At 42.9% G+C, this 215,895-nt stretch overlaps 5 protein-coding genes and 1 long non-coding RNA gene across 16 annotated transcripts; 2 read left to right on the forward strand and 4 right to left on the reverse strand.

The window, feature by feature from the left end:
• Positions 1-31,094: 31,094 nt before the first annotated feature.
• On the reverse strand, positions 31,095-35,704 carry LOC121332817. The gene is made up of 2 exons (XR_005952200.1): positions 32,502-35,704; positions 31,095-31,934 (listed from the first exon to the last, which is right to left on the reverse strand). It is a non-coding gene; the product is annotated as an uncharacterized LOC121332817 (long non-coding RNA).
• Positions 35,705-35,809: 105 nt separating this feature from the next.
• On the reverse strand, positions 35,810-46,556 carry CREBL2 (cAMP responsive element binding protein like 2). The gene is made up of 4 exons (XM_041398634.1): positions 46,346-46,556; positions 37,914-38,111; positions 36,688-36,835; positions 35,810-35,969 (listed from the first exon to the last, which is right to left on the reverse strand). Coding segments are annotated over exons 1-4 (363 nt in total). The 5' UTR covers positions 46,361-46,556; the 3' UTR covers positions 35,810-35,967.
• A 14,594-nt stretch (positions 46,557-61,150) lies between these two features.
• On the reverse strand, positions 61,151-65,361 carry LOC121332938 (rabphilin-3A-like). 6 transcript variants are annotated; one of them, XR_005952223.1, is made up of 4 exons: positions 64,825-65,343; positions 63,852-63,936; positions 61,534-61,670; positions 61,151-61,375 (listed from the first exon to the last, which is right to left on the reverse strand). XR_005952223.1 is itself a non-coding variant. In XM_041398875.1 (3 exons), exons 1-3 carry the CDS (start codon positions 64,891-64,893, stop codon positions 63,223-63,225), a joined length of 348 nt encoding a protein of 115 aa, XP_041254809.1. In that variant the 5' UTR covers positions 64,894-65,361; the 3' UTR covers positions 61,686-63,222. The 6 variants fall into 6 exon arrangements, 1 of the variants encoding a protein (XP_041254809.1); XR_005952222.1 differs by having other exon boundaries at positions 63,852-63,942; positions 64,672-65,342; XR_005952221.1 differs by having other exon boundaries at positions 63,852-63,942; positions 64,825-65,275.
• On the forward strand, positions 64,317-128,096 carry DUSP16 (dual specificity phosphatase 16). Of its 6 annotated transcripts, none has more exons than XM_041398872.1 (9): positions 64,317-64,456; positions 92,581-92,658; positions 93,907-94,169; positions 98,534-99,128; positions 100,272-100,410; positions 112,989-113,152; positions 119,655-119,814; positions 120,499-120,622; positions 124,391-128,096. In XM_041398872.1, exons 4-9 carry the CDS (start codon positions 98,898-98,900, stop codon positions 125,559-125,561), a joined length of 1,989 nt encoding a protein of 662 aa, XP_041254806.1. In that variant the 5' UTR covers positions 64,317-64,456; positions 92,581-92,658; positions 93,907-94,169; positions 98,534-98,897; the 3' UTR covers positions 125,562-128,096. The 6 variants fall into 6 exon arrangements, with proteins under 6 accessions (XP_041254806.1, XP_041254803.1, XP_041254807.1 ...); XM_041398870.1 differs by lacking the exon at positions 64,317-64,456 and adding an exon at positions 64,554-64,744; XM_041398869.1 differs by lacking the exon at positions 93,907-94,169.
• A 2,119-nt stretch (positions 128,097-130,215) lies between these two features.
• Positions 130,216-193,057, reverse strand: BORCS5 (BLOC-1 related complex subunit 5). The gene is made up of 4 exons (XM_041398874.1): positions 192,928-193,057; positions 192,332-192,475; positions 149,923-150,080; positions 130,216-134,295 (listed from the first exon to the last, which is right to left on the reverse strand). Exons 1-4 carry the CDS (start codon positions 192,983-192,985, stop codon positions 134,065-134,067), a joined length of 591 nt encoding a protein of 196 aa, XP_041254808.1. The 5' UTR covers positions 192,986-193,057; the 3' UTR covers positions 130,216-134,064.
• Positions 193,058-196,891: 3,834 nt separating this feature from the next.
• MANSC1 (MANSC domain containing 1) lies at positions 196,892-201,530 on the forward strand. Its single transcript, XM_041398844.1, has 3 exons — positions 196,892-197,425; positions 198,282-198,422; positions 200,185-201,530. The coding sequence occupies exons 1-3, from the start codon at positions 197,206-197,208 to the stop codon at positions 201,165-201,167; spliced, it is 1,344 nt and encodes a 447-aa protein (XP_041254778.1). The 5' UTR covers positions 196,892-197,205; the 3' UTR covers positions 201,168-201,530.
• The last annotated feature ends 14,365 nt before the right edge of the window (positions 201,531-215,895 follow it).

Below are 215,895 nucleotides of genomic sequence, written 5' to 3' on the forward strand. Positions count from 1 at the left end.
TTGTTGTCACATCTTCACGTTTTCCAGGACCCACAGGGTGGTTTGGTCTCCTTCACCTCAGGGGTTTCCAGCAGTGCTGCTCTTCACCCCAAAGCATACAGCTGTAGGGCCTGCCCACAGTGCCTGGGGGTCTGCCCAGCTGTGCAGGGGATATGGAGGGCATGGGGGTCCAGTCAAGGGTGCAAGTCAGCCCTACAGAACTTTAGTTTGGTTTTTGGACTGAATTTTTGGCATGGGTGAAATTCAAAGTCATCCTTGCACTGCACGTTGGCTGGGTTGGTGGAAGAGCAGAAGAGCAGAGGGTGAAGAGCTGGCAGAGATGCCCAGCCTCAGGCAGCTCCTCTGCCAAGGGAGCACAGCACCTGCAGGGCACTGAGAAAAAGGCTGTTCCCTCCTGTTTATCCAAGCAGTCCCTCTGTATTTCCTCTGTTTCCCACACACCCCACCTCAGAGTTCCCACTTTGCCTGTTCAGTGGGGAAGCCTGTGCTAGTTCTCCATAGCCAGGAGGGAATGATGTGAAGATGTTACTCTCTGAGGGATGAGCTGCCTTCCAGCCCAGGCAGGAGTGCCCATGATGATTTTAGCCCATGCACTCAGCCAGTTTAACTTAAGAGAGCTGTTGTGGTCCCCTGAGGATATCTGGTGTGCTTGCAGGGAAAATCAATTTGTATTAGTCCAGCTGTGTCAGTGAGTTCCAGGTCCCTCTTTTCTCCCACCAGCGCTTTGGAGTCCTTACTGCCCTCCCAGGACAGCAATTGCCCACGATGGTCACGGCTGACTTGCTCTGATCAAGGGTGAAACCTCTGCAAGGAGATCTATCCCTCAAAGCAGCCATGGATGTTGTTATTTAAGGTTATTTAACAGGACTGAACTGTCCTGTTCAGTCAGGTCACAACTGCACATGAGACAGAGGCTCACAAGCTGTTCCTCAGGTTTGTTGCTCTTTGTTTCAGAGGAGAGGGTGGTGGTAGAGACTGGAAAGTGCCTGGTGTGCTCCAGCAGAGCAGCCAGCACTTTTGGAGAGCCCAACTGCTTGCTCTCCCACAGGTCTTTATGAATGATGGAGCAGGGTGTGTTAAAAGCGTGTTCACTTGCTGAGATTCCTCTCAAGTGCTGTTAGAGCTAGACTTTTACCAGCTGGCCTGTTTCAAAAGGAATCAAATTACATGCCAAATTGTGTTTAAAATCATAGGCAGGCCAATGCATTTTCTAGTAGGGCTTGTTTTCTTCAGTCTTACCTATTGGAACAGACAAACCAGTTTTAGCTCGAGTTGCAGGGTGACTGTGTCAAAACTCAGTTTGGGACCCCAGAGAGGACAGGCTCCTCCTTCACTGCAAAGAGAAAAGAGAGGCAAGAAGTGAGGAAAACAAAAAGTGAGTGACAGGAACATCATGTCTGATGCCTTGGGTTGGGGCTTCACCTCCTGCCCGCCAGTGACACAGGATCTCCTCCAGCTCAGGGAGTCATGGACGTGCAAACAAACAGAACACCCACCGGAGCATGTCTCAGACCCTCAAGTTCTGGGATAAAGAAGAAATGTTGTTCATTTCATACCTCACTGAGGTTGGTTCTTTGCTTGTTTTCTTTTAGAGTCAGCTTCTCTTAACTATTTCTATCCTAAGCAATGCACAGCCACAAAAACAGCACTGCTGCCCATCCTCTCCGCTGCCTCCTGGCCTGGAATATGAACAACTGTTGTTCAACCAGAGCAGCACACGGGCTGCTCAAAGAGAAAACTCTTTGAAAAACAGGAAGTTTCCAAGATAAAGTCCTGATTGTTGTTGGAGGGGGAAAAAAATCTGTTAACACGAGAAGCCAATGTTTTCACGCAACTGTCACAAATTTGAAAGCCTTGCAGATGAAAGTCAAAACATATCAGGTTTTGACCAAAAATATTTTATGAGTAGTAAGATGTTTTCTTAAAAATATTTATTTAGTTGAAAGCCTGATTTTTCAATTTAAAAATTAACCAGGCATAGAAAATTCAAATTACACTCCAAATATTCTCCTTGTGTGTCAAGAGAACTGGAGATAGAGTAAAATGGCCTGGAAGATCAGCAGTAGTAGGTTAATATTTAACACAGGGAGGCTGTACAGGAGCTGCCACACAAGAGAAACACCTCCCTCCCCAGGCTGCACACACCAGCTCTTGGGTGGCAGAGCCAGTGCCAGGCAGCAGGATGTTTGGGCAGTTTCAGAGTAACACAACTCCACTGAGCAGCAAACAAATTAGGACAATGCAGACCAGCTCTGTGCAGAGTTCTCCTCCTCCTCCATCACTTTTCCCAGCAGAATGCCAGCTGCCCCAGGGATGCGGTGGGAGTGGTGAGCTCGGGGGCACAGCATCACAGGGGCAGCGCTCCAAAAACCTGCACGGGCAGCACAAAGCACTGGCACAGGAACTGTATGACCCTGCCGAGGCATTCCCACCCCAGGGCACGCTCAGGCTCCCCGGGGAGGGAGGAAGAGGAAGGCGACCTTCCCTTGCGAGAGACGCCAGGTCCGCTCCTTCCTCAGCTCCAGCGCTGAACGCGGGGCTCCCTCTGCCGAGCCTGCCGCACCACTGGTGTCAGCGCACCCGGGGCTCCAAGAGCTTCATCTCACCCTCCAGGCAAGCAGCAGCCACAGGAGGACCCCTCACCTTCCTCCTCCGTCAGGGGAGAAAGAGCTGGAGAAGCAGAACAAGACAAGGCCAGCGCTGGGGGAAATTCTCCTGGGATGAAGGAGTGCGTGCATGCACTGCGCTGTGAGCACCTGCGCAGCTCCAAATGCTTGATCCAAATCAACACCGCTGATGCCGTTCCACCGAAGGATGAGGCTCAGTCAGCCTGGGCTGTGGAGCTGCCAAGAGCTGCTCAAACACCCCTCTGGTCACCTGCAGAGGTGCTGTTACCAACACGGATTAAATGACCCCTCGGTTTCAAAGCAGATTTTGGAGACTTCTGTATCAGAAGCAGAAGTGTTGTCCCAGATAGAAGCTGAAACATAGCATGAAGTGGTAATTTTATTTTGTGATTCTTCAATGTTATGCCAGGAAGATGTCAAAGAAAAGTAAGAATGAGCTGCTGTAGATGCTGATCTCTTTTCTTTCTCGCGTTGTCCCAATAGAAGCTGAAACATGGTATGAAGTGGCAATTTGATTTTGTGATTCTTCAATTTTATGCCAGGAAGATGTCAAAGAAAAGTAAGAATGAGCTGCTGTAGATGCTGAGCTCTTTTCTTTCTCGTTATATTATTCCTCACTTGGCTACACTTCATAAATGTACTCTCCTGTCTCAGAGCCTTTTATTTCTACATATCTCCATTTCCATCCCTCTCATATCATGGCATTTCAAAGCACTGTTTTTTCCCATCACTAAAATAAGTGCCTTCCACTTCCCAAAATACATGCTTATCTTCCTGTAACCCATAGAAAAACGTGAAGTTATACCATCACAAAAGAGCTCACTAAGGATATTTCCTTCCTCTCTTCTTCCCTGAAGTGCTCACATGCTAAATGAAACGCTGGAGAATGTACAAGGAAAAAAGGTCAGACAGTAATAACAACAGGGGAGACATCTGTCTCTATTTTCCTTCCCTGAGAATTTTAAAATTCCCATCACTGCAGTGCTCCAGAGCCCAGCTGCACAAACCAACACAGCACCACCAACTCGGGCAAAGTTTGGATTCATTTGCAAAACAAGACTGATTCCAGCAGAGGTGCTGCTGCATGGTGCTGGTTTGGAAGAAGAGAAAGGAAGAGAAAAAATCCCAGACAGGATTCAAATAGCACCATCATCATGCTGAATTCCATCAGCACACGTAGGGCCTGGAGAAAGAGGTGAGGTGGGACAGGTAATTTATGCCATGGTCCCAGCACAAGGCTGCCAGCAGTGAGATTTATCCCCTGTTCTCAAAGCTGTGGGGCAGACAGAGGCAAGAGATGCCACATTTTATCCTTAGATGGTGATGTCAGCAGGGGTTGTATATGAGGACAGAAGTCAGCCCCAAATATTTCTGTTCACAGCATTCAAGGTGTCTGTTGAACCACTCGTGACTCACCTGCTGCTCAGCTACAATAAGACCAATTATGGGTTTTTTTCTTGCTCATAAAAGCTCAAGTAGAGCTGAACTTCACTGAAATAGGCAGGCATATGACAGTGTGAGAGCAGAGTCCAGGCCTCTTTTACACAAGCAAATCCAAAAATCCCTCTAAAAATAGAAAAATGTCATATGAGAAGCCAGATCCAGAAAAGAGAAGACAGAATGGAATCCAACAGCTTTGACCAACTTTCCTGACTGAGCTTTTTCTGAAGCTCTTCACCTGTTGTACTTTTTCTACATATTTGCAAGGCCAATTTTGCTCTCCAATACACTGGAGTCAGACCAAAGCTACTTTACTTCTTTCAGAGTGGTTATTCCAGACTTAAACTTAGTACAGAATTTAGCCCAAACTAACACATCTCCACCTCCCCAGCTGTCACCCAACACAGCACATTTGTTTAATCTGCAACTGCTGTTGTCTCAACATTCTTCCAGTAATAATTCTCCTTCCCTGAGGACTCATTATAGCAGTGCAGGCATTTCTGACCCTTGGTGCTGCCAGAAATGAGAGCAAATGTGTGAGACAGGGAAGACAAATGGGACAACATGACCTCTTGAAGAGTCACCACCTCCTCCAACCAGTCACTGGGAAGGCCTAATAGGCAAATGCAGGACAAAATTGTGTTTCAGGGAAACCTGGTCGTGGTTGGCACTGTCATTGCACAGATTCAATGACTCTGCATTGATGGTCCTGACTTCAAGGAGAGAAGCACATTCCTCCAAAGAGAGGAACCCAGTTAAGCTATTACCGCTCTTTGATTTAAAAAAGGAGGCTTCAAACGCTGGTGTCACAGTGGGAGGAGGAGTGAAAAGCCCCGGTGCAGAGATCGCCGTGCCTGGGGGCTCTCCCTGCGGGGCAGAGGGGCCGTGCAGGGATGCTGCGGAATGCTGAGGGATGCTGCGGAATGCTGAGGGATCCTGCGGGATGCTGCGAGATGCTGTGGGGATGCTCCGGGGATGGTGCAGCGATGCTGCGGGATGCTCCGGGGATGCTGCGGAGCCGGGGCCGCGGGAGGGCAGCAGCGATTTGCGATGCGGAGCACGGGGCAGCCCCGGGAGCTTCGTTCTGCACGCAGGGAGTTTGGTAAAGGCCCCATCAGCCCCAGACTGATGCGGGATTTCGTCGGCATGAATGTGTGGAAAGTTACAGTGGCGTGCCACTAAGGAAACATGAGTGCAGCCTTGGCAGATTTTTGCCACATCTCTCTTCTGGTTTATAAATGCTTCGGGTCAAATTCCTGATAGTGGAGCCTTCTTGGCCAGGGGCTTGGGACAAGGAACAGATCCCTTTGAACATCGTTTTCCCAAAGGCAAGATGACTGCAGACAGTAAATGACAATAACCACCTGTGGCCACTGTTTTCTCTGTCTCTTTGGAATAATACATTTCTCTTTTGTACAGTTTTATTCATGCGAGTATTTTCTCTGCCGTGATTGTGAAAATCCATTGGGAAGACAGGGGAGAGGTGGAAGTCCCTGTGATGTGCATCTTTCTCTGTCAGTCCCCCAGGCAAACTGAGAGCTGCCACGGCCCTGCTGAAGCCACTCCTAAGAGCCACCGATGTCTGTGAACTCTCCCAGCTGGAGGAATAAAACATGAACCCGTCCCAGAAAGGATTTGATGACTTGGGTGCTGAGCTGATGCTCAGAGAGGAATTTGCATCCTGACACAGGTGTCAGGGCAGGGAATACCCCTGCTCTGTGAGCTCACTCCAGGATCACCACCTGCCAAAGCCTCCCTGCCCCCAGACTGCACTCAGGGAGAGAGGTGGTGTTCCCAGAGCCATCCCCACCTTCCTGCACCATCCCATCCTCCCTTTGCACTGGGATTAGGTGTGCAGCTACTGCTTCATCCAGGGAAGACAAAAGGTCTGAGTCCAGCAGTGCCACTGCTGACACTTCAAAGGGTGGCTCCATTCAGGCTGCTCACAGACAGGATTCAAATTAAGGGCTGGAGTGCTTCACAAATAACCTCAGTTCTCTGCACAGTGGGGGAAAAGAAATTACCATATCTCTTCAAGTAAGAAAATCTGGTGTCCCCAGTGAGTGACAGGGGATGGCTATTTTCATAACAGACATGTATAATGGCCTCACAGCCCTTTTTTAAAAGCAAATTCAGAGGTAAGGGGAGGGGGGGGGGGAGAAAAGAGTGAAAGGGAGCGGGGGGGGGGGGGCGGGGGGGGGGGGGGGGGGGAACAGCCAATATGTGGCAAAGCCTTGTGTCCATTCTCCGGGCTTGTTCATTATTTATTGTATTTTTGTATAAAATAAGTAAGTTGTCCCCTCCCTATCCTCTCCCCCCTCCCCCTCTTTTCTTTTTTTTACAATGGTAATGTTAAGCCAGAAAATAAGTTGACTTTCTAATATCACATTAGGAAGCCTTGTGGCTGGAGAACCTCTCACATTCTCCTCCCAGAAATACATTTTACAACATTCAGTCCACCAACCGAGCGTTCTGCAAGTGCCAAAAATAATTTCAGCAAGTTTCCAAACCTTGTGCTCGGCTTTCTGACACAGGAGTTGCTTGCTCTGCTAGCTGAGAGCCACAGTGATGTGGCATTTATAAGCAGCCCATAGCAGGCTGATGGATGAGCATGCTGTGCCCATCAGCAGCACTGTCAGGGGTGCTGGGAGAGCACCACTCAGGGCTGGTTTATCAGTTGTCATGAGCAACCCTCTGACCTCTGGGCTCTGCAAGAACTGAACCATCAGTTATTAGCCCTGGAATAAGTTATTTATATAAACAACTTCAGGATAAAGCCTGGCCTTGTTTCCTTTGTGTAACTCAGCAGATAACTCCAGAGGAGGAGATTATCTCTCTCCTGAAGTCAGGGGGAGCCTTTTTAATGGTTTTGATGAGATTGCCATCAGGCCCAAAGCAAACACACCTGCAGCACTTCTTGGGTGTGTTTTCCTTGTAAAGCCACTCTCTTGCATCTTTTGGAGGGAATGGGTGGACCTGGTTTTCCAGCCATCAGCAGCAACCAGCCCTGATCAGAGTGGGAACAAGGACAGCTGGAGCACATGGAATTCCCAAGCTCAATGCCAGATTTGCTGAACAGACTCCTTCACAGCATTTAAAAATGTTTAAAAAGGCAGCATGAGAAAGGAAAGTACATAAGATGAGAAAGTTATAGGGATCCCTCGCTCTCCTTCACCAAAGATGAGCTAAGGCAAGGATTTTCTGAAGAATACCTGAAAATAGGCAATGCATTAAATGTGAACATGTAAAAGTGTTTATGGGAATTTTTATGTGCAGAATCTGGGTGATTGTTCAAAAGAGTAACATTTCAGAATTTCAAGGAAGCCCAGTTTCTTAATTTCCCTAGGCCAAGTGAGAAGTTCTTTGACCTGGGTAATAAGGGCTTAATTCACAGTTCTACCATTTCACTTCTTTTTGCTTCTCCTTCCCCAAACATAAGACAGAGCTCATCAGAATTTAGCCCAGATTTTGGCAATCTATTTTACCACTGTTCTTGTCAGCACAGCAAGCCTCTCATTATATTTTCAGGAAACACTTCAGCACTAAAGAGACCAATTACCTCTACTGCAAGGAAGGCTTGGCCTCTTCAATGCATAGTTCATTTTTGGCTCACAGGGCAAAATTTTATGTAAAAGTCTTAGCAGGGTGAAAGAGGCTGAGGACTAAGGGCTGCTGTCTGACAGGATGTGGCAGGATGCCTTTATGCCTGCAGCAGGTCTGCGTGGCACAAGGGACAGCTTTGGGCTAAGATTATGTGTTTAAATACCTGTTCCTCTGAGGTCCCTGCCCCTGAGCCAGGCTGACCCCTGAGCTGCTGTGCCAAGCTGGAGCACACACTCAGGGCTGGACATGACCCTGACCCAGCCTAGGGCATGTAACACAGCAGCTAAAAACCAACTCATCCCACCCTCCATGTCCCTGGGAAACCAGATCTGCTGTTGGGAAGAATATTTTCTTTTGCAGTGTGGATGTAGAGCCAGCTGCCATCTCTGCAGCCCCCCAGGTGAAGCTGCTTTAAAGTGGGGTTGGCACTGTGGAGAACTAATCCTGCCTATTGAAAAGCATGTTAGACTTCTGGTGTGGATAATTCTCCCAAGGAGAGCCATGGAAACCTGCAGGGATCCAGGCTCTTATCTGGAAGTAGGCAGATGAGAGCAATTCATAAATTTGGGGTTTGGTGGGGGTTGTTTGGCTTTGGTTTGGTTTGAGGCAAGCTCACATCCCCAGTTCTGCTCTATACAAGGCCCCCAAACTACACTGACCACATGTGAGCCATCCTGGGTTCTCTGGCCCTATCAGGAAAAAAGAACAGATTTTGTTCTGCTGGGTTGAGGTAGCCACCCCAACAATCAAATCAGTCATCTTCAGCCAAGAGTGTGTACAGAAATAATAAATTGTGACTAAGTTTTCCTTAGCATTGGATTATCCCTGTTTCCTGTGCTTGTCATAGTTCCTTCTGATGCCATGGCTCCCTCCCTGTTTAGGATTCCCTGACTGGCATTGCCAGCAATCCTTTCTGTCCTCAGCCTCTTGACCTGACTTTGACATCACCACATGATTGGAAACTCCTCTCTGAATCAGAGGCAAGGGATCAATGTCTCCAGGGAATGAGTTCCTCTTTAAAGTTGCTACAGATCTTACTGCTGCTTTGCAGTGAATGGTTCGACATCAGCCCTGCTCTGTTCAAACACTTGCATTTAACTCAAGGATGCAGGAGCTGTGGCAGCCTCAGCCACAGAGATCTGACTCATCCCAGCTGCTCTCTGTGCATGTGGGTCACATGGAATGACATCCATCAGGATGCACAGTACAGTATATTCCCTCCAAGGGCCAGTGGCTCCTGCTTTGCATGCAGTGCTTGGGGAGGAGGAAAAGTGAGCTCATAACAAGCTTTAATTGAACAGAAACCTAGACATCCCCCTACTTTCCCAAACACCAGTGAGAATGAGTCATATTTCCTCCAGGCAAGTTGCTATTTTCCACACCAAGCTCATGCAAGGTGCTCCCAGAGCGTGTTGTCCCAGAATTTCACTTTCTTTTCACATGTCTGTGCTCAGACTCCAGAGGGGCGAGGTCAGACCTTAGAGGAGTCTGAGCACAGATAAGAAAAGACATGGTTTTAGCTCAGCTGTGGGGCATTTCTTGCTATTCTCTGAACCCCTGTTGGGATTTAAAATGGTGAAAACAACAAAACAAAAAGCCCTGCTCTTGGTGGGCTCCCCTTTAATGGCACAATTCACACTGAAGGATACTTGCTCATGCCTGAGATGAAACCAGGCTGAAATGCAGCATTCTTAGAAAACCTGGAGTCATTCATGCACTGGTCCAAGTTCTCGAGGCTCTGAGACAAATTCAGCCCCAGGACAAGCAGTGGAGATGTGTTTAACCAGTAACAGGCTGGGCTTTGCCTTGGGGCTTCAGTGGGCAGCAGCTTCACCTCAGGCCAGTGCAGATTCTCCTGATCAGACTTTGGCCCAGAGATGTTAAAGGATGGATCCAGAACCACGAGGCACCCACAGAGGCAGGAATTTAAGACAGACTTCTCCTGGTGGAACCCCAGAGCTGCCTCCAGCCCCCTGTGGCTGGTGACCTTGGGGTATCAAGTCCTAGAGCCTGATGCCCCTGAACAAAAGGGAAAACTCAGCATGACAGAATATCCTGAGTTGGAAGGGGTAAATAAGGACCATCAAGGCCAGACCAGAGTCTAGCCCTGTGCCAAAATGACAATGATTTCCCCCTGCCTGCCCCTGCAGACACAGACTCCACGTGGAGCTGCACCCCAGGGAGTAACTCAGCCATAATGATCCCAATACATGGAAGGCACAACACTCCATACATTTTAATTTGCACCTATTATCTCTCATCCCTTCACAGGATTTATTTCTCTGCTCCCTCTCCCCACAGCAAACTTTCTGGTGGTAAACCCTTCTGTCACTTGTCAAGTGTCAGTTGGGGTACTTGACATCTCTGTCTGGGTTTGTCTCTGGATTTACTGGCAGGAATAAAACTTCCTTAATACCAGGAATGTGACAGGTGTAAAAAAGAAAATAAAAATCTGAGATTTAATTCCAGGATTGGTCAAAAAACGCCCACACAATAAAATCAGGTCAATGCTGAACGAAAATTACTTTGCCCTGCAAAAGCAGTTTCAAAATAATCAACAGCAACAGTGGCTCTGGCAACAACTGACATCAGATTTGGAATAACAGGGGTTATTTGGGAATTTTATAAAGTCTTGACTGATCCAACAGCCACTGGAGAAGATAATGTAAGCAAAGCTCATGAAAAACTAGTATCACTAAATACTTCAAGCCCTCATCCTTATGTCTGTGGGCAAGTAGGAGAAAGTGAACCCCAAAACAACAGTCAGGGTTGTTTTCTTTCAAAACGTGGTGCATTTACAACTGCCAAAGGCTGCACCCTGAACTGGGGGAACTGAGGTGTGAGTCAGTCGAGCAGCTTCCATCTCCCTGGGAAACACTTCCTCAGCACAGATGTCAGACAACTTTCCTTTACCCTCCTGCACTGTCAGGACAACCAAGCTGAAAAGTAGGCAAAAATTAAGATTATCTTCCTCTAACACTGACAATCACAGGGAGGAATAAAACAAAACCCCAAAAAAACCCAAACATACAACCTAACTTGCTGTGAAAAAACCCACCAAAGTTTGAAAAACACCGTGTGGAGTACCTGGTAATGAAGCTGGTGTACAGCCAAGCTACCATCACTACTGTCACTCTCTGAAAGGACAAAGGCATATTGTAGGTGTATTTAAAAAGTCACACTCCCAGCTCCTTCATAAAATTATTGGTTTGTTTATAAATATACCTTTCACTGGACCAGTAAAATCCTTTCTCCAGGAGTTTTCCCAGCCTCCAATGCACTGAGCTCAGATGGTTTTCTGAAAGCAATATGTTTTATTAGTTTAGAGATTTCAGTTCTATTTAGCATTTTTCCTAACGTTTGTTCAATCTCTCCTCAATCGCACGTGAAATCCTGCACCCACACCATCCTCTGGCAAGGATCCCAGGAGGTTGCACCCACACTTTGAGGAGCTCCCTTCTACTTCCCTTCTTTGTGTTCTGAGCCAGGTCCCTACATCTGATTCTCCCTTCCAAATTCTTCCACTGGAAGATGAACAGAAAATTCTTGTTGACACTCTCCAAGTCATTCAGTAAAAAAATCTGCCCACACCTTACCTATTTCTAGCCCAGTCTATTATTCTGTTTCTGACCTGATTCCCAGGGTGCCCACTCCACTGTTAGTAGTGTATCTTACAAGGGGAAAAAACCCACATTGATTATTTCTTCCTTGACAATGGTTTTCAGTTAAAAAAACCTGCACTTTTTCTCCACTAAAGATATCTAGTAAAAACAATTATAAAAATATACTTGGAGTCCTCCACTGAAAACTGAGGGAAAACAAAGAACACCCAGCCTTTATTGGCTCAGTTTACCAATGCATTCAAATCAGAAATCCTGAAATAATAGAAATCCATGCTCCAAACAAATTTATTGCTTAGTTCACAGGCAGAAAGTTTGACAGGACTAAAATGATCCCTGCCTTCCTCAAACTTGCAGTGAAATACAATTTATGGAGCTGTTGTAATTCTGTGGGAAGAACGTTTGGGAGAGAGGGCTGATTAAGATTCGGGGGGGGGGGGGGGGTATTATTCCAACTCACTTAATAAAGTGCATGTGACAGAGAACATAAGGAAATTGTACCAGTGCCATTTCCCAAAAAAATTAAAAAGGTGGCGAATTTTAAATCGGGGGCAAAGCAAGGGAACGAACCAGGCTGAGTTTCAGTATGTGCATGGAAATTAAAAGAAAAAAAAAAAAGAAAAATATTTTTTAAATTAAAAAAAAAAAAAAAAAAAAAAAAAAAAAAAAAAAAAAAAAAAAAAGAAGGAAGGCACAAATTCACAAAGGTGCCGAATTTTAAATCCGGGGCAAAGCAGGAGAACGGACCAGGCTGCCTGAGTTTCAGTATCCACATAGGAATTAAAAAAAAATTAAAATTATTTTTAAAATAAATTAAAAAATAAAATAAAATAATAGGCACAAATTCACAAAGGTGCCAAATTTTAAATCGGGGGCAAAGCAAGGGAATGAACCAGGCTGTCTGAGTTTCAATATCCACATGGGAATTTAAAAATAAAAAAATTAAAGAAACAGAAAGAAGGTACAAAATCACAAAGGCACCGAATTTTAAACTGGAGGCAAAGCAAAGGAATGAACCAGGTTGTCTGAGTTTCAGTATCCACATGGGAATTAAAAATTAATAATAATTAAAAAAAAAAAAAAAAAAAAAAAAAAAAAAAAAAAAAAAAAGAAAGAAGGCACAAATTCCCGGAGGAAACTAGTTAAATATTCTCTCCAGCTCCCTCCTCTTATTCATTCGCCCCTTTCCTTTCAAGCGGCGGGGTCCCATGGCGACCATCGTGGGAGAAAAGCATCCTCTCCAGCCGCCGCGCTCGCCATGGCAACCGGCACGTCAGCGCCGGCAGCCGGGCCCCGCCGCGGGCCGGGGGCGGCCCAGCCCTGGGCCCTCCCGGTGTCCCCCCGGTGTCCCGTCCGTGGTGCTGCCGGCCCCGGCGGGCGGGAGGAGCGGCCGGGACGCGCCGGGGGCGGCCGCGCGATCCCGCAGGACACGGAGGGAGCTGGCGGCGGGCACCCTGCCGCACGGAGCTTTCTCCTCCGGTGCGGGAGAGCGGGAACAGCCCGTCCCTCCCCTCTGCCAGCAGCCGGGCAGAGGCAGCTGCAGCCCTGGAGGGAGCCCGCCGTTCCCAGGATGACCGGGAGATTCCCAGCCGTGGCTTCACTTGGGATAACCAGCAGGGCAAGGAGGAGAGCAGCGCCGCTGGGATTATGCTTTGGAGCAGGTATGTGGGGGCTGTGCTGAGCACTGCTGTAGCTAAAGGGGTAATTCTCCCTGCGGAGAGATCGTTCCCGGTAATTTATCTTATGGGTAGTTACTTATGTGCATTTCAACCACTTGGGGATTAGCCAGGAGGACTCATTCCTCAGGAGAAAATGTTCTGTGGGGCTTGAATTTTAAGCTTATTCTGCTGAAAGCAGGGGGTGTGTAGAATTACTGCAGAATACCTATATTTTCTGGACAAATCTACATTCTCTCTATCTGTATTACCTTTCAATTATGTTACTTATTTGTTTGAAACAATCTCCTGACATCAGTTCAGTGAAAACAGAAAATTACTTTACAGCAATGGAGCAGACCGACCTGCTCATCTGGTTTTTTGGGTCTCTAAATACATCCAAGCAGCTTCCTCCTTCCTCATGTTATTGCTATGGAACAGCTTTTGTACTTTTCAGTCATTAATTTGAAAACATCCTTTCTGAAAGCGCCGTCTCTCTTTTTCCATGTGGGTGCCGTGGTGCAGCTACTCAGGGAAACCCCACAGGCAGAGCAATCTTTGTTTATCCATAGCCAGCACAGGCAAGAGGGCTGCTCTGGTTTAGCTAATTCAGGCACAGACTCTCTAAGAATGCATAGAAATGAAATATTTCTCATTTATCCAGCTGGCTTCCAGCTTGTCAAACAGTATGTTGGCTCCATGGAGTAACGGGGAAGTAAAGCTGCCTTCTGCTTTCAAAAGGCCATTTGTGTGTATGAGGCAGGATTCATAGCCAGTTCTTTCTGGCAAAGGTTCTCAGATGTGGTTCTTGAAGGTTTGTTGTTAAAGTCACTCTTAACCACTTAAACAAGTGGCTTGGTTTGCAGAAAAACTGGTTGCCAGCCCAGAGGCATCCTTAAAAGCTTATTTGGGTGTCTAAATATGAAATTTTTTTTTGAAACTTGATTTATGAGTGAGCTTGAATTCTGACTTATTTTAAGCATTCTGGTCTCAGATGAGTCAGTAAGGGGAGGAATCTCTAGACCTTAGACACATCTGGGGAGCTGTGCTCCTCGTCTCAAAGTAAGAGCTTGCAGACTCTCCCTCCCCCGCAGCTCTCCTGCGAGGCCTCTGCTTGCAGAGCTGGGCAGTGCAATTCCCACACCTGGGTCACACCACAGGACCTCCACCTGCATTTCCCTTTGCAGCCCCACTGGGCACCCTCTCTCAGGTGTTTAACAGAGAGCAATTTCAGTCAGAGCATGCAGAACAAAACCCCAGCATCCTCGGGTGGAGTCAGCTCACCCTCCCCACTGGTTCTCCCAGCACATGACACAGCCCTTGTGTGTTTGGGGTTTCTGCATTCCAGAAGCTTCCATCCTTCCCTAGACTTCCCCTCTGCCAGGTAGCAAACACAGTTCTTGCAACTGGCACCCTGCCCATGAAGGCATCTCCAGATCAAGGCCTGACACCTTGCCTCAGTGGCTCCTCCTGGGCTGCTTTTGTCCTCCCCGAGCCTTGCCCAGCAGAGAGACTCCCTTCCCACAATCATCTCCACATCAAGCATTTCCAACCCAGCTTCAGGCTGTGCACAGCCTTCAGCCCTCCCAGCTTCTCCAGCCCAGCTGGTGTAGGAAGACTGAAATGTTCTCACTAATGGCTATCCTCAGGCAGAGGCCCCTGTGAGTGTTGTTCTACTCCTCGTGCAGGTCTGCTCCTCCCATTCCTATCAGATAAGTACTCCTGGAAGCACCTCAGACATCTCTGGTTATTAGCCACCACTGCCACCCCACTCCCTGTCATCTGTGCCCTGGTGAGCTCCAGTTCCATGTTACCAAGCAGGGTCAAGAGCCCCATGACAGGAACCCTCACATCCCAAATGTTCACACCAGTGCAAAGTCCTGCTGCCACATGAACCTCTTGTGTGACGAGAAAGCCGTTTGCACAAGATGTCCTGTCAAGAATTCCTTTCTACATAACTTTTCCACACAAAATCAACAGTAAAAAAAAAATTCCTCAGGTTCTCCTAGGGGGAAAGCTTGTGCTCCCTGCTGGGGTGAGGGTGAGCTGAGCTGCCCAAGTCCTCGCTGCAGGTGCTGGTGCATTTTCCATGTGGGGGAGAGGGTGAGAATTTCCAAAAAGATGGGCAGAGAAACCAGCCAGGCATGAGATTCACCACTGCTTATCTGTCAACACCCACCATGGCAAAGCAGCCCTGGTAAGCACCGTGTTCCTCACATCAAGCAGAAAAATGTGCTGTGCTGTGGGCAGAGTCTGGTGCTGCCAAAAATTAATGCAAGCACGTGGGAGAGAGCGGCTATATTTTTACCTCTGAATCACGGAAGGGTACAGGCTAGCCATGCCCAAGGACACATTCAATCCCCCTCAGAGAGGACAAAAAGCCTCCAAAGCTGTATTTCAAGCTTCTCTACACTCTTCTTGGATGATTCCAGTAGGTGGAAGCTGTGACAGCAGAGTTGGAAATTAGGTCAGTCCTTCTTCTTCTTGCTCCCACTTTTTCATGCCCCCACAGTCACACTGGGCACAGATCTGGGTTCTGCCACCATTTTTAGATAAACAGTTTTAGACATTTAAGGCTAATCTGGAGTTTTGCATAGTAATCCCAGCAGCAGGAAGAGAAAATAAAGCCCTGAAAGGCTTAAACCTGAGGGGCTGTCCTCTGGGGGCAAGAGTTACACCTCCAGGAAGAGATTGCAACCATTGTGTACCTGTTTGTAAACTGTGTGGTGCCCTCTGAGGAGGTGAGGGTGCCTGTCTGGGTAACACTGAGCACAGATCTGGCTCACATTTTACCACTGCCTGTACCTGGACCAGAGCATGATGTTGGGTGTATCTGCAGTTACAGTAAGGGCTCCTTCTCAGTGCCAACAGAGAATAAGCATCCCAAGGTTTAGGTGCACGAATAATTAGTGGGTTTTAGCAACTTACCCCAGGTTAATAGACCTGCAGTAACTTCCCCCAGGTCAGTCTTAACCCCCACTAAATACATGAGAAAAATTCACTGCCTCCAGATGCAGGGAAAAGCCATTGCCCCCAGAGCACTTAAAACCACAATGAACTTCAGGAGATGGCAGCATCTATTGAGGAGATTCAGTCAAAATGCACTTGGGACTTGTGTAGGGGTTTGAATCCTGCTTGCTCATCAAAATCATGCCTTGTGGGATTGCCCTTAACCAATTAACTGCTCCAGGTCACAGTAGTGCTCCAGGTGTGAGCTGACAGACCCAGAAGGAAGAGATGGACCCTGTTCCTGCTCCAGTTAGCTACTGCATGTCCCACTCCTCACTAAGCTCAGTTAGAAGGATGAAACTGAAAAAGGATTCTTCCCCAAGCAGCCAGTACAAGAAATAAAAATTTCTTCCACTCCCAGCAGCTGTTGCAGTATTAGATCCTTGTCCTCAGTTTCAACACCTTGTTAAAACAGTCAGAAAAGAACTGAAAGAGCAAAAAAAGGCCGATGGTTAAGAGTCTGCCTGGGTGCCCTGAATTTCCTCCAACATACAGCAGATATTCTTTAGATGTGCTGAAAATTTGAACATTTCCTTCTTTTATTTGACTCCATCCATACTTCCTGCTCCCATGACCTCACCCCTCAGTACAGGCTAAGCCCTCAGATCCTGATGTAAGATGCAAAAACACAGATCAGCTTACTGACAGAATCACAGAATCACAAGGTTGGAAGAGACCTTCAAGATCGTGGAGTTCAACCCAGCCCTAACACCTTCAGCTAAACCATGGCCACATCTGAGTGCCATATCCAGTCTTTTTTTTAAACACATCCAGGGAAGGTGATTCCTCCACCTCCCAGGGAAGGCCATTCCAGAACTTCATCACTCTTTCCATGAAAAATTTTTTCCTAATATCCAACCTGTATTTCCCTTGACGCAGCTTGAGACTGTGTCCTCTGGTTCTGTCAGTGCTGCCTGGAGAAAGAGACCAACCCCCACCTGACTACAGCCACCTTTCAGAGATTTGTAGAGAGTGATAAGGTCACCCCTGAGTCTCCTTTTCTCCAGGCTAAACACTCAGTCATTCCTCACAGGGTTTGTGTTCCAAGCCCCTCTAAAGCCTCACTTCCCGCTCTGGACACACTCAAGCATCTCAATGTGCTTCCCAAACTGAGGGCCCAGAACTGGACTTACTCAATCAGTTCAGCTCAGAAGCTTTCACCGTCAGCTGAGCCATGTCCACAGCAGCACTGAGAGCTCCATCCATGAGCCAATCCTTGCTTACAGCCATGTCATCCTTGGTTATCCACGCTGTGGGACAAGGATCTCCACCAGCTGGGTGAAGCTAGAGAGCAGGCAGCAACACGTGAGGAGTGGGTACAGATCCCAAAGGCTTCACTGCACTAAAAACATTTTATTCTGCAGATAAAACAGAGGCAGGTGTTTCCTATCCCCACATGGTGGAATGCAGAGAGTGAGGAGGAACACACTTCACCTCCAGAGATTTTCAGGTCTTGCTCAGAAGAGCTGCCCAGAGAATAAAAATGCCTTCATAAGAGGAGAAAGGCAAAGAGCTGAGGATTTTTATGAGCACCAGAGCAGAGGAAAGGACTGGCAGGGAAACTGAGTGCTTACAGAAGCATGTGCATCTGCATTCCTCTGCAGGGAGCAGGACCAAATGGTCTCAATATGCACAACAGCATCTCTGCACAGCAAGGGACAGAGAGAGGCCAAAACACAGTGCTCTTCTACAAAGGGATTTCTACGCTGGCACATTGCACACACAGGGCAGCTCATCTGAATTTAGGCAGGGTGGATGTCATCTTCTAGCATCTCACAGCCAGACAAAAGCCCCTCTCCCCCACTCTGATTCAATTTACTCACACTCCTAATGTTGATTACACTCAGCTAGATGAAGCATTTCTCTTCCAGTCTGGCAGCTCTTCCCGAGATACTCTCCAGAGAGGGAAGTTTATGCACTAAATGACCATCTTAATGCTTTTGAAATAATTTGCTGGGCCAATGCTTGCCTGGTGTTTTGCAGCTATGATACAGAGAGGTAAAAAATGTTGAATAAAAAAGCCCCTCTGCTAGCGCTTAGGTCAAGTGATGTACAATGATCTGTTTATTTAGCTGCATTTCTAATTTTGAAAAACACTATTTGGGAAACAAAATGCTTTTTCTTTTGATTAAACATTTTTAAAAAATCCCATTTACTGCATTCCTTTTTGAATCTTATTAGGTTTTGCTCTTCCAAGTTGCAATGGGTGCTGCATTTTTAGACAGGACAGTGAACATGCAAACACACAGTGGCTATGCCATATGGGCTTTGTGCAATAGCCAAGTAGACGTGGCACTGTTTTCATGAAGTTTTTGTGGCTCAAATAGTTAATCTCTAAGTAACAGATCTGTTATGGAGAGCTATCAGCTCAAAATGGAGCTATTTGGTTTCCAAACTGCAAATTAAGGTCAGTAAAATGGAACTGTGGCACCAGGAAATCCCTCTTCAATGATTATGAGTCATCTCACATGCTCTTTCTTTCCCAAAGCCAATGCACAAAGAAGTAGGTTTTTAAACAGAAATACAGAAAGGCCTCATACCAATTTTAAAAGGATTCCCACTCTAAAATGCTTGAAAGACAAAGTGAGGTTTTTGGCACTGCGGAATCCACGCAGACTCGCAGTTACTGGAAAGCAGCCATTCAGGTCAGTATTATTATATTGGTTTAAAGGGAAAATTAATACAAGCATTTTTGTTAACTAAAAACGTAATTAGGCCTCACCTACATGCAATACATAATTTTTACTTGTGCTTCTAAATTTTTCCTTATGGACCTTCAGGGCAGAGGGAGTTGACAGAACTCATCACTGGTTTTTATGGACCTGATATTTGCAAGTTGAATGGTTCACCAACAATTAAACCATATTTCAGCAAACAATGCAGCAAATATAGACATGGAAATTGGGGACAAATAATGCAGCAAGTCATGGTATCTCCAGTTATTTGCATCTCAGATCCATAAAGGGTTGGGCTTATGCTGAGCTTTTTATGATCCTGTTTCCTTTTGGAGCATTACTCATAATGCAAAAGTTCAAGTCTCCACTATGAAAAACAGACTCATAAAAACCAGAATTGCTCACTGAAGAAAAATATACTCTGGGCCATAGACACTCAGGTTCTTAGTACTAAATCAAGACATGATCCTGATCTCAGTGCCACATAAGGAAAATAGGCTTGAATAGAGATCATTGAAAATAAAAGAAATTAGTTTCTGGTCCATTTGAAGGAAAAATTACTTATGACTAGGAATGCAGGAATGCTAGAGCACAGTGGTTAATCAGACCACATTTTACTTTTTTGAAAAATAAAAGAAATATTTGCTGGACAACCAGTGAAATCCTAGGCTCAAGTTAGTTAAACTCCCTATAATTGCAACTATATTTTCACCTGTGCCTCGTGGGCAGTGGGCTAAATGACCTAGGAGTTTTCCAAAGAAGAATCAAAAAATTCAGCATGAGTTGTCCCTCTGCTGGGTGCCTTTCCTGTTCCACTGACAGTGAGGAAAGCAGCAGCACACGAGAACCATCTGTGCTGAACATGGGCAGCTCTTCCCACCCCCGTGTTACTTCCTCTGCCAGCAAAAGCACTGACACAGGGCAGCTGGATTCATCTCCTGGGATTCTCCTTCCTTTGGACACCCACTGGTTGGTCTCCACTGGAGATTCCTCTGCTCAAATCCTCTCTTTTCCAAGGAGTGTTTGCAGGTAACCCAAGCTCTGCCATGAACAGTGGTTGGGCTGACTCTTAGGCAAGATGCATCAGAAAAAAAGCCAAAAAGTCTGGGCAGTACAGCCCTGTAACTGTTTTGGGGTTTACCCACCTGCAAAACTAAATGTGTCAGGTCTGAGCAGACAGGGAGAGCAGATTTGGCTCACAAGAAGAAATATCATGAGAACAGTGTTAGCAACTCTGCCTGTTTTAACAATTCAGAAAGGCCATTTCATTCTTATACCAGAATTTCACTGCTCTTCAGTACTGGCCAAGACATTTTATCTGATTATTCTTCTATGAGGCTTAATTTGTACAGATGGCTATTTCTAAATGGCACATACTTCTGCATGGCAAGAAGGGAAATTAAGGAAGAAAATTATCTCATAATGTTCCTTTCTATCTAGTTAATAGCCTCCATGTGTATTATTTTATTACAGATAATTCTAACAGGTAATTTAGCAGGTTGCACTGGCAGTGCATCCTGCCACTCTGCCAGACACAGCAGCCCAAATGCCCTGCCAACAGCAGAATTTCTCCAGGGGGGCAGATCCATCCAAAGGAGGATAAGGAAAGACAAGCAGGAGCCCTCTGAGAAATCAGGAATCATCTGCCAGGCAAAGCCACTAAGAAAACAAAGAGGGAAGGCAACCAAGGATGAGGGGGAAGGCAAGGCCAGGCTGGGCAGCACCCACAGCCCTCCAGCAGAGGAGGGGACAAGGGGCAATGTATGACCTGCTGACAGTGTCCCCTCACATGACACAAACAGCCACAGTAAGTACAGGCTCTAAAAAGCTAGAGGAAAAAAAAAATCTTCTATAACCACACGAAGAAATTATTACTTCTTTTCTTCTTAAACATCTGACGATTTTTTTGCACTGCATTGTTGAAGGAGACATGCAAAACAGCACAAGAGGCAAGATCCCAAATTTATCCTGTGGCTCTGTACTTTCAGGCCTCACTCTGAGTAGGAAGACAAGGAGAAAATAATAGGTGGTAGATGCAGAGTCAGAGTAGGCACAGCAAAATGCATCAGTGAAGCATTGGAAAAAGCCCATCAGAAGGCAAACCTGGGAATCTGGATCACTTGGAAAGCTGAGGATGGTGGTGGTGGGTTTTTGAGCTTGTTCATTTGGCTTCCCAGATGAACTTTTTGATCTTCTGGTCATTAACTGAGTCCTGATTTATCTTGCACAGTATCAAGCTCTGGAGTTCAGCATTCTCACAGTAGACCCATAGAAAATGCTTTGTATGTCTAGTGAGTAAAAGGCTTTGCATGTCAAGATGATGACTGAAAGGACATCAGACAGCAGCAGGGTGTTTGCATATGTATAGCCACTAAAATTAGCTATTTTTCCATTTTATCCCTGCTAAGACCAGCCCAACCATCTGGCTAAGCTCAACACTGAAATCTATCTAGCAATATAGGCATAGAACAGGAGGTCACACCCATTACAATCTGTGGTGTGTCTGCCAGGAGGGTGCAGGAGAACAATTTCACACAGGTAACACCCTCAGACAAAATGTAATTCACAGGCAGTGACATTTGACAGGTTTGGTGTCACCAGTCAGGGACATTGTTACTCCACGGACAAGAAGGATGGCCCAAAGTGCACACCCCGCAGGCCTCTCACTGAAGGGCTCCAGAAATTCATCTCACTTTGTCCACAAGGGTCTAAGGATCACTCAAGATCAAAACAGTCATTGTTCCAGAGCTGTGGGGCTGGTGGCGAGGGTGCTCAGTCCCAGGAAGTCTCCTTGGGCAGCACCCCAGCCCCAAGGGAAGGGCTTCCCACCACAGACATCCTGCTCCAAGAAAAACCACATGAAAAAGGGGGCTATAACCTGGTCTGGTCAGGGCTTGTGGATATCCATGGTAAGGGTCCAGAAATTTCTCTGGACTGAGGTCTCTGATTACCTGGGGACCCTCTGTGTTGGCCAAGGGGTCCTGCCCTTCTCATCCCCCCCATGAAGGCAGGGTTGGGGTCATGGCACATGGCACATATGTGGAATAGGGCTGTGAGGAAAAAAATGAAAGGGTGTGACAGGGTGTGAAAGGCTGGCAGCCACCTCAAACCAGCCAGGGAATGGGGTGGGATCCCCCTGACACAGCCTGTCGTACCACCAGCTACAGTGGAACCCAGAAGCTGTATTCAGTGTTAGCCCAGAAATACAGAAGTCACAGTATATATTTCTACTACTGAGAATATGCTTTTGTAGGTTAAGATGGGCTTTTCATACACAGCTGTTCAAGAGCACCTTTTCTCTCCTCTCTGTCTGCAGCCTGAGCAAAAGATGGATGAAAGAAACTTTTTGCATGTCTGCCATGAAATGCTACAGAAGCAACGCATACACCATCACCACCAGTTCCAGGATAGCCAAAAAAAATCATGTTGGTATTGCAGATATTCCAGCTACAGCCAAAAGTGTCACCAAAGACTCCACTTATGACGCTTTTAACAGAGAAGCCAAGGAAAGAAAGCTTGCCTGGCCTATTCCATCCAATCCCCCAAATACCTTTGTCTAGTGGGCTGCGTTGTTTTGAAATGTTACTCTGTACCCCAGAAGAAGGAATTTTCTCTCCTTTGAAACCAATGTATAGCTTTGTATTTTTAAATCAGCTTTTTTGGGGGGAAGGGGGGAGAGGGGAGAGGGCAGAAAAGAGATGTTTTATTTTATTAAATGCCTTGGGTTTGATGCATTCGTTCCATTTCATTTCAGTTACTACATTCTTTGGGAAACTCCTCTCCTACAATCACAAGCAGTGCTTATCTGCAAAACAAGAGTGCTTACACTGTCTGTCTGTAGGGAGAAAAGGGAAAGAAAGAAAAACTGCTTGTTTTAATCCCTTTACACGGCAGACCACGGTGCATAAATGCCTAAACCCACCCAAAGCCATCTAGGCTTCCTTCCACTCTGTCCCCACAAATACAGCTGTGCTGGGGTTGTCCATCCTGTTGAGATCCCACAGGTAAGATGTCCATATGGGGACCCTTATGGTTTCAGCCTGAGCCCACTGTGACAAAATTCCCACTGGTTGAGCAGGGTCAGCATTGGGCCAGCACTGGATGCTTCTGCATCTTTGTCCTTGTGCTTCTCCAGGGGTCTTGTGGTCTAAGCTGCCCAGGAGAAGTCCCCTCCTTGGTCTCTCCTTCCCCAGTCTCTCAAGCTGCTTCTAGCCCCAGCCTGGTGCACCCACCCAGAGGTGGGCACAGCCAGGAAGAAGAGCTGCTGAGCAGAAGGGGCCGTGTGCTGGGCACCCAGGGCCTCCTCACCTCTGGAACTGGCCATGTGTCCTGGTCTGTGTCCCCTCTGTTGAGGCACAGCTGCAAAGAGTGGCCTTTTCCAAACAGGAACACGAGCTCTGTAGTCCCACACTGGCTTGGCGGCATCTTTCACTGTTTGGGCATGTTTGAAGAGGTCCCTGACAGGTGTCCCAGAGGACACGACCTGCAGGGGACCTGTGGCTGCAGGTGGAGCTGACTCCTGCTGCTCTTTCTCTGCCAGCACATCTAGAAAACAACCCAGTGGGAATGGCTGGGTCTTCAGTCCTGCTGGGATGGGGAATGACAGTGGAGACCCAGGGGGAGAGGCAGGAACGTCTTTGCAGGCCCCTGTGCCCCACAGTGTTAACAATCTCCTGGGAAACAGGCACTGTGCATGAGGGACATGGGTGTGTAGACCTGCCTCTTGAAGGATGTGCTCCGGAGGCAAACTGGGCTTCCTCCCTAGGGGTGGTAGGTCCACTTGTATCACTGGGAGGAGGTAACAACATGGTTAGGTCCCAGAAGCTCTAGTTCACTGCTAGCGCAGAAATACAGAGGTGCCTTGAGCATTCAGGCAGGAAAAACATCATCTAAGAAGCAGATGGATTATTGATTGTGTTGTAGTTCAGGGCTGGTGTAGTCAGAAATGAGAGAACGTGTTGGACTCTCACCACATGTGATGACCACTTTGTGCTGCTTGAAAACCATGAGGTTCCCCAAGCTCAGCTGTGATCCATCTGACAGAGAGCTGGCAGCTCACAGACCCCTCCTGTCCTTTCAACCCCACTCCAACCCCTTTTCTTGCCTTGTGCTCACCAATTTGCTGATGTTTTCTACCCATGAAGGCTGTGTGTGGTCAGTGCACAGGCAGGGCAACGTCTGTAGATGGGGGTGGAAAGCAGGAGGAAGGACTGCAAGGGTCTGTCAGGCAAAGAAGAGGACCTAATGAAAGGAAGAGGAGGAAGAAAGGACTGTAAGCTGAGCCATTCTCATTTAAAATGGACCTGCTGAATGAAAATTTCTTCATCCAAAATTATCTGTACTTCCTGAAAGAAAGAGCTTTTTTTTCCTTTCTTTTCTTTCCCTCAGTTATCAGTGTCATTAATAAGGATTGGATTGAATCTATGTGTGGAATATTGATCTACTTTTCCAATTCCCATAGCATTGCCCAAAAGTACAGAAAACACAGGTAAACTATTTCTCCTCTAAATTAGGGTAGCACTAGCATCCTGTTGGTGAATTCCCCTCACTCTGCTGGAGGGGCCCATGGAAGGCCCAGCCCAGGCTGCTGCATCCCTTGCCTGCAAAGATTTCCTTCCTTTAACTCTTACAAAATTAACAGGACAGTTCTGTAGGGTTCAGAGTGGAGGCCTGTCCCTCCCAGTAACCATGGTCTACTGTAGCCTTGGTTACTTGAGGACAGGGCAGAGAAAGCAGAGAAGATAAAGGACTCCTGACACGTCCTCCTAGGCTCCAGCTGCCACTGGTTGGAACAAACACCTTCACAGGGTAGCTGCCAAACAGTGCTGCTGTTCCATAGATCCAGAGCAGTTCCAGAATGACCTAGTCTCAAAGACTAAAGGACAGGACAACCAGCCCCACTCTGCTTGCTCAGAGCTCATCTGAGCAGATTTCAGGAGCATTTTGCCTGAGAACCAAGGTTTTGACCTCTTTTCAGTGGAGGATCTCAAGTACTTTCTTGCTGTTCTTTATCTTCTCAGCTAGCTCTGACAAAGCCAGTACATGGTGCATAGCTGGTCCTCATCCACTCTCTCTGGGCCAGTCTTGGGTTTGTAAACCTCTGTCACAAATTCTCAGTTATTTCTTTACCCAACTCTTCCATCTCTTGCACAGAACTGGCTCCAGATCAGCCTCTCCTCAGAGCATGGCCAAACATCCTCGAGTCCAGGCTATCAGAAGCGCTACACACTCAAGGCATCCTAAAAGCATTGTGGACACTTTGATCCCAGGTGTTCAAGCAGGCAGTGTGCAGAAGTCAGCTATCCCTCCTCATACTTCTGCTTCAAAATCTCCAGCTCCCTGCTGTCTGCTGGCAGGAGACATCCCTAGTCACAACCCCCTCTCAGAAGGATTATCTTTTTTCTGTTTTCAATACAAACGTGGCACACTTGGGTTCCTGTTCATGCCTGGAGCCTGAAAGTGCTTCAGCAGTGAAAGTGAGTAGAACAAGAGAAGCAGGTACCACAGGGTGAAATATACAGGGCTGTTTGTGTCCCTCTGCCATCACAGGGAGCAGGAGCTCACACGTGTGGGAGCCCCAAGCTGACATCCCCTGAGGAGAACCTCTGCTGGCAGTGTTGGGAGTGGGGAATCCATTTTGCTGAGAAATAATCCTACATGTCTGGTGAAAAACTTCCTTCCTCGTCCTCTATGACACAAAGTAGGGTTGGAAGAACCCTCACTGACCACAGGAACACTTACAGTATGTATTTCACAAATTCAGAAATCCCCATTAAATAAGGATCTGGTATTTCTCATTAAAGCCACTAGCAAAAAACTCCCATGAATTAGATGAGAGGACCTTGAAAGTGAGTCAAGACCAGTATTTCCTGTCTGGTTCAGATTCTGACCTGGCTGTTTCTTGCTGAAACACCACCATATGCTTAGTTTTTTCTTTGACATTTAATCGCGTCTCACACAGCAAAATCAGATCTAGGCTAAGCAGGCAATTTAGCAACATTATTTTCAACTTTGGATTGGAGATTGAAACACAACAGTTGTTCTTTTGGTTAGTAGTTTTATTAAAGAAATAATAAAGGAACTGAATAGAATGAGCCCTAAGGTCACAGAGGATCGCAGGTTCATGGTTACCCAATGCCTGCTCAGAGTCCAGAGGCACACAGGACGCTTGTTTCTTCAAGTCTACCGTGTTTCCCCACCTTTCAAAAGGTTTTTCACTACAGAAGGTGGCCAGGAAAAGTCAAGGATTGCCATGACACATCAGCTAGGGACACAATGTCCCCCAGCTGAAAGAGCTGGTAGTTCTGCACTGACATGATGGGCTCTAACCAGCCCTGCAACCGTGAGTGAAGTCTGGAGGCTGGGTCTCTTAAATCACCTTTCCACATCAGTAAAATCCCAATCCCACTTGAATCAGAGTGAGCTTGGCTCTGCTTGCTGTGGCTTCTTTTAACCCAGACTACACTGGTAAAAACACAAGAGCAAGGAGAAAGCTTTCTCACTCCTTCCATGATTTTAGGACAGGTGGACAGGCAGGTTTAGGATTTTGTAGCACCAATGCCAGGTACCTCCTGGTTTGTCCAGGCCCCAGAAGTGCCAGAGACAGGAGACAGATCATGAATTATCTAAGAAAGAAATGGAAAATTCTGTAGGATTTGCCTGATCAGTATAGACACAAAACAAACAGAATAAACTCCCAGTCCATGAACACATCTCAAGCCCATCTACAAAGGGGACATTCTGGGAGAAAGCACTCCTGGGTCTCTTGCCCATCCCTTCTTTAGTTTTAAATATTTCCTTTGTAAGAACATGATACAGTACCAACAATTAGGCTTTTTTTTTTTCCCATTAAGCAGACACATGTAAAGTAGAAATTCCATCACTACTGCTTATACTTGGTATTAAGTGGCTTGCCCTTGGGAATTCCTATTACAAATTGTCCAATTATGTCCCTTCCTTTTTATTTCAGCAGAAAGTTGGATTTCCAGTTAAGTATACTTTAAAAATTTCCAGTTGAGGGGTAGGGGCTAGTGAGAAGCAGAGACTCACTTCACTTGTACCTGTTTTTCCACCAGCCTCACAGAGGTGACACCAAAGAGGCTATCACCAATAATTGGACTTAAGGGTTTCCATATGCCCACTTAAGAATCCCCAGAGTTTTTTCAGTCTCCTCAACTCAACCCATTTACATTCAGATTTAACTGACATTGATTTAGGCACTGGTTTTCCAAGGTGCTGAACATACACCATCAATTGCAACTGAAATTCTGAGTGTTCAGCCCTTCTCAATATCAGATCCTTCCTGTTTAAAAGAACAAAAAGCAGATTTAAATTTTATTAAAGCCAGAACCATATGCTCAAATGAAGGGTTATTAACTCCTTAAGTGATTCTGTAAGTTAATATGTCTTTATTAGTTGGCTCTTTTCAACTTAGCAAGTGTTGTGGAATAGGCCATTATAAATTACTGAAGCTTTATTTGAACTGGCTTCTAGTAAAACATAACACACCTACTGGAACATTGTTGTATAAATGTCACCTCCTGATGAGCAGTCTGGACTAAACCACAGAATTTTTTTCTACACTACTGCTAACACACACAAAGCCTTTAATTTGTTTCATTAAACTGGTCCCTGGATAATATTCAGAAGTGACAAAGACGGCAATAATTCCTTTGTGTGCAGCATCTCTACCATTTTCCACCAGCTCTCAATTTGGTCCTATATTTGCAGGGGAATTGAAAAAGAAAAAAATATTACACCACTATATAATTAGATTTGTTCTTGTCTCGTGCCTGGGCAGACACAAGCTTTTTCTCCACATATACCAGTAAAAAGAAGAGAGGCTTTTGGGGAAGAGGGACTGATCAAGGACTTGAATTTTTTTGAGGCCATGTAGAATTAGGCAGCAGAAGCCACATACAGATGGATGTAATTACCCACCTATTTCCAAAGGCACTACAGCTCTTCTCTTCAGCCCTGGAGGTTTACCATCTCCACTTCTACACATACTCCAAAGAGTTCCTCCCCATATTGATCCAAACACAGGAAGGAAAATGATTAAGAAATATCCAGAGTTAGCAAGATTTCAGATTAGTCAGCAGCTATCTGTAGATGCAGCAGGAGTAGCCCTGATTGCATTAACTCGATGCTGGGAGCTCATCTGCCCTCTCTGGCTCTTTGCAAACTCTGAAACAGCTCTTGCCACATTACTGACTTGGTCTTTCACACTCACTCAGGGCATCTTTGTCAGAATCTTCATTCTTGGCCTTGTAGGGTTTTTTTTTTCCTGTAAGAGGGATGCTGAGGATGTGGCCCTCAGCACAACTGCATCTTCAAAGATCGCTTCCTGCACATTTAACATGTTTATTGCCAGAAAAAATTCCTAACCAGGTGACAAATCACTGGAGACTGGTCTTTAGGGGAAATATTCAATGAAAAGCAACTCAAGTTCCATTTTTCTTTGAAGGGCAGAAAAGGAGTTTGCAGGGGGCCAGGCTTCCAAATGCTACCTTATCCAGGAGAAACAATTGCTGCCAAGCACTGGCCTCCACACTTGGCTCTTTCTTGTAGCCTGATCACTACAGGAGAAACATTACCAGCTAAGCTTCCCTGTCCCTTGCTACAGTAAAATTGTATCCTCAAAGGCTCTCAGTGCTTCTTGGAAGGCTCCTGACATCAGAAACAATACTGGAGTGCACCAGCGTTGATCCTCCAGTCTTACCACCTCCATGTAGATCTTCCAACCAAACATGGCAGAAAAATGGCACACAGGGAAGAAATTAGCACTTAGAAGCATCCTTGTCGATCCCTGCACTTCTCTCTATCCCTTATAATTAACTTGAAATTGATACTTTATAAAATTCTCACTGATATCAAAAAAGAGTTATATGCTAATGAAAGACAGGGGAAAAGAAGTTTTAGAGTAATAAAGAAAATAATTTTAATCCACGCTTAACAGGTGATATTTAAAGTTATAGCTGGTGGTAGTATTTCTGACAGACATTCAGACAATGATAAGCTGTATTAGTAATAGGCACATTTGGTTTTTTTAAATGCCCTATTTCATGCAAAGGAGATGACTGAGAAAAAAAAACGCAAGGTGAATGCAAGCAATCACAAGAGGCCATTCATCATTCTGCCTACATTTTTTTTATGAATACATTCACAGAACTGCAACTGTGCTCATTCCACAAGTAGCTCAGGGCAGAGGGATTAAATCAGACAACCTTTATAATTGTTCTCCAGCTGTCAGCCAGCCTTTTTTATCTGACACCATGTGTAGACAATATCATTTCCATTAACAATGCCACTCATTTAGTGGCATTGGACTGAAATGATGACATTAAGTGGATAATGCCAAAAAAAATAGGAAAAAAAAAAAAAGATTACGAAAACCCAAAAAGCTGAACCAGTTAATTGGTTAATTGGCAGTTTCTCAAACACCCACAGCAAGCAACATTGGCTCCACTGGTGTACCAGTAATTAAAAAGCTAATTACTATTTTATTTCAGAAAGTGAGGAACCCTAACAATAAAGTAATAAGAAATGCAGCTTGCTGAAGTGAGAATAGCAACACTGCTGTCATCAAGAGATCCCTGCAGCACCATCACCTTGGGAAGGTTTGCACACAGACTTGTCACAAGAGTAATTAGCTAATTAGAAAGCTATAAAATACCTCCTTCCCCTTTCAGCATCTGAGATCCCAGATATGATTCCAGATTTAAATGGAAAATTAACACTATTACCGTACTTACTTTGATGAAACCTTTTCTGGGCTACATTCAAGAGATAAATTACTTTGGGCCAAAATGTTTTTAATTAATCCCTCTCTTAACTCCACAGGCCGTTTCAGATATATCAGCCTAAACTGAACTTACCCTTTCATTTGAAACCACTGCTGAAAATGCTGGGCAACCTAGAATTGTACAGAAATACAAGGAACAGAATCATCTAAATCCCAATGTTTCAAGTGGAAGAATAATTGCACTTTGCAGAACTTTCAATACATACACAGCATCTTCTGAACAACATCACTGCTGTCTCCTAATGCTGTCACCTTCCTCCTGACCACACAGCTCATCAGAATGCTTGAGCAAGCAAAAACCATTCTGGGGCGAGCCAGTACCAGCACTGCTTGTGCTAGGCTGAGAAACAAGAGGGTCCTGTGCTCCAAAGGGTGATGCTGTTACTCAGTACGGTGCAGAAGGGGTATTTACACTGATGTAACAGAGTGTGAAATGCAGAAGGGGGGAGTTGGTGGGTGTGGTACACATGAGCAGAAGCACAAACTGCAGTTACTCAGGGTTACCTATTGTATTTGTGGGGTGCCCTCATGGCAGGAAGGAATGATGAATCTGACTCCATGTTCTCAGAAGGCTAATTTATTATTTTATGATACTATACTATATTAAAGAATACTAAACTACATTATACTAAAGAATACAGAAAGGATAATTACAGAAGGCTAAAGAGATAATAATGAAAACTTGTGATTCTCTCCAGAGCTCTGACACAGCTTGACCCTGATTGGCTAATAAGTCAAAATAATTCACAGCAGAAACCAATGAAATGATCACCTGTTGGATAAACAATCTCCAAACACATTCCAAAGGAGCAAAACACAGGAGAAGCAAATGAGATAAAATTGTTTTCCTTTTTCTCTGAGGCTTCTCAGCTTCCCAGGAGAAAAATCCTGGGTGAAGGGATTTTTCAGAAAATATGAACGCCACAGTTACCCATACGTAGTCCTTTGGAAAAGGAACCCTTGACAGCTTGTGAAAACAGCTGCCAGGCTATTTGGGAAAGAAAGGAGATTCACAGAATAGTCTTTTTCTGTACCAAAGAAGGAATGCATTCCAAAAAGGAGATTTCAAAGGGGAGAGGAAAGAAAAAGCCCAGAAATGCAAAGCAGAAAACACTGACCTAGCAACATGGCCAGGTCTGTGTTTGATAGGGAGCAGGAAAGGACTGTTCTCACATCAGTGGGCACTTGGAGCATGCCACAGAAGGATGGCAAAGTTGGAGGCCACTGCTGAAATGCACTGCCTCAGGAACACCCAGCATTGCTGCTGGCAGCACTGCTACACTTCAGCAAATTCTATTCTAAAAATTGCCATGAGAAAGAAGTATGGGAGTAAGTCACCCTTCATGGGTTATTTCTATTCACACTGAACAGCCTGTCTCATGAAAACACACATTTTATAATCCACATTTAGTCTTTTATTCACACATTTATTTAATCAGCTGCAGCACAGCTAGGAATGTCACCAACACCCACCCAAACATACAGGAATGATACACAAGAATTGCTTCAAGCAGCTTTAGTGCTAATAGAGTTGATTAAACCCATTGTGAGATACAGGCTGACATATGAAAAAGCAGAGTTAATCTTGTACTAGTTATGGAACAAAACTCCTGCCTCCTAAGCGCTTTTTATGGAGGAAAGAAAACCAAAGTGAAAAGCAGTTTAAGGTTTTTTTTTATTTTTTTAATGAAGTGCTGCTGAAAATCATTAGCTGACCAATGACAGCATTTTCTAGTTGAAATTTAAAGATTGTTCAGAGCTCCATCCAACCTGATCTTGAACACCTCCAGGGACGGGGCATCCACAGCTTCTCTGGGCAATCTGTTATAGCCCTTACAGTAAAGAATTTTTTTCTTTATATATAATCTAAACCCTCTCTGTCAGTTTGAAGTCATTGTCCCTTGTCCTGCCACTCCAGGCCCTTGCCAGTTGTCCTTCCCCATCTTTGTTGAAGGTTCCCTCAGGCACTGGAAGGCCATGATAGATCTGCATACAAAAATCTGTACATTCCACAAATCAGCATCAGTTGAATTTTAGTCCACTGATGTGCTGTTCAGTGTGGGACACCTCAAGTTCCACTGTGGATTAGAAGCTTATGTTTTCTCATACAAATTCGCAATGGAGCCATGTAAGAAATTAATTTATTGACATAACTTTTGGAGAAATTAATGCTCAGTGACACAAAGACCAGGAACTGACAAACTGGTATTTTTCCCTGCTTACCTCCAACAGGGATTTCTACATCAGCCTATCCTCTGTCACCCCTGCTGTAATTCTTGAGCACAATGAGAAGGACTGTGGTTCTTATTTCAGCTTTTCCTCTGCTTTCTCTGCATTTTGAGACTAGTCTCAAACATTTACTTCTTATATTAACAGTAATTTTATAGGTAGTTATAGAGATTACAATTTCTTGGAAAGCAGCGACTGGAGCTATGATCCCAAACCTTCTCCAGCTCTTCAGGAAAAACTAAATTCTTTACTGATGTAGGTTAATCTTCACCCTAATATGTAAAAGGGAAAGAAAAGTAAAAACAATCAGTCACAGGCACTATCAAAGGTGGCTGGATTTCAGCTTTCAAGAAAGAGAGAAGCTTTTTGAAATTTGTCTACTACATCAAAATAAACCCCTGATATAAGTTAAGATAGCATTTGAAAAGCACTTAATAGGATACTGATTCTTTGACAAACACTTATTATCAGATTGCGAAAGCAGACTGTGATTACTTTCTTTTTTTTTTACACATAATTACAAAATGTTCTCAATTAAGTGATGAGTCAATTAAATGTATCCCCTTCACTGCAGGATTCTGTGCATGCAGCATGTATACAGCAAACAAAAAGGCAAGACCTACTGCACATTTTTCTTATGAAGCTGCCACTAAATGGTCCATCCTTGTGTTACACTCCCCAAAAGGATTAGTGCAACTGTACAGTGCTTAGTCCATCATCATCCACTGAATTCAGTCTTACTACACTTAATCCTAACATGAGTTCTGGGGTTGGTGTAAACACCAAATAGTACAGACAGCATATTTTAAGACTGTGGACAGTTTCCAAGAGATACCCACCTTTAGCTTGCCAAATGAGTCTGGCTGAAGATTAGATTTCCATGGTAAGTGGGAAAATGAGGCATTTCCAGGCTCATTTCCTTTCTTCAGTGCTTGTGAGAGAGAACCAGCTGTGCTCACTCAATGGAGGAGAAACATGTCAAAGGCTGTACCCAGCCTACACAAAAAGAGGGTAAGACTATACCACCCTACACTATTTAGGGAACTAGATGAGACTCCTGACCAGAGGACTTGCCTGTATCACTCCCAGGAGCCACTCCAACAAGGATGAAGAGTATGAGCATTAGAGCAGCAAACAAGCATGAACCACAAACACTTGCTGGTTTTCAAGGGGAACTGCTAAACTTCAAGTTTCAAAACAAAGGACTCCCAGAAATCCAGCTAAGGCAAAAAATTGTATAACACAGCACGACCTGCTCCATGATGGAAGCTACAGAACTTTAATTAACGACTGCTGCTGGGAATCCTACATTTTGTAATGGACTACAGCATCCAGTGCAGATGGAAAAGCTGCAGTTAGACCTGTAACTATGTGTGACAGATTTTGCTTGCAGACAATCAAGGATGATGGAAGCAGTAACAGACCTCCTGCCCATCTGCATGAAGCACAAGAAACCTGTCAGAAGATGGGTACCACTATTTGTGCCACAGAGCTGGGGCCAGGCATGCCAAACACAGCCTTGTAATGTCAAGAGCTGACTAAGCCAAGAAGCAGGAGCCACCATGACAAGGAACAGAAGAAACTGCTGCTCACCACAATGAGAAATTCCCACTCTCCATTTCCTCCAGAAAAGAAACCTTTCTGCTGAAAGGCTTCCTTGTTTGGTATCACAGCATGTGAAACAAAGAGGGAAGAAAGCAAGCAGGGTGTTTCTGGCGAGATCAGACCTGCCTTTGTCACGTTACCAAGTGCTGGGCAGAGCTGTTCTGGTCACACATCACGACTGCTCTGCAAGTTTTCTACATCCCTAATTCTGAAAGACACTTAAGAATGTGCATAACATTTGAAATACATGTCTAATTACAAGACATGGTTTACATCTGAAAGTGGACTGAGTAAGACTAATTCTAACCCAAAATAATCCATTACACTTCAGGTATCATCATGTTATAAAGTCCAACCTCAAGGTTGGCAGACTATAGTTCTGAACTTTTGGCCTAGGATTTTTCTTCCTCCAGAAAATCCAGGAAAATGAACAGGTAAGGATTAAACATCAACAAAAATCCCCAAACTTATGGGTTGGTTTTATCACTATCTTTCAGGACAAACTGTAGTGCAGACCTTCACATACAGAGGATGGATGGTGGGGATGAAGTGGGCAGGATAGGACATGGACAACACAACATGAACTCTCATATCCTCCCCACCTCTACTTCAGTGTGACTTAACCTCTCTTAATAGTCTTATGTGTCTGTGCAACATTTTTAGCATTTGCTAACTGAGTGTCTAGTTGCAGGGCCTAAAGAATAAACCTAAAACCATGCATTAAGGTTCAATATATAGGTGCTTAGAATGGAATTCTGAAAACAATCATGCTGTACACTGAAATACGGTACTGGATTATCTTCATTGCTTTCACCCCATCCTGAACTGACACAATGCTAAACAGACCCAATTAGTTCAATTAAAAAAGGCAACACTCGGTCTAGCAAAGTCATTCATTATAATATTTATTCTATGAAACAATGCTAAAAATACAAGATTAAAAAATGTTCCATGCATTTCATAAAATACAGAGAAAGACACTGTCATAAACAAAACAGAATAAGCAAGCCAAACACCCTCTGAAAATCCCAGGAGCTCCACTCTCCACATTGCATCACATGAATACAAAAAGCATATCCAGGAGAAAGAGCAGCCTGAGGAAAGTGGCAGGTTATCTGTCAGTAACTGGGGTGAGTAGATGTCTTGGTCATGAGCCCACAAGAGTTTTGCCATCACCTTTCTTACTACAAAACCAAACTGATCCAACTTGTTTTCCTTGCTACCATTTCCTGGCATTATCCTTGGCTGGGAAACCAGGACAGCACAGCAGAATTCACATTAAGTTGCTGTCCAGAGAGGTACTAGGGCCCAAAATGAAGGTGGCTATGGAAAGGTATCAGGGCACAGTGGGTGAGAGGGAATGGCACCTGTTACCCTGCTAGAAGCAGGCTGCAGGGACAAGCCTTGACCATCCTCCCAGGAGCACAGCAGGTGGAAAATGCACCTGCTAGAAGAAGGATGGGCAGAAGTGATGCCCTAGGGTGACTTTATGATGTTTGTAGTCTGTTCTGTTTATGCTGGATATTGAGTTCTGCACCTTTAAGACTGGTTCTGAGAGCAAAGGGCAGGAGAAGAAGTGCAGTTTGTTTGCAGAAACTGCACTTGCTCCCCTGCATTGTCTCTCACAGACTGTTGTCTGCAGCATGGGCAGCAGGACAGAGCTCTCCTTTGCCTTTAGTCAGCTTTTTTAGCTAGCTGAGGCAGAGAAGTTCCCCAGGCTGTGGTGTTTCTTTTTCTTGGAACTCACTGGTCCTGCTCTGGACTGAAAACCCAGAAAAACACCAGGAGCTCATGCCTGTAGCCCACCAGGATGGAGCATTTTCCAGTGCAGGAGGAGAAGAGACTGAGGGAGCCGAGCCACACCCCATGAAAAGCACCTTCTGAATTTGCCATCTCTTCAGAACAGCAAGAGGTTTTATTGTTTAATATTATGCATTTTTTATGCTTGTGAATAATTTGCTTGTTAAATAAACAGAATTTTTCCACTTTTCTCCAAGGAAATATTTTCCTGAACCAGCTGGGGAAGGGGCCGCTTGAATCTGCTTTCTAGAGGGACCTGTTTGGAAGCTTCCTCCCAAATTTGTCCTAAACCAGGACAAGCAGGAAATTTATCTAGCACCTCTTTAAGAATCCCAGTCACACAAAAGACACGCTGCATTAAAGATGGATGACAAGAGCAACACCTGCATTTAGGTTACAAATGACATTGCTATAAATCTTACTGAAACATTTTGATCCAGCTCCTGCTCCTCAACCTTCAATGCTGGGTTTGGCTTTAGCAAAGCTGTTACGAGATCCTTCTCTTGGTTTTCTTTTACAGAACCTCCCACACTCCCACAACAGTTAACAACCACATAACCACCAAACACAAAGCCAGACTAATTCTGGGCTCTGATATAAAAGAAGCCCCACTCTTGTGCTGGGAATGCCCCAAAGCTGCCATTGCTGTATTTGGGGAGGGCAGTGTAAGGAAGAACAAGGCTCCACTTACACCAACACCTGCTGCTCCAAAAGCCCCACTCACAAAGCCTTAGGAATACCATAATCAAAGAATTTCATGTGGGGAGGAGCAAGGAGAAGAGAACAGACTGGGATCCTTTCCTCTGCACCTGGGGATGCATCCACTCTTGAGAACAGCATTCTTCCTCCTGCCAGCTCCCAAGCCACCTCTGCTGCAGCGCGGAAGGTTCTGCATCGGCCTCCTGAGAATGATGCATGGGGGGGAAGATTGTTATGGCTGAAGAAGTGGTTTTCATGTTGATCCTTAAAAACATAAAGCTAGAAACTCCTATTTTTAAAGAAAATTCAGTGAAGTGTAATTTAGCCTGTAGCACAAACTATTACAAAATTAGAAGTAAGATATAGAATTGCCCAGTGCTACACCTTAATTCTCTCCCTTTGTATATATATATCAGGAATATGACTTTATATCACATGGTCTTCTCACTCTCCAATTCCCAGAAGAAACCTATTCCATTCCCTGCACAAGCACAAAGGAGTCAGAAAGAAGACACCATAGGAAATCCCATGTCCAGCATTTCTCTCTTGGAGTGCTTGCAGCTAGAATAATGTTTTCTTTGTAAAGTTTTTAAAGTTCAATTATGCTTAATGTGCTCCATTCAGCTTGCATTAAAAAACTAGAAAATGCTGTAAGAAATTAAGGTCTTCACAGGTCTCCACAGGCTTTGGTGAAACACAGAGAGTCTTTTAAAATAATTGCCCAGCTTCCTCTATAGTGGAATTTCTGTGTTGTCCATGTAAACATTATACAGAGTCTTTGTACCACCCACTAAGCTCTTTGCTTCAATCAACTGTTTCTGCCCAAAAGCACATCCTTATGTTTCTTCCTACACCACAGCCATCCTCCTACACCACAAAAGATGTAACAAAACAGGAATTAATCACAGGCTGGATACTTACAGGGATTGCTGCTGTTTGCCTCTGTCTTTGCAGCCTTGGCAAGTTTGGTTGAGTTCTGCTGTGCTTTGCCTTGCTCCTCTCCAGTCAGCAGGGCTTTTATTTCCGAGGGGATTTTCCCTTGGTCCATGGCCATGCACCACTGCTTGTACTGAAATATGCAAACACATTAGGCCTTAGCAAACTGCCAGGATCACATTAGCAGACAAACAGGGCTGTAATCTTTACCTTCCGGTATATTCATTTAAGGTCTGAACGTACTGAGCTGAAGCCTCTTACGAAACTGCAGAGCCCTAATGAGCTGAGCACGTGGCCATGGCCGCATACCTGGCCTCAGCAAAGCCCCTTTCAGTCAATAAACTGCTACTCAGAGGCAGCACTAGACAGAATACTGTAATTATTAAACAACATGGAACACTCTGTGCAATTTCTCGCTGCTGGCATGCGAGAATACCGTTCCAGTTCATGGCCTATTTAAAACAAATATTTCACATGACTCTGGGGCTGATGGGCTACTAAGAGGTCCTTTCCAATTGCGCAAGGCACAGTGGAAGCACATGTGCCTTATTTCTACTTCCCTCATCTTAAATCCTTCACTGCCAAACCCTGAGGCACATCAAAAAACTGTGGACAGTTGGCTGGCTTTTCACCTGATCCTAAACCTGCTGACTTGCAGTGATTAGCCCTGCCCATTCAAACAAACCTGAAGTCAGGTAAACGCAGCGTCCTCAGCGCTGGTGACTTTTCAATGACACCACTGTGTCTGTGTTTCCAGATGAAACATTCTCTTTGGTTAATGCTGCTTATCTGGCCAATACTCCCATTTTACACATCCTAGAACCACCTACACAGAGAGCATGCTGCAAGAATCCAGCTGCCCAACAGAGAAGCAATGGCACTCTGTGGATATATGCTTGCCCTTTGATATTTTAACACTTCTTCCCACAATCTACCTCTGTCAAAGGTTTTTCAAAACCAGACTTCAAAGACAACAGACTCAAATGTAATGGCACTTCCTTTGCTTGCTTCCAGTTCAGAATCAGCAGATAACTTGTGACATGAGTTTGTATTCCACACACCAAAGCAGGCAAACAGCTGGATGCATCTGATGTTTTGATACCTCCTGGCCAGCCAAATGCCTCTGTCAGTCACCGTGGTCCCGAGAACAAGCGTTCATGAGGACAGGTCCCAGATAATACTGAGGGTTAGGTTAAATGATAGTTCCTTACCATTTCAAGCTCTTCTCTGAGAGCACAGATGGCTCGCTCTCTGCTTGAAACCAGCTCTTCCAGGTACTGGTACCTCAGCTTCTTCCTGGCTCTGCACTCTCTTGCACTCTGACGACTTCTTTCAAGTTTTGCCTTCAAGTCTATTTTGGCTGGTTTACGACCTCGTTTGCCTGGTTTCTTTACCTTGCCTCCAACCACCTGGAAAGGAAGGGCACAGTAAAGACCCTGTTCTGCAAAGGCTATGCTGGAACTATGTGACAATAACTACTAGCAGTCTCAAGTATAAAATCATGCATATACTTTCTGGAGCAACAGAAGAAATAAGAATGCTGAGCTCTGAAGTTTTCAGGATTCTCTCCAGTGGCTCTATTTCTCTCTTATACTGGGGAGCCCAGAACTGAACACACTGCTTCAGGTATCTGTGAGGGTATCTGGTTATTGAGGAGGCATAATCAGCTCATAGTGAAATTGCTTTCATATCACCAACAGCCCCTGCTCTAGCAGGTCTGGAAATACTATATTATAGAGATTAACAATTCAATTTAGAAAAAAATATATTTGTTTCTATCAATATAATGCAAAACTTTGTTTTCCTGCAGTCAACAGTTTCAGCCTACTCTAAATTCAGAATTATTCACTAGTGACCTGAGCTTCCTTGGGCTAGATTTCTTTCAAAGGAATCTTAAGGAATTTTACTAAACAGGGAACATAGTCACACCGAGTCCTATCCCTGTTGCCTCTGCTCCAGCAGTACATCACCACTCTGGCCATATTCACCTTCAAAACATTACTCCACAGCCTGGTGAGTCTCCTCACACCTCCTCACACAACCTGTCAGTGCTGAACTCTTCCCTGCTCCTAATGTAGATCCCCCTTGCAGAAATGTAACTCTCTAGTTTCTTGCCCTATGGAACGCAGGTTTTGCAATCACTTTCCTCTCTTCTTTGTAGCTCCTTTTTTATAGGTCTGATAGCTTCTCCTGCTACAAATAAAAATTAAAAAAAAAAAAAACCAACCAAAAAAAAAAAAAAAAAAACCAACCAACAACAACAACAAAAAAACCCAGTTTACTCTGTGTTTTCCCACTCAAATATTTTATTCTTAACATGGGGACATGGCACAAGAAAATCTTAAATATGGTCTGAAGATTAGTTCACTGGTCATTGGGCGGTATCACCCAGTAAACATTACATCAGCCACACACCCCAGCTCCTGTCTGAAGTGAGGATTTCTCTTTATTTGCATTCTGACCACACTGTTTGACTGGAGGGGGTGTGGAGAAATACACCTAACACACACACCTGGATACAAGAATTTCACTGCTGCCTTAGCATTTCACCATCCTGCACACCGACAGACTTTTTCTAATAGGCAGTGTTTAAAATATCAGAGTTCATCATTAAAAAAAAAAAACACTTTTACTGTGAAAAGCTCCAAAATTTCTAACATTCAAAGAAGTCACTTGTTCTGCAAAGTTAGCAAGCTGCAATAAAAACAATAACATAGTGAATTGATGTGCCAGAATGAAGAGGGAAAAAAAGAATTATACAATTGAGCCCATTCTTTCTTTGGAAAGTGAGTCAACAATCACATGCCAACATAATCCTACCCTCTCTGTATTGTCCCTCCTGATTTATTCAGGAGTAGCTGCCTACCATAAGCAAATGAAAGAACAGAAAGTACTTAATGGACATCTATGATAATGAAACAAACACAATAGATTCAGAAGAGCAAAGGAAAAAAAACGAAGCTCTTTTACACTTGAACTGCTGAATACAGTTTAAATAATTCTTTACTTCATCAAGGTGCTCCCCTTAAGATTTTCTTGTTCAAAAAAACTACTGTAGTTCAAAGTAAGTTAAAACTAAGCAGATGTGGCCAAGGCAGGGGGCAGGAGCTCTAAGGAAGGGAAAGTGACTGTCCCCTGTCAGGCATGACAAGGTCTGTCCTCTCAAGGAAACCCTCTCCTGGCTATGGATGACATGCCCAGCTCAGCAGAAGGTGGAACTACACAGAATCTTCCCAGGTGGAGCTGCAAGCACTCACAGTTTGCTCTCTGTTATTACTTGCACTTGGTAGATTGATGGATATTACATCATACACACTAGAGCCAAAGTACTTCAGTTTTCAAAGACTTTCAGCACCTGAGTCTCTTTCTGTGCTAATGCAAGGCAGTTCAAAGTAAATCTCTGAATTCAAGAGCTAGATAAGGTATTGTAGACATACACTGCAGCTCTCTTAGAAAGCCCTGGCCACTCAGGGTTCTGACCCTCTAGAACCAGAGTGAGCTGCCACTCAAGGCTGGGGCCCCAGCACACACCACACTGCTGTGTGACCCAAAAGGTACCTTGAGTCCTAACCCTGCACAGGAGCATTGACAGCCATGTCCTCTCCCCAGAGCCTCAGGCAGGTGAATGGTTCCCACCACACCATTTCTCACAATCAGCAAGTAACAGACTGCTTAGCACATGGCAAATGCATCCCTGGATCCACCATTATCCATAAATTGCTTTCCCTTTGGTCACTCCAGAGAGCTTTCTACAGATAGGTGTGCCAACTGCTCTCCCTACAAGATATTTTACCACTGCAGCAGTCCTGCACACAAGCTCCCTTAGGGCAGGAAAAAGGCTCCTACCTCTTCAACCATGGTTACCTGCCAACGCTCTAACCACCAGGACTATGGAGATAATGAAAAGCTTCCTTCCCTTTTGACTCTAACAATCTGCTTTCACACCATCTCCAAAGACTCATACTGTCTCCATGGCTCCTAGAGTTCATCACACAATTTCACATCACCCTGAAAAGGTAGCAATGCTAAGCAATTTAATCAGATCCTGCATCCTCATCAGTTTTTCCTCACCAATATTTAGAAGCTCCTGCTGTAACCTTAAGCAACCCAGCTGGGGAATAAAAGGCCTGAGAAATCCTTTGCCCCCATACAGCATTACCATATTTCCCTGGCTTCTAGTCCTGTTTGCCTGCTCAGTTGCTACACTGATGTGACAGAAAGAACACAAAGCAGAAGTGATAGTTGATGTTGAACATGGCAACAGACCAAAAAAACATTTTTTTGTCCCTTTGTATTCCTCTGCTGTTTATAAAGAGATGTGATCTATTAGCATTCAGCAGTTGAGATTTGGGGTTTTTTCAGGGAGTCATATGCAATCAAGACTCAGAACAACATTAATCACAAAAATGTTCATAGAAATATTAATAAAGGCATGCATTAGTTGGAGATCTGACCAAGCTTCCATTTCAGTTCACTCAGACTTCACAAAATAGAAGAACATAACTCTTTTCTCAGGCACATGATGTGATTCTTGGGGTGTCCTGCACAGGGCCGGAGTTGGACACGATGATCCCTATTGGTCCCTTCCAACTCAGCCTCTTCTGTGATTCCACAGTTTCCTTTTAATACCCTGCCTAGATCATAACCTCATTCTTGCCTCCCATCAGTGTCCAGGCACAAAGTTATTTGACCTGGAATTGGAAATAGCTGCAATTACTTGACCTGATACAGAAAATTCCTCAGACTTATGGGGGTTTTTTTATTAGAAGCATGCAGCAGATCTCTCCAAAATCCTTGCCAGAATGCACGGCAGAGAGGTCCTCCACAGGAAGGAGATGCACACCTAATACAGCTACACTGCATCAGCTCCTCACTCACAACCCTGAGCTGGGCCCCTCAGATAGAAGACAGGGGTGGAGCTGGCTTCATCATGACATCTGCAAGTTTGAATCAATTCAGCAGATTAAAACAACAGGTACTGCTCAGCACCACTGACCAGCAATGCTGATCACACTGACCAGTCAGCATCTGCCACCAGCTCCGAGTTCCTTTACCAAGAAACAAGGAGCTCCATCAACCAGTACTTGAGATCCATCTTAGGCACACTCTGCATTGTATTGGCAGCTGAAGGTATAGGTCTGCAGAACTTAATGCAGCATGGAACTGGTGATCTTCTACAGAACCTATATAAAACTATAAAGATTATTAGTAAAAAATAAAACCTATGGGCTGTGTTACAGTAGAGGGGGGAAGAATCTATTCCTACTTGCAAACATTTTTACAAAATCAGAAAGCAAATGAAGCCAGTCACAAGTCTCCTAATAAAGAGGAAGTTTTCTGATCTGCCAATTCAAAGCATACCACTCACAGCAGCAGTACAAAACCCAGCTAGAGAGCATGCTTGTTATTCCTCCATTTCATGACATTTTATATGCCCAACACAATTCTTTTACTTTCACTGGCAGACAAAATGCATCCGATAATGATCCAAAAATGTAAGATACTGTTTAGTGAGCAAACACAATCTAAGTCTTAAGCAGATGTGTCAACAGAAATTAATCCTAAAACTCTCACCATACAAAGTGCTTCATGTCTTAAGAATGCCATGTTCAGTACAGAGGCATAAAGAATACTGTCTTTGCTGCAATGTCTGCTTTAAAAAAGCATGAGCTAGGGATAAATGTCAAGTTCTCATAAAGTGTTATGCAGGCACCCAGATGGGTAAGTGCTAAAGTTCAAGGCAGCAGTCACTCAGATGCCACCTTGCCACTCCACAGGTGACAGCCCTGCTCTTCCCCAGGGAAGGACTTACAGCCTCACACAGGAGTTATGTCCACCACTGTGCCCTACACATTCTCTCAGTTCTCATGAATAGAAACCAGGCACTTTTCTAAACCTGTCTGTGTCAGAACTCGGGCTCAGGGATGGTCAGCTAACTCTACCATGTGTATCCTTCCACACCACTGTAACAATTAAATAAAACTGTCCTAGCTGGCTTAGAGGCTTCAATCTCCTCCATTTTAATCACTCCTTGCAGATGTGTCATCTGAGAAATGCTGAGCAGGAGCTTTTTAAATTTAATGATTTGAAATTGCTCCTATCAAACTATAACCAAAGCTGTTAAAGTTTTATATTTCCAAGCAAGCAGTAATGCGAATGCTTTGTTTGGACATTGTAATATATGGATAGTGGGATGTTAGTTCTCATGAATGTTGAATGTATGTTAGAAGGATGAAAGAAGTTTTGCTAAGACCTGGTTTTATATATATATATATATAAGTTTCATAACATTGAAAGTTGATCTCCAACCATGGGGAAGGCTGAAGCATGAAGAACTGCACACTCCAAGAGGTGGGAGGAAGGAGGAGCTGGGTCAGAGTGGGACACATGTACAAGTGTGGGGAGGGCAGGCTCACCAACAGTATATGTGGGGTTGTTAGGGGTGTGGGTGGTGTGCCTCTGGCTGCAGCTAAGCACCCAGCACTATCCCTTTTTCCTTATTCAGTCCCTTGCTGTGATTCAATAAATCTTTTTAAATTCTAAAACATGAGGCATCGTTTCTCACAGACATGATCCTGGTGGACGACTGCTCCAGCACATTGAGAACCTGCATTCTCTGAAAACGCCCTGAAGGATGAAAACATAGCAGCCCACCTCCTTAGCAACTGAGGTCATCTCCACAGTAGCTCTGTCCCTGCTGTGGCATTCAGAGCATTACCCAGAGCTGACTCCAGGACTGCCTGGGAGATCTCTCTGTCCCTGATCCCCATCAGCCCCAGCACTGAGGGTCAGAGGCTACAAGACAGCTCATGGCCAAAGACCCCTCAAGCTCTGTATTTGAAACACAAGATTTCAGACCTGCTTTGCTCCCACACTCCCTCCAAGGGACACCTCCATCCCCAAAATTATGACTCAGGACCACACAGAACTGAGTACTGATGTCTCACAGCCAGGCTGGGTGGAAAGCAACCCAGCTCCTCGGGTGTAGCCCTTTCCTGAGAGCTTTCCCCTGCAGCAACACCATGTGCTCCCTCGGAAAGGAAAGCTGCATGAACACCAGAGCAAGAAATGAACAGCTGCTGGATCCACAAATATAGTAATTAATATCTTTTCTGTGCAAGACAAGAATATTTGTAATAAAAGACAGCAACCCCGACCTTTTTTGGTGGTGGTATGGTTTTTGTTTGCTTGTTTTTAACTTCACTGGAATAACAAAAGTGATGTTACAAACTTTTATTTCTTATTTCTAGCCATAAACTGAAGAGTTAGTTACCAAAATAAGTCTTGTCAGTGTCCCCTATAAAAAACTCTGTCATTAATACAAAAGATTGCAGTTAGCTGTATAAAATTGTATTTTAATGTTGGCTAACAAGAGTTATCAAGTTCTTACCCAGTCCCTATTCTCTGCTTCCCAATGCATATAATAAATATATAATATGTTATATGTAGTCTTGTAAACTAACCAAGAAATTTCACCTATAAAGGCTGAAGCCACCATAACAGAGCTTCTCCTTTTTCCTCTGTCCAAAGACTTCAGAGATGCACAACTGATGCTTTAACATGGATTAACTGCAAGTAACAGCTACATCACTAAATTCTTTCCCTTCCACACCCAATAGCTCAAATCACAGCGAGAGGTGAGGCCAGTACCTGAACAACCCCAGGTTAAAAGCAGTTCCACAGAAGAAAAGGAGGTCATATTTTGGGGTTGGGGCTCTTTGGGGTTTTTTGTTTGTTTGGGTTTTTGTTTGTTTGGGGGGTTTGGGTCTTCTTGTTTGTTTGTTTTTTGGGATTTTGTTTGTGTCAATATTTTAAGAACACTCTTCTGAAATGAAACATGAAATTTTTCTACATCTGATATTAAGATATTCTACCTCTCCCTTTATTTCTTGCTATTTCCTTCCAATTTTGAGGAATGTGTTGCCAAGAATCATTCTTCTAATGCCCTCCTAAACCAGACAAGGCTAAATTAAATTGCACTATGAATTAGGGAAAACTTTGCAGCCTGCAAGCCCAGTTCTAAATTCTTTGTGTCATTTATTTGAAGGCAAACACTGAACTTGGCTGCAGGCAGTTATAGAATGGTCACTACACTACCAACACAATTTAGTTGGTTGAGTTTTTGCAGGGGAAGTCCTTTCACAGGCCAACCCCCTCAGCAAGGAGGAAAGCATAACTCAGTGGAATTTTTAGGAGATTTCAAGGACATGCTGACTCCAGTGTAACCACAGTGGCCATAAAATGAGGTATAAATAGTGCTTGCCTCATCCTGACACAGCAACCTGCAATGGGAAGAGCCCTCCTAAGGGAAATGGCATCTCTTGAACAGAGTCACCAAACCCTCAAGGTGACCTGCAGCCTCATGAGCTATAAAAACTGTCCTTGGGCGTGAAGATAGCAAGAAGAGTGAATATTCCACTCTGTGGTCTTTCCCTATTCAACTCAACATCAATTTTAAAAAGAAAAAAAAGACCAAATATTTGACTTACTGACTGGGTAAATATTTATTTTATTTAGTAAGTGTGTCAAAAAATGTTTCAGAGAGGAAAAAAAAAGCATACTATCACAACTCCACATGACACAATGGTAGACCAAAAATTATTTTTAAATTAAAATCTGGAAGTTGGGTAATACAAAGAGCCCAAGTCAGACAGAGAAGAACACAAAAATAAATAAAAATCAGATAATGCTCATGAACTAGATACGCCTCCAGAACTAAATCTTCTGGATCTTCTAAATTACTGCCCCAATTACAAAACTTTCATGCAGCTCCCAGAGTTGTGAGAGATCAGTGATGCAGATTTCCCCCAACCTCCTTGACAGCTTTCAGGCAAGGCCTTAATAAAATAAAACAGTATAAATGTTAAAATAGCAGATCACCATAAACCTTCCACAGCCTTACAACCCATTCAGTGGATTGTGGACTGCCAAATTACTGATCGCTTCTGAATTTCTTTATTCCATAAGAAATCGTGTCAAGCACTTCCCCCCACTTTGAATTCAAGCAGATCTTCATAGGCTGTGTAATTTTGTCCCAGTAAAATTCCAGTGGTGTCTCCAGCACCACCCCCCGGGATAACCCATAACCAGCACTCCAGGGAGCTGAAACAGCCAGCCTCAGCTGAGCCTGAGCCGCACAGCGCTGCAGGGAGCAGACACGGCCGCTGTCCCTGCAGGCAGGGGGAACATCCATTCCTTGGGCACCTCCTCACGTTCGGCTCTGCTCAGCTGGAAGCCCCGCACCTTCAGGGATGCCGCTGTGCTGCTCTCACGCGGTTCTTCCGATGCTGGAAGAATCCAAGTTCCAGCAGGCAGTACAAGGCTGCCACCCACGCTGCCGCCCTCGTACCTCACCGTTTGGGCACAGCTGCCATTTATCTAATCAATCCAGGGCGCCGCTGGGAGCATGAGCCACTGCACCACACCACTGGTGGTATCCAGCTTTGGCCCATGCCTGGAGGTTTAAGGAAACGCCAGAAGCAGCACTGAAGCGCTGCAAGCAACAACTAAGAGGACAACTCTTCCTTCCTATCAGCTGCGGCAAGCAGAGCTCCTCAAGAGCAGATGTCAAAAAGCTCCCTGCACAAGAGCCTCACTGGTTGCTCTCGGCTCCAGCTCCCGGGCGGGCCCCGCAGGCCCTTACCTTGCTGTCATCCATGTGTGCCGCCAGTCCCGATCCCCCTCGCCGCAGCCCCTTCACGAGGAGCAGGCGGAGCCGCCCGCCCGCCCGCAGCCCCGGCAGACACCGGCGCTCACAGAGCCTCAGGGCGGCCCGAGACCGCCGCCATCGCCCACTGCCATGTTTGTTTACAGATGAGGGGAGCGGTAGCACCGTCAGAGCGGTGCACGCTGGGAAGTATAGTCTTGTTCGGCCCCGTCGCTACTGGCCGCCGCCCTGACGGGGACCGTAAAAACTACAACTCCCAGCAGACCCAGCAGAGGAGTGGCGCGACGATTGGTCCTCGTCTCACCGACAGAGGCGAACTACATTTCCCAAGAGGATCCGGGCGCTCCCCGCCTCACCGCAAATAGTGACTTTGTTGTCTGTTGGTGTTTTTTGCGTTTGTTTGTTTGTTTATTTGTGTTTTCTCTAACGCTCGCACCATTCCACGGCTGCTCTGCTGCAACCGAAATGGCTCTGGAAAGATGACCGGGGCTGGTGGGGCCAGGGCTGCTGCGTCCGACCCTGGCACGGGCTGTCTCGAGCTAGATGGAAAAAAAAAAAAAAAAAAAAAAAAAAAAAAACAAAAACAAAAACAATAAAACAACAAATTTAAGTTTTCTGCTGTTTTTTGCCTTGCTTTGCCCTAAGAGTTCCTGAAGACAGAATTTTCCAGGCCACCTGGACACCACTGAGCTCCCCCAAGCCTGGAGAAGCAGTCCCTTGGAGAACACCCAGTTTCCCTGTGGACACATGGCACAGGTCTCATGTGGAATGCCTGAGGTAAAGCCAGGCCTTCGTCCCGTGTCTGTGCCTCCAAATGAGGCCTGTGCTTGCTGGAAACTCACAGGTACCCCTGTACACAATTCTCTTAAGCGTGGCCCACGTTTCAAGCTAGTGGTGAAACCTGAAGCTTGGCGTGTTTCATGTTGCTGCATGTTTCTTTTTATTCATGCAGCCCTACTCGCAGGAGTTTCCCATGACTTAATCTCTTTTACATGCAATTGTTAGGGCTGAAGGCTTTGTCATGGGATTTTCCCCCTGAATCACAGACCTTCCTCTTGGAGGAATATGCCTGTTAGATGGCAGAGACAAAGCACTTTCTGAAGCTTTTTTTTTTCCTCTATAAGCTTATATGCTTCTCAGTTGTCAAAGACAAGGCAGTTTGCACACTGCTTCCTATTTGCTTGTCCAAAAACCAGTGAAACAGTTCTGGCAACTCTCCCTTGAAATAATAGCAGTAAAAAAGCAGGGATGATCAATGCATCAAACAAGAGGCATCACTAATAAAGTGGAAGGAATAGCTTGCTATGAGCTTGTCTCCTGTGATCCCACCCCCATCATTACCTTCAAATTCTTCCAGAAGGTGGTGAGGCTCCTCCTACTGCCTTTGGCACTATCCTCGGGCCATAAAGCTGGCTTTAAAATCCAGCTGGGGGTTTCCCCGGTGAAGGGAAATATTGAGTGGCAAAGAGCCAACATAGCTCACTTAGGCAACTCTCTGTTGCAACATGAGTGGAGGAAGGAGATTAGACAGAGCCCTGGTGCTGATTCAGAAAGGCCAGAATCCTTTTAACCAGCAAATTAAAGTTATAGCTGCATCTTTTCTTCCCACTCGATTGCCCCACACTACCCATCCTGCTTTATATCACGTAAGAAGAAGAGCTCCCGGCTTCTGACAGGGATAAATAAAGCACAAGTTCCCTGTCTCAGCACTTAAGAGCTTCTGTATGTTAGCAGGGAACAACTCCAACTATGCACTGCAGTGTGCTTTCCACTCTGGCTCTGCTGTCCTCCTGGCTGAATTCAGACATGTGAGTTGAGTGGGAGTCTGTCAGAAAGAACAATTGTGAATTGAACTGGTATTACATATATATATATGCACATACGGAGAGAGGACAAGATTAAGACATTTTAAACTGATTTTAACTGTTTAAGCATTTAAACCATAGTGATGTACACCAAGGAAATCCTACCTTTTGTTACATTCAGTGTCACAAATTGTTTTCTGCAATAACTATTGGCAGGTCCCTGATGAAATTAGTAATATTTGTTAAAAGAAGGGTTGTGCTTCTGAGATCCAGAGAGACTTTGAGGAAGATAAATAAAGTGAGTTCAGCAATCAGGCAATAGCTTAAAAATCATTGCTTATGTCAGTGTGACTAAAAAAAGAGATATAACTCACAGGGTGATTTTGCACCATGTGCTCATATTTCAACACATCCCAACAGGGCGTTTATTCTCCCTAGATCTGTAAATGTGTTAATTCAGGCAATTCAAAATCTGTTCCTCTGAAATCCTGCCTGAAATAAAAATAAATCTTGCAATCTTTTGGTATCAAGCATTTTGCTGAAATTGCTCCACTGTATATTTGTGGAGTCTTTAAAGATTCAGAGCCTTTGAGATGAGTTCATTTATGGATACGCAGGCAAAGATAAAGCTAAGATATTCTCTTGTTTGTTTTCCAAATGTACTGAGATGTTAATTGCTTTAATAGAGATGCTAACTCATTTGCCATGGGGCAAAGACGGTTCAAGAACAGCCTTTCAATCCCTTGGGGTTTGGGGGTTTTTTTGTGGAACTGATAGAGAAATTGCATTTTTCTGCATCCTTTAATATGATACCCAAGAAATGTTTCTGGAAATAGAAGAAATTCTGTCTTTCAGTTTGTAGACTCTGTTCACACTGAGACAGAGAACACCTTTAACTTATCATTTAAACCCACCAGTTAAAGCATTTGTCACCGAGGAGTGACCCAAAAAAAGTTTATGTACCTAATATTCTATATCCTATTGTTGTTCATATAAAAGTATACCAGTTTGTTGTTGGTTTGTTGGTTTTTTCTTACATTAGAGAAATTAGCTATATATGCTAAAGACCTGGAAGACCTGGTAAACACATGAACAGCACACGCTCACAAGTACAGTGACTGATCACACAAGTGGTATGATTAAAAGAAAATTCTGCTTAAAACAAATGTTCTTCGAAACATGGTTTTTAAAACCTAATCAGTGTTTGAACAAAGCACAGCACATTGGAAGCCTGATCTGCAACTACTTCCTAAACACTGTATAATTAAATGTTGATAAGAGGGTTACTCTCATATTTTCTAAATTCTACTTTGTGGCAAGATGAGCATCTTCTGTAGTTGCAAATGTGTAAAGTCGCATCTCCAAGGGGAGTTCTTCCTGTTTAGCTCTTGCAAATGTACTTCTCAAGTAAAATGGACTCGAAATAAGATAATTTGGAATAATCAGCTCTTGTCCTGTGCATACACACAGGCAGAAAAGTTACTGCTTTATCTAGCCAGACTAACTTTCCCACATAAGCAAAATCTTGAGACAGTGCTCATGATGCTTTTATATTGCTGAAGAGTATCTGTAAATTAAAATATTGCATGAAAACGTTTATGCTGCAGTTGGAAAGGAGCTACATTATATTTTTTAGCTTGTGGAAGGGAGAAAAAAAAGTTAGATGATCCTACACTTCACACATATGATTAGTAGTTCCAAATATGATCAGAGGGGAAAACTAGAAATGGTTCAAAAAGCCATTTGATTAACATGGATTTCATACAAAATTTATACTAAATATAAGAAACTGAGAGCCAAGGATCAAGACAAACAAATCACTGATTAAGAAGATGACAAAGAATGGGCTGAAGTTCAGTGAGGTGTGCAAATGAGTAAAACTTTACCTTGTTCTGAAACAACAAACAGAACAGCACAATATGCCATGTTCAGGAATGTGAGAGCCATGTTGTATCTGGCACTTGAACAACAGAGAATTATTGCTGCTGATATGGTAATTGCAGAGGTACAGAAGAAAAGTGGGTGGATCATGTGAAATTCATGAAATACTTGAGGTGAACTTACAGCAGGATTAGTCTTTTAATTGTGTACATTGATCTCTATGCACAACTGGTTTACTAAAAAGGCATATTGTTCATTCTCAAGAGGTTTAAAAATCCACTTTAGCTCAGTATCTCTTTTATTTTTTTTTTTTTTTGGTTCTTAAAATGTTTTGCAACATGCTACTCCCCTTTGGCCTACGCAAGCAAATATGTCTGCATATGCATACCTACTAGAGCCAGTCAAAACTGCTGCCAGTAGCTGGCTTTTCTGGTAAGAGCATTTCTGGTTGCTTTCCACAAGACAGAAAATCATTTTAAACACTTTTGTCCAGCCCCAGATTCTGTGGCATGGGCTGTGCTCACATTCAAATAGTTTACTAATCTAAGTCTGATACTGTTGTCTTGTCCAAGGGCATAAACAAGGTTTCTGCACAGCCTGAGCAAAAACTGAAGGACTTGTATGGCAGGCTGGATCTCTGCACTGTAACTGGGTCAGAGGACTTCCATGATGGCCTTGACCACTGTCAGAAATGCCATTGTCCCTTATGTGAAAGGCTGGGGCATCACATACAGCACTTTGCCCTGGTCTGCACTGCTCACTCCATCTTAAGTCAGCATCACACCAGCTAACTTCTGCTTTGCAACTGTGTTTAAGTGTATTGGATTTCCTGTGTTGCTGTAGCTGCCCATTAGCCTTCTATTTGTGTTTCATGAGGTTTGTATTTAATGAGACTGCTCATGTGAACAGGAGTTACAGGATCAAATCTGCACGCAAAAAGTCTTGCATTAATTTGCAATAAATGTAAATGAAGGATGCACTCCTGGATAACACACACTAATTCACAGGGAATTTCACTGCAACAGGGAAAATACATTGCAGGCACCTGGGAGGTGTCAGGCTGCCTGCCTCACCCATCTATATCCATGCAGGGGAAATGAAATTGGGTTGTTTCAGAAATACACTGAAAAAAGAACTGTTACCCCTTAACCTGTTGTCAGCTCCCTTCTTCATGACTCCCAAGATGTTCCTGACATGTCCCAGTGTTCCTATTCCACCAATATCTCCTGAAAAAAAATCCACCAACTTTTCCCTTGCTTTGGAGAGAGCTGGGGTTGTTCAGCCTGGAGAAGAGAAGGCTCCAGGTAGATGAAAGGGGAAGAACAATTAACAGGTAACACTTTTTGTAATGTGACTGGGGCTACCACAGTTTGACTCACATGGGTAGGTTGGTTTTAGAGAATGTTACTTTTAAGCATGTATTTTGAAAAACAGGCTGATAAAATTTTGCGTTTTACTTCACCGAGTTTACAAAAATTTGCCTATCAGGAGGCCAAGTACAACCCACTAAAAAAGTGCAGATACTCTTGAATTTTTTTTCTAGTTTTACACAACCTGATGCTTTGTCAGATTCCTTGAAAAGCACTACTGACACCTAAACAATGAGTGTAAATACCCCTGTGCTTCTCTCTTGGCAACTCAAAGCAAATTGGAATGGCTTCTCAGGTATTTGGAGTAATTTAGGTAACAACTAAAATGAGAGATTTAGAAGTTCTGTTAAACTTCTCAGTCAGGCATATGCCTCTAGCTCTGCTCACTTTGATCATGGCATCACTGGAAGGAATGGCATTTAAATTTGCAAGTCAGACTGCTGATAGTTCTCAAACCATCATATCAAAAGTCTAACAACCAAGAAGATTGACTACAAATGCACATAAATATCTACTTTTCTCATTCACACGCACATATTGTACCCAAAACAATTGTAAGCTCCAAACTATCTCTGACTTGAAAACATAATTGATTTGTGGCAACTGTTTGAAAATTTGGAGGATTAGCTGTAATTATAAAATCAAAATTAGAAAATATTGACTAGTTGGCAAAAAGCATTTCAGTACAAGACTGGGGCAGGGGTGAGGTGGGTGTGTATTTATTTCCCCTGTGTCTAAAAGGACCATAATAAAAACCCACACACTGACTTCTTATTCTTTCTTTGGAATTTTACCAGACTGCTGAACAAATGTCAGACAAGACTGATCCAAGGGAAGAAGGAAACAGACTCTGTGAAACAGAAGCACTGAAATCAAGGTATCTGGTTTTTAAGCAAGTGGTCTGTTTTGAACTTCTACTTTATGATTTCCTGTTAGAATTTGTGACTGGGGACTATATTGTCCCTCCAGAACTGGAAACTAGGACTAGAGTTTTAGAAACTATACAAAATATTATGTATGATGTATGGTCTGGTGTTACAAACCACTCCTGGTCAGGCTGTGCAGGGTGGTTCTGTCTGTGCCCCTTTCCTGCACTGTTTCCAGCAGTTCTGCTCTCAGACCCAGGAGTAGTGGACTTTAAAGCTTTACCAGTTACTGAATGGCTCCCCCTCCCCATGACAGACCATTCCTGGCTTTTATCTACTGGGGCATATCTCTACAAAAGTGCTAATTGATGTTTTGAGGTAATTCAGGAGCAGTAAACCCAGAACAAGCAGAGCTTTCATCCTCTCCAGGATCCCTTGAGATCCACAGCTATGTGTTTTCAGATGGAACATTCAGGAGTTTTCTCCAAGTATTTTCCACAATTGTAAGGCCCAGGTCAAGCTGCAGGAGAAAGCCTGACATACATTTGTACTGCTGATGCCCATGTTAGGTGCTGCTTGGTTTCAAAGGCATTTCCAGGAGCTGATTTAAAACATTTACATCAGTATGTTGCTCAAATCACTGCAACTTAGAGGTAAGGAGCTAATTATAGATGCTGTGAGCAGACCCACTGGTAGTCATTTCATAGAACTGAATGATGTCATGCCACAGAATAGCTTTGCAATCAGTTTGACAGGTGTTTCACAAAAAGAAATGCAGGTGGGGGATTTGCATGGGTGTTTGTTACAGATATTTATTGGTTATTACCATCTCCAGTTCTTCACACAAATGAGCTATTTATTAACTAACTGTTACAATGCCAGGTATAAACATTAACCAAGGAAGTGATGAATTTATACAGAGATTGACAGCTGTTTGCTAAATGTTCACTTTGATTGCATATATAGAGGCCTTAGCTCTCTTGTGACTTGTCTTATGGAAAGAAGCATCAGCTTGAGAGCACTGTAAACTTCCTTCAGTGCCATCATTCCCTTCCACTACCTCTGCCTTTCTTAACATCCTTTAAATGTCTAGCTGTGTCAGGGAGAGAAGACCTTATTGCTGAATCTGTATTGAGACTGCTGTGGAAATTTTTCCCTTGACAGTGTCAGAAATGTTATTCAGAGTTGCTGAGATTACAGCATTCATAAATGGAATACAACTCACCCTTTTCCCCCTTTAATGTGTTCAGCAGACAGGTGGCAACCCAACTGCTGGGAAATTCCTAAGTATTTGTATCCTTTAACCCTCAAATGATATGAACAAGTAATAGGAAATGTCATACACTGCGTATATGAGCAATGTCCCCATTAATCAATCATCCAAAATAAACTGGATTGTTATGTTTCTTTGTACTATATTGTATACTGAAAGAGCAAGCTTGATTCTTATTTGCTCTGTTCCATGAGAAGCTTTATGGGCAGAATCACTTCTTCCACACATGCTCTGGCCAGGCAAAAGAGGGACTCACAAATGTAGAATACCACCAAGATGCAATTGCCTGCCTTCTGGTGCCAGCATTTGACACCCACTTAGACATAATTTTTAACTGAGTATAGAAGCTATGAGGCAGCAGAGATCCACACCTGAAAAGTGAGATCTTAAGTTGCTCTAAACCAGTGATTAGACCCAGCATGTTTTAGAGACATCTGGGATTTTCAAAATGAAGTCCAAACAAAACAATTTTTTAATTCCTAGTTTCAAGAAAGAATGGTTGATTCACAACTTAGGTTGGTGACTGATGTCCTACACATCAATTCAAATAAGGAAACTGGAATTTGTGAGTTACACTGGAGGACCCATCTGCCTCAGTTCCTGATGATCTTTCATCAATTTTGGCAGCAGACTTCTACTTTTAATGGATGTATCACAGGGCATCCTGTGAGACAGGAACTCACAGGGAACCCCAGAAAAGTGCTGCTGGGTACATTCCTGGAACAACTCACTGTGAACATAGAAAAAAACTTTCAGCAAAGAACATGTAGTGCCAGACAGGTTGTGCTCACTGCCAGTGTGGTACAGATTCTCACCAGGCAGACACAATCAGGCAAGTACCCTGAGGCAAATTTATCTGCACCACCTGTGTTTGGTGGGCACTGTGGGGTAATATGTACATGATCTGTCCAGCACCTCTCAGGTCCAAATCCCTGGTGCCAGACAATTTACAAGATGGTTTGCCCTCCTCTCTGAACACAATGTGGATCCTATAGCTATGTTCCCATCAAAATACATTGAAGTGCCATTAGGAAGCACATGCCTACTGAAAAGTCTCATTGAAAGACAGGAGTCTCAAACTACTTAATCATACCTCTATAAACTACTGAGAAAAAACAGGTGCCTTATGCATTGCAGAAAAGACAGATGCCCCTGAATCTGTAGTGCTGGCAGTCTGTATAAATAAATGAAAAAAAATTAAAGTTAGGAATTATTAAAAAATTATAAAGCTCCTTGGCATAACAAATCATTCATAAACAATCCAGATGGCTTTGTTTCTTAGTCTTTGTATGTTTTGGCTTATACATTACACAATCTGGCTGCACAACTGAGAAGAAACTAATACAATACAGCCCTTTTGCACCATTCTAGAAATGCAGAGAAACATTTAACTAGAAGTAAATATACCCTGTGCAGCCACACTGTCAACATATGAACAGCTATGGAGAGTGAGGTATGTAATTCAGAATAAGACTCTGGGATTTCTTGAAGATATATTTGCTTTTCCATTTGTTACTAGGGATTTTGGTAGCGTTGTTGTTGTTGTTGAAGGATTTTATACCTTCATTCCTTAAATTACAAATATATGGCCTTGACTCATTTTAGTCCTGGGCCTTTTTTCACACCTTTACCAATGTAAAAAGGCCTCCCTAAGGATGTAAATGTGATTTTCTACCACGAAAATATCCAATTGCTAAGCAAAACAACAACTTTTATCTGTCCCTATGAAATCCACAAGCCTTACTGCATCACAGGCATGCCCCAGAGAGGCAAAGCAGAGACAGGATGTGAGTATGTTTTTAACACCCACTGAGATGAATCAGTTAAAATACATTGTGTATTATTGTATGATTATTGCAGTCTCTTAAACATAAAGTTAAGCTTGCTTGTAAACTTTAATTGTGTACATGTTACTTTAGTAATTTTTACAGTATAAATTCATCTTCAATAACCTGAATTTGGAATATTTGGTTTAGCAATAAGAGGATTAAGCTTACAGTATATATATTTGAAAAGAACTGTGTTGCTCTTGAAATCCCTTTGCTCATAAGAGTTTAAACATAGAAATTCATGCACTGAGATTGCATAATAGTGATGGGATTATCCTGATGTTTGACAGATAAAGCTTCAGCCAGGGACACTGATGCACTGAGATTTCTCAATGTAGAATAATAAAAGATACAGGAATCATGACTGCCTCCTATAACAAATCAGGTTGGAAGGGACCTCTGGAGGCCAGCTGGTCTAACTCCCTGCTCCCAGCAGAGCCAACCTAACTTTCAGTCCAGCTCCAAAGTTAGATCAGGTGGCTCAGGACCCTGTCGGTTCCAGCACTATCTCTAAGGAGGGGGAAGCCTCTCTAGGCACCTGTTGCAGTGTTTGACCACTCTTGTTCTAAAGAGCTTTTCTCTATTGTCAGACAACAGATGTCTACTGAATGACTGACAGAAAGAGGAACTCGCTCTACTTCTGCTGCATTGGCAAGAAGGACTGGCTGATGTTGCATTATAACAGTGCCAGATCCACAGCAAGGGAAGGGTCAGGACCACACAGTACGAAGCTGAGGGCAGGAAACTGTGAGGTAGAACATCACCTGATAGATGGGCTCAGCCAAGGCACCTGCCTGCACCTTCCCAAGCTCTGTACACCCATGCCACTGACAGATGTTGGCTCACTCTTTCCCTACCACTTGCTGGGCAGCCTTGTTCCTATTTTGCCATCTCTTCTCCTGTGGCTGAAGCCTTTGCTCACATGCTGTTAACCAAAGGGGGACCATGCTCTTTTTTCAGCTTTCAGCATTAGTACAACTGCAGCCTGCTGTCCTGCTGGCATTAGATGGTAAGAAGGTATTTTAAATGAATCATCAGTTATAATAGCCATTTTTCTTAAACTGTGGCTGACATCATTTAATTGTAGGTCCTACTACAAAATAACAGATGAATAAACATATAATTTCTGCAACTTAGTAATAGGCAGGCTCTTCTAACAGGGACTTCTTTTTCCTTTTATATTCTGGAACTCAAACTGCATCCACCATTTTCCCACAAATGTCTCCACTGACTGGCTCACAAAAGACTGTGTCCTCATATGTTCCTGTCTAGGAAGTTCTTCTGAGCTTTCACATCTGCTGAGAAAAAATGTCTTGGAAAGTCGCATCCTCTACTTGAAATTCCCCCTCTTAAAAAACCTTCTGCCCGTTTGATTTCATAATATCCCATTCAGATTTTAAATGGTCATGAAGAAGAACATTCTTCAGCTTAACTTTATCTGGAACTCATCATCATTTCATCAATGGATTGAAACAATTTTTAGTGACTGGAGAGTCAACAAGCCAAATTTATATCTGAGGTAAGCACAAGCAGCTTCAAATAAGTCATGAGAAGTCTGAGGCAGACCTTCACAAAGAAAATAAAACATTATATTTGCAGCCTTGTGCTTCCCCTTCATTGATCTCCTCCCCTTCTTTTTGCAGGCTGAATACAAACCAGGGTTTTAAATGTTTTAATAGAATCATGATTCTTCCCTGGCTACAAGAAGAAGAAATGGCAAACTGCTTTGAAGCAGATATGCTCTTGCAAGATTTTCAACCCCTCTGTGCGCCTAAAACACTTCTACCCATACCTAACACACAGAAGCCAGCTTGTTCCTGAGCATGGAAGGGTAGTCAAGGAGGCAATATAAAAATAAACAGCAGTCCTTCACCTCACCTCCACCTTGCATCCCAAAAAAAAAAAAAAAAAAAAAAAAAAAAAAAAAAAGACACGCTCTGAAATTTTCACATGCTTCTTTTCTCTGTAACCTGATATTTTCACCTGTCTTTCTAAACTCTGCTCTCTGTTGTTCTTTGAGAACAGATTGAGCTAATCTCAGACTTACAATTTTCTGACCAGTGCATTCAACAAAATAAGGTTCTGTTCAGAGTTAACAGTCTTTTATCCTAAGAATGTTATTACTGTTAGGCCAAAATATTGATGTTCTGGGTGTTATCCACTTAAAAGTTTATATGAATGAGAGCTTATAAATGCAGGTCACTGTGGTGCTCATGCCCTTCTTTCCCACAGCAAAAACAAATAGTAATTAACTTAGTTTTCTTTCCCCTTTTAGAACTCAAGTTTATTTTTCATGTCCAGCATGGGTTTGTCTGTCTTTCCCTTTTTCATATTAGGCTTTTTTTTATCGATTAAGTACATTTTAATGACCCCATGGAATCGAAATGTCTTTCACAGTCCATTTGAATAACAATAGAGTTTCACTGTCATATTACTGCAACACCCAAACTGCACTTTAGAATTAAATAAACAGCAGTCTATCAAATCCACAAGGTTTAGGATACCTGTAAGTGTCAGGAGATGTTAAAAGTTGGAAGAAACAACAAAATGGATTATGAGAAATGCTAAAGATTCTAATACTGTCTGAACATTTCCTTTCCTTGTGCATATGTTGAAAAGAAAGTATTTTAAAATAAATAAACATAAATAAACTGGTCTTCATTACCACAGGTTATATATTCTCTTTCTACTTTGAGACTTTTAAACTATTTTCTTGATTGTGAGCTCACTTTAGCATGCTGTCAAGACAGTAACTTTGTACTTAATGGTTTATATTGAGTCAGATGACATTTCACATATCACAAATTTAAAGCATTTTATGAATGCTGTACTTTTTTTATCGTATCCTTGGTATTCCTAAGAAAATATTTATTATTAGAAAAACAGGAAATCTAAAAATTATTTAAGACTGGTAATTACTATAGCCCACATAATTTGAAGTACTCAAGCAGTTAAAAAGAGGCTATGAATTGTCACAGACCTCATACATTTTATCCTGCCCTCGTAATAAACGCAAATACATTTTACTTCTGATTCATCATTGGCCACAAACAAAACATGAACACACAAAGCCATTATCCAGATAGTAAAAATTAGCATAGCAACTGAAATGTGAGTTGAGCAATGATGATTTACACCATCTGTGCTTACAGCCCATTAGCAGTTCATTTCAATAAAAGTGTACCAGCCTACAGACAAGTGACTAACAGTGAGTAAGAGCAAAAAGTAAGTGAGGTGGGTGTTTATTGTGACAACTATCTTAATTTCTGGAATGTGTTTGTGATTTTTTAAAAAATGTATCAGCTTTTTTGGTTTTTTAAAATTTATATATTCTCTCTTTGGATATATTAGAAAGTGAGAAATGTTACTAGTTAAGTTTTTCAGTTGCTGTAGATTTGTCTTAACTTGATGTTTCTTGTGAACAGTATTTCATTATTCTGTTTACTGATGACAACATGTTATTATGGTCCTTTTCTTAAATAATATTTATTATTATCTCCAATTTCAAATGCCTCCTCAAAACTTCATCTTGCTGTTTCATAGAGAAGTGGCTTTACCATCAAAATAGTAACTTCTTTTTCTAAGATGACTAGAATTTTAGCAAAACCCCCTAAGCCATCCCTTGAACCAGAAATTGTTGTTACTTCTTCCTTTGTCTTTTCACATTGTCTTATGTTATATATCTCATCTATAGCCTTTGTGTGTGTGTGTCCCTTAATTGCAAGCTAACCAACAAGCTTTTGTGCAAGTGCTTAATTTTAATAACTGCCTGTGCCGGTAAGCAAAGCAAAAGTTACAATTTCTTTTCTGAGGTGCAAGAGAGGAGAGGGAAAAGGATGAATTAGTGGTTAGATTTGGAATTTAAGAGAACTTGGTTAATTTCTCTGATCTGTAACCATCTGGTATACTACCTTAGATGAGTTACTTCATCTCAATCTTACATCCATAAAACTTGGTTTCATAATGCTACTCTGTCTCACAAAAGACTTAGAAAAATAAAGGGTAGAGATAGGAATAATGCACATTTCTATTGAGTAATGGATACAGGGTTTATGAAGTTACAGGGAAGCAAGCAGCTGATGCTCTCCTTCCTTTTTTCTCTGTACTTTCTGCTACTCCACTTCCTGTAATTCTTCTTTTCTCTTTCATTGCTTCAAATCACTCAATGTTTTCTTTCAGAGAATAAGAATATTGCTTCATCTTGTCTTGTATTCCATCTCAAACCCCATATCTGCATCAAACCTAGACCCCTCCACTTGCATTCCACCCCCAGCTTCTTGGATGGGCTGTGAATCTGGCAGTCCTGGAAAGCTGCAGGGAAGTAGAGCTATGAAAACTACCTGCAGTGACAGACTAGTAAGGCTATTCTCATTCAACCATCTTCCAGAGGGATGGAGCTTCCAAGGTCTGATGCACACATGGAAGGGAAGAATCACTGTTTGCCCCTGAGCATTGCTACTCACCACCCCACGTCTCTGATGCCTGCATTTCCCATGCTGCTCAAATCCCTCCTCTCTGGACTGAGCTCTCAGATCTCCCACTGATCTATATCCACAAACTTCTCTCTTCTGCTCTTTCCTCACCCTCGGTCCTACGTCTTCCATAGCTACTGGTTTCCAAGTCCTCACGTTTCCATTGCTGCTGTCCCACAAACCTGTGCTGCTCTGACTGCTGCACCCTGCTCTCCGTGCCAACAAAGGAAGTGGTATCTAAAAATGCTACAAATGTTTCAATGTATCTCAGCAACACTTCTACTTTTAAATACCCTGAAGAACAGTCGGTAGTAGCTATGTGTGGTACAGAAGTCTGCTCTGAAAGCAGATTAGGCCCAACCTCCCACTGCCCCTGAAACTGTCCATGAAAAAGTCATCACCTCACTTCCCATCTAGTGACTTGGGTTTCCCCTAATCCGCTTCAGTCAAAGCAAACCAGTGCAGCAGACTTCTACTATTTAAACTGCTTAAACTGCTATGGTTGACTTTGGCCAAAGCTAATTTGGGAGGGATTGAGTGAGCAGCTTGCATGTAGGGAGGGGAGGTGGTAGCCTTTGGCAGAAGACAGCCATGACGGTGACTGGGAGCTGTGTGGGAATGGTAACTTCTTCAACAACAACACTTCAGCCTATGGAGGAAGTGAGCACCCACAAGGGGATTTTAAAGCATGGTAAATTCTGTGCTTATAGTTCAATTCTCACTTATTTCACAAGAGGTTTCCCTGGCAAACCACTTCTTTCCACCAGCAGGAACCATGATGACGTTACTCAGGCTGTCATTTATCTTTTCCCCTGTTTAATCACTGCTAACTGATTAACCAAATGAAGTGCCACAAAGTCCATTAGCTGGAAAAGGAACAAAAAGCTGCACTAGCTTTTAGTAATAAAGAAAGAGAAACCTTTGTAAAAAAGGTGCATGACCTCCCGCTTTTGAAAGTACCCGGCTATAGCCCCTCCCTGGCCCCCGGGAAGAGCGGCAGTCAGGGGTGACACAGTTACAGCCACTCCTGCCAGAAGTGAGGCTTGAACAGGCAGGACAGGGGGGAGTGTCAAAGTTCAAGGGCTGTGGCGTAGCCGGTTGGGTGGCCACCACAATGTCTTTTGCCCTTGTTTCACCCCATATAGACACTTCGGATCTTCTTATCTCATAATCTTCATAAGGAGGCACAAGAAAGGAACGCTAACTTTAACTCTTTCAGTACCATTTTCTCAAAAACAAACAGTGAACTTAGGCCAAAACGTTCATCACCAGAAGTGCAGCAAAATACATTTAATAGATTGACAGACTTTAAAAACTTGGGGAGGGGAAGTCAGCAGCCAGGGACATCAGCAAAGCCAGGCACTCTCTCTCCCAGATGGTTCAGGTGTTTGCCAGATCAAGGCCTGACCCTCTCCTGGTTTGCACCTGCAGTTCAGATCCTTTCCAGGAGCTTGCTGCGCAAGTGATAGGGAGGAATAAAAAGCAGGAGGGGGGAAAAAAAAGAGTTTCTCTAGAAGGGGAAAAAAAGAGTTAAATGATGTTAAGACTCTGACATGCAAAGGAGTTTCTGCTCCTGCACATGTGGCCATGGCCAGCTGAGGGATGTCAGCTGCCAGCACGGTCACGCTTTGGACACTGCAAAGAGAAGGCAAAGGATGCAGCTCCTACTCTCAATGAAGCAAGGTCTGATGCTGCTGTGGTTGAGTGTTCCCGACTCCTTCTGTTTGTGTCTTGAGGTTAGCAATGAACCTGTCCAGTTTCACCCTGCAATGTTCTCCCAAATCAGACTTTTGGCTCAAGCTTGGCTGAAAAGAAAAAGTTATTCTTAGTAATAATTTCAATGTGCAGGAATTAATTGTTATACCACTGTTTTTGTCACATCTTTTATTACACTAGGAAAAGAAATATCCTGACTTTATACTGAAAAAGCTTTAATTTGCTGTTCTAGTACAGACTTTTCTGCATATATCTTTTTTTAGCTAAAAAGAATATATTTTCAAAAGATCACAAATACTTCTTATTGTTACAGTTTTACAGTCAGGAAATTTTCAGTCTCACAATTTAAACAAAACCCAAACCTGTTACGTAAGGTGTTACTAAGCTGAGATGAGAAAAGGGAAGAGAGAATTGAAATGTCTTTCCTCCTCACCACGCACCTCTCTCCACTGCTCCCCACTTCTCTTTGTGAGCATAACCATGCTGGAACTGTTTGTTCCTGCAATTTTCTGGAATGAAAGAGCTGGGGCACTGGCCGTCACCTCCAGTTTCTCTGGCACACTCTCTGATCCCCTTCATCAAAATGGGTCACTTCTAGCTCCGTTAACCAGCAGTTAATTGTGCAGATTTTTAATGCTGTGAGCACTTTGGGGGTTTGAGAAAGGCATCTTTGGGGCCACTGCTTTATTGAGACAGAAGGGCAAAACTGCTTTTCAGCTACTGGAAAGAGACACGTACAAAACAGTGAACATCCCAATGTTAACTGCTTTATCATAATTTCTTCACTGCTTTTGATCTTTTGTCTCTGTCGTGGAGCTTGGGCTTCTCTCTTCCCTGCCTGCTCTGCACTCCCTCACACAGGACATGACTGTTCAGTACAAGTGCCAACAAGGCGTTCTCATGACACAGCTCACAACTCCTTCGCACGAGGGCCTTCATCAAGGTGGTTCTTGGTCAATATTGGCAGGATAGAGCCCCCTCTCTGCCCAAACAATTTACTGAGCTACCTTTTTCCTGAAACAGCAAACACCCAAACCATTTTACTGTGAGTGACAGCCATGTGCTTTTCTGATGGCACTTTGGAGGAGACAGCCACCAAGAACATAAGGACCATGCAAATAATCCTCTTTCTCATGTTTTCCAAGGGTTTCTGGCACAGGGATTCAAAGCTATCAGAGGTGAAGGACTGGAGTTTGAATTTTAGTGTGCAAGCTGTCCTGCATGCCCAGCAGTGGCAGCAGGTTCCCCATAGTAATGATGCCTCTAAGGGAGAAAGAGGACTGCAGAATATTCTATCATGTCTGGAAGAGGGATGCATGACAGACAGGACCCACACAGCCCCTGAAGGATGTACCTTGCCAGTTTGGATTGGTACTAGCCACAACAGATACATGTCAGGTAAAAATAACATCTACTTCTGTGGATCTGCACAGATTTTACAGTGTGATTTCAGATTTTAAAATTTATTTAAGAAGGTTATTTAAAGGGCAAAGGCCCCCAGTATTCCACATGACCCACAGGGTGCTCTGCCCACGTCAGCGACAGGGGTTGGAACTGGATGACTTTTAAGTTCCTTTCCCTTCCCTGAAACACTCTGTGGCTGTATGATCCCATAGCACTACCACAGAGGATGTGACGCCTTCACACCCAGGTGGTTGTGCATCGCACCGCACAGCGGCACACTGTGAAAGCAAAGGCCAGGGCGGTATTTAGGGATGCCCCCTCAGCTGGCGCAGGGCAGAGAGGACAGGGGAGGAGGAGAGGAGAGGTGGCCGAGCGGAGCAGGCCGAGCGGAGCAGGCCGCGGGCCCGAGGCGTCGCCAGGCGCCACACGCCCGGCGGGCCCCGGGCCGCGCGGGGAAGGGGCCGCGGGGGCCTGCGGAGAGTCCGGAGCGGAGCGAAGGCCGGGCGAGGGGCGGGGAAGGGCCGTGGCGGCGGCTCGGTTGAATCGCTCCGCGGCCGCGGCTCCTCCCAGGGGCGGCCCGGCGGCTGTCGCTGGAGGCCGCGGCAGCGGGGCCCGCGTTTCCCCTGGGGGCAGTGAGAGACCCCCCTCCCCTCCGCCATCGCCTCCCGCCGCCGGGGCTGCGCGGCCGCCGCTGCCGCCGCGGCCCCACAGGGATCCTCTCTCGCTGCTCCTCCTCTTTCTCCTTCACCCTCTCCCCCCACCTTCACCCCCCCGGCTGAGTTCATTCACTGGGATTGGTTTCAAATGACGCCATCGCTTTATATTTACACCAATGACCTCATCCCAGCAGCTTGAAGTTTACTGACCAGCAAAACTCTTTTCTCTCGCTCGTTCCTCTCCTTGTGCCTGCTCTTCCCGGGTGTTTGTAGTCGCTTCTGTCATTCTGGGATTCTAAGGCTTTAAAAAAGAACAAAACAAAAAACCCCAAACAAACAAAAAGACCAAACACACACACACACAAAAACCCCAACCCCCCAAACTTTTTCCCTCCTCCCGAGCTTTTCGGTGTGTGTGTCCCCCTCATCACTGTCCCCTTTTAATTTTTTCAAGCCATCTTGGGAGGGGGGAAGGAGAGGGAAAAGAGAGCTACAAAGCTTCAAATGTTTCCTTTTTCTGCTTCTCTCCCCTCCCACCTTCACGCTTCCCACTCTTAAAAAAAAAAAAAAAGCCGAATATATTTTTTCTTTTCTAATTTTTAAATTTGCTGGGGCTTGGTTGTTGTTTTTGGGAGGGCTTTTTTTTTTTTTTTCGTTTGGGGTCCCCCCCCCTTATTGAAGAAGAAGGAAAAAGAGGAGCTTTCCCAGCGACTGGAAGAAGACAAAGTTGTTTCGGGCGGCAGCGGCGAGGCTAGTGGGCAATTGCTTTTATCCTTGCCGAGGGGACAGGCAGCCAGACTGACAGGGGCGACACAGTAAGTGCCGGAGCAGCGCAGGGGACCCCGACCCGGGGCCGCACCGCGGAAGCCAAGCCGGGAGGGGGGCGAGGGGCGCGGGGGGGCCGAGCCGGGCCGGGCCGGGCCGGGCTGGGCGGGGAGGAGGAGGAGGAGGGGGAGGGAGGTGAGGGAGAGGCGGGCGGCGGGAGCTCTCCCTCCCTCCTCCCGCATGCCCTTCCCCGCCGCCCCCTCACCTCCGGAGGAGAGCGCCCGCAGTGGACAGGTCGCTGCCCCGGCCCGGGCGGGCTCCGGCCGCCTCCGCAGGTGGTAAGAACGGGGGCCGGAGGGAGGGGGAACGGCATAGGCACCGCACGGCACCGGCGGCCGCCCCGCGCTGCCCTCCCTACCTGCTGCCGGCACCCTGCTGCCCGCGGCGGCTCCTGCCTCCCGTCCCTTCCTTGCCCTCCTCCCGACATCCACCTGCCTGTCCCCGTGCGGGGAGGAAGCCGGGCGCCGCCGGAGCGTGGGGCGGGAGGAGGCGCCGCCGGGAGAAGCGATGGGAAGGAGCCCGCGGGCTGCCCGCGGGGGGCTCGGCGCTGCCCGTGAGGCGCGGCGTGCGCGGCTGCCCTGCTAAACTTAGCCCCGAGCGCTGGCTCCGGGCGGGCTGCGCAAAATGGTCGGGGATGCTTTAAAGCCCCGGAGGGCTCCCGAAGAAATGCTGAAGTTCTGCCTTCGCCTTGGAAAACGTTTAAATTGAGGCGGCTGACAAAATGGAGGGCTGCCGCGGCGTCCAGGAGGGAGGCAAATTGTTAACCTGGCATCGCGCTCGCCTGAGCTCCCGGCCCGGGGCTGGCGCCGGGACGCGGCCTGACAGATCCCCGCTCCCGGCTTTGTCCCCCCCCCGGCCGGGATGCGGGGCTGAGCGCGCATCACCAGGTGTATGGGATGTGCCTATTGCCGAGCCTGACCAATGGCAGGATTTTCCAGCGGCCAAAAACATTTGGTTACATGTCAGATGAGGAGCTGGGATTTTAAACTTTTTTTTTTTTTAATTATTTTGATTTTTTTTTTTTTTTTTAAAGAAACCCAGGAGAATTTACTTTCTTTTACCGTCATTTCAGCTGGTTGAAATATAAAAACAATTTCTTTGGTTTTCCTTCAAATGAAGGGTGTTGTGATAGCGAGCTATATTGTCTGACCTATGACTAATTTTTCTGTTCAAACATTCAGTGTATACCCAGCAGAAAAAATAGATCTGTGCTAGTTTTGAAGCCTAAAAGCAGATTGAACTGCTTCTCTTTGCGGGGATATTTGTTGGGGTTCTTAAAAGAGAAAACCCCAACCAAAACGCGAGAATGATTTTGTAATCCTTGCTGAGATTTATTCTATTCCTGGCAGTGTGTGGTTTGGTAGATACAGAGTTTACAAAGTCACAACTGACCAAACGGGAGTTGGTTTAGACTCTTGTGTTTTGATGAGAGGTGGAAAAATAGTAAGTCTTAATTTCTTTTTATGGTGTTCATCCCACTGCCCATTGGAGATTGAAACATTCATCACAGTTGTTTATGTTGGTTGTCTGGGAGTTTCTGCTTGAATGTGGACCGAAGTATGCAGCAGGGAGGTGTACATGTATTTTTAGCTTTCTTTTTTAATTATAAAAGATACAAAGAATAGTGATACAAGTAAATCTTGCATTTACTATGCTCATTAATATTTTGAGGATGGAATCTATAAGAAATATCTGAGTTGTAGTAAGTTCCACTTGTTGTGCTTGTTTAATACAATAGTGCTTTAGTAAATCTTAATACACAATTTAAAAGTCCATTTTTAAATGGACAAATATATAAAAGCAGCAGAGAATGTATCAGTTCTTGTGCTACAGATGGTAGCTTCAAAATGCTTTGGTTTAATACATATGGGAAGGTCCAGAAAAACAAACCAAGCATTTCAAAATGTAACATGTTGTATGAAGATACCTGAGCACATTCCTGCTCCAGTAGCTCTGCTTTTGTTAGCTATCCAGGCAGATGTAATGGAACAAAATCACACCAGAAAAACTTCTGTAGAAGATAGCGAGCTCAGTTATCTTTGTTTCTGTAAAAATGCACGCTCCTCTTCCAGCCAAGACAGCTGGCCGGGCAGGGGTGTTTGTTTTTAGCTTGGCCTGACCATAGGGACGGTATCGGCAGAAGCTGTGCAGGAATGTGTTAAATGGATTTCGCTGGGAGCTCTGTCTCCCAAGGCAGCCCCGGCGGGATGCCAGCCCCGGCCCGTGGGAGGAGTTGTGGTTGTATCTGCCATGTGCCTGTGCACCTTCCTTGGCAGATCGACTCTGCCCTGCGAGCTGCGTGCTGCGCTCACAGGGCAGTGAAGTCATACGGAGTCACTGGCAACTGGGCGTGAGATGGGCCAGTCGCTGCTCTGCCTATCAGATAAGAGATTCACGTCTGCCGAAGCCCTCGGGGCTGAATTCAGGCTCTCTCTGTAAGGCCGGCCTTCGTAAGAAATGTCAAATAGACAAGTTAGATGTTGGCTTCTGTTGCTTTATCTTCAAGTGCTCTGCTCCAACGCGTTGGGCAGTAAGAGGTGTGTGCGGGGTGAGGGCTTTGCTCCGTCACCTGGGTTTTTAGAGTGCAATGTCATAATCCTCACACCGATTCAGCAATATTCACTGTTTTCAAAATGCAAATTTGCTAAGAAATACAGTAAGTACAGCTGAAGTATTTTTTCCCCCGAAGAAAAAGGAGGCAGCAGGATGATAGCTTTCACTTTGTAGTATGTCAGCTGAAATTTCTAGGACTAATTTTTCCTTTTTCCTTTCTGTAGAAGTAGTCAGGAAAGCATCATGGATATTCTTCAAGTGCTGACAGTCCTTAATAGCCAGATGGCATGGAGTAGTTACTGTCAAAGGATGAGGTGTGGAAGGATTGACACATCCCTTCCTTTTTCTTTTCCACATTTTTTTCCAACCTTTGAAAGAAACATGGGTTTGGTCTGTGACTCCACTCAATCTGCCCCTATGGATTTGTTGTTATGATAGTGACTAAATGCTTCTTGCAGTCTTGTAGTATTTTGTGCATGGTTGTGTAATGCTAAATCCTTGATTCTTTAAGAATTTTCAAGAAGCTGGTTTTCTTGGTAATAGGGAAGAAAGTGTGTCCCTAATGTGTCAAATGGTACATTCACTTTCCCTACAATTCCTTAGGGATGGCTTTCAGAATGAGTATTGTGACATGGAGGATTTCTGAAGAATATTTTAAATACTGATAAATATAAAACAGTATTGCTCATATATTTGTGGTTTATTTGTATTCTCCTCATAAACAAAGTAGTGTATCATCCTTTAGGGCTGCCAGTTGCATACATGGCCTCTACTCTCTGCACAAATCAAAAGCCACAGGTGATGGATGGCCTGGTGTCCGGATGTTGTTCTAGACTACAGCTATTAACTGACTGAAGACCAGGGGTCATTTGCAAGAAAGTGAAGTGAACACTAAGTTCATGCTGCTTCGTAGTTGTTTCTTGGGGGACCCTATCCCCAGGAATTTATCAGTATTGTAATAGTATTGTCACCCCGATACTAAAGCCAATAGAGATCAAACTGCCTGTGGAGCAAGGGAGGAGGCTGGGATGCCCTGTGCTCCTGCAGTATTCCTGCTGTCTGAGGACAGGCACGGCAACAGGGCAGCTCGTATCACCACTTCTCTGCTCCACTGTGTCTGATCTTTGCATTGGTCTTGTCAGCTCCAAACAGCAAATCTCTATTAGCAAATAGAGAAATAGAGAAAAAAATACTAGCAAATCCTGTAACTCTTGAAGCAAGCAAAAAATATATATTAATGGTCAAGTTTGGCATCTTAACTTCTAGATTTGCCTAGTTTTAACCTGAGCAGTTCTTGGTGTGCCCATGGGTAGGGCCTGCTGGCAAGTACCATGGTCTCCAGCGGAGATGGTGTTGGGCGCCAGTGAATTTCTGCTCAGGGCTCAGAGCAGACCTGCATTTAGGGGGTGTGTATGGAGGGCAAGAGCAAGATGGGTGTGAGTTCAAGGCCCTGTGCTTCCTTCTGCTGCACTCTGTGGTCTGCTGCTGAGCCAAGAGTGTTCTACTCGGAGCTGGCTCTGGGAAGGCTGGCAGCCTTCCATGTTGTGTCCCTATGAAGTGCTCCGGCAGCTGAAAAAAAACCCACCAAAATTAATAATTGGGCAAGCTAGGAAAGAGGGGAAAGAGTGTTGTTTCAGTGATGGGAGGTTTCCAGTGGGGCTGCAGGGATTCAGTGGGAACATTCCCAAGCTCCCTTGGTGCTGCTTTTCTGTGCTTTCACTGTCCCAAGCTGGAAGGTATCAAAGGAACTCCTGAAACAAGGTTCTTCTTTGAGGGGAATTTAGTTATCTCTTCTCTTTCCTGGTTACAATATGATGCTTATGTTGCCAGTGACTTACACAGCTTCTCTCTAATTGCGTTTTTGGAACTAATTTTTCCCTGTGCTGTATGAGTTTTCATGCTGTTCCTCATAAACTAGGATCAGTTCCTTGCTCAGACCTCCTCAGGTACATTTGCACTCTTCTTTGCTTTCAAGCTGAAGATATAAACTTCTGTCATTTGTTTAGCAAATGAGGACACAAAAGTTTGTATCTTTGTATAAAAGAGATGTGCGGAAGCTTTCATTAGTTGAGAATAAATATAAATTTTTTTCCCCATCAGATCTTTTTGCACGCTAGTCAGAGTGATGGTCTGCTAAAATAGTATGAAAAAATTCTTCATAAAATCGTAGTGGAACTGTGTTCCATTACATTAGTTTGGCAGAAAATTGACACATTTTCTAATATTGAGGCTGAAATAACATTACCCATTTTCATTCTACTTCACTTGATTTTTGCTTTGCTAAAATGGTCTATGAATTGAGCCTGTTGACTAAATGATAGATCAGTGGCTGTACAGAGACTCTCTTTTTACATATCCCTGCCTGCTTGTCTAGCGTTTTTACGTTAGTGAAGTCAATGTGGGAGGCAAAAAGATGGGTCTGAGTGTGTAATGTAGCAACACTGGAATGAGAACTTTATAGAGAGCATGAACTGAGGAGGACAACGGGGACTAATTGTATGAAATTCCTTTTATGCACACGTTCTTGAGTTTGAATAACTAGTATGTATTCAGCCTGCTGGATTAGAAGGCTTTGGCTCTGCATGTGTAGCATAGATGTTGCTCTCAAAATAGGAAAGGAACTCTCCCTCCTCCCACGCTATTCCGGATAAAATTGATTCAGTGCTGCATTTTGCTCCTACTGAACCCCTAGTAAAGCATGTTTAGGCTTTACAGTTCTGTTTAGGCTGAATAGTTCATAGTGTTAGAGATATAAATGCCACACTTTTAATAGCCCATGTATCATTTTTGCTTCTTGATTGCTAGCTGTAAGAATCATTCATCCCAGGCTTTGTAGACTCAAATCCCATGCCAGAACTTGGGTTTTTACCTGCAAGATGGTCCTTGCAGGGGCTTGCCTTTCTCCACAGTGCATATTTCACTAAGTTTGTGCAGTCCTTCAAGCAGGACAGGCACCCATCTTCTAAAGACCATCTTACAAATACATGCAGAGTCTGAGCTACGCTTCACAGGGCTTCTCTCAGCCATCCTGCCACTGAAACAAGCCTTAATGTCAGAGGTGGATTGAAATCACCTGCAGAACAGGCAGGGGGTTACTTTCTGCTCATTCTATTAATGCTACCTGGAATAGGTATAGCACCTATCACCTATCCCGTTCCCACAGGTGTTTTGTTACAAGTGCTTAGGTGTTGGGGTTTCATTCCTCCCTACTTGAAAATTCATACTTGGGACACAGTGTTTTCTCTTGCTTTCTAGCTTTGCTCTCCCTGACTTTCGTGGGAGTCTGAACTCTGGAAAACTGGGAGGGAAGAGAGGTGGAGAGGGAAGAAACTTTGTGTTACATGTCATTCTTCTAGTGCCATCATACTCAGAAGTGCCTTTCCAAACTAAGAGAATTTAGGTAGAGGCCTCTTACTAAGAACAGTTGGGAAGCAAACAGAATAAGCTTCAGCTTGGTTTCCACAAAGATTCATAAATGTTTACCAATTTTTAAGCAAGAAGAAGAACTATTGCAGCTTGCAGCAGAGGAGTACAGCAGTAATCTTAGTGCATTGGGTTGTCATGTTGTTGGATTCTAGTAAGTTTCAAAATATGCAATAGACTGAATCCAGATCAGCAGAAGGCAAATGGTGTCACCACTTTAGGAGGGCTCCCTCCACCTGTCAGAAGACCTTGTGTTTAAGGCAGATGTGCTCCAAACTGAGGGTAGGCTGTGAAAGACTCTCTTCCCATAGTCTGCTTGGAGTTCTTCATTGATGGTAAGTCTCTTCTCCTAGCAAGAGGACCCTGAACCTTCTTCCCTTTTCTCCCAGGCTACTGCTGTGTCCTTTCAGTTTCCTAAAAGCTCTCCAGCTTTACACAGTGGGTGTTGAGAGGCCTTACTGAAGCAGGGTCATCTCCAGCGACTGGTCTGTATGTTCATAGTCCTGTGTCTCAGAAAGGCAGATGGGCACCATCCTTATTAGAGCTGGTAAACTTCATGTTCCCCTGGCTAGTAGGACACTTAGAGTGAAGTCTAATGAAGCTAAGAGAGCTGATTGTACTTGTACTACCTTGTTTGTTTCTCAAAATCTCACTTTTTTGTTTTAGTTTTTCACATGTAACTTTTCAGCTGAATACGTCTGATTTTCCTGGTCCTTTTTTTCTTGACCAGCTGCTGAAAATCCCTGACTTCTCATGTGCTGTCAGCTTCTCAGTCCTCTGTTCTGCTTGTTAGATAATTCATAATGTTAGAGATAGAATGCCACACCGTAAATAGAGATCCATGTGTGTTTACCATCCAGGTGAAAAAGCCTGTTTCCTCAGTGTGGTTCATTTTGCTCTCTGCTGGGATTTCCAGGTAGACCTATTTGAAGATGCCTGAAAAATTTGCCTGTCCAGCCCAGACATGATTGTATGAGTTGTCCATTTGTTGCCTGTTTCCTGTCTAAATATTACTGAAAGAAATTTATCTCCTTCAAGAAAAACAGGAATGAAAAAGAACAGGAGTTCAAATCTCCAAGATACTCGTCTGGACAGCAAAAGAAAGTGATGAAATACTGATTAACTATTACTGTCATTGCACATTTTCCCAATATACTGTTTCCATGAAGAGACACACATCTTTCCACCCCCTCAAATTTGCAGGATTTGAATATTTTTCTGCAACTGAGGCTTGCATGACTTGCCAGCTCTCCTGCAGGCATGACCTGTTGTGAAATGAGGAAATGTGTGGTGCATTTGTCCCTGCTGCCTCATGTATGGTTAAACTATAGAAAGCTGGGGAGGAAGCACAGGCACGCTGCTCCTCTGACAGCCTTCTGCAAATACGAGCTATTAATGACCATTGCCTTTCATGGGCAAAACCAGTCTTGGCAATTGCTTTGTGCACTTCATTTCATGGTGTAACAAGCAAGCACATTAGCTATTTTTATTCAAACCCCCAGACATCAGCCAGTATAGCAAAGTGGCTATGAAATGTCTGCATAGCTAAGTGAAAATACAGCTGCTGTTTAACACTAAATCTTTTACTTACATGATATTGAGGGTTCAACTAATGATCATCTAGTCTTTCTAACTGAGTCATGGTGAGGATTTTGAAGATTTAGCATTGAAATAGGCAGAATGTTCTTTTCAGTCACTGACTTTGTCTACTGTATCAGTCAGCAATAGGGAGGTAATGCAGTAGGAGAGGTGGGTGGGTGGGAAGAGGGGACTGCTTCATGGTAAATGTTCAGGTCTTGGCCTTTCAGAAGGCTTTGGGACTATATCCTTGAATGTGCAGCTTAGTGGCTGGCACAGAAAAAAGCTGGATACAGTGACACTTAGCAGATGCTGGCTTAGAGAGATGAGTTGTTTTGGGAAATTTAAAGGCTGCCAAGCTGTTTGATGGTAGTTTTCCCACTTTTTTTTTCATTTTATTTTCCTTCCCCCTTTCCCCTGAAGGTGCTGTCTACTTTGACTGAAAAATGGCTTTCATGGTATGATGAATATTTTTTTTTTAAAAAAAGCAAGACTGTGTTGATGATTTCAATATTTCTAAGCCAAGAATTTATGTCATGGATTAACTTGGAAGCAATGTTGGGCATATAAGTTTTTGTGTATGTACATGCTCAGCATATATATATATATATACACCTTAGTATTGACATCCGATCTCCAGTTCAATGTTGGTTAAAAAAAGAAAAGAAAGAAAACAAACCTTTCAGTACAAGGTAGTTGTTAGAGATCCTAAGGAAAAAAGAGACGTTGCCTAATATGCTTCTTCCCTGACCTAGAACCTGCCTGATTCTGGAGTAGATATCAAGTAGCAGTGTTTTTATATATCTTAGCTTAACTGAATTATTGAGTGCACTTACAGAAATCTTCTTGTTACATCCACCAAAGTAAGGCATTTCTATTGAGTATTTGGCACAGCTTGTGGTACTGCTTTTCTGTACAGTCATACCTTGTGCTTACTTAGCTATTTATTACTTATTTACCTATTTTTGTGATTTATGTAGCAAAATGAGAATATACAAATCTTACTTCCTCCTTGAAATGTCTCTCCCTTTCAAATGTCAATTGTACATGAAAGCACAGCTGGAGTAGTTGCAGAAAATAGAATTACTCTTTCTTTTAGGTGAAGTGGGATGGGTATTAAGTAGATCAGCTGCTTTGAGACAAGATGGTGATAAAGAAATTGAACCACCAACATGTAACCACATCCTTCAGCTTCTCCAACAGCAGGAAAATGGGCTTCCTTGAATTCCAAATTCTGCATATTTTGTTCTGATTTATGTTTAAATGTTTAACTTGAAATGTAGTTCTATTTTCTGATGTCTGTGGACAGAGCCATGATCCTGCTTTTACTCAAAATGCAGTTAAATTGCACTACAGTGGAAAAATAGTCAGGCTTATCACTTTCTCAAGCTAAAGTTTCAAACAGTTTATCCAGTTTCAAAAGCTGTATTTTATAAAGGTCAACTTCTGCCATAGTGAAAATACTAGAAAAGGAGGATGTGTGTAAGGAACAGAACTAGAGAGAGAGAAAGGACTGGGCTCAATAGAAAGAAGAGTTATTGATCAGATGTTGAGAAAATATACCTATGTGCGTTAAATAAAGGAAGAAGAAAAGAAGGTAGAGTCAACAGACACTAAAAGTATTTCTAAGAAGAAGGAACAAAAGTTCTGCACTAGCTGCACATGAAAATGACATTTCATTTAAATCACAGAAGCTGTAGTTCTAATGTCTGTTCTGTCTGACAACAGAATAGGATCATTCCACTTTGGCTGGTAATGCTAGGCTTGCAGGGGTAGATAACAGAAAAGTTATTTTCTGCGTGTATGAGGAGAAGTCTTTTTGACAGGCTGTCTAAATAAAGTCTTAATGACAAGTTGCAGGAAGTACAGGGAAAGGTGTAATTTCTAATAGGTTCATAGTAGTAAATACTATTAGTGCATCTAGAAAATATCTTCTGAAGATCGTTAAACAGTTAAAACTCATGTAATTCAAGATACACTTAAAACCTAGAAATGTTGGGTGAGATTATGTGGTGGCTTTTGAGAAAATAACATTGTGTGGGTTTGTGTACTTGGTCTTTATCACTAGGGATTTGTAAATATTTAAGAATGAGTTGATTTCAAAACTTTTTATTATAAACCATATCTTCATGTTGAAAACTTTACGGTTCAGAGGCTTAAGCTTGAAATAGCATGCTCCTGAGTACACATAAAGACATGTCTTTCAGTGCAACTAAGGGGATGGGAAGAAGTGTGGAAAATGATCTGTCTGAATACTTCTATTGCGAGTTGCTATTTTTCTTCATGCTGTTAGTAATGTATTGCTGGCTCTTTTAAGATCTGGTATGTATGGAGTTATTCTAGACAGAAGAGAGACTTACGTTAAAGAAAAAGGTTGGCAAATTTTGTGTTTGCTTCTAAAAAATGTTGAGTACAAGATGCTGATATCCTCTAAATACATTGTAGGTACAAACGTGTCAGCTCCCCCAGGCCCTTGTTGTTTGTCTTCTAACATTTTGGGGTTATGCTAAATGGTGCCATTGGTGGGGGTGCTTTGGAAGTACAAGTAGTCAGTGCCCCATGGAGCCTTAACCTAAATATACAGAGCAGAAGAACAGCAGCTAAAGACTATTGACAAAGTGTCTTTTTCCAGCTGTGCATGTAGAAAAGGTTACCACGGCTGGCTGCTTGACCCAGTCCCTCTGCCTGTAGCTGCTACCCTAAGCCTGCTGCTTAGGGTAGTTTGTATGACTGTTCCTACTTCGAGGCCAAGTCAGGGAATAAATTCACAGGTAGCCTATTTGCATTGTGTTTGGCTTGAGGCAGACCAGAAATCCATCATACTGTTTGCTCCATAGGCTCTAGGTGGTGATTTGCTCCATGCCAGACCTTAAAGTATCTGCCTTGTCAAAATCTTAGAAGTAAAATTCTTTGTAGACTGTCTTTTCCTTTCTTCTGTGTTCTGCCCAACTGGCTATTACCCTTGTTGTCCAAAAGAAGTGGGTTCAGTCACAGCAAAAGTGGAATTGGAGACCATTAACATGGATCTGCTGAAAGTAGTGGAGCTCTCTTTCTCACGTGAGGATGACACAGAGTGTATTTCTGTGGCAAGTAACACCAAAGCCTTGCAGGTACTGAGATTCTTCCTTGTCTTCCCAGCTACTGTCTTTTCAAACTCATTCTTCTAATGCCTGTCAGGATCCCACAGTGAGCCAGAGCTGGGAACCAGAAATGCCTGAAGATTGTTTGGCTGTTGTTTACTGCTGCATTTGTTTATTCTACTTGGTTGTACAGTGGGATTGTATCTGATGTAGCTCTTTGAGTCAGCTTGCTGGATTAACATGTGGGCTGGCATGAGGGAGGCTGCTCACTGGTAACCCTGACTTCACTTGTTTTAAGCTGCCATGGAATGTACCCCCTCAAGCTTGTCTTCTGCAGAGGCAGCAAGAAGTATATTCATGACAAGGATTTACCCACTGGAAACCAAGGCTGGAGCCATTGATTCAGGCTATTAAGCTGATTACTCTTTGTTTGCCAATGTGCATTCAAGTTGGCTTGTCTTGGCTTCCCAGGGCTCCAGGAGCTTTGTGCTCCATTGGAAACTCTTGTCTGCCACCTGACAAGTTTAGAGCTTGGGTTCTGTCAGGATGCTTTTGCTCTAAAACATGGCCAGGACACAGACATATGTATATGTGTTTTCATATATGCACCCACATACAAACCATGTACATGAACTTGCACATGTGTATATATATATACCCATATACTCTCTCCAGAGTTTGTATCTTATAAAGCTTTCACTCAATATTGCTTTCTTTTTGCTTTTTTTGATGGCTTATATGATAAGAAAAGCAATTAATTAGCTAGGAGAACAAAACAGCCTTGCAGATGATAAGGCTTCTTAGGCTCTTTCTAGGGATAATGAATTGAGAAAATCTGGTTACATGGTCTTCATGTAGTAGGTAGTTTTAGTGGTCATAGCTATCTGAAGTAGGCAGGTAAATGTTGTACATTTGGTAGTTATGGTGTGTCTGTCTGATCAGAAATCACAAGCATATTCATTACTTATCTTTCAAATGAAAGTGAAATAAAAACCTCTTCCTACTCAAAAGCATTTATTTTGTATCATTCTTATTTGGTAAAATGAAAAATCTCTTTTCTGGTATGAGAATGGATAGCTAGTAATGTCTATTAATTTTTTACCCTGATTTTTTTTTTTTCCTTCTCATATTAACTTAAATCGTGCTGGTGTGTTCAGAGTTGTCAGTTTTCTCACTTGTTAATAGCTTGGGTCATCTCTGCCCACAGCTCTGGGGGAGTTTTGATTAAACCCACAACTCTATTTAGCACTCCCATTGCTGTTCAAGTAGTGGTGTCTGATTTCTTTTTAATCCTAATGCTGTATTTTTATATCGTTTCAATCTCAGTCTTTTGGAGGTTTTGAGTATTCCTTACATTTACTCTAAGTAATAGCATGGTCATACCAGGATCATGTTCTTGGAGTCCTGCCTGGAGTAAAAGGATTCTGCAGGTTCAGCTGGAGCGCTGCCGAGCTCCTGGTGCTGCTGTAGTGGGATGGCGTCCACACTGGAAGAGATGGTGTTGCAGAAGATCTTGTCCTGTGCAGATGGGAATCCAGAACATCCTACTGGTGAACCTGCCATCCCTACAGCATGTTGGGACTAGTCATGTTAGTGGTAACATTTTGTCAGCTGAAGGCTTTTGTCATTCAGGGAAGAGATTTTTTTTCCCCCACTGCCAGATCATTAAAACTGCATTTTGCTAACTTGTACTGAATTTGCCTGTGGGTTTGGCAAACCAGCCAGCTGAAGTAGCCTGTCTGTCATGTCAGCACAGCTCTGCTCTTCAGCCAGGTGCAAATCTAAAGTGGTTAGTTCCCAATGGCTTCATCCAATGTTGCTACTATCAACAGGCACATAAATTTGGGATTTTTTTCCCCCTCTACCACTCTACTGAGGGTTTATTCCCACCTCCTCAGGTAGGGAATGTGTGCATATGGTTGTAAATATTACATTTATCTTAAAATTTAGATTTTTTAAAACTTTTTGCTATAGACTTCAAAGTGAGCTTTCTAGAAAGTCTACATAAAGTCCCTTCAAGCAGTGGAGTTGTCATGCTCAACGACGCATGAGGAAATTTAATGGTGGCTTTGGGTCTGGGGGAGAAGGGTGGTTCTGTGTCCTCCCTCATTTCTTGTCATATCCTCCTTTATGCCTGTCATAAGGCCTGTCAGAAGCTCTGTGTGGCTGCTCTTACCTAACTTGTTCTGGTACTGAAGTTCAGCAATCTTTCTGTCTTTTTCTTCTTTTCTGTTATGTAAAGCACTTTCTACACACACTTTGTACCTATGCTGGAATAGCTTGCTTTGTGACTATTGTGACCGTTAGTGACCATTACATATTTCTGTTTTCTGCTCAACCCTTAAATAATTAATCCTCTCATAAATGTTGAGAACATGATGCCTTACTCTTAATCAATTTTTTCCCTCTTCTTCTGCTGTGTCAGTCCTGACTTAATCCATCTTGAACTTACCTTTTGCCAGCATCCTGTGTGGGAGAGGCCCTTGCAAAGAAAGCTCTTTTAGCTTTCTTAGTTATTATCATCTAGTTCTGATATCAAATTTAATTGCTCTCTTTAATTTTTGTGCATAAGCTCTTAGGATTTTCCTTATAGCTGACACTTTTTGTTCTTCTAAGTTTTTTTTTCTTTTTTTCCTTTTTTTTTCTATCTGCTGTCACTTATACTGCTTTCTGTTTCTTTACCAAGGCTTTGATTCACATTTTTCTGGGATATGCTCATTTGGCCTGTGTAACCTCAAGAAAATGTTACCATTTCAACATAATGACTCTTTTCTTTCATGGCTTCCTGTTCCCTTTCCTTGTGAAGTGGTATGTATACCTTCCACAACTTCCAGACTCAGCTGGGAGCTAAACACACAGCTTTTCATTTCCTCTCCCTTCTTGAATTTAGGATCTTTTGGACCTACCAGCGGTGCCTAAACCACCGTTTCTGAAGCACAGCAGCATGGCAGGGGTTTTGGTAGGAGCTCTTCCAGGAATGTGGTGAACTGGTTGTGTTATGGGCACTGTCATTCAGCAGTGAGCTGATGCAAACAGTGACCTGCCTTTCCAACATATTGTAAGATCCTTCTAGTGAAGAGCAGGGGAAAAGCTTATTTTCCTATTGCCAGGTAAAGAACAAACATGGAACAAAAAATGTCCCTTGGCATGACTTGCAGTGGTTCAATGGCTAAATTGAAATGTAGATTCTCCATCAAATTAAATTCCTCTTGTGCTTGGCATGGTGTTCCCCTTACTTCCTTGTCTAAACAGAATTGGCTGGACCCTTCCCCCTTTTCCACAGTAACTGTGTGATTCCTTGTTTAGTTTGTGGGAATTGCAAGAGCTCTGATGTTTTTCTGAATTAAAGATGCCAGATTCGTAGTGATTTCTTCCTCCTTCCTGTTGTTGCTCCCCTCCTCCCCTGATGGACTCTTTAGGGAGTTGGTTTGTTCTTTTTCCCCTAGGAGAAGAGATTACCTCATCAGTCCTCATGGCAGCTTATGGTTCCTTGTGTGCAGAGGGCTTCAGTTGACTTCAGTGCCATTTCACCAATGGAGCTAAGGAAGGCTGGGCTACAGTAGAGCAGTAGAGTGCACTCTCTACTTCTGTGTCAGCTGTGTTCATTTCACTTTCCTTCTGGATAGGTTTCCATTTTGAGATACACTCTGTCTGACACGGCATCTCTGCAGCCACAAAATTGTTATGAAACGCTGAACGCAGAGACCTTGTTATCAAAATACTTGTTTCTTCATCTTGTTTTGATCACTGTTGTGAAATGGAATGATTAAATGATTCTACTCCAGAAGCAGAGAAAAGGTATTGGAGTTTGCATCTTTTTTGCGCAAAATAATGCTGTCTTGAGACCCAATTATTCAAAAATAAGCTGTAATGAAAATATCCTAAAATCCTCAGCTTTAGCTTTGTTGTATCAAATACTTGGTAAAACTCCAAAGTGGTAAATAACTTAGTTATTTTCTTTGTGGAGTACTAATCTTGTTTGCTTTGGCATGTAAAACCAAAGACACAGCTTATTTTTACTGAGTGTTCACTTTTTTTAGAGTATCCCTTCCCTACAGTATTAAAGAGATTTATTACAGAACCCAGGAGGCCAGTCACAGACCATGGATTGCTGTGTTTGGTGGTCTCAGAGGCAAAGTGTGCACCTAGGCAGTTCTGGTCAGCACAAATAGTCTTAGTACTGATGCCAAAGTCCTTTTAGACAGTTCAGCAAATAATGGTTTGGAGGGAATGTGACGGAAGTAACAGTCTCCTGTTGTTTCGTATGGCTTAAGAAGAAAATAAAGATGCATCTGGTCTAAGAACAGGTCTGAAAAATTACATTTGCCGCAGCGTGTAGGTGTGAGCAGCATAGTTAAGGCAAAAAGAATCACTACTGTGCTACTAGAGAAGAAATCATGTGCCTAGGTGAGCATTTCTCATCCTTCTGTGTGGTTTGAAGTGTCTTAGGATGAAGTAGAAAAATGAGAAGAACTCTAACTTCAATGTAGAAGTCTGGGGAGAAATCCATCACATAAAATGGTGTAAGAGAAGAAAACTGAAAAAGGGGAACCTGTTGGCTGTAGCAGGTAGCTGAATTCCTTCAGGAGGGTACTGGAAATTTTTTGAACGTGCACTGACTTGATTTGAAGGTGAAACCATTAGCTAGTGTTGCATTTTTCTAGACTGGCCATCAGTTAATCATGTTTTCTTTCTGTCACTGCTTTTATTGCAACATGTGGTGGTTAAAATCCAGGAGAAAGTGTAATGACATCTGAAGTTGCCTGTCTTTTCAGTTACTTTTGTTAAAAGCAAGAATTTATTTTTGTTGATGATGCCAACAGTTGACATGCACAAGACATTTTCAAAGTAAGTCTTTAACAAATAAACCCACATTTTTTTTTTTCTGTAACTTCTGGTATAAATACCTGTCTTTCTGCTTTTTCTCTTGAGACTATATTACAAGCAGTAGTGGCTTTCTTAACGTGTGATTAGGTTTGCTGTAGAAGGTTTAACAGAGCTAAATTTTGAGACAGCCAGTCTAAGATGAGATGAACTGTCAAGGTGATTGGTTTACACCTGATGGTTCCTGACAATCCCTAAAACATTTAATGTAAACTTATTTCTTCTCTATCAGGAGAAATCCCTTGACCACTGTTGTTGGAGTGTTATCTTGGGAACTTGGTGCACATGGTGTGTGTTGAATGGAGATTTATTTTCAGGGTGTTGGTTTTCTCAGAAAACTCAAAGCTACAACAAATGGCCAAGTCTTCTGATTGAACTTTCAGATCTGACTGTGTCTTTTTACTAATATGTAATCCTGGGTGTTCACTGAACTGTTTGTATATGATGCCACAGATTTATTTACCTCTTATTGAGGATGTCAACCTCAAACAAGTAAGCTATATTTATAATTTTATAGCAGATTAAATAAATCCTCTGGATTCAAAAATTAAAATCAAATCACAGTTGATCATTATGACAATATAAATAGGGTAACAAAATTACCAGACCTTCCAGGAAGCTTAATTTCTTGTTCTTTATGGTTTAGTTGAAATCTGTGAATCATAAAAGGTGGCCCAGTGTTGCTCTGCTCCTTCATAATTATTTAACTTTAAGGTTTTCTTAATTGTTGTGAGACAATCAAAAGATGCCTATCTCAGCAAAATGATGGCACTGTTTCCTCCAGGCTGCTCTCTTTGTGGAGTTTCAAATGCTTCTGCCATGGTGGATGCATCACCATTCCTGCTTGGGGCATTGGTAGTCTAGAGGTGGATTTTGCAATTTTGTCTGTGTCTGAAATTGCTGGTAATCTAATTGCTGGGTTCAGACAGGGAACTTGCTCCTTAGAAAAGCTTTCTCAGGGATAAACCTGAATGCATTTGAATGTCTGAAAAACCCAGGGGTGGGGTGGAGTACCATGGGAATTGCCTTTAGCCTTGCTGGATGGAGATACAGCCTGTAAGGCCTCAGGAGGATTTGACCATGCCTTAAAAATACAAAAAGAAGGCACCCATATAAATTCTTAGTCTGGTTCTCTGTGACCATTTATCCCTAAAAAGAAACATGAGTTCCAAGTCAGTAAATCTTTCACTTGATGTCACTTGTTCACCAAAAAAATTTTGGATATGACTGTGATTTTTTCAAGCTAGACATCTTCAAAGATACTTGCCTAGACTATTCATTGCCTCATGTGGGAGCCACTGTTTTAAGGTAGGTGTTACATGCAGTAGTGGGTGCCAAGTGTAGTGGAGCAGGCCATTGTACTGCACATCTCTATCTTGGTTGAGTTGGGACAAGGTGAGTGTTTTTTCACGTGCTCTTCTTTGAGCTGGTGAACTTTGTTTATTCCGTTTGGAAGAAAGACCTCAAATGCTTTTAAGCAGCTCATGCAGAGAAGGATCATGCTTTTTCTGTGGTTACAAGCTCAGGTGCTGGTGGCAAGGGTATTTTCATTGGGCAGGCAGAGAGAGAAGCTGAAGTTCCTGGGTAGATGTGTGCTACTTAAATTGCTATCTGAAGTAGGGCAGTTTCCCTGGGGAGTCCTTTTCTTGTTTGAAAGGGGCTAAGGGTACAGAAAGAGATAGTTTCTTCCCTGCTGCTTTCTTCATACCAGTCTACCTGAAGCAGAGTTGCTCTGGCTCTAAAATTGTCATTAAGCTCCCTAAGAATACTTTTATGTACTATAATTGCCTGTACAGTTTGACAAGATTAGCAAAGCATGGAGAGCACTTGCTACTGTTAGTTTTTTCTTTTAATGACAGTGTTCTTTGGATTTGGCACAGTCTGTCTGCTGCAAACTCCTGAAGTAAAAACAGTGAGGGCTTGGCAAGCAGTACAGCTCTAGCAGGAGGATGTTTGGGCCAAGGACTCATAGCCACGCTCTTGCCTTTTTGCATAAGATTTTCTTTAAGGGGAATGCAAAGGAGATGGGACTGTGGTTAAATAATTACTCCTTGGCTGAGGGAACAGCCCAGAGGAAGGTGCTCATGTAATGAGCATCCCTATTGTGCTGTGTAAGAACAAGGACACTGTGCTGAGACTGTGAGCAATCATCATGCTGGGCCGGCTCATACCTGACTCTACAAACCTGTGCTGAAAAGCACTATTGACTTCAATTTTACCTCAAACACACCAAAAATCCATGGCAGTCTAGCATGTGGGACAATACTGTACTTCAGACTGTGCAGCAGGACTTTGGACCTTCATGCCCAGGCACAATCCCATTTGTACCAGTGGAGTGGGAATTCTGTGTGGCCAAGTTCCCTTTTCCCATCCGAGCAGTGCATACTGTGTTTAAAACCAAAGGTGTATCCTGGGGAATGCTGTACATTTTACAGATTAATATCTGGTGGCTGGGTTGATCTTCTTGGAGCACTAGTGTATTTTTCCTCTCCTTCAATTTTTCCAACATACTTCTCACTCAATTCCATACGCAGTCCCTGCTGTCTGCAGCAACCTCTTTGTGCTGGTGGCAAGTTTAATTTCCATTCCTTACACTCTTTGTGTATTTGAGCAGGAGCAATAACACAAGCTTAGAGATCTCTGCTTTGTCCAGCGTTTGGTACTGTAATGGACATTGTAATCATTCAGTGTAATCATTCTGGACATGGCACTTTGGGATGGTGCAGCTAGAGATGCTCAGCGTGGTCCATCTGCCCTACAATGTGGATTGCCATGGAGGAAAGGTTTAACTTGGGCATGTAAAGCTCTCTAGCTGTGCCATGAGGTGAGCTTGCACAAATAAACCCTCCTTTTTATCAAGGCTGGCTTGAGCACTACACTGGTGGTTTGGCTCACAGGTAGCTCATGATCTTAGGTTTAAGCATCTCCCCTGCATGCTGTCCCTGCACTGAAGCATGCATGGAATATCAGAATAATTTATCTGCCAAAACCATTACCAAAACCTCTAAAACCTGCAGCCTCTTGCTTTTTCACTGAAATTCATGGATATGGCCTTAAGCATACCTTTGATGTCAGGTGGTCTCCCTGCCAAACCTAAAGCTGCTTCTCAGTAAGGTCTTATGTGGTTTAGCTTTCAATAGAGTGCCAGAAAGCTAAACCTTGGCTTTCAGACTGTGCTTTAAGCTGATGGTGAGAACAAGTTTAGGAAGAATGTTTTAGTCCTGGATAGGCATTGTAGCCTAGATACATTTTCTTCTAGAACTAAGTCATGGGTTTTATTTATTTTGCCTCTTCCAAGGCAGTCTAATCTACATTAAAACGTAGATGTTCTAATATTTGGATTTGTGCTTGATCTTTCCCATCTCCCAGGTTGTAGATTACTTGCCTTTGGAAGCACATGCCCCAGGCATTCCTGTTCTGACTTGAGCCCAGTGGTGAGGCTGCAGAGGAAGGAGCCTGAAGAGGGTGGGAGGAGCCCCTCTCCTTCCCCCCTTTCCTGGTGACCTCCGCTTCTGTGCGTGTGCTCAGCTCTCTTCCTGCGTGTTTTGACCCATGCTAGAATCCTATCAGAAAGGGCAGTTGCAGTCAGAGATGAAGTCTTTTCTGGAAAAAATTTCTCACCTTAGTCTGCACATCTGAAATGCTTTAGGTGTTCATTGGTAGGAATTGGTTCCTTTTACTCTGTGGTTCAAAGCACCAGGGTTAATCTTTTCATGCCACTTGATGTTTTTGGGGAGAACCTTACTGCACACACCATTCCCAGGGGCAAACCAGTTCCAGATAACATTTCTTTGCAATTCAAATAAAGTTTTAAAAATGAGCAAAATGACCCAAGGTAACAAACACATCAACTGCATCTATCTCTGTTATGACTTTATAAAGGTAAATGTGCTTAATCTCACCTGCTCTCTTTGTCACATATGCTTAAACTCACCTGCTGTCTTTGTCACTGCTACCTTAGTCAGCTTGGAACTCCAGGAGAAGAAAATTTGTTTTACTTTAAAAGACCTAAGTTACTGTCTCCTCATTGCATTGCAGAATGAAACTTCTAGTTCTAGAATTTTGATTAATGCACTACATTTTAAGTTGTATCTGGAAATGGTCAAAATTTTTCAGTAACCTGGAAAACACTTTAAAGGAAAGTAATTTTCCTATGGTGTTTTTGTGAGGGCTTTTATTTGTTTGGGTGGATTCTTGTTTCATTTTTCAGAAAATACAAACATTTTTGTATTTTCAAACAGGTTGCAAGAAGGGTTTGTAAGGAGAAGAATCTTTTCAGTTTCAACTGACTTATTTGGAGAAGACAGGCAAGGTTTCAAGAACACAAACATCATTTAAATATTGAAAAAAAACCCCAGTGAATATAAAGCTAGGTCAAGTGTCAGTTAATAGCAATAAACAACTTCATAATCCAGGGAAAATTTGTTTATGGGAAAAATCTACCAAAAATCTAGTAACTTCATGATGACTCCAGGATTTTCTTGTCTTGGTATTAACTCCAAGAATTTGGGTGGGGAGAGTGTTCTTTCTTTGAGGCTATCTTTTAGGTTTCTTTCTGTCTTTTATCACATATTTCCAGTGGTGTGACTTCAGCCAGACAGTTTCCATAAGAATATGATTCACTGTATAATTTATTACATGCTTTGGGATGTGCTTTGGACTTCTTTTCCTGTTTGGGAAGAGGGACAGGCTGGATGTGGAGATGTTTTGGAAGCCTTGGCTGCTGTTTCTGTGTCAGTGTATGTGAGGAAGGGCTTGTGCATTCTGGAGTTCGTGCCCTCCCTCTCCTTATCACTTCATATTAACCTCTCTCATAAAAGATATCACTTCTCCCTGCAAGGCTTGCCTTTCCTGTATCCTTGGGCGCTTGCAGATGCAGCAGGAACAGCGGGGATCTGTTGGATATGCAATTCTTGTAGACCACATCTGCTTGTTTTCTTTCATAAAGTACCTGGGATTTACTGTGGCGCTGGAAATGACTGTGGGATGATGCCCCTTTTCCTGAGACAGACTGGGATGCTTTTCTAAGGAGGTTAAGGGTTCATGCAATAGCATTGTTGCATTAATATGTAATACAGGTTTGAACACACTGACATGATAGTTTAAAATCTACCAAAAAAACCAAAATAAAATTGTCTGTATAACTTGTGAACATGACCTCATGAATGAGAGTGGGAGAGCCTGGGCTAGCGTTACATCTCCTATAGCATAGCCTCAAGAGAAATGCTTTAGCAGCATTAAAATGGCCATTTTTCCCTCTTTCCTTCTGCTCCAGCTTAGTGTTTATAGGTAAAGTCTCTGCAGTGGGAAACACCGACTGTGTGCATCTTCACTGCAGCCAATGTTTAGTAGAGCTATTTAGTGATAGGCACAAACTTGAGTGAAATGGTGAGAACTGGGATTGCTAAGAAAAAACTTGCAGGTGACCATTTTTAAACCGTGACCTGGTTTGTGGGTTTTTTTTTACCTACCATTGTATTTCTAGAGGGCTTTCCTTTACTCTCACCTAAGAATTTTTGTGCCTTCATTTTAAGAGTATATTCACACAAAAACCTGATTGTGCCTGTTTGGGAGAATGTTCCCTGTTCAACCTGGCCTTGGGCGCTTCCAGGGATGGGGCAGCCACAGCATCTCTGGGCACCCTGTGCCAGGGCCTCACCATCGTCACAGGGAAGAATTTCTATTTCTTCTTAATATCTAATCTAAACATATTCTCTTTCAGTTTGAAGCCATTCTCTCTTGTCCTATCACTACATGCCCTTGTAAAAACCCTTCCCTGACTTTTTTGTAGGCCCCCTTTAATTGAAATTATTGGGCTGAATTAGTTAAAAACACCTGTTTCCCACACCTTTTGGTGAGTGGTTCTCATCTGGATGTTGTGAGGAAGGTGAGGCCTAAAATGGTAACCTGAATACAGACACATATTCCTAAACTTCTAGTTAGTAAAGTTAGAGAAAATAAAAAAAACAGAGAAGGAAGGGGGAAAAAAATCCCCAAACTGCAAAGTACTTGACGGGAAGCCAGAGTAACTGCCTTGAAACTGGAGTGGCATGCCTGAGTCAGTGAAGTATGAGCTAAGAACCTGGCAAAAGCCTTTTGCACAAAGGAAGGTTGAGCGAGTCTCTCAGGAAGCCTGTGCGCTGCTAAATGTGGCATGTTTGAACATGAGACTGACATCATTGTGAGTTCATAGTAGTGAAAGAACAAAGTATCAGCCACAAATTAGACTGACCTAATTTTTAAGTCACTTATAAAAACTTAATAGCACAGTATCTTGCTTGTGCAAGCTGTTTATTTCTATCCCAACCTCTGACTACTTCATTTAAACTGCAAGTTAACCCTCTAAACTGTTAAAGGAGTTGTTCAGGAAGGTGGGAGGCGGGGGGTGTTTCAGGGGTGCTGCAGACTTCCTTCCTTGGCTCTTTTTCTACTCTGACCTCAGTTTTCACATAAAGGAAGTGATTAAGGACCACCCATCATATACCTTCATCCTTCAGGAGCAGTTTCTGGAGGTAAAAACCTCAGGACTGCTACCAAATCCCAACTCATTCTTATTGGCTGCTCAAATACAGACTGGAAGTCTGTCTGCAAATTGCCAGAACACATGCCAATGGTTTCAGCAGGAATTTATATAGAATGAGTAAGCTATTATAAAACCAATCAGTATCATTTATTGATGTATCCGTGATTGTTGACAAGGAACCGTTGCTTCTTCCGTTGCTGAATACTTAAGAAATACAAGGATCTTGCAGTTTGCAGATGATAAACTTCTTTCCAAGTATTTTAGTTGGCTCTGTGTGCCCTGAAGGTTATCCATTCTGTTGATGTATTACTTCAGTTTTTGCAGAAATATTATAAGCTCTCCAAGCTTGGGATTACTTTGACAACAGTCAGTGCCTTTCCAGTTGCTTTTTTAAGGACTATAAAACAAGACACCTCTACAGATTCTGAAGAAATGTAACATCTTATTTATAGTTTTGTACAGAGCTGTGCATGCATGTAAGCACACATCAAATGGGATAATATGGGTGTATCTTTAGGGAGTATATGTAGTTTCTCTTTGATAATCAGAATTCTGTTATAAACCAGAGAGGTTGCTATAAAACATTTCTTGTTGACCCTGGTCCTTGAGTAAGATGCCTATCAGATAATAACAACATAATTTACTCCCTTGGTTTGGTATTGTGCATTTTTTCCCTTCAAAATTACAAAAATCCTGGTCCCTTTTGGTTCTTGCCCACTACATAAAATGGTGGCTGCATTTGGTCAGCTGTTCTTGAGGGGGTTTCTTATTTAGGGGTTAGGTCACTTTCCATTCTCTACATCAGGCAGGAGCACCTGAAGGGAACCTACAAGAGATGTTACAAGGGCATGGAGTGACAGGACAAGGGGGAATGGCTACAAGCTGACAGAGGGCAGGGTGTGTTTAGGTATTGGGAAGAAATTCTTCCTTTTGAGGGTGGTGAGGCCCTGGCACAGGTTGCCCAGAGAAGCTGTGGCTGCCCCCCTCCAAGACCAGGTTGGGCAGGGCTTGGAGCAACCTGGGATAGTGGAAGTGAAATGAAATAGACTTTAAGGTCCCTTCCAACCCAAACTGTTCTTTGACTCTGTTATTCTACTTCAGTGGTAATGTTTGTAGTGATGCAAGAGGCACAGCTGGGGAACAGAAGTCATCCTCTACCCTCCTTCTCCCATTGTACAGATGTATGTGCCTTCTTTTTTCAGCCATGTGGTTGCCATGTTAGAAATGCAACTTTGGCACTGCTGCAGGTCTGCTATAACATGATTCAAATTCAAAGAAACATTTAGGATCCTTTAGGAAAGACACACCAGAGCATGTGGCTGGGATCACAGCTCATTGAGGTACCATGACTCTTGCTTCTGTTCCTGACTGAGGCCCTGTTGGTGCCATCTTGTCAATTGAATTAATATTTGAAAGCAATTTTAATAAGCAAGCCATCATAATTACCTTTGTGGGTACAAATTAGGGATGAAAACGTGTTCTGTTCCCAGTGTGTGAGCTGTTAGTAGTCTTACACTATGGTGAGAGATTTGAGCCACAGTCATCTGGATCTAGGGGTTTGTTAATTTGTTTTCTGTGCCTCATCTGCAATTCAGCTGTCACTCCATATCATAGCCTGAACTGCTCAGTACTCTGAACAGCCCAGAATGGGAGGCCTCTTAGCAGGATTACTGCAATTATTTAATTTCTGGGAATGTATAACAACTTGATTTGTTTCCGCCTGTTAATTGCGAGCCATTGCTGTACAGCATATTCCTCAAAGTTTCCTTTTCTGCTCCCACTTGCAGATAGCTGGGCTGTTCCATGTTTGTGGACTTGCTGTTTTCCAGCATCTATTCTGTTTCCTTGCCATGTAAATGTCATTTAAGGAGAAACCCAATTAAATTTAACTGCTGTAATGAGTACGACTGAACTTACATATGCGTAATGTCAATGTTTTATTTGGCCCAGCCTTCCTTCTGAAGATGCTTCTGCATGCTTTTATCACTATGTAGCATACACTGGTGGCAATATTAATTTTGTATAGAGCATGCAGAGGGCTTTAAAATGAGTTTGACAACAGACTTAATTAACATTTTTATTAGGTTTTTTTTTTAATTTCTAGATATTTCCCTGTACAGCTGACAGGACATGCATGCAGCGCAGTGCAGCACTGTGTTTTCAGACACAAGCAGGAAGAAACAAAGTATTAATGTTGACAGTTAAAAAAAAAAAATTCCTTTCAAACTTTCTCATGCCCTGATGTGAAGGGGTTGAATGTGCATGTTGCCTTCCGGGAGAACTGGTGTCATTTCCTCAAATGGGTGAAAGACCAGAATGTTTTAACCCACGTTGTTCCATACCACGCAAGCAGTTTACAAGTCTCTGTTCTTAAAGGAGATTGACTCATTTTAGTCATTCAGTTTAATTTAAGAGAAGAGTCAATAAAAATTCTGCTGCAAGAAATTCATCCCTGCCTTGCCCAGAAGCTATTCTGATTAATTTCCCTAATAGAATTACCATCATTATCCTCTGTCTTTAATCCGTCCTAGTTCTTGTTTGATGATTTCAGATCCACCTTCTGTTTTTATCATACAGTGACCATGACGTAGATCAGAGTTACCCTTTTTTAAATCTAGTTTTTGGCTCCTTATTTGCAGGGCCATATTATTTGGATGGCTCCCCCTCAAAGGCTCTCATTAGGCAGAATGCCTTATGTTTAAAAGTTAACCACTGTCTGAAGACTCTGAGATTCCATCTTACCCTCTTTCCTGGTAAACCTTTTAAAGAAGTGGCATGGACTATTATAACAGCTGTGCTTGATGTCTATTTAGCGCTACTCTTCAGAGCACTCCTCTTTTTAATCTATTTCTCAGCAAAAAGATGACCATGCAAAATACAGAAGTCACTGTTTGTGTTGGTCTGCAGAGCTGCAGAACAGGTGATTCAGAATGTGCAAGTTGTGTAGGAAACCTTGGTGTCATGAAAAATGCTGCTGTAAAGCACCTGTGTCCTAGAAATGGCAAAGAAATGCTGGAATTGCAACAGTTTGAGGATTTATGAATTAGTTCAACACTCTAAGTTTTTCATTGTGTTAATTTGTTTTCTTTGTGCCTTTGAAAGCTACCATACAGTTGCTGGTAGAGGATGGCAGGTGTGGGCAATTGGTCACAGTTACACGATCAATCTTTGCCATTTGGTGTACAGGGCCAAAGTAGCACTCGTGATGTGTTTTGTGGGGATAGGCAGTTGCCATTCAGTTGTCCTTCAGTTGCCTTCAGTTTTAATTTGGTTTGTGAATTCATGTGTTATATGCTGTGGTTTTGGATTGGATCTCTTCAGATTGGATTACATAGATAAGTGAAATAATTTTCTAACTTACTGTAAATTTTGTAAATATTATACCAGATACTTCAGACAAGATGAGATTTTTTGGGAAAAAGAGGAAGGTGGTGATGTCCTTAGAGGGATGCTGTCACATTTGACTGTTCCATCTCTCCCTAGCTTCTCTCTTGCTTGATTCTCCTCCCTCTCTGCCATAGGAGGAATGCTCTGCGTGACCCCACTGGCTGGGTTTGTTTAGCTGCAGTTTAGGGAAGGCCCTGAGCAAGAGAGGAGAAAAAAAGGCTTCAATTTTTAATTCTGGAAAAGAGAAAAAGGTATTTAAATAAGGCCTGGAGGACTTCTTATTTGCCAGAAGTGAGTATAAAGACAAGTTTATATCCTTCTGTAACTCACCCTAATTGAAAGGATGTATATTTCTTTTTCTAAAGTCAGCAGAAAAATCCTGGCCTCTTAATGATGAAAGACTTTTTTTTAAACTTTCTTCTAAGCACAAATAGCTGAAGTTTCCCCTTTAAACTTGGGTGGCTCATTCATATTTCACTTAATGGTAATATGGTATCCTCTCTCTCTCTCTCTCTCTTCCCGTCCTTACCACCAAGACTGAAAAGGGGAGGGGGGGGATATAGAATGTTTCTGAAAATTACAGGAAATGTCTTTTCCTTAGACAGCTTTGCCAGGGAATTTCCAAATATGCTTAATGCTTATGGCTGAAGTTGCAGCAGTTCGGTCTTCAATCATGAGTGGATCCTGTTCTTAAAATGTGACACCTCCTTCCAGTAAACTGTGTTGAAATTAAGTATATGCTTTGTTTCTCATCTGCTCTTCAGCAGAATTAATCATTCCCTGTGGTGAAATGAGGTCTCCAGGGGGCTGCTTTAAACACTTGATTTACATGTATTTATTAAACTGGGGAAAACAGAATATAGTGTCCTGAGGTGAGAGCTGGTTTATTTGTGAGAACATCAGAGAGGTGTGGCTGGCAGAAGGAGTCATGGCATGGCATGGATGGCACAGAGAGGCAGGTACTGGTGAGTGTGAAGGCTACCTGACAGCTTTCAGGGGCACTTCAGGAGCTGCATGTGAGGCTCTAAGGAACAAAAGGGGAGATGCTTTTTGTCTCAGGACTTTGTTTCCTTGGGCTGTCACAAGGTGGTCTCAGATCATAGGGCCCTGTCTCTAGGCAGAGCCTCATCAGTGCTGAGCATTAGTTTGGTGTTCCTTTTTGGGATGAGATTAGAAAAAGGCATAGCAATGAGTACAATCAGTAGGATGGGTTTTCTCTTTGTTCTCTATTGCCTTCTGCCAGGCTTTTGCCACTGGATTATTGAAAGGAGAAAGGGAGGTCTGCAGAGCCTCTTCCTGAGGCTCAGAAAGGAATGAAAATCTGGAGCAGGCAGAGGGAGGAAAAGGACCCAGCCCAATTTCAGCAGCTCTTCTCATCCAGCTCTCTGCCCTGCTGCTCTTGCACACATATGCCTACATACTAATGATGGAAGAGAGAGGATCTCCAGCCTGGGTTTTCCAGGGAAAAACACAGGGTCCCAGTCAAGAAATGAGCCGAGTGAGCAAAGCCTGTTCTGGGTTGTAACCTCAGTATTGTCTGAAGTGTTCTCACCCCATATTCTACTGCTGCCATTTTCCTAAATACAGAGAGATGGTTGATCCCTGGAGTTCTTTTCCTCATGGGATGCTGTGGGTTTTCAGGCTGTTCACCACAACATGCCCAGCCCTTTGCTGGAGTGCCTCTTCTCAGTTATTATGTCCTTTACTCCATGCTTCAGAGCCACTCCTGGATCTACAGCAAGGCAGTGCTTGGCAATAATTTATTGTCATGGCTTATATCACAGTGATTAAGGGAAGCTGTCATCTCTTGGCAGCCATGGTTTGAATCTTGGGCTTAGCTGCCCAGGAAACAGTTTGGAACTGATGCTGATGTGTTTATCTTTGCTTCCTTGTGTAAAAGTTGTAATTTAATTTGTTCCTGTTGGAACAGCAGGTGCTTTGGGTAGAAGTTGTATGGGTATGGCTGTGTGCAATGATTGGTGACACTACTGTTACCAGTTTCCAGTGCTGGCTTTTTTAGAGTGTGGGGAGGTTGGCTTAATTACACAAATATCCTGTTTCATTGGTCTCTGCCCATGCAAAATATAGCTATATTCACACTTACTTGTGGCAATCTTTCACATTAATACGTACTGATCAAGAGATTGTGAATTTGTTTAATTCCGTGCAAATGCATGACCTTTAATGCTGAGTTGTACATTGATTTTTTAGCAGTGAGATATGTCAAAGAGTTTGGAAGGCTATCACTGGTTGGTTTTTGTTGGGGTATTTTACAGCATCTTCAACTTTTGTTTTTTTGGTTTTTTTTTTTTTTCAATTTAAATATAGTAGAGCATTTTACAGCATCTTCAACTTTTGGTTTTTGTTTTTTTTTTTCAATTTAAATATAGTAGAGGAATGTGCTGTGGTGATTTTTTTTCTCTTTTCTTTTAGAAAAGCAGTGTAGTGTAAATTTCTATTTTGGACCCATTCCATATAAATGAGTGCCAGCATTCATAAATAACTTCTCACCTAGGTTTTCATGTGTTTGGGGGAGTTGTACAGCAAATTACTGCCCTGAATGTGTAAAATCCATTTCCTGGTTTGGGCTGGGGGGTGTTTGTCTGGTTTTTCTTTGGTGTTTTAAAATCTTGTAATAAGGATTTTATTACTGTTATTATTAATATTATTATTTTCCTGTGTTTAGGTAATTCCTTCTGCTGGCCTTTGTATGTGGACCACCTTCTGTCCTGTTCAGGCCATATAAATTGTGACCTAAATGTAGGTGAGTAACAGTTTTTGACATGAAATAATAATGAATGAATAAAAAATTCATACTCCAAAATTTCCCATTGCTTTGACTTGGAGGTCATAGAGGGAAAACCATTTTTTAAAAAATCCATTGACACTTTTCCTGGTTTTCTAGTGTCCCAGCCAATAGGAACCTAAAAATGTAATGTATTATGTAGTATGTGTTTGAAGCAGATGAAATAATCTTTCATTCTGGTTACCACAGATCTATATGCTGTGAACCTGCAGTGAAAAAGTATTTTAAAATGGAAAGAGCTTCTTGCTCGATTGGGTGGAGAAGGGAGTCCCCAGATGAAGTCTGAGTGTCTTTTGAATAGAGTGATGTAAGATATCAACAGCATGTTCTAATGCTTCCCAGGGGGCCACGTTCTGCCAGTCAGGTTTCCCTGCAGTCACATCTAATAAATGTTTATTGTTTCACTGGGAATGTCCAAGAGATTGGCTCCTTGGTAAGAGCAAATGATGATAACCTGGCTTATTGCTTAGAGATGGTGATGGTGCATGGATGATATTTGCAAGAACATTGCAGATGTTTGAGAGCTATGCTGAGTAGGTCAGCAAAACGTGGTGGTTTGGTGTGCTTTTTGGTTTTATTTTGAAATAATATATTATTTAAAATATTATTATTTGTGTGACAGGAAATATCTGTTATCTAAATGGAAGGTCCATTCCTCTTGCTTAGCCCAGCTGTCTCAGAGTAAAAATGTTGCTAAGCAGTAGGTGTAGAAATAGAGTGAGCTTAAAGATCTTAACTGGATGTCTTTTATGCAGTGTATTTGTGGGAGGTTGATTTCCTTTCTGACTCTCTCTCTGTCTGTTTTCACATTGGTGAGCAAAAAGAAGTGGGGAGGCTTTTCTTTAGAACTACTAATCAAAGTTGAGTGATTAGTCAAGCAGGATGAAGGACAAGAGTACTGAACAGAAAATCCACCTTCATCTATGTTTTTTCCAATGCATTACACTTGCCTTTCTCATGGTGGTAGAGTGTGTAATCTAAAATGTGTGTGGCTGGTGTGTATACAAGGAAGAGAAAATTAATACTATGAATTTTTACTGAAAATATAGGATAAAAGTACAGGTATGTTAAAAGTAAGGGAAGAGGGAGCACCCATAGATAAGTAAGGGAAAACAGGGTGAAATTTTTTAAACTGCTTTTTTTTAATGAACATGGTACGTGAGTGACATTAAAAAAATAAATTAAATCTATGTGTTTCTATTTAAGTGACTTTCTCTGCTGCTGTCCAATCTTGCACCACAGTGAAGAGTGCTCAGAGGGTGGTGGAAACTGTCTCTTCTTCAACCTCCCTGCCAGGAAGCATGAGGAAATGATGTGTTTATGAGATAGTGACACTTACTTGAATCATCCAAAAAGCCCAAGACACCTCATTCCCCTGAGCTGAGGGAATGACATGAGCTCTTGTTAACAGAGCTCTTTGAATTGATGAGCATTTCTTATCTCACTCCTTGTATTCTGCACAATGGCAGGTAATACATATGCTTCTCTACTTCAGCTACTTTTTTTTCCCCCCAGACTTTGCACTTTATTACACAGTTGTTAATCTCTGGAATTTACTGGCTTGCTTGCTGAATTCAAAAGAACAGCTATTCCTCACTTTCAATTAAAAATTTTATTTCCCTTGCGCTCCATAGACACTCTGTGTTTCTGAACACTGAGTAGCATCTTGAGCAAGGGCTGGACTTCTCCCAGCTGTCACTTAGTCTCTCATAGCACTGGGAAAAGGAACCATCCAGAACACAATTTATTTCCATCTTTTTGAGGCTGGTGAGGGAATGCTGTGCCTGTCATAGGTGTTGGCAGAAGGGAGAAGGTTCTTGCAGCAGTAGGAATTCTCCTGGATCTGGTGTTCCTCTCTAGTTTGTGTACGCTTCTTTGTGCAGTATCACGTGTGGCTGTGGTAACAGGCTCTGGTTCTGGTGGTATTGGCACCACCTATTGAACCACTGGCCACTCCCAGTAACACTGAAGCCAAATTGTAACAGCCAGCAGTAGTTTGTGTCCTGCAGTTTGGGATGTTCCACATTTGTGTTTTAATTCAGCTTTTCAGTTGTTCTTTGACAAGGGTGCCCACCCTAAGAACGATGAAAAGGGCTCTAGAGGATGATAATATTTTTCTCATAGGTGCACGTGTTTGCCTGTTAAAAGTAGAAAAATACATAGTTCTAAAAAACCCAACTCTGTCAGGTGTTTCAGCTGAGTCCATAAAGGCTGCCCATCAGGACCTTGTTCAGGTGCTATAAAGTGATTTTGTTGGAGTTTTGCATGACGTGGGAGCACTGCTGCAGGCTCCTGACAAAGCAGGCATTAGTGACGTAGCCACACATTTATGACAGCAAGGTTCAACTTCAAGGTTATCTTCTTACACAAGGTAGAAGTCTTTCAGAAATTGTAGCAAGGCTTTGAGAAGCTCTTTGCTAGTTCCTTAACTGGGGTAGAATTAGAGACTCTTGTTCTGAGAGTTTTTAAAATATATTCCTAACACATCTGCCTCTCATCCCCAGAAGTATTTGAAAGATGTGTAGATGTGGAGCTTAGGGACATGGCTTAGTGGTGGACTTGGCAATGTTTCTTTAAACAGTTGGACTTAATGATCTTGGAGGTCTTTTCCAATCTAAATAATTCTGTGATTCTATATGAGCCAAAACCTGAGAACTCAAACAATCATCCTGTTGTGATGGAAAGGAATTGCTTGGAGTCAAAGCAATAGCGGTAGAAACTAAAGGAGTGCATACAAAATGTGAGTTTTAGTGACTGAAAAACCAAACACAACCACATAACCAAAAATGTGGCACTTGCTTATTTCACAGCATCTGAACCAGTTGGGATGGGGACAGGAATCTCTGAGGCAAGAGATCCTATAGTTCTGTGGCAGCATGTAAACATTAGTAATCCACTGTTGTTTGTGTGCAAGATAGTAGGAGGATTGTTGGTTTGGTCCTTGGTCCAAACAATAAGAAAAAGCTGTAGAGGTACTGGGCAAGTGTAGGACAGATCTTTTTCATTTCATAATGAGTTAGATGTCTAATTTTCTTGTTTAAAAGTGCCAGTGTTGCAGTCCCTCTAGGAGAAAGCAGCCATGCAGTGTTCCCAGTGGGAACATGAATGACTCTGTGGGAGATTCTCATGGCTCAATTATGGATCACTTTTCATAATCCTAATTTCAGCATGGAACACCTTGTGACTAGGATGGCTTCCCAGCTTTAAGGTCAGCAGCACAATGGCCTGTTTGGGGCAATGCTTTGTATGGCATCATTTTATGAGCCACTATAATACCATTGAGATCTAAGTCACCAGTAGAAAGAACAGTAAAGAAATTTAATTTTATCTGTTTTACAAAATGCACTAGAAATTAAACAGCTGTTTCAACGCCTCATAGAAGCTGAATGATAAGAGCAGTCCTGAGGAATGGGATGATTGCTCAAGTGTTTACCTAAAGCAAGAGGCTGCCAGTTCTTTAGATAGGTCCCAGGGAAGACTCCCAAACACTGATCGTTCCAGAAACTCAGAGAATGAAAAGAAAAACCTGTACTTCATAAAATGTTGTTTCTCCACAGCACCATTGAGATGTTCCTGTTAAAATAGGACTTCAGTTACAATAACTCAGGGTGATATTGCTGTTAAGTTTATTGCTTTCAAACCATGGGCAGAATCCTTTCAAAGTACTTGATATGTAAAAGGCTGTTTTAAAGGATTCTTGACTGAAGCCCACTTGCCCTATGTTCCTTACATGCTCTTTACCCTGTCACCACACATGACTGGTTTGAGTTTCTTCACAAGAGTCTTCTGTTGTATGAAAGTGAAGGCTGAGAAAGCAAACAGTAAGCTTTTAGAAGATAAGAAGCATACCCAAACTGAAAGTTGCAAATTAAAGATTAAATATTTCTAACAGCATCCGTTTTAGAGTTCTGTACTTTCTCAGCTGCTATATTTTCCTGTTATTACTTGAGCTTTAAGTCAGCAATTTATCCATCAAAACAAACTGTCTAGTTCACGAACAAACTGTCTAGCTTGCAAAGGAGCTGGAGCCAATTCCCACTAGAGCCAATGGAAAAGTTTTCATTGAGTTCAGTGGATTTGGTATGTGGCAACCTTTGATGTGAATAAAAGAGAATCAAAATTTGTGAGAGGATATGTTAGGAGAAATTTTAAAAATTGCAGAATACTATTTTCGGGGGGGCGGGGGGGATGTGAATTTGACATAACTATCAAGATTCCTCCCCCAGCACCCCCTCTTGCAAAATGTCATTTTGATAATCAATTGTCTTTTGATACCTTCCTGAGACTAGTGTATAATGACTCCTCTTTGAAGGGGAGCACCTGCCAACAAGGTTCTTTAAAACATTTAATTCAAACTTGGAATAGTATATTTTCCAATATTTTTACTGTAGTTTAGAGCAATGTGCATTCCACTGATATGCGCTTCCATTTATCTGGGCAAGCTTAACAGCACTGTCACAACAGCACTAAACTGGGACAAATGGAAGATCATATTTTGTTAAGCTAATGTCTGTGTGGAAGCTGGTGTTTTTCTGGTATTGCCACATGAAACTCATGAAACAACTTCCAGTTTCCTCTTTTGGGTTGTTAACGTCAAGTTGGTACTTTTTTGCAGAATTTATTTTGCTTAACATTGTGTAAATGTAGATTTATACAATATGTCTAAAGAGTAAAACATCTTCGGACCTGAGATTTCCCAGTGCCAAATGCAACTGGCCTGTTGGTATAACAGGGCTTTTAATATAAATCTACTGATAGTTAGAATTCATTACTTCTCTTGCAATTAAGGTAAATAACAAACATTGCAAATGGAAGCAGCAAGTCAACACTATAAAAATCTAAGTTCAAATGTGAGCTAAATCCCCAAAGGATGTAGCGTCGTGGTGGCTGCTGTCTGAGGAGTGTTCCTACAAGGACTTGTGCCATCAGAAAGTGTTTTGGGACACTGTGAGGAGCCTAAGAGCAACTGTGAGGCAGTGCCACAAGGAGAGGGCTAAAAGGGTTTTACTGCTCTGCTGCTGCCACTCTTTCAGCTGATGTTGTTCAGATGCTGTCAGGATCTAATTTTAGAGAAATACAGTTTGTTTCAAAGATTATTTAGCACGAGTGCTGGGGGTTACACACCTCACATAAGCATCACACAGCTCTAGGAAGAACAGAAGAGTGCTCACTGCTTTACCTTCCAGTATTGTGAGACCTCATCCATCTCTGGTGATTAATTCAAATAAAATGCCTGTGTCCTCATGTGGCATCTTGTCCTGGTTTCTATTCAAGTATTTCCTTCAGAGAGGTGGATGTAAGTTTGGTCCTTTCTTTTGTGTAGTTTCAGTTCTCCAACTTGCAGTGCTGTTTTGTGAAATATTTTCCAAGTCATTAAACTTTGAAATGTTTAATATTTAAAATGTTTAAGTGTTTTAAAAACAAATTTTACTTCTTACTAAGTGGTGCAGTGCTGAAATGCGTTTAAATAGTTTTGCTATTGAAAGGAATACTATGATTTAGGGCAGCATCTCTTAATTATGTTCTAACAAAGTCTTGTGAAGAGGCAGAGCTAGTGGCAACAAAAGTCTGCAATTAAGGCAGGGTATGTTGCCTGAAATACAAGATAATTGTCCAGGCAAGATGGTTGGAATGGATTCAGAGCCTGTAGTTGCCAATGCTCTCTCTAGGTGTTTGGCACATCCAGCAGAGGGGAGAACTCCTCAGGAATGTGTTTATTCCATGTATGGCCCACTGTACAGCTAAGCCTCATAGCTGAATGTTTTGTTCTGCGAAGTTTCATGGCCTCATCTGGTTTGTGTTTTGTGTTTTTTTCATCTTCCCCTTCTTACAGGCTCTCAATCTGGTGTAAAGCTGATGGGTGGGAGCAAAGGTAAAGAATGATGTAATGCAGCAGCAGCCAGAAAGCATCTTTTGTGTGAATTGTGAAATGGCCACTCCGTAGTCATCTCCCGATGAATCAGGCGTGAGGGGCCGCTTTGTGGAGCCAACCCTTTGTACATCAGCTGGAAGCAGGACGAGACACTCAGCCCAACAGCTCTTTCTGAAAATGGATTTAACTTTTCTTTTGCCAGTCGCTACCAGCATGACCTCATACACTTCTAGTACAATGGTGTGGCTAAGCCTTTGAGTACACAGCCATTACATCATCGCAGCAAATTAGAGAGGGCGGTGGGGAAAGAGGCCTCCGTGTTGTCATGGCCCATGAGATGATCAGGACCCAGCTCATTGTCGCCGAGAAGTTGGTGGCTTTGCTGGAGAGTGGGACAGAGAAGTTGCTGCTGATTGATAGCCGCCCCTTTGTGGAGTACAACACCTCCCACATCCTGGATGCCATCAACATCAACTGCTCCAAGCTCATGAAGCGCAGGCTGCAGCAGGACAAAGTTTTGATCACAGAGCTCATTCAGCATTCAGCAAAACACAAGGTAGGGGTCATTTTCCTGTTATTTCTTGTATTTGTTTAAAGGAGTGGCTGGAAAGCAACTTGTAATAATTTTTCCTTAAGTATTTAATTAAATAAAAAAAAATCAAACCAACAACCAAAACCCAACAAAGTTAGAGGACTGAGTTTAGCTGAAATGTTACCTGATCAAAGAGGGTATTGGTTACTATTAAGTTTATCATTGGGATTCTTTGTAGAATCAGTGACAGAGTTAAGGGGAGGGATTTAGAAATTACTCAGAAAGAATGTTCTTGTGTGTCTTGCAAAGCACAGTCTCTCAAATGTATGTAATTAAGGCAGAAAACATTCTCTCCTAAACTTTGAAGGATTCTTGGGAGTCTGTGGTGGTGGGGCTTGCTTTGCAAGTGGTCATTTGGTTTGCAAAGAAACTGCCTCTCTATCAGTCCTGGCTCCTACTTGCTGTTTAAAGGGCTTTTTGTGGGGGTAGTTTGATGAATTTTGGTGTTTGTTTTGTTGTTTATTTGGGAGGAGGGGTGTGGTTTTCTCCAAATAGTGTTATCAGTGAAAAGAAAATAGCTATGCTATTTAAAATTAAGGTGTATCTCTGTGTGTGTGGAGGGGACACTGGGGGGGTTTTATCCATTGACATTTGTTTCACTTTTTTTGGGTACAAAAATAATCTACTATGTTCTTGCTTTGACATGTTAAAAATGAAACTTTTTATGTTGTATATAAAGTTGTGCAGGTAACCACAATGTCTGTGGTTTTGAGGCAGTTTAAGGTCTCTTTACTGTTTATGTACAAAACTTTCAGAAGCAGAAAGTGAGGCAGGGCCACCTTCTCAAAAGCTCAGCTTTTAAACAAATTCATCAGCCTAGCTGAGGGTAGAGCAATTCATAAGTGACATAAAACTACCAAATGATAGAAATTTGTGGAGTGGGCTTCAACTTGCAGCAAATAATCAATTTACAAACTCTCCAGGGAATTAAATCTGAGACGCTTATGAAGTATAAAATAAAAACTGTTTAGTGAGCAAGTGCATAAGAAATCTATATATCTGAACTGCTCTTACAGCAAATATGTGGGAACCCTGATGGAGGTGATAATGTGGTGCTTTTAATCATCTTCCTCATTCCTGTTTTACTCTGAGTTCCTTGTGTTTCAGATTGAAATTGATTGCAAGCAGGAAGTGGTGGTGTATGACCAAAGTTCCAAAGATGTGACCTCTCTCTCATCTGACTGTTTTCTTACTGTGCTCCTGGGCAAACTGGAGAAGAATTTCAGCTCTGTGTATCTGCTTTCAGGTAAGATGTAACAAAAGAAACCCCTTCCAGGTGACATGTACCAAAAGAAACCTCTGAAACACTTGAATAAAGAGAAGAAAGAAAATGCTGTTGGTATAGCAGACCCGTAGAGTTTTACAAGTGCTGGTATAAACTTCAGTTACAGCAGAGACTTTTCTGTAGTTCTTTTTGCATATAGTGACACTCATAATACATGCAGTGCTTAGAAATGGCATCTTACAGGGGATATATTACACCATTATTCTGTGTACATGGAAATGGAGCAATGCAGAGGTTTTTAGATGCATATGTCTTCTACTTTAGGGTCAAAAAATAGTAAAAAAAAAGGGCTTCCCTGGTTTTTAAAGTATTGTACATGGTAGGAAGAAAATCTCTTCCTTACTGAATTGGTAATTGCTAAAATAAGAACAAAGGAAATGATCTCCCAGAGTTACAGAGATTAGTTTGTGTGACATTTTAAACTTCAGCTCCCTAAGTGGTAGGACCTTTATTTAGGTCTTTTCCTTCGCCCTCCTTCTTCATTTTTGTTTTTATTTTTTATTTTAGATCCCAGGTCAAAGCACCTATAGAAATTCAGTTCCTTATAACACAGGATTTGCTGCTCTCAGCATGTGCTAGTGCCATTATTTCTGTCATGGAACAGTAGACAGTGTTCACAAGAAGGAGCAAGGAGGGGCCTGAAGTAGATCCCAGGCTGAAAGAAGAGGGAATGACAAATTTAAATAGGAAATCCATTGCAGTGACTGGGTCAGTGATCTGATGAAGTGTACACCTAGTGTCTGAGAAATGCTGAAACACAGGGACTGAATAATGGTGAGAGAAAGGAAATAACTCCTGAGAGATGCTTCCTCTTAGCAACAGGGTTTCACTGCAGTTTGTAGTGACTTCACATGACAGTGAGAGGTTGTGGTACTGAGAGAACCTGTCTCAACTTGTTTTGAAAGTGATTGCAGAGAAAGTGAATAATTTCAGCACTTGGACATGAGTTTGGTGTTCATGTGAGCTTTACTTACAGTAAACCAAGTGGGTTTTGCTTTGGCTAGGGTTGGTGATTTTGTTTTCTTTGCTGCCTAGGTAAGAATTACACCTGTGGGTGGTGGATTACAGTATTAGATTAAGTAACTCTTCTTACATACGAACTACCAAGAATTGTGTGGTGTGTAGGCACAGTAAATACTTAATGCAAAAGTGCTGAAAAAAGTGATTAATACTCTCTTAAACTGAAAATTGTTATTTGAAAAATAAGCCAGTCTAGAAACAGTATCTCCTCAGAAATCCTTTTATTGTTCAAATTCCCAACTCAGCTCAGCTGTCCTGAGGAGTTTTTTAATAACCTGAAGCAGATTACAGCTGCAGGCAGGAATCAGACTATCCTCAACTTAATTTCCACGATAGAAACACCTCTCTTACAACTGAGAATTAGACCTCATGGCAGGGAGGTGTTGGGAAGGGACCAAGCACAGGAAAGTGTCATGAACTTCCCTTCCTCACACTGTTCCTCACTTGTGTGAGACATGTCTTTGATCTTCTGGCTCATCTGCTGGACCCTGTGAAAGTAGTGCTCAGAGTCTCCACTCTCAGACTTGCCTGTGGCTCTCCTAGGAATGCACAGGACCAGGAAGGGAGTGTTCCCAGCTTCCCAGTGCATCATCTGGCCAATCACCAGTTGCATGTATCATAATGATACTGGGAGAAATGGTTTTCTTTTCATTTCCAGCACGTGGTCGTTTTCTGTTCAAGATGAAAATGTTACCTAAACCACAGGCAGGATGGTAGTGCACATGAGCTGAGGTGAACTCAGCCACACACAGCTGGTAAGGGTTACTTTGGGAATCTAATGTGTCAAAATCCTCCTTATAAAAAGCAGAACTTTTACTTTAGCGTGTCAAATGGCAAAGATCAGGTTTGAGAATTTCCTCTGATATTTGTTTGCATAGCTAGGATGGGGATATTTATGAATGCAAAGACAACTGATGGCTTTAAAACCAGTGGAAGAGGAGGACAAGAAAAAAGGGGAAATATAAGGTAATTATTTACTACTGATCTATTACAGTTAAGTGCTTATTTCATGTGCTTTTTTTACATCTGTTAAAAATCTAGTTACTCAATGCAAACACAAGAAACCTTTTAGGATGTGGGGTGAAGGAGAATTGGGTAAATTCAGTCTTGCAGAAAGCTCCTTGGAGTTTATTGATATGTGGCTGTAGGAAACTAGATAAAATATGTTGTCTCAGCAAGCTGATGACGAACTCTAATAAATGTTTATGGCCCATAATGAGGGCAGGGGTCAGTGTACTGTGTAAAAAGAAGAACTTTTGGACTTGAGTTTTCCATATGCCACTAAATCTGGTTTATTTAAAGTAGCAATCTTAAATAAACATTTCAGGGTAGGAAAATATTTTTTGTTGGGATAGAATAAGACTTATTTAACAAATATCTGAAATTCCTGCCTCTGCTCTTGTTGAAACCCCCCATTACTGAGCACTCAGTAAAGCCTTTCTTTATTTATGTTGTGCATAAAGGTGTGCTCTGCCCTGGAGGTTGTTTTTGATTGAAGTAACTATTGTAAAGACCTCAAAGGAACCCTTACCAATTAGTTTAAGATCTTGATATAACCTCATAAAATTATTTATAATTTGGTGAGGAATGTTTTCAGGATTTAATTATTCCATTTGGTACTTAATTTTTAACAGTGCACAGAATACTGAAATGTGGACACCAAGGGCTTAATTCTATTCCCATCATGGCATCTGCTACACTGACTTATGTAAGATTTAAACACAGGGATGTTACCTGATTCCTTCTCATATTTTGAGAATTGGATTTACTTGCAATGGAGTCTTTTTCCTAGTTAGTAGTGTTATGATTTTCCTGCTTGCTCTGCAGAAACATTTAGGAGAGAATAGTGATTTTTGCTTGCATGTTCATTGTTAAGGCAGTAAACATCAAGAGTCTTGATTAAATTCTACTTCACTTTGTGAATGGAAGCATTCATATTCTACTTTCCTTAAATACTTGTTCTCCCCTGCTTTTAATCTGGCTTAGTTCTGCTCATTCAAGCACAGATGTCTTCATGACAGTTACCTTTCAAATGTTTCCTGTGAAGGTGAAACCCAGCTTTTTATTTTGTGTTGATTTTTTTTAAACTTTTTTTTGTCTGTGTTCAGAACACTTTGTCTAAATGGAAGGTGTCCTGAAAGACAGGAAAAAAACCTAAACAAAACCCTTCTATTTGTGCAAAGTGTCATTAAAAACTGTGATAGACTAACACTGAAGCACTGTGTGCCTCCCTCTCAAAACAGTGGTTGGTGGGGACTTGCCCTCTAATCTCTTGCTACCCTTCTGCCCATGAAAAATATCAGCAGTAAAGTGATGTAGTGGATTCTTCCTTCACTAGAGCTCTCTGACAAATTCCTGCAGAGCACAAAGAAGTAATAAAGAGAAACAAATTAGTTATTGGTTTTTATTCAGTGACAAATGTTGGGCTCATATGCATGGACAGTGAAGGACATCCTAGGCAGAATGAGTTCAGTGAGATTGGACAAAGGTCCTGGAAACAAAGCAGTGAGTGATTACCCAGGGAGGTGGCAAAAGGTATGTTTTTGCTGAAACTTCCCAATTTCTTGTTTCCCCCTGACCTGTCCCTCACCTGACAAAGTGTGTATACCAAATGGAAGACTTGCATGGAAGATATGAGGAGAAGGAAGCAAACTTCAGGAACTCTTCTTCAGTCTTCTTTATCCTGCCATTCGTTTTAGAAATAGTTGAAATTGGAAGCCCATTTAAAGAAATCTTTAGTGTAAAAAGACTGAAGTATCTCTTAGAGTACATTCACCATTGTGTTGTCTTACTTGCCTAAAGAAAAGCCTAGATAAGAAAAGCCCAGTGCTTTCTCTCTGCTTTATCTCCAAGGAAGCATTCCCTGTGGCAGGGGAGCAGGAAATCTAAAGAATATTCTCTTGTAGGTAGAGCTGGTCATTTCCATGTGCTAAAGGGACCAGGGCTGTGACACAGGGCTTTATTCCCAGTTTCTGCAGTCCCCTATGTCAAGTAAGGGGGTGCCATGTGGTTCATTGTGGACTGAAAGAAGGCACAAGGTTTGATAAAGTCCTGGCAAACATCCTGACACCTTCTAACATTTGGATTTGGAGCTTTATAACTTTCAGTTGTGGCTTACTGATGTTCTGAGTGTTTCCTACATTAAGTCTTTGCAGAGTATCCCAGCACACCTTAAAATGGTGGTGTCATCAATTACAATGATGAGGTTATCTGCAAATTGAAATAAGTATAGTGTGAATGAGCTGTTAAATATCCTGCCACCGTTTGGAGGAGGAGAGATTATTGCACAATGATGCCAGCTTTCCTGATATTCTGACTGGTTGATTCCATCAGAAGGAAGCCTCTACTGAGAGAGGTAAAATCTTGCTGAGGGAATGCAGTATTCCCCAAGTGGTCCCATAACCCATGGAGTACAGCCAGTGTTGGCAGGGAGGAGATGAGAGTGAGAGAAGAGTTTAGCTCTGAATCACCCCCTTGAAAATTTTCCCTCTCCATCAATTTTTAAGAGAGCCTAGAAAAGCTAGTACCCTTGGCCACAGCCAGGCCTCTGACTATCCTCCCGCCCTCTGTACTTAAAATGCAATTTTCAGTGTTCATTTAGTGCCATAATTGTTTTAAGCACTTGAAGAGTGGGAGTAGGGTTTATTACTTTCATATGTGTATCCACTTGCTGTTTTTTCAGAGAGAGCAAGGTTTGACTAAAGTAGAGCTCACATAACATTTCTCAAACCCAAGAATAACTTGTTGAGTTTGCTTTTGTTTTGGATACCTCTGGATGCTTGTGAAATTTAATTGAGTGAAATTATGGTGATGTTTTTTTGGGGTTTTTTTCCCTTAAAGGCAGAAAGGGCGAGTGAGGGGGTCCACTCTGCTCTTTGTACTTGCCATGCCACATGGAATATGGCACTTGGGTGGGATGGGAAGCTTGACCCCATCACACATCTTCCCTTCCTTGTTTGCTTAACCTGCCTATTAACCTTGTCTTACCAAAGGCAGAAACCCTCCTGGGCAAAGAACTTCCCCTGCTACTGTGCTTGTAAAACACCTGGAATAACGGGGCTGCTCCGGAAAAAAAACACCCCTGGCTTTCCCAAAGTGTGAAACCTTGGATCCTGTGGAAGGACTACCCGTGGCTGAGGAGGGGGGACAGGAATGGGATGGGAGCCCTCCCAACAGGGCTCTCCAGCCTGAGCTTATGTAATGGAAAATGGCACGGGTCCCTGCGGAGCGGAGCTGGAATGCGGGAATTGTAGTGCCTCTGGAGCTCTGCGGCTCGTTTAAACAGAGTGGAAACATTGCAGATTCATAAAACTTGTGAGTCAGAAAGTTTACAGCTTTCCTTCCTTACGGCAAGGGAAAAAATCTATACTGCAGCTTTTAGATAAACACGTTAATGTTCAACGGGAATGTGACTGGGAAAGAGCATGAAGAGCCTCTGAGGCAAAGCAAACTTAAAACTTTGGGGTTTGTATATTTTGTGTTTGCTATAGTGCTGTTTGATTTATTTTTTTAGCCTAGTTTTCAGTAATGTTACCTTACTGCCCTGGCACTAATCACTATTTACAGTAACAAATTCTAAATTGCTATTTACAAGGGGAAAAGAAAGCCCCAAAAGCTAAATATGAGTTACTCCACTGCATACCTTTGGTGAATACAGGCATTTGGTGAGCCTTACTTAGAATTTAGGGCCTAAATATTATGTTTTAGAGGTAGTTGCAAATTTTCCTGCTTTTTCATTCTTTATTTCCTTTAAAAGGTAAAATTAAATGAAAAAGGGAAAAAAAAGTATGGCAATATTCCTTTTTAAAAAGGGATAGCAATATAATATTTATTTTAGCAAAAAAAAAGTATGGCAATATTCCTTTTTAAAAAAGGAATAGCAATAGCAATTCCTTTTAAAAAGGGATAGCAATACAATATTTATTTATTTATAGATTTTTTAAATAGAAAATTGTGAATAATTGGTGCCTTATAGATTTTTTTAATAGAAAATTGTGAATAATTGGTGCCCTTAATGAAGAAGAAAATTCTGGATTTAATGAAGGTGGAATTGTCTGGTAAATCCACAAGCTTCATATTCTCCTTCTTGCAATGCTGTCTGAGTACATGCATGTAGTCTTTGGTTTTCTGACTCATCACTTGGGTCTCAGACCTTTTCCACTCCCTGCTTTAAAATAATGGTTTTTGATGCTGAATTAACACTGTTGTACTGGCAGACCATTAGGTCTTGTGGGAAAAGGAAGGAAGTAGCTTCTAGTCTGTTTTCAAGAATTCATTGAAGAAAACCAATTTCTCCCTTTGGTTTTTTCAGAACAGTCAGAATCCAAAATGGGGGAAAGCAGAAGTATCTAATTGGAATGGCACTTCAGAAAAATGCCAGTTTACTCTGTTACCAGTGTGCCTTGTCTCTGGTCTTTTCCAGCAGACTCCATATGAAATAAGGACACATCCATTGTCTCTTACATCTCCATCACGAGCACCAGGCAGGATCTTTCTGTGCCTCCTGGGTGAGGCACATGGGGCTGCAGGGCCAGCTGGAGCTGCAGGGATGTTGTATTAAACACTTCTTAGGCTTTTCTTAGCCTGGAGTTTTAGGGAAGCCAAGCTCTTAGGGGTTGCCATGTTGTCTGTGTCTCTGCTGTCACCCACAAAAGATGTTTCAAAAACTCGTTGGTCAGCTTCAATAAGGCTTGACAAAAGGAGTCATTAACTGAAAAAAAAATAATGGAAGTTCTGGTGAGCTGTGTGAAATGAGCACTGGTACAATGCAGAGCCTCAAATTAGTGTCTCTCCCTGAAAAGCTGGGAGTGGATTTGCTGGTGTGACCAAGCAGCTCAGGGAGCTCAGGCTGGAAGTATGCAAGGATCTGCGGTGAGATGGGCACTGCTGGCAGGTGGGATTCCTTGGTTCTGCAGCCCTTCAGTGACTTGGATGAAAAACATGTTTATGTAGCCTGAAAGTGGAAAGCTGCTCCTCTGATCTTTGGAGTCTTAACTCCAAAGATCAGAGGAGATGATCATTAGTTGGAGAAGATGCCAGAGACTTTCATCCTGGTTACCACCTCTTCTCCAGCTCAGTCTCCTCTCTCATCTGCCTTGGCCACACTGCCAGGCTCTGGGGCTCAGAAGCAATTGCTGGGGTTCTCCATCGAGCTGTAGCTGGCCAGGCTCACTGCAAACATGTGAGGGGATGTGAACACCTATTTTCTCACCTTTTATTCCAAAAATTTCAGGTTTCGTGACTGCATTTATAAAGAAACAGTACAAAATCCTCATGGCTGTCATACAAATGCACTATCAGCTTGTTTCTCCATTTTTAACTGTCAGGATTTGTGTATGCATGGAGCTGTCACCTTTGTAGGCATTGTCTCTGTACTTGGACGGAGAGTTACACAGAAAAAACAAGGCACACCTAATGCTAAGGTCCCCTCTTTTCATCTTTCCCTTTCCTTGCAGAGATGTGGAACCTCTCAGTTGCACCTCAGCTGTTGCTCTTCAGTTCCACATGCAAACTTAACCCACCTTATCTCTGAAGCACAGTCAGATCTCTGTTCCTGTGTCTGCTTTGTCAGGATGCACATGCCCGACTAGCATGAGCAGCTCTCTCTGGATAATTAAGGATGAAAATTCTGGTGCACATCTCTGCAGACACTTGATGATGAAAAGGAACTTGGCTGCTTCAAGAATTGGCTATTTCAACAGTAATGAGATGTTAGGATTGCCTCCTGATGATTTTTTTTCCTTATATGTTAGAAATACATGTAAGTTGAGAGATAGGATGGATGTATGAGGAAGCATCTGTGGTCTGTATTGTGAATGAGGAACAATGCTTGTATTATGAAAACTGATTTTGTAGTAACTGATGTTTCAGTTTAGCCTTGTTGCTCTTCCCTGGGCCAAGTCAGTACTTAGTATGTACCCTGTGAATTTGTCTTGTCTAATTATGGTCACATCTCTGAATAGTTTGACATCCCATTGAAGGAAATACAAAGACCAGGAGGAAGAAGAGAAACAATGTAATATAGAATCAACATAAGAACTATCCACCTGTCCTCTTATGATGTCATTTAACTGGAAAGGTTTTATTAAATATTGGACAAAAACAATGAAATATGATTTGCATTTCACAATTTTTTACTAAGTGTTCAATCTAGACCTTTGGGGCTTAGCTCATCCTTCATTTGCAAACCTGCAGGGTGGTTTGCAGAGCTCTGTCCATGATTGCAGCAGGGCAGCTGGCAGCACTGGAAGAGTCCTGCTCTTTTTCCACAGAACACAGAGAAATGAGCTGCTGTAACTGCTTCTGCTTCCCAGGAGTCATTCCTCTGGATTAATTTATGTGTTTAGTGGTGATTAAACTAAATAATCATAAGGATCTGGATGGATTCCATTCCCTCAGTGTAAAGACCAGGAGGAGGAAGAGAAACCAATGTAACATAGAATGAACATAAGAACTATCCACCTGTCCTGTTATGATGTCATTTAACTGGAAAGGTTTTATTAAATATTGGACAAAAACAATGAAATATGATTTGCATTTCACAATTTTTTACTAAGTGTTCAATCTAGACCTTTGGGGCTTAGCTCATCCTTCATTTGCAAACCTGCATGGTGGTTTGCAGAGCTCTGTCCATGATTGCAGCAGGGCAGCTGGCAGCACTGGAAGGCTCCTGCTCTTTTTCCACAGAACACAGAGAAATGAGCTGCTGTAACTGCTTCTGCTTCCCAGGAGTCATTCCTCTGGATTAATTTATGTGTTTAGTGGTAATTAAACTAAATAATCATAAGGATCTGGATGGATTCCATTCCCTCAGTGAAAGGAAGCTCTTCACAAATCAACAATATTTGTCTATCATTTGTTGCTTCCTGATCCCATATTCTTTCCCTGCCTCTTCCTGTTTGTAGTAAAGTTAATTGGGAATTCTGTTTATAAAAGGACTTATGCAGTGAATCTATAAGGAGGAATAACTTTTACTGCAGAATTTTGCTGAAACTTTTCTCATCCGTTCGGGGTTTGGCCCTGTTTTGTTTCCTGAGCTGGCTGAGAAGGGAGCTGACACTTTTGATACCAAGATTCCCTCAGAGATAATACCTTTATGATCCCAGCTCTAGTTAGGGAAGCCTTGATCAAAGGGAAGTCTGTAGTCACCACTTTACAGAACCATAGCAACAGGGCAGTCAAGTAGTTTACTGGATCTTGCCAGATTTCTGCTAATGGAGTGGAGGCTTGTAAGCAAGGAACTCTTTGCTGTAAGGACTGGGAGGTGTTGGGTTGTCTGCCACACACAAGGGCTGCAAAAGCAGAGAGCTTTTGGCACCTTGACATGGTTTTGTAGAGACATCCTGTTGAATGTCAAGAGAGCTGTTTCAGCTCAGCTTACCACTAAGAATACAGAAAACCTGTGCGGTTCAGAGCTATTGAGGAGAGAATATTTTGGAGTTATTTGTCAGTAATGTATTTCCAAGGCCCAGTGACATTTATCAAAGAATTCAGTGAAACTCTATTAACCCAGCAGCTCTGTTAATGATGTGTGGATTTTTGCTTTCCTTCCCCCCATAGTTTCAACATGCTCTTGCAATTGATTTATTATTCACATGAGGCTGGAGCAGTGGTGGGAGAAAGGGTGTTATTAAAAACTAGCTCCAGAAGAAAAGTGTATTTTCTCTAATTAAAACAAACTGCACAGTGCTGCCAATGTCCCTGTTCCAACTGAGGCAGGTAATGAGATTTAAAGGAAAAAAATTGCCTTCTTGCAAAGGTCATCCCCAATTATGGAATTTGAAACAAAACCTGTCCCATTTTTCTTTCAAGGCTCAATTTTCTCTTCTGCATTCCTACCTGTAGACTAAATTAATTTTCCAAGTGTTTAAGGTTTATTTTTTGAAAACTGCTTCATTTACAGCAGAAGTGTACAGGTGGTCTGAGTGCTTAAAACACTTTCCTCGTAAGAGGCTCCTCATGTAGACTGGTCACAGATTCATCTGGGGAGCCACCATCCGTGTTAGAAAACAGAGACATTTGAAATAAGTCCCTTTTCTCTATACATTTTTAGGTGCTGAGGTTTTTTTTAATAAATTTCCCTGTGTATTTAAAAAAAATATGTATATTTTGTAAGTTAATGCAAGCAAATGGTGATGGGTACAGTTCTTTTGCACAGAAATTAGTCTCATAATGCCATGACAGCTCAGTGATCATACATGTACGTGCTGTTGTTCCAGACCCGATAGTTTGTGGCACTTCAAGAAATTGCTACTTAAGCAGGATGCATAGGTGTGTTTTCTTAGTTTGGGGTTTGCTTGCTTGTGGGCTTTTAAAGCAATTTTTCCATACACATTGACCTAGAATGAGTTTTTCATATTGGGAAGTGCCATAAATCAAAGCCAGATTCATTGAAAAGCTACTAACCTTTTGAAAACCTGGTCACAGAGAATGGCAGGGAAGACAGCTTAATATTTGAAACAAATCACTGGCTTTGTGCTTTCTCAAATCAGTTCAGTGCAGATACTAACACCAGGTTAAAATATGCTCAGAGGAAAGGAGGGTTCACTTGGTGCACATGTAAAGGCAGGCAGTATAATGTCAGACTTTGAAGATTTGAGAGTTTTGTGAGTGTAATTCATGTCATAAAGATCCTGAAGCAACATGTTACTAGGAAAGCATGAGTAGAAAAGAAGAAACACGACTTTGAAAGGATGAATGCCATAGAGGAAGCATTGAAACATCTAATCTTGAATCATTTCAATTGGCCTTGATAGAGTCCTGGAATAGAAATAAAATAAAAGAGTGCTCCATATCTTAGGATGACAGAGCATGGCTTCCATCTCCCCAAAATCTCAGGTGTTTTGCACATTAGCTTCCTGCTTAATTTCTTGTCACAGGTTTCACACAGAAATGAGACCAATCCCTTGGTAGTTTGGAATCCTTTTTTTTTGCTGAACTTTTCCCATATAGTCTTTTGCAAAGGTAGCACAGATGTAAAATCCTTGCTTCTGCAGCTTCTTTGTAAGAACTTCTCTATTTCCAGCCATGTCAGAGAGAGGATCCACAAAGCAGCCATCAATGCTCCCAGAAAATAAAGGATAAGCAAAGGAAACCAAGGCAAATACATTATTTCCTCTTCTTCACTATCCTCTCAAAAAACTGCTTAAATTCAATCTCAGGTATATACTGCCTATAAATTCAAGGAATGCTTCCAGTAACTGAAGGAAAACATTGGGCTATACAGAAGAAAATTTAGCAAGTATGTGAGAGAATTGTTTTACAAACTCTTCCTCTCATTCGATGGAACAAGCAGCATCTGTGCTCCTGATGGGCAGTGCCTTAGCTTGTCTCACAAAATAGTCAAGTTATTTATTTTATTTGTTCATTTATTTATTTATTTATTCAGCAGACTGAGCAGGAATTAATTCATAAAATGTTTGCTCTAGAATCTGCTTGCTGGCTTTTTTTATTAGATAAAATGGGTTGTTACACAGTATTGCCTTGGTAATTCAACATTTAATAATGATACAGATTTTAAAAGCTAAAGAATAGACATAATTCAGGCAATGGTAATGCAAGCCCTGGCAAAACAGTACATTAGCTTATTCCTGAGTAATTTTAATTCACATCTTCAAACTGTAATCATAGTGAACATAGCATTTGGCAGATTGAGCACGTCAGTGCTTCAATTCCTTGATGATAAAAAGGTGCTCTGTTCTGAACAAGTTATAATTACTCTTCCTTCAGTTAAAACTCTGCTCATCTGGGAGGAAAGAGCTGGGGATTTTCACTGTACTTTGCAAGTCTTCCCTCTGCTTCACCTCCCCCACTCGAGATGGAGAAGCCTTGGCTTTGTGTGGTTTTGAAAGATGAAGCTTCTTCCAGTGCCCTGGATGAAATACATTAATTGTGGAGCAGCACACAAAATAGGTGCAGGATGTTAATTAGTACTGTAGGATTTTAAAAGTAAGCATTACCAAATGTATATTAATGCTTTACCAAATGGAGCAAACATGACTTTTTCTTAATGAGCTCTGAGTGTAAAGCTGATATGGGAGAAGGAAATGTCTAGAAAGCATCTTGGTAGGGTGGAGACTAAAAGGTGTGCCAGCTTATGGTGTGGTGGGTGCTGTGCCTGTTTTTCTGAAGAATCATTTCCACATATTAACAATGGGAAGAGGCATCAAAACTTCTGAGAAGTGGAGGGAGAGAAATAAATATTCCAGGCAGAGAAATCGTTCTGGCAGGATCATATGGAATACGTAGCCAGGCCTTGGCAGCTGATGTATGGTTCCACAGAAAGATGTGTATTTCTTCTCATATTCTAGGGAGTGGAAAACCAAGCATTACTGTGTTTCCCATTTTGTCTGGAAAGCCACAAAGCTGACCTAAGGAAAGGCACATGTACAGCTGCTCTGCCAAGGCTTTGCTGCTGCCCCTCAGTGCCTCCCCCTCTCCCATGCTAAATGCTGCTCTCCTAGAACTGGCACGGGCACCACCACAATTTGTAGATTAAATACCTGCTCTTCCTCTCACAGGTGGATTTGCTGAGTTCTCCAGCTCTTTTCCTGGTCTCTGTGAAGGAAAATCCACACTCATCCCTACTTGCATTTCTCAACCCTGCCTACCTGTTTCCAACACTGGCCCAACTAGAATCCTGCCTCATCTCTACCTTGGGTGTCAGCGAGATGTCCTCAACAAGGTGAGTGTTCTGGCTGCCATGTGGATCACTGGGTGTCCTCAGTGAGATGTCCTCAACAAGGTGAGTGTTCTGGCTGCCATGTGGATCACTGGGTGTCCTCAGTGAGATGTCCTCAACAAGGTGAGCGTTCTGGCTGCCATGTGGATCACTGGAAGGAGAATCTGATCTCCAGGGATCTTCCATCATTACAGCTATGAAGCAGCAGCAGTGGAAGCAGGTAATGCACAAGCCATGGGAAGCTGTGGGAGAAGCAGTGATCCACACACCATGTAATTAATCTATGGGTCACATAATATGAAACTTGGGTGTCTTTCTCCTTCATCCTGGGGCAGATGGAATGGTACATTCCTCAGGAACCTGTCAACCAAACTGTCACATCAGCCATGACAGCAGGTCAAGGGCATTCCTGTCACAGCTCTGACCTGCTTGTTTTGGCAGGTCATGGAGGCTGACACAATTATATTCATGGTTACAGCAGGACAAAGGAAGATTGTCTGGTTTTAGTATTTCCTTCAAGTTCTAGGAAAAAACAGCATTTAAACACCATGAATTTTATAATAAAGGATTACTGCAAACAAATCTTTGCGCACCTACTGAAATCAGTGGGGTTGTATAAAATGCGCTTTTATGGTAGCACTGCATTAAGAAACTTTTACTGTTTGTAAGTAATTTCAATTACTAAAAATTAGTAATTTCTGCTCCTAAAGAATAGAAAAAAAAAAATCATATACTTAAAATAGTCAGCAAAATTATCAAATACAGCAGCACTTGTAAGATGCTGGACTATCAGATGTGTAAGAGAGATTGTCTCACATTGCCATGGGTCTCTATTCCTGTGTGTATCCACAGATGTTTGCCTCCGTGAGGAGCCACCTCACACTGCTTCCAACCTGCACCTTGGGTCCCTTCAAAGGGAATTTTTATTCCTTGTGCTGCATGTGCCCTCTTGCCTCCCATGCTCTCTGACAGTCCTGTTCATTAGTTGGATCCTCCAGCCTTCATAAGCTGGCATTAAATACAGGGATGGGGTAGAGGGAAGGAGTGCTTCACCCTAATATTTTGCCCTAATTATGTGCAAGGCTTATGTGTATGGTTTTTTATCCACGTACAAACCTTAAGCCAGGACCTATCATAAGTAGTCCTGTAACTGGATAAAATTTATGTACTTTGACCATTTTAATTTCTTTTTAATTTTTTAATTACTTCTTTCAGTTTCTTCTACTTTTGCTCCATCCCAGTCTGGCCATTAATAGGCTATTTTTTTATTTTTTCCTAAATTTTTAAGGGGATTTTTGACACACAAGCAATAATGTAGAAGGTAATTGTGCTTTAGCAGAAAGCACAGAAATAGGGGATAGTCAGCAGTCATTGCATCTGCTTTGTCCTTTAAAATCTTCCTTGTCTTTACTGCCAGGTAGCAAGCCAGCCATTCAATTCAGTGATTCACTTATGATGATGTCAAAGCAGCTTAGTACTCTTCCTACCACTAAAGTAATTTATAGTCTCCAGACAAAAGACAGTAGGAACTAAGTAATTAAAAATAAGAAGCCCTCTTTCAGTTGATAAGGTATTAGATATTTTCATGCTGTTTGTGTCAGTGTGTCTGCAGTCTTGGTGTCACTTCAGTGTGGGTCAAAGGAAACTCTGCAGCTGCAGATACTTTAGAATTAGTGCAAAAGCCCCAGGATCTGGTCAGATTTGTACTTCTTCACATGTTCTTGGTACTGAAAATCAAGGATTACTGTGTTTCCTGTGCTGTATGGAGAACCACACAAATGGTAGCACACCACCTATTCAGCTGTTCAGGAAGTTCTTACCACCTGGTGTCATCCCTGACAGTCAGTGTTTGGAAGTCCTTCCATTGGTGACCTCTTAGATTTCTTACCCATTTTTAGGACAAATACAAATCTTTTGGTCTCAAATCTGCTAATTTTTTTTAACCTTTTCTTCTTTCTTGGGCATGTCATTTTTTGGCTGCACTAAACAAGACCTGAGTGCCAGTGGCTTATCTACCTCTTATCTACATCTTCAGATTCCATGTTTGCCTCTGGAAAATGCAAAATGTTTTCCATCTTTAATACCAGAAAATACTAAGAAGCTGTGCGAACAAATTACAGTTTCTAACTCTCAGAAGGCACTTGATGTTTTCCCCAACACCAGCAACTCCCAGTTTCCTGGTTTCATCAGTTTCTGGACTTAACTAAAAGTTAGTGGTAGCCACACACTGGCACATTAGAAACACAAATAATGGATCTCTGCTGCTATTCCTGCAACATGCTTGGCTTCTGGGAAGCCTGGATCCTGCACAGGGGCTTTGGGGAGAGCAAGGAGGATGACTGACTACACTGATTGCCCAGAAACACATGGCAAGAAATCTGGGAAGTAAAAATCATTCAAAAGCAGAGGGCCAAAAACAAACAAAAGAAGCAGGGACAAGTAGCAAAGTGCTGTCTCTGTTAGGACAGTCCAGGAGCTGCTAAGTGGCTACGTCTGCAGGCTCTAGATTAATGGCCTTGCTGGGGCTACTGAAGAGAGGAAGTCAGCTTTCTGCTAAGATTAAAATATCTCTCTTCTATTCAAATCCAGATTTTAAAAAAAATTTGCTGAAAAATTCTAGTAAGATTCCCCAAACTTAAGATGTAGTTGTATACTGACCTTATTTTTGCCTTCAAGTGCTGTGAGTTTTCATGTTTCCTTCCATTCTCTGGAATACCAATTTCTCTGAAATTAAATAATCTCAAAAATATCTCCAAGAAACTCCCAATCAGCACTACAGATCGACCTGATGAACTAAAGATGTGAATTTTCATCAGGTTTTATCAAGATTAGCTTATCTCTTCAGAATCTTTTTAAGCTTACCTGCAAGTGCCTGAGTAGGGAAATGCTTCTGTTGTTGTAGAACAATCTGAATTCGTGACCTTTTCAGAATACTAATGCTATTTACCATTAATACCTCTGCTGATAATGCTTTATTTAGGAAAGATGCTCAGCCACAAATGCTTGATTTCTGTCCTTTAGCAAAACTAATGATTCATTTAGGAAAGTCAGTGGAGAATTTTAATATTTTTTGCAGATTTCTTTCCAAATGTTTAATTCTGAAAACATTCATATTTTTTGCAGTATTGAAATGCTAAAAATCCCCTAAGAGTTCTAACATGAAAGTTTGGTCATTTTGGGTCTCAGTGTGCTACATTGTGGTTATTTTCCTGTGATAGACTGGTGGCATTGCAAGACAGTATTTACTATTACAGAAGATCTTCCTTGCTCTTAGTGAAAAAGAGGAAAATTGCATTCTAACCTACATAGGAGTAACAGTGTCTTTTCTGAAAATTAGTGTGACAGAAAGCAATGTGTAGTGTGGTTATGGGCCTGAAGGAGATTCCTACTTACACCTCATGGCTTGTGCCAGCATTTAAAATGTATAACTTTCTGCCTTCCCACTTGCATAACTATTCTTTTCTTCCAGACCTGGATTTTATTTCCTGGAACAAAATAACATTTTAAGGTACTATTAATTTTCAGATTAAACAAGTCATAAAATGTAAATAAGCTTACAAAAGAGCATTTACTTTCTTTTCACAGAGTTGTTAGTATTAGGATTTCTGGATCTTCCTCCCATCGTAATTCACTTTTTCCTCTTGGGTGCCTTACAATGAAGGCACTGTTATGGTTATTACACTGGAGCATGTCACAGTGGGAATGATTGATTCTTCAGAACAGAAGGAAGCATAACTTCTTTCTTCAGCCTCAGTCTGAAAGACAAGCACTAATAGTTTGGGGTGGTTTTCTTGGCTTGCAGATTTCGGACTTTGGCGTCTGCAGCCTTCTTGTTCCATATGAATAATCAATCCTACATCAAAAACCTGGCATAGTTGTGATGGCTGGACTGTGCAGCCCATCGATGGTTATGTTTTAAAAGAAATAATAAAGTTTTCTATTCTTCCCAATTCATGACCCCCCCTTAGCTATGTTCTTAACAAACCTGACCGTGGCAGTCCATTTGTTAGTGAAACCTTCACCACCCCGCTCTTTGTACCTGGGAACTCAGGACTCTGCGTGTGCTTTGTGGATATTCCAGTTGCTCCTTGTTCTCCTTCAGGCAGTGACAACAGGGAGTGAGCTGTCTGGGGTCAGTATTTCAGCCCAGTGACCTAAAGCCAGTAATTGTTTCCCAGGATTTGCTGCTGAAGAGCTTTGGGATCCTGGAAGGGAAAAGCTGTGTGGTCCAGGACAGTGAGGTGGGGATGTTGGGGATCAAGGTCTCTCTGGCACATTTAACATACCAGTTAGTGCCCTCTGCCAAGAATTCCATTCCCACTAACTCTCCCCTCTGGATAATTCCCAATATTCCTGTATTTCCTTACAGCACTCCTGCTTTTAGGCATGTCAGTGTGAGAGTGAAATCCAGGCAAGGAAGGTGCAGCAGCAGCAGCTGTGGAAGGCAGGCAGGGCTGGAGGCAGCCTGGTGCTTCAGCTGGGGGATGTGAAGGAAGGGAGAGGGGCAAACAGGGACATACTGGAATTTGTTGATGAGAAGCTGATGAGAAGCTGAGCTATACTGCGAGTCTGACCCAGGAAATTAGCAAGGCAAGAAGCGCTAAGGCTGAGAACTTACCTTGACACATACAGCTCTTTACCCTTTTCTATTTTGGGGTTTTTTTTTGTTTTTTTTTTTTTTTTTTTTTTTTTTTTTGGTTTGGTTTGGTTTGGTTTTTTTTAATCATTGCTGCAAATAATATTTCTGATTCTTTTCTTTGCAAGGAGTTGTCCATCTCCTGATCCCCTTGGATGGGTGTGTTCATGACATAATACATCTCCCTTGGTTTAATGTGCCCACACCTCCAGCCTCTGCATGTGTTGATGTGAGGGACTTTGGATGAGAGGTTGGAGGAGCAGTTCATTTTGCTCCAGGCAACAAAAATCAGCTCCCTAGCAGAAATTCATGTAAATTCCTTCTTTACAACCACTACTGGCTGGACTTTATGCACTTTCCTCTGAAGTGACTGAAGTAGATTCACTTCTCCCCTGCAGCTCTTGGTTCTCCCTCAGCATTTAATTTATGCATGGATATCCCTGTGTGTGTATTCATCCCTTCTACACACTCTGTGCAATGAGTGTGGGGTACCAGAGCTCAACGTCACATGTTGGACTGCTCTGACTGAACAAGATAGAGTTCTGGCTCTTCTGCTAAATAAGCATCTCCCTGTTTCTCCTCACTAAAAGATTTCTATGCTTGCAGAAAGAATTTGGGGAAGAATCAACCATTTGGCTTTGTGACTTTGTATTTTTCTACTGGTAGGTCTCCAGCTGAAATCAGCAGTGTAAGAATTCGTTCATGCTGCTGCTCCTATGGATTGACAAACTTTATTATATATCTGCAATAAAAGAAAAAGGATTAAAACCAGATTTTGGGTTGTTTTCTTTTTCTTAAGGTTTATTTTGAGATAAGGGTTTCCACAGAAATCTGGCCAAAAGCTCCCCAGTGTTTATGTTCAGTGTGAGTATTGTCCAAGCCTAGTATTGCATGTCACTTACTGCCAGATCCTCTCTGAACCATGGCAGCTTGATAAACATTACTGTAGCATGCTAAATTGTTCTTCTGTGTCAAGATGCTTCCTTGGAGGAGACTGGATGGCTTGTGGTGGAGCCATCTCTACTTTTCCAGTACTTCTTCCATATGTTTTTGTACTAAGGTGCCCACTGCATCACAAACTCCTTTGCACAACTCTGAATACCATGCATATGGCGAGATGCAGAAAAGAGCTGTCTCTCTTTTACTTCAGTCATGAAAACTGAAAATACTTAAAAGCCCAGTTGACTCTTAAATGTACAGAGTGTCTTTGCTTGCTCCTGTGACATTTCTCTGAGAGGCAAGAGGCCTAGAGACTGAAAACTGAAATTGTACATCACAGAGCAGGACTTTCGCACTCAGTGCTGTGTGGAAATGGTTTAATTCAATATCTTAATATCTTTCCTTGAGGTTTAGAGAGAGTTTTGCACATTCCCTTAGAAACAAGAAACTCCTGGACTTGAGAGGTGACTGCAGGAGGCACCCATTTCATTTCCTATTTCCCACCAATATCTGTGATGGGGCAATTTCAGCCCTAGATATGTGATCTGGAAAATACATATTCAGGTCAGCAAACTGCATGTGGGAAGTGTTTGTTGTCAGCTTGCATGCTGAGAATTTAAACCAAAGTAGCAAAAAGTTCATTCTCTTGGAAGTGATGTTTCAGAGTAGCAGAAAGTATTCTACCATGACTTCTGTTCTTTGTTAACTTTATTTTTATGGGATTTGCAGGCCATATGTTATTTGGACACACTGGATGTCTCATTAGAAGTTGTTAAAAGAATTTAAAGCTGAGGAGTTGTCTTTTTCCTAGAAGAATGTCCTTTACACAGCTAGAGCAATTCCAACACAAATTTCAGTTTGGTCTTTAGCTTTGTAATGTGCCAAAGGTACCATTTGACTATTCTAGGCTTAATCTTCCTCTCTTTCCAGGAGCTGATGCAGCAGAATGACATTGGCTACGTCCTGAATGCCAGCAATACTTGTCCAAAGCCTGATTTTATTCCAGAATCCCATTTCCTCAGAGTGCCTGTGAATGACAGCTTTTGTGAGAAAATTTTGCCTTGGTTGGATAAATCAGTCGATTTTATAGGTGAGCACAAAACTTTTAATTCTCTCTCTCAAACTGTGTTTGGGTTTCTCAGTGTGTCTGCTGTGCTGTTTTGGCTGGAGAAGCACCGAGTTCTTTCTGGGTAGTGTGAAAATACCCTCAGGATCTATGGACATGATCAGCATCACTTCATAAGCACAGGAGCACAACGTGGGGAGATTCTGCCACTGCATATTCCTGCATTACAGAACAAAGACACTTCAGAGCTGCCTTCAGGCAGCCTCGTAGCTGCCTGATGTATGTCTGCAGAGAGTGGGTTAGAAATTTGGACATACAACTTCTGCCTTTACCTTTGGGAACTGAACTAGCCATATTTGAACTGGCCAAATTGTTCCATCGTGAATGCTTGCTTTTTACTTGTATATAAAATTAGAAACAATCACCTTTCCCAGACATCTAAATAGGGCTGTTTATGTGCACATTAAAATGAGCTATGCTGTGACTGCAGGATATTTCCTGTGTGTAGTCATGCTTTTTCTATATCAATGCTACTACACAGTGCTAGAGGAAATAAGTGAGTTTTGTTTCAAGCTTCCATGAGATTTGCAATTAGCAGTTCAATTGGAAGCTTTGAATAATTTTCAATAACACTTCTTTCTTTAAAAACTTTTTATCCTGGTGTGATGCTGCTGAGTTTGACAGTTGCCAATTTCTTTTGCCATGTAGAAAAAGCAAAAGCATCCAATGGCCGTGTGTTGGTGCACTGTTTAGCTGGGATATCTCGCTCTGCCACCATTGCCATTGCATACATCATGAAAAGAATGGATATGTCCTTGGATGAAGCTTACAGGTAGGGACAAATCTTCCCTTCCTACTAACTCTTGTGCCTGTTGCCCTGTTTTTAGGGTGGATGATAAAAGTTCTATGACCAAGGGCAGAAGCAGACATTTTATCTGGTAGTTCACTGGCCACATTTGTTTTAAGCATTGTTTTTCTCCAGAAACAAATTAACGGTATTGAATAGATATCACACAGCTAATACTGATTGCCCACTGCAGAATGATCTTTGATCCAAGCAGGCAAATACATGGAATGTAAACTGGTTATTCAGTGTATGTGTCTTGTCCTGCTTCTGGCCAGGATGGGGTTAATTTTGCAGTAGCCAGGAGGTTATTGTGTGCCACCTCCTGTCACTGCTGGGAGCAGGGGAAGGGTCCCTTGTGAGGCAGGGTCGGGTGCTCTGGGGCTTCCACACAGTGTGAATCATTTGCCTTCTTTCTCACACCCTCTGTCATTACTATGGTGCTGTTACTGTCCATTTTCTAATCTCACCGCTGTTTCCAGTAAATAGTTGTTACCTCAGCCCATGTGGTACCTCATGTTACCTCAACCCTACCTCCAGCTCTCCTCTCCATCCTGCTGCAGAGGAGCAGTGCATGGTTTGGGAGTGTTTTGGTGGGAGCATCATTTCTGAACCACAGCTGCTGTGTACAAACACACAGAGTAACAGCATCTTGTGAGCCACAGGGACAGCAGAATGGGGGAAGAGAGAACTGAGGGTATTTAGAGCCACACTTGGGACAAATGCTGGGCTGGATCTGTCTCCTGCAGTTTGGTAGTGCTCACAAAGAACTGCCTGACAGTGAAATGCCCAGGAATGGAGAAAGCTTCTTTGTTGCTCTTGAAGCCAACCAAAAACTGTGTGAGAAAGCATTTTGAAGTAACACTTCATTTGGCATTTGGTAATATTTGTGGAGACCCCTTCCCTTTCCTCCTTTACAGATACCATTTTTTCTCTACTTGGATTGTGAACACTTTCCTACCCTCCAGGTGTCTTGGTTGACTTCTGTATTTACTTTAACCAACTGCTTTGTTGTGTTGTACAGAAAATGATGATTTTGTTTTTGCTGGGCTCCCTGGCACAGCTAATGCAGGAGTTATGCAGAACCAGTCTGAGTAATTGCCCTGGAGGAGGGGCAGAGGAGCCCCTTTGGAATCAGCTGTGTGTGATTCCAAACCACCATCCCTAAAACAGGGATGAGGACAGAGAGATGAACACTGGATATTGCCATGTAGAGCATAATTTCCACTGAAATTTTTCTTTTAAGCTGTTGAATGTCGTTATGTGTGCAGTGAAAAAACTGCATGTAAGAGGTGCCTGAGCTACAGCTCTCTCCTGCTGTGTTTGGACACTTCCCACATTTCCCTACTAGAGCCTGCTGGTGGCTTGGTGTTATGCAGGAATTCCAACATGGAACAGGTGTGGTTAAGAAGTTAAAGCTGGGTTTTTCAGGTACAGATAACAAACATGAATTGCAGTCCATGTGCATAGATACTGTGCAAGGTGTGAGCTCAGTGAAAAACCTGCCTGGTCTCAGGCTGTAGTGGCTGAGGGCAGAGCTGTAGAGAACTAAACACTGCTAAAATGCACACACTTCAAGGAACTTCTTCAGGGAGCTTCTAAATTCCTCCATGAAATCTCTGCATTAAATTCTAGTTTGTATCTTAATCAAAAGCATGAACAGAGTGTGAAGGATTAATCCCACTAAGTCTTTTTCTCTTAGGAGTGAGCAACTGCTGTGAAATTTAGATTATATTTCGTCATATTTCCTTTGATATGGCTCAGGGAGAATCATTTGCAGAACATTTCACTCATTGGTTTGGGATCTCTTGTTGGCCAAGCTTAAAAGAAAAATACTTTTCTTTGAATTAGTGGAAGTCATTAGATAAAATGTTTGTCTGACACTATTACAAAAATAAAAAGGTGATACTATTACTTGAAGCCGAAGTCAAAGAAATAAACTTTTAAAATATTTTGTATAATGGACTATTTAACAGAAATAAACGTAAGTATTAAACATTATACGTTTTCTAATTGGGAAAAATAATACATATTTTGAGATGAAAAAGCCTGCAAAGCAGGGGATCCAGCATGCTCTCCCTACTCTTTTCATTTAAAAAAAAAATCTAGTTTTAAATCTGGGATTGCCCAGTGTTTTGGAGAGAGAGGAGAAAGTGGCAAGAACAGAGTGTTGGCAAGGCTACCACAATCCTTTAATAACTAACCCAAGTACAACAACTTTGACTGGAAAAAAATGAACAAAGACTATGAATTCCTGGGAGCAAACTGCTAAAAACCTTCACATCAAATGCTAAGAGGACAAACTACAGAGTTTCTCCTGAGGACACTCATTAGATTTCTCCATTTGCCAGTGTTACACTTCCTGGTGGAAGTTTCCACTATCAGCTTGTTCAATCTGATATTCCAGTTCATAGTGTCAGCTTGACTACTCCTAGGATTGTTTGTTCTCTGGCAAATTAAAAAAAAAATAGTAATAGAAAATGCAAGTTTTGACATGGTTCATGTGCTAGCATGTACACACATCCACAAGTACACCTTTCCATTTTTCTCACACTGCTTTTAATGACTGCACACTCATCCTCTGTACACTTCCCCAGACAGGTTTTATTTCTAATAGTATTTAATTTTCCCAGTGACACATTGTATGTGTGTTTGTACTAGATTTAGCTCCTCGAGCTTTCTTCCCTTGTTAATTCTCTTGTCATCCGGTTAAGCAGAGTTCCAGGAATGTTTCTTAAAAAAAAAAAAAAAAAAAAAAAGCAAAACCAAAACTGGAGGAGGAGGGATTTGGGCACCTCTGTTTTGCAGCCTGTTTAAGCAAAGTATTTATTTATCTGTATTGCAAATCAGACAGGTAGGAAGTAAGAATTTATATTTAACTTTGAAGTAAATAATAGAAATCATGTGATACAAGTCTTTTGTACATTTAGAATCCTGGTTCAGCAAAACGTTTTCCCTACCATTGCACTTTCAGTGCATGAGTGGATTGGAACACCAGTGCCAGCCAGGCTGCTTCCTACAGCACCCAAAAATACCCAAAATAGGTGAACTCTTCCAGGGATTTGGAAATCTTGTTTCCCTGTACTCCTGAGCCCCTGCAGAGCTTGAGAGAGGGTTTTTGTTTTAATGCTGCATTTGCACCTCTCCAGTTTTGGTCACCCCATCAGTGGTCAGTTACAGCGTGGGGCAGAAATGGCTGGCACTTGCTGGACAAGGTCAGAATGTACCAGGGCTCTGTCCTGCCTGACAATGACAAACAGGGTAGGCAGTGCAGCAGTGACATGTGAGAGGTGACAGGGACATGTGATGTCACTGGAATGGTGGGGAAGTTGAACACTCTCTGTAGCACATGGGAAGTGGTCTCTTGGCTAAAGCTCAAGTGCTGTTTGTGCAAAACTCCAGGAGTTCTTTACTCTGGCCAGAAACCAAGGTAGCAAATATCCCAGTGATGAAGTAAATAGGGAAAATTATTCACCTGAATCACTTGTGGGCATCATGAAGAGTTAAAATGCTTATTTTCCCCCACACTTTTTAGCCATCTTTAAACTATAGAGACAATTAAGAGCATGCAGCAAGCAAAATATTGCTTTAAACTGCTTTTTTAAAACTCCATCCTCAAGTTACTTATGCTTGACTGAACCTTAGTCCAAGTTAAGAATAGGCTGCAGACATTCACAACACTCTGTACAGGGTTATCTTATAACTGAGAAGCAGGCTCTTGAATTAATTCTCCCTTTCTTTGTCCCCTCTTACCAGATTTGTGAAAGAAAAGAGGCCAACCATTTCTCCCAACTTCAACTTCCTGGGCCAGCTGCTGGACTTCGAGAAGAAGCTCAAGAACCAGAGCGGTCAGCCTGGCCACATCAGCAAGCTGAAACTCCTGCACTTGGAGAAGAGCAGCGAGCAGGTGCAGGTGCTGGAGGGCGGGCAGGGCAGCCTCTCCCCCGGGCAGCTCTGCCTCTCCGCCGCCTCGGAGCTGCTGGAGCCCAGGCCCACGGACAGCGGCGCCGCGGCCCGCGGGCACCCGGCCCCGCTGGAGGACGGCCCGCTGGTGCAGGGCATCAACGGGCTGCACGTCTCCCTGGACAAGGTGGAGGACAGCAACCGGCTGAAGCGCTCCTTTTCCTTGGATATCAAATCCGTGTCTTATTCGGCGAGCAGCAGCTGCGTGACCGCATCGGTGCAGGGCTTCGCCGCCTCGGAGGACACGCTGGAGTACTACAAACACGCGGCTGCCCTGGAGGGGGGCAGCAAGCTGTGCCAGTTCTCCCCCGTGCAGGAGGTGTCGGAGCAGAGCCCGGGGAGCAGCCCCGACAAGGAGGAGGCGGCCCGGCCGCAGGAGGCCCCGGGCCCGTGGCCGCTGGACAGCCCGGCCTCACGGCCACACGCGGGCCGGGCCGGCGGCGGCGCGGCCGCGCCTCGGCCCCTGCTGTACCCCCTGCACCGCAGCGGCAGCGTGGAGGACACCTACAGAACGAACTTCGTCTTCGGGCTCTCCACCAGCCAGCAGCACCTGGCCAAGTCCGCCGCGGGGCTGGGCCTCAAGGGCTGGCACTCGGACATCCTGGCCCCGCAGCCCTCGTCCCTCACCAACAGCTGGTACTTCGCGGCCGAGTCCTCGCATTTCTACTCGGCCTCGGCGGTGTTCGGGGGCGGCGCCGCCTTCCCCGCCTACAGCTGCAGCCAGCTGCCCTCGGGCTGCGAGCAGCCCAGCGCCGTGCGCCGCCGGGCCCGCCAGGCCGACCGCGGCGACTCCCGGCGCAGCTGGCACGAGGAGAGCAACTTCGAGAAGCAGTTCAAGCGCAGGAGCTGCCAGATGGAGTTCGGGGAGAGCATCCTGTCGGACAACAGATCCAGAGAGGAACTGGGCAAAGTGGGCAGTCAGTCAAGTTTTTCAGGCAGCATGGAGATCATTGAAGTGTCCTGAGGGGTGGAGGCTCGTGTGACTGTGGCAGAGCTGCTCCCCCGGCGTGTGAGAGGTCCCTGTAAATCTGAAACTTTGGGTAAAAAGGTGCAGGGAGGGAAGAACCAGAGGCTTTGCTGGGAGCCAGGGAAAGGGTGGTGCTGCAAGGAAGTGACCACGGCCTCTGCCCGAGGAGAGCAAGGTTGCTACTGGGTTTTTCTCCTTCCCTCTGGGAGAAGGGTAGAACATTTCACAGACCTTTCCCTGTCAGAGGAAGCAATTCTGTGCAATGGATTGCCCATCCTTTCAGTGGCTTTTAACAAGGAAGCTCTCTTGGTGTCAAACCCTTTCTCTGCTTCCACTGAACCACGCTCCTACCTGTCAGAACTAGTCTTGTTCTTCCCTCCCCGTGCCCCATGTCTTCACCAGTGCACCTTAGCCCTGACACTGAGCCAACCTCTGGAGGGAGACCTTTTTCCTGTAAGAAAAGGAGACTGGGAGTGATTCCAAAGGCCATAGGGACCGGTTACAGCAAGGCTGGTCTGAACACACCGTTCAGACAAATGTAAATACTGGTGTAACTATTGTTCTAATGAATAGGCTTTAGGTGATTCGCTAGAGAGCTGCTTCAGAGAAAAAAAACCCCAGTACCTCAAAAATACATAAAATAAACTAGGGCTTTATGGCTGCCACATACTGGCAGTGAGTCATAAACAATGTGAACAAGTAATGACTGGCCACATTTCATTATTTTTTTTAAAGCTGTCCACGCACAAGTGTTTCAGTTGGCTCAGCAGCAATTCTTAAAAGAAGATGAATGAACCATACTTAGGACTGTTTCCCCCTGTCTTTTGATAAAATATTTGTATTTTTGATACTAAGCTGGCTTCTGGAAGAGGGGTAGCTGCTTTGGCTTCTAAGCTATAAAAGAGTGGTTGATACGTAGACCTACATGCAAGAGAGGTGGCCGGTAGGAGTGGCCACAACACACTTTTCTTGCCCATTAACGATTCAATTGCTGAAAAACAATTCAAATGTTTGGGTTTTTTTAAGGTAAAAATGAGCTGGGGTAGGCTTTTGTCCTTAGCTGAGCAGTTCCAGGCTGGAACTGCAGATGCTTAAGGCTCTACCACATCCTGACCCTCTGCACCCCAGGGCAGACACCTCCATCTCGAGGAGGTGTCACAGCCCTGGTTTCACAGGGGATGAGGCACAGCCCTTCCCATGTTTTTAACAGTGACCCAGCTGCTTCCCCTCCCGCCTTGGCTGCAGCTCACCTGGGGCTCCGTGTGCACATTGCCATGAGAGGTTTAAGGTCAGCGAGGGATGGTACCTGTGTAAAGCAGCCACTGTGTAAAGCTGCATCCTTCCTGCCCCCAGGGCCTTCCCCAGCACCCCTCAGAACACAAAACTGTATTGTTTTGTCCCATTTCAGTGCAGGCAGCTGAAAATTGTAGTAACAAATAATTGACCCTGGCCAACAGCTTTAAAAAAAAAGATTGTCAGCAGCAAACTGAAGCCCTAATTCAAGTCAGCAGCTTGTTGGGTTATGTTTGGGGTTTTTTTACTGTAAGTTTAGCTACTTTGTGACTCAAATCTCAGGTTTTACTATATTGAAAAGTGGAGAAGATTTTTGTCATTGTTTTGTTTTGTGGCTAGGATGTGACTTTCATTTCCTACGATGGACCGTTGAAAATAGCACTGAAAGCTACAGCATTGATTAACTTGATCCTAAAAAGTGCAAAAGGCACAGAGAGAGGAGGCACCAGGAGCCAGAGCCCAGAGGCTCTTTGTGCTGCGTGTACAAGAGGCTGGACAAAGGGCCTGGGCCAGGGAGAGGCTGACATCACCCCGGACACTGTGTCAGGTGCTGGCTGTTCACTGAACGTGCTGCCACTTGTCTCTGTTTACATCTCCAGTGGAAGTGATTACATCACAACTATTTTCAGCTGTGTGTGCATTTGCCTGTGCTAACAGTTGAGCAGGGCTGCTCTCAGCCACATTTCAGGAAGAGCGGGTGGCTTTGATTTAAACCGGTTAATGGGAGGTAACACGTATCAATCCCTAGAGGCAGAAACATTCTTCCTCTTTTGTGCTCCTTCAGACATGTGTGTTCTCCCCTTCTTTGTATGTTTGGGGCTGGTTTGGCCTTTCGAAGAACTGAAATCTGGTCTTGTGGCTCCTCGTGATTCCCAGTGCGTTCTGGATGAATCCAAGGTGTAGGCTCAGTACTTAGAGGGGGCAGGTTCCCATAGGAGGAAGCCTTAACCCCATGTCCTGCACAGGGTGGTGCCCCGGCTCATACCTGAACTAGAGTCCTGTCCCTGAACAATACTGGAAATGGTTTGCAGAAGTCTGAAAAGCAAAGTGGAAGATGTGAGAGGGAAAAATGTGTACATTTTCAATATGAATATAACGTATGGCATTTGGTGTGTGGCATACTTGGCATGTTTGGTGTATGGCAAGCTGGTGAAATGGTTCAGAGAGACGTGAGTTTCTCATCTTGTTGTGTCATGAGCATTACATGTATGTTATGATGAAATAAAATCAGAAATGGTACCTGTTTATACAGAAAGCTGAGGAAGGAGTTGTGGAGTGTTTTACCTGCAGCAGGACCTGCTCCCCCCAGCACCAGGAGAGCAGGGGCCTTGTCCTTTATGGGACACCCCCTTCCCTGCAGGTGTGGCCATGAATGACAGGCCTGGAGCAGCTTTAGACCACTTCTCACAAGCAGTAGTGATTTCACAGCACCAGGAACCATTATGTCCCTCCACTGATGAGCAGCAGTGGCACTTGTCTGCATTAACACCTTCCACTGTCTAATCCAGGTGTGAGTAACCTGTTCCTCAGGCAGCTGGGGTGGTCCTGGTGAAGCAAGTATTGAAAATGCTGAAGCTACCCAGAATGAACCCCATGCTTTTTTCTTGCCTCCTTCCCATACTACTTATTTGAAGAATAATTTAATTACTCGTTTAAATACTTGTTTTGACTGATGTTGTCAGTCTTGAAGAATTCAGAGCAAACTCTGCTCACTGAGATTGGAGCAGACCCCCCACTGCTGCTTCAGAGAATGGCTCACACAAATATAGCACAGATTAGAATTAAAGAGGGCTGTCACAGTAGCACCCTTAGAGGAGAAAGCTTCGAGTTTATGTAACAGCATCTTCAAACTCAGGTGCAGTAATAAAGCCTTTTCTTTTGAGAATTTCAAAGCACAATCCCAGAAAGGGAAATGCAAAATCTTCTAAGCCTCTCTAAAAGAAACCATACCATCAGTCAGAGCACAAGGAACAACCTGTGTGAGTTTCTGTGCTTACTCTCTGCAAACAAGACCTAGCAGCTCCTAGAGAACAAAACACGAACCATGCAAATTCAATGGCATCATCAGCTGCTTAGCCTGCACAGCAAGCTGACATGACAATCTTCTAAGATTTAGCTGCTCACCCCAGTCTGAAGTCCACTTCTGATTGCAGTAACTCTGTTCCCTCAAATTCTGTTTTTTGAACCATTCACTTCAGCTTTCAGCACTCCTGCCTGCTTTGCAGGATTTCTCTGCTCCTGCTCTCTCCATCCCCGGCCCTGCCACCAGCCAGCTCTGGGAAGAGACAGCCTAACTCCACCTCCAGTAAAAACCCAAGGGGCAACTGAAATCTGCCTCATGCATGTCACCAACACCTAATTTTCATTTCACTGCCTGGCATTACTGGGAAGAAGTCCCCAAGGTCACTGGGCTCCTGATGTAACCATCACAATGACATTCCTAGAATGAAGTGAACTGAAAACAGCAAACCTCCTCCCAGCAGGGATCAGGTAGCCCTGCTTTTGAGAGGGCTGGGGAGGATAAGAGAGTGGAAATGTGGTAATCAGGTGAACTACTGTCTTTACTAACTGTATTCATCAGGCAGGTGCTCAGTATGCTGTGATACACAGCACAAGTTATAAACTGACTTCTACCAGAAAGTGGGGGCATGAAAAGCCCAGAACAAAGGGCACAGCACTAGGGTCCTAATAAGACTGTTACTTTTAAAATCCAAAATCACTATGATTCAACCTAACTTACCAAGCCAGACATCTTAATTAGCTAGCCATACACCTAGCTAGTCTGTATTTGTTATTATCTGTGATAAAAGTAGTCATTCTAGCACTTTTAGACAGTATAACATACACAATACCACAATTACATTATACACACAATCCCACAACTGAGAATTCAGGTAGAACAGTGTTCCTAATACACCAGCTTTGCCTGGCAACAGCACTTGCCTTTTCAATGCTGCCTGCAAAGAACTTCTTGGCCCTCAGGTCCAAATGGTTGCTCTGAGGCAAACTGAAGTGTTTCTGCAGTAAAGCCTTGAGCTAGTTCTGCACTTCCAAGAATATTAATAAGAGTCACCATAAATAGAAAAGGAAAGGGAGCTATTTCTTGCCTTCTGCAACACCCACCCCTCTGGGAAGGGGCTGTTTTCCTGGCATGTAAAATGCTGCCAAACACTTCTGGAGAGTTGTCCTGCTGCAAGGGATTGCTCACTTTGAGGAGTGGATTTCAGCTGCCATTTCCAGGGACCCTCACTATGCTCCACTGCTGTACAAAGCCAAAGTGTGACACTACAGGCAACGATGAGGCTGGGGCATCAGGCCATTTAAAAAAAAAAAAAAAAAGCAGCAAAATAAGAAGAAACCCTGTAAATCTGCCTCTCTTTCTTTATTCAGTATCACCTGTGAAGGTGAGAGTTCATCTCCATTTCACTTTCCCAATGCCAAGTCCCAAGCATGCCTGCTCACATCTTCTATTCAAACTGGACATCAGTGCCAACCACAACTGGGACAGCACTGGGGGGAAAAAACCAACCAGCATTATTTTCATTCTGGGGATATGTTTCCTTTCAATCCCATGGCAGAGGCACCCCCAGGGCAGCTGAAATCAGCCACCTCCATGTCACAGAGTGGGTGCAAAGTAAAGCTGAGATATGCCTGCACTGCCCAGACACCACGGTGGGAAGTGGGAATGAAGAATGAGCAATAAGGCAATTGGAGAAACAACACACTTGGAAAAGAGCCACGCCAAAAGTTTTAATGCTGGAGCTGTGGAACACGGAGCATGTAGGAAGCTGAACAGGGTAACCACCCATAAACCACGGAGTGCTCAGCCACAAGGCTGGCAATCAAAATACCCTCTGGCAACTTGAGAGCAGGAGGGATGTTACAGCAGTACCTCGGGAAACTACTGGCACACAGTCTGAGAGAGGGGCTGGCTCATGCAACCAATGGGCCTGTGAAAGTGAGTATTTCTACTCTGTGTAAAAGCTTGGAGGAGGGGAAAACACACTTTAAAATATTTAAGGATATTTAAATATATTTAATTTAAAATACATATATTAAAAAATAAAAGCAACAACAAAAACTCTTTTCCCTCCCCTTCAGCAGATCTTCACAGGAATTGCCCTGCAGGTAGGCTGGCACTTTAGCACCCTGTCAATGTATACAATGACAAAAACAACGGAAACAACAAAGCAAACCTGCTCTGCACGGGCAGCACAGTGACCAGTGTGAGACACAAGGAGCACCAGTGGCAGCACAACGAGGGAGTTGCAACAGCAGAGTCAGGCCAGAGCAGCTCAGGGCAGAGGAGAACCCCAGCTCCAGTGACTCGTCCTGCTCCCCAGCTTTTCACAAGATCATGTATCAAGAAGCTTAGCTGTACCCAGACCACACACCACCAGAAAGCAGAAAAGGGCAGCAGTGTCTGGTTTCAGGGGAGCACACCAGATTATTCACTGTTCATAGCACTAAATCTGTGGTAGAAGTAACAGCTGGTACATTCACAAAAGATACCTGAGGCCTCCTCCAAGAGTGTTTGGCTTGGAAAAGAAATTCAAACGCAGGAAGGTGACTGCAGTCACATCTCCAAGCTCCTGCTGAACAGCGTGGGAGGGAAGCGTCAGTCTTACCCTGAGCATCACCTGCATCTGAGCTGAAGCTGAAAGCAGCATGTGGAGCAAAGCCAACAAGGAGCAGCCAAGCAACAAACAGCAGCTCAAGAAGATGTGGCAGGACACATCTCCCCCTCAGCAGGAGGGCCTAAGACTTACAGTTCCTGAAGGCAGTGACAATGTTTTAAATAAAACTGTAAAACATCGTTGAAGGGCATGTAGAGGGTGCATGCTTCCTACAGTACCCATATGAGAGACTATCACCTGTGGAATGAAGGTGGTGACTTGTGAGCATTGGAAAAGGTTGGCCTTCACATTTCAGCTCTAATTTCTCTCTAGTTCCGTTTTTATGCCTTCCACAACCTGCCCTTGCTGTTCAAGAAGCTCTGTCTGTGAGGCCCAGCAGCACAGCCACAAGTTTAAAGACCAGTGTTCCTAGGAACAGAAGTTTTCTCCCATTCTCAGCCCAGTGCCTTGGTGTTTTCTGGCAAATGAGGAAGGAGCTGATTTGCTGAGCTCACTCCTGCAGCCTTCAGCTGGGAACTATTCCTTTGCCCTCATTAGCACTGCAGGGAGCAATGCTTTGATCTGATACTTAATGGCCTGAGGCCAAATGTCTACAAGCCTCAGAGAAGTGTCTTACAGGAGAGAGCATCTGCCTTGTCATCCAGTATCAGGATCTTCCCACTGGCACAGGCTTCCAGCACACCAGGGTGTTGGACACTCACGATCCCGTCTGGCAGACAGCTGAATGTCGCACATTTTAAACATCCAGACAGCATCATCTGGACAAAGAGGACAAAAATGGCTGCAGCCACTATTTAAAGCAGCTCGATATTCCTGTGTCTGATGGTGGGAGGCAAAGACACATTCCATGATGGACAACGAGGACCCACAAGGGCATGGCCATGACAAGCAGCTTCTCCTGGGTTAAGTCTCATGTAAGCTTTTAACAATCCAAGTGTAAAACATGGCAGGAAGCTTGAACAAGCATGGAATTCTGATGTTTTATCCTGGGCAACACAGAGCATATGCCTATGTACATACAACTTGTAAAACCTCTGGGGAGGCAGCAGCAGGCAAGCAGACCTGCTGCCTTTGCTAAAAACCCTCCTGCTGAGTTCCCTGCCCTCCCTGAAGCAGTCAGTCCCACTTCCAGGGCATCACTCCAGGGGTCTTCACTTCCACAGGACTCTCCATCTAGATGGAGTGTTCAGCTGGCCCTGGGATCCAACCACCACCGTGGTTCAGATGCACATCTAAGTTGGCTGCAGTCTGCCTGACAAAAATTCATACTACATGACCTTTGGGAAAGCAACAAGACAACAGCCTGTTGCTTCTTGCCACCACTCAATAACTATTACAGTCAAAAACCTACTGCACTCTTACTTCCAAATGCTCAGAGACAACCTTTTGCTTAATAAATGCTCTTAAGTACTAAGACATATTGAAGCAAGCTGCCTTTGGCAAGTGACCCTGCCTTGTGCTGTACGGGAAGCTGGGTTGTCCCTGACTGTCCTCACTGCTGGAACTGCACTCCTGACACACAAGAACCCTTGGGGTTCATGGGCTCTTCAGCCTTGGCTCGCCTGGAGGAGGCAAGAACATGTTGGTGCCTTTGGAGCAGATGGCTGAGAAGGGCCCCATGGCTTCAGTCGTTCAGCAGCGTGCCACCCCAGCTCCTGGCACAAGGGCAGCTGAGCCAACACCAAGAGCCAAAGGACTTCTCGTGTCTCCCCTCCACCTTCATGCACTTGAAGGAGCAGCTGCACCCCACTGGTAAAAAAGACAGCACCAAGGTAACTTGAGTGTCCCAATAAAAAGGACACCTTCTGTCCAACTTTGAGATGCAAAGTGAGCAGGTAGGTACCGGTGCCTGTCAGAGGGACACGAAATGCCACCAGCTGGGGAATGGGGACATTGCCAGGGCAAGGGGGAGAGGAACACTAAGGTTTGCTTTACATTAACAGACATACATATCTAGAACAGTTACTCCTTTACAGCCTCATAAATTAGTGAGCCCATAGAAACAGGAGCCTCAAGGACATGCCAAAACCCTGCAGTCTGCAGTGCAAACCACGTTAATTATGATAATGGCCAGAATTTAGTAAGCCAGTTCCTGGCTCCCACACTTTCACCTATAAAACACACATATTTCCAAGGTTAGGGGATCTCAGAAATACCATCCAGCCATCTAATTGTCTAAACCCCAATGGCACAAAAAACATGTTAGAGGGTTCATTACACCCCACATCCCTTTGAATTTTTTTAGTAAAAAAAATAAATCAGATGAAAGGAAATTCCTCCTCTGTAAACCCCAACTAGTCACAACAATGAAATAAATGCGTCTGCACAGGCGGTGTAGTGGCAGAGGAGACAGGAGGGCAAGAGGAGGGAGCTGAGAGAATGGTAAATCATCTCCTGCGGGGAGCTCCTGGATTCCTGGCTGTGCAGCTCCGGCAGCTGCCGCCGCTCTCCCTCCGGTGCCTGGCAGAGAGTCCGGCAGCAGCGCTGCCCGCTCCCAACCCCTGCCAGGGCAGCCTGCTGGAAGCGCTTCCGTGGAGCGTGGAAGGTGAGGAGGGGGAGCTGCCGGAGCGCTACGACCTCAGCTCCCGGTCGGGTTTCATGGAGAAGGGCTCCAGGCGCTCCCCCTCTGGCAGGAGGCTGTTCAGCCGCTCCATCAGCGGCACCGTCTGGTCGATGCCCATCTGGATCCGGCGCAGGATGGCGGACATCTCGTTGACCTTCTGGATCTGCTCCGCATACTTGGCGTACTTCTTCTGGCGCTCCTGCATGAGGCTGTACAGAGTTTCCACAGAGAGGTCCATCTGTGTGAAAACAACAAGCACAGCAAGGCTCATTAGGCCAACTGTCGCCGCAGACCTTTCAGCACACTGTCCTTCCCAAAAGCAACCACCTTGGATGCTCCACTAACAGGAGGTAACAGAGGTACACAGGAGCTCCTTGGAAGGTACATAACCCAGTCTGTCATGGAATGGGATGATTCATGGCTGTATACCAGGGAAGACATATGATCACCTGAGTTCTCCACCCAAATACCTAAATATCTGATCAGAAAATTCTTCATTTGCAGGACTGAAAGCCAACTGGCACTGCCAGGGTTTTCCCAATAAACTAACAAACACATGCTCCCAGTTATCCAAACCCAAGGGACCCGTGGCCTCTGCCTACACCTGAACTGTATTTTCACTGGAGATCATTCACTTGCAAGCGTTAAGCTCTACCACAGTTGCCAGTGCTAATTTTTCTCAGTTTAGCCAGGTTACTCTGCAACTAAGCCACAGCTGTTATTACCATCGTCATCTGGAAAACTCCTGCCTTGAGAGAACCACAATGGATGGCTAGTGTCCCTAATTTCCCTGAAACCCAAAAATAAGAGTGTTATAAGTGACCCCAGGAGAGACATTAAGTAAATTAGCCATGCAATTAAACACAGTCAGTGCCCAAACACGGCTTGAGCATGATGACAATGACAGGAACTGCAGTGCTGTTCCTGCCATTGAGTGATGAAAGCAGCCTTTATAATTCACAGCCCATTTTTCTGTTCAGCCAGACCTGCAATCTCCAGGCAGGATTCAGCCAGTAGCTGCCAGTACCTTACACACAAGCCCAGTCAGATGGTTTAAGCTGTAAACCATCCTAAGATACATATCCTTTACATTTCCTAAGATATGTACCACACGTTCCAAGAGCTCAGTAACAGGGTTGTTCCAAGCCCTCAAGTGCACACTTGAAGCTCAGTTACTTTGGCTCACTGTAGCTGTACTTAACAACTCCAGTGACTCCAGTGCACTGGCTCTTCCAACTGGGATGTCTTTGTGGAAAGGCTTGGGACTCAGTACAAGCGCACAGTGGCTGGGAGTGAAGGACAGGAGATGACACACGCTGAGCAGTTTTAGCCCACTGCCACTTCTTCCCACTGTTTCCCCAAACCTTTCCCATCTAATTGCTCCCAGAGGAAGGGGGTCACTGCTCACGATGAAGCAGTCTCAGGGAATCGATGCTGAGAACTCCTGGTCTACCAAGAAGCACAGGTTCAAACAACATCCCTCTCCTGACCTGTGAGACAGAGTCAACCCATCCAGTGGGGGACAGTGACCGTACCTGTCACCAGGGACAACACACATTTATCAGTGCAGTGCTGAGAAAACACAAGGTGCTGACCTGACCTGACTCACACAGCACTGAGCAGGCAGCTGCAATCCTGACCCCGTGTCCAGGGCTGTGAGTCGGTAGGGGAGAACCTGCAACAAGGGAGGACTGGGTGAAAATGGGACAACACTGGAAGGCCCCACTGAGGAGGGAGGACAGCAGAGAGAATTCTGCCATCTCACTGGTGGCAGCATGGTTTGACACTGGGGATAAACTGCTGCAGCTGTATGTGCTCACAAATGTCCCTTTCAAGCCCTGGGGAAGAGGTCAAGTCAAAAACAGTTGGCCAAAAAAATATTATATTGAGAAACCTAAGTTACAAACAGCATTGAAAACAAACACACAAGTTTCTGCTGAACTGTCATGGGGATTTTTCCCCCATCACCTCCATCAGAGCTGCATACGGTACCAATTGACCTTTCATTCTGCCTGCACTTTCTACTGCTCTCAGGCTGAATTCTTCCTCTTTGCCTCTGTGCTTTCCTGTGAATTCCCTCCTCCATGCCTTCATGCACGGGACAAAATAAAAACCAGCAGAGCAGGAAACTCCAAATAGAGTGGAAACAATTTAAGCCTACACAGGGGTTTCTATTAAAACCCCAGCTTAATAATTTAGTAGCTTGGCGCTAGCTCTGTAAAGAGGAGTGTGTAAAAAGCAGACCACCACCAACCAGCAAATTCAATCCAGTGCCTAAAAACATCCTACCTAATGAGAGACAGTGGCCTGGAGGGGCAGCCAGTGGGAAACCTGCCAAAAGCCAGCATGCCTCATTAAATGGACCAGCACGAGGACCCAGGCAGAAACCTCCTCTGGTTCTGAAGTTCTGACTGGCAGGTTCTCCCCATGGCTCACAGCACTGTCCAAGAAGCAAAGCTGGCACCTACCAAGCTTCCAAGCAAAAAAACACCCAACCCCCACTTTCTCTCCATTCCAATAATTTCCATCTGCTGACTTTTATGCTTGTTGTGTAAGTATGAGTAACATCCACTTACGGATGGGAAACAAGGGGAGAAGCTGATACTGACCTGCAGTAGGAAGAACAAATGCAGAGTGGCCTCCAAGCACTTTGCTACCTTTGGACACATTCACAAGAGCCATAAAAAAAGCTGCCTCACAAGAAGGAGAAAAGGTGGAAGTGAGTGTTTCCTTACACCTACCATCCAAGTTTGCCTGCTGAGGGAGGCCACAACAGCTGCAAAGCCTGAGACAAAACAGGGAGAACTGAAATGGAGCAATTGTGAGGAGAGGTCAATTTTTACTCAGTCTGATCTTTTTAACTATTGAAAAAACCCCTATTTTTTAACTATTAAAAAAAAAAAAGGAAACTACATGTTAATTCCTGGAGATAAATGCCAATATTTCTCTCAGCTTTCCTTGAAGCAGGCCTAAGTACACACTTACATCCTTCCTACCTCCTCCCCCTCCAAGCGAGCTCCTCCAGTGCCAGACCTTGTGCTTTTATCTCTCATGGCATGCAGTCCCATTCCTCTGGCACTTGGATGGGGCTTTCAGGTTCTGAGGGTCAGCCCTATTTACCCACCACAGAGACTAACACCAGCTTGCAGGAATCCATAATGAACAAGAAACACGCATAAGAATGCACCTCATTCCTATCTATTTCTTTTCATACATTATACAGTGGCAATAAAAAGCACCTGGGAAAGGGGAGCTGAAGTAGAGTCTGGTCCCTTGCCTACAGCCAAGGCAGTCCAAGACCCCCTCGAGGGTCCATGAGTGAAGCTGCCTTCTCTGAACAGTTCCCATCAACTCCCACGTCCCTGCCACAAAAGCCTGCCACATTCTCATCTGGAAAACATTCAAGTCCCAGCCTTCTTGCCCATCCCAGACTGTGAAGCTCTCTGGGAAGCCCAGCAAGTCACCCCAGAGCCAGTGGTTCTTCACTGTCCTAAAACCATCTGAGAGTGTTTATTTGAGCCATTGTTTCTGCTCTGGTTGCTCCAAGCTTCCTACCATGCCAGGCCACCAGAGCTGCAGACAACTGAACCCTATTGCCCTGAACCCATCAGATGTGACAGATGTGAAGCAGCATTGTCACCAGCCCCTGACAACCAATCTGTCCTTCAGACATCAACACTCAGTAAGGTATGAACATCCCCAGCTTAGTGGAATACAGAAGTTTCTGGAGAGTTAAAAGACTGGACTTGAAGCCTGTTAAGAAGCAACAGAACAAAGCAGAGGGCAGAGCCCAGCATGTGATGTCAGAGTCCTAATTTTCATCGAAGTAAGAGTTTCTGCCCCATCTGGAGATGAGAAAAAAAAAAGTGCTCTCAATGAAGGGGTGAGAGCTCCTAATACAAATGTTATTTCTTTCCAAAAATCATTCCTCCTGTCAGAGCAGTAAACCTGAGGCTGGACATGCCCAGAGTAGAAGACAGGATCTTTCTCCCCTTCCTACATCAAGAAGGATAGAGATGTTTATTCAGCTTTTCTTTCAGAAGCATAGGTCCATAAAAATAGACAAGCCTAAAACTCACCCTCCAGCATGACACACTTTTTTGGTACAGCCAGTTACATTCAGAATTTGTGACTGTTTCTGTTTCAAAGTTCATGCCTCCTCTGTGGATTATCATCAGCAGGACACTAATTTATGCCTCAGCTTCACATTTAAACATGAAATGACATCTACTGAGCTTCTTTTCTTTCGTCAAATGAAAACAGATTAATAATTACTTCCAACAACACTGCAAGATGGATATTTCCTCACATAAAAGGGCCCCAGCACAGCCCCTCCTACTACACCATTCACATTGTCAGCCCTGAGTCTCCTCTGCATTACACAGGCCCATTTGTAACACCACGCTGATGAAACACAAAAACAACTGAGGATACTGTCAGACATCTTGCACACCATAAATTCTTGCATTCATTTAAAAATTCTTCTTGGCCCACACTGCCAAGCAGAATAAAGACATTAATTTAGCCCACAAAAAGACTGAGGTCAGCACTGGCCAATGCCCAATTCTTTTCAAGAGCCCACACTGAAAACAAACCAGTGCCCATATGTATACATATATACACATACACACATATATATACACTTCTTACCTGGCATGGTTTTATAGTACCCCTGTCATGGGCACATGAGTGTCCTAAGCTCTCAGAAACAGAGATCATATCTTGTTAGTTCAATGACTGAGAGACTGAAAACTGCAGCTAGACACATTTTCCCTGGTTGCAGAACATGCAAATGCAATCAGAAGTTCATTAAACTTGGAATCAAATTTCTAGAGAGGCACTGCTGACATTCATAACAAAATAAATACATCTCATAAGAGGATGTTCGGACATTCCCAGCTTCTCCAGTCTCTCCTAAAATGCAAAAAAGGGGCAAGAAGATGTTTTTGTTTAAAAGGCAAGAAGATTTTTTTGTTTCCCCCCACATTTAGTAACAGCCTTCAAGAGCTTATCCAGACATGCATGTGTCCTTCTGTCCCAACAATTTCCTCTCAGCTCTCATCCCCTATGGCTGCCCCTCCAAAACACACAGCTCTTAAGGTGCAGTCCTTATTCCAAAAAGTTCTTTTTCTAGAACAGCACTCTGAGCACAAGCAGCCTTTCCTTCACAGTGTCAGGTGCTTGACTGGGGTTAAATGAACATCTTCCTGCAGCTGCACACAAACCACATCAGAAAGCGGCAGGCGGGAACATGACTGCATGGAATATTAGTCACCATGTGCTGGTGTGAAAATACTTTTCAATCAACACACTTAAAACTGCAGACAGCTCCTCATTCTGTACTGCCTGAAAACAAATGTGCTCAATGAATGGATTTTTTTTCTCTTCCCCTTTCTCTTTGATAATGTCACGCCAAGTCAGCACAATAGATCACGATGACTTCCTGATGCTGGGAACATCCCTGTTTCTCCCACCCAGCACACACTGGGAAGTGAAAACCTGGCTGGGTACAGAACAGAGATGGCCAGCCATGGATCCCACCCCCTTCTCTTCAGCTTCAGCTCCCACAGAGCTGTACCCTTCCTCTGCCCCACTGCCAGATAAACAACTATAGTTTGTGTTTAGGATTTCCTTATCACATCTAAGATTGAATCCACTGCCAGAAATTTCCTTTTGCTCCCTCTGTGATCTGTCGTTTCTGTAAAGAGTTGCCAAGGGCTATTCTGTCTAGGCACTGCACAGATCACAGTCAAGATAGAGAACGAAGAGTAACCATTTTAACTGGCTCTGGAACTGAACTATGGAAATACTAATAGGTACAGCAAGGTCCTTACTCCTAAAGATCTAAATTAAATCCATGTTCAGTCTCTTAGCTCTACAGCAGATACATGAAAACATGCATCAATATAAGCTGCTGCACCTGTAAATTTGATTATTCTGGGAGGCCTTGGAACACACAAAAGCATTCAGAATTCCAAAGAATAAGGTTTGTTCTTGAAATAAGCTTTTGCACATCTATGTCAGTCTTTCCTTGCCTCTTGTGTTATCAAACAGGAGGTGTTTGTCACTCCCAACACAGCGTGGCCTCCTCAGCCCACACCTCCCTCCCAGCTCCAACTGGAGCCCTCCTTGCCTGAGAGCCACGAGCATCCCTCTGCCAACTGGCAGGCCCCTAAGATTAAGTTATGGTTGCTATCACTGACTGGTGCTAAAAAAGGAGCACCAAAGCTATGACTGAAACAATCCCTTCCTCTTGCTCAGACCTAATGCACCCACAGACTTCCAAGTGATTAAAAAAGGCAGGGCCCCACTTCACAGAGGTGAAAGAAGATGGACAGCAAAAGTTGACAGCCAGCTCTCCAGCTGGGACACATCTCCTGTCACAGTCCCATTCTACTGGTCCGTCTTTACTTATATTTCCCTCAACACATGTCTTTGTCTTTCAAAACAGCTAATCTATTTTCACAAAAACAAGTGAAACTCAGGGCACTGCAAAGCAGCAGTCACACCATCCTCCTTCAAAGGAGCAGACTAAGCACAAGCTTAGTTCTGCACCTAGGTCTTCAAACAAACTGAGTCTTCCCAGCCTCTCTCTCCAGAGCTTTGGTGTTCTGGCCCGTGAGCTGGCCTGACTACCAGCCTGAAGTCACAAACCAGCAGGGTCACATGCTGAAAAGCACCATCTCTCCCCCTGCACGTGGTCCTGGGTTCAGACCCAGTGTTTGCTGTGGCTGTATCAGACTTAAATGTACAAGACTCCTGAAAAAGCAGAAAGGAAAAAAAAATGCAAAAAGACCCGATTTTACTAGTAAGCTTTCTAAACTGTCACCAAGAAAAGGTCATAGTAATTTCTAGTTCATTGTCTTTGATTAATAAGAACACATTTTTAGAGCTGTCATTTGCTGCTTTTGTAGAACAATTTGCATCCATCTAAGAAGTCACCTCTAAAATTTATCATGGCTAAAAATGTTAAGTTACATCCTGAGCATTAGAAATGCTTCCACACCTATTCTAAATAACTAAGTTTAAGCAAAGTAAACACAAATACCCCACCCAAACAAGATTATTGCACCTGTGTGCGCAATATTCTCACAAAACCTCTCTTTTGTGGAATACAATTTCACGGTAATTAATAACACATTCCTGATCTGTCTTCAATCAGCTGTTCCTGGAAAAGAAAAAATATGTATCTGTTACAGATGTACTGCCTAAAGGATAACTTGCACAACTCTTATTTCAGGCTACCTAATAATTCTGCTAGAAAACACAACCTCCAATCTCCTAGTTTCCTGATTTTACACTGCTGACACATTACTTGCCCACAACACTCCTATAGGCAGCCAGAGCTTGAATGTTACAGGACAACAGCAATTAGAAATGTTATTTAGCCTTAGGGGGTTATTTTATGATAAATTTCAGTTTCGTACTTTCCACATGTCAGAATGACTAGCTTTAAGCAAGCTGGTTTTCCCATCATGAGTAAGCTTTGATTTGAAAAGAGATGACCACTATCATTAATGAGATGTTTCTCAGAAAACATCACCATTCTCATTTCAGAGTGAAAACAGTCAGCATCATTGCAGTTGCAAGCCATGTGCTATTTATTCTCAGCTTCACAGACAGGACCTGATAGCTGTAGGTCTTCTTTTCCACATTTCCCACAGAAGTCTTTCAGAAGGGAATGATATTGCTGTGTTTATTCAGGGTTAGACACACTAAAAGAAAATTATATTTAAGTAGAAAATGCTCTTAAATCTGTTCTCACAGAATGCAAAGGAACTGAGTTTTAACTATTTCCTCCTGTGTTTGAAGTGCTAAAAGCATTATCTAAGACTCCTTCTTTTTTCTCTGGGGAACTGCAGACAAAGCTGGTTTCACACACCCTGAACACTCACACTGCCAGTCCAACACATCTGGGTGCATCAGACCTCCCTCCATGTGCTCTGCATGCCTTGGATACATGCAAGAAGGCTGCAGTGTTAGATGAGCATGGACGTGAGCCCAGCAGTCAGGATTTGGAGATTTCTGGACACCTGAGAGCCCTGATGAAGCCTCTGCTCTTTTCCTGCCAGCCACATTTCTCATATGAAAGCCCAAATCAACTTCCCTTCACCAGGGAAACTCAAAGGCATGTAGTTCTAACAAAGTCAGTCACTGATAACCTGAAAAACTCCTGAAATATTCATTTGTAGCTCTTCCTTCCATGTTTGAAAAGCACATTAAATGAGCCAACTATACGCCACTGATGTTAAGGGGAGGATCTACTCCTTCATTCCCAGAAGAGAGACTTCCAAGGCTGACTCCACCATACTTCCACAGTGCTGAAGCTCAGACATCCCAGCAATTTTCTGGAGGTCCCAACATCTGGACAGCAAATCTTTGGCTTCAGGAAAGCCTCAAGGAAATCTTGAGCACTGTATATCATTTACAGACCAAGCTCTTCTGAGGCTACAGACTATTGTTCAGAATAAAGTAACAAGAGTACAAACCATCAGAGATCAGTGATTCACATAAAAATTCAGTGTGGCAGTAGTGCCAGCTGTGATCCACTTTGAGCATTCATTTTTCTTGTATTCAGCTGCAGTGGCCTCAAGATTCACAGAAAGCTGAGTATTCATTTCCTCTTTTTTATGTCTACTAATGAATCGCTAGAATAAATTGATCAAATGCAAGAAGGCATTTGAAAATTTGTACTACAATCTGGTAGAAGAACTTGTAATTGAAAAGTAAGTAGCTCAGTTTCTGTGTAGTCTTATGTCAGGCATAAGGAAGAATTAAATTCTACAGACTGGATAAAGCAAATGGAAAAGCTATGACCCAAGAATCCTTTCTGACATTAAAAACTCCTGTAAATTCTTTACCATATACTGCTGTTATGTTGATTTCTTTTAAAACTGCTACCTGAGCCTGTTTTTCAGCTGGAACTCATCTGATTGGAGATTCTGTCTTTCAGACAATTCGCAGCAAGTCCAGCAGCCACTCTTCAAACACATCACTTGCTGTTCCAGTTGAAAAAAAAAAAAAAAAAAAAAAAAAGTAAAACGTTTAAAAGTTTCATTTTTTGTCCAGTTCACTACAGTTTTGGCACAGTTCATACATGTGATTATGGGGGATTCTACTATACCACAGTTCAGCATTTCATCCAGGCTTCTAGAGGTAGATGACACAGCCAGTCAGGAGCAGTGCCCACAGGAATTAATTAATAGTAAATCATATGTTTCATACCTCAGAGCAGTGTTGCAATAATGGCTAATAAATGTTCTCATCTAGAGGCATTCATGCCCCAGTGGCACAGAAACATTTGGGAAACCCTGCCCTTCACAAAAAGCGAGATGGGCAGATTACTTGCACTAAGGTTTTGTAATGCTTTCAACATGAAATCATCTCTGCAGATCACATCTGATTACTGCCACAATGCCCATTATGGGGTTGCTAACACAAGGTCCACCCTGCTCCCTCAAGTACCAACTACCATCTTAAAGTCATCAGTGCAACTCCAAATATTTGCAAGTAAGGCTGGCTAACCTGTCTAAAATGAAGATTAAACTGCTGAAAAGCTTCCAGCCAACATTCCTGGCACCTCCACACCCCAGCCCAATTCTCACTTAAGGGCAGAGTTGACACCTTGAAAATTGCATTTCATCACTGCAACAGAAGGTAATAGTTAGGAATGAAACTTGTGAATTGACTTTTCCTTTATCAACACAATCCTTCTGGGAGGGAGAAGGCCATTTTTAGTCTACATTAACGCCAAACTGATTTAGAAAGGGAAATCATGTCATTTTCTGTCATCATTTGACTAAGCCAAACAAGCAAAGCTTTTCCAGTTTCCTCCCCGAGGTTTTCCACTCCTCACACATCCCTACAGCACTTTTCTCCTTTTCTTGTGTTATGAGCATTATGAGAGCTGCACACAGTGTGTCAGATGTGATCCCTCAGCTTTGTGCAAGACAATCAGCATCCTCTCCTTTCTCCTGGAAGTACAAGCTGTGATGCACCCCAGCTGATACTTGCTTTCTTCCTATTTCAAATCCCTTTCATGCCCAAGTCCATCATCAAGTCTGCTAGCTCTGTAATGAAATGTAGCACTTTGTATTCCTATTTGAAGTTCTACAAACTTGGGTGTCGTTGGAGGTTTTTTCCACCCGGAAAAATAAGGCTAGAATAAGAAATCCAGTTTCCTAATTTAAGCAAGTGTGAGAAGGAAGTGAATTATGCTCCTTCTGGTACCTGATGATCATAAACTCCATGCACGAATCCTGATGAAAGTGTTACTAAAAGGCTTTGCATGCTAGACTTGGGATCTTCAGTGACAGTTTCTTAGGCACCTAAGCTCTATATAATACAAACCTTTCTGACTGCTAGATGCTTGTTCAAGCTTAATTTTTTTTCCTTGGAAATTCAGTTGTGGAAAGGATTCCAGTCTAGATCTTTTCTCAAAAGGCCATAAAGCACAAGACAAGGGAACACTGGAACTGATTACACACATATATTCTAGGAGCAAGGGACTGGTCTTTTTTATGACAGCAAACAAAGCAGTGCATGTCAGCAAAACAGATTTCACACTGCCACCAGTGCAAACAATCTTTCCTCTTCCTTTATAACTGCTAGGTCCCTTCAAAAAGTTCAGGTACAACAGAGCACTGGCCATCTGCCTCAGGCATACACTGCTAGACATAAATTCTCTATATTAAAGTAACAATTGTGAAGCCTTCAAGAGAATTTTCACATTTTGGTGCTGGCTAGTTAAGACACCACCCCGCCACTTAGGTATTCAAGCTACTTGCACAGCAGACTGGAGAAAAATGAGCAAGATCAACTAAAGGACATGAAGATTAACACGTTTTCAGCTTAATAATCCTGTGCATTTATTTCTGCATGATGGTGCCTGTTGAGATTTCAGTCTTTATAAACAACACTTCATTGCTGATGAGAGGAGACAAAGAGCTGGATAGATTGCCACAGTCCTCATCCATCAACTTCCAAGATACCAAAGACTAAATTTAAGGTATTTATTTCTTACAGAACACAATGTTCCCTCGTTTTTTTCTAAAGGGCAGTGTGGCATTAAATCCCTTGAAAATGCAAGTGGCATTTCAACCAAGGTTATTCCCCTTTTCAGAAATATTATAGCATAAGGAATCTCAGACCCCTTTCCTTGGCTTTGGGGCATTGGTAATTTAAGTCTGTGAACCAAAAGGCTCAATTTTGCTTGCAAGTTAACACAGCCTCATCTAGAACATCTTTATATGTTGTGTCAAAATTAAATGCATCTCCATTTTCACTTTGGCCAGGCTTAGTTTTGATTCCCTGAGCCTCCCCTTTAATGAGCTGAAAGGTAGCTTCATGGGCTGGTCCATATGGGCCTTAAAGCAAAGGCCTGAAGCTGAAGATGCATTTTGGACTTAGTAGTGCCATTCATCTTTTCCTGGCCTAATTCAGTTTAGTCAGAAGGTGGATCACTCTCAGGGCACGTCTGCTGAAAACAGATTTCACAGTCTTGGAAACTCAGGTCTGAAACACCTACAGGGAAACCATAACTAAGAGGAAATGGCAATAAACACCTCACTCAGATGAGTCCTGAAACAAAACAAACCAAAGACCAGGCAAAAAACACCTCCCTGAAACTTGCTGTTCATTTGAGCCTATTCCCTGAGAGGGAGATTGCTCAGCTGTGACTGGAGCATGGGACGAATCCCAGGCACTTCAGATTTTTCTGCCCATTGTGGGATGGAGTTAGGAGAAGCCTGTGGTGTCTCACACAGCAGAAGCTCTGTGTGCTTACAGATGTGCACCTTGAGTCTCACTGCAGCTGTGGCTGACACAGTCCCCAGCCAGGCAATGTCCTGCCAAAGTTTCTGGCCCAGACCTCATTCATTCCTGGTGATGGAATAGCTTCCTGCACTTAGGACAGCTTTTTCCTTTACCACCACCTTAAGGGACCTTGGCCTTAAATTTCCAGCAGGGAACATCAGACTGCTACAAGCTGTCCCTACCACAGCCAGCCCTCCCACAGAAGAATTTATAGGTATGAAACAAGCCATATACTGCAATTTGCTGCATGGCAAACCAATTACTGATATTAATGCCTGCCTGGACAAGATTCATTTAACTATCACAAATATAAAAGCAATATTTATTATATTTAAAAATGTGGGGGGTTTTCCCCCAACTCCCACCCATAGATGCATGCCAGCTTAGACTGAGACATTTGAAATTTCACCTTGTACTGTAAAAACTGCTCTGTTTTCAAAATTATTGGCAGTCTGGGATTCCTGTGGTAATAAAAAAAGCTACAAATAACACTGCATTAACATTTGTTTTCAAGGCAAAGCATCAGAGCCCTCCCAGTACCCATTTCCAAATACATCCTAAGCACAGTGTATGTAGGAACATATTTGCCTTTAAGGGTACATCAAATACTTCAAAAGCACAACTCCATTAACAATGCTTGAAGTCTAGTAAGAAATGCTGAAGATCTTTTCACTCAAAGCTTCTTTGAAAGGAGCTTAGAGGGCTTTCAGTTTCCTCTCTGCTTTTATAGAAAGAAGACAGGACTCAATTTTCATGTGTGACAAGTAATTTTTGTAAGCTTACCTTCAGATATTTTGTAAGATGTGATTTTTGAGAAGCTTAGTACATTGTGCACACAATAATCCTTTTTTAAGGCACTCAAACTAGACTATTTTGAAGGCACAGAAAATCATGGGCCCTTTCTGAAAATGTAGCTAACTGTTCCCCAGCTTTTACCTATACTATTTGTTTCCCATTCCCTGGTATTCACCATCCTCTACCACATGACTCTTGAAATTGTCTCCCTGGCACCCAAAACAGATATCCTCCACTGGTAAGGACTTAATGTAAAGTAGTCTTCTCCCCACTTATTTGCTGCTTTCCCCCATTCAAACCTTTAGAGCTGGGCAACATCTGCCTTCAAACTAATCTTGTCAAAACCCCTGTTTTGCAGATCACAAAACTGGAGCAGACACTCCTGGTGAAGAGAGCACATTTGGCTCTATCAAACCCACAGCAGCTGGAGTTCCTCAAAACTTCCAGTGAGTTACAGTGCAAATCTATAGTATTTTCCCTAAAAAGATGCAAGCACATCCTCCTTTTTTTCCTTGACAGTGAAGACAAAACCTCTTGTCATAAGTAAATCACTCCCTCCCAAAACCAAAACTCATTCTGGTATGAACACCTGCTGGTATGAAAAAAGGCACCTGAGTCAATCACCTTCCATCATGTCTTCAATTCTTTCTCCTTCAAGGAATCTCTTGGATAAATGTGTTTCTGCTCAAGAGAGAACAGTCACAGCCACCTGGACGCTGCACAGGGTTCTGCATTTAGGAGTAGATGTGGATCCAGCCAACACTACAAAGAAATTTTGGCTACACTGGGAAATGGGATGGAGAGCAAAGCTAGACTGTACTGCTCCCTGAAGGCAGGAAGGCACAGATGGGTCTGCTCAGACCTGCAGTCACTACTGTCATCTAAGCAGGGCTTTTTTCTTTAGCTCATTCTCTTTCCTGTTCAGAACCATTGTAATTCTGACTGTGTGCTGATTTGCAAACGACCACAGTTAATTCTGAGTTATTGAGGACCAATTAATTTACAGCAGTACTTCTGAGTTTTGACAGAATCCAGGAAACTTCTTTCCTGGTGACACAGACAATGAACAAAAGATATTTGCTCTTGGACATTTTGTCAAGGAAAGACTAAAAAAATCCTGGCTGCAGGCAGTGTGAGTGTAGCACATTAGCCAGCAGGACTATTAGCAGAGTTAGAGTCTGAGAAGTGAACATACCTCAGACAAACGGTAGGAAATCAGAGACTGAAGCTGACCAACATTTTGTAGAAAGTTAAAAACATCAGTCACTTGACTAATCTATTACCACAAGAAAAACACTTCAGTATTTACAGAGTTAAAGAAAGGGAAAGGGAAATACTGGCTACCCAAATGAGGATAAAAAAGAATTTACTGTCCCAGCTTGTGCACACATTCTGCTTTTCACAATACACTTGATTTTCTCTTTCATTTTTATGCTTTACTAAGGGTCAAAGTTTTGTGTACATGGCAAAACGACATCATTGCTGACAAATGGGTGAAGCCAAAGGCGATTTCCTTTGTCTACACTTGTAAGGAGAGACATCCCCTGCTCTGGTTCAGCTGCACCCTGGGTTGTCAGCAACTGTCAGCAGTGGTTCAATTTAGTGCATCAAGGAGAGCCCAAACAATTGGGAAAGAATGATTTAAGCCAAGTGGGTCCCACCCAGATCCTCCAGAACACACATGCGGAGCAGCCAAAGCAAGAAAAACATTTTTAAATTATTAGGAAAATGAACAGTAAAAACCCACCAGATCTGGCAGAGGGACTGAAAGCATCTGAAGTTGCTAAAAGTTGTGACCAAAAAAACCAAAAACCAAAACCAAACCACAGCTGATTTGTCAGTTCTCTGACTTACAGGATTCCCCATTTTTCCATCACTTCGTCAGAGGAGGCTGTTATAAAGAAGCTAGTGAGAATATCAGTATCATAATTTAATTTATTTTAGATGAAAGACAATCACAACCGGAAGAAAACCAGCGTAGCTAGTTTGAAAGGGACTCTGCCACTTGCCCTACAGAAGGCAAACCAAATTAATGAATATTGCTCTGGTGTGTCTACCATGACTTTAAATCATGTCACTGTTCCCTCTCACACTTTAACAGCCAAAAGGATTACAATCTGCTTGGATTAATGCAGTACACCGTCATTAGGCTGGCAATTAAACCCCATTTCTAAGATTGTGTGATCTGAGTCACCAACATCTGCAAATATCTTTACATCTTGTGTAATAGCTGGCCTCAGATCTTGATACACCAAAGTAAAAAGGCCTTTTTAATGCTTCCCACATTATTTTGGACTTACAACTTCATGATGACAGCAGCTTCTCAAACAGCACATGAATCAAATTTATTACCCCGTTTGTCATGTGGGATTTTCTTAACTCTAAGCCAATAGAGCAACAACAAATCAAGGTCAGTGTTTAGACTTGGTGAATAAAAATTAACCACATGCTCAAAAACATTTTTTGACACTGAAAAGGTATTTAGTCTCAAGGACTTTTGAGATATGCAGAATTCACCAACTCTTTTACACATCTGGGAATATCCGAGAAAACACCTCAAGCAACATTTCCCTGTCATGCCAGACTCTTGATTTTTAAAAAAATAAAAGTTGGCAGCCATTATACCATTTCCAACATCAGTAGTCACATATGAGAGAGATAGTCTCATTGCAGGATGCCCATCCCAGGAATTAATTCTATCCCAAACAGTATCATTCAATATTTAAACAGATCAGTGCTCCAAATGATGGTTTAGTGGAAAAAGCAGCAGCACAGGAGACCTTTTCGCCATTGAGGTCAGAAACGGGATGGCATGCTATGGGCTTGGAAAGCAAATCTAGCTCTACAAATCCTCTGAAGTACTAACTTGGATGTTGGATAACTGCTAACTGTTAGATAACTTATGTTCAGATAACTGCTTCCTTCCTTAATTAGAGCCTAACCATGCAGCACAGCAAAATGCATGCCCTACAGCCCTAAATAAGGAACGCTACCTTAAAGACCTCAGCAATCTTTTACTCCTCCGAGAGCCGCCTGCAGCACCTGCCGCTCCGGAGGAGCAGCCGCTCGCTGCTCAGGGCCAGGCCTCCTGGGGCACAGCCAGCACGCAGCCAGCCTGGCAGGAGCGGCAGGGCCAGCCCGGGCAGCGGGCTCGCAGGGCACAGCCGCGGGGCTGCCCCGGGCCGCCGCAGCTCAGCCAGCGCCGCGCCCGGCCCGCGGCCCCGCAGCGCGGCCCCGGCCCCTCCCCGGCCCGCACCTCCTTGATGCGCTTCACCAGCGCGTTCTGGTCGAAGGCCACGGCCTCTGCGCACTGGTGGAGGTGGTCCTGGTAGCGCAGGCACAGCTGCAGCACCTGCTGCGGGTCCAGCTTCTCCAGCTTGGCGTTGGTTGGAGACGTCTGCCCACTGAGGAGTCCTGCAGAGCAAAGGAAGGCCCGGAGTTAATCTGACTGCCCATGGTGTCACTTCAGCTGCAACCCAAGAGACAGCAGAACAAACCCAGCCGGCAAGATTTATGAGGGGTGGTAAAAAGCTAATTCAGAGTCGTTTGAGGATGTTTTGAATTTGCAGCAGTGCATAGAACAGTTTGCCATAGAGCTCGGCCCTCCCTGACAGAGCCTAAACAGACGCTAAATACAAGTCCATCATGCACGTCTCCTCGGTTTTCAGTGACATGCAAGTCCTGGTTTTTCTCCTCCATAAGTAATCCTAAACTGTGAAGAATGAGCTCTCTCCTAATTTATGTAAGACAGAAGATGAAGGAGTTGAAATCTGCATTCTCAGAAGGGTACTGGAGTCATACTATTTTCACCAGACTCACACTGCCAAGATCAGAGCTCTAAAAATTCACTGGTCCCCCAAAATAAACCTGAGTAAATAAATGGCCCACCTTAAGTTCAATTATTAGGGGAGAATTGTCTGCATTTTGCTTACATTGCTTTTTTTAAAGCTTCAGAACTCTTCTACCTTCTAAGGCTTTTCTTTACACTCTCAAAGACTATCAATGTACCTCTTTTTGTGTCTTTAATATTGAATTAAGATCCCTACCTACTTTCATGACCAGGTTTCACAAAAAAGCTCACCACAAAAAAGACATTGGATTTAAAAGTGGGCCACTGGTAATATTCAGAGGAGCAAAACTGCCCAGAGAAATTTCTCCTGCCTATTGTTTGTTTCCTACATAGTGCAACTTGAGAATGTCTGCTGAGCTCAAGCATGTGTGTGCCACACTGATCACCTCCCCCACAGCAGCTGGAAAAAATGATGCTAAGCTCTCAAGCCATCCTTTTTTTTGCTATTTCATTTACTTACTTTCATTTCATTTTCCTTCAGCATTAGCACAACTCTTTCCTTGTTGGGACACCATCTGTGACAAACTGCACATACACACAATATGCTTTTCCCAAAACATCCATCAAGCTATGTAAACTGAATTCAGTGACTGCACGCATGTGCCCTCTGGGACTCTCATTTTACAGACAGGAAAAGACATTAAAACAGCAAATGTAAGCAAGTATCACACTAAGCAATTAAAAAGTAATAAATGCCAGTTATTTGGATTGGAAAAGCTCTTCTAAGAATGTTCCTCAGTGGAAAATGGAAAGTATTTTGAATGGCCCCCATGCCTATTGGAAGCTACAACGGGTGACATCGAGTTCTTGCTAAAGCACAAGAACAAAATAGAAACCAAGAAGCAAGTTAGAAATATCTTATGAATATGGCAAGTTAAACCTTTTTGAAAACATTTGCAGACCAAAATGAAAATAAAACTAGGACAGTAACTTCATCAAATATGAAGAAGAAGCAGGTTTACATTTCATCAACATTCAACATCTTATTCTCCCAGGATGCTCTCAATTGCTCTCCACACAAAACCTCATTATAAGAGATTAAAAAAAAAGTAATTTTATTTTACTGATTTGTCCACTACAGTTGTGTTGCCCCAGTCAAGAGGTCAGGAGAGGAAACAAACCATTTAGTCTCAAAACCCTGTATTAGCAGCAGTCAAGTTATTTTTTATATTTTGGAGGAAATAATCTCAAACAAAATCTTAGATGCAGATCTTTCAAATCTCCTTTCAGGTAAAGTACAAAACTGTGACAGAAACAAACTCACTGAAGGAAATAAGATGTTTTAAAAATTGTTTATGTTTCATATTCTAGTGCTTCCTCAGTTCACAAATTGGGATCTTTTACGGTATTATCTTGTCAGGATGAATGTTCAAATAATGTTGTCAACTTTTAATATGCTGAATGTTCACACAGGAACGAAGAGTTCACCATACACCTGAGGCACTTATCCTGTGTCTGCACTGATCAAATACATGATGCTATCAGCCAACTAATTTTCTTTTATTACTAATCTCTCACCAACTTCAAGGGGAAAAAGAAAATTAGACACTGTTTGAGAGATTTAATTAACATGAAGTATGTACTTTGGCCAACTTCTGCTGCTTATGAGAATTTTGAAGTGGAACAGGCCAAGGACTGTAAAATGAGCTAATAAAGAACATGCTACTTAAACTCATGTACTTACAGCCTTGCACGGGTTACATAATGCTAAAACAAAAATTAATAAACCTAAGCCTCTCATTTCCTATCCTGAAAAACACAAGCTCGAGTGAAGGGAGACATTCCCTATTCAGCTGGAATTCCTTCATAAGAAGCAGAGGGGGAAATACAATCCAGTACAAATGTTTGGACTAGGGATAAAAAACAAACATCATATGCTGCTTAAAGATAGACCATGGTATTATTCTGGGTGATGCAGTAAGGAGAAACCAAAGGAATTAGCTTCTCCAAAGACCTCTGGGGTAATGCTGACAATGTCAGAGAACAATTTAGCTTATTTTCAACTTGCAAGAAAGGAAAAAGTACAGTAAACAAGAGCCCAAAAAGGCCATGCAGCCTGGCAGGAGCTCCCATTGTCAGAAGGTCAATCCACCATTTTTTGCTGCTCACTGTAACCACTTACTAACCACGCTATAAATCTTAATGTTTCTTACTAACATTCCTCTCTGCCCCGCTCAGGTGTGACCTCACCTGGAGCACTGCATCCAGCTCTGGGGACCCAGCACAAGACAGACATGGATGTGCTGGATGAGGCCACAGCAGGGACACAAAAATGGTCAGAAGGCTGGAACATCTCTCCAGTGAGGAAAGACAGAGCGCTGGGGTTGTTCAACCTGAGAAACAGAAACCTCCAGGGAGACCTTATCAGTATTTAAAGGGGCTTGTGAAAAAGACAAAGAGAGACTTTTACCAGGTGACAGAACAAGGGACAGTAGTTTTAAATAAGAAGAAATTTAAATTGGACATAAGGAAGACACTGTAAACTTGTTGGAAGACACTGTAAACATAAGGGGGGTGGGAAATTGGATGTCCCATCCCTGAAAGTGTTCAAGGTAAGGTTGGATGGGACTTGGAGCAACCTCATCTAGTGAAAGGGAGTGAAAGATGTCTCTGCCCATGACAGGGTGGTTGGACTAGATGATCTTCAAAGATCATCTTGTCATCCTCCCAACCAAAACCTCAAACCATCTGATCATCCTCCCAACCAAAACCATTCTGTGATTTAATTCATTCACTGCATTTTGTTTTTTAGCAAATCTTATTTATATTAATATAATGTATCAGAAAAAATCTCTCCTCTTGAAAATCATTGCTTCCTTCTTAAAGCCTTGTCCCATATTTTGACCTCTCCACTGAACAGGGCCATCCCTCAGTGACTGGTCTACATGTGGTTTGTAAGAGGATATGAGATCACATCTGTTGCAATAACATATTTATTAGGTCACTTTTACAAGTGCCAAAAAGGGGAGAGACAGAGGTCACTGGGTGGCTCAGGCTCGCTCCTGAAACATCCAGAACTTGAACCTGGCCACCAGCATATCTCAGAGCAACCAAGCATTGGTGTACTATCCCTTCTGCACTGAGGAAATGGTGCTCCTGTGATTTCTTCTGTGGGATTATTACTCCCCAGCCCCCCAAGAGCACAGTTCTGCTCTTAAATGAAAAGAAAACAGCATTGAGAGCTTTCATTTCTTATTAAACGGAATACTCATTTTTCAAGCTGCTGGTTCTCTTCCAATGAAGGAAGCACACCAGGAATCCTCTGTGCACTGTCTGGAGCCTTGGGAAGAGGCTCCTTGGCACATGAGTGATATAACACACCCCAGCATGAGGAGGGAGGGCTCCACGGGGGTGTCGTGGCTGGAGAAAACAGGAACAGGAGAACAGGAGAAGGCCTCCTGCACAGCTCCAGTGCATGGACCAGAAGGGTTTGGCAAGTGCCAAACATTGCACAGTCCTGGCTATCCCATTACACCATAAAACAAGGAAGACCACAGACCACCTCTGTGCCTGCCATGATGACGAGACATCAAATCTCCCACCTACTCACACATCAGGTCAGTAAACAGCATGACCAGGAAGAGGTGACAAACAGCTGGGACAAACAAAGAGTCACATTTCTAAAGCACAATGATACTTCAGAAAAAACCAGCTCAATACACCAAGTATGTCGTGCACAGAGAAATATCATATATCACTACAAGGCTAGCTGACCCACAGACTTGACAAATCTGTTATTGTTTCCATATTCCTTGGCAAAGCAGAGGCATGTTAAAACCATTTTCCTCCTACTTAGTCATCTCCTTGCTGGTTCCAGGTCAACATACACGTCCAACAAATCATATCCTACTGAGCAGAAGAAATCTGTTAGTTTAAAAAGCATTTTTATGACTAGAAGTGAAGTTCTTGAAAGCAAGCTTTTCACGCAATGCTGATCCTACAAACATACAGAACACAGCACCCCGCCATAGTTATGTTCTGCTGCTTTAGTGGGCAATCCCAACAACACTTTGAGTGCTTTCCAACCTGAAAAGCATTAATATTTCTTTTTCACTTCCGTACTTCCACTTGTCAATCCCCTTTTCAACCAGTAACAGCAGGCATTACAAAAAGAAAACCAGTAGGTTGTTAATTTATTATTACAGACAGCAAAGCATATGATGTTGTGGGGTCTTGTTACTAATTTTAAGGCCACAAAGAGTTGCTTGTCATGACCTAACCAATCTTTCTGTGGAATGTAAGAGAGGACTGCAGAAGTGACACCTTCCTAAATCACACCAGAAGTTTACCTTGCCCAGAATACTGCTTCCAACATCTAACAACAGCAGACATTTAGGGAAAAAAAAAATTCATGCCTCACAAGACATTAATAAAAATTTCAGGCATAAAAGACTGTACTCAGTGAAGCTGTGGATACTTGAATTTCACTACTCCTTTTTGAAAGGTATATATTTATCTCCACAGTATCTTGTGACAGTAAGTATGATGCTTATTCACATAGCATGAAAAACCCCTTCTCACTTGCTTTACATTCTGTAGTTGTGCTGTGACACAACAGAAGTCTGAGCAGGTTGTACTTCATTCCAACATCTTTCCAAGCTCAAAAATCCCACTGGATCAGTCTCCTCTCCCACAGATAACTGAATTTCTTGGATTACCTCTGCAATACCTTCAAACACCTCTAACCTGAGGCCTTACTTCTCTTTTACCCAAGTCAATTATTCTCCAGAGTATAATGGTCACACCTCTAAAAATGCAGGTGCTTTTATAACTGCTATGCTTTGCAGGACCTGCTAATCACCAACACCCTTTTTAAGAGTGTGCACTACAGTGCACATCATCACCTCTTTCCCCAAGACCAAGGTTAAATAAAGTATCAGATTGCACACCATGGTTAGCAATGGCTCGTCAGCTTTACAGAGGCATTCCTGATGCTGGTACCTGGTTTTGGAGGGTTATTTTGGAGGGTTATTACAATGGGCTTTACCATTTTTTCTAAAACCTCTTCTGTGAACACTTCTCATTCATCCTCAAAAAGAATGATGCTTTTCTGAAAGTCCTTTCTGAAGACAATCCCACAGACTCTCCAGCAAGCTTCTAAAGACCCTAAAAAGCTTTTAGGGTTTTTTTTTATTAAGTACACACAAGTAGAAAATGGCTTTCCTTCAAGCCATTTTGAAGGAGATTTCTGTTCTGCTTTTCTGATGACTTCCTAAGCAATCCACTACATTTTTTAACCCTTCACTCTCCTAACACAAGCATCTTTTTGTTGGGTTTGGGGTTTTTTTTGTTTGTTTTTGGAGTGTGGGTATCGTTTTGCCTAGAGGTCCCTTTACATTGCTTCAACTACACTGCTTTTCCTTCTACCATTCTTCAAGCCCACCCGTACTGCCTGAAACTTATTTCAGCCATTCCCCACTTCTCTTGCCACTCTCATTTTTTCTATTACATTCCTCTTTATAAAATTAATCCAAGACAGTAAAATTTTTCAGCTCTTCTATTCCACATGAATTTGAGTAGATTATAGTAGATTATTATTACTACAGTATATAATAATAATGTAGTACATATAATAGAGTCATTTCATTTACTATCATCAAGGCAACATTAGTTTCAGCTCAAAAAGAACTAGTGTTTTTCAAGTCTCCATTAATTTTTCTGTGTTCCAAGGGTATTTAAAAACTATCAACCCCACAACTTGCCTCATCAAGCATTTCTAAAGCTCTTAGGTAGAAGCTACCCAGTCTGGTCAGCTTCTTAAATAAAGTCTGGCCTCAGTGGCCACAGATTAACTATCATCGTTGTCTTTCTTGTTGCTATTTGCATGGGAAGATTGTTTTGCCAGTACCTTCAAGATTCCTAAGTACCAAAAAAAGATCTACAGAAGAAACAGATGAAATTACATCCCTAAAGACGGAGTCTTGTTTCTTGCCCGTTGCTGCTTGCACATGTTTGGAGGCAGCAGCTTGTCATCAGCTGCAATAGAGAGCTCATTTCCATATATTCTCTATGCAGGTGCACTTCAATATCATCTACCGAAAAGAAAGAATTGCACACCTATAGCAAAATAAAAGATATTAAAATACTTGCATTCAGATATTGTAATTGGATTTACAGGACTCTTACTGACTAAATGCTTTGAATTCTAATTGTGTACTTCCTCTCTCATTCTCAAAAACCAAGAAAAGACTAAATTTTTCAGCAAAGCCTGAGCAGTTAAAATAACTTTTCTGGAGGTTGTTTTGGTTTTGTTGTGGGGTTTTTGATGGTTTGCTTTTGGTTGGTTGAGGAAGGTTTTGCTTGTTTGTGTGTTTTTAATAACACCTGAGTTAGGAATCATCAATATTTATACACTCAAATTTGAAAACTCAGGCCACCCCTAAGATAATTAGTAAAAGTAAATCAAAAAGAAACTAAAAAATGAAATTAAAATAAAATCACTACTATTTATCCAGAAATATTTCTTTAAGCTGAAATGTGGATGACCACATGATCTTTTACTCAGAGCAGTTAATTTTCTAAAAATCTCACTGAAAAAATACCTTGTACTAAAATACATATTCACTCCAAAACAAAAGTTGGCTTTGTCGCCTGTGTATATTTTCAATTCCTTTGAACTTTAGTGGGGGAGCACAATGAACAGGCAAACTGAATAGCTATTGTGTGAGCAAAGAACACATTTGTATTGTTGCAAAGAATGTTGGCTGTAGCGGCAAATTTTCCCTCTACTTTGCAGTCAGTACCATGTGACCATTTACTTCTGCATGGGTGACACATGGGCTGAGGACTCTCCTCTTGTCAAATCCTTTAAGAGGTAACTTTTCTGACCACAGAGCTCAAATGTGCTCTCTGTGTGAATTCCCCACCTGGGTCTCCCAATACTCCTAAGTTACGGCCTGCAAGACTTTAGTCACTGAGATATATAAATATAAAATCACCTCCCCTTTTCTTCCTCCACCATGTGTCTCAAAAAACAAACACTAAGAGGATTCAGGACATTTAGGCTTCTATAAAAATGCAGCTTGCTACCATACTAAGACAAACCCCCCACATTGTTACCCATTTCCACCTATTGAGGTCACATAACTTACATTAAAGAAACTGTGATTCAGAGGAAAATTTGCTGTTACTATTATTTACAATAAGTAAGTATTTGTTTGTGATACTTAAAAGAAGTGAAGCTAAAATAAATCAGAAATGTTGCCTCATTTAGGTTGTTAGGAACCTGAATGTCCAAAAGAAAAGGAAAAAACAGTGCACCATCTGCAGGTGCTGAGATTTCAGTCTGGAGTCACTAAAGATGTGCCTCTCTGCAACTACGAGATTGCCCAGGGATTACGCCTTCAAAAAGCTCCTAGAGGTTGCCACAAAACTGGAAACATCTTTTGAAGCTTCAGGTAGAGAAAAAGGTACACAGTATACTGTGAAGAAAGCACACAGCTGCACTTTGTCAACATCAACTAAAAGTGTCAAGATTAGTCCATCTTCCCATGAACTTTCTCACTTCTAGAGAACAGAATACGGAAATGAATTGGTTTTGACTACACAGTTCCAATATCATAGGGCCAACTTCCTGCAGCAGACCTCAAAGTATAAAAATAGACACAAGGGTGGAAAAAAGGACAGGGTTATTCACAGGGAAGTGAGAGAGGATGCTCTTATGCTATGCAATAAACTGTATTTGCTTTGCAACACCCTTTTTTTCTTGAAAATGCACTACAAGAGACCCATGGGGTACAATCACCTGATCCTACAAGCACGTCACATCCAAGGGCTGCAGCTGACCCTGTTATTCTAACTACTCTGAAACCCAAAAGCTACAAGACTAACATCATCTTAAAAGATGAGGAATTGGGACACCAAGTCATTAGACAATTTATTTGAGACCACATGGAAGCTGCTGTCCCTTGGCCTGATGACTTCAGCACCAGAACATTCCTCCCCTTCTCTGACCCTCAAATACCAAACACAAGAGCGACAGGCAGCAGAGGAGCCTCGTTTCCTACAGCACCACAAGGGCTGAGAACTGAGCATTGACACAGCCTCTCCCACACAGATTCCCAGATATCTACTAAAGGTTCATAAAAACCAGAGCCAAATCAACAGCTTCTTCCTTCTGACTCCCAAACTCATGCTCCGCGGAAAGGAAGATCCAACTCCCACCTTCCTCATCACTTGCCTCACCACAGCTCTTGCACAGAGAATTATTCACTCCACTAAAACCACAGACAGCTAACCCTGTGGTTTTCTCTTTCCTCTAGGGGAGCAAAAGGAATCAGAGCACCACAAGATCAAATACTAGAGCTAGTCCCAGGAGAGGCAGGAGAGGGGGAAGGAAAGGACAGAGGAGAACTTCTCTGTTCCAACAGCAACAAGATGTCACTTCAAAGTCACTTCAATGTCAATTATTTTATGTGTGCAAATACTTGAGTAAGTCTCAACTTTACCTGTCTATCCATCTTCTTTAAAATAATGGGACCATAACTACCTTTTGTATCTCTCTCGCTTGAAAGTTTTCTAGGCTGTAGATGGATGAGAAATGGGACAGCAGGATCAAATAAACTCAATTTCTTTTAAAGAATTTTTAAAAAAATCTACAAGCCAAAATCCATGGAACTGATTCTATTACTAGTATTAAAGATAAGCCTCGCAGCAATGTTTATTTTATTTTAAGTAAAAGTGCATGGGTATTCATCCACGACACAGCCATACCAGCAGAAAAAAAAAAAGCCCCAAAATACAGCATTTTGTGGTTTAGAGAAAAGGTGACATCTAAAATCACTTCTAAGCACAAGGGCACCCACGTGAAGTCGGGTACCTTTGCTATTCCCCAATAACCAGCCTGTGAACACACATGAACCCCAGGTAAACAATGGGGCACACGCACTGCGCTGCTTACACCAAGTTTGGAGAAAATTAACAGACAGCAAGCAGTGTCAGTTTACTTTTAGGCATTTTCTTCAATTCAGATGTGAATCTGAGAGTCTTGTTTGCAATTTACTTTCACAGCATGATACAGAGCAAGATTGATCAACAGGCCATTACTAACAGGTTAAGCAAGTCAAGATTTCAGTTCTTTTCCATGCATGGAGAAAACTGTTTTAAAAGTGGTAGAGAAAACTTTCACAAAAATAATTTCTTCTTAAATAAGTAATAGGATCTCTTGGTGAATGTTTTATCAGTACTTTATAATTGCAAACCAAGCCCGGTGCTGGTGCTGGTATAACCATAATTTATATTCATGAAACACAATTCCTCTTTGGTACTTTTTACAGAATGACAGAATATTCTGAGTTGGAAGGGACTCACAACAATCATCAACCCCAACTCATTTACTTCCTATCAGTTTTGTACCCACACAATACAGTGGACAGAACAATGGCACATTGCCATAATAATAATTTTAATTATGGCCATATCATGGCCTTTGTCTATTTTTCAAGAGCACTATTTAAAATGTACATTAAAGAAGCACTGTCCAAAATATACTACTGGCATGTTCTAGCCACAGGTACTAGGAACAGTAATTTTTCTCTAGGAAAATACAGCAAAGAACAAGAGTAAGCTTGTAAATGCAACAGAGTTGACATTTTCTACTTTATCTTCTTTACTCACATGCAACCCAACTTATCACTTAGCAGTTTTGTTAGCAATGTGGGCTGCCATGTCACATGCAATTTTAATTTGAATGACACTTTTCTACTCTGAAGGCTTCACCAGCCTGACTTGAAATAGCTGCACTACTCAGGAGTAGCAAAGTCCAAGTAGGGCTGAGGAAACATTTGATATTTTATAATCCCTACATACATAGCTCATACATCATATACTTCACAGAAATTAAGAAATGGCTCCTTACTTTTTCTTATAACAAATTTAACAGGATTCTCTTGTTTTTTAGGGGAAGCGGTTATCTACTAAAAAGTTCAGAGGGAAACATGGAGCTGGCATGAAATTATAACAACTAAATTTAGGATACTGAAATGACCTAAAAGCTGAGTTGGGGAGGGAAACAGGCTACAACACACACACTATTTACTTCTGACAGTATTTTTAAGAAACTAATCACTCAGCTTGCAGGGCCTTATTATGGCACCTAAAACATTCAACAGTTACAATTACACTTACAGAAATAAGTGGCCCTCTGTGCTCTGTATTACCTCTGTATTTATCATCTTCTGTCAAACACTGTCAAGTGCAACATGCCTTGAAGAAAGACAAAGCACAAAAAGGAATCCTTAGCACAAAGTTGTTTTAAAATTCCCGGGGTGGGGCGGGGTGGGGGGGAATAAAGCAAACTGCACCTCCTCAGTTTACATTCCTTCTGCAGCTCAGTAAATGAACTCATTAGTAAAAATATTATGAAAGAGCATAAGCTCACTATTAAAATAAGCTGCTACTTAAGCAAGCTTTGAATACCTAATGACAACATTTGTGTGATCCTGTCCTTCTAGGCAACTGCAGTCTAGGAGTACTGCTTTTACCAGCTATAAGTAACAGCCCAGGGTCAGGAAGCCTGGGAGCTTCCTGAGCCTGACTCGAGCACGTGCATCACTTTTCTGCAGTTAGAAATAGCCAGAATATAACAATTCATTCATTCCTCCACTTAACCCCCTCAAAACAGGGCAGCTGTAAAAACATCCCTCCTTATTTTTTTATTTTTCTATATCCAGCCTGCTGATGGTGTGCTCACACACAGCATGAACTGGTTTCCTATGTCTGTCATGGAAACTATCAGTCATTTTAGGGCAAAATGTCACCATAAAGGTTTTAAGTAAGTGGCAGGTGGAGTTTTGCTCATCCTAAATCACATCTCCCTCAAGGTATGTTGGGGTATTAGTTGTTGGTTTTTTGGGCTTGGATTGAAGGCACTTGAGATGGTAGTTTATGTTTGGACTTAAGTGTTTATTGTTTTTTATTAGCAAAATAGTTTTATTACTGTGAGTTTAGAAGGTACAAAATTAGAAGGTACAAAATGGTTAACAATTTTTCATTCCAAGGTCTTTTAAGACTAAACTATTTAATTAAGAATTGACACTTAGATTATTTTCTCTTTGAACTCAATAACTGATTCCATAAAGTCTGTAATGCGGACTTTTCTGCTTAATTACAAAATGCTACTCAAACCCATGAAGAAGAAGGAAGAAGAAGCATGAAGAAGAAACCTAGGACAACACTCTGTGTCTTCTATCTTGCTTCTATTTACAACTTACTAAAAATCTCAAAACTCAAATTTTTCATCTAAGTGATACACCTACACTACTGTCTATAATATATTCTACACTTTCATAGATTCTAGTATATCTTAAAAGTCTAAAAAACTTTCTCCATGAATAAAAGTCAAAGTCAATGCTCTCCTAAAAATCAAAACACCCCAAAACAAAAAAAATATTCCCAATACTCTAAGTTTCCACAAAGGTACTTATAAGGTCCATTACAATACCTATAAAGCTTTCCAGCTGGAAAGCCTCCTAGCAGTTGGAAGTCTCCTGTCCCTGCTAAAGACACTCTCTCTGAACTATATCCTGAGTAGATCTTGGGGTGCTGTCCTGAAAATGGAATTCATCTTGGTGCTCTGCCACCCCTCCTTGCCTTTCTTGTTCCAGTTCTGGTTCTCACTAAGCTCCTGCACAGATGGATTCAGCCCACCAACCTACCAGAAAACTCCTGGATTCTCCTCATGCCACTGAGGCAAGCTGGCTCCCAAGGGGGCCAACAAGCCTCAGCAGCAGCACAGAACAAAAAGCCATAGGTATGTCCTCCCTCCTCACAGCTGTTACATCGACTCTCCTGCTCTGGGGATGATCTGCAGACAGACAGACAGACAGACATTCTTCCAGAGTCTGGGGCAGAGTCTGGCATGCAAACTTATAAAAGCACCTTCCTGAGCACAGAATTCACTCTTGGCATAATCTTCCTGCACTGTGAGGAAGATCATGTTATGGATATGTACAACACTGGAATACCACCAAGGAGAGTAATTGTGGTACACGAGGACATACTAATACCAGATGCTCCTAATACTAGAACAAATAGAACAAACAGCCAAATAGAACTAAAAACACTGAACAGTTACTCAGCTGCTGAGTTTAATATTAATATAAATACATGTCCATAAAGCTCACTTTCTCTTCATTGAAACAATACTTGGTTTGTGACACTGACAACAATTAATTCTGCAGCTATTAACAGAAAGCAGCTGTTCCAGATACTGTTTTCATATCAGGTCCTATGCAAACACCTCCACTTTTGCAGTGATTTTAGCACTGCTTTTTCGAACAACACAAAAACAGACTGAGAGGTATATTTCAGTAAAGGTCACACATTTTTTGAAGTTGTAGAGGAAGAATTTTGATAATCTGGGATCACCTGTAACCACAGGGGTGATGACAGAAGAACCGTTTTTTGTTCTGAAATTATGAAGCATTTCTTGTTCTTACTAATATAAATACATATCAACTTGTTGACTCTACATCTCTGCTCTAACAATAAAAGTTTAAAAGCAATGAGAAAACAAACTGTGGTAGTGCAGACAAAAATGCATCTCTTCCTGGACTGGAGAAGAAAGAATAGGAAAACCAGCTCTATAGAAACACACACAACAGCAACATGTAACAGTATCTACCTCTTCAACTTATTTAAAATTAATGTAGAAAACAATTTATAACATGTTAGAACTTTAAAGTCCAGAGCTTTGACTTCTTAACACTCTCCTAAAAATCTGCTAGAACCTTAAATATTTTCATTCAGGTAGGTAATGAATGTGTGATTTTTTTCCCCTTCTTTTGACTCAATTTAGGAGAGGAGGACAGCGCTTGCAGCAGCAGTTAAATTACTTGTTCGATTCGGAAAGCTTTCGGTAAAGGAGTGGAACATGCAACAAACCTGATTGTTCCTCCTTCCCAAGTGAAGCTGCCTGCACTTACCAAAGGCTCCAGCCAACACAAACACAACAGCTTTTTCTTTTCCTTGTCCAGTGTGCCTTGAGGGCTGATGCTCTGTTCTTTGCTCATGCCCAGAGCTGAGTCACTGCAAAGGCCTCAAGTGCACACGAGTCCAGTAAGGTCGTTCACCAGAGAACACTCCAATCCACCTCCACACCATGCCAGCTGAGCGTTCTGGAGGAGACAGTGTGGTCTAGCAGGAAATGATCAAATGGAAAAGCTTCCAGAGGGTCACACACACCTAAGGGAATCCCATAGCAGGAGGGTCAATGTAAAGCTTTGCCTCCTTACACTGCCACAGCAGCTCTACAAGGCTGGTGGTGAGAGCCAGCTGAACATGTTACATGGTTTAACTGATCTGAAAAGTTTGGGCTCCGAACAACCCAGCTCTTAAATCCTGTAACATTCTGGAAGAGAATGGCCCCATTTCCCACAAGTGCTCAGTATCCTGAAGGGCTGTTTGATACCCACACAAACACCTCTGAGATGTTTGGATAGCTCAGGTTGCTGATAGCAACCTATGTACATAGTGAGGATGAGGAAAGGGAAGGATACACGACACAAAGTACCTCACATCCATACTCCTGGAAGGCTCAGTACTGGCACCTCTTCCAGCCTAGGAGAGCTCTTTCCTAGTTTAACTTGAGCCACTTTAGAAATGGTCTGCTCTGAGCTAGAGTGCATGAACACAGGGCAAACATCATACAACTCCTATCCTTGCTATACATTTTTAAACAGTTTTTTCTTAGAATCCCTGTCACTTCTATGCTCTGCAGGGGCATTCCTACAGGGGATGCTGAGCAGTAGATGTTTCAGCATAGACAACCCATAGATTAGACACTGTAAAAGATTTCCCACGGTTTTTTGGTTTTAGAAGATTGTTTGTTTCATTTCTAGGAGCAGTTTTTTTAAGGAACTGTTCTATCACTACATCCACTCATCATACCTACATCTTTTCTGAGGTGCTTTCCAAGACTGCTCACCTTGAAATTCACCAAATACCTACCAGTTGTTGCTTCTGGGCTAGCAAGTGGTCCCTGTTGAAAGGCAGCTTTCACTGTTCTGCTGCCTATGTGATGTAAGTAAGTCTTTTTCCACAGAGAAAACTCTGCATTACTTGAAGTATAAAATATGATGAAGCTTCAAAATAAGGACATAGAGAGACTGAGGGTGAGGTGATGTCCTATTCATTGGCCAGGCACAGAACCTACCAGAGGTCACAAAAGCTGAACTTCATTATTCAAGCAGCAATTTCCATTGAAGCCAAATGAGGTTTTGTTGAATGAGGGTCACAAGAATAAGCCTGTAGTACACTCTGGACTGGGAGCAAGTCAAAGCAAATTATGCAACAGCTGTCAGGAATATGTGTACAGGTCTGCAGAGCCACAGTGCAGGAGGAGCCCTGGTCCATCCTTAACTTCTGTCTATTTATGTCCCAGCACTGAGATCCCTTTCAACAAAACAAGCCGTGCTTTAGTATATTTTTATTAGAACAATTTGTAGCAAATTGCTCTCTCCTCCTCTTCCTCTTTCCCCTCCCCTCCTTCCCACCGTTCCCTCTCCTTCCTCTTGCTGTGTTGTGCTGTTTGTGTGGAAAAAAACGAGCTCCCGCCCTTGCCAAGGGTGACATCAACTCATTCTTATCCGGTGATGTCCAGCAGAATCTTCCTCTGATAAACATTTGCTCAGTGTCAGAGCCCCAAGGTTACTGGCTGCATTTTGCTTTCATTGTTGTTTGTTTTCTGACACTTTGCTGCTCGTTATACATTAAAATCCTCCCCCCTGCATGTCTTCGACCTGGAGCCGAGTGAGGCGGTGAACAGGACATTCCTTGCTGCTTACCCGGGTCTCCCACCACCCCCTTCCCCTGAAACAAGAGTCTGTTTGTCTCTCTGTGAACAAGAAAAAGCTGATACTGCAGAGAAGCAAAAAAAAAAAAAAAAACAAAAAAAAAAAACCCCAAAAAAGAAAAAAACCCAAAAAAAAAAACAAACCACCAAACATGAAAAAAATTTAGAAGTGCAGATCTATGTCTTTTTAACCTTAGGTTTCTTTCTTTTTTTTTTTTTTTTTTTTTTTTTAAAAGATTTTTTCTTGTATCCTTTCCTAGCATGTTCTAAAGTTAGTGAAGAGCCATAGCTGATTAATGGGCTGGTGTCCCTTCTGCCCACCTGATGAAGAACCTACAATTTCCTCTTCTCCTCTCCCTCCTTTATCCATCCCCTCCTCACAAGCCACCAGCTTTCTGGAGAAAAGGGAAGCAAATGATCCTTTTCCAGGCATGTTCCCCATACCCCTTACCCAAGCTGCCATTTATTTATAAACGACAGATGACAGATTATTTATATCTGAAGTACATCAACCTCTGCCTTCAGACAACTAGTGCTGAATGAAATGTATTACTATCAGTCCATGGGCCCAGGGAGCCCATGGACAGTCTATTAAAGCAAGAAGCAGAGTAAATTTTGACAAAACCTAAAGTGCTGAGTAAAGGTCAAGAGCCCTGAAATGTCTAGCAGGGAATAAAGACTGGAAACAGACACTTTTTACCCTGACTGGCTCTTGCATACAATTCCATCAAAGAGCAAGCACTCTACAAAAACTTTGACTTACAGGATAATTGATATGTTGTAATTACAACTGCATCCCTCCCTGGGTCATTGGAGAGAAAGAAAAATCCATTTGTACAGTTATCCAGAAGGAACACTCTGCTGTAAATGGAAGGCGTTCTGCTAGCACCAACCTACTGTCTCCCACTTTTCTAGGAAACCCATCCTAAAATCTCCCCCAGTGTTCAGGAAAAAGCTGCAGCGGTTCTTAACAGCTCATGAAAATAATGTTCTTTTAGCTTCTATGTGACACAATGAACAAGTACCCTCAGAAAGACAGTAAAGAAAAAAAATTTAGTTTTGAATATTACCATGAACATATGCCAGCTGTACTAGAGAATTAGAAGTACCCAGAAAACCCCACAGGAAATGACTCCTCGCTCTGCCACTGGAACTTATGCAAGATGCAACCTGGCTTCAAACAAAGCACAGGAATCCAGTGATTAGACAGGCCAGTCAACCCTTCCTTGGGTTCTTCAACCTTTCCAGTTCTCAGTGGTGTCTCTAGTATCACTTGGATCCAACTGCTCTTGTAAGTTCACAAATTCCAGCAGTACCTGCTGCCACAGGGCTCCCTTCAACATCCTCTCATAGAACAGCAAGCTCTGTTCTTGCATAGTTCCCTTTATTATTTTTTTCTAGTTCATACAGTAAATTTTAACAACAAGACAGTTCCTCCTCATCACCTGGTTTCTAAAAGCCTTGACTGCTTTAATGGAAGTAGGCAGAGTACAAGTAACAATCATAGTCAAGGTCAGGCAAGAAATATGTTCTCAAACCATGAGGAAGCAACATCCAGGCTCTCAAATTAACTTTAATCAACAAATGAGACTTTTTAATCTCAATTTTCAGTGAGAAGTTTGCCATCCTCTAGAGAGGTGTTTGGGAAGATCAAGGTCTTATTTCTTCTTTTCTTAACAGCTCTTTCAAAATTGTAAAATATTAGAAGCAGCTGAAAAATAAAATGTCATCGAATACAAACTTTGCAAAGTAGTGTGCTTAATCTCACTGGCATCCCCTCTTTCCAATAAGACAGCCAGCCTAAAAAAATGGAAATTCTCCTCTTGCCTTGAAGGCCTGATAAGATGCTACACCACTACTGTAACAGATTACCCTCAAAGTTATCCTGCCCCTTTCCATGACTAAACAGACAGGCAGATGCACAAACACCTCACACAGAAACATTTCAAACCTTTAACCAAACATGAACAAGCACGCCATAAAAACCCTACACAAACAGAAACGATATGCACCAGTCTTAAAACAAAATTTTAAAAAGACTGATTTTCCAGAATACACAAAGGACATTTTTAACACAAAATTGCTTACAAGCATTTGCATTGAAACATATCTTAACACTGTGTCCAGAGAGAGTTGAGTGGACAAAGGAGGAATGTTTTTGGAGGGATAGAGAAGCATATCCATTCGATGCTACCCCATCAGTGGTTGTTTTGCTGTCCTAAAGGTGAAACAAGCCTTGGCTGACAAGTAGGGATGCAGCTCCATAGGAAACCTGAGTGCTAGGTCCCACCTGTGCTCATTTTAGGGTTGAGTTCTTTTCTAGGGTATCTTTTTTTACAGCATTTGAAGTATGTGAGTATTTCCAGTACCCAAAAATAGTATGTTTGGTCACAGAAATACTGACAGGAACACAAATTCCCAAACGACCTTGACTATAATTAACCGTCTAATTTTAGTGGCGTTTGGCGACCGACACCTCCCTGGCTGGTTTGTTTCAGCAGACAGATTGACTGCAGAAATTGCCAGAGCTGTCCTCCGATAGGACACACCCCATGCAACAAGGGAGGTGAGAGTTGCAATACAGCAATTCATATGCCTGTGAACAAAATAAACACATTTTTTTTCACAACAGGAATTAAAAAACATATAGCAGTGCTGTCTCAGGGATTTAATTAGAGTCAAATGAAGCCTAATAACAAGACATCTTATCAGAAGCTTTTCTTTCAACAAAACCAATTAGTATCAATTGAAACAGAACCAGCTGAGATAAACGTGTACATAGCATGCATAACCTTGAGGTCCACAGTGCCTAATAATTAAGTACTGGATCATTTCCCATACTCAAAAGAGAAAAGTTTGTATAAATCAACAATAATCAAAGGAAAGTTTTTCTCCTATGGGGACAAGAAGGGTTTGAATCCAGTACACTTATTTCAGCCAGTTGTCCTTGTGAAACTGAGCCATGGCACAGCTCAGGTTTTCTGTGCAGCTTTTTGAGATCTCCAAACAAGATTGTGAACTTTTCCTTCCTAATATTTTGACTTACTTTCCTCCAAAAATGAGTTCACATTTCCAAAGTCTCTTACAGACAAAAGAAAAGCTAAGCCACAGCTCATTACCAGAATTCCCACCCAAAACTGTACTTATCCACCTCCTTTCCTTTCCCTGCTCTTTTGCAACCTTCTGTATCTGCTTCTGCATTACTAATTCTTTTTCATTTCCTGTTTCAAAAAATATTTATCTGGACCTTTTAATTAGCAATGGTTCAATGGGTCCTTACTTACTGACAGAGATTTGAGCTTCATACAACCTCTAAATGGGCTGGAGAAAAGTGAGGTGGATAGAACACTGGTTGAGCTGCCAGGCTCAAAGGGTTGTGGTAAGTGGAATGAAGTCCAGCTGGAGAACAGTTACTGGTGGTGTGACTCCAGATTATGATGCTGGGGCCAATACTGTTTTACACATTTATAAATGACCTAGATGAAGGGACAGAACCCCTCAGCAAACTTTCAGATTATACAAAATAGCTGAAAACACCTCTGCCATTCAGAGGCACCTTTACAGGCTGGAGAAATGTGCTGATGGGAATCTCATGAAGTTGAGCAACACAAAATGCAGAGTCCTGCAGCAGGGCAGCAGCCACCCCGAGCCCCAGCTCATGCTGGGGGAGAGAGCAGCCTCACAGAGAAGGACTCACAGACAGACAGCAAACTGAACATGGGCCAACAGCAAGCCTCTGCAGCAGAGGCAGCCAACAGATCCTAGGCTGCACAGGGAAGAGCTGCCAGCAGATCAAGGAAGGTGGTCCTTCCATTCTTCCATTGGCTTCCCAATGTTGGGCTTCCCAGGACAAGGCAGGCATGGACATGCTGGCAGTCAGTCCAGTGAAGGATCACAGAGATCATTAAGGGGCTACAAATCTGTCCCACAAGGGAAGGCTGAGTGAGCTAGAACTGCTTATTCTCAAGAAGAAAAAGCATGGAGGGGAATCCCATCTATGATAAACACCTGATGGAAAGCAGAAAAAGAGTCAGGCTCTTCTCAAGTATGGAGTGAAAGGATAAGACGTAGTGGACAAAAACTGAAACACATAAACATAAGCTTCTTTTGGTTTTGTTTAGTTGATTTTTTTTTTACTATGAAGGCAATCCAACAGTGGATCAGGTACCCAAAGAAGGTGGGGAGTCTCCATCCCTGGAGATACTCAAAACACAACCAAACAGGGTATTGGGAATCACTTTTGCTGACCCAGCTTTGTACAGGGAAACTGGACTAGTGTTTCTTCGGAGGCACCAGCTACCTTCAACAATTCTGAGCAATGGGCAAAGACAAATGTTAGGGTCTTTAAGGGCACTGATGACTTGTAAACAGTGCTTCTGTAATCTCTGCTACTCTTAAAGAACATTACAAAACTTCTCCGCACACTACCCCTTTGCAGTAGGATCATTCTATATCCTTCCAACAAAGAGCTCCACAGAAATGCTACCAGAACAGAACTTTTAACTTACACCAAGCTCTAACTCAGTGTTTGCACTCTGCCTCTTTTCTCCCACTTGGTTCATGCAAACTGGCCAAGTGCAGCCTGGGTGGGAGAAGCAGCAGCAAGGAGCACATCATCTGCATTCTGGTATATGGCCATCAGCCTGAAACCACAGAATGCACATGTTTCCTACAACATGAAAGAATGATTCTGACAGCATTTCAAATTCATTCACAGGGCCAAACTCCTTTCTTAGATACTGAAAAATGGAGCAAGCTCACTGTGGTCAGGACACAATATCAGGCCATTGTAATTACTGTACATGTGAATGTGTGCATGCACCTATCCCACATGCTGAGACTCAGTGCTACTTCCATAACTGCACTGCTAATTTCAGGATGTGTAGTATTTTTTCTTTCAGCATTAGCAAAGTTATAGGACTATCTCCTGTACTTGTAGACATGCTGACTTCAGAGAGCTTGAAAACACATGTTCTTCCCATACTTCTCCATTTGCCTTCTGATTTTTGTCTACAAAGCAAAATGTCTAAGTGGTAATTTTTGTGGTTAGCATGCAACTCTTCAGTGCTTGTGGCTGATAAAGACGACTGTCATTCAACCAGAACACTTCAATCCGCATCAAGTCTTTCCTTAAAGAGAACTGAGGTAAACACAGGCGTTTCAACTTACAATTTCTGTGATGCCCACGTAAGTTCTTCAAAATCATGCATGACTATCATCCAAATGAGTTGTACATAGGAACACTCCCCCAAGGTCACGCAGGAGGAAGCTACAACTCCCCCTCCTGCATGAGTCATGCACCTCCTGCCACCTGCACCCACTGCCCTCAACAATCACACAGAACTTGTCTTTTCAACAAGAGCAGCTTCACCCTTCTCTCCTCCAAGCAAAGGGCATGAAGCCCTGCTCTGGTCCTCTTTACCAACAGCATTCCAAGATCTATGACTGAAAGCCACTCCTTTGCTTCATTTAACCCAACCTCTCCCCTCTCAGAGCACACCAAACTTCACTGCTATTTATCTCCAACCTGTGTACGTTCAGTTTTTAAGAAGCCACTCTCTTCTCCACCAGACTAACACCACAAAACACGTTTGGCAGACTCCACCGGTTTTGAGACCAGAACACTGTCAGGTCTCAGTACAATTTAAAAAAGAGAAGCGAAGTCTGAACATTTTGCAATAGCACCATCATTTCTGTGCATGCTTTAACTGATCTGTCCTGGTTTAACCAGCTGGGGCAGGAGTTGAGGAGTTCTGTCTGCATCCTTCAGGTTTCACTGCAAGAGTTCCATTTGAGAGAGTGGTGATGTCAGCAGAGAACCTGGAAAAGAGGAAGCAGTTTGCATCCCAGATGTTAACCTTCACCCAGTTACTGCCAGACACCGATACAGGCTGGAAACACAGGGCAGAAAACCCTAACTCTGGAGAAACAAATCACTTCTCAACTATGGCTACAGCAAAAAAATCACAATGTAAAGAAACTCAAGTTTCCTTCTTTAACGACACTATATTGAAGGTACCACGTCTTTGACTCTCGTAGCTGAAATTATTTAAAAAATGGTGACTTTCCCTACAGCCAAATGTCACCTTCCCCACAACCATGAGACAATATCCTGCAAGGCTTCTTTCATTCGTTAATCCATGGTTCTGTACACCCTGAAATCTTGGAAGTCTCTTTCCATCCTCTTCTTATTTCCTAAGGAAAATTTTTAAAACTGGTAAAAGCACAGTGTAAAAATGCTACCATTTAACTATGAAGAAATTATACTGCTGCTATAGAAAACATTAATGAGCAGCCCTTGACAACATCACTGCCCTTGTTTGCAACAGGTATTTCCAGCAAGCATGGCAAGAGAATGAAAATTCTGTCCTTTTCATTTTTATCCAAAAGCAAAGGAATTAACACATAGGATTTTTTTACTTATTTTCTTTTCTCTTAAAATTGGCAGCAAAATAAATAAATAAATAACCTTTTGAGGAATGAGGACAGTCCATGGAAGCCTAAGCTCAAATACTTAAAGTAAGGGTACAAGCCCCCAAACTTGTTTCTGCTTTGAATTTGTGTTCAGGATTGCTGGAAGAAACCCTGTATTTCATCATACAAGGCAGGCCAATTTAAGCCAAAGCTGCTGTCCTACATCCCCATATGCAACCCAAATACACTATATTGACCTCTCCTTTATATCACTGTTGCTTTTACAGCTAGGTGGAAAGCTAGTTCAGGGAAATGAGATTGAGAGAAACCAGTGTTGTTTTAGAGAGGGTAGGGTTAAGTTTTCAGTTGGCTCAGCTCCCTGTCTGGCTGCATGAGAGGCAGGGATGACACAAGGGAGTAGGGAAAACAAGCTGCCTTCAACCAGCTTTAAGCTCCAACTGAACTTGGCCAGCCAGCTGGAAGGTCAGGAGATGAAACCTGCTGTGCTCATACCACTCCCCAAAGACCACTGCAGTGCATGAGGTGTGTACAATGCACATGTTTAAACCTAAAAAGCTTTCTGAAGAGGTACAAGTCAACACTGAACAAGCAGGCAAAGCTACAGAGCCCAGTATAGGCTGAGGTCTGGGGGAAGTGCACAGCCCGAGCTCAGGGACATACTTAACTTTATTAGCTGAGAATGATTCTGCCCCACTACTCTGGTTTGAGACTCCCTGACACTGTCTCACACTGCCTAAAGGTTAGTCCCTAACACCCAAATCTACTCCTACCCAAGGCAGTTTGGGTGTTCACAGCAATGGTATTACTGCTGAGGGTGTACGTACCTTCCCCCACCACAAGCAGCCCTCCCCTAAAGTGCATAAAACCTAGAGGTTGTAACTGCATTGCACACCAAACCTGCAAATTTAATTTTCCCAGTTCCCCAAAAGCCTCAGGCATAGTTTTCAAAAAGAGAACTGCCAAAGTGGATCATAGATAGAAGACTGACTAGTGCTGCATCGCACCCTAGGAGGAATGAATAATACTAATCACACTAATACTCTTTAATAGGAATATTAGGAGCCCAGGCATCAGCAAAAGACAGGTAACCTTGCCAGCACAGACTCAAAAATATAAGGTATAAGACTCCCTCCAAAACGTTTGGTAATCATTTATTCTGACAACTCCCTCTATTCCTAACCCCTAAGCAAACATCCAACTCCTTTTTGAACCTTGTTAAATTCTTGGCCCCAGCAGCATCCTGTGGTTGACTGTTCCAGCATCTAATTGCAATTCCTAACTTCTGGAGCCGCCTGCCGTGGTCTGTCTCACTTAAACACTGAGCCCACTCCACCCACGTGCAAGCAAAGAATGTTCCTGATAATCCTCATGAACACATCTGCTTCAGAGCAGAGCACTGCCTCAGTGCAGATCTGCACCAGGACTCCAAAAGGTATTAAACTGCCAGGAACTGTGGGAATGCCAGAAGGAAAAAGCCTATGGCAAACTAATCCCTGCAGCAATATTTGGAAGAAGCACTCTGCTAGGCAAAAATAAATAATGTAAAGGCAGAAAACAGGACATCTGTATAAGAACAGCAAAATACTCCAGCAGTTATTTGCAAGGAGGTGCTCTGGTTTCATCAGAGTGCACCTGAATTACAGCCTGTGCTCTTGTAACACATCAGTCCCTTGAAAACACAGACCAAATGTTTCAGGCACATATACAGACTCATGTTGTATCATCTCCTGCACATCAGGGAATCCAACTGTACTGGCCAGTTTCCAGAGTGAAATCATATAGTCTGCTATCAGCACTATGAATTTATATTTCCAGAAAATCCTGATGTCATAGCCTGAGCCTCAATTATCAATGAGGAATTATTGATTTTAATGTCAAGTTGTGCAATCACTTAACAGAGGGAGAAATAGAAGACAACAGCCAAGAATGAACAGGCTATTCTATGTCTTTAAAAACAAAAAAGAATTTAAGAGGGTCTTTGATATCCAGAACAATTGCAGTCATGGCCAAAAAGAAAATCTAATTTCATTCCACTAGGGACGTACTGTTGGGTCCAAATTTCTTACTGTAGTTTGTTGATAAAAATAAACAGTTCAGCTGAAATGGACAATATACACGTGGCTGACAATATAAATGGCAGAAGTATGACCTACTAGACCTATTTTACTCAGCAAAAGCTGCAATCAGTTGTGGGAGCCATGACTTCATCTAAAGGTATGGATGCACCCTGGAGTTCTGAGCAGGAACAGCACGTGTGCCACAGGATGCCCAAACGCACCTGCCAGGCTAATGCCATCAGGGAGCTAAGTTCTCTGTGAAACATGACTCCCACCAAGGGAAAAACAAGGAAAGCTCTTTTATCACACCTGGAGACCACAGTTTCCTGGCAGTGTCAGCATGTTTCAGCACATCACCCAAATAAGTGCAGGCACCAGCACAAAGTAAAGGGAAGGGACTGGGTCATCAAAGAGCAACACTCAGTACCAGAGGAGCAAAGCCTTGGCATGAAGTTCCATGAGCTCCCTCCTAAAGGTTCATCACTGTCACAAAGGGGTGGTGGCCCTGCATCCACCTCCTCTCTTCCACCAGGCATGGCACTTGTCTGACAGAGCAATAGACCAAAGCAGATTATTAACAGTGGAAAATTAACCTGGCACAAAAAGAGCTCTCTGCCAGGTTAGCAACACAAATCAGTTTCACACAGGGTCAGATGAGTGTCAGACTCGGTGAGGATGGAGGGACATGCCAAGGAGGAATGTGGGAGTGTGTATCCTCCTCCCTGGACAAGAGGGAGCTATTACATCAGCTCAAGCTACACTGCATACCCTGAGGAGCCAGACTGTCTCACTTTGCGTTGGAGGGGCCATCAGCCTCTCTTACCAGCCTCTCCATGCAGCGTTCCAGTCATGTACAGCACCATTTTAATGTTCTCCCGTCCATCAGCACAGGCAAACAAACTCCATGAGCCCTAGGCACAACCTGCACAGAAGCAGTGAACAGCAGTCCCCATGGTACCCATCCTACAGGCAGAGCCCAAGCCAAGCACGTTCCACACACAGGCCAGAGGAATTTTTGCTTTCTGCAAGTTTTCAGAGCAAATACCCTTTAAACCTGCAGTTCTTCAGTGACAGCCTCACTTTAATACAGGGCTATATGATTGCAAGGCAACAAATGTTATTTTGATAGAAATCAAATGTTCATTTAAAAAGCATGTTTCCTTATTTTACTTTTCCACATCTTCCATGAGGGCTAGTTTACCAGATGTGCCCAAAAAGCAAAGCTAATGCATTAGTCTGATCTGTCTATTAAGAAATGATGAATCTAGAACATTTCTGAACTATATTCCAGGCATCCTCTATGTGCAGGGATTGATACAGCCGTGCACTGGGATAGCTGCTCACTCAGATAACAGAGAGATTGTATTCTTCCTTTCAGAGACATCAGAAAACAAGTATGCAATGACTGTTTATTTGCATCTGAAGCAGGGGACAGTGAAAATTCAAGTTTGTGACTGTGTTTTTAACATTCACTGAAAAGGGACAGATAGTCACTGAATAAGACTGCAGTGGTTTAGGATGTTCTTAAAAGTAAATTTTTTTTTTTGTTTAATTTAACTGTTCCCAGAAGCAGAGACAGCAAAGCACATCACAGGAGTCACCTTTATGTGTTTCACTGCAAGATGCCAACATCCCAAAACAAAAAAATAAATTCAAGAGAGATATGTCAAAGGCTTCTAAGTTATTCCACGTGAAGAACAAGTTTCTCAATACAGAACAGCTTCCTAACACAAACCTATGGTTATTATCCCAAAGCAGGGGGAGAGGAGTTAAGTACAACCCACTGCACAGTTTTAAAAAAATCCATTATCTACAGCATCTCCTTTAGACAGAATCATTAACTGTAGAACAAGAACGTGCCTGAGGGCAAGCCTATTTAGTATCATGCCAAACTCCTCAATGACACCTCTGAAGAGCAAAACCCAACCCAACCCCCCCCCCCCCCCCCAAAAAAAATACAACAATTTAAATAATAAAAAGCTATCTAACAATTTGTTTTCCCATTTCCAATTTCCAGATTTGGGCAGTATGCCCTGGACAGAAGAGATCCCCTCAGCATATTTACAGTGTCACTTCACAAGAGAATGAGAAAGTAAGGCAGTGAACTAATGTGTACATTTTACCACTGGTTAACCCCCACCTGCATTCAGGCAAGAAACACCTTCAAAAATCTTAGAGTCTTTGATGGAATCATCCTCCTGTGAGGGCCTTTCAGTGAAGGCACAACAGTGTCCTTCCAAAGACAAGAATACTGAGTTGACCTTGCTAGCTCAGCTCCAAATAAAAAGCTGCCACGATGAAACTTGAGGCCATTTAGAACATTAGGGCCTATTGTCAAGTGTCTCTGTCTTTTGCCCCATGGAGCATACAGTTAAGGAATAAGTTAAAAAAGAAAATGTTGTCACTGTCATTTGTCCTACTGCTTCCGAATGTGCAGAAGTCTTGATGCTCCATTTCTGCCTAATGGTAAATATTTATGAAAACCAAAACCAGCTATTTAACTGCTTTGCTTTTCTACTATAGTCAGAAATCCCAGGTCTCATTTCAAAGGCTCACTACTGAAACCAAAGCCAAAAACTAAACCTAACTCAACAAAACCCAACTAATCTGTTAAGAAATCATCTGTCTTGACCCATACTATGTGCAAAACTAAAGTTTTCAGGGCAGTAATGCAGCACATCTCCATTTCCTGACCTGTTTTACAAGAACAATACCTACACCATCACCTGTGAGGGAGCAGCTCAGATGAGAGCCTCCTCCAGCTGCAGCAACCTTGGCTCTGAGTGTCCCTGGAGCTACAGGGACCTCCAAAGGGAGCAGCTGCTCCTTCACCAATACACATCCTAATGCAGTTGTATTTTAAGGATAAGGCTTTTCAGGTAGGCAAATCCTAAAACAGCACTGTGAAGAAAAAAATACAAGGAAGAACAACACACAAACACAGAAGTCTTTCATCTCTCTGATCCTTAAGGATTGAAAGAATGTTCATTTCTTTCATAGTCCTAAAACAGCACTGTGAAGAGAAAAATACAAGGAAGAAGAACAACACACAAACACAGGAGTCTTTCATCTCTCTGATCCTTAAGGATTGAAAGAATGTTCATTTCTTTCATAAGAAAAAAAAATTATAAACAAGAGTTGAAGTTCACTATAAACATGAGATAAGACACTATTTTAAGGTCACTTATTACATTTCCTGTGGAAGAAATACAAAATTTTCTTTCAGGCTTAACATTTCTCAGCACTGTTTCATGACCAACATTTTGGCTGGAACAAGCCTAGTGTGTTAAATTAATAAAAATAGTTACAAGGTACAGTTAACTCCAAACTTTGATAACTGAGACTCAAGGGAAAAAAAGGCATTTGCACACAACTTTGTGCAAGTGAGCACATCCTGGCTTAATTTCAAGAGAAAATATCCCACAGCTGAAAATCCAAAGTTGTATAGCAATAGCTCTTACCAAAGTTTAATAAAACAGTACTTAAGAGTTCACCAGCAGAACTCACTCCTCCCTAAACTTACAGACACAGTTCTAGATGGACAACAAAGTTTGTGCAGCAGGTTTGTGATTGTGACTACCTTACTTACCACTACACAGAGGGAGTAGAAATGTCCTGACAGAACAGCCAACATCAGTGTGTTAAGGCTTGTTAAAACCTAGAACTTTGCCACTGATTCTTTCCCTAGAGCTCAAAAAGGGGATCCAGCCCGTCTGCTCACTGCATCTCACCCTGTGTTACTTCTGCTTTTTTTGGCTGTGCTTGTTCCACCTCAGGGTGGCAGAAGGCACACAGCTCTGTGGCTGAAGAGGGGGACAGCAACCTGTGTGCCCCTCAGCCGCGTTGGGTCTGCATGGCCACGTGTTGGGAGCACAGGAGGCTACAGGGCTGGCTTCTGTGAGAAGCTGCAGGAAGCTTCCCCCATGTCCAGCTAAGGCAATGCCACAGGCTCCAGAAGGCTAAGTCCATCAGGGATGGCTGGTGACACCTCTGGCATAAGAGATTTATGGAGGAAAAAAGTTACTGGGCGGAAGCAACTGCAGTCAGAGAAGAGCAGGGTGACAACATGTGAGAGAACAGCCCTGCAGACACTAAGGGCAGTGAGGAAGGAGGGGCAGAAGATTCCCCTGTGCCCCTGCAGCCCATGGAGGTCCATGGGAATACAGAGGTCCATCTGAAGCTCCTGGAGGAGTCCACAATGGAGCAGGGGGATGCCCGCAGGAGGCTGTGGAGAGAGGAGCCCACACTGGAACAGGTTTGCTGGCAGGACTTGTGACCCTGTGGGGGACCCAGACTGGAGCAGCCTGTTCCTGAGGGACTGCACCCACAGGAGGGACCCCATGGTGGAGCACAGAAAGGTTTCCAACCTCTCTCCCTGAGCAGTGGCAGGACAAGGTGTGGAGAACAGACCATGACCCCTATTCTCTACTTCCTCCCTGTGATACTTGGCAGGGAGGAAGTAGAGCCCAGGAAGAAAGGAGGGGAGAGGGGAAGGTGTTTTTAACGTTTGTTTTACTTCTCATTATACTGTTCTGATTTTGACTGGTATTAAATTCAATTAATTTCTCCAGGTCAAGTCTGTTTTGCCCATGAGTGATCTCTCTGCCCTCAACTCATGAGCCTTTTGTTGTATCTCCTCTACCCTGTGCAGTTTAGGAGAGAAGGGATAGGATGCCTTTCATGGGTGTCTGGCCTCCAGCCGGGGTTGAAACACCATATCAACCTATCCACTCCTGCCTTTCACGGGAAACAGTCTCAGCACATCTGAAGAGCTGCTCCTGTCACAGACATGCTCCAGAAACTGCCCTATTAATGAGAAGAGGGAAACAAGCTTGGAGAAGGGGCATTAAAAGTAAATATTAGTGCTAAGTGAAAACAGGCAACAAATATACACCCTAGACTTGCTCATGGAAAATACCAATTTGTCTAATGCTTAGGAGAAAATTGCCCATTTCATTAAAATTTCAGGAAAAAAGTTACCTAAGTGTTACGCATGCTTAGATAAAGACTATTACACTGAAGTTCAAAGACTTTTTACCATATATTTGAAAGACATTCAAAATAACTCCCATTTTGCTATAAGCCATCCACAAGTACCAAGGCTGTACGTGGTTTGTTGCCTGACATTTAAAGCTGAATACAGAGACTGAACAACACCCTTGGGTCACTGGTAAATACCAGGCTAAACTCAGTTTCCCCCTCCCTGCCTCCATCCTACTGAGGCATCAGCTCCATTTACACCAGCCATGAGTGTAAGTGAGTGTATGAGCAATAATAGTAAAACAGACAACTTACCTTTAATTTCAAGAAATAATCCCATATCTAGTCTTAGGCAACAAAAACATTAGGTGCACCCTGATATGTTTAATTTAGCACATTATCCATTGAATCCCCTCAAGCCTGAGCAATGCCTCTGCCTGAAAATGCACATACTAGAAAATCTCTATTTTTTTAACCAAATGCCAGCAACTCAAATCCCTTCTATTTCATGCAGGGGTGCATTTGTTGCCCCATTTTGCAAAGGAACTATTTCAAAGGGGATGTAATCAGTGTGGTGGGCCACAGGAAGTGAAAACCACTCGAGAATAAGTCACATTAATTTTGCTCTTACATACACAGAGGCTTCAAAGAGGCAAAAACCCACACACTCTCCCAAGTTACACTAAAGGTATGGTAGAACTGACTAGAAGCTGACAAAATGACAGAGGAGAGAGAGATTTCTATGGTTTTCAGCTGCATAGTAAGATTTATTTCATTTTATTTTCTGATATTCAGGGCTTGAACAATACAGTAATACACTCTTATCTTGATTTCACTGTACCTTATTTTGATTTGCAAGAAAAAATAGCCTAGCAATCTGGATAATAAAGAGGCAGTATAGCACAGCAGAGAATTTGATCAGTCTTCTGAAAAACTTCAGTAGGGTTAAAAATTAGAAGTACTACAGGTTTTGTTTTCTTACCAAGCCTCTTCAGTTAAGACGATAAGGGAGCGGGAAAATCAAAAATATCAAAATAGGTGGCATCAAAACAGTTTCTAAACAAAAACTTTATGAAGACTCTCAGCATGTTTTATCTTTTCCAACCTCTGTTCCTTCTGGATGGCAGCTTTCCAAAGTAAAGATCAATTCTGCTGGTTTTAGGGAAAAGAGTCCCAAGCCATTAGGTTTACCTTGTTCTGCTCACTCTTGCTCTTGGAAAAATCACCAAACCGAACTGAAGATTAAAGAGCAGAATACAAAATATTTGTACAAAAGCCCCAAAGGTGCAAGTCCACCAGTCCAGCTGTCTCTGCTCCTTGCCACAGCATCACCACCCTGTGTTTCATAACCACCCTGCCCCACTTTCCTGAGGACTATGTTGGTCAGCAAAGCATCAGTGAATCCAAAAGGGACACTCTGTGTGAAGCCAGCGTGCCTCAATAAATCCGGCACGTTATCTTCTCCTGCACCAAGTCCAGAAGCTAATTTTGGATATGTGCTTGCCTTAGTTCTAAAGTACCTAAGTGGGACAGCTGGCAGAGCTGATCTCAGCTGGTGCCCACATGACCTTAGTCCACAAGCCCTGGGATTTCTCCCCACACCAGCCAAAGTGCCTGCCAGATCCCATGGTGAGCCAAATCAAGTTCCTTGCCTGCCAGAAGCATTTTTCCTTTTTTATTTCCCAGAGAATTCCCTGGTTACATTGATCACCCTATCTTCCTTCCATCTTAAAATTTTGTTTACATCTCTGAGTAGAGATGTGTCACTCAGGACCACTGGTTACATATTAATTGATTGGAGGCTGGAAAACAAACATCCTCAGTTTCTCACCTTTTCCCAAAATTCTACCAAATCTGTTAATATTTAACAATTTATACCTTTTGTCCTGAATGCACTACCCTTATCTTTCCCTGCTGCACATTGACCATGATGGCAGATCAGCACAGCCCATTTTTAGCCATCTTACTCAACCATTTCATTGTACCTTTATGGAGAGACCACCCTTTTTCACATCAATCCTACTCCTGCAGTAGAGTACTTCAGTTTCTAACTCACACTCCTGTTGTTTCATAGCACAGAAAACTGCTTTATTTTTACTTACATCTTAAATAGTTGATGCAATCAAAACTTTAATATTTTTAGATGCTTCCTTCTGCAAGCTGAGGTGGTACAAAGGTTGACATACCACCACAATTTTATCTGCACAGGCAAGAGCTATGACATGAAAAATAATTCTGCTCCTACCACATTTGTTCCATTGCCTGGCATTAAAATCTAGGCTGAGTCTTTACATTCCTCATCTAAATACATATGCAAACATTGACCACAAAAGTAATTGGATTCAGATAGTAATAAAAGGCATTTGGCATTTAAAATAAAGAAGTGAAAGTCTAAAACACCACTGTAGCTTAATCATCAATTGTCATAATAGAGATCATTAGACAAAGGAAATAATTTACGTTCCAAGTGATTAATCTACAAATTCCTTCTGTCTTCTCTAGCACAGAACATAATAAATCAGATGAATAACCGAGGGAATGTACAACAGTGGAGAATTGCAAACTATTGCAAAAAAAAAAGCAATTCAGCCACCACCCAAACTGACTCCAAATTTCAGTTCATACTAAAACTGGTAACACATTCCCTGAAGGGGAGACAACTAAAACCAAGATTAAGTATTCTATCCTGATTTGTCCTGTTTCTGCAAATGTATAAATGCAAACATGTACTTTCAATTCCATCACCTGCACCTTGCTACTTTCACATCACAGAAAAAGCAAGATTTGCTCTCATGGGAGGACAAAGCAGCATGCAGTACTTAAGAAGTTTTATTTCCAGTATCTCTTCCACTTCCTATTGAAGATAAAGGTTCTGTTTAATCAGAAGAAATCAAGACTTCAGGGTTAAAAGGAAAATCAAGTTTCCCCTTCAAGTTCAGGCTTCTTTAGCTGACAGCAACCTTCCAAGACTCCTACTACAAAGAATGAGAATGGATAATATTCTGACCAACCTTTTTCCCATCCTCCTGAGCCAGCTGAGGCCAACACTGAGCCATTCCTTGCAGAGAGATCAGCCAGAACCAGGAGTGTTAGTAGTGCCTTTCCAACAGTTTTATTTGTGTTTCATATCAAAACGAACACCTTAATTTTATCCAAAACTTATGAAGCATCACCAGGATTTGTTCTTCCCGGAGCTCATCAACACCATCTTAGTTTGACTAAGAACTAAAAGCAAAGGGTTACTCACTGGAACACTTCCAGACAAAAATTATGGTTTTTGAAATGTCTTGATGACTATGATTTATAATTCCCTGGTCCATAATATCACACTTTCCAAGGAGCTCTTTGGAAGCATTCTATTTACAGCACCACAACTGCAAATGGTGTCTGCAGTCCAGCAGATCCCAGGTCAGCTTCCAATTACACACAACAGTCAGAGAGAAGGTGGTGGATGCACAGCAAAAAACCCACCACAATAAGGACACAGCAGATTAAAACACAGTAGGAAGAGAAGGTCACTTGTCTGGCCAGCTAATATCTGAAAAAGAAAGGGATTCTTTAGGATAAGGGTTTTCCTTGGCACTATGCTTCTTGTTTTAACTTGAAACATGGCTTCCTATCCATGGTAGCTGGCATAGGAGTTTAGAAAAAGTAGTCTTTTTGCAGAAAGAGTGAATTTTAAATGAGGAAACTCAGACTCCAGTGCTTTTACACCAACGTTCATGTGCTGATGAGGCATGCCTTGCCAGGAATTTCACTTTGGACAGCTGAGATCAGGGGGAGGAGAACATGCGCAAGTAATTTTGCAAGGTGTCTCACTGAGAACAACTTTAGGCAAGCAGTAACGTTGCCTATATTAGCATTTTAACTTTTTTTAAAGGTTATATGCAAATAGGTTATAATCTTAAGTTCCTGGTGTGCACCAACAACCTTCCCAAGCACCAAAAGGTTTGGGCAGCATATAGTGAAGGACAGTACTCTCCAGGTGATGTCCAGATGTTGTGGCAACTCCCATTAACGCACGGATGAAAACAGAATCACATAAATCCCCTGCCAACTCAAAGGGCTTTTATTGGCATGATAGACTGGACACAAGATACCTTCATGACATTTCCAAGGCAAGCGAGATTAAGGTTCAAGACATTCCTCTTCCACACTCCCTCTCCTAAAAATAACTTAGGAATTAGCAAAGCACTGGATTTAGCTGAACAGACATATGTGATCAATACAAAGATTCTCCCAAACAAATGTCTTCATTTGTGTGAGATTACCTGTACTCATACACGAGGAAGGTGGGGTAAAAGCCTGGAATTTTAGGCTATCACTTAACAGACACATTATTTCTTCCCCTTTCCTGTTCTCCTTTCATGTCTCTCCCCTCATGCAGTTCATCCCATGATCTGCACTCTTGCAGCAACACTGCTTTGTAGGGCTGGTGAGGAACTGGAAAGAAGACCCCGTTGAACTGAATATTTTTGAGCTGGAGAGAAGGAAAGAGTGTTGCAATCATTTTCTAGACACAGTTCCTGAGTTCTATCCCCCGTGCCAAATAAACATTTTTTCTCAGCACAATGGGCCACCAGGGAAGCACTTACTATTCACCACTCTTGGCATGAGATCACCTTGGTCTTCAACACACATATGATCAAAACAGTGTTGTCAAGAAAAAATTACTGAACTCCCTATTACAGATGGTGTACTGAGGTGAGGATCAAGAGCCATGGACAGCCTCTGAACCTCAAATTCTTTCACCTGAATTACTTCTGATCTATATACTCATTTTCTTACCACACATGCTTAGAAACCCACTAGTAACAATAATCGAAAGTAAGTTGCACCCAAAATTTCTATTTTTTTAAGATCTTAAAGCTTTCTGAAAGGTTTTCAGCTGAAGATCACTGTACCATCTCCTCCTCACAGACCTAGTACTGTAACCTGTAGCTGCCTCTCAGTAAAAAGCACTGTGTGGCTCAGCTCACAGGTCCAACGGGTCCCAAACCCAGCAAGGTCACCAAGACCTTGGTCACTTGGTACCAGTGCAAACAGAACACAAACTTTCACGGAAAGAGCTTGAAGAGAAAGCAGTTTCCAGCGTGCTGTTTCAGCAAGGTTTCCAACCCTTTCCAACCACGTCTGCTACTTCTTTAGTATTCCACTGACACCCTGTGGCACTTACCTAGACTGCAGGCATTCCAATCTCAATATCCATTTGCTTAACTACAGGGGTAAAAAACACCAAGTCAGAAAACAGAGAAAAGACACTGCAAGCCTGAGATGAAGGACTGCTGGTGCACCTCCTTACTCCCAAGGCATGAAATGCATAGATTTCTCCTGCACAGCAGTTCCCCACTAACAGCCTGTCTGCTGTCCCAGTATCCCACTTGCTGTTACACCTTTCCCTTGGGTACAAATACATCACTACCATGCTGATGTAGCATGGTGGAAACAATCTAATTGTAATGCCTGAGCTTCTCAGGTCTTTTACTGCAACACTGAATGACACTTCACACTGCAATACTGCTGTCCAAGTTACACAAGTGACTTCCAGGGGACATCCTAACTAACAACTGCAGCATAGGATCCCGAAGTCTCAGTTTTCACTGCATTAGTACAGACTCACCTACCTTTTCAAGAGTGTCATTTCTATATGCATCAGCATATTAAAAAAAAAACCCCCAAAAATCCACACAAGTGCATTCAAACAGCAGCCTAGTATTTTAACTGTTTGACCTTAACCTCATTAAAAAACCTCTCATAAGCAGCAAGTGCACTTAATTTTGCCCTTCAACTCTTTACCACACAAAGAAACATACTCATAGTGAATCTTTCATACAACAGGCAGGCAGGATATATTGCACATTTTGCATTTAATGGGCATACTGTGTCTTCTCCGAAATTATATGCCACAATTACACACATAATTATAATATTATAAATATTTTGAAACATGAGAGAAGTAGACATGTATAACACAGGTAGAAACACCCATGTAAACAGTCACACACAGGAAAACCTCAAACAAAAAACTCCACCAGCACCCAAGATACCAGCTCACACACAGAAGGTGCTCACATCGCTGCAGTGCCATCTTCAGAACTTCACAAGTGGCTTAAGATTGCTGAAAGATAAGAATTTCCACCATAAAAAAGAAAAATGTCTCCCACACTAATAAGCATTATGGTATTCCAAGGATGACCACAGGCTGAGCAGTGTTTCAGCAGCTCCCACCAAAGGCTGCCTGGAGGCCCTGAGCTCAGCCTGCAGGCAGAGTGGTGCCTATGCACAGCCACAACAGACAGCAATTCCACTCCCTACTAACATTACTACTCATCACCTTGTTACTATTGCAAACTGAAAATCAGGATGTTCAAGAGATCACTGCATCTCAGGGTTCAATATGCAATCTGCAGCTGCACATCTTCTGGGTTTATGCATGCACAGGTGTCAACAAGCCAAGCATACCACGGCCAGCCCCACATGGAAAATAGAGGGAATATTCAGTATGTCAGACCTCACTGTTTAAGCCAAATGAACCACAAAATTCCTATTTTCCCTTTTGTTAAGATGACCCAAGAAAGGAATAGAGGCAGATCAAATTTGATTCTAAACTTCAAGGTTTCATAACAATGAGCTTGCTGACCTGTGCTTTATTGGTCAGCTGTTGACCTCATCTTACACAATTATCCAGAGAGAACATGGTTAAAGCTGAGCTCCCACCACACTGCTGTGATAACAAGGCTAAGGGCTGGAGCAGACCTGCTTTTTCATTTGTACCTTAAAACCATTTTTGTTTTTATACTATTTTAGTAAGTCAAACACTAATTAGAAAAGGGGCATATTATTTATACATGTGACTTTCTGGAATCTGCTCTTTATTCTGCTGATAGTGTTTGGGCAGGAAATAAATACAAGAGTGGAGTTTTTGAATGATGTGATGTTACAGAAAGTGCAGTTAACTGCAGACAGGCAGCTCATACAGAAGCATCCTCTCATCTTTTACCTCTACCATAGTCACTTGACTGAATCAGCACCCATAGGGGAAAAGAAATCAATAATTAGGATGCAATAATTTATACCCTCTTGGGTAAGCATAATATTTCTCAATAAACTAACTGGCCAAAAACCAAATAACCTGCTGGACTTGGATAAACTTATTAATTCCTATAAAGCCTAAGATCAAACAGAAACATTCACTTTTCAAGAGTGATGCAATGCAATGCCGGTCCTGCAGTGAGACACAAATGTTCCAAAACCAGCCACCAAGTCAAGAAAAAAAATATTAACGGGGGCAGGGGGGTCACGCAGTATCACATGAAGCAACTTACACACATACAGCTGGTATATCCAGTAAAGTCAGGTCTGTACAGTACAGATGTGCAAGGCATAAATGTATCTCCTAGATACACTTCTGACATGAACATTTCATTGCATGCAATTTTCATTGATAGAAAACATCATGACAGACAACATCACGTTCAACAGAGAAAGATGCCAAGAGACACATCAAAAAGAAGTGAGAAATTTAGCTGGCCCCTCAGTCAAAGACTCAGTCAAGTCTTAACTTATGAACTTATGAAGGCAGTAATGCTGAATAAAAGTACACAAATGTGAAGAAGACAGAGAAAAAAGGCAAAAAATTCTATCCAGATTTTGATGCCTAAAATCCTTGAGGACTAAAAAGAGTTCTCCATGTGCTTTCGCATTACATGCTTCTTCTCCTTGTCTGGAAAGATTCACCATCTACAATCCAGTAGAACACACTAGCTCCTCTGCCTGATCAATCAGATGCATCTGATTTCCAGTCTCCTCCCAACATAAAGAGATTACACATTCTGTTAGCATGTATGATTACACTTGGATATTTTAGATGTTATAAGCAGTTATTTGCCCTTCACCTTAGCCTGTTAATAGTGATTTCAAGGTACACTGGCCAGCATGCAGATACGCCTCATTAAAGTCTGTGGCAGATTGATAAGCCAGGACACAGTTAACTCCCTCCCACATGGTTATTTTGCTCAGCACATCTCCTAATGAATCCCAAGAGCAGCTGCACCCCAAGGGCTGCACTGCCAGCTGAAGGGCTCTGCCAGGCTCTGTGAAGGTAAAGGTGACTTGAGATGACCACCAAAGCTTATTCCCATGCAGCCAGATAGTGGGGAGGAGCAGTATGTGCCTGAGGAGATCCAGGTAAGAGTCACAGCTATTGGGTTCAGTAGAAATTGGAGCTCCAAGGTCCTCAGCCAGGGAAATGGCCAGGCTAATCCCCTAGGCAGAGAAGCTCACACTCATTCTGCTCATCAGCCAACACACAAACTACACCAAGGGGTGTGGAGCTGGCAAAGGGGAAGGGAAAGGTAGAGAACTCAGTACCTGCAGCTCCTAATGCTCTCCCTGTGGGTGTTGAGCATATTGACTGGATAATGTCCAACCACAGACCCAAATCCTCTCACACAGAAAACTGACTTAGATCAGGTCTCCCAACAACTGAGGAATACATGGAAGCCAGACATCATCTTCATCGACTCCTTCAGGTGTCCTTTGAAGGGAAAACTCCTTTCCCCAAAACTGAAGCATCTTCTAGATTCTGATTTCAGGAGCTACTTTCAAGTCATGAATTCAAAATGGAGAGACAGATCTCTACAATACAGAATATTGCTGTACAAACCCAAACAAAACCAAAGACAACATCCCCACTAACAAACAAAATAACAATAAAAAAACTCAAACTCACCAGGCAGATGCACTCACATTCTTAGTACTTAGAATATTGCTCTACAAACCTAAAAAATCCAAAGAAAACAACCCCACTAACAAACAAAATAACAATAAAAAAACTCAAACTCACCAGGCAGATGCACTCACATTCTTAGTACTTCTTTCCACCCAACATGCACATTTTGTTGTAAGTACTAGGCATGGGGTCCATCCAACAAACTTGGATGTTTCAAATTCTAGTAGAGGCCTATACCCTCAGCAGTTGGGAGCAGCAGATCCTCTTTGTAAGACACAGGGTCAGAAAGTATTCAAGTACCACGTGTAGAGAATGATAGGAATAAAGCTCACTGACACGTGCTATTAGCTAAATTCCCTACACTATAAATTGAAGTAGGAGCATACAATGAGGAAAGGGGAAGAGAGAATGTAAGAAAATATTGAGGAGCAAGATGTGACAAAATCTTGCTTTAACTGCAGCAAACTCTAAACATTCATCCTTCCTTCATACACTGTGCTGGAAAGAAAAATACACTGGCATTTTTTTTAGACAAGCAGCTTTCCTACCTGAAAAACAACTTCATAAAAGAGTTATAAAAGTACAGTCACTTCAAGGTAACACAGGCTTCTGTTTCTTGTCCCTGGAGGACAAGGGAAGATCCACAGAGCATCTGTACAGCATCACAAGTTTCACCCCAGATTTCTCAGCATCTCCCTGTGCCTCTCGGCTGAAGACATACACCAGCTGTAATATATGACAAGCTTTCCACTTCAAAATATATTGAGCCTAAAAGGAAATTTCTTATGCTGAACCTACTCTTTCTGCCATGTAACCCGGGTTTCCTTGTTGTACTTCTTCCAGGGAAACTATAGCTTTAACTTTTCAGAGTAAAAGTCCCACTGTGTTCTTCATGAAATGCCTTTCTTAATAAATAACAATAATAAATATGGGTAACAAGCAGCACAGTAAGTAAAGTTCTCACTCTGTACTCCTTAATGTAATTACTTATTTAATTTACTTCCAGTTCACAACTCACAGAGCTTTGCTTAATATGCCCTTAATAACTTTATGGGCCACAACCTTACTGAGCAACCTTTTCCTATTACTTGCTGTTCTTAGAAAAACAGCAGGATTATTTGTAGGACAAGAATCCAGTTATTCTGGGCTAGAGGATGCTAATGAGCAGCACACAGTACCCTTCACAAGGCTGTAAGCTGAAGACCACCTATGTTAGACAAAGTGGTCTTCATAACAAAGGGGAATGGAGTGCACAAGTAACCTGCTGAATGTCTGCAAAAAAGACACCTCTCATCCACGTGATACATCTGGGAATGCAGGTGAGCCTCAGCAGCCTCTGATAACCTTTTTTCTCTCAGTGCTTGAGGGACCAGGAGTTCCTATGACAGAAGACATGCTGCACATGACAAATGCAATTTGCATGTGACATAGCTGATCTGTTCACAGGCCAGTCTCCAGCAGCACATCAGCACATTGCTTAATTCACAGAAACAATCCCTGCTCTCCTGGGAACTTGCACACAACAATCCAAACACCACCAGGCAAAACAAAACAGAAAGTATCGTCACATTCTTGCAGAAAGCCAAGCAGGCACCACCAACAGCTTAAACAGCTAAATATCTAGCATTAAAATTGTTATTTTAGTATTAAGATTTCCTCCAGAAATAAGTCAGAACACAAAACTGGGCTGCTGAATTGTCTCTAAATAACCACAAGCCCATATTCAGTGAACCCACAGTATGCTCAGTGCTCAGTATCACACTTCCAAGAGATGCTGCCATAACAGCTTCCTCCAAACAAGGAGGAAACAACAAGGGAAAGTGCAGCACAAAAACATAACCACTGCTTACAGGGGACAGGTTACCAAAAGTTAGTTTCAAGTTACTACAGGTGCTGTTTTAGTTAGGGGTTAATTTTAATGTACAAGATCCACCAGAGGGAGGTCACAGTCCTGCCAGCAGCAGCTGACAGTCACTGCCTATCTGGCAGATTTTGTCAACCAGTCAGGACTATCAGATGGTCACAATAACATCACACTGACGTGAAGAACCATGAAATGAGATTGGAGAGGAAACTAATCACAAAATCCTATGGGAACAGGAGGAGACACAGTAAAGAAGTTTCTGCTGCTCACACAGTGCCTTTGCAATGATATAGTAACCTCTGTTTCTATTGCTTCTTCATGCTGAATACTTTTTATCAGTGCGCAATTCTAGCCATAAGCAAGAAAATGTTTCTTTCCCCAAAAAGCCTCCAGAGACAAATAAAGCTTGCAAGAAAGAGAGAGACTTTTTGTCTGGGCCTGCAATGAAGGAGCAAGGACATAGGTTTTAAACCAAAGAGGGTAGGTTTAGATTGGACATAAGGAAGAAATTTTTTTTTTTGATGCAAGGACATAGGTTTTAAATCAAAGATGGTAGATTTAGATTGGACATAAGGAAGGAATTTTTTTTTTGATGAGCCTGGAACAGGCTGTCTAGATCATGAGGAGTCTTCAAGGTCAAGCTGGACAGAGCTTTGAGCAACCTCACAGCAGCTTTCCAGCTCCTGAAGTGAGCCTACAAGAAATATGGAGAGGGACTTTTTACAAGGGCTCCTAGCTGTACCTCTGAGGTGCAATACTCCCTGTGGAAGTCAAGGGAAAGCATGAAAGATGTAATGGACAGGACACTGGCATTTTCTTCCAAGTGAGAGCGCACAATGGCAAAGATTTCCAGGTTCACTGATCACAAGCTCAACTCAATATGGCAATAGGAGGAACAAGGGCATTTGTTTTTCAAGAACATGTAGTGTTTACATGACCATGTACTTTGCCAGTCCATTTATTTAATGGTTATTCCCCTTTTCAAACTCAAAAGCAAAACAAAATCCCTTGGCTTTGCTTAGGCAAGGAGAAAGTGAATAAAACAATGAAGTCCACGTCATTGTGGACTGTAAGTCCACCTGCCAGCTGGTAGATCACAAGACACAAGCTTTTAGAATGAGCTCCCTAAAAGATCTTGAAACTTCTTCAACCTTCCCAGAAACATAATCTTGCATGGGAAGAATACAGATGAGACCAGTCCAAAACAGAACAGTTTCTCAAGTGGGCCTGTGGAAGATCTGCCGTCTCTCAAGAGTCAACTCACTCAACAGGCCCACACTGCTTTCTGTAGTGAACACAAGTATCACAGTCTGGTTGTTCAAGTAATAACAAGTACTTGAGGCTGAAAAAGGTGTTCACAAAAGTGATTCAGCATGCAAAACTCTTGAGCAGTCACCAGATGTCACCACATCTCAGGAGACTCATAGGGAAGCAGCGGTCCAAGTGACAAAAACAGAAGAGATATTCTATCGTACATCCACAGCTTCAGGTCCAAAGTAAGGCCAGAAAAAGCAACTCAGTCACCAAGACAACTTAAAGGATGCACATTTAGGAGCTGAAGGACCTGGACTGGTCATCTAAGGCAGTGCCCTGCAACCTCTGCATCTCAGCCACATGGCTGCTGCCCTCTGCTTTTTCTCACTTCCCACCTAAAGCCCTGGACCCTTGAGACTCTAACAGCCTCACAGGAACAAAATCTCTGGAAGTGACCACCAGTCTCACTCCCCAGGACTTCCTTCCACAGGTCTTGTGCAACCCAGGTTTGCTCATAAGCTTGGGTGGAACTGAAACTCTTTGTCATCACACTCTTACACACACAAAACAACTTTCGTGCCAGACATTTTAGCATCTTCTAAATTTTTTCTCTCCTATTAAAATTTCCTCAATTCTTTTAGAGATTTGGATTCCATCATCTACATTTCAAGCTGTCACTAGCATGACCCTAGTTCTGTCTTACATACAAAGCAGCATCTTCTTTACAGGCAAAGCATGTTCCGCTTTTTTTCAAGGGCTCTCTATCTTTTTGCCCCTTCTGCAGAAAACAGCAGTCAGTGCCATGCACATCCAGAACATACCCATAAATAGTGTCCAATAAAATGTTAAATGCATGGCCCAGGAGGCTATAATAACATCTACAAGTTTTAGTCATGTTTTAGTACCCTTATGCAGTAGGCATACACAAACAAACAAAAAGTAAACGCTTTCTGTCCAAAAAGTGATGGTGTGATGCTACCTCTGGTAGATTACTTTTAGTGATGCCTTTTCAGATAATAAGGCCTCTCTGCATTTTCCTCAAAAAGAGACTGCTAAAAGCCAGACCACAAAACACATAGGCCTGCTTTTTTGTTATACTGCAGGCTCAACAACTTTGATTGAAATCTTCACTTTCCTTTGAACAGAAGAAATAAAGAATGAGTGCAAGGGATGAAAGAAAAAAAAAAGAAAAGAGTGGGAGGAAAAGAAACAAAGAAAAGTCTCAGCCCATCTACCCCACTACAAAAAACAAGAATAAAATCTGCTCTGTTGAAAACTCCCACAAGGCACCTTGATTTCAAGCAGCTAAACGCAAACACAGGTAGCTATGACTCTGACAGTAACACACAGTCTGTTTTTAAAAGACTAGAGCGAAACAGGAGACCATCATCCATTACAAATTAGAACATAACACAGCATCTCTCATCAACCAGTGGTACAGGGCAAACTGGTATGCTTGGAGCTGTTTTGTCTTCACAGTAGATGGTTCCATCGCAGAGAACATTACCAGCTCTAAACTAGCTCACCCACTGTTTAGAAGGCTGGGATTAATCATGGCATAACAAAAGAGAGTAAGGTTTGAAACAAGAGGGGAAGTGAAAAATGACAGAAATATGAACTTCAGTAGATACCTCGGGACACACAAATGCCATTAGGTACAAAAAACATTTTAATTTTAAAACAGAGGAAGAACAAACACTTACCTTTCAAGAGGGGCTGGAAAGTTGGAATTTCCTGCAGTTTTATGACATCTGGATCATTGCTGACATTCCGTGAGGATTGTGTTCCTGGGGCTACAACCACAATGTCGTCCATTTTTGCTCGTTGCTTGGTTGGCAACGGAGATGCTGGATATTGGAGGGAGAGGGCATAATCAACTTTACAAGCAGATTACACCAGAATCCAACCCTAGGCGAATATTGCTCTATTTAATATTGCACAGGTATGCTTTTTATAGCACATTGCCGACATCACTGAAGGGCTCTAAGCTCCCTTCCCTCTCCCCAGCGGGGAAGAGCTGATTCCGGAGCACCTGCAGCACTGACAGCCCGCCAGCTCCGCACCGCGCCCGGGGCGCTCCCCATCCCCGGCTCTGCTCCCCCGGCCCGGGCGGTGCCCCCGCGCCGTCACAGGAAGGGCCGAGCCGCGCTGCCGCTGCCTCCCGGAGAAACAGCCCTTCCCTTCTCCAAGCTCTTCCCTTCTCCACAGCCGCTGTCCCTCCCAAGGAAACAGCCGTGCCCTTCTCCACAGCCGCTGTGCCGGCACAGCCCCGCGCCCTCGCTCCCCGCCAGGCACCGACCTGCGGCGCTGGGCTCGCCCGGGCGTCTCTCGGCCTCGGCGCTCTGCTCCGCGCCCATGGCGGTGCCTCCGTCCCCCGCCCGCCGCAGCGCGGGGGCCGCCGCCGCCCACGGGGTTCCGGCTGCGCCGGGTCAGGCGGCTCCGCCCGGCGGGCGGGGCCCCGCTCGGGGCCGCGGGGCCGGGGCCGCTCGGCTCTGCCCCGTCAGTGCCGGCGTGCCGGGACCTCGGAGGGCGGCAGAGCAACGCAGATCTCTGTGGCCACGGGAGATGCTCCTCCTCCCTGCTCGGGCCTAGTGAGGCCACCGTTTGTAGCGCTGTGTCCCCTTCTGTGCTCCTCGGTGTTAGCGGACAAGTTATATTTTCTTTTAAAAGGAACCTACGACCGAATATCCTGAGTTGGGAGGGACCCAGAAGAATTATCCAATCCAATCCCTGGCCCTGCACGGACACCCGGACAGTTCCACCCTGTGCATCCCTGAGAGCGTTGTCCAAACGCTCCCGGAGCTCTGGCAGCCTCGGGGCCGTGACCATTCCCTGGGGAGCCTGGGCAGTGCCCGACACCCTCTGGGAGAGGAACCTTTCCCTGATATCCAGTGTGAGCCTCCCCTGAGCCAGCTGCAGCCGCACTTCACACAATATGTGACCTGAGGCTGCCCCAGCCTAGAACAAAGCCGGACAATCCCCTCCCTGGCCCGGCCAGGGATGCTCAGTATTTGTGCTGAAATCAGCTCCAATTAGGAAAAGGTAATTGTGGTAGGGGGTATGTCCAACCACTGATCACAGCCCACCAGCCCATTCCAGATCTCCCTTTGGACAGTGAGATATTTATTGGCATTTGGGAGATGACAGACCCTTGTTAACCCTATTGCCCCAAAATGACCCACTACAAGACAGCTTGTCCTGTTTGAGTTGTCTGATCAGTTAACAAATAAGTTCTTGTGAGGGGTAAGATGCCCCTGCTACAAGGAGACTGCGAGGGCTGAGCCTGGTTAGTCTGGAGACGAGACAACTGAGAGAGGATCTCTTTAATGCAGATAAATATCTTAAAGGGGAGGAACCAGACTCTTTTCAGTGATGCCCAGTGATAGGACAAGGAGCAACGGCCATAAACTAAAATAGGAGAAGTTTTATTTCAACATGAAGAAAAACTTCCCATTGAGGATGGCAGAGCACTGGAACAGCTGCCCAGGGAGGTTGTAGAGTCTTCTCTCCTGGAGAAATTCCAAAGCCACCTGGAATGTGGGCTGCTGTGCCACCTGTTCTGGCTGACCCTGCCTTGGCAGGGAGGCAGGACTAGATGATCTCCAGAGGTCCCTTCCAACCCTAACAATTCTGTGATTTTGTGATTTTTTTTTAATTAAATGTATTCATTCTTCTGTACCAAGGCAAACCTGCCAAACCCCAAAGTGCTGGGCACAGAGCAGAGTAGTGTGGGCAACACCCATCACCAGCAGCCCTTATATACCCATGTGCCAGGAGTGAGGGAAAAGCAGACCAGATCAAAAGTCCACAGGCAGCTCAGGCTTAGGAAAACAAGATTTAAAAACTCAAAAAACCACTAGTGTAAATGAGAAAGAAACATGCTTTGAGATTTGAGACTTACTGTTTTCATATTTGACAGTCAAATCAGCAAACACATCACGCCTATGACAGAAGAATTGTCTATAAATAAGAGCTGCCCTCGTCCGTGCTGGTTTCTGAACAAGTCTGTTCTGTTCTCTGCTCACACCCAAAGCCCAACGTCAGCCAAAGCTCTGCACTGAACTCGGCACCATTTCTCTTGGCTGCCTTTGCTAATTTCCACCAAGATTTAATCTCACACAATAATGGTGCTCCTATCTCTTGAGGATTGCACATCAGCAATGTTACTGGGATCCGGGCTGTGGGAAGGCAATCCCAACCCAACAGAAGCCGCTGCTAGATTTAGGCTGTATGCTGCACTAGGTACTTTTGCAACATATTAGAATAGATTGCAATAGAGGTTCATCTTATCTGTGCCTGAGCATTTCACCATTTAGGGTACTGGCTCTAAAGCAGAGAGATGCTCTACAGAAAACACCCTTAGTGACCTAGAACTATGTCTAAGAGCTAATAGTGTCCCACCATTCTCCCTCTCTCAGCCTCCCTTTCTTCCCACTGCAATAGTAAGGGAAGTCAGCAGTTGCTGGGCAAGGCTGGCTCTGTCCTGGCTCAGTGGATGTGGTTTCCGCATAGCTTTTGATGGACCTTGGCTTCCCTGCACTTCAGCAGCCTGACCATTTTGCTTCTGGTCTCCCCAGGGAGACTGAGTGCCTGCCCCACCAGGAAGAGCAGAAATTTGCCATGGTGGCCGGAGTGGGGCAGTCATGTTATCCCCAGTATCTCTTATGCCCTGCTTATATTATAGATGACATCAGCCCTTCTCATTTTCCCATGGTCACCTATCCCTGTCTGACTACAGCAGTCTCTGTGCATATTCTCACATTCACCATCCCAACAGTTCAGCTGAAAAACCACTTTCCTCAGCTGTTCTGACCACCTCAGCCAGACCTTTAGCCTTATTTTTCAGCTTCTTTCTGCTTGGCTTCTTCCACCACCTCTACGTAAGCAAAGGCAGGTGGACGCTGCGATTTTGTCTAATATATAGCAGGGGTGATACCTGTGCTTGCTTTTAGTCTTCATTCCCCTGCTCATTCACTGTGTGATACAGTTAGTAGGCAACACCTTAATGTTCAGATTCTCTTGGGACTTTTTCTTTTTACAGTGAAAATAATGTTACCAGTTTACCAAAAGAGGGCTAGAAAGGAACATTTTCTTAAACAAGTGCAGCTGAAAATTTTAGAAGAAACCATCCCACCAAGACTGCGAGAATCACAAACAAACATTATTAATTGCCACAAGATGGCCATGTGATGCAAAATGAGATGGTGGGCTCAGTCTCTTACAACACTCATGTCCAAATAAAAGCCAACACCCAGCAGTATTGACAAAGGGGACTGACTGGGCATGAAAAACAAGACAGCCACCCATGCCTTGGCATCTAACCATTATAATACATAAACTAACCTGCCCTTTGGGATCTTTTCAGGCAATGCACGTCTCTGAAAAGAAAATGGTCTCTTTCCTGAAAAAGAAGGAATCTGTCTCATAATCCTTTCACTCTTTGCACTCCTTTGGTCTACTTTTACTCCTAAACACTACCCCCAAATAGTAAGGAAAAAAAAAAAAACAAAACAAAATTAAAAAGAGGAAATGAAAAATTTCCAAGCAAAAACATGACTCAAGCAAGCAATTTACACTGAGACAGCTGACAGAAGAATGGCCAAGACACCAGTCAGAGTCCCAGTAAATAGGCTTTTTTGCTAATTTTTTTGCCCATTCCACAAACATCTTGTGCTTGGTTATGATTTGAACAGGATCACTCAGGTAGCAAGGAGTCTTTTACACACACATGGAAATATGTCCACGTCCGTTTTGTCCAGGATATGCATATTAATCGCTTTCATTACAGCTCCCAAAAGCATATCAGGTGGAGGAAAAGTCTGACTGAGGGTAAAGAGCTTCTCTAGGTGGTTTTGCCTTTGTGTCTGATGCTCAGGAAAGGACCCCTGGTGCCGGCAAGTGGCTGTAGGAGCAAGAATACTCTCGCAGCCGCGCTGGGCAGGCAGGAGGAGGGCGGGAGGACGGCAGGAGAAGGTCAGGCAGGAGGAAGAGGGCAGGAAGAGGAAAGCAAAGGAGAAGGAGGGAAGGCAGGAGAAAAGGCAGGAATGGGACAGGAGAATGGCGGGCAGTGAGACGGAAGCAAGAGAGGAGGGCAGGCTGCAAGGCAGGAGGAAGGCAGGTAGGTAGGTAAGCAGGAATTCCAGGAGGAGGAGGGCAGGCTGGAAGGCAGGTAGGTAGGTAAGCAAGAATTCCAGGAGGAGGAGAGGGCAGGCAGGCAGGAGGAAGGCAGGTAGGTAGGTAGGTAGGTAGGTAAGCAAGCAAGCAGGAATTCAGGAGGAGGAGGAGGGCAGGCAGGCAGGAGGAGAGCAGCAGGCGTCCCGGGCCCGCCTCCCACGGCCCCTCCTCCCGGACGTGCCGGGACAGCCGCGGTTCCCCGGAGCCGCCGTCCCGAGCCCGGCCAGGCTCCGCCGCTGCCTTCCCGAACCCGCGCTGCGGGCGGGGGTATCCCGAAGGTGCCCCAGGAACGCGTGCCCGTCCCGGGAGCAGCGGAGATCCCTCGGCGCGGCTCCCCCGGCTGCCGCTGGCCGCGAATCCGCGCCGTGCCGGAGGAGCCCCGCGGGGGCCGGTCCGGGTCACCATGTCCCGCGGGGGCAGCCGCTGGCCGGTTCGCCTGCTGGTGATCACCTGCGTGATGGCCGGGCCGGCGCTGAGCCAGGAGTGCTCCGCGGAGAAGATGGAGAATTCCATCATCGATATAGACTTGTCCCTGCCCCGCGGCGTCCGGGGCGCGGAGCCGCTGCGCGTCCCCAGCGCGGGTGCGTGTGTCCGCGCCTGCTGCTCGGGGCACCGGCTCGCAGGTAACCTCGGCCTTCTTCTCCGCCACTGCCTGGGAGAGTAATCCTGGAGTTTGGGCTCGCGGGGTGGTCAGCTGCTGGTGTTCTCCCTTTTCAGCACGGAATTTACCCTCTCATTCAGGCTGCGCTTAGTTCCAGCTTGCGGCTGCTACATTCTTTTGCCAGTAGATGTTAGATCTTAACGCAAGACCCCGCAGTGTTCAGGAAGATAGTTGTATGACAGACACAGCGTTAGTTTTAGGCATTAAAACCTCCCAAATCCCGAAGCCGGAAGGTGTGTTTAGTAGATGCACTAAAAGTAGCTGAAGTTTTGCACTGTATTTAATTTTAGCCAAAAGTGAGAATGCTCACCCTCATGTGAGACATGATTTGAATCAAGCTCTCAGAGCAGTAGGAGGTAGAGCAGCAAGTAGAAATAACAGTGGTGAAGGTGACCCCCCAAAGCAGCAACTAGCCAAGCAATTCCTGGGATGTAATAAGGAAAAATGTCTAAATCATTTTATTCCCATGAGTATATCGAGGAGGTTTTCAGCTTTATCAGGATTTGTAAGCGAGCAATTGTTGTATAAAGTGGTGCCAGTGTGGTATGCGTGAGGGGAGGATGAGAGATTAGACTCATAATTTCCCCAACTTTATTTGTACAGGAAAAGGAAGGTGTGACCTTTCATATTTTGGCCCTGGGCCATTCTTCTGCAGTCCTTGGCGGTTTTTTCCTGTAGGAAAGTTATGTGTTAGTAGTTTTCCTCTTACTCACATGAGCAAAAGTTAACAAACTAGATCTCATTACCATACTGCTATAAAAGTTCTTACTGCTGAAACAGGCATTTACTTTTTTTGCTTTTTTTTACTTGTTTTGCAGGAGACAAGAAGTGTAATTTGATTATTTTTTATGCTGCAAGAACAAGTACACATCCAAACTGCTACTTGTTTTACTGTCCTAGCACTGAGGCTTGTCCAATGAAACCTGCAACAGGACTTGTGAGCTACAAGATAACTACAGGTAAATAATAGTGAGAGCCATCAGCCCCCACACCACACTGCAAAATGACTTTTGCACCTGTGAACTTTCAGTAGTGACCAGGAACTGTTTGGGGGTCGTATTTTTAGTAAAGTGTTCTAAGCCAAGCATTATGATTTTAAAATATTGCTCTCTTTCATTGTGGAGGATGGATGGGCAGGTTTGTGGTGAGTTCCTTTGTGGGCCCAGCTTCCAGCTTGGAATAATGTCCCAACCCTTATAATATTCCTTCACATCAGATTCATAAATCCTCATAATTTGTCCTTGCTTAAAACAAAAAGAAGCTGCTTCTATCTAGATACAGTCAGGAAGGAAGATTTCCTGTACATAATACTGGAAAGTATCATGAAAACCAATGGGAATACAATGCTTTTGTAGCCAGCTGTGTATTTAAAGGGCCCATGCTACACTGATGAATAATTGCAGTAGTAATAAATAATCATTGTTTTCTGCATTCACTTAGGGAACCTGAAGTGCAGAAGCAAACTTTCTAATCTCAGAGCTTTATGGCATGTGGGCTGCTGCACACTCAGGAATTTCTTGCTTTCTGGCCTATGCTGGTTTTTTTTATCAGCAAGGCCTACTTGTTGATTGACATTGACTTGCACCAGACCTGTTTGAACAGCTCAGATAAGAAACTGATAACTATACTGTCCTGGCAAGGTGGTTTCTGTATGGCTGCTTGAGAGATCAAACCTTTCCAAGAAGAGCTATGCAAAGAGCAACAGTTTTATATATAGAAAGATTACTCATGTAATGTTACCAAGTATTTTTTGTGCAAGCACAGTCTCACAGGGATCATGCAAAAGCAATGTGCGACAAATGAACTGCACTTCTCTAAAACTATTACTAAAATTACACTTCCCTCCAGCTCTTTGTCCCTTAGAAGAACATTGGGGTTTCAAACAAAGAAACAAGAAATGCAATCGTGCTTGTGCTTTTGTGCAGCATGTAATGCAATGCTGAGTGAACAATGTGATTGCATTTAGCACTCCTTTTTCTTTTTGGAGACTTGATCTTCTGTGAACATTTAATTGTGGAAAGATTATGCTAGCTTGTTTAATGTTCCTGCTGAGTTTTCAAAGGTAGCACCTTAGCAGTGTCGGTAGCAACAAATGTTTCAAACTTTCTTCTTTCATATGAGAAGCTGTATGTGGTTACACTGAAAAGCAGGCTGAAAGGGGGAAAGATACTTCTTTATTTATTTCAATTCCAGTGCATTTAACAAACCTTTTTGTTTCAATATTAAAAAGAGATGAGTGAGAGTCAGAACTACTTGAAAGCATGTTCCCTTTTAAATGTTCTGTGCAGCAGCTGAATGGTTATCATGAATATATTACACATATTTTATATTTTTATAAATAAAATTATAAAATTATATATATAACATTAATTGACAATTAGCCTGTCTTTCCAACAGCTCATGCTCAGCCAAATATTTTCTATAATACCTGTAAATCAGGTAAATACTGTAGAAAAAATACTGTAAAATCAGATAGCTTTTAGGATTATTATTTGTCTGGTATTTCTGCACAGAACACTGTTATGTGACTAGGCTTGAGGCTGACAGCCTTTATAACATAGAATTTAAATGTCACTGTGCATATTTTAAAGAAAGGAAGTTTCATTAGTCATTATCTCTTAGAGCCCCCTTACAAAAATATTTCTAAGAAATACAAATAGAGTATGCCTACATTAGTCAAAAATAGATTTAATAATTAAATACCAATATTTCTGTTTCCAGACATTCATGCCCTAGAGGATAAATCCATCAAAACTGAGAACTTTTCTTCAAATGAGTATCCTTTGCCTTCGGATGCTGGAACCTTTATTTCACACAGTCAGGATATCCATCAGAATCACACTGCCAGTTTGGAGCAGTCTGTCTTTCATCAGGCCTCTGAACTCCTGAACCACATAGGCAAGCATCTGGACAACATGGAACTTCATACAGTTTCTCCTGAATCTCAAAGAGCAGGAGAATCTGAGAGCTTAGACCCCATCTCAGGGCAGCAGGTAATTAATGTGCCACCACGCAAGCCTTCTGCTGCTCCAGTTGGAAACCCCACTTCTTCCTTCCCCACCACTCCTCGTGCGGGCATCCCTGAAACCAGCAGCGCTTCTCTTGCTCCTCTGCCGACAGGCACTGCCCAGATGGAGTCTCCTACAACCTCTCTGCATCCTGCTGCTGCCAAACCAACCACAGCTGCCTCTCCACCTGCTGCAGCCACTGCAGCTCAACCTGCTGTCCCTGCCACCAGCATCGCTGTTACTCATGTTCCTCTTTCCAAGCCCACAAATTCTGCTTCTCCTTCTATAACTGTGCAGGTGACCACCAATTCTGGATCTGCTACTGCCCTGTCAGGGCTAAGGACTCCAGCCATGGCTAATGAGCCAACAGTTGTCTCTTCCAATGACACCAGCCATGTGACCCTCCACTCTTTTCCAGGTTTCATTCTGTCCAGTGATTCCCCCTCATCTTCCCAAAATGACCTTCGGGGTTATGACCCATCTGACTCAGAAAGCTCCCTGTCAGAAGGTGTTCTGAGAGGGAAAGGTGTCTTTCAGCTGGGGGAAAAAAGCAGCCTTATAGCAGCTTTGTTTTTTGGGGTGATATTCCTGCTCGTAGTTATTGTGCTGACGGGGAAGAAAATCCATGAATCTCTTCAGAAGAGGCATTACACCAAGCTGGATTATTTGATCAATGGAATGTATGCTGATGTCTGACTGGGAGAGGGAATAAAATTTTGAGGAGCATCTCTCACTTTTGAGAGGAGAACTCTGAAATAGAACAGATATTTCAATAGATATTGAAATCTCAGAAGAGGATGGATTCCTTTTTTGGCCTCTAATGGGAAAGCAGGAGACAGGAGATGGGTTTGGTGGTGAGAAGGAATGCTCTGTCTGTGCTGAACTATAATGTCTGTCATTTTTGATTTATTCCTAAATCCTGAGAGTAAACATCTAAATCCAAGTTAAGCTAAGAAGATCTTATATTTAAGGAGAAAAAGCATTTCAGGAGCTTAATCTGTACTGTGACAAGATTAGTGAAATTGAAGTACACCTAATAAATTGAATACCTGTGCAGCACATGGGTGTTTTCAGTGCTATTTGCATCAAATGCTGGAGTGTTACACAATTGCCTGGCAATCCTATTTACCCTATTTGTAGCTTTAAAGGAGTACTTAGTAATAGAGCTTTGCATCCAAATGGTTTTAGGTTCAAACAGGAAAAAATATATTACATATGGCATAATTTAATTTTCCTTATCTAAATATAGTTTACGCTTATATACATATCTTTAAAGTTCTTCTGCATACATCACAGGTATCCTTAAAACTACATACTGCAAATGTGAGTGCTCTCAAAGCACACCCTTTTCACTTCTAGCATGCCCTTCATGTGACTGGTAATAAACATGGACAATTATTTTGATATTAGAGTTTTTTCCCAACCTAAACAACTCCGTGATTTTATGTTTTCCTGACTCTTCAACAGGGAGAGTAAGTGGGAGCATCTACTGCCACACAACTTCCAGTTCATGTTATTTAAATTTCCCTTCATGTGCAGTCAGTGTAAACCTGGTTTCAGAATGAAAGGCTAGATTTCAAAGTGTTTGTGTCAGGCAAAGTGTTTGGCGTGATCAACAACAAATGTCACAGCAGAAAAGGAAGGGTGCCTCGCAAATGCAAGGAAACAATTCTATTACAAAATATGAAATTTGACTCACATCCAAAAGATTCTTAGATCTGTCGAGCTTAGTGTGGTGGGAAGCAGGTGTGATCCAAAAAATGGCCTCAAGGCAAGTTTTCTGAAAGCTCTAAATAACTAAATGCAGAAAATTCTCTGAAAATTCCCTTATTCAGAGATCAAAGAAAAGTCAGTGTTCCTTGTGTCAAGAACTTGAATTCCTACTATATGGAGGCTGCAAATTGCTTTATATATATAAAAACAGCTGGTCTGCTACATTGTTGAAGTCTGACAATGGTTAAAAGTAGTCTGGATAACCTCTTAAAAGTGACCAAAATTACCGAAGAAACGTACCACAAATTTATCAGCTTGTAAAAGTAGTCTGGATAATCTCTTAAAAGTGACCAAAATTACCGAAGAAATGTACCACAAATTTATCAGCTTGTTTTTTGACTGTGCCTTGTTTAACTCCCAGTCAAGGAACATAACAAGGAGGAACATTTTTGGGAAGTGAGTTCACAGAATGATAAGTACTAGTCCTAGCTGTAAAAATGCAGATGCAGATCTGAGGTTCACCATAATTTTCTCTCCTAAGAACTGCAACCTTCATGAGAAGCTTTCTATGTTGCTGGTGTCATCACAGCAGGAGAAGTGCTGAGAACAACCCCTGAATGCTCACTGTGCATTTCTGCTGCAAGAAATAATTTGTTGGAGGGAAAGGTGGTTGGTATTAATTGATATGGTTACATTACAGTAGCAAAATATTCAAGAGAAACCAGCAGATGTATCTCAGGGTTGTTCAGAGCACAGGTCATGTATTCATCTGGAGAGGGGCATTTTACAAGGACATGCAGCGATAGGACAAGGGGGAATAGCTTTAAACTAAAAGAGAAGGTGATACTGAGAAAAAATTCTTCCCTGTGAGAGTGGCAAGGCCCTGGCACAGGGTGCCCAGAGAAGCTGTGGCTGCCCCATCCCTGGAAGTGTCCAAGCTCATGTTGGACAGGACTTGGAGCAGCCTGGGATAGTGGAAGGTGTCCCTACCCATGGCCAAGGGTTGGAATGAGCTGATCCTTAAGATCCCTTCCAAGCCAAAGCACTCTCTGGTTGCTCAGTGTGGCCCATGTCATTGGGAGCTGCCCTCCAGCCCAAGCAGCAGTGCACACCCAGCACAGTGAATGGCACAGGTAAAGCTGAGAGGTGCTCCAGCACCATACCTGATTTGGTGAGGATGCTGACCTCAGTGGCCTTTCACAACATTTGAGTAAAACAACTTTAGAAGTCGTTACATGAAAGATCTTCTTTTATGCTCCAGTAAAGAAAATAAGGTATTAGGGAGGTGTACTGAAACACTGTTTAAAAATTATTTTTCCTATCCATTGGTCATGTTGGATTAAGACCTAACAGGGAATTAATTGACAGCTGACCAGTCTGGATCTTTCTGGAGGGGCCCTTACAAGCTGTGTTCGAACACTAGAGGGCAACAACAGTTTATTAAATAGAACTGAGAAGTTATGAGGATTTTTGATGATTTAGAAAAGTTTTAGTTAAATTGTTTTTAACTTCCCAAACTGTGGCTATTTTGAAAGGTTTTATAGGAAAGGATTTTGTTTATTGAAAGGGTTTGGGTGGAGGATTATATACACACATTTTTAAAATTTTTACTGCATCATATAATGTAGAAGACAACAAAACTAAGCATATTCTCTATTTTAATAACATTGAATCAGGTTGCATTATTAGTCATGTATTGGCATTTCCAGTTAACAGAGAAAGAGAGAGATTTCCCATCATCATCCTTTTGACTGTGATGCTTTATTATATGCTGTTTTGGAGCTTATTTATTTGCCTGGATAGTGCTCTTGTATTATGAATCAAAAAGAAGCAAGACAAAGTAACAAAAAAAGTCCATCCAGTTTGTTATGCTTTCCACCATTAAAACTTCTGTGCACTCTTCTATTTTTCCACTGACATCTCCTGTGGTCTTCACTGTGCAGCACACATGGAAATGGATCGTTAATCACCATGCTCTGATGACAAGTCTCACATTGGGGTGGCTCTTTCTGGATGTAACCAGTTCTGTTATGGCAGCAGGCCAAAAGCTGATTGACTTTTGTCACCTGGAGAGTGTCATAAATTCTGTAGCTGCTCGTTTTCATGTTGTTGCTTTACAGTTCTGAGCAAACACAAGGTGTGTAAATATAGACTGTCATGAACAAAACTGTCTTGTGGTATTGTACAGTAAAGCAAATAACCCTAATTTTGTAACCACTGCAAACAATCGTAAAGAAATAAATTGTAGCTCTATTTGAGATGGATGAGAAGGGTCCAAAGTCCCTACCTCAAAGGGCAGCAAACTCAGCATGGTGAGTTCTCTGCAAATAGTGCTTCAGTTCATTTTAAGTCCCGTAGGAGCAGGAAATGCTTACACTCAGGATTATTTCAAGTAAATTGCTAACCAACTAACAAAATCCAACAAACAAACAAGGAAATAAAACCAGAAAAGAAAAAAAAAATTAATTACACGAGAAGGCAGTTTCAAAACTGGATCTTGTTTTCCTGCCTCCTGCAAAACCATCTTAGTGGATTTGAATCTGATGACATGCTTTGATCCTACCGTCCCACACTCCGTGCCGATAAAAACGTGGAGTTTAAAGTGCCAGTGCTGCAGTCAGCAGTTCCCAGGCAGTATCCCATCACACAGAGAGCTATACTTCTGTAGGTGTCTTTCTGTCACCTCCTGAAATGGGCCTAGGCAGCTGTGCTCTCCCTGTGCATTACTCATCCTCTCATACAGGTAATGCTCCTCTCTATAGTAATTCTCAATGAATTCCTGTTCATTGGTAGTTGTGGGACAGCTGCATCCCCTCATCCTTGAAGTCTTGCATATCCCTTCAGGAGTGTACATGCTGTTCCCAGATGCTTTCCCAGTGTCTTGATAGCTTTGTCCCCTGAAGGGCCAGGAGATATTGAACATTTTTCTTCCTCTTCAGAAAGCCTACACTCAATCTCACAGTCTAAATTTGCTTTTTTTCCTTTAGGTCTCTACACTTCTTGAGGATGTCAAAGCACAAAGCAGAAAACTGCTTCTCTTTGTCACCTGTGTGTTTGGTATTAGAAATAATGTATAAAAGTATTTTAAAGTTTCAGTATAACTATGCTGTATCACTGTTTCCTGTATATTGGCTCACTTAATTTAAAAAAAAGGTGTGAGGGTCATGCATTACTTCTTTTCTCTTTTCCTTTTACTCCTCTCCTTACAGCCTATAAAATGTCATTTTCGTTAAGTGGCAAGAGTTTAGATATGCCATGTTCAAGCTGTTCTGATCCTTTTTCTTTTTGGTTCGCTTTGTTTTAATAGAAAATCGATGAAGAAAATTGAAAATTCTGTCATACCAATAATATCCAGGAGTAGTAATCAGATAATTTGTGCATGCTATATTTTCTCAAAGACGTTTAACAAGCAGTTCACATCCAGAACAACTGACTAAACCATAAGGAATGTTTTGAAACATTTGCTGATTTGAACAGCCACTCTGAAGACCAAGAAGGTGTTTCATCACAATGCTATGATGGTAAAGATGGTTATATGAGATAAAATAACTCCTTGTAAGATGCTTTGGTACCAGCTACCTCAGAGTAGCAGCTGAATTCTGGCTGAAAGTTACAGGGAGCATCACCAGAGTTTCTCTGTGCTTCCACTTGCACAGAAAAAAGGATGTGATCAGTGGAGCTTAGACTTTGACACTGTGACTTTTGCAACAATTCTCAACCACCCCTAGATGGAAAGTTGGCACAAAGTTTAAACATACACTCTTGTGCTGCGAAGATGGTGGAAACCCCTCACTATGACAGAGATCTCCTATAGGATTGCCTGCTGTTGAATTAGTTTCTGAGTAAATTTTTCTGTTTGCTTTTATGAAAGAGCTTTTTTTCCTGAAACCCAAGTTCCACCAACACTACTGACATACTTGTGTGTAAGTATTTGGATCCTACAAGCAAGGTTTTTCTGATACTCCAAGCAAGGATGCAGTTTAGTTTGGGTCCTCCAAGTAAACGGAATGAGATGATCCCTTAACTACAGTGGTCATGTCTTATGTGTCTTTGTCAGTGCAGCTCCTGCTGGTGTCAGCTGGGAGGTCTTCCAGCACATATTTATAAGTTCTCCCACTTACAGGCTCATTAACTGTTCAAAACAATTGCCACAGAGGATGACAGAACATCTCAGCCCAGAGGTAAAATTTCTGAAATAATCTGTAGAACATTTTCCCGGCTGCTTATGATTATTTAACTAGGACAATGTTGTCCTTCTTTGGTTCTGGGGCATGAAATAAGGAGTTCAAATGTTTTTCCACCATGTGATAACTCAGGCAGTACTTCTGGAAGGACTCCAGATTTGGCACACACTGTATGTTGCCTTTATGGAGTGCTCTGGTTTAGAAAGGGCAAAAAATAATTTGCTTGTGAGATAGAGTTTTAAACCCATGAGAACAGCTCACTCCATTCTTCTCACTGCTCAACAAGATACACATGTGGCTTTCCTACACTGACAAAGCATCAAGCAAGTGTACATTATAAAGGATGGTAGAGTTTGAAAAGTGAAAGCCTGAATGCTGAAGTCTATCCACATGCTGCATCTAGCAGAGTTGCTACATTTGGCAACTTTTCAAGAAATATGCCAGACACTCCATCTCAAGGGTGAATTCAAGTGTAGTTAAGTGCTGGGATGTTTTTGCAGATGCCAAAAATGGGTGACCCTGGTGATGGTAATGAAAATTATTTCAGGAGCATTGACAATAGCAAAAGCAGCAATCAAAGAAGTGTCTGTGTGCTGCAGGCAGGTACAGTACAGGTCACTTCCTCTTGCCTGGAGCATCTCCTGACTTTCTAAACCATCAGGCATTTGGAACACAGAAGGTGATCCTGGGCAGCAAACACAGTAAATGTGGGAAGCTAAAACAAGGCACTGTACAAAAGAAATGCATGGAATTTGTGAGGCGCTAGCTTTCCAATATAATGTAAATAAATTAATTTTTGCTTCTGTTCATGTGACAATGAGACATTAATCAGAGTTTATCAATGCATGGTAAACTTCAGTTTCTGAAAAAACATAGTAATAAAAAAGTTATGTGTTTAAAGCTTCCAAATGTAGCTTTTCAATGCCACCAGAGCCTACTCTTAGGGCAGTGGGGGCTTTGCTGGCTGTGGGGTCAGTGAGGGCTGTGGTGGCTGTGAAGGGTTTAGGGCTATAGGGTCTCTGAGAACTACAGGGTCTGTGAGGGGCACTGAGGGCTATGGAGCGTTTGAGTGCTATGAAGGTGTGAGGTCTACGAGGTCTCAGGGGGTTTTGAATGCTGTAAGGTCTATGGGGTCTGTAAGCAGTGGTGGCTAGAGGATCTTGGAGGGCTTTGGGGTCTGTGAGGTCTTTGGGGGCTATGGGTGCTCTGAGGCAATGAGGGTTATAGAGGCTGTGAATGCCATGGGGGCTGTAAGGGCTGGGGGTGCTGAGAGGGCTGTGAAGTGTGGGAGGGGTGTGGCATCTGTGAAGGCTATGGTTCTGATGTTTTTATTCACCTCCTTTTCCCTCTTTCTTCCTTTTTTTTTTTTTTTTTGGGTATGGTTTGGTTTTTTGTTTTTGGGTCTTGGGGTTTTTTTCCCCCCTTCAGTTGGTATTCCCTGTTCTCTGCCCAAGCTTCTCTTTTCTTACTTTTCCTTTGCTTTTCATTTTCCTGCCAGAAGCCTGGAAACCTTTCAACCCAACAGCTGGCTTATACAGCTAAAGCCAGCATCAGTTGGAATCAGCTCTTGGTTTAGCCAAAGCTGACTCATTTTACCCTCTTTTCTTGGAAAGGCTTTTTAGCTCTCCCATGTAATGCCAAGGAGTCTGCTGTAGTCTCTGGGGTGCACAGGGTGAAAGCAACGGGTGCCTAAACCAGAAATGTCAGAGGCAGAAATTCGACAAGGCCAAGTGTCTGCAAACATTTTTGTCTCCTATCTTTAAGTGGTTTTGGTCTGTGGTTCCCATTGTTTTGGGTTTTTAACTGTGGTGACTGGAACACCTTTTCCTATACTGAATTATTTGCTGCTACAGTGTACCTTAGGCCATACTAGCTGTTTCTTCCTGTTAAAAGTGCCAGGATTCTTAAACCACAAGTGAAGATAGGACTCTAAATCATAGTTCCTTTCAACACTTAGAGCTTTGATTATCTTGAAAGAAAAAAAAGTGTTTTGGGAAAATAGCACTTTAAATGTATTGTTCAAAAAAAAGAGATTTCTTAATATGCTGAGATTAAACGGGGATTTTGCTCTGTGTCAGCCCTTTTCAAATGGTTGTAAAGGTATTAGATTTTTCACAATTGCAATAAGGAAAAAAAATAGTAGAAGTTGCATTAACTGCAAAGCTCTGACACTGAAAAAGGCCTTGGAAGGAGCTTTACGAGTCAGGGCTATTCAGACACAATTCCCTGTCTTTTATGCAAAGATCCATGTGACCAAATACTGTCTTTGTGGTTTTGACTGGGGAGAGGGTAGAAAAAGGAAGGATGAGGAATGGATTGGATAACCTCACTCTAATCACTGTTTCTTCTTGAGAGGAGAAAATATAATCTAATTATTCCAAAATAGAATATTATCATCTTTCAATAATGTCTTCATAGCAGCCACTACATTTTTAATAAATATATTTGGGGACCAGGTCTTAGTTTCTCTGAGTTTTCCTTTGTCACATATCTACATTTAGTTGCCAGCTATATTGGAAGAGCATTTATTGACATCTACACTGCAAGGAAATTATTCAAAGAGCTGATGAAAATGGAAATTATGAAAATGACACTTCAGCCCTGTATAATTGCTTCTTCTACCCCCTCATCACGTGAAGAATGAGTTACAGGCCATAAGCCACAGAAACCTTTATATATGCAGCCAGTGCAAGTTTAAGGATCCACACGCATCCCTGTTGTAACAGGCAATGCCTTGTGATTAGTGGATTTAAAGACTTTCTTAAGAATTTTGTTCCTTGTAGTTTACTCCTGCAAGAATAAGATCAATCTCTAAGGCATTCAGAGAAAGTTTTATGATACTGAAATGAACTGGATATCTTTCATGCCATTTTTCAGACCTTGAAACATTTCCCACAGTGAAATATAAAATTTGTCAAATCCAGCATGAGTAATAGTTCTGAATTGTCAGAGGTATCCCTCTTCCTTGAGAAACCCTGGCTAATGGTAGTTTAATGAAAATGTTATCAAGAATATGCCTTCATCTTTGTTTTTAATAATTAATTCATTCATCAATTAAGAGTACAACAAAGATTTGGGTTTTCCTTGAAATAATAAATTGTTCCAACATCTTGCATTTGTGTGGCCTTACCTTACAAATCACACAGAAGAGGAGCACTTCATAAAACATTGCAGACATTAAACCTAGAGATTAACCATTAGAGGGCAATCTTTCCTGCTCTGAGGAACTCAGCGTGGTTTTCTAGCCTATTTTGGGAACTTGACTAACAGCTCATAATAACAGCACCCCTGAAGAGATACCATTGTTGATGCTCCATATCCATATTCTTAAGGTGCTTCGTGTCTTTGCTGAACTCCAGACTAATTTATATATGAATGTAAAAATAAATATATTAATATCAACACAAATATAACATGAACATGGCTATAAATATGAAATACAAATAGGAAATACAAACATGACTCTTCCTCACAAAGTCTGAATGAAGAGGGATGGGTCTCATTGCTTGCCATACATTGCACTTTGTGGTAGAGTACTTTAGCCCAGAAGTGGCTACTGCAGGTGGCAAATGAGCTCTTCTCTGCTCACACATGGTGTGTCACACCATAAGACACACATAAAGATTGAAAACTATCGTAGGAAAGATTGCTAATTATTGTGACACAATGACTTACCTTTCTTGACCATAAGCATAAATTCTAGTCACTAATAACCTGTGACTAAAAGAGTGCAAGAAAATGTACAAGGCTTTACCAGTAACTAATTTTTAAACTTCAAAGGCTGCAGTGCAAGGCAGAATTCTTAAATATTATGCATATTGCAAAACGCTGAAGGGGTTTGAAAGGGGGTTGAAAAGGAAATATTCTTAAATTGTTGTTGCTTAAAAGGCACGCACGTTATGGTTAATAGAGCCCAGATGCTGACTGGTTTTGAAAAGCTGAGCAAGCTAAAACAAAATAGTGTTTTGGTGTCTGTCAGCCTGAAATGTGAGCTCTTTTAAAAGGATGTTTTTGCTGTATCAACATAGCATTAAAGCACTTTACAAATTTTAGAACAGTGACTTTCTCAAATGACATTTTTGTAATATGGCTTTGAAACGTAGCCACAGCTAAATATTCCTAAGGAAAGTCTTGGACTTGCCCTGTGGTCTAGTGGTGGGCAGTGCCAAATTAAAATCAGAATCCTGCATGGTTCACACTAAAAAACATGACCGCTGAAGAAGCGTATCCTCAGGCAGTGCTATTTTCAACTCCCTGGGAGATGGGAGAGGAGAAAAGAGGTAGTAGGTAGATAGCCTGACCTTGAATGCACCACCAGCAGGAGTCCAAACACTCCTCCAAAGTCACAAAGAAAATGCCCAAGCCTTCCAGGTCATCTTATTTCATATTTCCCTGTGGGGATATTGCTGGATTTCTGTTAGACTAGCTTGCCTGTACGGGCTGTTGAACTCAAGCACCTTCTCCTCTGTGAAGTTTTTGTTGCAAGGATTTTTTTTTAGCCACAAAGAAACGCAGTTCTCATCCTGGGCACCAGGCAACCTCTTCTGGTAGAGAAGATGGGAAAGAAAGGATGGGTATTGAGGGGGGGAGGGGGGACTTGAGGGGAATAATAAAATAGTACTGAAATGCAAGGAGAAAATCTAACTCCATGTGCGATTAAAAAAAAGGGGATTTGACGGGCTATTTGGTGAGAAAATTGCCCCAGAATTTGTGGAAGTGCTAATTTTTACTGTGATTTGTTTGTGGTGATAGTAATGGCGTTTGATGCTTGGAGAAAATTGCTGGAATAGAGAGATGACTCTCTGTTCAAGGAAATCTGCTTGTAAGGCACCTATATCCTGGTAAAAAGGTGCCGTTTATATGGCACAGGAGGAAAAGTGAGGGGGAAAGTATCAATGCTTGTGATTGAACTTCAAGAAGGAAAACATGATCACTGAGGGAGGTGATTCTGCTCTCATGAGACCCCACCTGGAGTCCTGCATCCTTCTCTGGGCCCCCCCACACTGGATCCAGAGGTGAGGGATGAGCTCGGGGCTGGAGCACCTCTGCCACGAATGCAGGTTGAGAGAGTTGGGGTCGTTCAGCCAGGAGAAGAGGAGGCTTCAAGCCTTCTAGTGCCTGAAGGGAGCTTACAGATGGAGAGGGGCTTTTCACTAGGGCATTAGTGATAGGACAAGGGAGAATGGGCTCCAGCTGGAGGATGCAAATATTAGGAAGAAATTCTTTATTATTCCATGATCTGGTCCTCTATTCATTGAAGAAGGAATGTCATTGAACCCATTGCACTCTTGGAATAGGATAAACCATGTCAGACATTTCTATCACATTTATTACAACTAACCTTGTTTTGAGGAAGAGCTGGATGAAACATTTTTCTTTATAAACTGTATCTGGCAATGTGGCCAGATGATGACGATGATGTCACAGTTCAGGGTGCCCTATTTTATTTTGTGAAATGATTGTAACAGGTATTATTGGATGGCAACATTACATCCCATTTCCCCAGCTCCTGTGCTGCAGACTTTCCTGCTGGGGGCATGAGGACTTGAGCTTGAGTTTCAGTATGAAACCCTGGCCCATTTGAAATCACTGAGAACTTTACCGTTGCCTTCAGAGGGACCAGCATTTCAGCACGCTATGCCCATTAATTCTTGTTGAAACATTCCATGAGAAAGCTGATTATGATAGTGGCTTCTGTGATGTGGGCAGCCACAAATTCATTTGCTGAGCATCCATCTTCTTCCAACAGCATTTGCTCATTAGGAACTTTGGTTCTGGTTCTACAGAAGATCCCACTGACTCCACTCAAACTCGGGGCACAGTTCAAAAGCGGAGTGACTTTGGCAGTCACTGCTGGTTTCATAAGCTCCAGCTGCTGTCCCTTGCTGTCCTGGGAGCTGACACAACTGCTCATGAAGCTGGGCCACCAACTAAACCAGGGAACTTGCCCAAGTCCAAAAACAATCCCATGAAAACTCTTGTGTCATTGAGCCACCATCCAAGCTCAGAGGTAAGAGTAAAGCTGTCCAGGTTTCTCAGCCTCAGCTGGATCTGAGCCAGCAAACCAAGGTTTCTCTTTCTAAGGTGAATGAAAATAACTGCAACCAACAAGGGGAGCTTCTTACTAAAATAAAATAGATATTCCCTCTCCACTTACTTTGACTTTAAGCTCAAATAAAGGAACATAACCACCTCAGAGGAATCATGCCTGTTGGAAGCTTTTTTGTGTGTGCTGATCTTGCCTCCTATTTTACTTTGTAAAAGCCTCTGCTATGGACTCAATGCTACATGGATTAATTAGAAGTAAAGCTGACAAACCTTTAGGAGATAGACTTGGTCTTGAACCCTAAGCACTGATAAGGAAAAGGGTTCAAAAAAAGGCTATTTTTGCAGGGGGTAGTGATCAATGGCTCAGAGTCCTGACGTACCCCAGTGACAAGTGGTGTCCCTCAGGAGTCCATACTGGACCTGAGTTCTTTAAATATCTTCATTAATAGCACTGATGAAGGGATTGAGTGCACCATCAGCAGGTTTGCAGATGACACCAAGCTGAGGGTGCAGGGACACACCTAAAGGACAGGCCAATCCAGAGGGACCTGGACAAGCCCCAGAAGTGGCCCAAGGGAAGTGGTGTCCAGCACAGGAAAGGCCTCAGCCTCTTGGAATGAGTCCAGAGAAGGCCAACAAGATGAATAAAGGGATGGAGCACCTCTGCTGTGAGGAAAGACTGGGAGAACTGGGATTGTTCAGCCTGGAAAAGAGAAGGCTTCTGGGTTGCCCTGCTTCCCCCCAAGAGGGTTAATTTTTGTAGTAGCCAGGAGAGGTCATGGCAAGGACATGGAAGTTATCCTATACACCCTCAGTCAGTGCTAGGGGTGAGGGGCAGGGAGTCTCTTCTGAGGAGAAGGGGCTCCTTCCAGTCAAGTAGCTAAGTTGAATAGAGAAGTGGGGAGGTCCAGGTTCTGAACCAGAGGGAACAATTTATGGTCTCTTGTTGGGGCTCCTGCAGTGAGCAAGAATGTTTCTTTTTTCATACTCTCTGTCATTACTATAGTGCTGTTACTGTTCATTTTCTTATCTCATCGCTGTTTCCAGTGAATTGCTTTTATCCCAACCCATGATCTTTGCCTTTTGTGCCTCCAATTCTCCTCTCCATCCTGCTGCAGAGGGGAGAAGGGATTTGGGGGAGTGACAGCACATGGGTTGGAGAGTCTTGGTGGGAGCACTAAATTGGGGAGCACCATTCCTAAACCATGACAGTGACGTAATTGGTGCCTTCCAGCAGGGAAGCATATAAGAAAGATGAAGAGGGACTAGTTACAAGAACATACTGTGATAGGACAAGGGGGAATGGCTTCAAACTGAAACAGGGCAGGTCTAGGTCAAACATCAGGAAAATCTTCTCTGTGAGGGTGGTCAGGCCCTGGCACAGGGTGTCCAGAGAAGCTGTGGCTGCCCCATCCCTGGAAGTGTCCAAGGCCAGGTTGGACTTAGACTTAGGAGCAACGTGGGACAGTGAAAGGTATTCCTGCCCATGGCAGGGGTTTGGAACTAGATGTTCTTTAAGGCCCCTTCCAATCCAAACCATTCTGTGATTCTATGATTTTATGATACTTGGGCTGGAAGAGATAGAGGAGGATTCAGGCTGTGGGGAAAGGGGCTAGGCTGAGGGAGGTGAAGCCAATAATCATTAACTGGCTTAGAGGAAATCCAAGTAGGAAAGGGTTTGAATTATAGAAAAATGGCAAAAATGCACCAGTGACAGCATATAAGTGTTCAAAAGCTAAAAATAAAACCAGTCAGCTTGGGCAGCAGGGAAGATGTCTTTAAGAGTCACAGCAACCAGGCAGGGGATCAGGCTCCCAAGGGAGATAGTAAAGACACCAGAGTGTTTCCAGCAGAAACAGATAAGATGTGAGAGGGAATGGCATGTGGAGAAATGTTTTTTGTCATGCAGGGGTGCAGGCTTGAGGTTTTCCTCAGCTGTGCACTGTATGATTAAGATACAAAGAATTCATTACAGATCTGCCATTCTTCTGAAGAGGTTAATGACAGATTGTGGAACACTATGAGTATGGAAAAAGTATAAGGAAACACTGTGAGGGGAAAAAAAAATCCCAAACCCCAAACCAACAACAACTTCATTTTCCTTTTAAATGGTGGAAATAAATATAAAAGTGTGCTTCTTTTGCCTGCTCCTGCAAAATCTAGAGGTGACAAACAAGGATAGGACACAGGTTCTCTCTTCTCCAGGGTACATTTTTGTATGGCAAGTCTTCCCATCCATTATCCATGTGGATCTTGCTCAAGTTTGCTAATCCTCCCAGCTGACAGCACAGTATCAGAGGGGGCTATTTCACCCAGCAGACAGTCAAGGACAGAATTTTGTAATGTAGACCTGGCCTCAGGCAGATATTGATGTTGATCCGAATTGTTTACATTTTCAAAAAAAAATTTTTTTTGCAACCTTGAAAGTTGGAAATACACTTCATTTTAAAAAAATCCCTCTGTTTTCTTCTATTTTAAAAAACATTTCCCCAGTAAAAGCTGAGAGTTTGATAATATCACATGAGACCAGGAGCCCTTTAGAGTCAGCCTACAATGCCCAGGCCTTTTATCTGGCCCAGATGTTATCTCCTACTGTAATAACAAGAAAAGCTGTGAAAATATATGTTGAACACATATGAAAGTAGAAGTTAAATGTTTCTGTGAGTTTCTAATAATCCTGAAAATAATACCGATTTTGGAATGTAAGTGCCTCAAATGTTGCTCTAAGTTGTTCTGCTTCATATCATTATTCTACTCACCAGCTGTCACATTCTGTGAGGGAGGGAGAATGTGATGTAGACGTCTAGACTGAAAGAAAGCGTTGAAATCATGAAGTAGGTTTTCTCATCTAGAGGAAATGCAAGAAAGCTGTATTTTACATTGTTAGGAGCAAACAAAGAAGGTAAGGAGGGAAGTGTTATGTTGTTTGTTTTTTTTTTTTTTTTTCCAATTGAGGGTGTATTACAAAATCATAACTATGCAAGAAGGAAAAAGACTGTGTTTAAACACAGCACGTTGGCCACTCACATTATTAGCAACACCGCTCTAAGCAGCACAAACCCAGCCCACCACATTACTTTAGCAAGGGGGACAATAAACGCAGAGCACCCCCAAAAGCGCTGGGAAATAAATCACGCATCATTACATCAGCCGGGCAGCAATTCCTGCTGATAAGGAACGCCTGCTCCCTCTGCTCCGGGAAAGGCCGGGATTTATGGCTTTTCAGCCGGCACACCGGGGGGACGGACCGTAACTTCATTTTGCCGCCCTGCCGCCCGCCCCCCGGGCGATGCTCCGGCGGTACAGCCCGTCCCAGGAGCAGCAGCGGGATCGGGATGGGGGTCGGGATCGGGATCGGGATCGCAGCCTTTGTGCTGCCGCTCGGACGCCGCCGCAGCTCTGTGGCAAAAAGTAGTCCCGTCCTCACGGGCCAGGGCTGAACGCATCGCAGGCGGCGGAGGGGGCGAGGGGAGGCAAAG

Source organism: Onychostruthus taczanowskii, unplaced genomic scaffold (assembly GCF_017590055.1).
Source record: "Onychostruthus taczanowskii isolate IOZ18803 unplaced genomic scaffold, ASM1759005v1 scaffold15, whole genome shotgun sequence".
NCBI lineage: Eukaryota > Metazoa > Chordata > Aves > Passeriformes > Passeridae > Onychostruthus > Onychostruthus taczanowskii.

What these genes read in the sequence shown, in the direction of transcription:
- CREBL2 (XM_041398634.1), bottom strand. An exon ending in TCAGAGAAGAGCTTGAAATG is followed by an intron (nt 36,836 to 37,913) that starts GTAAGGAACTAT and finishes TGCATATTTCAG; the next exon opens with TACAAGCAGTGGTGCATGGC.
- LOC121332938 (XM_041398875.1), bottom strand. Translation starts at nt 64,893, where the DNA reads ATGTCGGGAGGAGGGCAAGGAAGGGACGGGAGGCAGGAGCCGCCGCGG. An exon ending in GCGGGCGCTCTCCTCCGGAG is followed by an intron (nt 63,937 to 64,671) that starts GTGAGGGGGCGG and finishes TTAAAGCCTTAG; the next exon opens with AATCCCAGAATGACAGAAGC. An exon ending in GAGAGAAAAGAGTTTTGCTG is followed by an intron (nt 63,264 to 63,851) that starts GTCAGTAAACTT and finishes TTGCTTTCACAG; the next exon opens with TGTGCCGCTGTGCGGTGCGA.
- DUSP16 (XM_041398872.1), top strand. Translation starts at nt 98,898, where the DNA reads ATGGCCCATGAGATGATCAGGACCCAGCTCATTGTCGCCGAGAAGTTG. An exon ending in AGCATTCAGCAAAACACAAG is followed by an intron (nt 99,129 to 100,271) that starts GTAGGGGTCATT and finishes CTTGTGTTTCAG; the next exon opens with ATTGAAATTGATTGCAAGCA. An exon ending in TAAATCAGTCGATTTTATAG is followed by an intron (nt 119,815 to 120,498) that starts GTGAGCACAAAA and finishes TTTGCCATGTAG; the next exon opens with AAAAAGCAAAAGCATCCAAT.
- BORCS5 (XM_041398874.1), bottom strand. Translation starts at nt 192,985, where the DNA reads ATGGGCGCGGAGCAGAGCGCCGAGGCCGAGAGACGCCCGGGCGAGCCC. An exon ending in TTTCCAGCCCCTCTTGAAAG is followed by an intron (nt 150,081 to 192,331) that starts GTAAGTGTTTGT and finishes TTTGCTCTGCAG; the next exon opens with GACTCCTCAGTGGGCAGACG. An exon ending in TGGTGAAGCGCATCAAGGAG is followed by an intron (nt 134,296 to 149,922) that starts GTGCGGGCCGGG and finishes GTTTTCACACAG; the next exon opens with ATGGACCTCTCTGTGGAAAC.
- MANSC1 (XM_041398844.1), top strand. Translation starts at nt 197,206, where the DNA reads ATGTCCCGCGGGGGCAGCCGCTGGCCGGTTCGCCTGCTGGTGATCACC. An exon ending in CTCGGGGCACCGGCTCGCAG is followed by an intron (nt 197,426 to 198,281) that starts GTAACCTCGGCC and finishes CTTGTTTTGCAG; the next exon opens with GAGACAAGAAGTGTAATTTG. An exon ending in GAGCTACAAGATAACTACAG is followed by an intron (nt 198,423 to 200,184) that starts GTAAATAATAGT and finishes TTCTGTTTCCAG; the next exon opens with ACATTCATGCCCTAGAGGAT.